Here is a 288,358-nt window from a genome sequence, read left to right as displayed (position 1 = left end):
TACTCTCCTTGGCGATCCATCAGCTGCCTCTGATGAATGAAGTGCTGCTGACATGGCAGGAATAATGACATTGCCTTTCAGCAGCCCCATCCCTTTCCCTCCGAAGGGACTGAGCAGGTTGAGGAGACTGATAGGTTGTCTCTCCTGATGGTAGCAGAGGTCTGGCTCCCTTTCTGTTCAGTGCACAGCAGAGGAAATAAAGCACAACAGCACCGCCTACGAGTCCTTCTCAGCTGTGACCAATTGCTGCTAACGTTTGCTGGATCCCAGGCTTGAATATTGTAGGGCTGATCTCACTGGGAGCAGACAGAGGTGAGGCTGGGCAGATAGCTGGAAGTAACCTGGGGAAAAAAGGAGAAAAAGATCCCTCAGCTTGGGGAATGTGCACAAAACAAACCTGTTAGTTCATAGAGGTCTGTTAGCTAGCAGAGCCTGCTTCAGATAGATTCCCATCCATTTCTGAATGTTGAGGAATAAGGAAACAGCAGGAGCAGCCAGGAGATGCATTTATCGTTCTGCTATCTTTGATACACCACAGCAGACATAGCATTTCAAAATGCCTTTGAGCCCTGCAGGCAATGAAAGCATAGTGGCCTGAATTCATTCTTCATACCTGTAAGCACTGAACCCTTTCCCTGACTTGGGAGAAATGAAGACAGACAATGTGAGCTATGCAGACGTAGGGCTGGAAGAGGTGCCCTCTGCCAGTACCTTCCACTCCATAAACAGACTGAAGTTAGGCAGGACATGTCTGACAGGATAGGTATGAATTTTGTCCTCTGTACCAAGTTCTTTGCTCCTGGATTCCCCTATAGGTTCTCTGTGTCATTTATCACGTGAGGTCTCACACAGACTTTATCGAGGGCAGTAGCTGAGACAAGCCAAGGTGCTGATGGCAGCATTCCCTTTACTGCCCCTGCACTCTGTTTGTGGTAGGAGACTGCTGCTGGTGCAGCTCACTTAATCTCCTACCTGTTGTTCCTCACAGGCCTTTCTACACACTTTCAAATTTTTTGTAAAACAAAGAAACAAAAATATCTTGCCAAAGGGTCTCCATAGTTAAAGAGATATGGTTGTCGTGCAGCTTAGTCGTGTGTTTTGGAGGAATGGTAAAACTTTTAACTTCAAGAAATTATTCCTTTTGTTAAATCTCTTTTTAAACGTCAACATGTATTCTCTCTTATATCTGTCTCTTTTTTATATCAATAAATATCTTTGTATGTGAGCCATGAATATTGAATGAACACCTTTCACCAAATCAATATGAAATAATATCTTAATAAGATCCATTGGGTCTTTTCCCATTATAATATTTTAAGCTCTGATACTATGAACTAATGAGTTTTAAACAGCTGGTTTAGATACACTCATATATAGTACATAATTCCTTAGGGATGGAGGCAGAAGCTGCACCTGGTTATTTTTTACGATCAGAAAGCACAACCCTAGGGTCTGGCTGAAAGGGGGAAGGAATAACGCTGAACTATGACAATGTTGTGTATAGGCAAGCAGTGGTTTTCAGAAATGCTTGTCCTGCCTTTATCCTCCCACAGTAAACTATGTTGTACACTGTATATAGGCTTTGTGCTCCAAAAGTGGAAGGAAAGTATAAAATCAGTTACCTCCTGGGAAACAGTTGTTTTAAATTCCTTCCTGCTTTTATTAGACATTACTATTTATATATCTGAATCTAGAAAGTATATAAATTCAAAAGTGAATTGGTTTGATGCATGCCACAAAGCAATTAATGCCAAACGACTGAAATTCAAACTAAAATTTAAAAGCAAAATGAAGTTTTCTAAATTAATCTATGAAGCTTTATACATGTTGGACAGCAACAGAATCGGTATTTCAGGATAGCAGAACAGTATCTGGACTGAATTTGACACATTATAAAATTATTAATCCAACTACTGTCTAGGACAGTGAAGTTCATCAGAAAAAATCAATTTCTCAGCTAAGGATCGTGAATTAGTGTAAGAAAATGTGGGGATTTACACAGATTTTAGTTAGGTTTAGGGTTTAACCCCTAGAGGATTTTTTGTTAACTGAAAGATACATGTTGTATTTAAATGCCTTTACAGTAATGAGTAATAGTTCTCTCAGTGAATGTGCTAAAACTACACCAACATGATTTTAAGAAAATAAATGCTATGTTACCCTGGAACGTAAAGTAAGTTCCCTCTTCTCCTGGAAAGTGGTCTGAAGCCTGAAGGGGACTAAAATAGGCCTTAAAAGGCTGTTCTAAAGATCTTTACACAACTGGTGTAAAAGTGTTGCAGTGTCTCTAAGAATCAACTCCCCTACATTTGACAGATAATTATTGAATACTCTGGGGTGCATTTTTCTTCTAAATCCCAGTTTGTTGACTGAATCCTTTTGGAAAGCCACTGGACAGAGTTGTCCTGCTATATGAGGTAACGTTTATTTTGGGATCTCAAGGTATGCTTCAGAAAATGTCAGGGGGTTGAGCTTTGGGGATTCAGCCTTTTATAGCAAGCTACTGGGAAACAGAAACACATTGCAGTCAAGTACTGAATCCCCAGCTAAAGGTGCACAATCTTCTGTGATTCTAGTCTTCTTTTAGCCTCAGGATCAACTTCTGCTTTTAGAAGCACTAATGGTTAAAACTTATTGAATCTCAGATGAACATTTACAAGAAGGGAGCATTTGTCCTTAAATACCAAAGGCTTTTGAAAAGCTCTGTCACTTCTCTCAGATGATGGAAAACAGCGTTTGTGGAAGAAATACTATTCTCTAATGACTACCTGCTTTAATCCACAGCACACCAGAGGCTAAATAAACTGAGTGGGTTAAGCCAAATGTGCATACAGTTCACATAGACCTTGCTCAGGCTAATGGATCATTGTTATGCCAGGATATAATGGATAGATTGGCAAGTGTCTGTCCCTTGCTTGTTTGATGCAGTCTCTGGATGAACATGTAAGGTCATATTTGCTTACTTTCTGTGGTATTCTTTCTTACAGTCAAAACTTAATTTGTATTCTCAAAATGGTATAAAAAGTTCCAGAAATAATTCAAAGTAATTAAAAATAAAAGGGCAGGAATCCAGTACCAGGGAGGGGAACATTTTCTCTTTTAGTCTCTGTTTGTGGATCCTGTTGTGCCAAGACAGAAAACAGTGAGATGTTCAAATATTAATAAAGTGGTAGCACAGCCAAATTAAAATGCCCCAATTCTCCTAAGTAATGTTTCCAGCAGAGCACAAAAGAATAATCAAGCCCCCAAACTAGTGAAGGAGAATTCATGACCCACCATCTGATCTGCCAAGAACTCCCTACATGCTGGCACTGAGGATGGCATGGAAGTTCTCTGCCTTTAAACTTCACCCAACTCTGTGCTACAGAACAATGCATGGAGAGTGCCATGGAGAGTCTCCTGCTTGCTTCTTGAGTCAACTGGTCCCTGCTTAGCACGTACCTCCATACCAGCACAAAGACATTCAGCACGGGTTTTCATTGAAACAGCAACTCTCGGAATCTGAGAAGTGGCTCGAGTTGTGTTCAATGTGCAATCCCACATGATGATGATACAGGGAAAACCACTAGGTCCTGAGGCAGTTGAAAGTGAAGCTGGACACTGAAATTTGTGCATCAGTAGTGGAAAGTGGGATTCGGTATTGCCTTTTTATTTTATTTTTTTGTTAACAGCAGATTCAAGAGACTTTAAATATCTTGAAAGTGCTGCTTGAACAAATCAAACAAATGGAAGAGCTGAGATACTGACCTAGGCATGTTGCACGTGCTCATCCTGTGTGTTATACCTACCTAGGGCACTGGACTGCATGTGGACTTTTTGGGGTTTTTCTCCTATATGGTCCAGGCTAGATGTGAAATCTACGTGCTGGGATATCATAAAGCGTTTTGTGGGGTTTGCATGAAGTGAGGAAGAAACTCCAAACACTGTCTTTCTAGTACTGGTCTTCTCTGTGCTACATCTCTCTCTACACTATGACATATTGAGCTAACAGGGAGCCATTATGATCATCTTATGCCATAGATCTAATGAATTTGAAACCTGACAGTTTTCTTTACATGCCCTTCCTCTGTCATGCATTCTTGTTCCCATCAACTTCTCACAGTGGCATATTGAAGTTTTATTCAAGAGCCTTTTCTTATTGCATTCAACAGTTAGAAAAAACCAGTCTCTTTGTAGACTGTTTTTCCATTCCAAAACCTGTCCTGCATATATTTCAGCTGTGATTTTAGTTCAATTTTTGGCTGGATATAGAAGTGTTTCCTGAAATCAAGCATCATAATGAAAATTTTGAAAGGCAGCACCTATCACTTCTTCCCTAATCTACCCATGACAAAATTCTGTACCAAAGATCTGATCTCTCTAGCTCAGGTAGAGTTTCCCTTCTGCCAGAATTTTTTTCTAGTGATAAAGATACATATTATACCTCACTTTTCATCTTGTATTATTTACACATTTATAAACTGTAGTTCTCTGTGCTTCTGTCTCTTCATATAGAAAAGGAAATTTTAAAGAATCAAAGGAAATGGGCCTAGATTGGTTTTTAGAAATGTAGATTTAAATTCTTCTACTCACCCTTACCAATCACTGATAGTGACCATGGAACTAGATATCTCCTCAGCTAAAAAGAGGTTAATGCAGAAGTGGAACAAGCACACCAAGTACAAAAGTAAATAATTTCAGCCTGCCCTGCTGTCCCTAGCACATTCAAGCTCAGAACTCTACAGAAGTAATACAAGAGGCTTGCTTGCTCCTCTTTCAGTTTACTAGAAATTTTAGCTGATTAAAGCTAGAAAAATAGAAAATTTAAGAATTAGTTCAGTTTTGCATATTCCAGTTCAGGCAGGCAGCCTGACACAGCCATACATGGACAACATTTACAGAAATGTAAAAAGAAAGGTTCCTGGCCTAAGATTCCAGCCTAATTGAGCCAAACGCAATAAACATGATAATTATTCCTTCTCACAGTGAAGTGAACAATTCAATTTGGAAGGAAAGATGTGCCATTGCTATTCCCCAGTCCTGCTGTTATTTTATTTTATATGCACCGTTACTGCTCATCACAGAGATTTTCTGCATTTAGTTAGGGAGTACCTTTGCCAGAGAGTTCAATTTATGGCCTAAACTCGGGTTAATGTGGCTTCTGAGGGCTTGCCTACATAGAGTAGTTAGAGTGTTATAATGGAAGCTGTTAATTTCCATCACTAAGCCTTTCTGGACACTCTGGGCCAGGCACAGACCATGGTCGCTCACTGGAGCTTCAGCTGGCCAGGTTTGATTGTACTCTAGTCTGACAGCTGTATAGCTGCACAAGTGCAGCCCTCTTCCCAAGCTCTGTGAGACATCTGGCTGTGTCATCCCTGACTTGGCATTCCCAGGAAAAAGAGTGTCATTTTCTGGGAGAGCTAGCGGGCCAGCCTCACCGCATGGACAGCAGTCCCTGCCACCCCTCCAACAGCTATGAGGGGCTGCTGACTCCAGCCTGAAGAGCATACCTTCTTCCCTGCATCCCTGCTCCCTGGACAGACAGGACACCATGCATCAGCCTCATTGCAGAGTCGCTGGGAAGGCCCCCCAATGTCTGCCACCCCACACCCTTTCCAGATCCTGTTTTTGAATGATTACAACTCTTGCAAAAGCAAAAGGATCCAGTCCAGTGTGGGCATTTTAGGTGGGTGGCGTCAGCTATATCTGCCCAGCTGTCCGCAAAAAAAAGCACCAAACTGGGACCTGTGTTGCTGCACTATATTTTTTGACAAGATAATGGAGAAGTGCTCCAGTCTAATAAAACCACATGGTAGTTTAGCTGTTTCCTTTTCTCCACTTAGCACCAAATTGTACCACATCTGAATTTCTTGCAACATTACATATCAGATTAGAGGGGGAACAGCAATAAAAGGCTTTACTCCCACAAGAAATGTGAAGTTATTTGTTAAAATTTGTGCAGTTCTTACTTACTTCAGTGTCATGGCATTTGTTTCTTGCTTCAGAGAAATGGCTTTGTCTACACCGGTCTGAAAAAATTGCGACTTGCGTGGTTTCTGTCAAGGCTGATACCACCACTTACCTACTGTCCTCTGACCTCCCAAGTACAGGCCAGCCTGGCATGCACTGCTGCAAGGGGAGCACACTCAACAGGCAATCTGCACTCACGGCTGCTCTGAGAGAAAAAAAAAAAAACCAGAATAAAAAAATAATCATCAGATCAAAAGGCAGGAGGCAGATGCACAGAAAACATTTACCCTATCACCTCAGCACAGAGCAGGCCTGTTGCAAAAACATGGTGCTTTCGCAAGCACAAAGATGGACACAGCTCAGGTTCATCTCCTTTGGGGAGAGAGCATGCCTAGGGCTTTAGCATACACCAAATATCTTGATGCAGCATGGGCAAGTCAGGCACAGTTGAGTGTACCACAGGCTAGTCCATGAGTAGATATTCCGAACTTCACCTCTCTCAAGCACAGCACAAACCTCAGGTAGATTAAGCCATCATTGCAGGTAGAAACATGTTTTGAGTATATTGCTCATTTCACTGTGCAGAAATACCTGAAGACACCATCTTCCATCTTTTTTTTTTTGCCCCATTGGGTTTTTTAACTCCACTAATTAGGTGGTAATTTTTACATCAAAGTTATCTCAGAGGTGAGAATGCTACTCACATTTATGTTACACCAAAGCTGAATGAAAGAATGTGAGAGTGTAATTAGTGATTAATACTCAACCATCTCCTACTTCTTAAGGAAGACTGGGGTCTGTTGTGGAAGGAAATCAAATGAACTGCAGGTTTAGCAAGGTAGTTAAATAAACCGGACCCAGAAAATTGCAGTTTCTCTAAAGGAAGGTTAATAGCTGGCCTGGAAAACAGGCACTAAAGGAGAATAATTGTGTGCATTTGTGTGAAAAAGTAAATAAGAAAGACTGTCTTAGAAATCTTCTTCTATACTTCTGCACCAAAATATCTGTACTTCCTCTCTGATCCAAGTGGCACAGAAAATTCCACAAAAAGCAGAGTAACTACCTCCCCAAAAGACTGATGATCAGATATACATCCATGAAACCTCTGCCTTTTGTTTTATAAAGGCAAGGGACAGGAGGAAGCTTCACTTTAATCAGTTGATCTCTGAGTGGAAGGGGAGAATCCATCTTAAAAGCTGTATATAGGTTATGCATATGAATACTGATTAAAACAAGAATAAATACTACTTAATCAAAGATGATATAACCCCTTGTGTTTTCTTACCAGGGGACCTAGAGTGCATGTAAACACTTTGCCCACAGGCCATGCCTTCTGGGTAAGGGTGAAACCTTTTATTTTTCTCAGACCCTTCCTGGCTGTGGCCCAATACAAGGCTGCTCTCAGCATACTTGCCTCCCAACTGCAAAAGCCTACAGCAAAACTTACGCCATCATTGCCATGGACCTCTGGTAAAAGAGAGAAGGAAATAAGGTTTGGAATATTCCTCCCCAAACCAAAGGCTGCGGAGTCTGAGTGCCTGCTGCACATGGGAACAATTCAGCTTCAGTAGTGAAGCTACATCAGACTGACTCCCATTTCTGGATTCCCCCCTGCTGGAACCACTTGGGAACCAGGATATACCTCCCTTCTCCAAGGTGGAAACAGCCTTGACTGTGTTAAATTGGTTTTGTCTTACTCATTCCCTTTTATATCATGCAAGCTTTGGCAGAGGAGATTTGGGTGCAAGGCATGTATTTATAGTGTATTTTTTATGTATTTCTTTGTACCTTTGCCATTGGGATAAATTGAAAAGAAATGCAACTCACAGCATCACAGATGTTTTTTGATTTGCTTTTCTTTTGCATTGTTCAGGTGTCCAAGGGCTTCAAGGGATATGTATTTCATATGTTAGAAGGAACTACAGGACGTGAACTTGACTTCATCAGCTCCATTTTATTTTGAGTTGATACTATGGTTGTAGCAAGAATTCTCTCTGTACAGGCTGAGTTTTCATTAACTCTTGTGAAGGATTTTTTGTTGGTATGCTCATCTCAGACAAACTGTATTGCAATCTATCACAATTCACTGAATGCTTAGCATACTTGCCAGGTTGCTTCACAGTTTTTCCATTCTTAGAGGTGCTGATGAAAATGTATTTTCTGTCTGTTTGCTATTACAGCAATCACACTTATTAAGCTATACCTTTTTCACAGTTAGTATGGAAGAAGGCAAAGAAAAAAATCCTTCCTTCAGTCACTGACACCTCAGCTGTTTTGACTGCAGCAATTGAATCCAACAGATTTTTCATTTGAAAATGTGAGTGAAAGTTGTGTTTGGCAGAAAAGGGCACAGCCATTTTGAGACATGTGAGATCCATTCCCTTTTAGTCACAAATTCACAAGCTGTGGATGCTCCAATTTTCAAACACGCTTGTTACAGTTAGCTCAGATCCGAAGTGCTCTGGTGTGTATAGTTCCTGAGAAAGCAGTTCTTTTGGCAGATTAAAGGAACAGTTTGCTTTTGCCTCAGGCCATTAACATTTTAATAAAATAGTCGTCAAATGTGATAACAATTTATCTTTAGGGGACTTTATCTATTATTAACCTTATTAAGTAACAAGTTTATTTTTTGCTGACATGTAGATTTTCAAATCTTTGTCAAGACTGATTCTATTTTCTAATTTTTATTTCATATTCCATTATGTAATGTTCCTTTGCTAAACGTATGTTTTGTGTGTTTGTTTGGTTTACTTTTGCACTGATTTTTCAATGCAAAAAATATCCTCAGAGTCAGGAGATGATGTCATCAGAAGTGGTTAGAAACAGCCTTTTACTCTTGTCTATCAGTTATTTTCATACATGTAAAACTCCAGTTCTTCACACCCTGATTTCGCAGCCACTGGATTATCTGAAAATTATTTCTGTCCATTAAAATCAAAATTCAGAGAACTAAAATTTGTCTAGCAGAAGCTGTAATTATCCAAGGTTTCAGATGTCTGCCAACATACCAGGGTTACTATTATTCAGTGTAATTAATGCATTCACCAATTTAGAAGACCATACAAACATCATGGCCTCATACTACTAGACAATGAGGACTTTCTGTGAGATTATAAATGCCTTTCCCTCCTATAGATTTATCAGTATCTTGCAGATTCAGGATCCATGCTGGTCGCATATAGGAAAGGCTGAACTGGTTAAGAAAAAAACAGCTTTCAGCCCCAAGTCTCCAATGTGCCAACTGAGCAGAAAACAGTCTGTTACTGGAAGTGAACACAATCATGATTTTTTAAATTTATTTTCTATGTTTTCCAATAATTTAAATAAGGGTTCAGTTCATTCCTTCTTTCTATATACCCTCACATACTCATGTTATGACTGATCTTGCAATGGAATGCTGTGGAAATTTTGCAAGGAAGAAAAGTCCAAATACGTGTCATGAGCTAAAAATGACTTGTTAAACTTCAGGGTGTTTATCTGCATATACATCACATTATTTCTAGCTTCATTGACAACTACTGCTTCTAAAGGCAGCAAAAGGGAGGGAAATAGAGCTTGTGTCTCCGTTGTAATCTCAAAGGTAACTGTAGTGTAGAGTGGAGATATTGCATCTACTTTTAAGTTTGTTTGCTCGGGAGGCAGGCTGGCTGCAACTGGGCTGGACTTAGTGAGTTTACTCCCTTCCACCTGATTTACAGTTGAATGCACATCACTGGAGTAATGTCTGCTGCATGTCAGACTTGGTTCTTCTGGGTGGAAGTCTGCAATCGCTAGTAAGTCTTTCTGCTCATTTGTGGAGCCTGCAGTGTAAATCAAGCAGGCCCTCTGTCACAACTGAAAAAAAAAGGTAAAAACCATAAGTTTGAGAACAAAATCTGCTCTCCTACACTATTTTAGCTTTTTAAAACCTATTTAATGATAATAATTCATGAATCAACAAAAGGAATGAACAAAAACAGTGAACAAGTTCCTACCCAAATTAAAAATAGAGATGCATTTGAAAAGATTTATGGAGGATGTGGGGCTTCAAAATTCACAGTAATAATGATTTGTTATTAAAAAGCCATAAACTGTGACAAATACACTCATTCAAACACATTCCTTTCAAATCACTCTGCATGAATCACTGACTTTGCAGAAGATGGCCTCTTGAGTCAGTAATAAAAGGCTGAAAACTAGGATGGCATTCCTAACTGCACCACAAAATATGTTCCTGGCATTAGCTAAAAATTATTCTGTGGGCTTCCTCATCCATCAATGTAGGGTGAATAAAGTCTCTGCCAACACTTTTATAAGAATATTAATTCAATTTTGTCACTAAAACCCAATCTAAAACCTGATCCCTGAATGAAAAGCATTTGTGACAGTCCTAAAAATCCAAATTAAAAGCTAAATCTTTTCCTCTAAAAAGGTTCCCAGAATTTTTTAGATCTGAACATGTACCTGTTCCCTCTCAATCTCGGGGGCAAGCAATGGGTCAGATCCTCATCAGCTATGAGCTGTGAAGAAGAACAAGTCTATAAGCAACCTCCACGGGCTATCGAAACTGCCTATTTCAGTTCTATTATAAAATTACCAAAAATGAAGAGTCTTCAGGGCCCTCTGTAAGAGGACAATTTAGCAGACAGTCCTCTTGGCAGTGCTGTGCCCTAGGAAAGTCCTCAAGGGGAAGCTGTTGAGACTTGAGTGCTTGGCCTGCCTCAGGAGAGCGATGAGCGGAAGACCTCCCTGCCAATACAATTCCAACCACAATTGCTGATTAATATTGTTTGCTCTTTAAAATGCAGTACTAGTGAAGCTGTTCTAACCACCATGAGCAGGCAGAACAACCTACATCTAGTTCATTTCCTACTTTATTTCCAATTGAAAGGCAAGGCAGTTTGCCCTAGTGCCGTACAGGTGGCTGTGAGACAGCAACCATCCATTTCTCCACAGCATACAAGTTTGATCCTGCTTGGTTAATTATCCCATTAACCTGTACCTAAAGATCTGATAACTGTAGTGGCAGGTGACAATACAAGGCAGCAGTAGTGGGCCTGGAGTGTGGGATCTTTGCTAACCTTCTCTGGAGCGTTTGTATCTGTCTGAGCCTAATCGTCCCTTAGAGCCAGCAAAACTTAGATTTTTATTATGATCATGAATAAATAGCATCTTTCTCTCTCTCTTTCCTTTTTTTCTTTTTTTTAGTGAAAACTGTATTAGTGTTGAAGCACTCAAATAAGTTCAAAAACCAGGCTTAAGTTCAAAACCAGTCACAACTGGTATGCAAACATGGCCCTAATGTCTTTGTGGCAGGGTCCATTTGTCAATACAACTGGAAAACTCCTAGAGGAATAGAGCTCAACCTGTATAAAATCTACCAGCGTTTGCACTAGGGATATGTGAATTGATCTTCTGCAAGAACACTAGTGCACAGTCTGTTCCCTTCAACCACATAAATCTTGACTTCATTCCTACTTGGATGAATAATGATGTCATACAGCTTTCAGAATAACATTGATGTCACTTGGATGGTAGATGCTGGTCCCATCACTCACACAGAGATACAGGAGGTAAAATACAATGAAAGCACCATGTCCTTATTTTTACACCAAGTTCTAGAAAGATAGTGGAAGACAATACAACCTCAAAATGCATGCACTAAAAATTCCAGTGGTATAAAATATTCATAAACATAACCAGTGCTCAAACCTAACCAGTAAAAAAAGGTGACTTGAGGACACAAAAGGACTGTCTACAAAATTAATGGTAACAAGCAATTATTTTGAGTAACACTAGAAATTATACAGAAGTAAAAGAACTTACACTAATTAGAATCTATAAGCTCCTCAGGGAGGGAAAGGTTGATGAACAACCAACATTACCTATAAGGACCTCTCAACCAGAAAAAAACAAGGCTGGTGGAAAAGTATGCTTGGGGTGTGCTTGAATAGTTTTCGGCCTTTCAGGAAATATCTTCAACATCTGCCTAAAGAATATTTTGAGATAAGGAATCCTATTTCTCCAGATAGTGTTCTCCATTTCAAAGGATATTTATGTCATCCATTCAGTCAGAGACAGAGATTATCACTACCAAAAATTTCACAAAAATGATTCTGGGAAGTATAGCCTGGGTATTCAGAATTTGATGGAGTTTTTCTTATTTGGCAGTCAGCCTACAAAGATCAAATTGTTTCACCCTGCCCTATTCTTAACAGCAGAGAATGAAATCCAGATAAAAAGCAGCCTTCTCCATGAGAAACATTTTCCATCCTTACACTGGGAAATATTTTATTTTCTGCCTAAATAGGGAACAGCAAGGACCCAGAGATCTACATACCAACAAGCAACTCTTTTAATTAGACTTCTTTCCTGAATATCCTTCTGCATTAGTTTCCAGAAAACTTAGTAGACAGTGTTTTTCATTACTGGCACTCTCCCCATCTGTCCTTGGGAACAGGATATTTGTGTATGAAAAGAATTTACAGGGCTGAAGCCAGTGTGGAGCCTGCCTGAAGATCATTATATTGGCAATTGTGGACAAAAGAGAGGTATAATTCCCTTCTGTAGGTTGAGAGTTATCTGCTGGGTGCTCACCAACAGTTTGATTGACTGATTTTATTTCTTTTTTGGTAATATTTGGTGTAAGTTCTGTGCAGTGTTTCTAATCTCAAGTGACCACAGATTGGTGATCTTCACCCTTGAGTTTCATTTCTTGTGTCTAGAGGCCATAATGCTGGGCATGTATTATATTACAAAACAGCTGAGAAACAGGATTTGAAAATGAAACCTCACCCATTATATCTTGTGTCTGGGTGCTTTTGCTGGGATGCACACAGTGGTTTTGCGTCAGCAGCAGTGATAGCAGCAACTGCATATGACCACCATTCCTGTCTGCCAGGGGCTTCCTGCAAACACAGGTATCATATTTTTCACTCTCACCCTCACTTTCCGTCCTTTGCTGATCACTGCTCAAGATGTCAGTGATAACCCTGAATTTTTCAGAGCCTGCTGTAGGAAGGACACCACCTTTGTCTATACGTCTACCACTTTCCCCCTCCAGCTTTCGAGATAAGTGCAGCTGAGTAGCTCTTGCTGTCAGTCCGTAGAGCTGTCAGACTCAGAGACAGTGCTTCCTTAGGCAAGGACTTTTGTCAGGAAGCCCTCCCTTTGATATGCCTATCGATGCACATCTTCCATGAGATTTAGAGGGCAACTTAAGAGAAGTTTATTTGGTTTAAATTTCCATGATTCTGCAGGCACTTCAGGTTTTTTAGGTTTTATTTTATCTGAACATAAAGCAAACAAAAGGGGGACTATTTTAACTGTAGCCATTGTGCGTGGCAAGTTTTTGCACTTCATTATTTTCATGTGAAATATTTATATTCAACTAACTTCTCTGTCAACAGGCACTCCAAATCTTTAAATAACAATGCAGCAATATTTCCAGGTTTCAAGAGTGCTTGTCTCTTTCTGTTTCGAAGCTGAAGAGGTTGGTACATTGCACAGTGTACCAGGACATATCACTTCCTATAGTATGGTATCATTTGACCTAACGTCATAGAAGCTGTGGAAGCTGTGGCATTGTCCATGAGCCAGCACAAAAAATTATATGGGAAATTCTGAGCAGCGCAAGACTCACTGGTCCTATAAGTATTACAATAAGTATATGATAGACAATAGGTTAATAAGTTTACCAAGTTACTCAGCTATTGCTTTAAAAAGCAACTCTGTGGTTTGCCATGTCATTCCTCCTTTATCAGAGATGAAAGAAAACATGATGCAGTTTGTAACACAAAAGCTGTTCCTAGACAGGACAAAGGTGAAGCCTTTTTACTCATGTATTTATATCTGACACTACCTTGAACTTTTCAGATCTGGGTAAACCAGAAGTGGGACTGGTCTTTGATTTTGTTTCCGTCAAACTACTACACCTAATTGACATAGTTTTGCTGAACTGCAGTTTAGGCTTTTTCATTATGTGTTTTCACCCTGGGCCAACACAAGCCTTTAATATTTTTTTGCCAATTTAATATTGCTTGCTGATACTAGACATACAATAACACTTCCATGAAACAGCTCATACAATGGTTATGAAAACAATTAAAGAGCCCAGAAATATCAACCACAATGGGACAAGCCCTCTTTCACTGAAGCTACTGGAAATGTTGACCTTAGCCAAGTGAAGGTCACTATTGTGAAGCAACAAATTCATGCAGGTCATCAGCATGCCATGCTGTGCCCAGGTGCTTACAATCCTTACCATGCGTGCTTCCATATCCAGATTACCTCTGCTAGGCTCATGGAAAGGGCTACAGAAACAAGCTTGAGGGAATACGAGAAGCCACACACCTTGCTTTCCTCATGCTCTCCCCAAACACCTTCCTAACTCACACATTTTTTCATCCTTTAATGTCATGATGCAATCACAAAGATAAAGAGATTCATTCTCATTTGTCTGGAGACTTTTCTAGGCTCTCCAACTCCAAGCCAAACTGCTGTCTGTTTCAAACAATTGAAAACAAAATCCACTCTGATGGAATGTGTTTTTTGGTTCAAACTGAGAGACATCTTGAATAAAAACTTTCACTTCCTTATCTACTACGTAAAATACCCTTCCACAGTTCACTAATGAAATAACAATATATACAGTGTTTTAGGAACTGACAACAGACGTGCTATTATGGCAGGAGTTGGTGCTGAACCATGTAAGCAGACACCAGTATGTGCAGCATCAGACAATTTTCTACTGAGCAGTATAGGCAACTGATCTGCTGGACATATTCATGTTTTCATCTGTTTGGACCTGGGCCATTGGGTTCAGGTAGCCTTGTTAAAAAGGGATTTGCAGGTCTTTGCAGTGTTACAGCCCTGCCAAGCTGCAAGCTATAGACAAGGTCAGTGTCTAGGACTCTCTTGTATTAAATGAGCAAGTAAGCTTATATGCATTGCAGATTCCCTGCCCATGAGATCTCTTGTCTAAAGCAATCTGCTGAAAGGTGATAGGGTTGAAGTGTAGGCTAGACAACATGCATATGGCAGAGGGTTTCTAATATTCTAAATAGCATCCACTGTGTTTTCTTGGGTCAACATATATAGAATGTTGGTAAATCAATAGTTTAATCCAAGTGTGACAAGACAATTTATCAAACCTCTTTAAAAATCACTTCTCTGTGAGACAAAGCAGCACTGCTGGCAGAAGCTGTTTTACACCACACGACATAACGCAGTTGCAGCCAGTGAGAGGTGCCTACAACCTAGCCTTTTTCTGCTCAACGAGGACGAGCTGGGCAACCCTACTGTTTGTGCTTGGGAAACACTATGAAGCACACGGTGACGTCTTGCATTAGAATATTACAACACAGAAGGGGTGGAAATAATTACTGTGTGTTCAGCCTTAATTACAAGGGGGAATTTGTTTTGCTTTTGGTTGAAGAACAGGAGCTATTGCTCCCTGGGATTTATAAAGACACGACTCACAGCCCTAAAAGACTTCAGCTCTTTCAAAGGCATGGTATGGATGCTGTTATAAGAAAAGGGAAGGATATTACTATGTTACTGTGACACCTACAAGAGAGAGTGAGAGCGTGGGGCACTTGCATTTCGCCATTTGATAACTTTTTGTGAACCAAGGGCAGCATTTGCCAAGCCTGGGTTTCCTCTAGTTGCGTCCTGAGCTGCGTAATCAGACATTAAATTCCCTTGGCTTCTGAAGTCAAAGGGAACAATAGGTACGTGCACAAATTAGGAAACGTGTGTGATCACAAGTGTAAGGCCCGCAGGTTTGAATGATTCAGGCTGAGACTTTGCAGGCGTACATCTCCACATATCAAACAGAGGTGCCCTTCTAAATTCCCAGATTCAAAAATGTGCTCAGAGCCCCCATCAGGATACATATATTAAATGTAAAAATTCTTTGACCTAAGGTCTGAATAAAGGAATGAAATTAAAGCCAAAGGAAAAGAACTATACATATTCAAAAATATGTATAGTCAGATAGAAGCCAAAGCTTTTATTCTGAAACAAGTCTATGTAATATTGTTTAACAAGAATTCTTGAAAACACTTGTGTGTGTATCAAAAAGGGGTTATACCTTGTGCACATATAGAATATCCTTATTAAAAATAGCTATTATAAACACAGAATACTGAGAAAAGCTTTTTACAAGACCATTAGAGCCTTGCAGCTACTTTAACCCCTGGTATAATTGCTCACAGGATAAGAGCCTCTATTCATACAACGCAAATGCCTTGCCTCAGCTGGAGACAGTTGAAAAGAGTACAGTGTGCAACAAGACAGAGTGAATGAGCTCTAACCTTTCCCCACTGAAGCAGGTACCAAAAGATACCAGGCTTGTTTTACTCTGAGGATAATGAACACAGTTCAATCTCTCATTCACTTACCTTCCTCATAATCCAGGCTATGCATCATTGTGCAAAAGCTGATTTTTTTAATTTCTCTTAGTGCTTTTTTCACTTTTTCCCTTAGAGAGAAGGAAAAACTTAACATCAAGAAATATCTATTTTTAGATAGAGAAGGCAGGAACTCCATCTAGGAGTTCCTCTTGGCTCCTCCTGGTTCAGCTTTTTAGTTGGAACAAAGATGCTGCTATTTTAGCATCCTATACTGGGATCAGCCAGCATCAATACACTTAGTCTGAATGTACTCCACTTAAGTATCTGTGTCCACACTGTGGGACGGGTATGACCTGCCATATTCCCCTCAGACCTGGTCTCTGATCTCTTGGAGGGTATCACAGTTTTTTCCCTGCTTATTCTGTGAATTTCCTTCCAAAGGAAAGTGGGGTGTGTAAATGGAGGCTGGGCAGCACAGGGCCCCAGAGCATGCCTGCAAACACTGCAGGCCGTGTGCAACTGAAAGCGAGATGCAGTTGCTCTTTACAGTTACTATCTAACATTTTATAGCTGGTTAAATCCTAACAACACAATACATAAAAATTCACGGTAATGAATCAAGAGGTAATGATTAGGAAAAAAAATCCAGGATGGAAAAAGAAAATGCCTTGCCTTAATTTTTTCACTGAAACTCGAACACCAAGTGTAGACAATTGTGATTATTGTGACTTTATACAGCCCATGGAAATGGAAGCAGAGTTTTAGGCTTGGTAAAAGGTTATTAAAAACTTTTAAAATAGATGTTTCTTGATGCATGTTAAGTTTTTCCTCTTCCTTTTAGCTCACAAACTTGTATGGAAATAGCCTCTTAATTATTTCACATCAAATTTTAGTTGGAAAGAACCGTTTCCTAAACCACACAGTTCAGCTCAGAGCAGAGATCAGATCATTATCACTTTCATGCTTTTACATATTTTCTCTATAGACCCAATTCAACATTCATTGATATTCACTCAGTACTGTAGAATAGCATGCAGGAATTGTACTTTTCTGAAATCAACAGGACAAATATATTCAGTACTTTATTTTGTACATGTTACATGTCTATCACACTAAAAAATCATCATTTCCCAACAACTGTCCCTCAGAGAAATTTCCAAATTTTCTAGGCAATTTCTGATTGTTTCTTTGTGAACCTAAATATTTAAGTTTGGCTATACTGCATTTGGTGTTCTTTGTTTTTGGGGATGTGTGGAAAGAACCCAAATTAAAGCATCAAGGAATGGAAATACTTAATTTTTATAATTCCTAGTGCATTCAAATATCATAGAACAAGTGTTCAAATTGGAAAGTATCAGATTCTCATCCCACCTGTGAAAATAGAAACAACAAAAAAAAAAAAAGGAAAGGTGACATGAGCAGATAAAATGTAAATGGGGAGAGAAGGAATGACAGGAGAGCATCCCATGAAATGACATGGAATATTACATACTGGCCTCAGAGATGAGCAAATCTCAAGGACATTCCTGGGGTACAATTCTTCTACAGCTCCCTGCTACCACAGTCACCTGATAACATGGTTAGCAAAAGAGTTGATACCCATCGTTTTTATTTAGTGGTTTTCCAACTCAGTTTGTACGCAACTAGACCAAAGAGCAAATTCTCTATGAAGGACATCACTGCAGAAGGGCAGAGAGGACTTTTTGAGGGCTTAATTAATTTAATTTACTTTAACTCTCCATTTTTTGGCAATATCTTTCACCCCCTGGGTAAGGTTTCCTAAAGAGCTGCTGGAAAGTTTTGCACATAGTTGCTAATGCTACTAAATAGCTAACAGAAAAAGCCCCAGTCACCTAAATAGATCTTATTCTTGACTAGGAGGTGGCTGGAGAGGAAACCACACCAAGGTAAACCACTCTGTGATATCACTCTGAGCAACCTGATCTAGTGAGTGGCATGCCATGACAGGAGGTTGGATCTTTAACGTGCCTTCCAACCCAAACCATTCTATGATGCTTCTATGATCGCTCCTGTGTTAAAGGGCTGCATTTTCAGAGTGGTAGAAACAAGAGCAATGCTCCATCAGTAATGAAAATGAGCAAAACGCTATCAGCAGAGAGGAGAAGGAGAAAAAAAATACTAATCTGTTTCCCTCTAATAGCTACAGAGCAGTAGGTCTTTTTTAAGGAATAAAATAATTTCTGAAAGTAGCTTTCCCTCAAAAGGTTGCAGTAGAAAAGGAGAAATTTACCAATTTTTTCACTTTGTTAAGTAGGACAGATTTTTTTCCTTTCCCTGGGCCCTAAATATGATGCATAGTTTCAACCCCCATGCCTTCCCTCTCTAGAAGCAGTTACTCTAATCATGGGATATGCTAGAAACCAAGGTTATCAGCAGTGAAAGCCTGGATCTTTGCACTCCCTCACGTGTGTCCCTCCGCCTCCAGTAGTTTCCCTTTCCTGGCAGCAGCTGCTCCTGCTCTTCATGCTGCTTTTTAAAGCAGTAAGGAATGGGAAAGTGAGAGTAACACTGAGTGACTAGCAACAGCACAGTCTTGCAAATGAACCATCACAACATGTCCAGCCATCATCTGTGTAGCTCCGCATTTGATTTGTCACATCTAACAAATAAACTGGAAAATATCTAGAAATACCTAGGAACTTCAATACCTATGTCAAATTCACTTGAAATGAACAGAAGTTATTGGAGGCAGGGATGCACAGACAGGTACACAGATGGAACATGGTCCTATATATTCTGTATGTATATATGCACAAAAGTGCATAAAATCAGTATTTTTGTGGAGCTGCTGAAAGGTACTGTCTTGGTTAAACAAATTCAGCTGGACAGCCTCAAGTGCAGCTTTCCATACACTTCAGTGTGACAGCTTGATTAATGCCAACATTTCCTTTAGAGAGAGCTCAGCATCCTGTGCAGTTCTTGTTTTCTTAGCTTGTTCTGAAAGGGAGCACGAGACATGGCAGGTTTTTCTCCATTAGGTTACAGCTGAGACAGCCTTCCACACCCTCCAAATTAACCTGATCTCAGACTCTTAAAATGGGTTGAGGGTAATCTGAAGTGTTGCTGACCTGAAATCCACACTGTGTACCTGTATGACCCACCAGTAACAATTTGCCCCCTTCTGCTAGTTAGAGTTCATGCCTCACCTCTGAGGAGGAGGAGAATGTTAGAGATAAGGCTACCAGATAAGATAGGATATAACTCTGGACTTTTCTCAGCCTAAATAGTGCAGTTGATGTGATGCTCATGTTCCCTACACGTATTCCTTGAGTCTTTCAAATAAGTGCTCCTGTAAAGGTACAGCTTTCTGTAGCCTGTGCAATGCATAATACACACATAAGAGTGAGGGGGGAGTAAAGACTACCTCCATGAGAGTTAAAGCCTCACTGCCAAGTTCCTGGAAGTTATAGCTTAACATCCTGAAGATTGTCAAAATGCTGGTTTGGTAACACTTAGGACCTGCACTGTTCGTTCTGCAGCACTTCCAGTTTAAACCAAACTGCCTTTTAGTGGCACATTGGCCTCTCAAGAGCTCATGCTTCCTGCGATGCCCTGCAGCCTCCTCCTTCAGGGAGAGTATTTTCCATGGTCACTGTGTCCCTACAGGTGAATTATGAGAGCTGTAGCCCGAATAGGGAACAAGGCCCTTGCAGGAAAATTGGGATCATAATGCTCCTCATCTTCGGCTTCACTGTACCATGATCAGAAGACATGTTTTTCTGGTGACCCAGTGTGTTTCAGATTTGTTTAATTTATCTCTCAGCTTGTTGCATGATGATAAAAAAAAAAGCTCCAAAAGCACTTTTCCAAGACAATCCTTTTGGACTTTTGATTCCCCAAAACCTCCATTTCTCCCCTTTTCTTTGTCCATAATTTTCAAAAATCACAAACATTAATATCAGATTTTCCTGTGGGTTTTAAATTCCTTTTTTTTCTCCTGCAACTCTAACTACCTGTAACATTTTCTTGCTATCATTCCATATACTTGTCTTCCTGTAATTAATTAAAATATTTTTCCCACGTGAATTATCACTAGGACCTAATCCCAGATCCCCAAATCCCATAGTAAAGATCTGTTCTCTACAAACTGACACAACAGTAGTCAATTCATTGAGCATGGACAGATACATCTTTTCTATGAAGGCATTTAGCATCATTGCTAAAAGTGTCTCACTAACAATTTCAGCTAATAAGAAAATTAAGTTAACACAAAGCTTCTGAAAATAAGTTCTGTAGAAGACCTCTCTCTGCTTTAATAGAGATTGAATGCAGTCCATTTCTCTTTCCCTGTGTCCCAAACAGCACATCAAAACAATGTTTAGCAAGTAAGCCACTTTTCACAACACACTTGCATCATAGATGGATGTAAAATAAGTTGCTTGGCAGCATAAATGCCCTAGAGAGAGGAAAGCTGGTTATTTGGGGTTTTTTTGTTTTTGTCCAGTCTTGTTTCTCCCATTACTGTAGGATTGCCCAAGTTTATTCCATTATCTCACTTGTGTCTCCTGTGGCTGTTAACCCTCTACGCTGCCTAAGAAGTGCCAGAAGGCTTTTCCCATACCTTTTGAATTCAGGTTGCAGAAGTGCTGGGCAGCATTGCTATTAATTCTCAAGTAATTTGGACTCAAATGCCATGAAATCACAGGCAGGAGAGAGGAAGAGAGGTGTTTCAAAAAACAGGTACTCCAAGTTCTGTTTAACCAAGCAATGGAGAAAGAGCTGGAGACATCACACAGATCAGGTCATTGATTCAGAGATTTTCCTCAATTTTTCGGTTTGCTTAATGATTTCAAAGGTATTATTTTCTCAAGTGCACTGGTGGTTAAATGGTATGTGGAAAATGTTATTTAACTTGAGTTTATTCTCTTCAAATGGTGTGGCCTCCATAAAGTGGGTCTTGCTAAGTTCTTCCTGTGCTCTTTGGCAGGAGCAACTGCAGGCCAAGTACCAGCATCTTCAGTGTTGCCCATGAGGATTCATCTCAGAAAATTTGGCCCGTAAAACTCCTTCTCTGATTTCCTGACTTCTCTGCCCAAGAATATTAGAAACGTGACACTTAAAATCTGTTTTCCCAAAACATATGGTCTAGGCAAGCACCTTTCCACAATATATGTGGCAAACAGATGCAACAGGGACACAAACATGGCTGAGACAAGTGTTTAATGATTCAGCAGAGGACGTTTGGACATTTTTCTTGTTTACCACTGCTAGATAACTCCAAACTCCACACACTACTGATAATTACTGTATTTTTGTGGGTTTGTTTGTGTGATTACACCTTACCCAGTAGCTTTGGCGATAAAAATATTCCAAACATCTTGGAAAACTTCCTTTGGTTTGACTTGAAAAGGCTGAATTCCGTTCCCAAGGACCTCAGTGGGAGCTGGATTAAGCTCCGTGGCAAAATCCTTTACCTCTTACCATGCTGCTGCTGCAGCAGGTGCTGAATTTCCTTTTACTGATTGGTTAATTTATCTTTTTGTGATTGTAATGTACCGAAATCCTCTGCATTTCTTCCCTTATGTAGGGTTTTACTGAGCTCCTGCAACTGAAGAGACCCAGACCTCCTGCTCCAGTCTGTAGCCCTTTCACAGACACAAAGCTTTAGCCTCCACATGATTTGTCCTGCACCAAAAAGCTCTCTGTGCTAATAAAGGAGATTTGCAGTATTTCTTATTTCTTTTTTTTTTTTTAAATATTCTTCATCTCTGGAGCATGTTTATTCTTCCTCATGAATATCTTGCTCATCCAAATCATAGTTCTCGGTAGGACTAGAAGCAAGGACAGCCGTGCTCTCTGACAGGCCAAGCAGGAAAGAGGAGGGACAAGGGATTTTCAAGCAAGGTTTTTGTTGGAAAGCTGAAAAAGAAGTGGTGTATTTAGCTAGCATCCATTTCCAGTTTAATAAATAGGTACAGGACATCAGGTAGTAGACATTCATTAAGAAGAGACAGAAATATGGTATTTCTTCCTTCGTAAGGAGCTCTGCCAGCCTTTGTTTTCCTGTCTTTCTTCAAACCCACTAGTTTGGTGTCTTTGATGATTTTTAAAGAAACAGTCTTCTATTTCAAAAAACCATATCAAATTGAAAAAAAGGTAAAGCAACAGGGCTCCCTAGAAAGAGAGTGCTGTTTCTACAGAAATAACTGATTGATGAAGTCTACGTAAGTCACCAAATAAAAATCCTGTAAGATAATTAGAATGCCAAAGAGTGGCAGCTCCAGTTCTGAATTTAATAATTACATCCACACTGAAGATCCTTAGTGTTCATTGGAAAGACCTCCTGTATTATGTGGTGGTGTTCCATAAGACATCCAAATTAAATATGCTTTGGTTTGTTATTCTTTTCAGGACATGGTGGTTAATTTAACTTTTGTCTGATACGTGCTGAAGTACCCACACGCAGGCACTCCAATGATTTCTACCCTCTGATAGTATAATGTGAGACAAGGCATCATAATATTTGTAACTTGTTTCTAATCACACCCAGACATTGCTACTGAACTGATTTTGTTATGGTTACTCTTGATTTATACTGGTATACATTAAAAAAGAAAACCATAATTTTCAGACAAACTTACCATCAAAAATGCAATATCACTTTGAGCAGAGCAGTTGGAATCTGTGTGTTTGAGCTTTCTTTGTTTTACAATATTTTTTATGAATACCATTTAACCACAGGCAGCTGTAGATCTAGTCCTATAAATCATGTCAAAATAATTAAAAGAGAAAAGTGCACGTTCCCAAGTTTTGTCATTTTCCCACCACTGGAGAAAGGATTTTTAAAACAAGCCCTCCATGAACTTTTGAATGCTCAAATACCACAGGGTCAAAACAGAAGTTATAAGCAACCACCAAGCCTCAAAATAAAGTGAAAATATTCCATTCAAATGGGAAGAAAAAACCCCAACAAAATAGCAAAGGCACTTTCCTTCTATGTTACTGTAAAATAATTTTTGACATGGGCACAAACCATAAAACTCAGATTCAGACATGGGAGCATACAGCTTGAAATGAAGATGGCTAATGTATCCAGATCACTACAGTTGCTGGCAAACAGGTAATAACTGATTTGTCAGCAAAGTCCCCTATCTCACAGTATATTTCCTGATACACTAATCATCTTATATCCTGTATTGATGCACCACAGATGTTTCTAACTCCTTAAATCCTGTGACAGATATAATTAAAAAACCAAACCAAACCAAAAACCAAACACACAAAAAACCCCAAAACAAAAAACCAAACCAGCAAAAAAAAAAAACCCACCAAGAGATATTTTTAAAGTACAGAGCTTAGATAAAAATTTTCACCAAAAATTTGAGTCCCATTTATGGAATCTCCTGCACATACATCTCCTTTAGTGAAAGACAAATTCTAGTTAAAAATCCATCAAGAAAGGACATTTAAATAGAGCAACTCACCCAAAATATGACCAAATCTCAGTCTTCATGTTCACCAGTTCCTGACAATTCCAGTTTAGTCTGGGACTAAAAACAGAAGCAGACAAATATGCAAACACATGGACTTTTACAGAATGCATTCATCCTGGACAAAGACGAAGAAGTTATAGTCATATTTTTCATTTTAGGAAGAAGCAGTTTATTAAAGGCTGTCATTCAGTTAATATAATGTGCTGCCAATATTTGTTATTTGATACCAAGGAAATAAAAAGACTCACCAGAGCAACTCAGATGATGACAAGAAATAGGGAGCTAGGTCCTATACTGCCATATTGCCTCCTAAATCATAACAGTTCCTACATTGTTTAAAATATAAATCACACAAAGTGGTCAAAATCCGGCTTTAATTCTCAGGCTAATGATTACATTGGTCAATTTCCAAGACCACAGATAAAGGCCATGAGAACTTTTAAAATATTTCCCCCCCCATATGCAAATTGTCCAAAGAATTAAAAAAAAAAAAGGCAAGCAACTAAGAAAGAAAAAGAGCAGCAACCACACAGAAAGCACAGTTGTGAAATAAAACATTCAACATGGAGTTATTGCTCTGCAAGTGAGCTTTGAAAGTACCAGGAGACATGAAGATTTTTAATTCAACATCCCACTGAATTGTCCGAATTATTTTGGAAAGTGGCAGGGGCTGCATATAATATCTTAAATCTCTTTACTGTTGGTTTGAGGAGTTTCAGGTTTCTTTCTTTTTTTCTTTTTTCCTATGTGAAACAGATTGTTCATATAAAATTTCAAGTTTTTCCTTCACTTTTCTGTGCAGAGCGATCACAGAGTACAATTAGCATCTGGCTCTGCATATGCTTAAAAGCCCATTCATTTCAAGCTAGTTTCAGAATCAGGACCTTGACCTGTAATAATTCAGTACAAATTCTGATAGGTATGGGTTTTTTCCTAAAATGTGTTTGGAATTTCAAAATATGCCCAAATCCCTACAAATCTCCTCTCAGGAGACTAACTTTCTAGGGAATCACAACGTGTTCCAGTACAGAAGCAGCATGACAAATATCTAGTATGATGAAAAAACCTGAAAGATATCAAAATAAAAATATGAATATAAATTTACAAGCTGTATTAGTAATAAGTAACCAGTCAGGAGAAATGGCAGTGTATAAAGATCTGCTATGTGAAACGTATTGAATATTTTAGCAATTCTTTGGGAAGGTACTGAACTTTTCTTTCAATTAATTATTCATCCATAAAACTTTCCTTATTTCCTCCTCAAATTACTGCAGAACATTCTTCTCCTCAGTGAGATCAGGAGTGTACTCACATGCATGTATACAGTACATAGACAAAAACACATACCCATAAAAAAAGCAGCAACAGATACCACCCCCAACTTTCCCCAGTTGTACATTTGATGCTTGCTGGTGCCATTAAGCAAACACAAAACAACAGTAAGCGCATTCTGTTGAAATGTTTAGCTAAATGGAACCAAAACAGTCACAGTTCACAATTTCATAAATGCATTAATTAGAAGTGTCTCCAAATAGCATGTGATTTTGAATTATTAACATAAAACACTGCATTATAAATGACTGCAAATTGCATTCCTTAGTGCTCTCCATGCTTAATTTATTATGCCGTAGGAAAATTTGCAAATTACTTCACTGTTTTATATTTAATGGATAGTTTTATATGTATATTGTTTCATTAAGATAAAATTAAACCACAGTGTACATATTATATGCCTTTCTAGTGACATAAATGTCACTAGAGACCCTCAGACTTTGTCAGAAGGGGAGAGTGCTTCTGTCGTCTCCTGGATTTAATAAAGTGAAGAGCAGTTTCGAGTTTCTACCCTTTCCATGCCCATCCATAATCCTTCCTTCCGGATAGCCCATTTTTCAAAGTTTGCAGATGGCATTGCAGAAAAGTTTCGTGTCTTTTAAAAGCAAGGAGAGGGGCAGTGGAGCCTCCCTGGATTCTCTGCCCCTGTGCTTTGAAGGCAAAGGAGCCTTTTCAGCAGTGGCCTCCTAGGGCAGTGCAGGTGCTGTGCCAGCCATGCCTTGTGGGCGAGAAAGGAGGTGGCAAGTCAGGTGAGCCTCCTGCCCCAAACCCTACAAACATAGATGCCTCTGGAAAACCATTTTGGTCTCCCAGGAAGAGGGAAAAATGTCTGGCATGGTCTGGTGTGCTACACTGGCAAGGCTTTTATTGTCACATCTTCCTCCAGTAGGAAAATGATGGAAACGAAACATTTTAGGAAATCCTGGTGAGACTAGGTGGGGATAGATGCCTGGAGAAATGCTAGGGAGGGAAAGTGAAGGACCCCATATATAAAAAGAAAATCAATTAAATATGTAAATATAAGACATCATCTTTGACAACTTCTTTGCATGCTGTCTGTTCTTAGTCATTTGTCTTCTCTATTTGTAAATTCCTCAGAAGAGGAATTGCCTCTAATTATGTGCTTGTAGAGTGTCTGTTACAATGGGGACTCAACTTCCCTGAAAACCTGAAATGCAAATAGACTGTAAATAATAGATATTATTTATGATACGTAAATAAATAACATTGGGCCATGAAGATACATTTAGTTGTGTTTAAATAGGCTGTCCAATTTTCCCTGTTTTCTGAGAACTAATAATATCCCTTTAGTGGATGTGATAGATATATCTTCAAACTCACTTTAAGGCCTTTTTACAAGATAGCAAAGATACTGGTTACCTGAGTGCACAGGTTCCACGCAGTTTTCAGATGCGTTTTTGTTGAATAAAAATATAGCACAATAAAATATTGCAGGATGAGTAGGAGGTGGAATGATGGCATATTTGGGAAAAGCTATAAATTCTACTTTAAGTTAAAATTGTATTAATGAAATTGAAGCTACAAGAAGATGAACACAAGAGAGAGAGACAGCTCTCCAAGCTATTCTTTTCAAGTAATGAAGATGAGACTCTGTCAGAGATTGAGGTGTCAAAACTGGAAGTGCTGGAACCAATTCACAAATTAAAGAGCAACAAGTCACCATGACCAGATGGCATACATCTGAGAGCTCTGAAGGAACTTAAGAATTAAGTGGTTGAGCTGCTAACAGAAAAATATGCAGCCTTTCATTAAACTGTTACCATGCCAGAGGACAGGAGGTAACAAATACCTCGTCTCGCAAAATCTGGAAGGTGTGTTCCTGCAAGCTTGATTAAAGCCACAGATTGCTTTTCTCTTTTAATCATCCTGGCTTCAGAGTGAGGTTCAGCACATGCAGCAAAAAGAGCTAGCCTCAGCCAATCGGGAGCCCCTGGTGAAAGCGAGAGCAAGTATTTTGCTGACTCAGCATACACAGGTGACCATTAACCTGGATATGGCTGGGGGGCCTTGCAAGGACTGACTTCAGTGATAATTAAAAACCAACTGCCCTGATTACCCCCTGCCTCCTTAAACAGCATTCAGGTTCCACAAGTACCTATCCCTGGCAGTATTTTCAGGATAGCTTAACTCTTTCCTGTGCAAATTTATGAATGTGATGAGACAACAAAGCTATAGCCTTACCAACCCAGGAACATCCTTCAGGTTTTATGTTCCACTTCTGTTTCCTTATGATACAAATAAGAAGCTCCTTGTGGTAGCATTCAGAGGAGAAGGCAGAGAGGAAAAAATTAGCTCAAGATCTACCTGTGTAGCACATACCATGTACTTGTATCTTTGTATAGATTTTAAGATGTGTGTTTGATCACGTAGTCCTGCAGTGCATGTCTGCTGTGCTGTTACTCAGTGTGCACACAAGCACACAGCTCTGCTGATGCACATGGAGTCGTGGGCCCATAGCCTTAGGTACACCCTACATTCACAGATCATCAGTGCGGGGCATCTGCCTTTTCCTGCCAGATATGCATAGAGAAGAGTCTTGCGTCCCCGAAGACTAGGCTGGGGGATGCAGACGTCTCCAGTCCTATCTTCTGGGTGTTATAGAACAGAGAGTTTTTGCATTATTATGTAAAATTATTATGGTCATACCAGATTGACTAAATATATATTCCTGCTAGATACTTAGCCTGTGCCTGTCTGTGACAGACAATATCGAGGTTTGGGAAAGTCATGTCTAGGGGTGAAGGTCTCTACTAGTCACTAGCACTATTAAAAATATATGTCTCACTTCTAGAGGGAATACACTTGGCCTTCATGTCCAGCCACTTGTTCTTGTTGCACTGTTATGGTTAATGAAAGCTCTCAGGAAACAAGTTATCACTTTCAAAATTATGAATAGGTTTCAAACTATCAAAACAAGATCTGTGGGAGAACAGCTTAGCCATCCCCCCCCCAAATATTTTGAGATTTAAAAAAGACCCCCACAAACAGAATAAAAGAAGACGGGGTCCTTCTTCCACAGGGGAATCAACCCACGCCTTGTAAAAGCTTTCATGTGTGAGAGCTAGAGACTCTCCCACCTTTTCAAAATATTCAGAATTGAAGAACTATTATCTAGGATGCACAGAAGAGGAGGGGAAATATCCATTTGAGAATAATGATCCATTTGGTGCTTCAGACATATATTTCCAACATATAAGAGTGAGATTTACATCACCACTTTGAGTGAACACCTCAAGCTATTATTAGGGGTGAAAGAAGCTCTCTTTCTAGTTTGCATAAGTTCTACCCATGTTGAAAATAAAACATATACACTTGCAGGAGGTTTGATGTTTTAAAAATATTTTTTCACACTAATTAAATGCTTTGTTAGAGAAGACTCCTGGCCATGAGCACTCTTGCTTGCTTAGAGGCTTCATAGCCTGCAACTATTTCTCTCACAGCAGAGGATAGCTGTAAAGTAGATGTTGAGAACCCCTAATTTGGATGCATGGGTTAGGCCCATCTTTTACCTTGACAGTATTGTTCGGTCTAGCAGTCAGACTGGAGGAACAAATGCTTAATGACTTCTTACTGAATGCAGGAGCAAGAAGCGTGGGGTTTTTTTCCCTGAAGTGGGTGGTCTAGAGAGCAAATCTTTTTCTTCCACAGATGCAACAGAGAAGGGTTGGTTAGATCAACTCTACGCCGTAAAACTTTGGGACTATGATGCTTTTTAACCCTGCATCGTTTTCCAAGCTAGGGTTGATGCACTGGCACAAAGGAGAAGGAGGACTACTGCTGTTTTGTGATAACTGTTGACAAATCTGGTTTGTCCTTCCAATGCACATATACTCATATTTTAAAGGAAAACATGGACATTTCTGCAGGGGAAAAAAAACCCAAAATCTTTTTTAAACTTTGGCTTCTTTTCTCAATATTCCTACCATACATATCTGTGAGTGAGCAGCAAGGCATGAGAAGAAGTCCGAAACCCACTAGTAGCAGGCTGAATGGGCTGGAGTAGACCATCATCTTTCATGTTTTCTCCCTTAGATGGATTTGCTGGAAAAGATGACATACTTCTCATGATATCTTGAAAGTCCTTACTTTTCTTTCACTACTAACAAAGGGTCAATTCTCCCTCATCTTTATCTCAGTTTCCACCTTCAGAAAGGTAAGTTCTAGTAGATACATCCAAGTTCTCTGGGTGGTCAAAGCCACTCAGTCTTCTCCTGGAATGGACAATTGTAGCTTTTAGGTCATGGTGGAAAGTTTCATCATGAGTGACTTTTGTATTTTCAAAATCCATTGGAGGAACCGCAAACAGATGTTCTTGCAGAAATGTGAAAAACAGGATGTATGTGGGAGTCCTTGCTGGGACACATGGTGGTAGTCCTGCACATTAGGTAATGACCATAGGACTTACACTCAGCAGAAACCAACGGCTTAAAAATAGCTAACCCTCTCAATATATTCCCTGTGCATTCTTTTCATGGCAGTCACTTTCTTATCCTAAATCAGGAAATAAATATGGACAAATTCACAACTTGCTCTAGTGACATATTCTAGAAATACAAGATGCTTTTATGTTTTATCACAAATTAATTCCATGCATGATTATGAAAACCCAAGATTTCCCATCCCTGAGTCAAAATCAAGGCCTATGCCAACATTTTTGCAGTCCCTAGGCTGGAGTAGTGCAGCTTATTCTTCATGAAGCCAACACTGGAAAACTCCACATGGTTCAGAAAATAGATGTCTTTTAAATATTCTGCAGTGGTCACTGGCTGCTTTCAAACAAAGCTTATAGTGATGTCCAAGACTGTCAGATTTCTCCATAGCCAGGGACTCCCTTCACAAAGAAATGGCTCTTTTCTTTATGCCCCACTGCAGCCACTGACCTTTCTGGGCTTCTTGCAGACCCTGATGCTCTCAGCAGACAATCTCAACTAGTTGACCCTGATGCTCTCTCAACTAGACAGTCTCTCTCTCTGGCTGCATCTGCTGGCTGTTTCAAAGTCAGGTCAGTCTCTACATTCTTTTGGAACCACTAGAAGCTCAATTTGATAAGCTCCAAGTTGGCCTGAAAAACATATCTGTTTTTCAAATCTCTAATTGGCATTTGGCAAAATTTACCTCAGGCTCTATCTTTTATAACATCTTTACTGTTAGTTTATTTTCTTCTGGTTGAAACCAGAGGCAGGCAGGCAAGTGTGACAAAAGTGTGAAACTTTCAGAAAGCAGACAGATACACAATGAAACTGAATTTTTTTTCTTTTGTATTGCTAAAACAGACTCAAATAATAAAATCATGTTGACCTTGAGTGAAAACCAAGCTTGATTTCTTGGCTCACAAGCTCAAGTGGCTTCACAACTTCAGTTATGAGGGTACTAAACCAAAAGCACATCCTTTGTAACACCTAATGAAGCCACAATATCCCTCAATATCCTCTTTCCCTAACAGGGTTTGGACAAAAAGGTTTGGTGGATACAGATCATGGGCCCAAGCAGGCAGTATGAAAGTGAGTTTGGGAAAGCCAATGTAATCTGTCTGTGCTTACCGCTGGGACAGCTCCTGCCTGCTGGAGTTAATGGAGGCAGAAGCTCTGGTATAGTGCCAGGCTTCTCCCCAACTCCCTATCCTTCTCAATCCAGCTGAAACTGTTCATCTGGAAATTTGGGGGTATGATGGCATTAGCCTAAAGCACTCCTCCAGCCAGTGCAAGAGAATTCCACAGTGGGTGGACCAGCTTGCTTCTGTTCAACGTTGCACAGCACTTAGGGTAAGGTCATTAACTTTTCCAGAATGTAATTTCTTTCATTTTGTAGAAGTCTCAAGTCCCTGAGCTTTGCTCAAGACCCAGAATATAATGTCTTTTTCTGTTTTCTCCCTGACAAGTCTCAGAGATATTAAAAATCAAAAGAAGACTCTAAGGAGCAAATAAAGTCTCTTTAAAGTACTGTTCCACTTTTGTGTTAACTCACAGAAGCTTTTTGCTCTCTGCCTGGCTCCAGTCAGATCTTGCATAAAAGGGAAAAAATGCACTTGAAAGTGCTGTTTTCTTTCCACTTCCCCCTGTGCTTCAAATCATTAGTCTTTCTGCATTTCTCTTTTATTCCCAGACTGGCTTGTGCCGAATCAGATTATAATACATTAAACCTCCAAGAAACACAAAGCTCTCCGAAGTGCTCTTTGGGGTCTACATACATGTGTTCTCTTGCTCTTTCCTGAAATAATTACTGCAATCCCAGGGTCAGCTCCTGCATGTAGGTCCCACTCCGACACGCAGCCTCACCTCCTCTTACTGAAAAATGAGTTCGGGATGGGATTTGTCTGCACATCCCCTCTGCTTTTTTGTGCAGAAACAAGGGAAATGCCTTGTCTGCAAGGAAGCCCTGCCCTACTTTTCCAGGCTCAGTCCCTTTTCACAGAAAGGGGTTTCTTCATCTTCTTTGGAGAAGTAAGGATGGTGGCCTTCCCACCAACTTCTCTGAACATGTCTTAATTCCCTCTACTAAAGGCAAAGCTATCAAATCACAGCCCTGGCCTGACTGACATCTATGCCAAGGCTCCCCTGATTTCAGTGAGACCGTCACCCTCGCACCTGTGGAGTTTCGAGTGATGACAGCCAGTGCCGGGAGAAGTTCGATAGTATTTGTGCTTTTAGAAGGAAACAGTGCTCTTAGCTTGGCTTTTACCCTGAGCAGGAAGAAGGGTTGTATAGGGGTATCATCGCCGGGCAGGCTCATCTTAGGGCAAAGAGTAGAATATAAGGCTATTGCCAATCACATTAACATCAGTCAGAAAGGAAACATAAATAAATCACAGTGAGACACTACCCTGAGCGTGATGAGACTCATTACTCACAGGTTATTGGAAAGCAGTATCTCTGGTATTCCCAAGCAGTACTTTCAGATCTCCATAGGAGGGACATAAAGAGCTTCAGGAGGAGCTCAGGGGTACAAATAGCCCTCATCTGTGAGGATGCTTTGTCATGTGGCTGCTGAAGTTCCTGAGGCATCTGCTGCTGCAGAGGAAGTCAAGTGAATGAAATGATCCACAGCTCTGGGTGGATTCTGCAGCTGAAAGCACCTGGGGACCACTTCTGCCCACTCAGTGCCATTATGGCTCAGCATACAAGAGTGATTATGAACTTACATCAAATGAGTCATTACAAGTTCTGGAGAAAATTTATTATTGGGAAAAAAAATAGATATCAACCTGAACATTTGACATCCAAAGAAACATAAATGTGCTCTGAAGCCATGCTAGGGGTCTTTTTTTGGTTTACACACGGGCAGAACAGCCAAAAATCCTTGGTATTATCAAAATTGGCAATGTGTTTTTCATCAGAGCCTACTCCCAGAATAAATTTCTTTGGAAAGGAAAATATTTGTCTTCAAGCTACCACCACAGTCCCTTTCTTTCTTCTGGAGAAGGTGAGTCTACATGTATTCTGAGAGTGTAGGGACAGCAACAGCAAACTGTGGCAGGAAATCTGCAGTATATGAGAAAACTGTGGTTTAAACGTGTTTCAAAATGGCTTTTTGTAGTCTCTTTGCTAACTCATGCCTTCTTCTTCCCAACACCCCCCACGACAAGTGTTGTCCCATGCAAGAATGTCCTGAGAAGATATCCTGAGGTGTTCTCATTGACCCCTTTTTAACCCCTTCCTATTGGTTGTTAACCCCTTCCTGCAACCTGTAATTGGTTACTCTGTGAATCCTCCTAAGCCTATAAATGTAACCCCCCCAACAATAAACTCTCTCTTGCCTCCTCTCCACGCCCGGTGTGCTGTCTCTGTGCCTGCCATGGGGCCACGTGGGTGGAGAGAGAGAAGGGCACCTCTCCCCTCCAGGCTCAGGATCTGAAGAAACCCCTGATGCTGGAGTTCCCTTTCCCTATCCTTCAAGACGTCGGAATGGTTCCTCAGAGGGAAATGGAACTAGAACTGGGTTGCCCCACACCACGGGGGGAAAGAGATCCAGAAGCAAACTAATAAGCACGCGCTTCTACTACAGCTTTGTTAGCAAACTTGAATTCCCTCATGAACTGCTACTCTCCTGTCAGTGTTGATCTCTTCTTCTGAAATAATGCCTGCTTTCCCTTCTTTGTGGTGGTTTAATAATGTGGGAAAATGGGTCTGTGATGGAAAGAGGGAAGGTTAAAATTCATTTTTACTCTTGTCCTAAGCAGGAAAAGAGCAGATACCTCCCAAACTGAAAGCCTGGTTATCTAGCTTGCTGCAACACCATGCCAATAAAGAAGTCTTTTTTCTATTTAAAGAAGTAATATAATAAAATGTTGGTTCATTTCATTATAATAGCTAGGAAGGATTTGCTAGTTTCACAGCATAAATTTAGATTAATTTTTTAGATTTGACAACGTTATAAAAATTATATTGATTCTGAAATTATAATTTTAGATTGGTTCTGTCATTTTAGCCTATTAGCAGTCTTTAAATGAAGTGATCCAATGTTATAATCAATCTTATCTTCCATTATGCACTTCCTGGTGCTAAAAAGTGAGATCGATTCTAATTAACTACACTGGTTCAGTCATTTGGGTAGTTTGTTTGAGAAAAAAAAAAAGTTACTGCCCTAATATCACTAAACAATTTATTATACATTTATGTACTGAATTTATACCCAAAATGAATGTCACTCCTATGGTAAAAACATTACAGTTGTAACCCTTGAAAACATTAGGATGACAACGTTAGTGCTATTGTTTCAGCCAGTGCAGCACGTGAAATACTTTCAGGGTCCGCTTGAGGTTTAAGAAGCAAAGCAGGGTCAGCAAAAAATACTTCCTCTGCAGCACAGGCTATAAATCTATATATACATTGAAAGCGACTTGGAAAATGGCATTTCCAACATGCAGCTGTGGCTAAGAGGACAGGTTTAAATGCTGCTTAAGAAGCCATGATGGTGAAAATAATGCCATGAAGTAGGCTGATGTGATTTAAATATTAATCAGCTCAAACTTACTTATTTCTTTCAGCATTTTCTAGCTTCAGTTTGCACTGATGTACTGAGGCTCTGGAGACACTGCTGGCAGAGTCCTTGATAGTCACCTTGCCCTGTGCCAGTCTCAAACTCTGTAGAACACTAGCCTTCTAATGAACTATGTAGATGGTGGCATAGGTGCAAGGCTATGGGGGAACCAATATGCTGTGATCCTGCCTCATGTTAACCTGAAAGTCTGATGAACTCCTGGAGAGAAAAGTGGAATCCAGAAAGGTCTACACACTGGTTTTAAAACAAAGACAGCAAAGGCTGACCTCAGATAAAACTTGAGGGAAAATATACATCGCTTACAATTTTATGCCTAGTATGCTTAAATCATTCTCTTAAGTCAAAAACTATTACCTTAGGTACAAATCTGTTACTTTTCTCATCTATAATGCTTGTGCCTGGAGTCTTTTCAAACTTATTGCTTACTTTTCCCCCCTACAGCTTTCAAGAAATGCAGCATATATACCCTCATCGCTAAATCAGCTCATCTATCTGTCATATTCAATACAACTTAGAAACAATTTGCAGTTCAAGGGGTGCTACACTTGCTTTTCCAATCACTGCCACTGCATCCTTTTGTGAGGAGTAACATGTTGGGGAATGAGTCAAGAATAATAAATATGAGCCTGGCATCCTGCTGCAGCATATTTCTTGACCTCCCTCCCTTCATACGCCCTCACACACGCTTTGTTCCTGTCATCCTAATGGCATCATCTTAGTAAGAAGCCAAATTGCTGAAAAGAACCATGAAAGGGAGCAGTAGCTTAGAAATGTTTTACTTATTCTTGTTTCTTTGTTGTTTGGTTGTTTTTTTTTTAATCTCCTCCTTGGTCATTCCATGGAAAAAGATCAGAAACGTACTGTGAGCCCGTACATCTGCCCCCTTTGAGCTGAAAAACCATCATGGCTACAATAAGAGAAGTCCTGCAGAGGAAAAACAGCAAAGTGGACGACAGGTGGACCAGCACTGTAGGCCCTTAAGTATTGATGCCAATTCATGAAGCTTGCCAATAATTCTTAGGAAAGGGAAATCTCAGAACCCATTTCTTGATGGGCTCCTTTTATCCTTTCCTTGAACACGTCTCAGGACTGAAGATGTTCTGGCTCAAAAGATTGACTTTGGATTCTGTGGAAAGCCACTGCAGAAATTACCGTGAATGGTACTAGAATATCTGTTTTACACTAATGGTTTGTTACTTAATTGACAGACAACAAGTAAAAGCCTTGATTTCACACTTCCTGCTATTGCATTTGTATTGTACACCATCTTTAATTATTTGGCATCTTGTAAGAAGCCCTCAGGAGCCTGATTCTCCACTACCTCACACCTCATGTAGTCATTTACGACAGTGCAAAGCAAGTGCAAAACACTATCACACATTTGCATGCAGGGAGATTCAACTCAGGCTGCGTTCCACCAGACAGGGCAATGGAAGATGAGGTTGAAAAGCATCAGAGAGGGTCTGAGGGTACATACACATATCACTCTTTTGTGCACAAAACAAATGGCATTGATTCACCTTTTTGCTTGACGCCATTGGCAAACTGAGGGAACAGGCAGGCTCCTACCTGCCTCACAGCAGTCCCCTGAAGTTTCCCGAATCTCACAAGGCACTGTTTTGTAATGTGAGGCCGCTACAGACAGCAGCACGCGAGAGATGTACCCTTCCTATGCTGTTTTTTGGCATGGCAGGGGTTCCCTTCTGCTGTAGCCCTGCAGAACTGCTGGGGTGTGCCAGATCTCCCTCTGTGCCCAGGCCTTCTCCCAGCAGAGCAAGGCACCCTTCACCAGCTGGATTTCTAGGTACAAAGTGGGCATCACTAGCAGGGCTATGGATGGGGAAGAGTCAGGGCCACAGGAACCTGAAGGAGAAAATGGCTGGGGGTGATATGGAAGGAGACCATGATGCATGGCCAATGTCAACTGGAAAACAGGGTATGGAAGCAGAACAAGGTGAGAGATACCGCAAAAAAGAGGATGTGGCATTTCTGCAGAAAAACTGCTTTTATTTCTTTCCCATTTCACAGGCAGCATGTCTATTAAATGTGGCTTTTGCTGCCAAAGGACTTGTCATATTACATTAGGTTTAGCAACTTCTGCTGTGGCAAAGTGTACAGTGTCTCCCTTCACATAAAGAAAATATTTTCACAAGTCTGTTCAACCTGCTAACTGTGATTACAGACAGTTGGCCCCTGACATGACATTTATTGCTCCAGTTTCCAAGTAAGAACCTCACAGCACTGCCCAGCCAGCTACCTGAAGAGCACGTATGTGCGTGGAGACCTCAAACAAGTTTCCGCTAATGATTTCATTTTGTACTCCTTTAGTAGGTCTTTAGCAGCTTGATGGAAGAGATTATGCTAGGAAAAACAAGAACTGAAAGAGTATGTGCAAGCTCCCTCTTTAATGCTCACCTTGAAATGTATGATATGTTACATCCATTCGCTGCTGAAAGTGCTCTTTGCATGCATATTTCTCCTCTGCTCAGCAATATTCCTCATAACTAGGAATAACTGCAATTGTCCACCTTCACTTCAGAGATGGTCTCAAGCAGAGTGAAAATAAAAAACAACGAGAAACAACACCAAAACTGGGAACGTGCAACATGTGCTCACAACAAACACAAACAAGAGGTTGACCTAGTTGAGTCTCTACGTTAAGGAGTCCAAGACATGACTGGCCAGAGGAAAGTTTGACGTGAAATGAAAACAAATGAATCCCAAAAAACCCAAAGCAGAGAAAATAAGCAAAGCACACACCTCCTTGTTCCCTGCAGGATATGCTGATCATGGTTACAGCATCTACTGGAAACAACTGCCAAGAGACCAACTTCTCCATCATTGCACCCAGTAACTACAGGCTTCTGCAAGACCTGTCTATATATTTTGCTGGCATTTGTGAAGAAAGAAAACATAATGAAGGCTTTGTCAGGACAAGAGAGTATCATCTGCCAGTATCATCAGGCAATCATTTGGTTATTAATAGTTGGGTTTTTGGGGGGAGTGAGTTTTTTTTAAATTGGATTGGTTATTTTAAATATTTTGCAGAAATTTTAATAATTTAAAAATGTGTTAAATGGCCTGGCTTTTTGCCTTCACTTTCCTTTCCCGCACAAGACATTTGTAGGGCCTGAATTCTTACATGACTTGGCCTTTTCTGTCTTACTTTTTGGCAGGTCACTTTGCTCTATTCTTCTCCAAACAGAAATTAAACTTTGGCCAAGGGAGAAGCAGAGCAGAATGCAGCCTGCTGCAACAGCTTGTAGTGAGTTGGAAAGAACTCTGTGTTATAGATGAGAGCCGATCAAATAACCTTCTTTTTTTTTGTTGTTAATTTCAATGTCTTATTTTTAAACTTGCATGTGCATCTGCCAGCAGCACTGCATCTTGTTATAATATTCCTATTAAGCAGGTGGATGAATCGTGAGCAGTGAGAATTTAGTTCCATTTTGGTTAAGGGTATGCTCTTCAGTGATTAAGCTTCTTCTATATCTTCAGCTGGATTGGGAATTAAATTGATTCTATGGAATCAGTCTGAACAGTCACCCTCACAATTTTATTTTCTATCATGTCAGAAACTTATTTACAAAAACCCCATATAAGTTTCAATATGAGTTGGGCTCTCACAACTTCTTTTGCTGGAGTTGTACCCCCCTTGACAATAAAATAACTCATGCCAAGAAAGGATAAGTCAGAGATATGCAGTTTTATTCTGCCTTCTGCATTTGATCTCTCTTTTTTTTTTTTAATTTTGCCTAACATTCTCTGCTTCTATAGATATCTGAAGTAATCTGAGGCTGGGTAAGCAAGAAGAGGTGAGTGTCAAAATGCAGGGATGGAGAGCTCAGAGTCTGAAACAAAATAATTTTTTCTCCTTTTTCTGTCCCCATGGTTCAATTCAAAAAATCATCTCAGAGTAGCCTACCCTGATGTTGAGATTCTTCCTTGGAGATTTCTAATATACTGCAGTAAAAACCATTTCCCAAGACCCTCCATAAGTCCCCAGGGATTTTTCATAGTCCAGTCTTGGTTAAAATAAAAAGCATATTCAGAGGGAATGACTAATCCCTTGCCTGAGTGCGACACGTTATTTGGAAAGTTTGTGATCTGGTACACTAACTCTCTGATTTGTTTGGCCTTGTGAAAACCTTTTAAGCTGGCTATGGAAATTCACCCCTGAAGCCTCTTCTGGGGCCTGTATTTTTTTATTTTCCTCCCATTTCCTCAAATCTTTCCCTTGTTTCTAAAGAGTGACATCGTCCGTTCCTAAGCCCTCAAATCCAATTACCAAACAATGTACAAATATATGGCTGAGCATGGTCTATGGGAACAGCTGCAAAATTGCTAATATTAGGTCTAATTTAGCTACAATAAATTAGCAAGTGTGTGGAAGCAAAATGATGACAGCATAATTATAACAAAAGTCGATGTGTTGAAGTATATGGATGACAATACATACTAATTTTAGCGAAAAAATGCACCAAATGAAATGTATGCAATGAACAGACGGGACTAATAGCTCAGACACATATACTTAATGTGACCAGTCAGTGTAAAAACAAAAAGATAGATGAAGCTGTTCAGAATCTAGTGCTAACAAGCAGTGTAGTCTGAAACCATTAACTGTCAGGGGTAATAACACTCAAAGTACTGAAGTGCAGTAAAACAGCAGCACTTTTCTCGGGTTGATGTGCTGATGTACAAGCACACACCTGTGAAGAGGGTACTAAATCTATCCTCGCGTTTATTACTATGGAGGGAGGAAAAACAACACTAATAATGTAAAGTATAAACGAAAATAGCAGACAGCAGAGAGTGACATTTGCATGGTCCCAGTCAGCTTGTTAGCTGAAGTGGGTTTTAATTAGCTATTTTCCAGCAAGCAAACGAGCAAATTAGTGGCAGCCATAAACAAGCAGAGACAATCAGGCCCAAAGAAAAAAAAAAAGAAAAAAAAGATCGGACCTTTTTCTCTGTGTTTTCCTTTTGGAAATACAATACCTTCATGCTTCAGCTAAATATTTCTATTTAACCAAAAGAATGTCATAAAACAAAGACCTTGGCAACTGTGCAAGCTACCAAAGTGGCTCAAACCATGATGCCAACAGTACAGTGGGGACACAAAGCCCTGCTCTGAAGAAACACTGCTCTGAAGAAACCTACATCGAGAGCTAAACCTTGGGCCTTCTGTGCAGAGCCTCAGGGCTCCAACACCCCTTGCCTCTAGTGTACGCTGCCCTCCTGTTGAATACTGCCCACCCATCCTTGGCTCTTGGGGCAACAGGGCTCCAGCATCATCCCTCACTCCCACTCTGGATGTGCAGTAGCAGGTGCTTCAAAAAGTGTGATGCAGCGTGTAGGTGCTACCTTCTCCTCTGCAATGCAAGAGACATAAGATGGGCAATGACCATGTTTTGCCAAAGGGATGCCTGAGCCTACCAGCTGTTCCTTCTGCTGAGGAAGAGGGATATGGCTCTTCAAGGGCTGCAGGAGGTAGACCACCAGGGTGAGTGTGAGGAGGAGAGAGAGATGAGCAGCAGAGTGCTAAGCTATCTTGCTAAGAGAAGATGTTTATCAGTGTGGGGTGCAGCCCTGGGCAGAAAACATGGATTCAGGTAGTAATGAACAAACCCGCTTTTGGTGCTTCTTTTATTACCGTAGTATTACTGGCTGAGTAATGAAACCTACCATGCTGTTACAGCACCATGAACACAAGATGAGGATCCTTCAAAGCCTGGTCAAGCAGGGCCCAAGGTTAAGTAATTCGCTGTAGTACTTTTGCTACTGAACTGATTATATTAATAATCAGGCATAATGAAAAACATGGAAAGTTTATCCCTTGAGTCAGTCGTGTTTACCCTCTTGTTCCCTCTGATTTTAAGAAATGCTGATGTGGCAAAGATCAGAAACCCAATACAAAGGACAGATTGCACACTTGTATGTTATGCTGAACATGACCAAATCCTTCAGGTATAAAACCTGATAGCTGAAGCAAAGTCAGGTATCAGTAAACAACTATTAGAGGTAGGCACTGGGTGGGAGAATTTGGTGGTTTGAGCACTAATCTAGACCTTGGGAAAATTGAGTTCATGTTTCACTCGATCAGAGACTTCTCCTATGACCATGGGTGACCCAGCTGATCTGTCTGGGGATGAAAGTACTTCTGCCTCAGGAACAAAATGCTCATTAAGTATTGTGTAGGGCTTGGATATTGCGGAGAAGGGGCTAATTAGTTGGAAGGAAGGGAAAACAACTAATAAAATTAATCTTATTTATACATCAGTATTGGTACATGTGGCACTACAGAAAGACATTGCAGCAGGCTTTCAGTTGGTATAAATTATCAGAGAGCTGCAGGAGAGACTCTCTTGCCTCCCTGTCCTTGTCTTGTGCCAAGGGTATTACAGTCTAATTAATACAGATAACATGAGTGCAGACGCCTACCTGTTGGGCGCCGTTGGAATATTAACACAAGGGGAGGGCTGGGGGAAGGCTCTTAAAGAAGGCTTATTTTATTTAGTTCATTTGTTTAGTAATGTTTTGATGGTCAGAAAACCCTGGCAATGAGTAGAGCCCAAGAGGCAATTTGTAATGGGGTAGAAAATGTAATGAGCCAAAAAATGAATTAACTTGAGCAGCCTAGGCACAGACACAAGGGGCCAATGCTTTTTTCTAGTTTATAACCCTTACCCCTCTGCTGAATTCAAAAAAGTGGGAGGAGGTGTGATTTAGCATAGAAACAGCCTGCAGGACATTTCCTACCACACTCGGGGTAGCTCTTCTCTTCACAAAGCACCAGCTGATGCAGCGGAGGCAAGCAGGCAGCCTGGATTAGCTCTTGCCTAAAGCGAGCCTCTACCCACAAAGTTTCCTTCCGTTACTACCACTGCTGAGGAGGGCAGCACCGAGCAGATTGCCACCATGCCCAGGAAGAGCGGGCAGCCAAGTGTCCTGCCAGACAGCAGCTCCTAACAAGGCTAGCAGCAGCAGGAATGGGGCTTGTGGAGCCAATTTTTTTGATCTCTTTGCCTCTTCTGAGTTTCTTTTGGCCCTTTGTTTATTTTTTTCCTTTGATGGCTTTCTATTTTCGCTATTAGCAAACATACTTGCTTTGTATTAGAATTCATTCTTTTCTTCTAGGTCATGGTCTGATATTGTTTTCAGCTTGTACGAAATTGTAAGCACTTTCACCACATTTAAACTTTACACGTTTTGTTTTTCCAATGAATTTGTTTCCCTGTCTCTGACAGCTGTACATGAACATCAGAGGGAAAAAAACCCAAGCAATTGCACTTGCAGATACACACGCATGGTGACTATCCAGCATCCGCATGAGGACACAAGAGGTAACTATCACCCAAATTGTCACGTTAGCCATGCTGCTAGCCATTAGAATGAAAGATAATGATTTGTGGTTTAGAGAGCTGCTTGACTGAATCACAGGAAAACACAACTGCCCCCAAGTGTGTGCTAGGATGATTTTCATCGCATGCTGCAGTTCTGCAACACTTGATCTTATAGGGCCCATAGGCTTTGTCCTAAGGGAGATTATTCCGGCAAAAAACCTAAAGTTATGTGGAGTTCAGGAAGGGAAACTTTGAGGAGAAAAAAGAATGTTCGCAACATTTTAATTCCCTTCTTGCATGGATAGTTCAATACCCAAGGAAAGGACAGGAAAGCCACAAAGCACACACATTTCAACACCGCTCCTTTCTGCCTGGGTCATGCCCAGTGCTATTTCATTATGGCTAGGGGACTTTGGGGGAAATGGGAGCAGAAGGTAAAGAAGAAAGATGATCTTTAAAAGAACAGAACTGTTGAAAATGTGGAGCAAAGGAGTAAATTCATAGCTTTATCAGCATATAGCAAGCAGAAAAGCAAGATATTCCTCTTCAAAGAGGAGAGTCCCCAGATGGATAAAGGTTAAGATAAAGGGGCAGAATATCTGCCTAGCTCCATGCAGCTCACAGCTGATCTGACATTGGCTGTATCTTCAGTCTTTTTTGGATGAAGTATCATTGAGCATAGGAAACTCATGACCAGCTTCCTGAGCATCCCAATGGAAAAAAAAAGCAAGGGGTCTAATCCAAACCCTTGACACTTTATATTAACAACTGTAAATCTTTGCCTCGGCTCCTGCCATCCTCAGAAGTTAAATGGACAGTGCTGTTCATTTCTTACGCCTACACTGCTCCATTGCTTTTAGTGAAGCTGCAGATTGTAATTGAGAGTCTGGTAAGGATCCCTTTTCACTGAGTGATGTTACTATCTTCCTTGCTGGAACTATTTTAGCCTTGTAATAGTTCTTTTTAAAGAACCGTCTGATCTACTTTCCAAATTCTTCTGCAGAAAATAAGTTGCATTCATAACACAGGAAAGAGGTTGAAATCTGAGGCCTTCACCAGCAATATCTCACTTACCTCAGGACATGTCCTGACACAAAATCCTACATGAGGATGCTTCAGCAGCTGGAGAAACAGCTTTCAGAAAGGATCTTGACAGATCAGAGACAAGTTTTCAGCAGCCCAGGGAATTTGGGCAAGCAGGAGACAAATGGGCACAAGGTTCAGCCCTGCATAGGTCCAACCTGTCTGGAGTAGCTGGGTTACCCCTCATCTGGGCACAAAAACAATACCAGCAAAACCCATTCTATTTGGCTTCTTTGCCTAAACCATCCCATACAGAGAATAAAGATTAGATGGGAAGGGTTAATCCGCTCACAGTTCCCCCCTGAAGAGCTACTGCTCATCTCTGGGGTCTTATCTAAACAGTGGCAGTGGCAAGACCCTTGGGTTTTCATTACTGCAACAGAGAGACTGCCTCAAGGCCCACAGCAGAACTATATTTCTCCTCTATTTTTCTCTCCTTGTCTCTCTCACTCCTTCATTTGCAATCCTCTTTTCTTTAAGTCAGTTCTGCCATCATTACTTGTACTGAGTGCATATTAGACACTAGGCTTTCGGGAATTAATGAGAAGGCTCAGCAAAGGAAGATAACATAGGGATCAGGTTGGCAGAACTGGGTGCTAAAGAGCTGCTTTTTTATGACTGGATTTTGGAGGCATAAATCTACTTTCAGTTCTCACTGGTTTCAGGAAGATCTTCAAGAAATGAACTCTTGTGATATGACATGTTTTCCTCTGGATTGCTGTACAAGAAGCTCCAACAGACAGAAACAAATTAAAGTCTAAGCAGGTGCATGCTAAAACACACAGAGGTAAGGTCACATCACATCTAGCTAGGCAGTACCTAGCTTTGCTAGGCCAGCATGGTCCAGAAGGTCAAGCTATGGTTCTGGCTTAGTTAAAGGAAGCAACCATGTGGTGTCTGCCACAATGACAAAGAAATTGCCATTTTGGAATAGGTAATCTTGTTAATAAGGCCTGCTTTAAGCTAACTCTGCAATATTTTTAACAGTGTTTTCCAATTCATTTCCCTTATGACAAAGCAGAAGATGTATTTCTGTTGGAAGTGAACTGTGTCCAGTTTGATGGGTTAGAAAGGAAAGCATCTGTATTCCTGCTTTCACTATAGTCAGGAAGAATGAATCCAGTCACACATTTTCGTAGGATATAGACCAGACTGAACAAGTGTCTCTTCTTTCCCTTCCTGGTAGCTCCCCTTCTGAGAAATAGGAGAAGGACCCAAACTTCTAAATACAAATGTTTCCCAGCAGGTAATGAAGAGAAACTGAACATCTCTTCCTGTATCTTCTCCTCCTCTCTGCCTCTTAAACAGAAAAAAAGGGACTCATTTCAGGCATCTTACAGGAAAGTATGGAGGATGCCTCAGGTTGCTAATTTGCAAATGAACAACGAAGCCCAAATACGAACTTAGGATCAGACTGTAGTCATAATAAAACTACAGTCTGCATATGTGATTATTGGTAGCAGTGGGAATACGGGAAATTCATAGGCTGAGAAACGATGATCTCCATTAAAGTCTCAGCATTCTTCTGTAATTTAAATTGATTACGTGTGCAAATCCCCCAGGATGTAATCTTAAAAGTACATTTTCCTGGAACTTAGTTGAGAAGTGCTTCCCAGAGGTACCTTTACCCTTCCCAGTATTTCCATCCCTCTGCATATAGTTCTAGCAGCAAGCACGGGAAGAACTGGGCAAAACCAGAAACTATCTTATTTTGAAACCCAGTAATCTGCTTTGCATCTGAAAGATTGGATCAACTGTGTGCTGGGGAAAATTATTGACACTCCTTGTAATTATTTATTCCAGTCAGTTCACTTTTAATGCTTATCTTTATTTTTTTTTTTTGAGCTTTTATCACAGAAAATATGTTCAAAGTTTTCTTGACATTCAGGTGTAACAGTGATTTCCTCAGACAAGATATATTACACCAAAAGGCAGATAGTTCCTTTGTTCTTTTTTTTTTTTTCAAATCCTAATACAACTAAAAGAGTTTCCTGAAGAATAAATGCAATGTAGGCACAGAAGCACTTTTTTTACATTGCAAATATGGGAGATCATATTCCAAACTGCTAAATATGATGTAAGTACAGCCTTTTACATATTAAAATTAATGAAAATACATACCCCTGTTGACTTCATTTGGCTTTGGATCAGCCAAATGGGTCACTGTACATACATATCCAAAGCAAAGATGATTTTGACATAAGCACAAAATTTTGACACAAACACAAAGGCTAGCCACAAGAACCAGAAATCTGGAATCTGGAAAACAAATAAGCCATCCATATAAAAATATTCAATGACTTTTCATGCTGCAAATATTTGCAGTGATTAATTTTCTTAAGTTTTTCAGATGATCTATATATTCCCTAGGTCTCATCTACTTGTCTGTCATGACCTTAATTTTATTTAAATACAGCACACAGAAAAGAAACATTGCCTTTTTCCTTGGCTTGATGATGCCATTATAAAACAGACCAAAACTAATGAAAATGGGAAATGCAGAAGAAAATCCAGACCACAAAAAGCGTATGTGCAGGAATGATAAAAAAATCAATTGCTAAAATTACTTTCTTGGTATTAGCTTTTAGGCAGCAGTGGGCAAAGAGAAAAAAAATTTCTCTCTAATTCTTATCTGAAGATAAGAATGCCTAAAGTATTTGGATTTGCAAAGCTGTGTTGGCATCTTGTGAATTCAGGTTTGCACAGAGTCAGGCAAATCCATTTTTTCTAATATTAATATTTCCCCTCGCTTTGTTTAAGTGTGAGGGATGATCAAAAAAACAACCCACTTAGGGGAAACATCAGTGCTGTGCCCTCACCAGCTCCCCTGCTGCAACCTGGTGTTCATCACAGCTTTTCTGTAAATTTCCCCTGTAAATGCTGAGCACTCACCCACTGCACTGATGAGGCCACGAGCAATGGTGCTCCTGGATCTGTGCACAGATCTAAACAGCATAAACACCGCTGAAGCACATTGCAGGTTGCTTCATCTATCTCCTTTTATTTATTTTTTTTCCTTACACATTCCTTGGCATTCCTATGACATACACAATGTGATAGAAAATGTGCATATCAAACAAAAATCTCAGAGTAAAGTGAGGCATAAAATTTTAGACATTTTACATTAAATTCATAGTCTTCTACTGTGGTAAACATTTCTACTATGCTGTGTTGACGATGATTAATAAAGGACTTGACACCAAAACGAACAAGATATAAGAAAGGTACTCACTGTCCTTCTCTCAGCATATTTTTCTGTAAGCCCTTTCCAGATTAGAAAATAAATTGTTTTTCAGGACATAGGTATTTCCAGTTGTGGAATCAAGATTATTATGAATCATATTATTAAGAAATATTGACATGCCTGAAGATACAGGGATTTTCAAGCTATGATTAAAGGCAAGAGAGAATTTCTTGGCTAACAGGAGAGTGTGAAGACACAAGCACTTCTTTTGAAGGACAGTGTGAAAATTCAAAGCTTCCATGCTGCTATGAATCAGTGCAAAATTAAGTACACACTCAAGATATTCTTGCGAAAAGTATCAGAAAGAGCTGGAAAAAGACTCATCCTTCTGGAATAGGGATAACTGGCTTTCTGAAGGGGTCTAAAGACAGAGATTGATTCACATCCCAAGGCAGTGCACCTGGACAAAATGTAATTTCCTAGACGTTAACAGTTAATAACACCATTAATAGCATGGCAGTGGCAGATCACATCTGGTCATGTTGGAGTAGCTGTGAGATAGAAGTAACAGACTTTCAGAGTAAAACTTTTCATTGATATTGTGTAAATTGGAGCTAAGAGATGCTGTAAAACAAAACGACTTAGCTGCCAATGAAAGTGGAAGCAACATCCAAGCTACAACCTCAAGACAAAGCTGTTGTATTTTTGTCTCCCAAAAACTCTGATTCCTTTTGCACAAATTGCTTTAGTGTTCATGGCTCCTGTTCCTCCCTCCTCAAACAAGACAAACTGATACCAGATCTCTCACAACACCTTAGCCAATAAACTTTAGGAAAGCTGTCATATCAGAGGCCACTTTGCTTTTCAGTCCTGACTTCCCTCTCTGCACATGAACACACAGAGGAAGGACAGGGACAAAAAAGTTCAGATTTTAAATCACTGCTACAAATGTTCTTAACTCAAATAACTTCTGTGAGCCACAAATATCCCCAGATTAATTTGCTTTAAATCAAATACTTTCATCCTTAGAGAGTGGTGCCTTAATTCTGGAACACTGCAAGCTGCCATTCACAGAGTATTCAGGGTTTGGGACATAGTCAATCCTTCTCAACAAAGACAACAAGGAGGCAACTAGAATACTTATATGATGCTTTTTCCGATACTTCTTTTCTTTTTTTCCTTTTTTTTTTTAATTTATTTTCTGTAATGAAAGAGATAACAGGAACTGAGGTTGATCCAACAGGCAAACACAACTATATATTTGCCATAGTTGTCATGTTTTATTTCCCATATGCATAATAATGCTCCACTTGCCACCATTTTCAGGGGTGGGATGGACAAACTGTTGTCCCACTATGTTGTTATTGCTTTCAGCAGCATAAGCTGAGCTTTTCATTATAAGAAGAAATGATTCACGAATCTGTCTCATTTGTCCTTGGCTTGAATGGGAGCATCTGTCTTTTCACAGCAGAAATAAAATGGTCACTATCCTTATTTTTCACTTCTATTATCGATTGTCTCCTTGCTGGGGAAAGAAAGGGATAGAGCCTTTTCTGCAAAACAAGAAATGACCTGTTGCTGGAAGAACTTAACCCAGGTATAAAACCTTAATTGGTAGAATTTTCTTTATCACTGCTTCTTTCCTTTATCACTGTCTTTTCAGACAGTGACCTCCTGAGGGTACCCTCAGAGCTGGCACCTGAACCTGAGACCTCTGGGTGCAAACATATGAGCGCTACCTGATACATTAACGTAAGATTCCTATCAGCTGTCACTTAGAATAGCCCCAACGTGCTCCTCCAAGACTCCTGGCTCCAGGTTAGACACTGTTGTAGCCCTGAACAACAGGAGTCCATTCCTGCATATTTTATTGATCTCAGTATGCACTTAGGTAACACTTTTTTTTTTTTCATTTAACATTTATTTTACAATTGCTTTCTCAGCCTGGCACAAAGGTAGAGGCATACTCTTGTGTCCCCAAAGCAGAGGGCATTCTGACATGGTAGAGTGGATGTAGTGCTGAGGAAAGAAGCCCTTCTGCATGCCAGGGGACAGCGGGAAGTCTGGGTGGGTTTTCCAACACCAGAGCAGGTACTGGGAAGGTACTGTCAGATTGGGAAGGCTCAGAAACAAAAACATTTTTATATTTAAAGAATGATCCCATTGGTGACCCGAAGCTTGCATTGGTAAAAATCTGTTGGTCTTCTACCTCTGTAGCTGGACTGCAGCCATACAGACATCACACGCATTTTGTCCCAGCATTTTATTTTCACACATCTTTAAAAAGATTGCTGCTTTAAACGGTTTTCAAGTTACAGAGTATTTTGCTCCCCAGATAATATTTCCATTTCCTATAATCACAGATAAATGAAGAAATATTCTGGCAGTTATACTAGCAAAGAGCATTCACTTTCAGAGACAGATACAAAAATATTCCGGGAAACTGCAGGTGAAGAAAAGAGAAACTGTGCTTGGTTTGCTCTCCCCTCTCCAGCTCTGGTGAGGGTTGCAATAGCCCCAAAAGCCAATTGTATCGTGGGCTGCATTAAAAGAAGCCTGGGCAGCAGGTTGAGGGAGGTGATTCTGCCCTTCTATTCTGCTCTGGTGAGACCCCACCTGGAGTGCTGTGTACAGCTCTGGGGTCCCTGGCACAGGAAGGACATCAACTTGTTGGAGAGTGTCCAGAGAAGGACCACAAAGATGATTAGAGGGATGGAGCACCTCTTCTGTGAGGAAAGACTAAGAGAACTGGGATTGTTTAGCCTGGAGAAGAGAAGGCTTCAGAGTGACCTAATCGCAGCCTTCTGGTATGGGAAGGGAGCCTACAAGAAAGATGGAGAGAGATTATTTACAAGGGCATGTAGTGATAGGACAAGGGAGATGCTTCAAACTGAAAGAGATTAGGTTTAGATTAGACATTAGGAAGAAATTCTTATTCTGTGAGGATGGTGAGGCTCTGACACAGGTTGCCCAGAGAAGCTGTGGATGCCCCATCCCTGGAAGTGTTCAAGACAAGGTTGGATGGAGCTTTGAGCATCCTGATCTAGTGGAAGATGTCCCTGCTCATGGCAGGGGAGTTGGAACTAGATGGTCTTTAAGGTTCCTTCCAACCCAAGCCATTCTATGATTCTATGATCTTCCTCAAGAAACGCACTGCAGGATGGGGACCAGCACCTCCTATTGTCCTCAGGGGAGCCAGAGCAGGACTGGACACGAGAGATGCCCGTGAGTCAGCCAGCAGGGCCAAAGTCCCCACACTGAGATGAGGGAGCAGGAACTTCTTCAAAGAAGTCCCTTTTCAGGTGCTACTTTGTATATCTGGGCTCACACTGACTTTCCTTCTCCCTATTCAAGACAGTAAAGGCTGGTGCTGCCAGCAAGTCAGCAAGTCATGATTCTTCCCCTCAGCTCTTCAGCAGTGAGCGTTTTTCTGTTTGCACTACTGGGTAATACAGACCCCTCCCAGGTCTAGGCCTTAATTTATCCCATTTCCACCCACAAGCAAGTGGCCAATATGGTAGCATGGCATACCTTAACATACACCTTGCACGAGGGAAGATGGGAGAGGAAACAAGAAGCAAACCCGGGCTCCAGCAACCTTCCAGTCAGAGAAGCTACTGGACACAGAAGGCTGCTGATCATCCCTTAGAAAAGCCAAAGCATTGGTTAAAAATGCTCAAAAATTCTGGTTTTGCAGATTTGAAGGGGAAGATGGCAGAGAATTTCTGTTTGTCTCCAGTGTCTTTGCTAAGACCATCTGTAATAGAGTAAAAAAAGGGAGGGCACATGGATGCAGCCTGGGTGCAGCATGTTATAATGATGCATCTCCTGGAGACAGCATTGCCTTCAGACGAGACATCTCCCCAAGAACGCTGTCACTCACAGCTTACTGCAGGTGTCAGGTGCCCCGACTACTGTTATTATTATTATTAGATATTTACTGAGTGCCAGCAGTGCACCTGGTGCTCATCATCAACTCAAACAAGCTGCCGATTTTTAACAGTGGACTGACTGCATTATCACTTGTGAAAATTTGCCTGTTTGCTTCTTCAGGCACTATCTTCTCCAAGGGAAATTATGCAATATACCTTTATTTCCTTCCTCCAGGACTTTCAGTACTTGCTATTTTTTTAAACACACAACAGCCCAGCTCCTCACCATGGTAAGCCAGTCTTTTTTATCCGTCATCTCTTCAGGATCAGATCACTAATTCACGTACAGGATAAGACAACTGCCAAAATATTATACTACAAAGAGAAGATCTTCAGACACCTGTCATCTTGATGAAAGCAGCACCATCAACTGACCTTTGCCAGTTCAAGGTCGATAATGAGACAAGTCAGGCAGGAAGAGCAGCGTGTGCTGACTCCATTAACGCTGGCTGTGTGCACACTCAGTAGCACTGCGTCTCCTGTCAATTAGTGTGGGTAAACTAGGGACTGCTGATTGCCAGAGACATGGCATAGCGAGCTGCTGCTACCTTTACTTCTACACCCTGCTGCATTTTAATTAGCTCCGTTCCCCTGACTATTTCTTCAGAGCTTCATTACTGCTGTCTTCAAGGAACTCAAGGCGAGCCTTTTACATTGCACATTACTAATGAGAAGAGATGCGAACACCCTCGCCACAGAGTTTGATAATGCCGGACTGTCTGCATACGCGCATGAGGGTGCATATGAAGATTTAAAGGGCTTCTCAGCATAACACAGCGTAAACATCGGTCAGAGATGGTAAAAGAATAGAATGATTTGGAGCACACAAGAGAAGGTATTCCCAAAATGAGCAAGAACATGGGATGGAAAAATGATGCACAGTCCATAACGCGTGCGGGTGAACATGTGTGTGCTTGCATAAGGTGTCATTTCAGAAAGGATTTTTAAAGACCACTCACATACACTACAGCTCAATAGCTTGGGGCCACGTTTGGAAACAGTGAGTCTCCCCAAGGGACACCGCCTCTGCTTTGCACAGTCCATGCAGAAGCAGCCATACACCAGCCGTGAGAGTTGACAGACGAAGGACTCAGAGCGTCATTCAGTCATTTCCAAGATTTCCCATGGAGCACCTCAGAGCATCATTCAGTCATTTCCAAGATTTCCCATGGAGCACCTCATGTCAACAGAAAGCCAGGTGTTTACGAGGGGGGTTTTACTGTCTTTTTAACCTTTTTACAGTCATTTTAATAGTATCAGTCTAGCTGTTCTAGTTTCCTTGAGTTGCAATTATATTTGAAGAAAATTGTGGTAGACAATTGCTGTCTTTACAGCCAAGTGCTGGCCAGAACCACTTACAAATAGCTTCAGGTTAAAATATTAGGGTCTGTACGGCTCTTCCTTTACCATGCACAGATGTGCTTGGTGCAGGTCAGCTTGCTGAGGGATTCATGTTGACATTTTGAGTCAAAGTCTTGGTCCTGTTCTGTTTTCTCAGCTTCATCAACTGATAATTCCCTCAGAATATGGGTGGTTCTGCTGCTAATACTTGGCTCAGATATCTATATTTCCCAGTTATAGTTCAATAGGAATATTACCCGAGTCCCACTCCCACCCTGTATGACCACCAGCATTCATTCAATCCTCACAACAATAGTTCTTTTAATTAACTTCTCTTATATGTCACTCATGTCCTTATAGACTTGCAGCTAATGAGCCAGCAAACCTATGCTGGGATTGTTTTCCTCTGTGAGCGCTGACACAAGTCTTGTAAATGCCACAAAAAGTTTTGATGAGAGCATGCATGCTGGAGACGTGATGGAAAAGTCATGGGATGGTCTGAAGAAATTCTGTTTTCTACATGGCTTCAGCAGGTTTTGGATAAGAGGTGGAAAATGAATTAGGCTGGGGTTTTTTCTGACAGTCATTTTATTCTCAGACACTGTCCAGAAATAAAGGATGTGTCTCCTTCAGTTCAGCAGCTACTTTTACCACTTTAGAAGGAAAGGTTCCTCAAAACAATTTGTGCCTGGGAAATCTCCTCTCCAATTAGTGACCCAACTTAATTTGGTGTTTATTGATTTCTCTGCATTGAGCAAATTCAGGTCTAAAGAAGGCTGTGGATTTGAAAGTGGCTTCAAAATCCTCAGCTTTTTCCCAGCTTGCACCAGCAACATCTGCTGTCCTCTGAGTGACTGCCTGTACAGCAAAACAGTCCTTGTGGAGGTGATGCTCCCATGACTGTGACACGGAGGGAAGAAATGAAACCCAGAGAAGCTGTCTGGACACAGGAGAAAGCTCTCATCATCCTGTATGGAAGTGGTGCAGGACTATGCCTCTCTGGTGAGCCTTTGGCCTTTGCAAACCAACTGCCCAAACTCTGAGGCTGTGCAACTTCAACCTTCTGCTCATCACAGAGTTGTTCTACAATGGCATACTCTGGCCTCAGCATATGTTTCAATTATCAAAAAAGAAAAGGCAAACCAAAAAACCAAAAAACACCTCAAAGCCAAAACACTGCCTTCCCCACACACCTTACACCTGTTTGTTTTAATTTCCCTTGAAGGACTAAAAAAAAAACCACTTTACATACAGGCATGAAATATCATTTGTAAAAAAAAAAAAAATCACATCACCGAAAGAGCCTGCTGTCAGTCGCCACACAGCCCTGTGCACTTCCCCAGAACTAACTGGAAAACACTAGTCCTGTCTTTCTTAAGGCAAATAGCCATTACCCAGAAAAGCCTGGACAGCCAGCACTGCTCCTCCTTCTATTCCTCACCCACGAGTAGTCAGATTGCTTCAACATTTGTGCTGTGCAATCTAAGAAACGCTTGTTAGCCACCTGTGTGGATATCTTTAAAACAGTAACTTTAAAAACACCCACCAGCATCCAAACATATGGATATGTGCCTGAGGGTTGAATACATTCTGTACATACAGTTATTCTCGTGCCTGATGCAATCTGATACTCCATCTATGCTATTGCAGGGACACCTCTCTGCGTCCTCCTACAGGCTCTTACACAGAGATTCAGGATCAGTTGGTGGGTATCAGAGGTAGCTGCAATCTAAATTCACTTCATCATCTCAGTGTTAGCACTTTATCATGCAACCCTCTTTGATAAAGATATAGCTGACATAAAGGATATGTATTTCAAAGGAAATGCATGAAGTTGTACAGATGATGGTAAGAATGGGTGCATGTCGGTTGCCACAGGGGAGCATTGCTTCACAAACGTCTCAGTGGAACAGGTGAAACCACTTTTACCAACTCTGGCTACTCTATTAAAAATACATTTTTATTTATTTTTCGTAATGCTCCAGCTGTGCATGCCCACACAGCATAAGGCTGACTTGAGGAGCCTGAAAATATAAGCTTTAAAACTCAAAATAGAAGCAAAGCACTCCAGGTCCCAAATCTCTTCTCTACAGGTGACAGGATCGCTGCCTAGAAAAGTGCTTCTTTTCCCACACTTGATTATAGTTTTTCCATTAGGATGAATTAATTTCTTGACAGAAAATAGTATCACAAATAGAGCTAAGCCTACTTATTCACCCACAAAATTGCTGCATTTTCACCAGGAAAAAAATAAAAATTCAAAACCAAGAATATTTTTGCCACATGCTGCAATGAAAGTAAAAATACAAAATATTTCTGACACACGTTTCATTGGAAACCAAAATTTTTTGGCTGGAAATATAGCCGCAGTCCCTCAAGAGACGTGCTAATTCATTGACTCCCTTTTCCACAAGGAGTCTGCACAAAAAGAGTGTAAAAAAAAATAAGCCTCTCGCATTTGCACAGCCTCTGTATTTTTCCCTGTCCCCACATTTTCTCGGATCACATTTACTCACAAGCCAGATAGTGGGCAAACGACATCCTTTCTCATTCCCCAAGCACAATGAAGTGATGCTCACTATGCATCACAAGGTGTCAAAATGGCCATGACAGTTACACATGAAAGACCAAGTCAGAGGAAATTTTCCCATAACTCTCTTTTAACAGAGCTGTACCAGCCTGCACAACAGCATCTAATTCCCTGCAGCACCAACAGGCAGGACTCACAGCACCTGGACCACAGCTCTCCTCTGGACAGCAGCTATTTTGCCCATAGAAAACCATCTTGCAGCTTTTCAAACTCCACATATAGGTGAAAAATTATGGATGCCCATTACACTTCATGGCTCACTTTGGGACTCTGGCACATCCATGAAGTCTACTCAGAAATGCCTGTCACTCTACATCTCCTTTGCTCGGCAGACAGTTTAGTGAGGGTCTGGACTCTAATAAACAGAAGACAGCATAGTGGCAGCAGCATCCAGCCAAGCTAACTATCGTGTCTTTAAAGACAGACATGCGTAGAAGGTTTCCCTCTTGGTCATAATTAAAGGCTGTTTTCAGTCAAAAGATAAGCGGCAACTGAGGTAAAAATTTGCTGTAGTATGCAGGTGTCTAAAAAAGTAAAATAACAGGATTTTTTACAGCATGTTGGTACCTACCGCCCCTTAGAAATAAGCTGACAAGAAAAGCAGAAAAAAGACAAATGCTGATCAAAATAAAGGAAAAGAAGGATTTAGGGATTTATGTTTACCCAGTAGTCAGCTACATAAACTGCTTGAGAATAAGATTTTAAAATATTTAAAATATATTTGAGGCATATCTAGGGTTGCTTATTTGCCAGGGAATAATATTTGTCGCGTTTCTCTCTGTCCTGTTCTAAATCTCCCAAAATAGACTGTAATGTTGCTAATAAAACAATACGAATCCTAAAAGAGCAGGAGCAGAAGAAAACATTCACAGGTGAGGAAATAAGAAATAAAAGACATGGATATGTTTTGAAGCTGAAAGTAATTCTTGCAAACAAACAAATCAATAAATGCATGCCAAAGAAGCAGGAGGGAGAAAACACATGGTGTAGTAACTGCTGTATGTCCATAAGGGAAGTGCCAGTGTTATATGTCTGCTAGGAGTATAGAGATATTTAAGTATCACGAACTGTTAGCAAAGTCTCTCCAAACAAAGAACAGAAGAGGAGAGAGACCAAATGGAAACCTGCATGATTTTCTGGTTTTCCCAAGGTTTACCAAATTCCCTCAGGAACAGAGCTGGGAAAGAAGAAAACACGGTGCTTTCTCAAAGGAAAAATAGAAGCAGAGAAACATCTCGCCTAAACTTTAGAGATTGAGGGACAGGTTGTGACCATCATTTCATAGCTTGGTGCCCATGCCAGCTGCCCTCCATCCTGCCAGCCTGTGTGGTTTCACCTCCAGGCTCCCAGCTGCATGCCGTGGCTCTTCCTCATCTTCTCCTTTCTCCTGCACCACAATCCTGACACACCTCATGGGATGAGCCAAAGCCGACCAGGCTTCCACAGGTCAAGATGTAAACAAACCGGCAGCACCCCTGACTGCAACACGTGCTCCATCTGCCCTCAGCAGTAATGACATTGATCAGCAGCCCAGTAACTGCAGAGTTCAAATGCAGTCCTGTGTCAAAGTGGCATTTCACTTGCCAGACCTTTTAAGGTTTTGTCACATTGGAAGAAGTTTCCCCTTAAAGACGAATTCAGTGTTTTGTTATGTCTTTAGCTACAGTTCAGGGCTAGACTGTGAAAAGCCAGATTTCAGCAAGTATTGAAAATATAAGGGATAATTCATGACACTCACTTTTCTGCCTCGGCCACCAAAATTTCTGCAGGGCTCATGCTGCAAACATTGGTTCCTTGCTGTAAGGTTAAAAGCAGCTTCAAATGTTTTGTTCAACTCATATTTCAGCAAGGTAAAGATACTAGACTAACAGACAAGTATAGACCACACTCTGCTTTTCCCTAAACTCACATAAATTAGTATGGAGCATCTCCACTAACATCTCTGCCTGTGCCTGTGCTCTGTAGAGAAGGATTTGGCTTTATGGATTTAAAGTTGCTCATGGGAACCAACATTCTAAAGCAACTTTAGGAAATCTGTGTGTAAGAAATGTCCTTTGCTTCTTTCTTCCCTAGCAACAAGGTAGTAAAATTCACGGACAGTAGTCTCCAAAAAAATAAAATAAAGAGGAAAAAAAACATTAAGAGCTATCAAAGAATAGATAAACCAGCAGGAAATTAGAGGAAAAAAAAGAGAAAACAAAGACCTCAAGACTCTAGCAGCGCTCACTAGGGAAAGTGAGAATGGAATAAGTCTCCATTCTTTTACTTCCCATTAAAATGCGCTTGTTCCCCCCTACTGACCATCTTATTTGATTATTTTTTTTTCTTTGCTGGATGAGTTTCTGTGATAATTACTGAAAAAACAAGAATAAAGGTCTACTTGGTCTTCTGGGCCTTCACAGAATTATTTTAAATTCTGCAGAGCAAAGGGAAGAAGGAGGGAAGGTTTGCATTTTCTGTTTGAATCTTAGATCTTCCTCTGGTATATGGCACCCCTGCATGATTTCAAACAAGCTCATTAGATGCTGAGCTAAAGGTAACTATAATTAAATTCAATTTTGTATCTACTGTCAAGGTGCATAGGTTTTCGGGCAGCCAGTTCCTTGTCACCTTTTCTATGTACTTGTGGCTAAATATGAATATTAATGAACTCTCGGTTCTCCTCACCCCTCCCTTTTCCAATTTATTCACAACTATTTTGTAGTTTTAAAATGAAAAAAGAAAAAAAAAAGGCAAAATATAATTAGCTTCTCTATGAGAAGTCCTGAGTCTGCTCTGACATCAGTGACCGAGCCTTCCACTTTGCTAGTGGACAACATACTCATGAAGAAAAGGACCTTTAATAAGACAGGGGTTTGATTACCTTCAGAAATCCTGACAATCTTCCGACAGCCATGGAATGAAAATAAGATTTCTTACTCATGTTCCAGGCCATGTCACTCAGAGAGGATTTTGCCCTGCCTAGAAATAAATGTTTTACCCAACTTTGGTCATACGCTTCTTTATTGAAAATCTTCAGACGCTCAGAGGGAGTGAAGACAGAGAGTTTGGTCTACAGCTACTGGTGCTAACGACATCTCCCCTCTGCCAAGTCATCACTTCTCTAGAGCTTGCAAATTATCTCTAATACTGGATTGGGAATCCATAATTATCAAGCCACATCCTTGCCACAGGCCACAACACTGCACATACCAGCCCCTTGGGCAAACTCTCCTCTCACCAGTCCCAGGCCAGGCAAAGACCCCACACTAGGGCATAGTGAGTCGGTGTGTTCCATCATGAGATGACCCCAGCGAGAGAGACAGAGGCAGAGAGCAGACCTCACCACAATCTGTTGTCTCCTTCCAAAGTTATACCATCTCAGACAACCAGCACCAGTGAAGCATTTGTCCTCCACCAAGGAGGGCAGGAGAACCTGCAAGGGAAAACAGATCACAGGATAAGGTGCCCCGCTGCCAAATGGGAGACAACTTTAATGGGGAGGGAAGTACACCAAGGAGGCAGCTCAAAACACAAGTGGTCCATCTCACTGGCCTAGCCAGGGGCTGCCACCTCACCAGGAAGGAGACTAGGCCTCTCTTTTTTCAGCTTGCCTGTCTTTCCTGGGTGAGATCACCACAGGATCAGGTTGAGTCCCACCAGCTCTTTGGTTCCCAACCCCACCTCCAGTGGGGCTCAGTGCAGCAAGACCTCACCTTTCCTAACTCTGCTTCACTCCCACAAAAAAGGCTGGTCACAAGGACAGCTGTGGCAAGTTAAATGGGCTGGTTCATAGTGCACATAGATACACCACCCATTCTCTCCAAACTGGGGCACGTGTCGCTGCATCTTGTGCTCTAAAAGCACCCTCCTCTTTTCTGCCCCAACCCCAAAGGTACGGGCTTGCATGGAGTGTGTCTGGGTTTGGATTGAGGAGTGCTCCCCAAAGTAGAAGACAAAAAGCTCATTCCAGCCTTCTCCAAATTATTTTATATTAATAAAAATTTGCATTAAAAATTAATTTGCTTAGACTGTGTTCACACCTCGGTGGTGTTTACTGACTGAAAACATGTTTGTAAATGTGTTTACTGAAGAAACATTCCCTGCACTGGCAAATTTTAGGCAAATATTTGTGGTAAGCCATTTTCAAAACCGCAAACCCAAATATTTATCACAGAAAAAGGATTCTAGAAGTCCACTCATAAGACAGAAACATACTACGCAACCTCTGTCTCCAGCCAGCCCGACAGGCACCCAGCAGCTCTGCAGACAAAGAATCCTTCAGTGAGGTACTCTGAAGGATGGGGGGATAGCTGATAAAATACCAACTTGCTTATGAGCAGACCAAAACCCAGAAGAGAGGAAGGACAAAATTTATGAAGCAAGCAACTCCTGGCAATTATTTGCTCAGTGTGCCCATCACATTTGCTGGAATGACGAAGTATTGTCGGGGCCTGACACAGCTCCACCGAGGTTGAGGTGAAATGGGGTTTATTCCCTTCTGTTTCTGTGGCAAATGAGCAGCAGTGGTGCTCACTCAGATTATGTGTTTGCACATAGGAGGGGCAGCTGCATGGTGGCCACTAGACCTCAATTAGATATGAAAATAGCATGTAGATGGAAAATCATACATAGCTGCAGAAATGCCTTTATGTCTGCATAAATCAGAGGAGAAAAAGGTAGCTCAGGAGGCAAATGTTATACTAGATCCAAACCAAGCAACTATAATATGTGTTTTGTTTGGTATTTACACAGAATTTATCTGAAAACGAAGGTACCTTTAATTGCCAAGGGTAGCAGATGTTCTTTTCTGCAAACTACTGCCAAAAAGTAAGCTAAGAAAGGAGAAGTGAAGAGGTAAGTTCAGTTCCTTCAGCATGGAGAGCATGGTGTCCAAATACTTCAAGTCAACCCACTTGCAATAAAATTTAAAGTATTTAACTCAGACAGCTGACACTGGAGCTGTTTATTTTTAATCTTGCCAATAGCATGACACCCAAATAGTGGCAGCAGAGTTCCGTCTTCCTGAAGTGTACCTTCACCTGTCACCTACAAGTGATCCATGAGAACTGCTAGAAGGCAAACCCTGGGCCAAGCCCAAGAAGATGCAGAAATAGGTTTTGTTTGAAGACTTTGTTGCTTCCTCCTCCAAATAAACCGGGTGGTTTAGGCTACTTAACAACTTGGTCCTGCAGCCCAGTCCTGCCTGACCAGCCCTCCCCACTTCTCCTTCTCATAGGCTCACCACAGAGGAGAGGGCCTGATCCACCTTTGACATGATGTCTTCTGAGCAGTCCAGAGCTCCTTCCAGTTCGGCACCTTGATGGGAGGTCAGGAGGAAACGTATATTGCTACCAACCCAGTGCAAGAGATATGCAGTACTCTTAAAAAAACTAAAGAGTTTATTTTTTTGAGTTGTCAGGCTTTCAATCTTTCATGACCTACAATTTCATTCTCAAAGGACTTCCTTGAAAGTGTTTTAAACAACTACTCATAAAAAGCCCAAATGGCCAACAAAAGATCAATAGTGTTTTTCCCAATGAGACCTGTGAAAAACTGTATTTTTAACACGCACTTTTAACCTCTCTCAGACTCGCTATCTCAGTGACTACCACACAGCATATGGTTCTAACTGCCAGAAGAATTAAACATGTATCTACAAAGATAATGAAGCAGTAAAACCTGCAATAGAGATTAAACTCTCTGGAAACCTGTGAGTAAGTGGAAAAGGTCTAGAACAATGTTTCACTGCAAATTGGAAAACAAACAGAAGATAATTTTGTTTTAAAGTAGATGGGAACAGGAAGAAACTGGAATTGTAGAAGAATTTCTTATGTACGTAAGGCAGAGGAGTTGATCATCAACTATTGAGAGGGTTAAACTTTCCTTGTCAAGGGAGCAGAGAGTGATCAGTACCAGCAGCAAAACCTCCAGCTGGAGCCTGCTGGAGGAACAAACTCTTGAGGCCACAGTAAGAGTTTGCCAAGCAAAGAAAATTGCCCAGTCTAGACCAGAGCTTACACTCCTCCAGCAATGTAAAAAGCTCAATGCACCTAATGGGGAGCAGAAATACAGAGTTCAGAGCTCCCCTCTTCTTTTTTCCTCCATCTCAGTCAGTGCAGAGGGCTGGGCAGTTCTTGCCGTTTCATGACCACACCACCATAAGTAGCCAGAGGGGGAGAAATGTTTGCATCCACAGTGTGGTTTCCAGAGGCAAGCATAAGTCACCAGTCAGAGCATCTCAAGGTCACATTTGCCCAAAATTCTTGTGGGAGGGAGGCAGAGCCTGGCCCCTGCCTATTGCCCCTGCTGCAATCTCACATGGGAGAGAGCAACCTGAACTCCAACATGACTTGAAGTGGCATGCTTCAGACGGGATGCTGTATCATCTACTGGGGCACCCTCCAAGCCATAGCATGGCAGAGAGTATCTCTGAGTCTCTATGGATGATGCTTGGCTGAGAATTGCCCTTGTCCTGTTGGCCCTGGCAAGGGAGATATGCACAAGCATGTCTTTGTGAAGATTTTACAGGAATCTACGCACCAGTTGTGCTGCGTGGAAATTCTTGTGTGAGAGCACTGAAGAGGTTGCTTATTGCTAATTTTGCCAAGACTGAGAAGGAAAAGCCACAGCACCTGAATGATGCAAGAGCCATACAAACTTCCTTACTGCAATGTCCTAAAAGCTGTATTTTAGCCCCTGATAAAGGCTTCCAGTATTGTAAAGCCTTCCATATATTAATAAGCTTAATTATTTGTGAGTCTCTGGAGCCTAATCATTAACATGCCATAATTAATGCAAATGTCAGTCACTGTGGTTGCACCTACCTTACCTGCTGAGCTATCTACCACAGAGTCTGGGGGACCTGGGCGATTGTGGTGTACTGTACTCTCACTGGGCCTGGGTTTTCCTTGCAGAGATTAGTGTGCACTAGAGTTTCATCCTAAGAAAACATGTCCTCAGGCTAAAGAATCCAGAAGGGTTGCTGTATTCAGAAATATGCTATATTTATATGCACAAGTAATACTCAGAAAACCTTACCAACTGCCCTACAAGCCCACACAGAAAGGTGGACTCTCAAAAATGCCTTCTGTTGGAGATCAGCTTCCACCTCCACCTCACCAAAGCTAATGGAAATGGACAGCACCAGCTATTCAAGAAGCTCTTGTTTCTAGAGAAAGAAAAATGATAGGAGAAACATTTATATCAGCACAATCATTCCTTTGGCTCTTTTGCCCTCCTTCTCCCAATCCTGGCTGTAAAATAGATCACTTTAGCTAGGAAGTTACTCATACAAATTCCTTACCTTACACTACTGCTGATTGTTTGATGATGCTGTCACCATCCCAATGCCAAAATGGGTTGTTTTTTTTCAGAAAAAAATGCAGGTATTTTTTCTGATGACATACCATTTAACAAAACACAACAAAACTCCAACTTCAGATGCAGTGGAAAACCATCATCCTGTGACCAAGGACCACAGAACGCCTTGAGGTAGGAAAATACTATTTGTTCTTGTAATGGATTTTATGAACAAATCAAATGAGGTGAGATGTTTCTGAAAATTTGATCATTTATCACCAAGGCCTTTTCCCATCTTGTACTCATCAGTTCTACTACTTGCCGCTGCTGGAAATATGTCCTGTACATAGAAAAAGATACAACACGCACACACACATACTTACTCATGTGCGCAGACTCCCAGCAACTGCCTGGCCTTCTTTGGAGAGTAGCAGATTTATAAAGATGCTAGGAACATTTAATCAGTCATTTTTATTTGCTTTTCTTTTAATAAAAAACTACTGCTGCTATGGAATGTAAACTTTTGCCTACTTCTTAAATGTCAGAGTTAACTATTCTCCCCTCTTCTTTTTTCCTCCATCTCAGAAATAGCCTTCATAAAGCTGCAAAGGATATGCATCGTACTTCTTATGCTTGATTTTTGTCTGTCAGAATGGCAATAATTTTAGAGTTACAGAGATATAAAAATCCTGAAGGCTTGACTAAGATGATAATTTAGATACCTTCAAGTATTTTCTGAGGCTTTGGGAAAGAAGATGTTGTGGTAGCAAAAAAAAAAAAAAAAAAAGTGGTTTCAATCCTGGCAAAGTTTTGCATGTGTGTATACATGTTTGTATGTGTATTTCAATGTCATGAAATACCAGAGAGAAGTTTTGGGGTTTGTGGGAATAAATTTTCAGCATTTTTGCTCATTTAAGGGAGGGCGGCCAAAAACAGTCTATTCACAGAAGTCTGGCAGCAATCCCTCATGGAGACAAATAAGTCCATTACAAGATAAGTCCCTTTCCACTGTGCAGCAATGTAGGATTTCACACCCTGTTCACATTGCAGAAGATTGAATGAAATTTATCAGTGTTCAAAAGGATCATTAAAAAAAAGAGCAAAACCCAATCACTGCTGTATCAGTACTCAAGGTTATCAACTGCTAGTGTGGGGAGGTACTGTGATGGGTTCAAAGAACGAAGGGCCGCACCATTACAGGCTGGTTTGTCTCTTGATCCAGCAATGCGGTCAGTCCTGGAGTCACTTCACTTGGGAACTTTCCCTCAGATTTTAAGACTGAAAGCATATGGTTTTCTGCTATTTGTGGCTCTTGGGGAAAAAAAAAATGCAGAATTTCTCTTATTTACTTTTCACTACTCTGGTGGCCAGTGATCAAACATGGCAGTTGATAGAAATGGTCTCTGGTTATCCACCATCCATCTTTTTTAAGCTGAATGGAAGCAACATTAAACGATAAATAATTTCAAAACAACTAACTTAAAGTATCATGAGACTCCAGATCCAGAATCATTGCCCCAAAAATAAAACCAGTGAGGTTATTTTTCTCTTCCTTTACCCCAACATACTCTTTCTCCTCTTGCTCTGGAAAATGCTTTTACTGCATCTCTCATTCTTCCTTTCCTCCCACGAGCTGTTTTATCTCTCTGGTGCACATGAACTCCTTCTCATTATAACCTGATAAATTTTCTCTGTCTGCCTCAAACAGTCTTAAAAGATACTCTCTCAGACATCAGTCTCCCTGGCCAGACCCTCTTCAGCTGTCCTGCCTCTCTAGAGACTCTCTGGACTTTGTGGTGCTTACAGGATGTTTTGAAATTCATGGCATCTTTCTGAACCCCTCAGGAAACTCTTGGAGCTTCTGAGGTAGTAAAAGAGCTGAGCTGCAAAATTTGGGAGGGAGAGCATCCTAGAGGGATGCCAAGGTAGATATATTCCACAACATTCTTTGTATTTAATAAAACTGTCTTTGCTAGAAGTCTCACTAAGTCCTCACTGTCTTTCCAACTTTAATTATTATCATTGAGACACACAAAGATCTAAACTGAGAAAGGATTCCGGTTGGATTCCAAAATTGGTCAAACGTTTGCAGTCATGGCACTACAAGATAACACAAGTGTGAAAATTGTTTCAATTAATGAAGTGGATTAAATAAAAAAAAAAAAAAAACACAAACCCCTGGGGTGACCATTATGATTCCCTGTAAAATCTCAGAGATATTAATGGCAATGGCCAGCTTGTTTCTAATGCATTGGGAAATGATAAAAGGAGTATATATAAGTCTTATTGAATTAGGGTAGTTTTAAGAAAATGGACCATATCATTTTCCTGGTAAGAGATTTGGCTGTGAAAATACTTCTCTCACTGCCCTCATACTGAAACATTATCAGGTAGGCTGGTCTGTTCAGGTAGAATTGAAGTAAGAATTTTTTTCCTTTTGTTTAAGTGTAATTCTGAAGTGGTTTCACAGACACTTTCAAATATTACCAGAGTGAATGAGAGACAATTTCCAAAGTGTATGTTATTTCCTTCTAGTGTTGGTATAAGATGGAGACACCAGTTTGAAAAGGCACATTGCATCCCCCATGTGCCATGCTGAGGCAAAGACCTGACATCACACTTCCACATTGTATTCAGAGCTTAGACCAAAAGGGATTTATCTTCTTTTGTCTGTTAGTTTTTGGCTTCTTCTCGGTCAGATAGTCTGGAAATGGCCATACAGGTTGGAAAGTCGCTGAGAATCTGCTGAAGCTGACAGAGCTTGGGTAATTCACTACTATCACCACGTACTGTTGAAGAGATGAATTACCGTTCTGGGATTTAAAGGGAAGCTTTTTAAGACTGCCTTTTTCTAACTGAAGTCATGCTGGTTGTTGGATTGAGCTTGCAGAATCACTGCTCTCATGGCATATCTCCCTACAACAGCAGCTACTGCTTTAGAGGAATTTGCTGGCAAGAGAGGTTACATCAATACCAGTAAAAGAAGGATGACCAGGATCATCCTGGGGCAGTAAGACCAACTGGCAGAGAATAGCCTGTGTCCATGCAATTGAATCTTTTCAAAATGTATCCAGGTTGCCTGTTGCCATGGGGGTATCATAAGCAATGTTTGCTTCCCAGTATCTACCACATTATTTCTTCCTATTGGCACCACAACATCTACCAAATGACAGGGATAGGCCAGTGATGGGAACCTTGGCTGATGTGTACCCAGTTGTTCTCAAAGACAGGTCACTCACGTTGGTTCACCTAATGGGGGTGGTGGAAAGAAAGGCGCAAGAGCAACATCGACTGTAGGATAGCTCCAAAGGAAAGCTGTAAAGGAAAGCTATAAAGGAAAAATGTGTCTACACCAAACATTATAGAGCCATCAGGTAAATAAAAACAACAGTATTAGATGCAGCATAAATATTCTTACGATTTATCTGCTCGGAGACAGCAGCACAAGGCTGGTGGCTCCTCAGAACAATGTCTGTGCAAGAAAGCTCTGGAAAATCCCAGCAGACTCGAGGACATCCTTATGACTGCAGATTTTTTTTCTATCACCACAAAGCACAACACCAAAGTGAACTTCTGTAATCCTAAGGTAAATGTTAGGGTGCTGTACTTGCTGGTTCTCAGTGGAAAAATTCTCACTAGCATTAATGCAGACATAGTAGTGTTGTACAACCAGTTTACCATCCCATGCTTTCTGCAAGTATGGCATTATTTCTGCAGGTTTCACCAGAATAGATATAGTAGAATCACAGCAGGCAGAGCTGTAATACGCCTTGAGATGTCCCAGGGTGGGACAAGCTATATCTCAGTGCCATTCCTAGTGGATGTTTGTCTCCCCTGGTCTGAAAAACAGCCCATCAAGGAGGATGGCTCCCCATCTCCAGAGATGTTCTTGGCCAGTTCCTCACTATCCTCATATTTTTTTCTTGCTTTCTCTCTGAAGTCCTTCTCTCTGCAGCTCATGACTACTACTTCTTGCTTTGTCTGCAATAGATGTAGAGAACAGATTAGTCTCCTCTCTTTACACTTGAATACTGTTATCCTGTTCAATTTCCCCCATCAGTCTACTCTCCCTTAGAGTGAATAACCCAAATCTTTGCCTTTTTTCTTCTTAGGCTATGTGTTTAGATCCCATTTTCTGAATATCTTAATCTTCACTTCATCATCTCCAAGTGATCAATAGTATTCTTGAAGCACAGTGCTTGACACTGGACATGAAATAGCTTTAGGAATGGGTGGATTATTTCATGTCTTCGTTGTTTACAGGATGGATTTTCTCCTTTTCACAGGAGGCTGACATTGTTCACACCTGCTTGGCTTGTGATTCAACATCATTCTGAGATTCTTTCTGGAAGAAACCAGCAGTTTCTCATCTCTTATTTATTGAATGATCTATTTTATTTTTTTTTACCTTTCACCAGGCACTCTGGAACTTCATCCTATTTTTAGTAAAAATCTTCAGTTTTTCAAAATCACTTTTAATTTTAACTCTTTCCCTATTGTACTTGCAGTCATTCTCAGATTGGTTTTAGCTTCAGGCTTACTAAGCCTCCTGTGATCCAAGTCATGAAACTGTACGGAGAACAGGCACTTGTGGCCTATCCACAAGGCGAGATTTCTAAAAATTGGCACTTCATCACAATTCCCTAATATATATTTTGACATTCCTTTCCCCCTTTTGCTATCAACCACCACTCTTCTGGGCTGTGAGTTTCAAATTCACTCCTACACAAAGGCTGTGATAAGATCCTAGAAAGCATTTTCTAATTGATAACTCTGAACTTCAGCCAGAAATATAAATCTGAGATCTTCAAATTATCCTTATTCATATCTGGGGAATCATATTTACTACTAGACGTTTTATATCCCTTCCAACTAACAAAATGGTTTGAAAATCCTGTGGCCTCCTAGGAGATGCTCTGCATCTCCTTGCTGAAGGTAAGTTTTGCACACATTGTGGCTTAACAACATATTATTTATCTTTTGCTTTTTTGACAGACACAAACTTGCTTTTTTTCCTGTGTTGTGTTTCTTGCAATCTGAGTCACTTTTTTTGATAAGGTAGACGTGTATGTTAGAGGTCTGTGACACAGAGGTAGGACATGCCTGGTCTGAGCAGAGCTGTGAGTCAGAAACTCTATAGTTTCAATGCCATATAGGCAGCTGCATAGATCTAGGCAGATATTTTAGCTCCCTACCTTGTTTTACTACCAGTCAGTGCTAAAGCAACCCAGCAGACAACATTGTATCCCTTGTTTTCAGTAAAAGTCCAAAATTAATACCCGCAGTGAATTGCACCCAGCTAAATACACTTAGCGACAATTATTCTTTCAGGGTTTCAGTGCATATTTACAAACAACATCTTGGAAATAGGCTACCAGATCTTCAGCTGGTGTAACCGTGAGGCTTCACAGATGGCCAGGAGAACTGTTCATGAAGGCATTATGTTATCGAACTCTATTATGTTATTGGGTTCTGTAAATCCTATTTGACAAGATCTGCTATAAAACCAGTTTCTGCACCCCTGAGCTTTATTGCGAAACACCTGCATTTATACTTCTTTCCTCTGCTGAGGGCAAAAATATTTTAGAAGCTGAATCTCTTAATGGAATTGATGTATCAAGAAGAGCAGGTGGATTTCTTAAAAAAAAAATTTTAAAAAGTAAACAAAGGGAAGAGAAGCAAAGGAAGGACAGTACAGCTTTACTAAAAAAGTCTTTCTGTAACAGAATAGTAAAGAAATACTATGAGAAATCAAACATTGAAAGATTAGGAGTTACAGAAACTGGAGGTAAAGAGAATTAGAAGTAAAAGAAGCAGAGCAGGAATACAATCTCAAAGGTCAATTGATAAAATACGTAACAAGCGCTGAACCATCACCAATCAATACCGCTCAGTATGAACTGAATCACAGCCTAATAACCACATCACATCCACTTCATGGCACTATCACAGCACAGCAGGAGGCACTGTCCATTCCACTTTCTGAACACTCAGAGGGACTGGTCTTGCTCCTTGCTCCTTGTGCTGTCTAATGTTACCATTAAGGCATCAGGGACTCTCCACGTGAAGCACCAACACCCTTGGATGGGACAGCAAAGATGGAGTGGGAGATATGCAGGAAGGTGAAAAGTTGATCATACCGCCAATGGGATTTGAGCCTAAGTAAGAAGTGGATCATCACAGGTTGCAAGGAATGCAAGGCACAGACCAACATGCGGGGCCACGGAGGAAAAGTGCAGAGAGGAAAGGTATACGAAGCGTGGAGAAGTACTCAGTACTGAATGGCTCAAAACACCTTAGTGAGGGGTGGGAAATGGTCTGGAGGAGCAAGGTGGGGTGCATTTTGTTCTTGGTGCTCTGCCTTCAATAACTGAAAAGTGACTAAGAAATGTAACACCACAGATCTACGCTCCCCAAAGTAAGATGTGAATAGGAAGAGCACTGATGAATGTAATGCCTGCCAGACCTTCCAGACAGGAGGCAGTCCACATAAGAGATCACCCTGGTGCAATTCCCTCCTGTGCACGTGTGCACACTGCTGATTGATCACCCCAGGAACAGCAGAACCCCAGGAAAAACCTGTCACTGCCCTCTGAGATGATCCCAGGGTTCCTCTACAGACTCCATCTCCTGAATAACAGGCAAGTTGGCTGGGAAATCCCTAGGTTACAGTGAATCCATGCCCAGATCCGCTCTGGAGTAAAAATTCTGCCTTGTCCTTAGAGGAGGATGAACTCACATAGACAATAAGTAGAGACTGGATTGAGTAGAGACTCAGCATCAAATGGTGAGATCAAAGTCAAGTCTGACCCATTTTTACAACATATTATGGAAAAATCTTGGCCTCTTTCAAACCAGTAAAAATCTCCAAAGTGTTTCAAAAGGACCTAGAATACATCTTGAGTTTTGATCTAATGTTTATGATATTTGACCTGCATCAGAGTCTACTGTATCTTCCCCAAATAGCAGGTGGATCTAATTCAAAATTTTTGTAAGGAATAATTGTCAGCAGTATATGCTCCATGAAGATACCGCATTAGTGCTTGAATATGAAGCACATTTGGGATAAGTTGCAGTCACTACTGTGTGCCAGAAAGGAAATGCTGAAAGAAAGAGATAAAAAAAAAAATAAATCTGTTTTTTCTTCACTTACCCTTATTCCAGAGAAGTACTGGATGTTTAATATTTTCTTATCTATGCAAAGCCACAGAAAATCACCTCTTCATCCTAAACTCTACCCTGAGCCTGGAGGCTCTTCAGGCCACCACCATGCCAGCATGCTGGTGCCTGTTGCTAGCAGCAGGCGCGGGAGGGACAGGGCTGGCACTGCAGCTGCCGCCGCGCGCTCCCCTGGCCAAACAGGACCCGCGGGCGGCACAGCCAGGGAAGGCACAGGGGCGCCTGGCATGGATCCGAAGTGAGCCTCACGCTCACACACCTGTGGATCCGCTGGAGACAACTGCAGCCCCTCTGGCAGCTCTCCTGCCAATGCAACACGTGCAGATGCTATCGAAGCAGTAGCCCTAGGAAAGACTGGGAACTGATTGCCTGGGTTTTCTCCACATCATTTTCCGGTTTTTCAGCTGGTCTCATGCCTGGGACAACATCTTTTTTTTGAAGTGTTGGTTCTCTTTTTGTTTGTTTTGATTTTATGTTTTGAAGAAGATAATCATCAGTCTCTGACAGATAGTCAAAATTCACAATTCTGAGAATTCTTCAGGTTAATTTCTTTAAAATAAAATTAAATATATTTGACAAATCCATGATGAGATGAACAAGTCTCACATTTTAAAACATTTCATCTCACCAAAAAACCTTTCACAATCTTAACTGGTGAACCATGACCAACCAGCAAAGCAGACTTACAGCAATCCTAAACTAGTACAGTCCTTCTACATATCATATCAAACTGTCAAAAAAGATGCTCTACCATAATTTTTTTTCCCCACTTTCAGTAGCAATGGTGTTATATAACTTGCAGACACATTTGAAGAATACCATGCATTGCTTATCTACTATACATATTGTATTGATGCACTTCTACATTGCTTATACCAGTATCTCACAAATGTAAGGAAATAAATCTTACCACACAAATTTACAGAGCTGTTTGCAAAGAGTCTAATTAACCAAAAGTTCTCCCCAGATGAGAAAATTAAGAAATCACAGGGAGATTGAGAACTGGTACAGGAGTGGAATTGTCTCAGGAAATTAATCAAAATGTGCATAACCAATTATTTGACAGATATTACTTCTTCTAATTATATCCAGATATTACAGCTGACAGAGAAGGTAAGGTGGATTTTTACATAACAGTAGAGCACAGGACATCTGTCACCAAAATCTATCCCACAGCTAGTTCTCTTAATATCTCAATTAAAACAGTCTCTGATCAAAATCATAGATAAATAACTCTTTACATTTCCTGTTCTCTGACTTTGTAAGCAAATTACATCCACAAGCTACTAAGTCTGGAAAATACTGCTCTGTGTGCTTGACAACCTGTCAAGATGCATGGAGAAATCCAGCTGAGATTGTTATCTTGACCCATGCCCAGCTTGTGCTTGCAATACACTTTTGTGCTCAGGTTATCCCATGCTATTTCAAAATACAGAACAACTTTGTTGAGTTTCTAACATCCATTATTTCATCATTCTATGTGCTGTTAATCTTCAGTGCTGAAGACGACTTTGTTTTGTTTCAGTCACCAAACTAAACTCCAGTCCACTGGGGTTAATTCATCACCAGCAATGCTGGCAGGATTTTTATGCTGCTCCAAATACCGCAAATATACAGTTCAAACACACACGTATCTATGTTCACACATGCCCACACACACTTTAAGATGTGTGTATATAAATATATGGGTACACACACACACAGAAACAACACAAACACAGTTTCATCATCTTTTTTCTTTAAAAATAATTTCAGCCAGTGGCATTGCAAAATCTACTTGGCCTATAACCAGGAGCCTGCACCTGCACAGATCCCAGTTGCAGAACTCCTCCTGTAATTGTTAAGCAATTTGCCTGTTAAAAACCACTGGCAAGAGTCTGGCAGATATTATGCTCAAAAAAACCTTGCATTTGTTTGGCTCGGACATTATTAAGACACTGCACAATTCATCAAACCATCTAGAAAGCTGCTGTTGACATACTGGCAAAAGGTTTTGCTTTCCCCTTCCAGTGAATGAAATGTTCCTTCACACACAAGGAGCACAGCCCGGAGGTACCAAATCCTTCCTAAACCAACGTTCCTATCCTAATGTTCCTCCTATATTTGAAGACGTAGGAAGGAGCAGGTTCATCATTCCCTGCTCCCACTCCTACTCTTCTGCTGGCTGTGGAAAAGGAGATGAAGAACAGTCCAGGCTTTTCCCCTTGTAGACAGCAATTACTTTCTATTTCTCCTCACTTCACTGTTTTGCCAGACTTTTTAGTTAGTCTTTCACTGATATTAGTATATCCATCCTAGTCCATGCAGCCATGGGCAACAGCAGTGAAAATGCACTGTTTTATATTGTAGCCCATGCTACAATACATGACAGTAATCAGACTAAAGATGACCCACAGACTCTTGGTCCACAGTGTGGTTCCTGTGGGTCTCTGAAAACCACATTGCTCTGTATTCATTGCTACTACCCTGCTAGCACATGCTACTTACTGCTGGGGTGCAGAAAAACGTATCGAAAACCACTGGCAAAGACATAATCTGCGTAAGCACTGGAACAGGCTTACGCAAATAAGGGCTCTTAGGGAGGCCAGGGAAATGCTGGCAGAAGAGCTATAGAGGTGAGAGCTGAGACACATTTTCCATTCATTTGATTCCCCCAGCTTCCAAAAGAGCAGAACTACTTATTTAGAAAAATGTACACAAAAATTGCACCAAAGATACCCAACTCAATTACTAGTTATTCCACATAATGTCCAAGGCACTAAATTTTGGCTGCCTGCTCAGCTCAAAAATGATCAATAAAAATTAGTCATGTTCTCGGTTTCCTTGAGTTTCCCTTTCTTGATTCCTCCCCTTTGGTCCTGGGTAGAACAGAGAAGAAAGAACTGAAATAAGCAAGTGGACAGATCTCTGTTGAAATATTTTTTTTTTCAAAGTTTTCTAGTGACAAGTGCAAAATCCCTTCTTGTAAAATAGTGACCTAACTATGTGTCTAGAGTCACATCTGCTGACCTGAAACATTTGTCCTCTGTAGTCAGTGGGGGGCAATAGGTTGACAGATCTACTCTCTAGAGGTGCCAGACTCGGATACCTAACTTGGGCAAGATAAAAGAAAGTTTGGAGATGCTTCTCTCTCTCAAAGTTTACTGTAGGAGGATCCTGGGAAGCTTTAGTTTATGTACATTTATAAGGGTAGTAATATATGAATGACTCGCAGTGAAAGAGCTGAAGCCAGGTGGGTGGGTTGCTGCCTTTAACATCTTGTGGCCAGCATAAAGCACACACAGAAAGGCACACCAAGCCTAGTACCATTTCTGTGTTTTTTACCTTGATTTTTATTTCTCCTGTAAGTTTGGGATAAGTAAAATTCTAGGCTACCCATCCTTTACTTCATGAATTTTTTTAATAGAACAAATTTCAGGCCATTCTTTGTCTTTCTTTACAATTTCTCCCCACATACACACCAGATGAAAAGCTTTCTAGCCATGCCATTAATCTGCAGGTGCTTTAGTGAGGAGATGATGTGCAGGTTTAACAAACTACTGAAGATCAGTGCTTGAAAAATGAGGACCATTATTATTCCATGGCTTGCAGATTATGAACTGATAGCTGTAGTCTCCATCCTTTGCTTGTGCTTCATAACTTGGAAATCTCTGCACATTCAGAAGAGCATTCAGTTAAAAAGGAAATGGATTTCTCTGTCTAATTAGACTAAGTGCTCTCTCCTAGCCTTTGTCCTTGTCTTTCTGGGATCTCATTTACGGTGCTATTTAAAAGGAGCCACATCTGTTACAATGAGCTGTCTGTCAACTAAACATCCCATATCAGACACAATTTCCTCTCACCTTTTCCTTATACTTTTCAATAACAAGATGATAGATGCAGATTTTAGTCAGCAGTTTTTTGAAACTGCTGAAAGGAAAGTTTGCCCTCCTCCTTATCCTCTTCCAGCTTGCAATATGGTCTTGATTTAGAGACACCATGAACACAGAATAGAAAACCTGGATTAGTTTGGCCTCTAAGTTTGCTTTTCTTTAGATCAATAAAATGAAAATCATCTTGGTCTTTGCATGTTTTAATTGGAAATAGTGTTAATCGCTCAGTAGCAATAGACATTTGCCTCACTGTAAATTTTACATTCACCCCTAGCAGCTGCAGCTGGTGTTGATTTAGTGTTACCCTGATAACCCTGCTGGGTGGTTTTTTACTTGATTTACATTCCCTGTGAAGGGTGGAGGTAACATTTCCGAGACTGTGAAAACAAAGTGACCTTACAGCTAAACTTTCCTTCCTACAAGCAGCAAAGCTGTGTTTTTTACCATCTGACCTTTAAAAGCGAAATTCCAAGGGTCATCCTGAGCAACTCAGCTGCAATGAGCTTTGTTTTAATCTACCAGCCACAAACATTCAGGGTCAGCTTTGAATGTTTGTTCGCTACTTTGATTTTCTCCATTGGTGTTTTTTGTACATGCATCCAGGAAAGCCAACACAGCCCAAGGGAAGGAGACACCCCCTGCATAGCCCTTTGGTTGTGTATGTGGATGTGCTACGGGTGCACAAATACATGGTACTGTGCTAAAGGCTGCTGTAGCACCTCCAAGCGACTCAACCATGTTTTCCAGCCCAGTGCTGGGCAGAGAAGTTAACTTGGGTCCTTCAGCCTCAAAAGGGCTTGGCTTGGGGTAGCATTCATGGTGCTCAGGCAGGGTCTGCCACAAGGACTTTGCTGCAGTTTTGAGGTTGTGTGTTCTCCACACTGTCTCTTTTATAAGACAGCTCTTTCTCATGGCGCTTTTGTGCATTTAAGCTATGAATTCTTAGTATTTGTCGTGCTGGTTCATCAGTGATCTGGTTTCACTAGGCCTTCAGAGGCTCAGTCATGACACAAATGATTAATCCTAACAAGAAAAACTTTTTTCTGAAATACCGGTGTCTCAGTTGTAGTGGATAGCTGGTCAATACCTTATTCTGCAAATTTAACATCCTCCAGGGGAAAGAACAATTTACTATTTTTTAAACCCATTTTCTATCAGTATGTCATCAGCTACTTGCTGCTCTCTTGTGTAGAAATTCTTGTAAACCTGAAGCCTAAGTTTTAGTCTAACATTTCAGTCTCAGTTGAAATGCAGACATTGCCCTTCCTGCATAAGTTGTATATTGAAAGTCAGACTTAGCATTCCATATGAAAACCGTGACAAGAGTGAGCAGGAACACAGCTCAGTCTTTACAAAGACCAAGATATGTCTCTGCCTGAGTAAAACAGCTGTGATAAAAGATGGAACCAATACACAGGGTTGCTAACTGTTTCTCTATGTTGTTTTCCACCATTGCAATTTTAGACAACAAAACTCCATTGGGCCCAACTGCTTTTTAACATCTGATGATTTGAAAGGTTTAGCCTTTTTGATTTCAGTAGGATATAAATTACATTTGGACACATCATCCTGGCATACCCCTTAATACCTCTAGCTCTAGTTTACACAGTGAGGTGGGCATGAGAGATGCAGCCCTTATCTGATCTGAGCCAGCCACAAAGCAGGCAGTCTTTGACTCATTTTATCTTACAATACAGATACCTTCTCTTGGATTGTATTTTGTCTTTGCCAAGTTTAGTGTGAAGCACAGTGTACAGCCAGAGGGAAAAAAATCTATGTTTTTAAATTAAACAACAAATTAAAACAGCCTCTGTTATAACTTCAAAAACCTTCCTACTTCTCAAAGATACACTGCATATATCTCAGAAGCAAAGTTCATGCCAAAGGGCTTTTTTATAATTTTTTTTTGTTAGCTGCCAAATGCTGCATTAACTCACTGGCTGAAATGCTGACTCATCAGACTCTGCTTGTCAGAAACGCCTGTGTGCTCTCAAATAGAGATTGTTTTCTTTTCTGAGAGTTTAGATGCCTCTGCTGTGACGAGTTTCAAGCTTTACGGCCTCATGAGATATTTCATCCTTATTTGGTTCTGGATTGCCACCATAGATTTAGACCTATTTGCTGTCCTTTTAAACCTTCTTAGGGCTAGAGTGGCACGATATTATTATATTATTATAATAACTACTGTTATTATTATAATCACATTTTATTATTTTATTTTATTGTTATATTTTTGTTGAATTAAATTATTTGCTCCATTTTTTTACAAAATATCCTCCTATGAAAGCTGGATCACAAGTGTTTCTGTCTGTCCATCTTATGGGGGATATTTGTTCCTAAGGAACCCTAGTTCAGCAGGCACACATTCTTTAATTGAAACTGATTTATGGTGCTATCAGCTCTCTTAATTTTTCAGTTTCACTGAAATCACAGGATTTGAGCAGGAAGTTGGAATTTGAGACAAAATTAACTCTAGAGCAGAAATAGTGAGAGAAGGGCACAGTGATGCAGAAACTGGAGGAAACAGTATCGTTTGGGTAGTTCAGGGCAAAATTAATTGCTGGGAAGAGACAGATGATGTACATTAAAGTATGTCTAGTAGGGGGCAAAATCATCTTTTCCATAAATGTAAGAGAGCTGACAGTACTAATTTTCTCACACATTTAATAAGCGCAGTTTAGAAAGAAAATTACCTTTTTCAACCTCAAAAATTTCAACCTATGAAATTTACAATACAGCTTATGAATCTTAAAGGTCTGAGTCTAATAGAATCCTTTTGGGTTACCACTCTTGTCAATGAATCCAGAACAAACAGTTTAGATTAAATTCACTGCTAGGCAGACAGCATATAAGGCACAGAACCTGACAAGTTTCTTAACATGAAAAAAAAATCCCATCTGATTCGCACAAACCTGGTGATGAAGGGATTCTAGCGAAGTTTCGCTTTTACATTCAAAGATACGCGGCTTTGGCCTGAATCTGTTTAACTCCAGTTCCTGTTGCTATTTACAATGTTATCAAGTGATAGTGGTTTTTAAAACATTGTAATTCCCCTTACAGTGGTATTTTATGGGCTGAAGTCCTACGATCCCTCATGCAGCTGTCAAAACTTCCAACTTTCCCAGGACAACTGTTTCAGTTTATTTAAGTGCTGTCAGTGCCAAAATCTGGGGCATTCTGAAAATCTGATGGTAGCACAAAATAAACTGAAGCTGAGTGTCAGAAAAAATGGAGCGGGGAATATATTGCTCACTGACTGAGTTGTTAATAAGAAAATGAATTATATAATGAAAAACCTTCTTTGAAAAGAGGGAGCCACCACCAGAATTTCTGGTTTTACTACAAAACTGAATACTGAAAGACTGCAAAAAAGTAGGCACTTCACCCCAGAACTGAGGGTTGGCTTCGCACCACTGTGCAAACACAGCTTTTGCCATAGAACAGGCATGTTCTTTTACAGCTTAATAAACATGGCAGTCATCCAGTCACGTCCCATGGATGCCAAACCTTTGCTTTCCCCAGTCAGCCCTCACTGTCAAAGACTTTTTCTCTGTGGAGACCCCACCTTTAACTGCATCCAGTTCTGGGGTCCCCAGCACAGGAAGGATATCAATCTGTTGAAACAAGTCCAGAGAAGTGACACCAAGTTGATCAGAGGGATGGAGCACCTCTAGCCTGAGAAAAAGCCTAAGAGAACTGGTATTTTTCGGCCTGGAGAAGAGAAGGCTTCAGGACGACCTAATTACACCCTTTCAATACCTGAAGGGAGACTACAAGGAAGATGGAGAGGGGCTATTTACAAGAGCGTGTAGTGACAGGGTAAGGTGAAATGACTTCAAACTGAAAGAGATTAGGTTTAGATTAGATATTCGGAGTCTAATATCTAATTAGGCACCGAAGGTGCCTAATCTAGGTGAGGCACTGAAACAGGTTGTCCAGAGTAGTTGTGGGTGCCCCATCCCTGGAAGTGTTTAAGGACAGCTGTTTAAAGCCAGGATAGAGCTCTGAGCAATCCGGTCTAGTGAAAAGTGTCCCTGCCCGTGGTGAGGGGGTTGGGACTACAAGATCTATAAGATCCCTTCCAATCCAGGCCATTTTATGACTCTGTGACTTCAGATGACTTCTACAGGGCCATTTGCAAGGATGGTAGAGCTACCAAAATCCGTCCCTAAAGGATCCAGGTAAGACATAAAAAAAATGAATAGTTCTGGGAAAGATAAGAAAAGCAAGACAAAGGTAATAAAAAAGTTTACAGAAACCTTTTACTTTTTCTCATCGTGTATTTGCATGTGACTTGGTTGAGAAGAGCCTGGCCCATCCCAGTAGGAGAGAGGCACTTTGGAGGTCAGGGCTGGAAGGCAGTGATGGGATCAGCCAAGAGCCCATGTATCATAAGGCTTTTCCAATGCATCTTTCTTTGTAGGTTTGCTGGCCTGCTGGGCTGCATAGCTTTTCTGATACAAGATATAGTATCCAAAGAGAACATGCTGATCAGTCTTAAGGTAAATGCAGGGTTACAGATTTAGTTTTCAAAGTTTCCTTTCAATTTATTGCAAAAAAACCCTAAATTGGTGCCACCAAATTTAATGACAAGGCTACCCTGCTGAGTTTGGAGCCCAGAAAGCTATTGTCTCCCTGGTCTATGTATCCTAGACTGTGCTAATGTTTCTTATAATGCAGCTAATAACCAACCATCAGCAATAAATGCCTTGTCATCTCATTGTTGCACACAGCAATAGCTGGAGCAGTGATACTGACAAATGAACCTGTGTAATCACTTTAGATTTCTTTGTTACATTTCACAGTGTGAAGACTGCTTCTGCTCAGCACGTCACAAAAAAACAAACAAGAGCTATAGCTGTCTCTTCCATCAATCTCAGCTTATTTTTGTCAGTCCTCTCCCTGTACAGCCACAACCCCACCACTGCTTGACAGTGAATGGGAGAGCTGAGGGTTTGCAGAAGGGAAGATGGATGGTGGTCAGAGTGAAACGGATGGACCTCTGAGCTCTCCCTTATCCTTTGTAAACAATTTTTGCCTTGAGAGAGGCAAGCAGACGGGGGAAAGTGAACTTTTTTTATACTTTCCAAGGCTGCTTCATATGGAAAAAGAGAAAAGTGGGAAGGGGGGGACTCTCATTAAAATCCAGTCGAGTCTGCCATTTTCCCTTTTACCTTTTCAATCTTTTTATAGTTTCAAATCATTAACTATCAGCATGAAGCTCAAAGGTAGTGCTAGCCATCTATGAAACAGTGACACATTTGACAATAATGCTTTTGAAGAGCTTGTCACATCCTCTTCCCAAATCAGTCTCATTAATGCTCAGACTGTCTTCTCTTTTCTCCCTGCTTCTTTTCTCCTGATTTCTCTCTAATTAGCTTGTTTTTTTGTGCTCCCTCGTTCCACAGTTTGAGCTTAAAAAAAAAAAAGAAAAAAGAAAGGAGGTGGATGTCATTTCCATGAACCCCAAGGCCAAGTTAATCAGCAGAATTAATGACTCTATTACCCATTAGACTTGGGGCTGTGGCGCTTATGTGGCAGCACCCAGTGTTCTCCAATCTCATGCTTCTTCACTTTGCTCTCACAAATGTAAACTTTTACTGCCTCCTGCAAGTACACTCCCTGATCCAGCCAGCCCTCCATGCTCCCCGTTAGTCGCAGCAGCTGCTGTGACCCTGGATGACAGACTGGGCACAACACTGCTGCCCTCCATTATCTTCGTAACAGGGAAGGTAGCAAAACTTACCACCTGAAATACAGGAGATGGGTAAAAGCGGGGGGGTATTACTTTTTCTTCTCTCTTTCCCACATTTACCTCCCTAGCACTGTGCCCAAGATATGTCAGTCCCACTCCACGCAGATGCTTTGGGCCCCTGATTTGGAAAAGTGGTTGGCAGATCTCAGTACTTCAAATCCGGCATGAGGCACAAGGCTCTGCAAAACAAGATGCCAGCAGGACTTATCTCCTCCAAAGTGCTTTATCTTCCCGTCTTCACAACCCACCCATTGAATGGGCAAAATATCACTAACCCTTTTGTGGAATAAAAATGGGAGAAGAAAGACAGGCTTCAATGCCAGGAGCAACCAAAGGGAAAGAGCTGTTGAACCCAGACATGAGCTCATGATGCCTGTGTCATTAGAGGACATGAGGATGGGTGGCAGTGAAGGGCTTGCGGTCCCTCTAAACAGGTAGTGGGTTCCCCAAATGCCATTCGCAGGGATATATTTTGGGAATCCTACCGCAACACAGAGGATCTGAGCTGCCCTTCTCCTGCTGTGCTGAAGTGGGTCAGCGCTGGTTCCTCCACCGCTGAGAACAGCAGATCAGAAGCACCCAAGAACCCTCAGCATGGGCAGCAATGCCGCATTTCAACCTGCTCCTCTAAGACCCCAGTCAGCGTGGCACCACTGTGCAGATGAGGCCAGGTCTCATACTGAGTCATCAGGGTAGTTTGCTTTCAGTTTGTTCCTCAGTTTTGGGAACTCTTTCACCAGGGACAAAGTACTGATATTGCCTGATTCACTGGAAAGAGAACATGCTCAAGCCCTGAGCTGATGGAGAGTCGCCCTTTTTGTGTCATTGAGTTTTGCATGGAAACTTCAGGTCATTTTTTCCTCTGTTGTTCCAATGGCCTGATTCACAGTTTTTGCAAAATTGCCTTGCTACATAGGCAAAATACAGACAGCCCCACTCCCCCATACTCAGCTTCCTCTGTTCAGGAAACACTGAGTAAAAAGCCGATATGATAAGAAAGGGCTTTGCTTCACTTGAAGAATGAGAGGGGCTTAAAGCAGCTTTCTGAGAGGAAACTGAGCACCTATTCTAGTCTGTAGCCATACAGCCTTAAAAATCAGTGGCAGCTCTACCTTGATCTCACTAGGAGCGAACTGATTTCTGGGAGGCATTTTGTGTTGAAGCAACACAGCAGGGCATCATCCACTGGACTCAAACCTCCTAGAAGGCACAGCAGACATTACAAAAATGTCTGTGCGCTTCTGAAAACACCTCCACCCTTTTTAGCCTGGGTGATCCCTGTACTGTAAAGGAAACAGAAAATTGAGCTTTCCCTCACACCGTTTGCACATTGAAGCCATTCTGCCAATAAAAACACAGCCTCTGCATAGAGGTAAAGAGCCTCTCCCAACAGGAAAGCCGTATGAGGTACAAGCTGCACAGCAACTAATGGGATGTTTTTAACTACCAGAAACAGAAATAAAAGGCAAAAGGCAAGTACTATGTGTCAATGCATCTGAGAGAATCTAGAAAAGACAGATATCTTTTCGCATGTGTACCCCCATTAAATCCCTACACAGCTTTTAAGTCTCACACACACAAATCCTGATGTAGCACAGATGCAAACAAGGGTCAGACAAGACTGAACCCTCCCTTCTCCTACTTTGCAGAGCACAACATTTAAATGAAGGGGACAAAAATAGGAAGAAGCCTCAAAGTGTCCATGTGTGGCTCCCTGCTCCACCAGAGAGCAAGAAGGCTGGGAGCACGACCTCTTCCAACTCTGTGGCCTACCATGGACGAGTTCAGTCTCTTGCTAGAGTTTTTATGCAATAGCTCCATTATGGTGAAGCCTGTTTCCAGCTCTGTCCCTGACCATTTTTCTCTCTGGGTACTCAGCCATGCTGAGCTCACCCCTGCACTACATCTTATTCCTCTCAGGTATGAAGGTTCACGCTACACGGTGTAGCCAGCACATGCTAAAGAAGCTGCTTCCACAAGTGCTGAGTAAATGCCACACGGAGCCCCAGCGTGCCAGCTCCTTTCTATCAGTTGCAGCCAGGTGGAGAGTGGTCTTGTCTCCCCAGTGCAACTGATAGGACAAGAGGAAATGGCCTTAAATTGTGTCAGGAGAGGTTTGAGTTGAGTCTGAGGGAAAAAAAAATTTCTGGAAGGACTGTCCAACACTTGAGCAGGCTGCCGAGATAAATAGTTGAGTCACCAACCCTGGAGGTCTTCAAAAGACATATAAATGCAGCTTTGAGGGACATGGTTTAGTGATGGGCTTGGCAGTGTTAAGTTAATGGTTGGACTTGGTGATCTTAGAGGTCTTTTTCAACCTAAATGATTGTATGAAAAATTTTCTTACATGAACTTCATAATGCAGCAAAAACATTGGCCTCAAATTTCCCTGTGAAATGGGGAGGAAAGTTACCTTAGCGATCACTGAGGCAGAATAGTAATCAGTGAAAAACTCCATGAGTAAAAACCAAGAAGCAGCCTACCCAGTGATTAGCATTAGCATTTATCCCACATGGAGACATTACTTTGCCACCGTATCTTTTCATGCACTGTTGTTTCAGATTGACTGGATCAATATGACTGAGCTATTGCTCCCTTCACCCAAAACTAAACTGACCTGAGAGAACTTCTTTGATTTTATTACCTTACCTTAAATGCCTGTTCAAAATTCAGTGCTTTTTTACATATGGCTTTAATATGCACTTTTCCAAAGTGCTTTCAACAGTAAATATAGCAGAAAGGGAATAAATTTAGTCCAGTGTGTTTAACCGTATGAAATACAACTAAGGCACAGGGGACATCCTTGAGTTCCAACTCATCTGCCCCTCAAAATCCATAATAATAATATTTTTATTTTAACACTTATATCTGAAGGCCTCTCAGTACTTTAAAAAAAATATAGAGAGTAGTAGAAGCAATTTAGTCCCCAATACTTTCATATTTTAATTCACGGTAGATTATTATTTCTCTGCACACATATTGCTTTAGTCATCTACACTTTTATACCCTTTCTTTTTACTGTACAACTGAGTTCTTAAATATATTTATGGACTGTTGTATTTTCCCTGTACACCTATGCACCTTATTATTTATTCATAATCTCCCATTTCCTCTTAAGTTATTGTTTGCAATATATTTTTAAAATCAATAATAAAGGTTAAACTCCAGGTTTTGACTTTTTAAACTAGAGACTGCACAAGGCTAAGCAGTGTTTGGTTTACACATAAAAGTGAAGACAGGATTTGACCCAAGAATACATCACTCCAGATAGGAGGGAAACAATTCAAATTCACACTCCATCCTGCCTCTCTTGCACACAAACAATGGGCAGGCACAAGTACCAGCTGACTCCACATTCATTGTGAGGAGGATGCATTTTACTAGCACAAACATCTCATTAATAACCAAAATTCCTTGCAGTAGCAGGTTAGCCAAGGCCTTACCAGTGTGCTACACCATTTCCCAAAGCACATTCCTGGAAGAAAGAATGCTCTTGGCAAGTCCTTCCGAGGACTGCTACCCCCTCTGACAGCACCAGTGCAGGTAGGTTTGCATTCAGCCATTCGATTCAGGAGTGCCATGGCACTGATTAGGTGCTTTGTAATCGACAGTGTTGGATGTTTAAAAACATTGTACTTCTCAGCCTGCTGGTTTTCTACGTCTTGTTCCCTTGCATATTTTTGCCAGAGAGGAAAACTGAGTACAGTTAATCAGAATTAACTGCCAAAATGGATTAGTTAAAAATGCATTAAATCTCCAAGTACATATTCTCCTTCAGAATTAACTTGGCCTTTATGAGACTTATCTTACTTTACCTTAATTCTGAACAAGGACATCTACACAGAGATTTAATGGAATTTAATCAAGCCACTTTAAATTCAGATCGTCTAGCTAGCTTGGGTTTCTTTCCTTCCATATGCCTCTGTAGACTAATCTATGACTCAACTTATCTGAGGAATGGCTGAAAGTAGGTAGGAATTTGTACAGCATTGTACCCACTTTCCTGAGACATGGTTCCTACTTTCTATTTTCACATATGTATATGCATTCAAAAAGCCTGGCAAAACATCTGCACACCCTTGCATTTTTGAAAGAAATTTGCTTCTGAAAACAGTCAGGATCTTCTTCATGATAACTTCACAAAGACGTCAAGCAAAGGCCCTCAGGAAGTCAATGTAGTGTTTACCAGGGTTGACACAAGAGTGTCCTCCACACAATATTGAGACTTCAGGATGGGAGGGTGCAGCTCTACCATTTTTTCTAAATTCCCTCCTAAGGACCAAGTCACAAGGAAACACAAACACTATTTCTTATAGTAAATTCTATTCATCAAGCTGTTAATCCCAAGAGGACAATACACAGAGTTTTCCTATCTACCAGCTATTCCAGCAAACCAAAACCAGGTCTCTCCCCGGAGTTACAAGAGATCGGTTGATCCCACTTGACTGTGTGTTTTTGGTGATGCTGAAATGCAGATCATTTAAGCTGCTTGAGAGGAACTACCATGTTTCTCTGACTTTTCTGTTCCAGAAGGGAAGAGAAATGAGCTGTGAATGCAAAAGCTTGCTGTCTGCCTCTCAGCTTTCTCTCTTTCCCCATATATTCACACCAATATATCTAAGCCATCTTCCTCTCTATTCAGTACATTTCTCTTCAGAAGTGACATACTTCAGCGTTCATTTCCTAAGAGCAGCCAGAATATCACATGAAAGGAAGTTGTCATTTCTCCACTATTCCTTTGGGTTTCATATCATAATTCAGAAAGGACCAGACAAGCCTGTAACTTGCAGGATTTTGCAAGTTTTTCCTGCATGCTGTCTTTTCTAAAGACAGTTGAAATCAAATTCTCGGTACCAGAAGACTCGGTACATATGAGAAAAATATTTTTGTTGTTGGGTTTGAGATGCAGGAAGAGACATCAGTGAGAACCAGGAAGATGCTGCATTGGGTTAGAAACAAGTGAGGTGTAGGCTGCATCACTGCCCTCTCACAACTTGGACTGAATGAGAAGAGGAAAGATGGAATTTTTACATTGCACATGTCCAGTCACTGCCATCTAAAAATAATTAGCTTATCATGAACACCTGGAGAAGTCTCACCAGAACTCTCTGTCAGAGGTAGATAAGATTCATAAGCATATTGGTTTGTTCTCGGTTTGATGACATTCCTAAGGCAGTGGATCAATGTCTTTCCCTCTTCTGTCTCTCCATCTAGAGTCAGGCACCAATTTCTCAATCTATTTACAGCATGGCTCTGTCCCTCTGTCTGTATCCACCCTTGCATCTTTGGCTCTACCATCATCTTTCATCAAGCTCTATACACTAGAGGGCATTTTCCATGGATTATCCTTTCTCTGACTTATGTACAGTTTTTAAAAAAATCTATTACTATATTTTCAGGTTTTCCTTTTTTTATGTTCAAATAATCAAAGCATTTGTTACTTCTCTTCTTGATGCCTACCAGACTCACTTCTGCAAGGGATATCCATCCTTTGCAGTGACATCACCGCCTCTTCCTTCTAAGCACGTTGCAATGCTGCTCTCCAGCTTCATGCACCTCACACCTTCCTGTATGAACTCTAGCCTCTTGCTTCATCTCCCACCAAACATCTCGTCCATGCTGCCACTGACACCAGCTTTGCTGCCTGCGCTTCAACTTCTTGTGATATTTCAATGTGCTGACTAGTACAGGTGTTTACACAAACACCCTTTCTGCTTCTGTCCACCAGGTTTATCCACCAGCTATCCTCATTCTGCTCCTCTCCACAGGGAGGTCCCATTCGACCAGCCCCTCAGCAATGTCTGGGGCAGGCATCAGCCATCTGAGACAATTTGCAGTATTTTTATTGCAATTGGTTTCAAAGCCTAGAATTACTTTGCTCTTCTTTGCCCTTTCTCCCTTCTCTGAGGCTACACAACTTGTAGCCTAAGAGAAGGGAAGGTTACATACATGACTGTATAGCATCAAGCAAGTGATACTATTCCCAAGGCCCAGTTACTCCTACTGAAATGCAGACATTTAAAGATAGCATCTTTGGACACTGGAAATACCCTGGATGTTAAGATAGGTGTTGCCTTGTCTCACACATGCATACAAACATTAGGTGGTCACGTAGACAGTAAGTGAGAGGCACTATTGAAGATATAGTTAGCAAATTGCCCTTTTGCTTATATGTTTCTGCAGTAGGAATATCTGTCATTCTCTTAGTGGTTTGCTGCTTGGAGGGTGATTTTAATTAAAACGTAAAATGTCAAACATTAGTAAGAAGGAGGATAACCCTGTGGGGAGTGAGGATGAATCAAATTTATTAGTCACTGAGCAGCAGGCTGGTAGCCCTTCACTTGGAGAAATTTTAAAAGGCAGTTAATGCAAAAAAAGAATCAGTCTAATCTCCTCCTATTCTAACTAACCTTCAGAAAAACATTATCACAAGTTTCCACTAATTCCAGATATTAAAGACAAATCTGCTACAGAGATCAAAATAGCCTCATTTTCTATGTGCAGGACACACAAAAAGTAAGTCTCATTTATGAACTGTAAAGGAAAATGTCTCTCTTAGGGGTATTTCTCTCTGTTACAAAGAAATGGCTGTGTTAGCACTGTACACATTGTCCAATAGGACAGAAAGAGCCACTGGCATTTGGTAGCAAGCATGAAAACCAATCTGGTGGACTGTGTTTTAGGGAACAGTTTCCAAGACCAGAATTTGCCAGTCCACACTGCTTAGGAGCAAGGATGATTACAGAACCCTCAGACAGGAGCAGAGAAAGTCAGGACTCCAGCACATACAAGTTTCACCTGTCCTCATACTGACATGCTATTCTCTGCAGTGTTGCTTTACACTGTTACTGAATCCACTGGATCATTCTGTCTTCCTTATCATTGACATTAAAAATAGAACCTCTGTTCCCTTGAAAAACACATTTCCACTGTACTTTTGATTTTGCTAGTATCAAGCTAACAAACATTATTTTCAAGTTTCAAATTTAATAGAATCACATGAAGAGTAGAACAACATCCTTTCTATCCCATAAACAGATTGTCTTGTGAGTTATTCCCTGTACAGATCCTTGAGAAGCTTTTGGGGATGTTGAGAGCCTTTTATCTAATGGATGCAGCCAAATGACAAAGTTAATGCTGTCTTGCAAAAGAGGGGTTGTGGGTGGGGGTCTCCAGCTAGATTTTCAGCTCCTCTACAAGTGGATGGTGGCATTTGCTCTGAGCAGTCCTACACACGGCAGAAGTTGCATATTTTGGTTGACAGTCATGTCCTTGGGCTTATTTCCAGCCCCTGCACACTGTTTAGTCATAGGGCAGGATACAAGCACTCCTCCCTGGTCATTCACAGTCCACACTTGGGCTGTGCCCTCATGTTTGGCTGGTCCTTAGTTGCACCACTTTCATATTAGGGCTAGGCTTCCTTGTGCTAAGGGGGAAATTCCTCCCTTGAGAAGGCATCAGCTGATACGGAAGAAATCAAGGCAGTCGTCTCAACAGAGACATTAAATAGGGGATAATTTTTGCACCATTCTTTCATAATGCAGTGATTTATTTTTTAAAAAACTTACGATAGGTTACAAACTCTGGTGAAGATTTTGAACAGCTCTTAGTTAGAAGTCCGTAAAATGAAACTGTTTTCTTCAGCTTGAAATCTAATTCTATGTGGCAGAAAAGACAGGCAGCATTTGGGAGGTGGGGAAAGAAAAAAAGAATAGAACAACAATATAGAGCTTACAAATTACAACCAAGTGGAGCTGTCAATAAGATCTTGCTCACCATACTGTCACAAAATTTTCCTTCTGTGTCATGTTGGTCATTACTGTAACACTACATGAGAAATCACTCCATCTGTTAAAAAGAAAAGAAAAGCAGCTGCTATCCTCCTGCAAAGATGGAATTAACAAACACCCAGTAACTGTATCCCTTTAAATTTTTGCAACCACAATTTTAGTCTCACTTTTTTTGTGTCCACACAAGCCACCAAGTAATTCTACTATCATAGTAATTAGGGCCTCAAGAAGTTCATTAACCAACATGAAAGATGCTACCTATGAAAACTGCAATGACTGTGACAGCTTTAATTCTTGCACTGATGGTTTGGAGTGCTTTGGGTTTTCTCTGGCAGCGGGGAAAGGGATGTTAACATTTTGGGGAGGGGAGCACTAATGCAGGAGAACAGCAGAAATCTTCACAGAGAATCAAGATTATTTTGCTGACTTAGCTTGGCAGTTGAACCAGGTGAGTCCCATTACATCCAACCACATAAAATAAAAGCATTTGAATGTGTTAAGTGGAAGAGCCTGGAGCAAGAGCAGCAGGCTGCCAGCAGAGGCACTCAGGCTCAGGAGGAAGCCTGGGTTAGAATTCTATGACTTGCCATTAACACTAAACAACACATGGACCCCCCTGGGAACAAGCTCCTTCAAGATCACAGCTATGCTGGATATACCAATAAAAGGGCTGGGTGTGACGTGCCATGCTTTTCTCTACTTAAATTAGGCTGGAAGGTAGCCTATAGCTTTTGCAGTTCGGGGTACATTGATCCAAGATCAGGGAGACTCCAAATCAAACACCTAACAGAGACCAAATCCCAACAGTCATATTTCTCCTGTGAAGGGCGAGGTCACTAAAAATGACATAAAGAATCAGTAGCAAAACCAGACATGACAACCAGTGTATTTGAATAGCTATTGAAGAACGAAGGCTGATTAGAGTGTGATCAGGCAGGACTGTACTTGAGACAGTATTTTCCAGGTAGATGGAGCCACCTGTTACATAATGCCTCAGGCAAGCTCCAGCCTGCCTGGGGGACATCCCTTCCTCACATTTGTGTGTGCCTCTTGCCCTTCCCTCCACCCCTTCAGGCTTGGCTCTGGAGGTACACATCCTGCCAATGGCTGCCTTCACACTGCCAGGTCTTGTCACCAGCTTGAGCCCTGACCAGTCATGGTCAAGAGCCATAGAGCAATAGGAGAGTGTTTGGATGTGTATCACTATACCCATGTCACCCTTCTTACACTCTTCACCAAGCATTTGCTGTTGGCTAGGAATGAGGATAGGAGCCTTGTTAGAGGCAGAATGTTACAGTGAGTACCGCTGCTACCATGCAAGGGTGGCTTGTTTTTCGTCCTGGCAGGTTGTTTCAACAAGCTTGTAACCACATATATGCTGGGAGAGAAAATACAAGAGACAAATACAGGTCCAGCTGTTTGAAGAGAAACCACTTAAATTCAAAGAGAGTTCACTCCGGGGACATGCCTGGTCCATTTGCTGTCCTGTAGGACTCTTTAGTTCACTGGGGAGTGATTTTCAGCTATTCTGTGGCAGAAGGAAAATGCCAGTAGGCAGCGCCATCCCAACAACCTGCAAGATGGTACTCTAATTTTCTGGAAAGAATGAATTTTGTTGTTAAGTGCATAAGTTATATCCGTTCATCTGGTATGTTAATTCATCCAAAGGCTTTGCCATTCTAATAAGCTTAATGGCTACTGTAGCTGGTAGAATACCTCAAAATAATTAGAGGTACTTCATTAAATAGAATATTATTTACATTATAGCAGTACAAAGACCCAAGTGAGATCAGAGTTCCATTTCCTAGCACAAGTAATAAAAATCTAGTTCCAAGGAATTTTTATGGAGAAGGCAAGTAATGGGAGAAGAGAAATTAAGGCACAGAGATTTGAAGTGCTACTTCAGGAGGGTAGAAAAGCAAAGAATAGAATTACATGTTTTAAGCCCCACTGACACATTTCTAAATAGGACTTTCATGTTAGTATCCATGTAAGGTACTCAAATAAATTGTTCTGCTAGTAAAAGTCACCTAAAAAACTCAAACAAATCTTTGCCTGCTAAAGATGGTCAGGAATTTTTCAGAGCTTAAATCGTCATTATATAAGAAAGTAAGATTTTCTTTGTGAAAACCTATTAGTTTCCAAAAGGAAAAAAAAAATGAAACAAAATAAAGCAGGCAAGAAAACCCTCACTGGGAAGGTTTCCTCAAACTGGGTGAAACTTCAGGCCATGCCTAGAGAAAGCCCTAAGCAACTAGAGCAACTCTGAGATGATTCAGACCATAACCTGGCTCAAGGTTTTTCTCACACTGGAGCACCTCGTCATGGTAGGCCAAATACTTCTCATTTTCCCAGCACCCTTTTGCAAGTGAATACAGCTGGGCTGATGTAGGAGGTCAGGTTTCCTGTCCCTGCTCTGAACAGGACAAGAAGAAATGGGGAATTCCAACCAAAGGATTCGCCCTTAGGATTTACCTGAATGGCTCTGGAGCCTCAAAATCAGCAAAGTAGCCTCCTCCTGCCTACCTCTGCTATATGCAGAGGCTGGGGACAGAGCTACTGTCTTAGTATACACTGTGGGTTTTAAAAAACAAAATATGTTGTAAGGGCTGCCTGACCTTCCAGCCCTATTGTTTTTACCAGGGACAGGCCACAGGGTTTGGATGCATGCAGGCATTTTAAATACCACAAAGTTTATTGCTACCATTTATGTGGCTTTGGTTCAAGCCAACCTCTGTTTTGACAAAAAAGGAAGCTCTGTTTTTTTGAGGTGACACAACATGAAGGCATTCCATGCATCTGCCAGGCTGCCATCATGCAGTTTTTCAGTGTAAAGGGTCAACAAAACCATTGCACCATGCATGAACTTTTACATAGCCATATTTATTGTTCAAATGAAAAACTGTTTTACACAGCATGCCTGACCAAGATTTTGGCACCACTGCAAGAACTAGTCTATACAGCAAACTGGATTTTATCACAGGCTGAAAGACTCTTAAAGTCCTTGAACACAAAGAGCTCCATTTAGAAAGAAATTGCAGTGTGTAAATATAATCCACAATCAAGGCTCTCAGAGTCACAAAATAACATGACTATATCTCTGATTACTAATTTAATCAGGCACCACAAGCACCTAGGTGAAGAACCCCAACCAGACAAAGGGGGCTCCTTACAGCTGTTTTTAGCAGGCCGGATTTTGAAATAGGCATGTGAGCACAGATCTCAGTTTGTAAATGACCCCATGTCTGAGGGGCAACATTTACTAAAATAAAGCGAGATTGCAGTGACGTGAATCGTAAGAATCTGTGCAGACCCAATCCCGCACTGCTAAACTGCATATTCCCCATGTTATGTGCAAGTACTAGTGCTGGCACCACTCACACTGATTCCCACTTAGTCAAGATGCATCAGAAGCTAGAGATAGCTCCAACAGCTGAAAAAGGCACTTATATTGGAAAGATCCACCATTACTTTTGCTGATGAAATAAAAAAATAAATGCAGTCAAACCAAAACTGGGTTAAGTGTGTCTGCCACAGATACGAGTGTCATCCCGGACTAAGCAAAAGTCTTTAAGTAACCTTCACTCAGTAAAACATCTGAGGAGAACAAGATCTGGTAAGATTTTTCTGACCTGAGACCTCCATACAAACTCCAGAGACATGAGGGCCACTACTGTCCAGCCCAGGACAACAGCACTTTCCACACAGCAGCTGGAAAGTCCTCCTGACTCCCTTTCCTCCAGGACTCAGAACAGTGTCTGGGGTGAAAATGGGACCTAATGTCTCTTTATTCTTTTTAAACTGCCAAAGAGCACACAGGTCTCTCTAGCTGTGTATTAGGTGTCTTAAATATATCTGTGGATCTCTGTGCCAGAGAATAAAACAGTGTGAGTACCCAGGCAGCCTTTGGAGTTTACCCCACTTCCCTTTCTCCCCTATCCACCTTGTTCTGTCCACTTTCACCAAAACCCTTTGGAGTGACTTACCTACCACATGAGCACCTTTTTGAGGTGTTGTGCCAGGCTGCCAATCCCATATGGACACCTTCAACATAGCAGGGCAGCCAAAAATAATATAACCTTCACATACCTATTGATAAATCCTATGAGCAGCCTGCCTAAGTCCTATGACCAGCCTGCTGCTACCTACAGACTTGAATTATATCCATTAACTTATTCTGACAATATCTCAAAGTGATATAAAAATATCTGTATGACACATACCTTCTCCACCTCTCCCCACTCAGCCCTAAGCAATCAACGAGTGGAAAAAAAATTCACAATGCCACATTATGGGAAATCTCTGCTTAGTTGAATGTATTAATAGCTCAACCTATTTTCTGATGTAATTGTTTTAATTGTTCCCATCCCAACCGGTTTTATAGGAGAAAAAGAAAGGTTCGTTTAAATATTAAACACGGAAAATGTCGGGGTTTTTGTTAGGGCTTTGCGCGCAGATGTGAAGCAGAGTGCTAAATATCAGCACTTTGCCTAGTTGAAGGCTGTTGTGTTAGCAGGAATCCTCACCTATTCGTACAAACTAGCATGTACCAGATGGCTCCATGGGAGTCAGGAGGCTTGAAATGGAGCAATCATTCAGTCTGCAGATGGAATATACAGTACGTTCCCAGTTAAGTAAGGGGCTCATTTATTCAGATAGATTCTGCATATATGGAGCATGTCTCAGAGGACAAGCCAGCTTCTATCTCCAGATTTCTAGCAAAATTCTAAGCTAAGTCCATCCTCCATGATATTTCTGCTACTAGAGTCCAAAAGACAGAGCCCTCTTATTAAAAAGGTGAAATTTTGCTCAAGCTGTGCCAAAGTATAACACTGAATGTAGCATTTACATTTTTTTTAAAATCTTCTGAATCTGTAAAATAAAAGGTACTCCAATTTTTTTTTTCTGTGGCTCATCATGCAAATATTTGGAGAGAATCTCCTAATTCAGTGCTCCCATCAGAGCAGGACTACATATTTATAGGCTAGCTATGATTATTTATCACCAAAAAATAAACCAATGACTTAATGGCAATTAAGACCTTCAGTAGCAACAACCACTGTTGCCATGCAGAGTCCCAGCAGAGAGTCAGCCATGCCTGCCTTTGACATCTGCAGTAAATGAAGCACAGAGGCAAGATATATGTGCCTTAAGAGAAAGAGGCGAGAAGGATCTTGCCTCTTGAACAGACATCCAGAGAAGTCCAAGCCAGAAATTTCTGACATGGGACTGTTCTTGCTTGTACAATAATATGAACTAGAAGCTGTTCTGAATAGAATTAGGGTGAGACTCAAGCTATTCAAAGACATTGCTTTGCAACATCACTCTCAAGGACAAAGATGAAACAAGCATTCTAGCCTCAGATTCTCAGTGGTCTACTGAAACTTGTCTAGGCAAATAACTGAAGAAAACAATGCAAAAGCATTTTTAAATGTTGAGGTGAAGAATATTCATTGTTTCTTAGTGTAAGGCTTGATAGAGCTGATTCTACAGGGAAAGGAGTATGAGGAGGTATCTGGGTTTTGGTGTGTTTTAGCTAAAGTCAATGAAAATACAAGAGCTCATTATCCTCACTGAAGGAAAACACCTCCTCTTATGCCTTGGCTTCACAAGCAAAGTGACTAAGAACATGCAGAGCTTTTCTCTCTATACAAAGTCTAAAAGTAGGTTCTGAGAGGTTAGTCATGCTATGACCTAGATCCACACCACAGCGGTCCTTCTGAGACACCAGGTTGCTTCAACACACACAGACCACTTGCTGCTTCCTAGAAGCACCAGTTCCTCCTGGCATGAGCATTTCCAGCAATTACTGGCAGCCTTCACAGAGGTAAAGGGGTATCTTCCAGGGTTTGTTTCTTGTGCCCTCTCCGCACCCCATGCTGCAGCTGCCTACAGGGGGACCACTCACTTGATCCTTTATTTGGTTCACCGTACCTGACACAGGCAATGTAGCATGTGATAATGGTATAGTTTACAAATGTGAACATCACAGGGTACATATTGATTTATAATAACAAGCTGGAGGAGCAGGAAGAGGGAATTGTTAAGGGACTGTCTTCTATCACTTTCCAAGGATGGGAGGAATTCAATTATACCCAGCAGCCTCACCTAATGTAATTGTATTCGCTGGCTGTTTGCCTTTGAAGTACCTCTCCTGCAGTATGTCTTGGCAGTGTATTCTGCCACATCAAAAAGAGTAAAGTTTTACTACCTGTGCTCTTGGAGGGCTCATTAAAAACACACCAAGTAGAGAGATGGAGCAGAAAATTGTTATCAGATCCTCTGGGGTTTTTTTGTTTTGTGTTGTTTTTCTTCTCCTCAGATCACACAGAAGCCCATGCACTTTGTGGACTCCGTTACAGAAACGTTGATCGCACAGAATGTTGTTAATTCATCACAGCTTTGCTAGGCTACTTGTCTTCATTTGCCATGAACACAAACAAATTCTACAGACACACCATATCAAATCTGTTCTCCTGAAAAGGCACATTCACTGGTGAAACAAAGAGAAACGTAATGGCAATTAATAAACTAACATTTACTGCACTAATTAGCATCTCCTAGAGGGCTTGATTATGTGTTTACACCAGTTAGATACAGCTCAGTATGAGAAAATACCCACATTTCATACATCAAAAGACATTTCTTTCATATGTCCTCTTCCATTCTTATAGTAGTGAAATGTGAAGATGAGCATGAAGGAAGGTAGAATAATTCATTACCTTGTCTCCTACTGATTTGTACATTCAACATTTTTTGGAATAAACACAAAGTCATAAATTAGCTTGTAGCAAAACAGAATTAATTGAATGTCTTAGAAGGATCATCAAACCAAGGTTTAAAGTCAATTTATCTGCCTGGGATATTGCTAATGTAGCTTCAGCTCATTAGGGTGAGAGCTGATGCTGTGGATGGGATACACAGGCTCATGAAAATACAGACCAACCCATGTTTTCCCTCTGTAGGGACAAAAATCTCATATATATGTCTTTCATAAATACATGCATACACATGTGCAGGTACTGACATTCACAGAGGAAAATAAGTACTCTCAAGAAAGGGAATTCATATCAAAGATTTCAAATGCCTCCTGAAGACATCTAGTTATATTTGTGATTGTCCCAATTTCCACTAGATCCTTATAAGCACCATTTTATTTCCTTAGCTCATGAACAATGTAGAAGCTACAGTGGATACCAAGAGACAGTGTGGTTACATCAGCCCCTCTACCTAAGAATCTGGAAACAGATAGGGACAGTTAGGACACAGAAGCCAGTACTGTGGTTTTGGGAGACATTTGGGGAACAAATATTGTAATAATCTCTGTAGATACTTCATTACAGGGAGAATGTTTCCTGTCAGGAGGGTTTTCTACAATAAATGTATCAGCTAAGCAAGGCAGATGGAGTGTGGCAGGAGTGGCCTGACACAAAGTATGCCATCAGCTCCTTCAGTCCACTCCTACAGGCTGCAGGTTGGTAGGGTTTCTGAGCAGGTGTCACAGAAAAACAGGATGTAACAAGCACCTCAAATGCAGATCAGGGCTTGAAGCTTATCCTGAATGCTCTGTGTTCCCTGATGTGTCCTCCAGCAATGGCAAAAGATCTTTATTGGACTGATGAAAAAAACCCCACCAGGGCTCAAAAGCAGCTCCCAGCTCTACCAGGCTAAAGGAAAACTTCAAGTTGACAAGACAAAGTAAAACCACCATGTGCCATTATGTGGGAGAAGGATCACATGCTTAGCAATTCAAACAACTTAAATGCTGAGGAAGGAAAAGACAACACCATCCAGAACTTCAGCGTGATTTCAGATGAAGTCCGTGATGGTTTCACAGCCTGATGCCAAAGGCCAAACACAACACCTGGCATGTGAACAAAGTCAGTTCACTGAGACGAGCAGTCAAGAAATAAATGGCATTTCAAATCTACAAACATGTGACATACAACTTGCCAGCTGTGAGCCTCCCACTTCTGTCACTGTGTACATACCTCATGCTCTTATTCGTCTTTACTGTTTGCATTTTGGGAGAACTTACAGTCTCAACCAGCTGTGCTGAGAGCCACATAAGTGTATGATGGTAGGAGGCAGTTCCTCACAATCTAGTAAAAGGAGGAAAGCAGCTGCAGCAATGATAAGAAGTTAAATGATGAGACCTCTCATAAAGGGTCTTAAGTGACAGGCTGCTCAAGTTACATCTTTAACATACTCTAAACCCAGCAACACATTACATAGTTTATACACCCAAAGATACAGACAGCAGAATGATTCGGGCAGCAATCTCCAAAAGCATCCATGTTCAGATCGTCCTAAATTGGGTACTCTGAATTTTTTGATAATGCCAGTAGATGCCTATGGATGGTACGCTGAGCAAACGTACTTTAAGAACTTCAGAATGAGAGAGACTCTTCAATCACATGTTTAGTCCTTTAGTGTAATCAGACCCTTAATGGCAGCTTTAGTCACAGGCTGTAGATAGAACACTTCATTTACCAGCAGGCCCTGAGAGGTGTTGCCAGTAGCCTTATCTTTCTTCAGGGGGAAAGCAGTTGCTCTAGAAGTCTTCCAGCTTGTCACCACTTGGGTTCAGCATGCCTGCCCTGACACAGACTGTAAGTCTGGTGAGCCTGCCACCTTGCAATATGGGGACGACCACCTCACCCATACCCCAAACCATGAGATCTAGTTCTGTGCGTGGGTAGGAGCAAGTTGTCCTAGGCTTGATCTCCATTAGGTAAAAGTAATGCCTGCATTTGTTTTAAAGCATGTCACAAAGGCTGCTGGCTCTCAGGTGACGTGCAGGCCTGACATTTTCCAGGCTGCTAATTTTCAACAGAACTGTATCAGTTGCTGCTCTGAGATTTCAGTGGACAATCACAGTAGGAATATCCTTTTTGCATCTCAGGTTGTCCAGAAACTGCCATCTCTGCTGCAGCAGGTTGGATATTTGCCACTTTGAAATCTTTGAAACTTCTACCCTAAATTTCAGAGATTTCCAAGTACAGCAAGCCAGCCCTGAAGTGCTGTGAGCACTTGGACACATAGCATGGATGCATAAGCATGTTTGCTCTCTCTTCTTCTTGGCCACTTATCTATAATCCTATGGTAGGCTGTCCTTCCTTCCTCATTTACTAATCTGTTTGCTAGAGACAACACAGCAGCATTTTAAATGGGATATATCTAGCTGGGACAGGGAATATAGCTGGTAGCACCACTGTCTTCTTCTAATGGTCCCAGCTTTCAGTTGTCTTCTCCTTCACCAGACATCTGTCCTTCTGTGAGCGTGACTCGCTGCAGACCATCTGATATGATGTCTGGCACCTCATGCTCAAAATAGACTCTTTGATGTAGCCCCTCAAGCTTGCCAAACACCCCAGCACTAGGTTAAGGAAAAGTCAAGGCTAAATTGTGTATATGACTGTATAATACAGGACTAACACAAATATTTGGCCAAATATTCAGCCAAATATTCAACCAGCATTGAACCTAGACCACCAGTTGTAATGGACCGTGCCATTTCACATCAGTCTTCCTAAACAGGAGCAAGCTGTTCACAGCATGTTTAGCTGTAGATACAACTGAACTTCTAAAAATTCTTTATGAAAGATCTATTTTCCTAGTACCTTAATCGTCCCTTTTTCAGGCAAAATTCCACTTTCATTTTATGGAGGTAACTTAGGACTAACGAGGCTTAGAAAGAGTCAGCAACAAAGTAGAATCAAGACTGCTCTGAAATCCAGTCCATAAACTGAATTATTCAGACTCCAAACTCTCTCGCACTATATAGACTTCTGACATACATCTATGTGCCTTCATAATAAAATTTACGTTTGCGGTTTCCCCCTCTGTGTACACAAGTTACTGCCTTCCTTCTCCCAGAGAACAGATATTTGCCTTTTGCTATGTCGTCCTCTTCTACAGAGGAGAAAGTCCCTCTGGACCATGGGGTATGGCAGTGCATAGGTTCTGTCTACTTCTTTAGCAGCTAATTTTGCAGCTACTTTGAAAAACAAGAATTTCAAAATCCTGGAAATGTGTCTGAAGAAAATCAACCTGTTTGTTTCTTGCAGTAGAAATGACCCTGCTTTAGTTAATAAAAAGATTGTTTATTTTTGGTGAATTTACATTTGTTGGTAGCTTGAATGTCACTCCAGCTCCACTGCTTCCCTGTTCCTCTCTTTCATGTGATCTGAAAGCAACTTTGGTTTGTTTCTCACTCACAGCAAAGCAGAGCTGCAATAACAGCAAATGGTCCTTGGAAATCACAGTCACATTAGGCTTCTGTTCAAATAGCTTTTAGGGCTGCGATAATAGGAGGCATTCCTAATAACTGGTGACTCAGTGAGACCCTGCACAGAAGGCCTCCAAATGACAGTACACAATTTAGAATTTAATCTAGAAACAGTGGCGGTGATGAGATTCCAGCTGGGGACCTTCTGGTCTGGAGGCCAGTGCTGTACCAAACAGTCTAAAGCAACTGCTTTACTCGACCAGAAAGGAGATGAATCTCTTCTCTTCCCTTGAACTTCACAACAATTTTCAGGGTGGTGTTTGACCCATGAAGCAGAGAGTGCCTTCATTGCCACCTTGACTCTGGAGACTCACAACCCTGAACCACAGCACATTAAACTGCCGATATGTGGGCAGTGTCCAGTCACGCAGCATTAATACTAAAGTTAGTTCCTGAACACTGAATTTCAGCACACTTTGGTTCACAGGCCACCTGTATTGTGCTTTTGGACTGTCCTTGGTCCACTATAAGTCTAGACTGGATGCTTGTCCAGAGAGAGCAAAAATAGCATTCTCCCTGTGCTCTCATTTTCAGCCAGCACACTGCTTATGCCAAAATCAAACAATGTTAGCATGACCTGTGTTTAGCAACCAAGCATTCATTCAGAAAAGTTTTCTTTTTTGAGAGGAGGAAGCCATGACCCCAGTGGCAAAAGAAGTATATTTTATTTCTTAAAATAAACCCTTGAAACTTTTAGTCTTTGTGATGTGCAGAGAGGGGAATGTGGCACAGACCTGTCTTTCCAAGATGAACCATGGTTCTTGGGTGGCCACTGGAAAACAAACGAACACAGTGCTTGGAAAGGAAAAAGATGGATGAGGGCCTTCTGGGTACAGGCATACCCCTCCTACGCTCCTACTTAATGTTCTTCTGAAGTACTCTGGTAGCATCCAGTAAGACCAGCAGGAAATCTCTCACAATAGAGAAAGGAAAACTCCACTTCAGGAAAGCAAGTTGAGAGGAAAAGTGATTGCATTCAGATGGCTGGGTCCCATTCAGTGAAAAAAAATAACACTATGGACAATAAACCCCAAATATCCAGGACAGCATTTACTGACTGGTGGGCAGACAGAACAAATAGCAGTACTTTAGAATTTATTTTTTTTTACTGTCAGTGGTCTGCCAATGAGGTGTAATATTTGCTAACATAGAGTAATTTGAGTTATTCACAGATAGTTCAAAAATACAAAGAGTGCATTGCCCAGATATCTCTATTTAAAATAGATTTGCTTTTGTTCGTCAGTGTAATGCACATGGCTGAGAAATGGCAAGGTGCCAAAATGAAACTGCTCCTAATTTTCAGAGGAGGCCACCGGCTAATTACACAGACTGCAGGTGTGAAGAGAGAAGCTCAAAGTAATCAATAGTAGTAATTAATCTGCTAGACTGGAGTTAAAGAGCTAACAGCTGGACATCAGAAATGGACACATGCAACAAGATCAGCAATAATTACCTCTTTAAATATTGAATTTCCATAGCAACAATTAAGCATATAAATAAAGGCTTGAAATCAAGGCTCCGAGGCATGATGCTGAATTGCAAACACAACATTCTCCAAATCAACCCTTTTAACAAAACAGTAACAATATGCTTGGGCTGGGTCGGCTGGTCTCTGGTGCTAGCAAAAACCCAGCTTCTGCTGCTTCCAGATTTTTTGGCTCTTCTACCTTGTCTGCTTCCAAGCCCTCAGGTTCTGCTGTAACTTCATTCAACTAGCATCTAAAGAGATCTAGTGCAACACATTCCTGCAACTCAACCCTTCTCTTTAAAGGCTGTCCACTTTACAGCTTTGTTTTTTCCACTGTCTGGAGATGGTTTCCCTTCAAAATTCTCTGCTGAGGCACCATTTAGATCAGGCTAGCAGTGCCATCTTGACTGGGCAACATCAAAGCACTGCTATACCAGCTCGTAGGTGACCTTGCCAAAACTTTTGCTGGACTATCACAGATGGATTAAATGGGACAGATCTACTGGGAGAAATTTCTCCAAGCATCCTGCCACATGGAAAGTACTGCCATCACCTCTCCTAGAAGTACCCACAGATCTCTCCTTATGGGTCATGTCATAGGCCCACAGCACACACCACCAGCATCTTTGTGGGGTATCACATGCAGAAATGGGTACTCAGTTTTCCTCTTAGCTTGATAGCACATCTTCCTCACAAGAGCACTGTCTGCCATGGAGGCTGGAAGCCTTCATTAAGCTCAGACTAATACCAGAGTTCAAGAAGCATTTGGTCAACACTCTCAGGCACATGGTGCGAACCTTGGAGCATCCTGTGCAGGGTCAGGAGTTGGACTTGATAATCCTTGTGAGTCTCTTCCAACTCAGGATATTCCGTGATTCTAATCTTCTCAATAAATGTTACTTTCTGGTGTGTGCAGGCTAAAACCCACCTTTGCTTATCTTGGTGGTGATGTCAAGACCATCTTCTCACTGCTCTAGAATTCAGACCAATTGAAGAAGCATAAATCTGCTCTTCACATGTTCCCATGTGTCTGTGGCTTCTATGTATCCTGTCCTCTGCAGACTGTACCTAACCAAGCAGCAACCACAGATCATATCACTGCAGTTTGGATGAGTTTTAGTATTTAAAATGGAGGAGGCCAATCCAACTCCACCCCGCTCATAAGTTTACTGCAGGGATGAGGTACCTTCTGCTTCCCAAGAGTTAAATAGGGTCTTTCCAACATGTTTGACAGGCCACATATTAATTCACACCCCAATAATAAGACAGAAGAAAAAAAAATTCCACTTGGCAACTATGAGCAAAGGTTATATTGAAACACTGTCAGAAGCATTATCCTCCCTACATCTGCTTTAGCACAAAGAAAACTAAATCACACCTACAGAAATCCCAAGAAAAAAAGAAATCCTAAATTACATACTTCATTTGGATCCCTACATTCCCAGAATCAAACCTGGAGCTAGAGGAAAACCTACAGAACTGTTTTTATGATTTTTAAGTTTTCTGCATTTCAAATTTTTCTTTCTCCTGTCATTTATCACTTCATTTATCCTACTTTCCAGGATTTTTTTTTCCTTAAAAGAACTGGAAGAAAGGGACACGTTTCTATAGTCTATTACTGACTTCAGTTATATAATTCAGTTGAGGAACAGAAATGCCTTGAGCTTTCCATTGCTTTCAGTAAAACGTTAAGAAGGTCCACATATAATAGCTATTAGGGTACGACAGGGACCTATATTTTTTGCTTCAGAAGGTGGTGGCATTTTGTAATTAGCCTCATGTATTGATTCCCCCAACCATGACAGCAATATTTCTTAATCTTCATGGTCTGTAAATACTTCTGCACACTGTATTTCAAACACTTCTGTAGTATTGATTTGTGATGTGCCTGTCATGCTATGATATTTTACCAGTACAGTGCTTTTGCAGCTTTGTTACTGTGTTCTCTGCCTTTCTAACAAGTGTGCAGCAGTTCAACTCTCTGTAAAGAACCATTGCCAAATATTACCAATACATCTGAGTTTACTTTAAAAATAAAATTGTGTGCTTTGCTGAGAGACACATTTGACTTTTTATCACATACACTATGAGCTCAACCCAAAGCCATTAGCCCAAAAATAGCATGATGAGGATCTCCTGCTTCTCTCCTACACTTTCATCCTTGGAAGAAGGAGTTCAGCTGTCCATAGGTGGGCAATACACGTCTCTGCCATAGAGAAGTGTTTGGGAGAGGTAGAAACTTGAAGAAAGCTTCTTCCCAAGCTCCACTCTGAGCAGCAATCCCATCTGCTCTGGGATCTCTGTTGTTGGCAGCTGAGGATCAGCATTCAGGAACCACAGAGGTGCCTGGCCCTGGTGAAGATCCAAGTAAAGAACAGAGCAGACGGCAAACTCAGCTGCCCAATAACAACCAGCCGGAAAAAAAATTTCAGACCCAGCCCTCTAGGGATTCACATCTTACCAAAAATTATGCATTTACATGGTATGAAATGCTGCCATTCTGGTTCAGGGATTGAAAACAAGGAACTCACAGGAAGGTCAGTGCTATGGGGCTGAAGAGAAGGGTTTGTCCTTAGCTCTGCTACAGCTCTCCTGTGACACTTCAGCTAAATCACTTGCACCTACCTTGCTGTACCCATTTATCACTCTTTTGGATAGACACACAAAGAAATGTTGTTTTCTTTCATGAATCACCTAGTTGGTTTTCACAATCAAGGATCTCTTTCTTAGGGAAGTTTGTCTAGGTTAGGCAGAGAACTCAAAATTAGCTTACCTTGTCCCAAAATTGGCAACTATACAGAATGGAGGCCAAGGTCTGTGTTAAGGTCCCTCTCTATCACCATTCAACATCAGTGCTCACTAGGTCAGGCACTCATGTTTCCCAGCTGTTAGATGATTCCAAAAACAGTACTTGACCCCAGTCTACCCTCAGAGCCTTTTTCCTAGTGACTTTTCTTGTACCACATCAGCAGTCCCCTTCACATGTGGAAGAAAAATTGGGAAAAGCCTGTGAAACACCTTCTCTGCCTCCATCATTTGGGATATACCAGGAATCCCCATCTGCAACTTGAGGAAGCAGGGAAGCAGAGAAAGAGGGATCCTGTCGTCTCAAGGTACAAACATAATAACCAGTGGCAGTTCACTCTGCCCACCTCTAGGCAGCAAATTTAGATGCCGACACTGAAGGAGGCAAGTCATCCTAAACTGCCCATGTACTGAGAGAGAAAGTTACCCATCTAAATTTGTGCTCAGAGGACTATATTAAACTTCTGTTTGTCCTCTTCTACCTGGTGTGCTAGGCCTCCTGAAATGCATGTTACACATAATTCAGAGGTAAATAGGTTTTAAGTCAATGCTAGCATATACTCAAAGGTGACATTCAATTATAAGCATTTTGATAGAGCACCAATTATTAAAATACAGAATAGAAAAATAATGGGGTTTAATATTAATATGGCTGGAAAACACACTAGGGATGAAAAGGGGATTCTTCAGGGTTTTTTCTGTATAACTGTCTTTGAGGGAAGAAACTGCAATAAACTGTCAGGTCAGTGTCAGTTCAACAGAAAAAATGCCAAGGCTGCCTTTCTCAGGATATTTTGAGTGCATTTGCACCGGAAATGCACAAGAATAAGAAGTCTCATGATATTTCTGCCAATTCACGTCTGGATTGCATTATCATTTGAGAAGAGACTGAGTCCCTCCCAGAACTGGGAGTCATTTCCATGAAGAGCTGCGAAACAGAACCAAGGCTTAGAGCACATTAAGGGGGTAGCTAATGTGGTGCAGTCCCAGGCCCCCAGGTTGCCCTTAGCAAGCAGGGCAGCCCCTCCAGGTCATGCTGCTGGCAGATGGGGGCAGAGCTGGGAACCCTCCTTTCTTGACAAGGGACAGGCGTGTGTTTCCAACACTGAGGTGCGAGTTTAGAAGCTTAACTTTAAAGACATTTCTCTTCAACTAAATAAATAAATAAATAGGCCTCCTAGTTTATATCTCCATGTGAAGGGCATTCACACAAGTCTCACAGAAGCCTTGGCCCTCTCTGTCAAGACAAAAGCTCTCCTAAAGGGAAATTACCAGAAAAAAAATCTGCCTCTGCTGCTTCAGATTGCATCTGGAAGGAGCTTCTCTCTTCCCTTTGACCAGCGCAGGAGTCTAGAGACATCAACCTTGCTTGGCAAATGATAACTTCTGCAAATACCTCTTCAGCAATACGAAAGAGTTTACAAATCTCCCAGTCAGGAAAAGCTTGCACACCACTCTGGAGAATCGACTTGAGTCAGCTATGTATCCATCATGTGCAGATAAATGTATTTGCTCATATGTGTGCATTTATGCACCTACATGTGTACAATAAACAACATCATAATTACTGTATCATTATAAGGCAGGCTTTCAGAGAAGTATCTCTTTCTTAAAAAGAAGAAAAAGAAAACAGGTCAAGCTTAACCATCCTTCCTCTCCCTGGTTATTCCTGGTCAGATTATGGTTTGCCACTGCATAGCTATCTCATTAATTCCTTCTGTGCTTTCCATGTATCTTTTGACTTTCTCCTCCCACAGCACATAAGATCATGCACACACAGAGAAGTGACCTTTGTGTGTATGGTTATTGGTTGTCTGTTAGTGGTGGATCCTGATAAGTACATCCTCTAGCAGGGCCCACATGCTCCCTGTGCTGGCAGCCAGCCAGTAAATTCCAAGCATTTTGAGACATGGAGTGGATGAGGAATCACAGTGTTGTGTGCCAACAAACATGGACCATGTTTGATGGCATGAGAGATAGAAGATGGCTGCATAAAAAATTCACATCCGTTTGCCCAGCAAATGCCACCCATAGAGAACAGTACTGACCAGATAAAGATTTGCCAGGTGCTTTTGAGGGTGTCTCCAAATCAAAGAAGACACCAAAATGACCCTACAAATTTGTAAGTATCCTTTAGGTCTATTGCATTGACAATTTTGTACAGTCAGTCATCTCTGGAATAAATGCCTGCAACAGGACATCTGTGGGATACATGTATATTGGGTGGAATAGGCACTGAAGTTCATATTCCTGCATGCCATCACAAGCCACTCGCATAATGACTTTGTGTGAGGATATTCATTTTATCAGACCAGCTAGGCAAAGAGACATAACATTACACAGGCATCCGTCTCCTTGGATATCTGTGAATTAGAAAAGCACTGTCACATCAGGGAGCTGCTGTTGAGTGAGTGTTAAGGTAAAAACACGTATCAGTGTGACACATCGCAGCCTGTAGATATTAAAGGAGACATTTCAGTAAGGTCACGTGTCTAGTGCCAGCAGACAGGCAAGTCCTTGCAACCCTTGGAAATGACCCAGAGTCTAATACAGACAGCCATTTCAGGGAGACTGACATGATATAATTATCCTCTGTAATGAAGCACAGCTCCACAGCTAAATGCACCACTCAGCTCACAAGAACTGAGAATTGAACTAATTTGTTTCCACATATCCTTAGCTGAAATCATTGCATAGAAGTGGAGGGGTTTTCACTGAAAAAAAATCAGGTAGCCAAGTCTTTTCCAGACTCGATAACTTGTAAAACACTTGGACTACCATACTTGGAGATTAAAAACACACAAGAGGAGCACAGGAGTCAGCTACTGTGACCGTGCAAATATCCGGCCTATATAAACCCAAGTCCTCATTATTGGTTTTGTTGTCTTTCTTCCAAGTATTATTACATCTTTTCAGACTTGAACTGTAAAATACCCTGAGAGTGGAACATTTCCTACTTTGGTCTCACACAGAATCTAGTGCAATGAGGCTCAAGCCACCGTGCTACCAATACATAAGTAACATCTCAAATCCTGCTGTCGAGTACATGGTTTGTTGCTGCTGTTCTCATTCATGTTGACCCACTTTAAAACAAGATGATAGCTCTAAAGACTTGGAGGCCTTGATTCTCCAGATCTGTAGCCCAACCCCTCCTGCCCCACACTGCCTTATATGTCCCCATCCCAAATCAGTGGGATGCAGAGCAGGGGCTCAACCTCTCCATCCTACCACGTGCCACTCATGTACCCGTTTGTGACTGCTTTCTCTTCCCACAGTGTAACATCTTCAGTATTTAGTAAAACTACGTGTGTACAATGCTTGCCATGCTGTTCACACAGGAAATCAAAATTGTTTATTTTTGCAACAGGCAAATTGTGGGCTAATTTATACAGATGTATTTATTCAGTGACTCATTAACAGTAAGTATCAGGAACCTAATTTACTGCAACATCAGCCCACAGATTGTGGCAAATTATGTTACAGAGAGAAACAGGACCCAGGTCTGTCAGAACTGACTTTTAGAATTGAGGTTTATTTTTAGCATCCATTTCACAGCCAGCTTTACATCAGCAGGATGGATTCTGTTGATACTCTCTGTCACTGCTTGCCCACCTATCTTCAAGTCTTTTTTATTAATTTCTGTTCTAGTGACAATTTTTTTGCATGGAAAAACATAAATGGTCCTGAGGTTTAAATGCAAAAGCATGTAAGGCTTGAACACTTTAAAAAGCACTTCAATAAAATGGCATCAGTAATTGATTCCTTATTCCTTTATCAAACCAAATATTGCTGGGGCAGCATAAAGAAAGGAAATATTTAACTTGATCTGGAACAGTTTTTAAAATTAGGATTTACTTTGTCTAGTAAACAACTGCAAGCCAAACCTTTTCTTCGTCTCCACTCTGAAAAAAGTTTGTAATTAGGGCATTTGCAATGAAAGAACATAAGAAGTAAGGATGAACACACACACATGCTGCAAAAAGAGACCAGTCTCCTTGCCTGCAATGGTCTAGTGGTCAGACTATTTACCCTAGAGGCAAAAAGTATTTTTCTTCCCTCCACCTGTTTCAAAGAAATTAAACCATGCTCTCTAACCACCAGAAGAAAGTTATAACCATCAGGTAGGCTGCAGGGTATTCAGTTTTTCCTTAAGTCTCTCCTGTTGGAGCTATTCTATTTCTCAATGAATATGTATGGATTCATTAAGAGATGGGGAAAGAGAGACTAATTAGTACACTTAGCTGGGAAGGCTGGTTACCCTGTCCCAGTCCCTGCTCTAGTGAATATCTCATTATCCATACAAAGAGGAACTAGGAGCAAAAGACAAGTTATAAACATTTCCCTTTTCAAGCCAGAGCATCCTGTAGCTTCACAGGTAGAGCTCACACATGCACATGGCTGAGTGCCCTGAGAAACAGACTTAACACTAAAAGGTGATCCATAATGACCAATCTAACTTCAAAAACTCTTCCCCTCCCCGTCTCTAAGCATTTAAGAGACAGAAAAGAAGGGGAAAGGCAAATGTTGTATTCTGGTTCCAAGACACACATTCAGAAATTAAAGTCCCTAAACCCAGCTGTTCCTCCCAAAAGCCTCAGACTACAAGTCCCCTTCCTTGCTTCTCCAGATCAACACCTGTTAGCTTGGTTAGATGTTCCTAGAGTTTTGAAATAAGAACAATGCATATATTTTGACTGCTGGGTTCTTCCTCTCACCTTGTGTTTCCCAGATTGACACATGCAAGCTTTAGTATAAGCATTCTTTTATTGCTTGCATTTAAATTTATACACAGCCCATAAAATATTAATACATATCCATGAAGAAGACTTTTATATCAGTCAGATCAAAATTAATGAAACCAGTCGAGTAAGTAGGTGGTTGCTTTACATGTTTTTATTCTAACATTATCCTATCACACATTATACTAGCCTGAAAGTGTTTTAATGTATTTTGTATGTGTTGTGAAATACTTTTGTGGTCTCTTGCCACTGCACCCTGGTGAAAAACGCCCCCTGGTTAGAAGTATTTGAATAAATTACTAAATCAAGCACAAAGGAAGAAAGCCAGTACAGAAATTGGGGAGGAGGAGAAATCAGTGTGAGGAGAGAATATATTCTTAGACACAAAATCCCTTGCATAATACTTTGCTCAATAGATCATATTTTTCTTTAGCACTGAGGAAGAAGGCTTTTTGCAGATTAGAACATTTTAAGCATTTGACTGAAGGCAGAGAAAGTTTTATTTATAAACAGAACTGCAAAGGAACAATAGGCATGAACATCTGTAGTCACTTGTGATTTATACTTCTGAGTGTCAGCCTGCGAATATGAATTATTTCTTTGCAGTCCATCCGGCTCCTCACCCAGCCCAGGTCAATGAAAGTAAGAGCCCCTACACTACCCTTATTTGTCTTCAAGACTCACAAGTACAAGACAAGGACCTTTTTTTTCTTTTTTTCTTTTTTTTTAACAGGCATATTGTATTTCCGAAGAGCTTTTAAATCATGGGGGAAAAATCATTTCCTCTAACCCTTCTCTTTCTCTCCATTGAAGGTATAAAAACAGTGCTCCACCTGCTAACACTCACAGACCAATAACTTGAATTTTTGGCACTTATTTATAGACTCAATAGATCCATCCACACCTGCTTTTCCCTTAATTAGTTGACTATCCGAAGGCTGTAGACTGGCTGCTGCCAGCTTCCTGTGCTAATAGGAAGATCATTTAGGGCTGATGTAAAAGCATAAAATAAATGAATAAATAAATCTCATGCAGAAACACTAACAAGGGAAATATTAACACAAAAGAGAAAAAATTAACAAAAAGTGAAAGGGACGTGCATTGCTGGTGAGGGTTGGTTTCTTGGGTTTGCTGGATTTTTTTAAAGCCAAACCTGAGAAACATTAAGCCTGTAAAAGGTGTGTAAGGTGATAAATAAGCAGTGTAGGACCCAGATTCACTACCATTACACTACTTTGAAGGAGTTTTGCATCACCAGAGGAGAGATGAAATCTTTAGCCTCCTCCCACTACACATTTCATAGAGAGTTATTGTGGTGGTAGGAGTCAAACTATTATTAGATTAGCTATTACTCAGAGGGAGGAAAATGCTTGAGAGAGATTTACTTTTCACAGTGCTATCAGCTGAGACGTTAGAATAGTAGGCGTTTGAAGACCTAAATGACAGGAACATGGTAAGCACCTAAGTGGGCAGGGAATTTTTTTTTTTTTTTTAGGAAAACACTTGAGTCCTATTTTTCCAGGCTAGTAACACAGAGGCAGCAGTAACTACATTTAGCCAGTGTACATCCTTGCAAAAAAATTAGTCTCTCATCCCCCAGATAGGGACAGTGTCGAGGCAACACCCTTTCTCAACTTGTACCCAACCCATTTCAAAGGATGGAAATAGCTCCAAACAAGGGCTGCAAGTTGTACAAAAGACGATGTTTTTCTTCAGAGCTCTACTGCTTTTAAATTCCTGCCTTAACACAAAAGGTACAGCACCCAGCACAAGGACACCCTCATCCATCTTATACTCTTCAGACAGAACTGTAATTACAAAATCTGGTCGTACCACTGCTCAGATCATTCAAAGTTTTATTTTTAGGAGAGTAGCTCAAATAAAGCACTTAAGTCTTACTGTTTCTGAGGCTCGAAGAAAAAAATTGCCTGGTGGTGCGTGTTAGGACAGGAGAAAAGGAAAACTGTGTAATTAAATACCTAAGGATGAAAGAGAACAAGTAAGATTGTAAGAATTAATTACTCATCTGAGGGTTTGCTTTGACCCGCTATTCTGCAGGCACACCTATTTTACTATTATGTTACAATAACCCATTTTATTCTGCTCCAAGGCTCAGACCTATGATATTACATTAGATGAATTTCCCACGTTGTTCTTTTCTGTTTGGAAAGTGGTATAATTATAGTGACTGATTCGGGAGAGCAACAGTTTGAAAATGTTGCCTGAGGCGTACCAAAGTCCCATGACTTGTTAATAAGTCACTTCTCTCCCAGGGGCTTTTTTTAACTACTTCTTGGAATAACATTTGCAATTCATTGCGATGTTTCCCTAATGTTGTGGGTTTGCCAAAAACCAAGGATAAGAGATGTTCAGGTGTATCTGACATAGCAGAGGGCTCTCTCACAGGCTGAGAAGTCTTTCCTGTTAAAAGGGTGAGTCTTCAAAGAGGTCTGAAATCTCTGCTGACTCAGACTACCTGTGAGTTTGCCATGCTTCAAAAGGCTCTGTCTGTCATCCAAAGTCAGGGGCTTTTGAGAAAAGGTGGCTCAAGACACCTCTGTGAAACACACAACCTGGGGCTTCAACGACCCGTCTTCAATCCTACCCCTCAAAGAGGGCTGTACCAGCATTACTGTCAGGAGTTCACTGCATCCCTCACCTGCCTAAAGGCTGCCCAGGACAGCCTCCAAGCAAGGGCATCATGGACTCCGGTGCACCCAGGACATCCCAGATCCTCTTGCCTGCTAGAAAGTTGTTAATCACATCCTGCACCCATCTACAAGTGTCTGTAGCTCACTCCAAGCTTGAACTCCAGCAGTATGTAGAGTATGTGCTTGGACCTTGAGCCCAAGCTCTTCAAGGTGTGCTGGGGCAACACAAGGGCCAGCACTCAGCCTCAGGTCAGCTCCAGAAACCCAGCTTATAGAAGACAATCACAGAGGAGCTTAATAGCCAGCTTCCAAAGTACTAATGTTTTAAGGGCACAGGAGGAAGACCAGTCCAAAGACACGGGCCAGTCCAAAGCTACAGGCATGTTTTTACACCTTGCTTGAAATGCAGGGAGGCAGTATGGAGATGTATCAGCCTGCTGTTGCAGCCCCCACAGGAGAAAAAACTGAAGACTTGGAGAGACAGACCACAGGTTGAATTCCTTTCCTCTTCTGCTAGCCCACAGATATTTCAAAACATTGCTATTATTTCCATTCCATGGTAACAAAATTTATCTTATTACACAAAAAAAGAATATTTCCTCTCTAGTGATATATATATATATATGAAGTAAAAACCTATATGTTAGCTTCAACTTCTTAAGTCATTCCTATTTGCAACAACAACAACAACAACAAAAAAAACCCCCAAACACCCAAACCAAACCAATCAAACAAAAAAAAACATTAAAAACCAAACCAAAACATTTCTATAACTGTTGAATAAACCTAGGAAATTCACTGACAAATATCTTTGCTATCAGAAAGTCTGGGCTGCCCAGTACTGGTCTGGATAAGCAATTCTTCGAAAATAAAAAAATTCAGCTGTACAACTGTTCCTTGACCTCAGTTCCCCTACACTTTGTAGATGCAAGGAAAGGGGGATGACCACCAATAACCATTGTGGGACAGCATCTAACACCTTTCTTGTGCTAATGTGAGCTACACTGTAGATGTGCTATACCAGGTGGAACCTATGCACATCTAAACTCCACCCTGCTACATAGCCTAAGAAGCACATCAGTTCAGCACAAAACCTGTAAGTCAGTATTATCTTATGCCTTTCTGCCATTAAATCCCCATTTCTAGATATGTCTCCTTACTCATATCAGTGCTAAAGTAAAATTCTCAAGTTCCCCCACATGCATATACACACACACATATGTGCATTCAGCTTCTTTTCTCACATACCCTGAAATTTTTTCCTTTTATCCTCCCAGCACTGCCAAACTGGCTAATCCTCCCACCGTTCAATACTGCTCCAGTTAATACGGTGACTGCAGCTGGAGTGGTTGCAGATAATTCCCAGTGAGCACTACCAGCTCTAGGGGGCCAGAGTTAATGTTTTATTGGCATGTACGTTGATTCTCTATTTCCTGGATTTGAATTTTCCATTTGGAAAGGTCTCTGCTACAACTAGGTCATCTTAACTCTGCATTAATAGGGATTTGTTTGGGTTTTTTTCCTTGTAACCCTCAGAGCTTCTTTGTGGTAAGGTAGCTGTAATTATCTTCAAAGACTTTCTTTCAGAGTTTTTAGCATCTTGTGTTGCATATCACCTCTAGGATCAAACTGAGACTTGTAAAGCAAATTACAAATCCCAAATACAGAATGCAGAAAGCTGTAAATGTAATTTGACCTATGAAGACATCTACTTACAAAAAAAGCACATCTCTGCAGCATTACAGTCAGAAATCCAAGTGCTAGGTGTAGAACAAGAGGCTCTGCAGGTGCTGGGACAACAGGATGGAGCCAGAAGCTTGCTGTTGCTTTCAGGCAAACATTCAATTCCTAGGAGGCATACTCCAATCACTTAAAGCAAGGATGATGACAGTGCAGCAAGTTTGAAAGCCATGGTGGGCTTGTAACTACCACTACTCCTAGGTATGTGGGATAAGTATCACCCTCATTTTCTGTCCTCATGGACAGCCCCATTGACTCAGCCCAGTGCGAGGAACTGGTGACCTCCCCCCGCCCCACCAGCTAAGCAGCTCTTTCTCCCAGGGCATCTGGACAGGGCAGGCATCCCCGGTGTCACACTAGTCCCTGGATTCTAACATGTAATGAGCCAGCAGGACCTGCCACAGAGGAAGCCAAGCAGAGCCCACATGTAGCAGCTCAGCATTGTACAAGCTCTACCGGGCCAGCAGTGCAAGCACTTCACCATCTCAGTCTAGGGACAAGCTAGGCAGGCATGTCACCATCTAGAAGAAACATCTACAAGGTCTGATTGACCACTCTCTTCAATACTACTTTCACCCAGTGTGCCCACGGGAAGGCTTCTTCAACTTTATGCCAAACCAGAGCCTTATGACCTTATTCTGGTGGTTTGGCAGGATTTCAGGATTCTCCCTTGATGCCTCAAGCCTTGTATAAATGTAAACTTCCTGCTGAAACTGGAAAGAGGGTGAACCAGGTTCTGCAGCTTTTCCTTTTCATCATCGCTCAGCTGTAAATCGTTATACAGCAGGCAATGAAGAGAGCACACAGCCCCATGGGGGCCACAGAGATGAGTGGGCAGTGTCAGACCCTGCAGCTGACCCAGTATCTGGCACCTGCCCTCATAAAGGGAATGGCCCTGTTAGAGGGCTTGCAGCATGCCCTCAGCATCAGCGAGTGCCAGCAAGGCAAGAGGTGGCAAGACTCCCTTCTCCTCCAGCCTCCATGACCACTTTCTTCCCCACCTGACCACCTTTTCAGCCATGTAGGAAAGGTTTCCTCCTACATACCCCATGAGTGTGTCCTTCCACCCAATGCCTAGAATAAAGTCAGCAACTTGAACCAGCCCAGAGCATTTCATCTCAACATGTGGCAGCGTCACCACTGCTATTGCACATGAAACACACCCACACACAGTCAGTCACTTACAGGTGACTGCCTCTGGGTTGGCTTAAAAGTAATTCTAGGTCCAAACCAACCATGTTATGTATTAAAGCTTGGAGTTGGAGTTTTCCTTTACTATCACTTAAGAACATGACAGTCTTCACTAGACCATGCTAAATGATGTGGACAGAGTAGTTTATACTGACCTTGATCAGAGGCTGCTCATTCAGCAGTACAGGACATGTCAAAATTTGGCCATGCAGACATTTCTCCAGAATGACCCAGTTGTTTCAACAGTGACAACCACTGAGTAATACACTACTTTTTCCTCTTCTCCCTGCCCCCCTGGCTGCAATGGTATTGGGGAAAAAAAAAAAAAATCCTCACTTATCTAGTGAATAAAACAACCTTTAGTTTTGACTCACCCTTATGAATAAACAGGATTGAGCAAAGCTTATTTCTTGGGAAAATTCTTTCACGTCCTCTATGTCCTACCCCATTCTGCTGCAGTACAACTTGGATTTTAATTTCTCAACTAAAATGTTTGGCTCCTGCATTTCATGCAGAAGTTTTTAAGTAGAGACCACTTTTTATCTTTTCCTACAGCTGCTTTCTTACTATTACATTAGCTATCTATTTATTTTCCTGCTTGGAAAAAAAAATAGTCAAGCCAAGAAACTCACCATTATGTCTCTTAAAGTGTATATGCACTTTTTTATAAAGCTCTGCAAATTCTGCAGCACTTCATCCTCTTCTTCTCCTAATAAGACTCGTTCAAAAGGGCACCAGTATTCCCAGAGATATGGTACAGCCTTCTCTTATTGCACCAGAAAACACATTTCAAACATAAACAAGCTAGCAGCAACCATATCTTTGTTTGGCAAATGGAGTAGTCTCATCACTTAGTCCTGTTCATAGCAACACACAAAGGAGTACTCTGTAGCCAGGGGTAATAGCTGATCCCATAATCTGGCAGTAACACTTAGAAAGATTAATTACCCTATTAAGATCTTAGACACTACTAAAAAAATCTTTGTATAAACCTTTTAACTCACAACAAATGCAGCGTATTTGGTGCCATCAGTTTGTTGCACAATAAAGGTTCTCACCCTCCCACACTTGTTCAGTTTTGTCTCTGTCTCCCATGCTATATAAACACACACACGTGCTCACACACACAGCACTTTTTTCCTTTTTTTTTTCCTTCTTTTTTTTCCCATTTCCCAATACAAAGGAATAAAGTACAAGTGTGTTTGGAGCAGATAAAGTAAAAACTCCTTCTGTCCCCAAATTGGCTGCCTCAGAGATTAAGCAGCAAGAGCAGACACTTGCTGATTCAAAGGCTGCTGCTGTGTCAGAAACCAGAGGCACCTAAGCAGATTCAGGTTGTAATCCCTACGCAAATTATATATCCAAAAATATGAGGAGGGTTAAATTATTAAAGCATGTTATCAAAAGAGACCTTTTAAAGTACATGGTTACTGATTAGCGCCATCAGATGCCAATGCAAAATAGCTCGTCACCTTGGCACGGCCTCCCACTTCCACGCTATCTCACTCTCTCACTCCGTCCTTCTCCGCCACATCGTCACCAGCAAGAAAAGCTGCAACAGTGTGAACAGACTTAGATAAAGTGAATGTGAGTCATCCAGCAATGTTTAAGATCACCATTTCTGCCCTGGCTATCCATAAGGCGATTGCATGTGATTAAAGTCTGGCACAAGAGAAAAATGTGTGCTTCTGGTGCAGCCTGCGGGGAAGCAGTCGGGGGCTTTCCTCTGCTGGGAAGCAAGTGGGAGGATGCAGAGAATAACACTTTACCTGCACCCCACTTCCTTTATTCCCATCTAGGGACTAAGCACCAGACTTTCCACTTGGGAAGCACTTGGCCTGCAAGTCAAAGATGTGGTTTAACGTTTCACAGTCCTTTTCTGAGGGAGCTCTTCCAAGAAGAGCGTTGTAAACTCTTTGATGCTTCTATCTCACAAATGAAGTGGTGGGCACAACTCCTACTCTAGATCCTAAATGCAACAGGTATGAGTAGTAACTTCTGATGGACAACACACTGCCCATACTACAAAAAACACATCTGCTTTCATGCATCCCCTATGAATGCTTGTTGTCTGAGCTTACTATTTTGATTTCAAAATATAGCTGAAGAAAATGACCTTGGGAACATACCAGGAAACAAAAAATAATAAAATTCACATGCCTAAACATAGTTTTCTTATGGCTCATCGCTGCTTTTCTTGATAATTGTTGGGCCCAAGTTTTGTTGAGGATGATTTCATCTGTCAGCGGATGGTGTGAGTGGGTGAGTGGCCAGCATTACTGGTATGCAGGGAACATCCAACACAGCTACAGTCCTTCACCAGGAGCTGTCTGAGGAGCTTTTGTTATTCACATCAGACAACAGCCACACAAGTAGCTGCTGCCTTGCAAATCAGACTCCAGCGCCTGGACAGACTCACATTTCCAAAGCTTTCCCCGTGAACACCCTCAGTAAGGCATAACCCAGCCTTGCTATGCAATTATATTGTTCATATAAGCAGTCAATGACATTATTTGCACAAGCCTACACTAAGGATGACCCATTTCTTCCTCCCTGACATCTGGTATGTTTTGTGCAACTCAGTGGCCAGGACAGAGCACAGTAACTCTAATAATCTTCCACTGCTGCATCCAGGTCCCTTTCAGTGCCTTATGGCCCACACTGCTCCTGCCGCAGCGATTATGGAGACAGCAGTTGTGCTGTAATTAGGATCCTCCTGGGCAAGCCAATCTGAGTTAGCAGCGGAGGCCAGCTGCTCCACTGCCAGCCAGATCTTTTTGGCACACCCTCCTCTTGGGCACTCATCCCCTCCTGGAACCCATCCTCTCTTCCCAACCGCCAGCAATGCTGGGACAGACTTTTGATGAAGAAAACTGCCTCCTTTCCACCACTGTCAGCCCCATCCAACACTGCATCCAGATGAGGTTTTCCCCAAGGAAGGCCGAGTCCAGAGTACAACCCAATACCTCCTTGTCCTGTCCTACAGGGATCTGCTGCTGCTTCAGCTCTTCCATGTTGTGTGCATGTGCATGTGTGCACATTTCTTTTTGGATAAAAAATAAGGGGCAGGGGAGAAAAGGGCATATGTTCAGTATATGTCCCTTTTCCTTCCTGACAATGACCCAGAGCACCTCCAAATAACACATTAAGAATCACATTATATTTTCATCTTTTAATTTTCTCCAGAGTCAGAGTCCTGCACTATTTGTGATTCCTTTCATTAAGAAAAAAACTGTTGACTTTTTTGTTTGATTTCTACTGCTGCCAACAATATAAAATAGCTTGTACTTAAAAATACAAATAAATAAAAAATAAAAAAACCAAACACAAACCCACATATGTGCCTTTTCACTTTTGATTTTTTGGTGTCTCTGATTTTCCTCTGTTTGTGCTTGAGCAACAGACAAGCCATGGTCACATTCATTCTTGGTCAGTTTTACTTCTTATTTTTATTGTTATCAATTATTTCCATGCTGCAATGAATTATCTTACCTTTTCTTTTTCATCTTAAAAATTATTTTTTAAAAAATACCAGTCCATTATCATCCCTCAAGAACATCCCCTCAGGAGAAAATCTCCCAAGAGATGACAACACCCTTGTCTGCAGCGCTATACAGCACAGTGCTATGACCATGGCTATCATAAGAAAGTCTAGAACAGAGATCACAGAATCACAGAATATGCCAAGTTGGAAGGGACCCAGAACAGTCATCGATTCCAACTCCTGGCCCTGCACAGGACTATCTCCAAGACTCACACCATGTGCCTCAGAGTGTTGTCCAAATGCTTCTTGAACTCTGTCAGGCTTGGTGCTGGGACCACTTCCCTGGGGAGCCTGTTCCAGTGCCCAACCACCCTCTGGGTGAAGAACATTTTCCTAATATCCAACCCAAACCTCTTCTGACACAATTTCAGGCCATTCCCTCGGGTCCTGTCACTGGTCACCACAGAGAAGAGATCAGTACCTGCCCCTCCTCTTCCCCTCATGAGGAAGTTGTAGACTGCAATGAGGTCTCCCTCAGACTCCTCCAGGTTGAACAGACCAAGTGGCCTCAACCACTCCTCATACAGCTTCCCCTCAAGGCCCTTCACCATCTTTGTTGCCCTCCTTCAGATGCTCTCTAAGAGCTTAATATTTTTCTTATATTTTAGTGCCCAAAACTGCACACAATATTCAAGGTGAGGCCACACCAGTGCAGAGCAGAGCGGGACAATCCCCTCCCTCAACTAGCTGGCAATGCTTTGCCCAATTCCCCCCAGGATATGGTTGGCCCTTCTGGCTGCCAGGGTACTGCTGACTCATATTCAACTTGCCACCAAGCAGGACCTCCAGGTCCCTTTCCACAGCACTACTTTCCATCATCTCATTCACCACTCTGTATGAACATCCAGATTTGCCCCATCCCAAGTACAGAATCCGGAGCCAGTAACTCATTCCAACATGTCTGCTTTCACCCATCCACATCTTGTAGGGAAAATGGATGGTCCCCTCAGCAGATCAAAGAAAAACAGCATAGCTAGTCTGTGCTATTTTGGTGAGAAAGCTGACCTTAACTAGTTTTTGTAATCACAAGTTTAGGGGGAATTGATAAAGAGCTACTAGGTTTCATGAAATTGGTTCTGAAAGCAGTGAAATTGCTCTGTAGTATTTCCCATGGAAGCAGGTTGAATTTGCAGCTGTGTTCCCACGCCTAGGTTGAACGTGCCATCATCTTTCTCTTAAATTAATTTAAATTTGCTATGCTTTCAAATTTAAAAAATTAAAAATAAAAAAAAATTTTTAAAAACAGTGCTGTCTGTGGTGCCCTCCTTCAAGAATACCCACAAGTTTCTATCCTCTTTTGTTAAAGATTGTGTTTGGGTTTTTTTCATTCAATTAGTTTTCTAATATGTGTTAGATGCATTTATCTAAGTTGTATTTTTGTTAGTGGTTTGATTTGTTTAACCACACTAAACCATTCCCATCACAGATTATGAATATACAAAGATGTACAAGTGCTGATAGGTATTTTGAAGGAGAACTTATTTAGGTAGGTAACACACGTATTCTACCTTAGTTCAGAAGGGCACAAGCACACCACTGTCCGGTATGTGTCTTCACCCCATGGCATGCACTAAGCTCTCTGAGCCGTTCACCCACCAATTCAGTTACCGCAGGAGTGGGATGCAGCCTCTTTATCACTGCTCTGCAATTTCCCTTCCCACAAAAATTACCTCAGGGAGCACTGCCAGAACATCTCTGGAGGTACCTGCAGCCTGCCTTGCTCCTCTGAATCCCCTCCTTCAGCCAGTACTCGGTGCTCTGCACAGCATCCCATAGCACGGCTCCCAGACCCTGCGCACAGCAACCTACAAGGCTGCACACAAACCCTGGCTTGGTGCCGTCGAAAGAAAACAGCTCACCTACTACAGTTCTACCTGTTCCTCATCAGACAACGTCCTAAAAGAGCATCTCCTGTCCTCCTGGAGCGGATGGACGGAGCGGGAGACCGGAGTGGGTGATAATTCCGTGTAGTTTCCCTCCCTCTAGCGATGGAAGCCGATATTACGGGGCACTCCTGTGCCGAAAGAGGACGAAAGGCTGTAAGGAAATCCTCCCGAAAAAGTTATGCAGACCTCATATCACGCTGAAGGAGCCAGATGACCCTTCAGACCTGCTCCCAGACCTCAGCACAGGAGGTCTGTGCCGGGAGACCACCAAGTCCTAGCCCTGGAGCTCAAAGCCCGGCTGTACAATCTCCACTTGGAACTAAACCCTCTCTGCCAGAATTAGGGACAGAATTTTCTGCTTTGGCCCAAGAGGTATCTGAGCGCATTTCCTTACACAGATGAGAACAAAATGGGGTGATAAGTGTGAACTGCTCTGGCTCTTCCATTGGATTTTACCTGGGTTTAACGACTGTGAGGCTCATAAGAGAGCATGTGTGCCCACACCACCACTTGGCAAGGCTTTTCAAATATTTACAGAATGTATTTGGTATCCCCTGCTAATAACAGCCCAATAGGTCCCCAGATAGAGTGAGAGAGACTGAGGCACTCTTGTTCTGGTTGCTATTTCAGAGTCTTGCTTCACAATACTGAAAGACTTCTCAGTTCTCGTAAAAGGGTAAGAGACAGGGAAACAGATTGCAGAGGTTCCCGAAGTTGTTATTTTAGGAAACACTGCTTCATCAGTGGAATTGCATGCTTCCTCCAACCACAGTTGTGTGATATCTCTGGTCCATACTTACTTTTGTTCAACTTACTTGTTGAAACTGAGAATAAAACACCACAGAAGTGAGCAAGCTTGCTGGAAAGCTTTCTTGGGCTTACTTCACTGTAGAAAAAATTACTGGATTTGACCACACTACATTTCTGATATCAAATGCTAAAACCAAAAAACACCATTTGAAAGCTCCCTGTCCTTGGCAATGAGTCATAAAACTAAAGCCCACCTATAAAATAGGCAAAGCCAAAGCCTTGCCCTTTGCCATAGGGTCAATCCTAAAATACCAGGAGCTCAGATTGGAGGAAAGCAAAGCCATGTTTATCTCTTATGCTCTGGGTTGATAAGAGCCAAACAGGCATTGTGGGAGTGCTTCTCAGCCAGGGACCTATAGGAGAAACCATGTTTCCCACACCCTTCCTTTGATCTCTGACATACACGCAAGGTCCCCAGGGGCCTGAAGTTCCCACTGCAGTAGGAAAAGGAAGTCAACAGCATAAACCCTCTACAAAATCTCTGTGGGAACAAGGACAAGGAAGAGGGGTTACTTTATATTGTCCATTCCCACAACAGCCCAAACACAGTCCCTGTGCAGGGCTTCCATCCCATTCTACATCCTTCCTCCTCAAAACCCACAGCTCTGGTCTCTCTCTGGAAATCACCCAGCATCATATCTGGGGATCCAGAGACAGCACCTCAGCTGAGGTCCAGAGACAGACCTGTGCAGCTGGATGGAGATAGTTGCTCCCGCCTGCACATCACTGTTGCCCCCAGGGTTCAGGATCAAAAAAGTCCAGTCTCCTGCCCTAACAGCTAGGCAGTCCACTTTCACTCCTTGTATCCAACTGCTAACTTCAGAGACAGATCAGGCCTGCCTCAGCTGCGGGTCTTCCTTGGTGCAACAGGTCAGTTACAGTCTGCACATAACATCCAGGTCCCAACTGTATATTTCCTCTCTTTAAGCATCATTCAAGTCCCACTCAATCTCAATTTGACTCCAACATACAATTAAATGTTGTTCTAAGTGGAAACACTCCTGTGAACTGGGCTCAGAAATGCAGTTTTCCTAAAGTACATTTTAGGAGCAGAAACTGAAGAGAATGGCTGCTGCCAGGCATGGTGCCAAAGGCATCACCACCAACAAAGGCATCACCACAAACCCCCAATCAGTGGAGTGGTGAGCAGGTTGGTCCCAAACTGAGCTGGTAGGAGAAATTTTCTTCTTCAATGCAGGTGCTTTTGGGGATTTTACCTTTTCTTTCTTACCTCCTGCTCTTTCTTCTCCCTTCAGGGTGGAGGGTGAAGGAAAAAGCAGGAGTCACTGGCTGTATTTTGGTGCCAGAAGAATTAACAGTAAGGTTCAGTAGTGGTAAGGGTGCTCTGTGTGGTCCATCTAGGGCTCCTGGAAATTTAGAGTGGGGCCAGCCCTAAAGGAGTCAATCTCTCTCCTGTTTTCAAGAGCACCAACACAGGCACACCAAGGACACAAACGTATTTTGTATGAAGGTCTTGTATAGGATGGCAAGGTAGCCCAAGCAAGGAGATTCAATGCATGGGACACACATACATGCTCTTCTCTCATGGCTTGATGCATAGTCCTCATACCAGGCTGTAAACAGGTGCCCTGAAGCCAAAATGATGCTTCATTACTTGGAGTGCTCCACACAGCACAGGGTTCAGGAACTGCACAGAACTGCACAAAAAACATCTGCTATGCATTTGTTGTTCCCTACACCATAGTCCTGCCCTGGGCTGAGCCCAGGCTCTTGGTGGGACAGAAATGTGTTGACTGAAAAGCCTGTAAAGTGAAATATTCAACAGCCATGGGCCTGCACCCTTCCCCAGAGCACAGTAAGTGGCACACAGGGAAAAGGGAGGAGATTCTTCTAAACAAGTCTAAAAACTACCCTTAACAGCCAAAAGACGTGTTAACATTGGCACCAAAAAGAAGCAAGGACGAGTCCGCCAGTTAAGGAAAGAGACATGTAACTGCAGTGGAATTTCTAGGAAAAGCTTCATTTCTCATGTCATTCAAGAATTCATGTGAAGAGCTGGAAATACAGAGGATGAAGCTAGGCACACACAGATGTCCCAAGGATCCACAGAGGGATGTGCCAGGGCAGTTTCTCCAGGCACAGTTCCCTGCAGATGGTTGTTAAGTACATCCGTATTAGTCCAACAGTGTCTCTGCACACCATCTGAAGTCGAGACAAAGCAGGGTTACACAAGCAGATGCTATACAGAGAGGCCCCAAGGCTTACCCTGTACCCAGTCACCCCCATTACTCCCACTTAGACCAGCACTGGTAGTCCCACACAGAACACGTTGGGTCAGCTCTGACAATCAGCACTGTAGAGTTTGCATTGGCTGGACTTTGCTGCATTTGATTCACCAGCAGTAATCTGCCGGAAGCCCTGTTCCACCACATCCTACAGTGACAACTACTTACTTCAGGCTGCTCGTGGCTTATCCTGATGGGAAGGTCCCTTTTGCTTAACCTTTTGCATCCAGTTGGTCACCCTTATCTTTGTCCTAAATCTTGAACTCCCAAAAGTTGGCAGCCTTCACCATCTTGGAGCACTCATCTACTGGCATCCCATAGGACCCCTCAAGACCTACCGTATCAGGAAGAACAAAACCAAAAACCTATGCAAAAAGTGCACGATTGAATCTGAATATCATCTGCCTCTAAACTAGCCAAGTTGAATCTTCAAGGACATCATCACAAAGTAAAACTGCCTGTGGCATCACAGACTGGAAGACATCCAGATGGTGTCCATTTAGGTACTGGACCTACTACCCTTTGTTCCCTCTCATCCAAGCCATTGACGGCCTGTAGCAGTATGGGGCCACGGTCTTTGGGGTGGCTCAACCTTCTCCATTCCCAGATCTAAAAGAAAACCTTGGAACAGCCTAATGCTCCATTTCAGCTATTCTAGAGGCAACAAGGATACGCAGGAGTGTGAAAGTGAACTCACGAGGAAGATCAGAGCTGCAAAACATACATGACTGCGCATGTGGTTTCTATGTATTTAATTCACAATGGTCAAAGCATCACCAAAGACACCACAACAGTGTTTAACAAACCAAGACCCACTCCTGGTTCCTAGATACAGTAATTTTCTACACGGATACTGTGATTTGTCCTTCAGAAAACTTCACAGCCTTGTCATGAATCTCTATGATTTACAGTACCTGCTGCTAGCTGGAGCTCACAGATGGAGCGCCAGTACTCCAAACTGACAATGCGCAGCCAGTAACGCTGAGCAGGGATGTGTCACCTCTATAAAGGTTGAAAATAGGACAAAAATATCAGAGAACAGAATAAACTTCTGGAAGAGGCTATTTTAGTCTTCTAATCTGAATATTCAGGCTTAATTTGGTATTTTACATGGGGCCAATTAGACACCCACAAAATGACACAAGGCTGGTTTGCCACTGATGAATGTTCTGGGTTTGTAATTCTTCTGTCAGTACACTTAGTCACTTGTTATTTCATGGACAACTTACGTGTGTCTTTCCAGGAAGGTAGCAAGGAAGGGAACATGTTATCTTTAAAAGACATTAATTTAAATGCCATCAAGAGACCCTTTTTTCCCACTTATGTACGCAAGTTTGCTTAACTAAGTTGCCTGCCATTTTCAAACACCAGAATTTCAAGTTATCTACCAAATTAAATACTTATCTTTGTACACGAGGGAAACGGTGAATGGAGGAAGGAAAAGAAGGAAAACATGTATGCAGAGGCACACATGCAACACCTTCCTGTCTTTTAGAAATAAGGATTTTTTCTTGTTATATCAGCATCTGATCACCTAGAAGAAAAAAAATAACAAGCTAATTTAGCTGTTCAGCAAGGGCATAGAGTGTTCAGAAGAGAACATGCAACTGGCTATCACTGCAAGTATCTGCCACATCAGTATTGTGAGCCAGCACTTCTCCATTTGTGGCACAGCCTGAAATGGACTGCATGCCTGTCTGTCATAAGCAGATCACTTAAGAAGTGATAAGAAACATTTCTAAAGGAATGATGAAAAGTGTCAAAACATTTTAAGTGTTAAAAGCAACAAAAGATTTGATTTTGAATTTTACTCCTCTACCCAGCCAGAACTATTGTCATCAAGGATGCCTGAATCTTCTCAAAAAAATTTTGCCTTCTTTCTCCCCTCTACTAAATTTAAAAAATATTCCTATAATTTCTAAACCTATGACACATTTAATCAAGGAAACTGAACCCTTCGAGCAGACAATGCAACTTCTGGCAGACTTACTGACACAAGGAGATGGGGAAACTACTAACATTAAGAAGTGATAGAAAGTTTTCAGCAGCCTTTCATAGGTGCCATAGAGTCAAGGAGAAGGACACAAGCTGATCTATGCATGTCATGCACATGCCCGCTTTTACACACTGAAAATCACAGAAGAGACTAGAACAACTTCCAGTTCCACCTCACCAGTGTAACCCCAGCAATAGCTTAGTTTTAGCATTAATATCCTGAACTCTGGAGAGGACATCTCCACCTAAGGTGGTTCAGGCTGTGCAGGGAACACTACACCTGTTCAGCACAACTCTGAGCCTGATGGATCACCTCTGTAAAAGGGGAGCCGTAGAGATTGGTCTCCATCATAGCATGCACATGAGGGTGCACTGGCACAGGCATGGCAACCATTCAGCAATTCTAGGTTAAGAGAGATAATTTAAAAGCATAACAAATGGTCAGGATTTATTCAATCTTTATCAGAACGTATCTAACAAGCAAAATTACCGAGACTACACCAATACCAGCCTTCACAACAGTTGGCTTCTAGCTTTCTCTCAAACACCACCTACCCAAAGGTCAGAGCTTTACCCAGCTGAGAAAGTACACAAGCCAAGTTTGCCCTGTGACAAACCTGGTGCTGACTTGGAAGCGCATTGCCAAGCTCTTACTGAGGGAGCAAGTAATGCTTGTGCCAGATTTGGCTCCTGGGGCACTCTGGTACCACAGGAGTTTGGAGAGACAGCAAACATCTCATGGGTTGAGTAGATGATTCAGGTCATGGAAGGGGTCTCATCTAGAGACAGGTCTTAGAAGAGCTCTGAATCCTCCGAAAAGCTTAGAGAAGCAGGTTTTTCCTTATGTCTTTTACTTCTCATTTCCCCTTGCATGCTGATTGCTCCCATCTAATTAACTTAATTTAAAGAAAAAAAAAAAAGAAAACCACTATACACACAAATAAAGAAAAAGGCAGCCTTGGAGCTAGTATCACATGCTTCCAAGACAGGCAGAAGGTTTTTTCAGGAGACTAACATGACTACTACACAGGACTACTCATTTTTATAACTCCCATCAGGAGCCTTCTTGCCCTGACAAGCCTTCATTGTGCTCTCTGCGGGCAGCAGCCAGTGCAGACCTCCAGCATCTGATGAACCCAAAAGGATCGGTGGCTAGAGGGGAAAGGGGACAAGAAGGGTGACCCTTCTAAATAACTTTTGCAAAGTGACTCATGCTTTCACTGACAGCATTAACATCTCTGCTCCTGCCAGCTGGGCAGCTGCTCTGGCCCTCAGAACAGTGAGGGAATGTTTTGTTCCAGAGATGGGAAAAGGAGGGTGCAGGGGGGAAACAACCCTTCTGTGTGCATGTGAGCGTGCATGTGTAATTGCCGTATGATTTCAGCTATTTTGACCTAATAAGAGTTATTGCATTAGTCACCAGCCTTGGTACAAACAGATGGATTTGCAAGAATTTAAAACAGAAGGGGAAGAAAAGAAGAGAGATGAGAGATGCCACAGACTCCAGGGCAAAAGGGCATCCTGGCCATGGGAGTTGCAGAGGTCTCACACAGTACAACCCCACTGTGAGCAGCTGGCCCACAGCACCTGGTGGCTTCCCACCTCTCTACGCTGAAGTGCCAGGAGACTCCGTCCTTCTTCCAAACAACTGGACTCAACTGCTCCACTTGTGCTGAAAAATTTTCTCATGAAAAAGAAAAAGAACAGCTGACATTATACAATGGTTTTGTTAAAAACCTCAGTATTTTTGTTGTGTTGTAGGATCACAGCTTTCAGTTCTTCATCATAAAACTGCAGTACAAGTCAGTAAGGCTTGCTTGGGGCACAGATTGCCTGGTTTTGCTCAGGGAGCATATTTGGTGACTGGCAAAAGAAAAAGGCATGGCAAGGCACGAAAGCAGCCTTCCTACCCTCCAAAGCATCTGCATTTACCAAACATAAGCCTTGGGTTTGCAGGATTGAGCCCACCAACGTTAGGAAAGCAGATTCAGTGCATCAGGAGCACTGTTCTCACAGCCAATATTTACTTTTCCAAACTAGAGCAGGAAAGCTTTGCCATCATTCATGGAAACATGGGTAGTTTCTGCTAAAAATACTTTTTAGCCTTCCTCCTTTCCTCCTCCCAACAGCATTTCCCACCTTCCTTCCAAAAGCTGTGGTTTTGCATAGATCTCTGCTGACTCCACCGCCAAGATGGACTGGACACGCACACACACGTATCTTTCCTGCCTGGCTCCACCAACATTTCCCCAACCACCCAAAAATTCTTTTTCACCCGAGAGCTCTGTCCAAGTCCACAGGAAACTCCCACTGGCTTCTGCCTTGGAGTAGCAATTCTAACAATTCTCTTGTGAAGCCACTAACTTCCCTACCCTGTTCTTCTATGTCCATGTTTGCTCTTTGCCTTAGCATCTTTCATTAAACAAGTGCAAGCAAAGCAACATTCCATGTACCTGCACCACAGCATTCACCAAAATACAGATTCAGCCATTTCCGCACAGGGTTGAAGGTGAGGCATGACAGCATGGAAGAGGGCTCAGTTCCAAGCACAAGAGGCACATCAATCACAACATCTACTGTTTGTGGGACACCTCTTCCCAAAAAGATGGGAGCTGGAAACATTGGCATTAGGCCTGAATGTCAACCCTGAGCCCCAGTGCACAGAGAAAGGGAGGGAGAAGCTTCTTGCACTAAATTACAGGTCTCAATACCAGTGACAGTATCCCCACTCAATGAAAACATGTAAGGACTTGCCCAAGCATGTACATTTTCATTTTGAAATAAAAAGAAGAAATTTGGGAACAAAAAAGGGTTTAAATTGTTGATTGGAAGATTTGCATGTAGACAGAGTATTGTTTTCTTCTCCTGGCTCCCTGGGTAGCAAAACAGAAAAATTATGTGTAATTAAAATGGAAACAGTATCAATTAGCTGTGATTCTCCAAGCTGTGGAAAGAGTAAACCAATGAGGAAAGACTCTTCTTGTCCTCTGGCAGCCTCTTCATGTCAAGATTATTCTGAAGATATCTTAAATCCACTTAAGCATGAACTACAGAAACAAAATTTAAAAGAAACTGGTGCAGGTGGAGGGTTATTTACTAGCCAACGTAATACTCAATCAAACATATCCTGAGGAATTAACTTGATTGCCAGTACTTGAGCTCATTTCATTAACATTACATCCTTGTCGTCCTTGAGTTATGCCCCTGAAGTTTAAAGACTAATCTAGATAGGGACAGGCTTATCTTTTACCACTATAGAAACTGGCCTTTGGGTCAACACTTTTAGACACTCCTAGAAAAGGCACACACACAAGGACAGTAAAAGTTAACAAGTTATCGTATCCAGTCACACACAAAATCAGGACCTTAGAAACAGTGAGCCAGACCCCACAAAGATGCTGCCTGTAGCTCCCATCGCACAATAACGATTGTAATTCTGATATAAAGAAGTGTTCTATTCCTTCTTAACCACCCCCCAAAAAAAACCACACACACCCCAAAAAAAAGCAAAACAAAAACCCCACACACACATACACACAAAAGCACCACACGAAACACTCTTTTGGTTTTGATATAGACTTATCTTCTCCTCTGAGATATTGTTAAGTCTGAAGTCGCATCAGTTAAATCTATTAAGTCACTATAAGAACAGTGACTTTCTTGTCATTGTTTAAGAGTAGTGTATTGAGCACAGATCAGCAACAATAAATATTCCTAGTTTATGTTAGTGTTTCACATGAGGATAGAGTTGGACCTGAACTTGATGTAGACAGATTCTTCCAATATTTCTCATTCATAAGAATAATTGCTGACATGCATAGGAGACAATTTAACACTTTGTGGTGCAAATTCTACATCTCAAGTCAGACTTCCAAAAGCCAGCTATTCACCTAAACACCACTAGCACATTGTTCTTCCATATTCTTCTATTTTTCTATGCATATTCTTTGACTCAGCCCCAAAGGGGCAGAAGTACATACAGAACACATTTGACCAAAAAAAAGTCACTATTTGATTGAGTCACCATTTGAAGTCGTTTCATAGTACCATGAGCCTTCTGAAATTAAGGCCAACTTCTTCCTTTCACAGAGATGATTAGTTTTGGTTTCATGGTCATTTTGTCTTGATAGTTTGATATTAACACACCGCAATTAAATGTTTTTCTTCTGAGCGAAAAAAAAAAAACCAACTTGCATTCTCTAAAACCCCAGGACTAGTCTGTTGTTGCCTACCTGGGAATTTTTGGGGGTTTCAGGAGTGCACCTTGGACCTGAAAGCAACTGTGCATGGCTAAGAGGAGCCTCTGCTCCAACATCAAGACTAGCCCAATACCTTGTGTCCTGCCCATTCTTTACCACAGTGTGACCCTTTTGGCCTTCCTCCAGGCAAGTGACATGCCACTTCCATACCACCTGCCAGCACCCTTTCAAACTATTTGTCAAGTAGTTATTTGTGAATAATTCTTTTAGTGCTGACACATTTTATAAGTTGGATGAAGATAATTAGCAAATAGGGAAAAAATACAATTGCATAGAAGAATAATTCATTGCTAATTATTCTCTCAGGTCTAAGAGAGCTGCTGACCTTCTCGATACACTTCTTTTGGTTAAATAAATACAAACAGATGCTGACCTTCATCAAAACAACGCTGGTATATTTCCTGAGGAAACACAAATGACAGTGTAAAGATATGACCAAATATATCTCAACCAGTTGCATATTAGTCATCAAGAGCATTTTCCAAAGTGCTCACTAGATTCTGATGCTCTGTGTTTTTGAGAGGGGTAAAGGGCACATTGCACCTCACAACTCAAGTACAGTGGTCTTGGACTTGAGCAACTGAAACCTCAAGGGCATAAAACAAATGGGTGTTTCAGATCATTTCAGTCACTTTTTCACACTTTTTTTTTGTCAAGACAGCTTCTGGACCATTGTTACTCATCATTTGCATGAAGTTTTAAACCAGGGACAGGAAGAACTGTGAATTTGAAATGTGACACCACACATCACAATTTAATGAGGCCTCTAGGGCTACGTGCAACACAGCCTCATTCCCCCTGCACATACAAACACACTCAGATGGTGAATCAGAACTGAGAGCATCTTGCAAAGCACCCCAGGGCTTTATTTAAAGGAAAAAACTCTGTGATTTGTCAAAGGCACTACAGCTCCCTGGAAAGAACGAGATAGTCTTTCTGAGTATTTGTACTTGTGGAGACTTAGAGATCCTTGTCAGGAGTGGAAAATGGAATGGTTCTGATTTTTAATCCTGAGCAGCAAGTCATTTTAACAGCAAGGTTTCTACAAAATCATTTTTCTTGACCTGAAAGGGTACACACATACAGCTTCCAACAGATGTAAAAAGCAGTTAAGTCAGTATAGATGCTCCATTGAAGGCCTTCCTGAACAGAGATGCCAGTACTACATAAAGACAGCTATTCATAGCATCCTCTCAGAGCAAATTCAGCCATCCAACTTGGACATTATTCACAGCAGCTAAACTCAGAAACACAAGTTTCCCCTGCAGTCCCTGGAGCGAGGAGAATGACCAAGCACAGCTCTGCCTGCTACACTAGGCTAGGGTGGGATGGGCTGGGTGAGGATCACTGCTCCCCATCAAGCACTTTTTGAGACACAAGTTAGTGACCTGTGTGCAACAGACCTCATGGAAGAAAAATAGTTTAAATGCTTTATGATGAGCCTCATTTCTCAGCTAACAGGCTTTCAATCAGGTGCTTTAGGTGGCTTTGAAATAAAATGATCAAAACTTCGTGTACCCTTTTACGTGGCTGCTGAGGTGAAGAAAGGAACAGAATTACAGTAACAAGGTTTTGCTTTTAATTCTTGAGGATGAACTGACCAAAATCGCTCAGCACAAATTCTGGTCCCAGTTTCCTCCTAAGGCTTCTCAAATCTGTGTTCACTGCTCTTTTCACCTAATCATTTGTGTAGACTCAAAATTAAAAAGTTGAAAACACTAACTTTGATCTAGCATAGATATCATTAATTACAGAAGAGAGTCTAAGCTTCATCTTTCCACCTTCACAGCCTCATCTCTCTGCGGGATCTGTATCTGTGATACATACATAAACTACAGTAAATCCCTGGTTTTTGATCCAAGAGCCTAGACTACTGCTGATGCATCAAAAAGAAAGAGTTGAAAGGGCTGGTGACACTATCAGACCCCACAGCCCTATGATGGCTGGAAATTCAGTACTTGAGACACAACTGGAAAAGGCAATTGAACATCTGGATGTCTAGAAAAGGCAATTTATGTCCTATACTGCAAAAGAAAGCAAAGCAAGCCTTAAGGATTTCATCATTTAGCCCCACACATTGTTTTGACTCTGGGCATGATGTAATCAGCCCCATCCAAGGGGGTTTAGATCCCCCATCCAGAGCTCTGCTGACCATGACATTTCACAGAAAAATAAGAGCTAAACAATCAGAACAAATCCTACATGTTCCCCAAACAGGGAAAAACCCTTCCTAGCAAGGGGGAGTGAAGCTTGACATCTCTTCCGTAGCCTGTGCCCCAACAGAAATCAGCACTCTACCCCATCAAAAGAAACCCTTCTTTTCTGAAGATCCACAAAGATGGTGATGAATGAAGGGATCCTTGTAGCCAGAAGTGGTTGCTGTGTCCACGCACAACCTTATTGCTAAAAAAAACAAACAAACAAACAAAAAGAAAAAAAAAAGTGGGTTTTTTTCATTTTAAATATGCAAGTAAAGCTCTCTTCTGCTGAGCTGCCTCTCTGTTTGCATTACGCAAATAAATACCTGCAGTACCACCTCTCTTACCCAGATTAAATTCAGGGAACTGGCAAGGACTAGATAGCAGCTCTTTCACTGAAAAATTTTTTCTGGAAAAGGTGACTACATCTTCCAAATATAGGTATTCATATGCAACAAACATGCTATCGCTCAGTCTATTTATGATACACCGAATGTATTAAGTTCTTTATATCTCGCTTCATAAACAGATTTTCTAACAGCCTCACCATTGTACTGAGTTTCCCTTGGACTTTCTTTGCACCTCAGCAATGATTCTACTAAGAGATGGACTACGGTCCTTTCAACATGAACTTGACAGTTATAGTTTGGAAAAAAAAGGAAAAGAAAAGAAAAAAAAAAGAACATCCAGAAGCTGGGAAATTGATTTCCCTGATGGCATAATATTTATATGACTATTTGCCAACTTTGACAACAAAGTCTCTTTCACAGTGTAGGTACAAGTCATCATCTACCGTTCTCAGAACATCAGTGAGCAGAAGTCTGGATTAGCACATCTAGTTGAAACAGAAGGAACTGCAGAAAGAATTGCAGAGGTAGAGAAGAGCCTAGATCACCTGAGTACTGCAAGTGAGCACAGCACCATGTACTTTGAACAACAGCCAGTTAGACTACATTAAGTCAAAGCACAGGAGGAACCAGAGTCTTACTTGAAAGTACCAAAACAAAAACCAGCATGATTTGTACCTCAGCAAGTAAAACACTTTAACTCTTAAGCTGAAGATAAAACAGAAAAAACCACACAGATAATAGACTCTTTTACTGGAAAAAAATAGAAATAGTTCTTCAGAAACTTACATCTTCCTTCACTCGCAATTTTTAGCAAAAGTAAGAATGAGGAAGGCAGTCTTTCACCACTTCACAAACTTAAGAGACAATCAATAATTTCTTTAAAAACAAGCACTTACCTAAGACTTTTCCCAAAACCAGTCTGCTTCCCCCAGTTGCCATGCAGAAAGCCACCCTACTTTCTGCAGCTTGGTAGCAATGAAGCTTCTATCACAAATATCTGTCTTGCTCACTACAGACTTTTGTGATCCTAAAACCATTAGTTTTCAAATGGAAAACACTGAAGGACTGAGGCAGTGTCAGAACTAACATGCCTTCACTCTCTTTTCTTCTTGCTTTTGTCTTAAGACTAAGAGATGTGAGTACTTGCAATGCTTTATCTTTTGAGACTATTCACTTTTCTTTTACTTTAAAACTATACTTTCTCTTGTTACCTTTAAGGTTTTGTTTGCATGTTCCATGTTTGCAGAGCCAGCTTAAGAAGCCTTGGAAGAGAAGACTAAATTCCTCTTTTGCCTCTATGTAAATGCTCTTATCCCTGGGGAAACCAAATTCAACTTTGGCAGTAACACAAAGAGAACACAGGAGAAAGGGGGTTGGAGGAAGCTGAGTCTGACCAAACTTTGGTAATTAGTGAGGTTTGGGAGTGAATGTAAGAAATAATGTCTGTAGTGGGAGATGCAGGTGGGAAGCTGAGAGAAACTGAAGGTTTTGGGGCGGGAAAGAGACCCAGGGGCTCCAAGGTCAGGTTGACCGTGGCCTTTCTGGAAAGGTCCTTTTCTGTCCCCCCAGCTTGCCATTTCTCTAGTCTCTGTGACTACTTTCCTCACTTCCATCCCTTTTCCTCTTATTCCCCTCCTTTAGTAAAAGCAGGAGAAGCTCAAGAGACATTTTGAAATACTATATATCAGAATTTGTACACCTTCTCGCAGTCAACCCCTTCACATACTCCTGCGTCCTCATGGCAGTGGTCAAGAGCTGGGCAAGTACAAGGCATGGGTACTGTTCCCATCTGGTGAGGGCAAGGCAGGCATTTCTTGTAGACCACAAAGACCATGCATACAGCTTGGGTGCTGCACCTGCAACAGTGAAAGCCATGCTGAGCCAGAGAGAAATGAGGGCAGATACAGCCAAATATGTAAGGACCGCTGGGGATCAGCCACGCCTCAGTGATGCTGGATTCTGCTCTCTATTAATAGGGCAGAAGCTTCCTGCTCCTGCAAGAGTCAGAGATGCTTTGAAGTAAAATCAGCTTTTCCGGAGATTGATCAAAATAGAAACCCAAGCTGCCTAAATCTGCAATGGAAATTTCAATCAACACCAAGTTTTTAAATAAAATTTGGACTCTATTCTGGTTCAAAATGAATTGAATAAGGAAATAAGATACACAAAGAAGGCTTTTGGTCAGCTTTTGCTTTACACTTGCTCTAATAAAACTTGCTGTAAAATGAGCGTTAACTCTAGGAGATCCCACGTCCTCACTCATATTGAGACACTGCCAAAGATACCAGCCCAAAGCAAATAAAGATTCACTAGATATTTTGTATAGGTAGAGACCCCATCCTTGAGGTCTGATGACTCCTGGCTAGCAAAATTCAGCCTCCCAAAGAGTTAATGTTCAATGGGCCAATAAAATGTGATTGATTCATTGATAACACATGCTGCCTTTGGGAGAGGGAAGAAGCCATCTCCAGAGACAAGCGAGGCAATTGTTTGCTGTCCCTGGTGCCCGCAGAGTGCCCCGCGGTAACCCTTGTGCTCTGGAATACTCACGTTGGTTATTTGGAAGCGGGGTGCAGAGTTGTGCTTTCCCATGGCTGCCACTAATGACTTGCAGCTGTTGCTAATCCTTGCCTCTGATTTCCTTTGATTGCTGTGTGTATGGATGCCTGTGGTAAACAGGCATCTGCCAGGTGCCAGCACAATCGGGGGGAAATATAAAAAGTTCCCTGTTTCAAATTCAATGTGACATTGTGCTTGTTGAGAGGCAGCCGTTTAACTATTTAAGGGAAACGGTTTCCTGGGCTCTTCTCTGGCCTCCTGGTTATGTAGGGGATTCTCATGCATTTCAGTGACAGCAATATCCCAACCCCAGCTGTAGGAAATAGCCACAGGGAGAAGCTAGTGTCTACAGGGAGAAGCTGGTGTCTACAGGAACTGTCCCAGCCATATAATTGCCCATGACATGTGAGTTTGGCTCTGCTATCAACTCATTCCTCCCTCCCCAGGCCCAGCATCCCAGAGCTAACATGAGGACCTCTGCTCCCATGTGAGGACTCAGGCTGGCCTCAGCCTGCAGCCCCTTTCTCCTCACCATTCTCTGCTCCTGCTTCATACCATGTGGAAAGGCAGCAAAGCACCTCCGCTCACAGTTTCAGGCTAAAAAGAATAGAGCAGAGGCTTCCCACAGCCCATTAGGGAAATATATGTCTTGCTGGAAGCCAGGGCTAATATTAGATTTTCCAGCAGCAACCATGAAGGTCTCACAATAAGAAGGGTCTCTAGAAGTATTTCCCCAGCAGCCTGGTGTAGCATGACCTGTTTCTAGCACTTGTGTTTTGCCTCAGCCTCAGAGCCCCTTCAGGCAATTTCTCTGGGCGTTTCTGATTCCCCTCCTGTCACAGCAGCCAGCTGAAGATGTCACACTGCTGCTCCTTGCCTCCATCCATCATCCTTCCTCCTGGTAGCAGGTAATTATTCCCTGCTGTTCATTACCCAAGACCATCACACCTGACCCATATTGTTTGCCTTTCATTTGCACCTCAGGTGTAGAAAAAAATACATAGAGGAATGCCTCAGAGAGGAACTGGTTATATGCCAGTGCTAGGGAAAGGGATAACCTGCTCTCTCAAAAGCTGCTTTTGTGGTTCTCCTTTGGTCACTATTCACTTATGCACTAGGTCACATTTAAGTCTCCTGGAACATTCATAGCTGTCCCCAGCACTGGCTGATTTTGGTTTCCCTGCCTGCTCATCTTGCTTCCCTGTGTGCCTCGAGCAGCCCCCAGTTTCAGGTTTCAGAGAGCCAGGCTGACAGAGGGAGTTGGAGAGAAGCTGATCCTGCTGCATAAGGAAAAAGGCCCTTTATAGGTGTGCCATGGTATACAGGCCATTGGAGCAATGGAGAACAGGATTTTGAATTAAAATGTAGCCTCCTAGTTCTTTGATTGCTACTGAGTTCAGGGTAACACAACCTTGTACATGGGATACCTCTGGCTTCAGAGAAAACTGAGTTCTCTGTCAGCCTTTTCTCGTACATGGAATAACCTTAAAGACCTCAACTTTTGGTTTTGGTCATTATGTCATGCTTAGCTGATGTAGAAAAAAGCAGACCAATTTTGGTCACTGAATAAGAGAAAGTAAAAAAGACCTTTAGCAAATACAGCGCACATCCAAAAATATTCTTTAGCTTAAGGACTGGGTGACTTTTGGCTGGGGGCAATCCCTACCCTCAAGAGTTAAGCCAAGGAAGACTTCATACTCTTCTCCTTTTAATCAACACTAACACTCCAGCCTTCCTCTGTAAAGCAAGGTTTTCCACACTCCCAGCTCAGGGAGGAAAAGAGGGACATTGGCAAAGAGCAGCAGAGTGCAGTTCATGGCACCTCCCAATTAGCATATGTCCACTCCCTTCAGAAAGTCGCATATCCTTGTTCAGATGTGGCTGGGGACTCAAGGGGACAGGAAGGTTTTACATTTCACCACTGAGATTCCCAGAGGTTTTGCCAGGTACTTACCAAGTTATTTAGAAGGAAAACAAGAAACCATATGGGCTTATTCTTTGTTTCAGTCCTGCTCTGGGTTCAGGCACCTGAGCTGGCAGCTGCATCTCTTTCTAATGACACGAGAGAGAAGGGACATTCATGCTGTCATCCCTGCCGGCATATCCTGTTTCTGCAAGTTCACATCTTGTAACCAGCCTAAGCTAGTCAGCACTGTGTTTTTTAAGGAAAAGAAAGACATCTGAACTTTGGCATCAAAACCCCACTGGAAACTGGCCATTGCCTAGAACGTAACCAAGCCCTTCAGCTCTGCTTTTGTTACAGCAAGATTTCCCAGGAGAAAATGCCCAGAGGACTGACAGCAATGTGTTTTCTTAGGATTTACAGTCTATGAGTACCGGTTTCTGCAGCACTAAAACTCACAGTCACCACTAATCCCACTCAAAAGCTATTTACAGACCCACATGACCTCTGCTGGGAGCACACTTCTGTTATCAGCCTCCCCGCAAGCAGCAAGGTAGGAGGGTGCCTGAGGACCGGCTGGATCCTAGAGGCAGGGAGCAGGCTCTCCCAGGCATCTCTTTCCATGCAGCAGCAGGGAGCACAGACAATGAAGTGGGACCAGGGTCCAGATCCAAGCATGGTGCCATTGTTAACAAAGAGAGGTAGTTAGGGTCACTCTCCACAAGTGAAAAATGAGGATCAGACCAGATGCAGAGTCTGATCCTGCTTTCCCGAGTGGATTTACAAGGTTACACTCTGGCCCTTGAGCATGTTTCATCCCCTAGGTACACTGGGCAGCAACAAGTCCCAGCCCCTTTTACAGGTACAGGCTCCAAAAAATCATGCAGCAGGGTGAGTGCCTCGCAGTGGATGGATGGACTGCTCAGTTTGTCACCCTAATCTCTTCCCACCATACCTAGGAATGTTTATAAAGATAAAAGAAAGGCTGGAAACTGTTATTGTAGCAAAGCAGATCTGCGGTATCCAGATTCTGTGCAGTTCTATCGTATTCTCCTGTGCTGCGTCTCTCTATTTTTAAAATCTAAGCTACAAAAAATAAATTACTCTCGACCTGCGTGTGAAAAAGAGTTTTCTTTTATACTGGCATCTTAACTTTATCTGATAATGAGACCCAAGTAATTTCCTTGAGTTTCAGCTGCAGCAAGTAATGAAACAGTGATATCTTTCTTCGCTGATTAACAGTATTAGGCTTCCAGGGAACTGAAGCAATTCTCCAGTCTCAGGGAACATTAGAAATTTGCAGGTAATCCTAACCTCATCCATGTCCCATCTGACTCCCCAGCTCCTGTCTCACTCAGTATGTTAGGCTGGCAGAAAAGCAGCAGAACATAACTTTCCAAATCATTAAACTGATTGAAACCTCTTGGGGAGAAAAAGTTCATGGGATTTGTGTTCTTGTTTTCCACGGTTTCAAATCCTTAAGGGACACATTTCAAGACTTCTTCATAACTAGGAGAGAGGGCCTACTTACTCTCCCTTGGTATTTCTAGCTGTGTCATCTAAGATAAAGTACATGGAAACTCAATGAGAGACTTTCTATTAATTTCAGTGGGCTCTTGAACAGTGGGCTTATGTCAAACACCAAACGTTGGTTCCATCCATACAGAAACATATCTGCCTACAGGCCTATGTCTGCACTCAGGCTGTGCTATGAACCTACATCATTTTTAATTATACATATACCACATCTTCTCTTACAAGTTTTCCAATACATCAGCACATACTCCAAGCCTCAACACTTGTATTTCACAGTGATTAGCTGAAAGGGGCTCAGCTAATCTACAGTTTTCTTTTTGCAGCTGGGAGACCATAGGCAGTCACAGTCAAAAGTGGTCAGATATTGAAAAGAAGGGTTGTAGCTGTGACCAATTATGACAATAACCCATAGCTGTTTTACAGAAAGAATAATCTAGAGTCTTTGTAGAGAAGCTTTTTGGAAAATAGCTGGCAACTTTTGTGCCAAATAGGGTATAAGCATCTGGTTTCAAAGAACACTGAATATCTGTTCTCTGTGAATAAGAACCTCTGCAAGTTTCACAGGCTAGGCATGAAAAAAAAAAAAAGGACACCCCAACGTTTATCAACCACTTTGGTGCAGGTTGCTATCAACTCATTCTTTTTCAGACTTGAGACAATTATGCAAGATGATGAAGCTTCCATGAAGTTTTGCTTTATTTCCACATGCTTTATCATCCTTGCTGATGTCTGCCAACCTGCTGCTCGTGGTGCCTGTGCACTGTATGGTAACTAAGTGTGATATTAATGCTCAAGTCTGTGGCAACCACATGCCTGCCTACAACTGAAGTCAGTTACACGCACTTATGTATAAGCCTACTATTTGGGTATTAATTGAATAAGCTTTCAAAAATAGTTTAGGCAAATTAGTTCCTGACACATCGCACATCTTGAGTTTTCCATTTGTGGCCTTTCATTCATAAGCGATCATCCACAGAGTGAAAAGAAGCACACTTCACACTAATTAGGGAGGAGCTAATTATCCTCCATCAATTAGATCCTACAACACTTATCTGTAAACAGTTGCTGGAAAGGTACATAACAGATTAGTGACTGAAGACCTAATTAATAAGGAATAATGAGCTCCTTCCTGTAGGAGATGGAGAAAATGTGCTCTCACTCCTTGAAAATGCCTTGTGATAAGAGCCATAAAATAGATCATAAATGTGGCAGGAGTCATTTTGTACATAAGAGTTTTCTAATTTTTACATCCAATGTGCAGGCTGTGCTTTCCTGACTTCACTGTGCAACCATGCCACGACACTCTGCCTGCCACCAACGTGGTTGTGCAACTAAAGAAAACATTGAATTTTACAGCTCTTATGCCTCATCTGCTATTTTTACTTCTTTTCATGAAATTAAAAGATGTACATTTTCCTCTGTCTATTTAAAGAAAAGTGGCATTTTAGATTTTTTTTTCCTAATTGGCTTCACATGTGACTTTTTTCCAGTTGCACCCCAGCATGTTCATGCCGCTTTGTTGCAATCACTGTCAGTTATGAATTCCCATTTCTACCTATCACATAAGTCCCTTTGATTTTTAGGTCTTGGCTCCTGGTGCAGTTGGGTGCTGCTCTCCTGCTCAGTTTTCTCTTTCTTTCACATCAGGATAGCTTACCATTCTGCTTTTGTTAACAGCACTTTCAGTAACTGACGTTCATTTATCTTCAGGATTATCTTCCCAGAAGACACACATTTACCTGTTTCCCAGGCTTGTTGACGTTTGCTTTTTGAAGTTCACTACCTTTTTTTCTGCTCCTTTCACTTCTTTCTTTCCCCAGAACAGCGATTCTGTTGTTTCACGGTTGCTTTCATTCAAATTGCCTTCTACCTCCGGTTTATCTCCATCCGTTCCTCCCTTGTAGAGTCAAATCTTAAAACAGACACTGCTCAGAGATTTTCAGTATTATAAACTCTGAGCTTGGATTAACAGGGAAGTTGAATAGATGTGCATGGAAGTGACGCTCTGGTTTTTACTCACCAAAGTGTCTCACCAAGATGCTTCTCTTTCCTCCATCCAATGGAAGAAACACACCAGGCTACAGTAAAACTGAACCTGGATTCCTTTAAAAATTCTTATCTCTTACAGTATTTAGTTTAAAAATATCAGGAAATACATATTTTGCAGATAAATAAATCATATCGGTCAATTAAAAAATTCTGTGAGTGTCCTATGAAAATTGTTCTAACCCACATCAAACAGAAGTTTAACCTTGAAGCCTTCAAAAAGGTAGGAAAATAAATTATTCCGGAGGAATCAGTGGCTGAGGTTACAAAGAAGTAAAATGGAAAAAAAAGTAAATGTCTCAGATGATCTAAAAACCCCAGAAAATGTCCTGTTAGCAGCTCCCCTGTCCTCTTAGTTTAAGAATCTCCACTAATGATCACAATACAGATGGACAAACATTACTAAGAGACACCTGGCCACAAGCTGCTTCAGACTTTATACCAAGAAGATTTTGTAAGGGGTGAAGTGCCAGAAAGCCAAGGCGTGATTTGGCTGAGAGGGGAGCAGCAGTGGAAGGGCCAGGCCACCCCAGCCTGTTCCTCCAGCATATGCAGCCATTACACACATCAGCATTGTTCCTAAATGTGCATAAGCCTGCACATCCAGGAACAGGCAGAACAGAGGGATGGACAGTGATTTAATGGACACAAAAGCCAGATATACTCAAGCTTCAGAGTGGGTTTTGACGAATGAATCTATGACAGAGCACTCATAGTTTTCTGAAAACCAGAAACTGGTCTGAAAAGACCAGTATTAGAAAACTGCAGAGGAAACAGAAAGAAAATTTGTTGCTCCTGTACACAGCAATCTGTTCATTCTGCTCAGCATGATGAGTAAGGCCTCAACTGGAGTATGATCCCCACTTTTGGGCATCACACTGCAAGGAAGATAAGGACTAATAGGAAAATATTTGGAAGCCACAGGAACAATCAGGTCTCGAAGGGATTACTTATGAGAAAAATTAGATTAAACAATACCAATTTATTCTGAGAGAACTGAGGGAAGAAATGATTTTTATGCAAGAAAATCTGTTTCTCATACTGAAGACAAGAAACAGATGTCCTGCAGTACCACATTAGTGAGGGGGGAAGAATCAGGTTAAACAACAGAAATGAGATTAGTCTGAGTAAATATACTCAGCAAATATACCAAAAGGTATCTCCACTCTAGGCATATTCAGCTGAAGAAATCAACACCAGTGGGGGTGAGATTTGTTTTGTCCTCAATAGATGACTTCAGCTCCACTGAACACAAAGACTAGATGTCCATTGAACATCATGGCAGCCAAGACTGCTGGGTCAGAAGAACAAGCGAGAAGTTGGCAGAGATGACTCTCAGCTTTCAAATGAGGGCAGTTAGTTCAGGAGCAGACAGTGGCAGGGAAAAGGGAGAGGAGGATCTGTAGTTGTGGCTACAGCTACAGCTCTGCACCTCCACCAGCTACTGCTGCTGCAGGCAACTGCGCAAATGTCATGGCATTTGCTTATGTCAACCCTAATACACACCAGAAAGCTCTGGTCAGAAAACAGCAGGAGAGATGCCCAAAAGAGAACAAGGGAAGCCTGGTTTCACAGAGAAGGTTTCATTACAGCCAGAGATCAGAGTTGTGACAATGTCTGGTGTGACAGAAGCAGAGCAGCTGGAACTTCTTGGGACACTCGTTCAATTGTGTATCAATCAAAAGTAAAACTGTATTCAAAATACTATTACACCAAAAAAACGTCCATATGTGACAAGATGCAGTTGAAGGCAGCATTTAACAAGAATCTTAGTAATAAATTAATATAAGTAAAATTAACTCACTAGGAATATTTACATATTTAATAATAATGCACACAATGTTTAGCTATAAGATAAACAAGTAAAATAAGGTTTCAGTGGGAATATGTTTTAGAGGGCTGTTATTAACTCAGCAAAACAAGGAGCCTCGGAATACAGATATTTTATCAACCAACTACATGCTCAGGTAGATCCTGCAGACAACAAATCAAACTGTAAGAAAGCCATTCTTAGTAGGACACAGATAACCCAAAATAAACAGATACAGTAAGCCTCTGGTGAATTTGAGCCAAATCCCTGTTGCAGAGTAAATCCACAACACCTAGGGTTATCTCTGCATTTTCCAGGCTTGGTCCCACAAGGCACAGCTGAACAGCACCAAGGCTAAAAGCAGAATTGCTGCTTTAGACCCAGACCTGGCACATCCACACACCCAGTTGTTGTGAAAAGCCCAGCCACTATCATGGAGCCCCTCCGCAACCACAGCTGCTGAAGAGCCAGGACCATGCACATTGGCACATCAGCCACTTACACTGGTGGCTTCTACCAATGTACATGGCTTGAAGGAGGTTCAAGAAATGTGTGATCTCTGATTTCATGGGTTACCTAAACTAACGCTTAATTCCAAATCATTTTTAAATCTACCCACAGTTGTAATTCTGGACTTGTCAAAAAAGTTCCTCTGGGCAGGGCCAGCTCCTTTCTCAAGTAGCCAGCTCAGATGTTGGTCTGACAGAGCACAGAAGCACAGCTCCCTCAGGACAGAAAGCAGGGACTCCAGCTAGCACTGATGAGATGGGTAGGACTGGTTAAGATTACTGTGTCAGGAACTTGTCCCTCGTTGCCTGCCACAAGAACTACTAGAAAAACCTGATTTGCACACCACCATTGATTTCCACCTCAAGGGCACTGGAAGAAAAGGGCAAAATCATCTCATTTGTATGGAAGCAAGCATGCCTTCAGATGCACAAAACCTCAGTGAAGAGTGACAAAACATTATTGTCCAGATAGAAGTACTCATTTTTTAAAACATCTGCAAGGCGTCATGACCCAGTGAAGAAAGGAAAGACAGTCTCTTGCCACCAAGTCGAACAGAAAAGAGAATCTACATGATTGCAGTGGCCGATACCTCCAGCTGCTCTTTTCACCCCAGGAATTCTCCAGCTGGGAATAAATAGATCGCAATGTTTAAGAACAAGGCAATCACATCTGCTTTATTTCTACATGTAGCCACCACTAGAGGCCATTGCGTTTCTTCTCCTCTGGGGAAGGCTGCCCTCAGTTAAACCCCAGTGGCTGAACATAACAAAAAATTGCATACTTTTAAATCAAACTCTGCTTGAGGATTTCCAGCCCAAATGGCTGATAAGAGATGACTGGCTGAAACTTTAAGCCTGTGATTTATCCTGCCTTAGTGGCCAACACTCAGCCTGGGGACATTAAGTTTCATACAAAAACTCCAGCTATCTCACCTAGGTTTCTTGTCCAACTTATATATTCTTGCATTCTTTCAAGACAGAGACAGGCCAATTTTGTTTTAATCTATCTATTTAATTGAAACAATGTCAGAGGATTAGAGTTTACCTGTGTGCTTACACATGTACACCCAAACTCCAAAAGACACACACAGTTTTCTTCCTGCCATGCGAGTAAAGCAAAGCACTTTCTCAGATGTTTTTTGTTAGTTTTGTTAGTTTTGAAGGCCCAGTGTTGGTCCTGATGCAGCTGGCTATGAAGCTGATCTGAATGTTTGCCATGTGTGTGGTTCCTAACATAAGGAAAGGCTGTGAATGGGAGTTTGTACTTAATATAATAATTCCCTTTTTAACTCTGCCTCAAATGTGACTTCACTGGAGTCAGCTTCCAATTTGAATCTTGGATTCATTGAAGTCAGTTGGTCATTTTTATGTCATCAGACATATTGGTGGGACAGAGGTCAAGAACTTGAGTGTGACCTCTGCTAGGTTCTGCTCCCCGACCCTTATTCTAGCAAAAGGTAAAAAGTGACACAGGACAGCTCTGGAAATGTAAGGCACCTGAATCCTTTGCAAGGAAGATATTGCAAATATTAGGGTTTGATATCATAACACAAGGGACTCGTTAACTATACTATAATAAGTTTGTGGTATGTGCTGCTGCTCTTACTATGCCCTGAGTTCAATTATTTATGGCTTTGTTACACCATGATTTTGGGAAAGACATTGCATCTTGGTTTGGCAACTCCAAATGATGAAGATTTCACCATACTGCCCAGGCAAACTGTTCCAAGAGTTAAACACACTCCTGGTTACGAATTGTGTCCGTTTTATAGTCTGCACATGAAGCACGTGTTGGAAAATGCTCCATGAGAAACAGTCTATTCCATTCATAACTTGCCATTATTAAACCCTTTGGGTGGTACATGTCCAGGATCTGATGTTTGTGGGCTATATTCCTCCAGACTGCCTCACAGGACAAGATAAAGTGCAAAATCCTTCCTGCATAGTGGGTCTTGGTCTTCAAGACCCTCTTCAGTGCTGCAGAGGACACACTCACCTCTCCTACAGCACCCAAAATTCTACACTCTTCCAGAATTAAAGCCCAGATGTGGTGTGCCCAGATGTTTCACCAGGCTGTCCTCATGATGGGAGCAGCAAAGGAGGGATGTACTGGCCACCAGGAGATGGCTAGGCCCAGTAGCAGCTCTGCTGCCTCCACACTGCATCCTCCTCAGCCACGACCCCAAAAGCTTGCAGGAACATCTCCCATGCTTCCTATTGGGTACAAATCAGGGCAAAACAGAAGCTCATCAAACCTGGATGGATCTTATTAGTTACATTGTGCCATGGTATGTGCCAGAGAAGGAAAAGGTCAGCCTGTGTGCATGTAACAGGGGTGGAAATGGCACATGTGTCACCACACAGCAGGGTGGGAAAGCCATTCACCTCGTGAAAGTCACTCCTCTGCTTTTTGTGTGCCTTTCACCACCTTAGTCTCAATTGCACCCAGGAGTTTTTTGACTTTGCCTCTGTCCAATTTTGTGTCTCCCCAATTTTACACTAGTGTAGAAAACCTATCACAGCAAAGACAGATTCATCTTCAGAGTAAGAAAGTACTACACCACCATCCCCTCATAAAGCTGGTTGACTCATTGGCAGCCCCAACTCACCACTCACATCCCCACCTGAGTGCAGTGTCAGCTCCTCTGGGTCACACACACATCACCTTCCTGTGTCCAAACAAACTTTCAGGCTTGAATGAAGGGGACTGTCATTTCTAATTCCCTTGTAATAGTCTTTAAAACATTATAGATTGATAAACAGTCACCACCTTTTTAAGACTATTGCACATTTGTTCTCTTTTTAACAAGAGATCATTAACCTTGTTTTAAAAATACATAGGTTGGAGAGCAGTAGTTTGAGTATTCTATTCCTGTTTGGCTACTCTCACTGCCCTTGGTGCCAACCGTTTACATCCTATCAAGGATTTAAGCTCTTCTGGGATGATGGCAAGGTTTTCCTGATGGCTGAAAGCAAGGGTCACTCTAAGTAATTACTGTGACTGCCCCCAAAGACACCAGCAGCAGAAATGATTTATCGTTGTTCGCACCACAGGTCCCTGAAGTGCCAGGGAACAAAGAGGACTCAAGGAATGGTAGTGGGACACCTGCAGTATTTCTAGGCATCCTGCTTTCATCAGCTTAAAACCTCATAGTGGGCGTCCCTGCAAAGCTTCAGTCTGGGAGGAGGGCACAGAAAAAGGGAATATAGGGAAAAGTCATTTTGTAATACACTGTTTCCATCACTGCTCTTGCAAGAAGTTGCTTGGAGGTGGAGGGAAGAAGCCTGTTAGGTGATAAAAGGATGCAAAGATGATTCTTGCCATGGGTATTTAGGGACACAGTAGAAAGGTTTGCATACCTATAACATACTGTACTGGGACAAACAGGCCAGAGCAGCAGTACACACAAAGAAGCTCCGAAAAACCTTCCAAAAAATGTTTCCAAGGGAAAAATATTATCTTCATCATGTTACAATTTTAGAAGTAGTAAATGGACTCACAGGTTTCATAGTGATATCTTGGCCTAATCAAAATCCATCGGAGCTTCTTTGACTTCTGTAAAAAATGCACAGATTTTCACCTGGAAACATGAGTCCAGCTTTAAAAGTCAAGATTAATTGCAATCTTATTCATCTCCTAAAGCTGGGAGGGCCAAAATTTCTGTGATCCTAATAAACCATCTTAAACAATCCATTGATGCCTTGTTCACCTGCCTTGTTAGGTTTGCCCTACACCTATCTATAGGAAAAAAAATAAAGTCTTATGGGTCATGGTGCATCATTATTAAGTGAGCCTGAAGCATTGGAAAGTTCAAAAATAAAGGTCTTTTCAACAATAAAATGAGATCATTCCAGATTCCTCAGCAAAGTTTTCATCGGAGGCTCCTTGCCATGCCAGTGCACAGATCACCAGGGCACCCCTACAAGGGAACGAGCACATTCAGGTAAAGCAAATCTACTCCAAGCCAGAGCAGCAATGCTATGGAGGAAAAAGACAGCTTTAATTTTGTCTCTACTTTGGGAAATAACCTTACTCAATAACAAATATACTTCATGACTAATTACCCACTGAAACCTGTCTTGGCGTGCCAGAGCTTCCCACGGTTTTTTCGGAGGAGATACAGGAACCAAAGATCACGGTATTCCAGGGTTATTTCCCTGCCGTTTATCTTTGCCAGTTCAGCGCTAAATCCAGGCATTTTTTGACATTTCTAGGTACCCTTGAAAGTCACTAGGTGGCAGCAAGAAACTACAGTTGGCAATCAGGTTGGCATGTCCACGCTGAAAGTCCTCAGCTTCCCCCCGCCTGCGGGCAGGGGTAGCCTCTGGGGGCTTGGGAACCCACTTTGCCCAGGGATATTAATCTCTTTTACCCGAGACACCTGTCCCTTGGGGTACAGTTTGCTGTCTGCCGCAGTCCAGCAGCTTTACAAAGCCAATAGCATCCTTAACACACACAAAGATCGCATAGATAAAGGACAAAGCCTCACAAGTTTCACAACGCAGGAAAGTACTGCCTCTCCAAAAAGCTGGAGGGCTGTTCCTGTTTCCAAAATCTCTTTCTGCCCTTTCGTAACCCCTGTCTCACACGACTTCTTGCTTTCCTAACAGTTAATTTTGTACATCCAGGGGGCGGAGAGGAATCTGCTAGAAAAGCCTTCAGCCACCTGCATCTCCAGCCCATCCCAAATCAGGACCTCCTGCAGGAAATACCTCATCAGAGCATCTTTCCACCACTGGCTCTCGGTTTCTTTAGTAGATATTTTCTCAAGCTATGTGTACAACAGTAGGGGTCACACACACTCGGTGTCAGACAGCAGAGCGCTCTGCGCTGTGCTTTCTGAAAACCATCCTCAGTTACCAGTCGTCTCTCCTCGGCATTGCCTCCCCAATCCAGATTCTTTCCAAGAGGCCCTTTAGCCTCCACTCAGTCCCAGCCATGACCCACTTTCTCCATTTCTTCCTCTCTGATGGAGCAGTGTTCTCACGATGATAATTTGAAGCAGTTTTTCAGGGCTGTTCCCGTACACACACTTCTCCTTCTGCTATAAAGCCTCTATTTCTTTCCCCAGTCTCTCTTTTATTTTCTATCAGACCCTTTTCTTTCTCTTTATATAACTGTACTGATTTGACTGACAGATTTGCCTCCTGCTGCATCGTCTCATCCCTCTGTCCTGACATACCTACAGAGATGCCCTCCTCACCTGCCTGATGGGGTGGAAGGCCAGAGGAAAGTGTATAACTGGAATAACCCATTGGGTTTGTTTCACTCTGTTTTCAGTATTCACTTACAGGCCACAGATACCTTTGGTCACCTGCCTGGCCACGCATTATGCAGCATTTCTCTACACCATATCCCATGGCAACTCTTCTCAAGGGGCAGGAGGGTCACCCATACATCCTGCCTTCGTCAACACATTGATGCCTCCCATTCAGGGGTAGAATGAGCAACACAGAGTAGGATGTTTAAAATGTATGACAACAGGCTCAAACTCTCCCATGGTACAAGAAGTAGGAGCAAGGAGGCTGCTGACAGGTTTGCTTTCCCCACTTTTATTTCCCACATACAGACAGCCACCTGTACAGCCTCTCAAACTATGCACCCTTCGTGAGCCTCTCAAAGCAATGACAACCAGCGATAGTCTTGGGAGACTATTTTAGGGGCCTTGAAGTGCTGCTTGAGAGAAGCTGAGAAGGTTATACTGGGGTACATCATCTGTCATGCTCCATGCTCATTACTCCTTTAGGTAAAGATGACAGTACAGGATTGAGGTGAATCCTTGGTCTACAACAACACAGTGCCATACAATAGAAAACACATATGCCCTCTATTTACTTCTGCAAGCTGCCTGCCTCTTCCTGAGGGGCCCCAAACTTGTTAGGGCAAACCTTGAATCCCTCCTGCACTCAGCCACAGAACCTAAAGAGAGACACACAAATCATTTATTCCCCCAGTCTCATGACCAGAATATCCAATTTGCAAATGCCTTACTGGCAGTAGGAAAGATGATGAATGCATCTTACTGGAGGAGGGATGAGATCTGATTGACAGCCAAAGCTCCAGTCACAATTCCCCTTTGATATCAAATGCATTTAGTGTCGTGTACACCTGATCACCCATTTCTGTCCTCTTCCCAGCACCCAACTCCTGACACCTGTGCAAGAGCAGCCCACATCTGAGGAAACTCCACATCTCATCTCTCCTCTGCAGCCTGCCCTGCCACAAGTGCCTGGAGGAGGAACCAGTACCTGCATCAGCAACCTCCTGCAGCCAGGACATACCTGGTCAGGGCTAGGGTGTGAGTGGGGAAGTTCAGCATCCCTGAGCTAGAGTTCCACTCCCATGGCAGGCAGTGAGTATGTTAGAGCTGTCAGTGCTGCTAACAACCTGAAAGATTCAGAAGATTGCAGACTTGTACTGTGTACCTTAAAGCTAGATAAACTTAAAGCAGCTAGCTAAACTGACTCCCCTCTCCCTTCTTTGCTAACACTGCCCAGGTTCCTTCCTTCACTGCAGTTTCTAAAGACTGGGAAAGGGGGGAAATATAGCAAAGTGAAAATAAGAAGTCCTTTCATACTGTCTATGTGTGCTTCTCCCTCCTTGTTAAGGTTGATTTCCTCCTCTCTGGTAAAGCTGCTCCTTCAAAACACACTCTCTGACCTTTGATGCCACACTCAGTCCCAGCTGGTCTGCTGCTGTATCCTTCACTGTGGCATTTTCAGACGATTCTGTTCAAAGAGGGCCCCATTTCCCTCAGGGGCTGCATTTCACCTGTCTCAACTCTTCTTCCTAGCATCTAATCCAACCTGCTGCAGCACTGCCCCACTGATACTTGCTGGTAACAACCAATCTTCAGCCTCACTATTCAATCCAACAGCAGTCCCAGCAAACCCTCACAGGCAGCAGAAGGTAATCACTGGCATTTCCAGACCCTCCAAAGCCCCTGCCAAGAAGAAAATGGAACTGCTAGCAGTAAAAGGTTAGCTCTACTTTCTAGTGCCTACCCAGAGATAAATAGGTACTAATTTTCTAAAAGGCAAGGTACTGGTTATCTTTATCAACTCCATTTAGCAGCTGCTGGGAAGATCACTCCCTAGCCCTTGCCACAGTGGCTGCTGCTCCAGTTTGAGAGCACTCATGCAGCTTTGGCTGTAAAATAGTACTTGGCTGAAACATCTGGATTAGTCGTCTGGTTTTTTCCACAGGAGGGCAGCTGCCTGGCAGAGAGGCAAGAACATCAATGATCCCCCCTGACCCTGCCCCTTGCCATTGCCTTGGGTCATGCACACAAAAAGGGGAAAAGCAGCAAAATCCCTGGAGAGCTCTTAGGTACACAAGGGAAAGCCAGGTTATTTCAAAACTTGTAAAGGCTCTGTTCCTGTAATTAATAGTGAAATTCCCCATACAGAGAAGTGTCTGAAACATCTCAGAGACATCCTTTAACTTCTGTGAAAAGCAATGAACTCTGTTTTGCTCCCACAGAGCCTCACACATCACAGCTGAAATGCACAGCAACTCATGGTAAAAGCCTTATCTCAGTTAATGGGAAGTTGCATCACCCCAGCAAGTTAAACCATGTTTGGATGTGTCACATGTTATGGCATTTGGAGAATGTAACCTACTTCCACTGGCTGAATTTTCTCTTGTTTGCAAAGAATCGCCCGCTGCAGCACAGCCAGGGAGTGAGCAGAAGTTGCACTCAGCTGTATTGCAAGTTAGCATTTAACCTCCCCATAGCTGCAAAGGGGAATTCACCGTGACTGAATCCATGTAGGGCCAAACCTCACTAGTTTATCCCATTTCTATTCCCACCCTTGTTAAAGGTCAGGGAACAGAGAGATGGACACAATCTGGCAGCCTGCATGACCCCATTCCCTCCTGCCCATCTCTTGCCAGATGTGTGGAGCTGGTGCTTGATGAGTCAGAAGCCGTAGGGTGCCCCATTAGCCAGGCAGCAAGCCCACACACAGGCATGCTTCAGTTTCCTCTGCAACCCATGTAAAACCCTTATGCTCACTGTGGACAGCCTCCAGACATGGCCCAGATGTGGCTGAGTGCACAAGTGTGATGGGACTACACCTCTGAGAAAGGGTGTCCTACATTCTGGAGCAGGAATGCATCTCTGCCAAGTGTCTCAGTTTCACCCTTCCTTAAGGCTGCACATGAGAGGTTTCAGGGAAGCAGAGGAGGAGAACAGGAAGAGACAAGGACATTAGTACGGCTTCCCATGATTGTTCAAGATTTCACAACAAGGATGCTCAAGTCAGGTGCCTACAAGTCTTTTGTAGCAGACTCCCTTCTATAGGGTCAAGTCAAGGAAGCTGTGTCCTCCTGAAGCCTCAATACAGGCTCTAAAAATTCCCTGAAGAGGTTGGAAAAGGGGGAAAAGTTTAAACACGGCTGTCCAAGATGTCAGCTCAGAGCTCTGTCCCACCCCTGTGTTGGATTCTCTAGGCAATGGCAGGACCTCATGTGACATCCTGTCACAGCAGGGCAGAATGGCCTCCACACACCATGCCTCTGTGGGTAGCTGTACCTATCTCATGCCCTATGGAGCCTGCACCAACACCCAGCTCAGCAATACATGCAGGTTTCCACAGGGTAATACATGCCACAGTCCTCCAAAGTTTGCCAGTGCGCCCGCATCAACTATTTCCCATCAGAGACTGGGCAATATTCAAAAAAAGCCTGCTAAATCACTTTGTGAAATCAGCTGGCCACAATCCCACACTGGTTTTTTGCCTTCGAGCCAGACAATTATTGTAACCTGCTTTTTGCTTCCTGGCAGCTACTTTACCTGTCCACCTAGATAATCTCTCTAGAAGCAACTCTACAAGTTGCTTCCATGATAGGACGCAGGCAGGAGATTCAGAGCAAGAAGAATAGCCAGCAATCGATACCTCTCTGCAGCATTTCTGGCAGCTCCATTGCTTCCCAGAAACAGAGGTGATGTAGTACAACCTGCAATAACACTGTAATGATGGGTATGGTGGACAAGGAAACACCTTAGAAGTCCAAGACAAATCTCTGATGCTTATCACTGTTTCCCTCTTGCTCACCTTTCTCTCTTCCCACACTCACTCCCTCCATTGTGCAAAGTCACTGGTGAGCAGTGGCTGGTCTGGCACTGCTACTGCTCCCCTCTCACACATCATCCTCTCTGTGCTCCTCAGGGATGAAAGCAGGGTGGTGGGCTGTGTTTCACCTTAGGGCTTTCTGCATTTGACCCTCAATATTACCAACGTAGCCCAGAGATGCACCAAATGGAGCCCATAGATTTACTGCGGGTACTGCAACAGCAAATGGCAGAATCCTGGATGAAGCACTTGTTTTTTCTTGTTCATCTCCTTTTCCCAGCTTGGGCTTGTACATCTTTCCCTCACTGCTTTCCAAAAGCACATAATGTAAGAGAAACACAAAAAATACAGCATGGTTTCTAGTTAAACCCTGTTTAAAAATAAATGGTATCTTTCCTTTTAGTACATTAGCATCCATTTTTTAAAACAAATCTCAGGGACGAAGCTATTATACAGATGCTGCTTGATGCAGTCCACAGAGTACAAAGCAACCTCTCTTTCCTCTGTTTTTCCAGGCCACGGGAATGTTGCAGCACAGCAGCAACCCCAGCAGGCCCACATCAGTGCCATCTTTACAGGAACCTTTGGATGTGCAAAATCCCGTAAAAAGAGGCAGAGGGCACAACTTGAACCAAAATCACTGCCATTTCAAAGAATGAGTTTGGGCCAGGGGGAAAATAACGATGGTGACACATGATTTGTGTCTTCATCTTCCCCCAGCAAGTGCCTCCATTCTCCTGCAGCAAAGCAATGTCCTTCATAGTGCCTTATCATCTCAGGCTTCTCCAGGACTTGGACAGCTGCCACGTGTTTTAGTCTCACATGCACTGGAGCATAATCATGTCTGGGAAGAAACTGGTCACTTCAGGTGTTCTAGATCACCATGTGCATATAAATATATAGCTAAATAATGGCAATTATATAAAATTACACTCTGTATGATTTTATAATGATAAGTTATGAGTAATGGGGTTTATAACAACTCCACTGCCAAGGTCTTATGTAATCCTGGTCACCCCTGGTGCTAATTCCTCCAGGGTGACCTCAGCTCAACAGTTACACAGACTGACAGAAAGCCTTGGGTCTGAGAGGAACTTGCCTTCCCAGAAAGAGTGGAAGTCGGATCACAGAGTTATTTGCTGCTTCTGTACAAATCAGTTTGGGGAAGAAGAGGTGAGTTGCAGACATAGTTCTCTGCCAGGGTATATATAAGGGGGGGTACACACTTCCCTGTAGGGCATTATCACAGCCTGTGCTGGAGAAGCCCTTCTAGGTACTTAAAAATGCAACCACTCTACACAAGCTCCAGGATGCCCTGGAGTTACTCAGGAGTGAAGGCATTCATTGTTCATGGCTGGGTCTGGCCATGCCACAGTAACACCTAAATATATGGACACAGCACAAGGAGGTAGAAGGTAGGCTTGGGAAGGAAGGGTGGCACCACCCTTCATCCTCTTGGGTGGTATCAGCAACATAGGAGGCTGCTGGAGGGAGGCAGGCATGCAATCTCATCAGTCTCTGTGCCCACTGCCATATAGGGCTCTTCTCCTGCAGAGTTGTTGTCCCACAAAAGTTTAAGCATGGGCACAAACTTGGCACAGACCATACTGCCTGCAGTGGGACACACACAAACACATAACACTAAGCACAACCACAGGCCCAGGCCCGAGGCCATCCAAACCCAAGCCACAGCTGAGAAGTGTGACCAAAATCCTTAGAGGGATTATGAACCACCAGAAGCTTAGAACCAGGATTTTGCTTTTAATTAACTAAAAAGTACATGCTTGATTCTTGCTGAGTTACTCCCCATTGTTTACATACATGCTCTCTTCTTTGAATTCTTTTTATTGATCCCATATACCTCAGTTCTGGCAGCTGCACCAAGTCATCTTACCAAAATTTAAATAAAAATAATGTAGGCTTTCCATGAAAATGCTGTAGAAGAAAAATATACATTGATTGATATTCCCCTCCATATTAATGGTATCTCTGAACCTTCTGTACTTTCTCTTTGCCGTCAGGCATTGTGGTTTTGTTTTGTATCATATCCTATTCAGAGTGTAAAAAAGTCAAGATTTAAGCTAGTGAACAATGAGAAGTGGTAAGATGACTCAAAGGTACCAGTTCAGGCTGTGTTCAAATATTCCTCTCCTAAGGTTTGTTTTATATATAAGGGCAGTCAGGACAGTTGATATAAATTCATGACAAATGTGAATTTGAAGTACAGAAGACTAAATTAAAGAATTGTTATTCTTTTAAAAATAACCTTCACATGTAGAGTGTAGTTTATTTAAAAAGTAATACTTTAAAAGCCATGATAGATCAACTGTCCCAAGTTGCAGGATATACCTGGCAAATTCTGAAACAATGTTTCTCTTTTACACATACATTGCAGGAGTATTTCCCATTGGAAATCCAAGGAAGGATACAAATAAATGCATTACAAAGGCAGGGTCACTGAAATTGAACAGGCCTCGTATTGGAGACTTGGACTGGGAGTCATGATGGGATAGTAGAAGACAACCTGAATGGAGAAGTGGGAACAAGAAACTTAGGCAAAGTTAGGGTAAAGAAACTTTGAGCAAAGAATCTAGGAAGGGAGACAGAAAGGCAAGGAGGGAGACTCTGACTTGAGCTTAGCAGGGAAAAGGCATGGAGATTTGAACCAATATGAAAAGTCCAAAGCAGGCTTAGCAGTTAAGGAATCTAGAACTACAGAAGAGATGGCAAAGATGAATGAGGACAGGAGCATAATACAGACTGATGAACAAAAATGGTCCTTTTTGAATGGGTAAAGGAATCTTTTTCTGCCAGGGTACACTCTTCTTCACCAGAAGGCCATTCCAGAGGGTTGCCATTTTTTGCAGAGAGATCAGGGGCATTGCTGCCCTCAGGGGCAGCAGCAGCACCGCTCGTAGCGGCCGTGGAACTGTACAGAGAAGAACAATAAGTTGTGGACTCCATCCAGGCCCTTGGCAGCCCCAAAGAGGTAACCGTGGCCAGTCGGATGGTGGCTGTGCCAGCATCTGCTGGGAGGGCCTCTGCTGCTGGGCTGCTGGAGGGGTGCTGCCTGTGCAGATCTTTCCAGCCCTGGTGAGTTGTCCAGGTCCACAGCAGCCAAAGCTGGCTGACCCAGCCCAGAGCCACCATGCTACTCCCAACCTCATGGGGAACACCACCTCCCACCTGCCCAGGCAATGCCTCCAGGCACCACAAGCCATGTGGGACTGGCCCAGGCCATGCTGTTGTCAAGGTAGCCCTGCTGACAGTGCTCTGCCTTGCAGTGGCAATGCAACTGTAGCACAGATCTTCTCTGATCCCAAGGTTACATGCAGGACATTATGGATATTCTCTGTCTTGCTCTGAGTAGACTGGAGTCCCAGCTCTTCTTCTTCAGAAAGCATCTCCATCTCTGACTCAGCTGTGAGTTACCAGAAAAGGACTCGATCCTCTGCCACGAGCCCTGTAGATTCTGCCAGTATCTCACTATTGTGCTTGCTTCCCCAGTGGCAGTAGCAATTTAAGTTGGATGATTTGGATGACAATTTGAATCATGACTTCAACATCAACGAAGAGTTTCCAAGACTCCCAGCCTCCCAGATGGTCGAGGGCCTCCCCATGCTGTCAGAGACACAGGACCTGGTGAGCAGGGTGGTGTCAGGGACAGCCATGTTGGCATCCAGGGGTGTGGGGCTGGAGTCAGGTGTTGGGGTGATTGCTCCAAACACCCTCGCTGCCATACTGGGGCCTGGTGGCTGCCTGGGGAGCTTTCCAGGCATGGATCTTATAAAATAAAAATACACTCTGTCTTTCATACAGGCAGGAAAAATGGAGTCCTGATGACTTCAAATCTGTAGCAAAAACCCTCACCACACACCTAACCTGGCACTGACAATAAGGCATGCTCCATAGGAATTAGCCTCTGATGGGGAACTAACTGCACTTAAATCGAGCACTTAAAAATAAACTGAATGGTGTTGCCTTCCCAGGCTTTACAGCTAGACATGTGTGCCATGCTTTTATGAAATACTGTTCTTCAAACCGTTTAAACAAATTCCCACTCTATGGAGAGATCTGCATTAGCTTTAGAAAACACGTAAAGAACCAAAAAAGGTCAAACTTGTCCATTACTGGATTCTGGGCAAGACAGCTGCCTTCAGTTGCATTTCTTTAACAGAGGGAAGAACTTGACTGGTTCATTAACACAACAGTAGTAATGAAAAAAATACCAGACACCTTCGTCTCATTAGGCATTTTAGCAAAAACACACCAAAGGAAAGAGGGAGAGGACAAGGAAAGAAACTGGACTAGCAGAGGGTGTGTTGGTCATGGGTAAGATCACAAAACATGAAAAACCCACAGATTTTAACGTGCAGAGGACATTGGACCATTGCAACGCTGGTTATGGTTAAAGAGACCGTACAGCTCCTACATCTTTGTCCTTGAGGCTTCATTAAAGTAAGACTCACAACTTCAAGTTCATCAATCAAATGGAAATGACAGTAGAGCTGTAAAAACATAGGTAGAAAAATAGTGCAAAGCCAAGGGTTGGACACTCTATAATCTGTCACAAGTACCCCAAAGCACTACCATTAGTGCTCTTAAAGAAAAACACACACAGAAAACATTCTTTATTTATTATAAATGGCAGTTGCCTGCATTGCACTCTGTATTTAGAAGGTACTGATTACCTTTGTGCTTCCCTTCAAAGCTGTGGACGAAGAATAAATAGAGCCTTTCACACTGGTGAGCACTGCCTGCCCTCCAGTCACGACTGGTAGCAAAGTCAGACAGCATTTATAAAAGAAATCAATTAAAAAGAAAACAGACAGCATCATTTAAGGCCTTTGTCCTTGCTAGTCTGCTCAGCAGACTACACTCTCTTCTTAAAAGAACACCTACCACTTCTGTGACAGTATCTAGAGAGCAGAGTGAGAGAGCTGGGAGAGGTTACTGACTGATTACCTTTATGGGCAAAACAGCCTCAAAGTGGGGATATTACTTAAATTTATTACTAACAGAATAAGAGACCAAGAGTGAAAAATAAAACAATCTTAAAAACACCTTCCCCCTGCCCCTCCTTCCTTCCATGTTCTGTCTCCTCCCTCCCCAGTGGTGCAGGGGTATGGGGAATGGAGGTTATGGTCAGTTGCTGTTTCTGCTGCTGCTCAGGGAGAGGAGTCCTTCCCCTGATCCCATGGGTCCCTCCCATAGGAGACAGTCCTTGATGGACCTCTCCGATGTTAGTCCATCCCTCGGGCAGCAGTTCTTCCCAAACTGTTGTCCCGTGGGTCAGTCTTCCATAGAGTACAGTCCTTCAAGAATGAGCTGCACCAGTGTGTCCCCCACAGGGGCCACAAGTCCTACCCGGGAAAAACCTGCTCCAGCGTGGTCTTCCCTCTCCACAGGCTGCAGGCCCCTGGCAGGACACTGCTCCATCTTGGGCCTCTCACAGGGTCACAGCCTCCTTCATGCATCCACCTGCTCCTCAGAGAAATCTGAGTGTCACCAAGAACCAACAGAAAGCACAACAGTAATGACTGGGTCTGCAAAGGCAGTGTAACACTGCAGGATCAAGTCACGTGCAGCTGAGGGAAAATGGGAAAGTTCCAGCAGTCTTGGAAGGTGCCTCATATTTATGGCATGAACTAGGGAATGGTGTCCTGGTTTCCTTTTCAGGAAGCAAAAGCCCACACCATACATACTGCACAATAATCTAGATCTTTCCCACTGTAGGATTTGTTAGTGATAGAATAGCCTGTAAAGAATAGGCACTTATCCCAAGAATTGGCAGAAAAAAACAAGCATTATTTGGTAGGTGTGGCACCAAAATACAGCCAATGTGCTTTCTCACATATATATGCTGTACAGGTGGAGGAGACTCAAACAGACACAGAGTTTTAGGTGGTTGGTGGGCTGTGGTTTTTCTTTTTGCTCCGGCAAGATTTGCAAATGCAGCAGATGATGCAGGGAGATGCCACCAGCAGCAAAGGAGAGGTCACCAGTGCTATGATACTGAGTCCAACGAGGATCCCCACAACCTGAAAGACATGGTGGGGAAAAATAGGTATTGAGCTAATGTGGAAAATAAAGGACACGTGTGCAGGCATAAGCACAGCATAGATCACAAAGAAGATAGGGGAAAAAACAAAAATAATCCTCTCGGTCCTTCCCGAAGGGTAAAATCTCTTTGCTTCATGTGCGCATGAGAGCTCTGCCCAGCTGGCTAGGAACACACCTGAGTTCTGTTCCACATCACTGAAGCCCGCGAGTGGCCGAGCTTGTTTCTGCAAGGGCCTCTGTCGTAATGGCGTAAGAAGATATCGTTCTGAAAAACAGAAGGAGAAGCTCTAAGAGCAGGTTACGGTACTGCAGGGAGTGGTTCAAGACCAGACTGGAAACACAACCTTCCTGACACTGCTTTAAAATTGCCTGCTGCCGGCAGACAAGTTCACCTGTCTTCTAAATAATTACCCAGACAAACTTCTCAGAGTTCCAAAAGTTGGTGTATGTTTGGCACCTCAGCTGTCAGCCAGCATCTTTCCTCCCCCACTTTTAAGAAGCGTACGTCTCTAAGTTGCACCTATTGCACAAGAACCTGGTCTGTAATTTAATGATAATAAAGGGGGCTGAAAACATCAGATATCTCTGAAAACTGGTAAGGTGAGGGATCATCTCCCTGAGGTGCTTCTGCTTGCTGTTCTCCTGCTGTACTTACGCTTCATAGTCATTTTCTTCCTAGGCTTAATGGGGAAATTTAAGAAGTAGAAAAATCCTGTTTCCCTTCTCTTTTCTCATTAAGACTTACTAAATTACCAATTTTTTCAGAAGGTGACTCACACCCTCCACTACCCTCCCTTAGCCAGCTGTGCTGTAAGATGATGCTGCTTCCCCTTTCATTTTTCAAACCTACTCTCTGCCTTTACACCTATTGCCTTCATCTATGCCCCAAGTTCCTGTAACCCTGCACATTTAGAAAAAACACATTGGAATCCCACAACTACAGTTGCTTTTCCTCTTTCTCTCTTGGAACTGACAAAAACTCAAAAAGGGCGTATCTGCAGAGCCTGTGACAATCTGACAGTCTTCCACTTCAGCACAGTGTTAAGCAATCACCCTGTACTGGATGTACTCTGAAGCAAGCTGGAAGACTCACGTTGAAAAAGCATGCTCACCCACACGGAAATGGGACACGAGACTAAGTGAAACCTGTTTAGCATGACGAGTAAAGGAAGGATGAAGAATGAGGAAGTCTCCTTGTTTGCTGGCTGCAACAGGAGGTGCAGTACAAAAAAGAGGACAAGAAAAGCCATGCAGCACATAACATTTTGTTTTAAGGGCTTGGTAAAGTCCTTTGCACACTCCCACAGTTATTAGTGATGTCTGTGCCAAAAAGGCAAACTGCCATATCCACGAGCACATTACTTCCGGGACTCTTAATTCTGCTAGGAAACTTGAAGTCCACACGAGTTCAGACTAGTTTGCAACCCTTGAGAAACCAACAGGCACTTCACAATCCAGGCTCATAATCCAACGTTTTTATCCTCAAGCTTCCCAACCAACCAGTCTCTTCAGCAAACACAGTCCATGAGCTCTTAAGCACTCTACCATGGAACAACCCACTTCACCCAGTATCAGACCACTTTTTGGACAGACTGTGTCCTTTGTTGTTGAAGCGGGTGGAAGACACTTATTTTCCCTCGCTCTCAACCAAATGGTTTTTAACTACTGGAAGAGGGAATAAGAGCAAGGTGTTGCTGGAAAGAACCTCCAGAAAGCAACCAGTCCGTCTTATTTCCCTCAAAGAACTAGCATGGGACCCACAGATGTGGCTATAACCCTTCATGGGGGGAAAAAAGGATACTGATACAAATAAAAGTACTGGGTGAAAGATGAGAAAGAAATTGAGTCAGAAGCTGAAGGAAGCCAAGATATTTGCTAGGACAGCAAGGAATTAATGAAGAGCTTGGACAGGGCCTCCTCACACTAAGCCCAATCCCATTACTCTTTATCCAGGTGTTTTTCCTGCAGCACTTACATCCAAGTTCTGTAGACAGTACCAGCAAAACGTGTGCTTGCAGTTCTTGCACATCATCTGAGCACAGCCCTCATTTCGCTCAATATAGATCCGACAAACTGGGCACTGCTTAATTGGTGCCTCTGTCTCTGTTCCAATAAGGGATCTAGAAGAGCAAGGAAACATCACAGTGAAATCTGAATGCAATTACTGTTGATATTCCACTGCCTAAAGTATACTGGGCTTCTTTTCCAGAGCATCTAGTGGTGTTGTCTTAATGCACTCAAATGTGGGAAGCTTCTTATGTTCACTACCCTACATTGACATATACTCACTACTAGGTGTAAGATATTAATATCACATAAAAGTGAAACTCCATTGCCTTGTGCTTTTATGCTACATAAAACCAACACTCACTACACCCACAAATTAACTACCTATAGCATTACAACTTTGGACTTTGTTACAGACAGCTTGCACAAGTCATTTAACAGGACTGGATTATGCAACTCAAAGCACTGACCCTGTCTGAACAAAATCAGCTTAAACTCCACCAAAGCCATCAATCAAACCTGGAGGAAAAAAATCACGGCAAGAGCATTTTGGCAACTCCTTATCCAATGAAGTCTCCAGCAAGCAGAATGCTTACATTTTAAGTCTTTCCGTTCTTGCAAAAAATGATCAAAAACTTTGAACACACAACTAAACAAAATCTGATTCTGAAAATAAAGATGGAGGGCCAGAGACATGACAGAATCTAAGCACAAAAGTGCTTTCTTTCTGTAGATTAAGGAGTTATGGAAACTTGTCCAATAGGTTATTTGCACCTAAGCAAAATGAGCTAAAACCAGGTTTTTCACAGTGCATGAAATTTACACTCTGATTTTATAGATACTAAGCAGGGGCACTGTGACAAAAATAACCAAAAGAATGTATGGCCTCCATGGACTCCCCTCTTACCCCTGCTCGGTTGGGACTGGAGTAGGTTGGTTTTCCCGGCACAGGTGCTGCAGGTGCCAGGCCTCCTTGCAAGAGGAGCAGAACATCAGGTGGCAAGCCGGGCACTCCACTGGCACCGGTGCTCTAGGCTCGCTTGGTGCAATGTGGCACACTGTTTGGCAGTCGGCCGTGGGGCACCACGTTCTCTGGGGGTCCAAGTGCACCTCTGAAATGCAACAGAGAGAGAAACAAAACTGTTTATACAGCCTCCTTTTCATTCCAGTGACATGTGCCCAGGCATACAAGACCCAATTCTACAAGCGGGTGTGGAAGCCAAAGCGCTCCACACCCACGCCCATGGGGATTTGAGCCTACTCTTCCTCAGGCAGGTCTGCAGTTGCACTCTGCTAAGGCACCTGCACTAGAAGCATCACAAGAATAGAAATACACTACACAGAGCATATCTTTGCCTTTTTATAGGGAGGTCCAAAATACGAACCTAAGTGCTGCTTGCTGACAAGCACATGGCTTTTGTAACACTAGGGGATTCTGAGTCTTTCACAGGTACAAGCCATGCAGTGACTTCTGTGTAAACAGCAGAAGGACTGTCATTACAATAATTTCAAGTGGCTTTCCATGCCCTATTTACTCCCCTCTATCTGCAAACTCCAATTAATATTCACTGTATGATGTCGTCACTCTTTGCCTGGTAATGAGCTTAGAACAACAGTCAAGATTTGGGGTGAAGGCACTGAGTTACACTCATCACCACATGGCAGCGAATGATAATTGTTGAGTCTCTCTCTCCCTTCCTCAGCTTTATTCAAGGAATTTGGACTTGCAACAAAAGACCGAGTGGAAACACGTTCACTGTTCTTCTCTTGCTGCTCAAGTCCGTGAGATGCAGCTGAACATTCACACCCTGCAGAGCCTCCCTAGAAAAGACCTGTTGTGCCTGCAGGAGCTACCCACCTGTCATCCTTCCCTGGGAGTTCTCTGGTACCACCACTGTGAATAATTAGATGGAGGGCATGTCTCAGAAGCAGCTGGAAACCCTGACTGTGAGAAAGCAAAAGCCATTACAATGTACCTCCAGCAGATAAAATGTTGTCCCTCCTGAAATAAAAGGCTGCACAAGAGCCTCAGATACATGTGCTCTGGACAATTTGGCTGGAACCACAGAAGGATGATCATCTTCTCTGTTGGCTGCAGGACACACAGGTACTCAATGCTCTGAATTCAGGTCATTTCTGAGTCTGTGCCAGAGCGCTCCAACAGATGAGGAGAATTTCTATAGCCATGCCAAAAGTTGTTACCTATAATTCAGGCAGTGCCAGCAAAACAGCTGTACCACCTCCCTTCAACCATTTCATGAATCTAGTTGCATTATTTCCTCTTATTCTTTTGCCCATGCTTCCTTTGCCTCCAAAAACAAAGATTTTGCTTTCCACTGAATGAAAGCCAGAACAAATTAGTTTGCAGCTTCATTTGTGGAGAGAAGAGAGGCATGGTCAAACAAGTAATTTGCCATTTTTACATACTTTTTAAAAGTACTGTCCTAACTGAGCTGATTATCAGTGCTGAATTTATTCCAAACAAACCAGCGGGGGAAAAAATGTACCTGCATGACCAAAATTTTGAGCTGTAGTTGACAACAGTGATATTCTCCTCAATCTTCATTCTGAAAACATATTCTCAGAGGCAATACTCTCAAAACCTTTCAGATAATCTATTGAGGTGAAAAGCCCTCAATAGGATATCTCACCCAGGTGGAAAATCCTACCTTTGGGTGCTGAATAATTGTAGCTAAGCTGGAAATATTTAATAGTAAATATCCCTTTAATATGTGATGCTCAAAAAACACAGCTGGGATTGTCTCTCATAAGCACTGCAGGATGTGGGTGTTTGGGAAAACTAAGGAACATGTATTTCTGAAACTACACGTCAGGGTGTAGCCTTCCTTCAGGTCCTCTGGAAACACAGAGCTGGAGGCCCCATTCTGCTGCAAGGACAGGCAGGGCTGAGGGAACAAGGGAAGAGAAAGCAGCAGACTTTTCCTCCTGCAGCCTGCCACACATCCCCCATCTACAGCCTGGAGTAGCTCCAGCTCATCCAAGTTGCTCCTGGTACACCCCTAGTCATGATCTCCACCAGATTTTGCAGTGGAGCAGATTTATAGTAGTCCTGTATCCCACCTACAGAGAGGGAACACCACCGCTGTCTGCATGTCCCTGCAGCAGCACTCAGGAGCTAACCCAGAGCCTGCCCCATGCTCTTTAAAAGGATTTTAATTCACTTATTCTTGTGAAAGTAAATAAGAGTCAAGATTCTGATCCCGTCTCCTCTACCCTCTTTCATCCTCAAAATTTCCATTAAGCATCTCTGATGTATTCAAATTCTTTCCATAAATTCCCTGAGTTATCTTTTTAGAGGCAGTTAAAGATTACAACAAAATGAGACAATGTTTTTACACTGTTTTTTTTAATGTTGCACATACTGCATTTTATAACATTGGAAGAAAAAAACAAAGTAAACCTTAAAGACAGAAAATAAATACAATTTTTATGAATATATGCAGATAGAGTGCAAAAAATTGCATCTGTTAAACCTTTAAATGCTGAATCATACAACAAAAAAAATTTACAAAAGCACTTATTTCTTTATACATGTCAGCTTTCCTCTTATAAACACAAAAATATTTTAACAAATCTTACAAAGATCAAACCCTTTTGCCCTTCACCGGGAGAAAAGTGGTGAAGAAAGTGTATTACCGGGAGGAAAAGAGGAAAAAAAACTCTGATAAACAAATTGTAAAAGCCTAAACAGGTACCAGGGAAACAACACGTAGACACTGGGGAGGGGTCCGTGACCACTGCCAGCTCACCACAGTGCACAGAAATGCACCTTCGTGTCAGACTCAAACACTTCGAACCACATATATTTTAAATACACACTTTGTCCAGACATAAGCAATGCTGGAGCACTCAAGAGCTCTCACGAGGCAGCCCTTGGTGCCTGCGATGTTAATGCCAGTGTGGTAAATAACAGTTCTGCTTCTTTTCATTCCCAAGCCTTGCCCATTAGGCAAAGCAAATGCTTAGACCAGCTGAGCTCCAAATAGCCCATCTGAATTGAAGTTTCTGTGAAACTGAAACAGCCAGTACCAGAGACTGGAAAACAAAAGGAACAGAGATTTGCTGTGGAATCTGGGAACTTTTAGGGGTGAGTGGGTAGCCATGGAAAGGGCCAGCTTGAGATATGGCCCCTGATTAAACTCCAGGATACGCTTACCCATGAGAAGATGGCCCAGCATCAAGGCTGTGGTGCAGCACCAGCCCAGCACTACACGTGCCACAGAGCTGGTGGCACTCAAAGCCTCACCCGGATGAGCCCCTTGTGCACCACATCTACCACATGGGCCCCAGAAAGCCATAAAGGCAGCTCAGGCACCTCCCTGAAATTTGAGCAACTTACTGCACATTCAACCTGTCTGGGATCTCCTGGCACTTGGCCACCAGAAGCTGCAGCTTCTGTTTGGACATCCAGAAGGCACAAGCAAATGACTGAAGTCCTTAATTTTCATCCAAGAAAAAAGAAAGCCTCTTGGGAAAAATGAAGAAAAATGAGGTCATGCCCTCTAAAAAGATGCTGGACCTTGTCAAACAGTATCATCTTGCATAGATTGTGATGGTCAATAAAATTCATTGCCAGGAAACTACCTTTCCTAACAATAGACATTTGCTCAATTCAAAGAACTAATTAAGGGATCACAAAAATCCCTCTGATATAACTACAAAATAGCAGGAAACATTTACTGTGGACTGCACCAAATCATAGGAATTTACCATGCCAGGAGCACCATGACCTTCTCCACAGAAATCAGAACAGGGAAGGCTTCCAGTATGAATGCAACTAAAATAAATCTGTCATATGATAAAAGCAATGATACTTCAACCTCAATATTTTATAATTACTAATTATAAATTATATATGCATCGTATAAATTATAATAATAAATTTAAAAACCACATTGGTTCTGAGAAATTTGAGAATAGTGACACAAAACAAGCCTTTGGGCTTCCTGTTCAGCAACACCATTCAGCTCTCACTTCATTACTTTACTAACTAAAGGACAAATAAAAATTAGACTGAAGTTTTCCAGAATCTTAGCAGTAAGTTCATCTTCCAGCAGACCACAGAAGAACTAACTCTTACTGTTCCAGGAAAGGTAAATTTTCACATCTTTATTGCCAGCCACATGAGTTAGGGTCTGATCCTACACGCTCACATGTGAAAGTTTATAACCAGAGTTAGTTTATAACTAGAACACTCTGGTCAACTGTTTCAGTGTATTTTTAAAATTATCTTCCTGTACAAGTATATCCTAGAAAGCCTCCAGAGAGTTTGAGGCTCTAAGCTGTGGATCTATACAAGAGAAGCTTTTTTGATTTATATAATAAAAATATGTATACAGGATGTAGACTTTTAATTTTTTCCCCATCACATTTCCAAAGAAGTCTGCCTGACAATAGAAGCATCTCTCCTGTGAAGCTCAAAAGCTGTAGGGCTCCTTCACCTATGAGCTCTAATAAAGCAGTTCTTATTTAGGTCTTACAAGACAACTTTTAAGTCTGAATGAGCTTTTCTAAACAAGACAAGTCTGAAATTTCTATCTTTGCTCAGTTATCTCAGCATCAAATTTCTTATTAAAACTTGTGAGAAAATTGTTGGAAGATTTTTATCCTCATACAAAGAAATCTACTAACTTCGCTCTAAGAATCTTTGGCCTGAAATAGAGGATGAAAAATATGATCATAAAAGGAATCAGTTTGAGAAAGAGTGACTGGGAGAAGGAGACTACAGTGCAATACAGATTTCAAATTTTTAAAGCAGCAAGCACTACAGCACCACCCCCCACTGTGATACCAGAGAACAGAACAGCCAAAAGTTGATTTCATTGTCCCATTGTGGAAATGCAGTTGATTTCTGTCCACTTGTATATTTCCTAGCAAATATGGAACTAATATCCAGTTTCTCTTAGTTCATTCAAGTAAAATGTATGTACATTTTAAACTTATCTTTGGCCTTTATGTCATGCTACTGGACAGACAACAGTACGTAGCATTCAGCATCATTAAGATGCCCATCAGGCAAAGAGAAACATTCATTACTATTACCCCTCATGCCCTTCTTTAGGGTAGGTAACCCCATGTGGCAATAATAAATCCTCACTTACTGACCACCTCCCATAGTTCTAGAATAAATACAACAGGGAAGTGCTTATGCTACAGCATGACAAATATTTTCAGGAATAGGTGGGTTTGGGAACAGGTATCATCATCCTCATTTTAACACAAGGACTTGGGATGCTGAGTGGGATCCTCAGCTGTATATGACACAGACCCTGTTATTGATGAGAAATACTGTGGAAAATGTGGCCATGGAGATCTGTGGCCAGGTGAAGTAAAAATCCAGATTTCTAGCACTGCTCTCTAATTTTAGGAACTGACCTTTAGGCATCTAAAGTCCAATTTTCATAAGGGATGAATGCTTCTAGTTCAGAGGGAATGGAGTACTTGCCACTTCTCCAAGAGACACATCTGTGAATGCTCTCAATGTCACGTTAATGGCCTAAACCCCCTCAAGTTCTCTCTCAGTGGTTAAAGGTGCCAGGATAAACTGGTGATGATTGCAGGGTGGGCGATGTGCTCCTCTGTGGTACCCTGCACTGCCACAGCCCTGAGCTCTCCTCTGGCTGCTACCCTCCTGTCAGCCACCTGCCATGGGGGGGAGAAGAGAGATGGGAAGGGGAGTGAAGCCTGGCACTAACATGCACCAACCACCAATCACTAAAATGGAGTTCAGCAGGGTGGATTTACAGATGCATTGATTTAGAAGAGTCACAAGTAGTTGGAGTCCTGTTTTTGTTTCTTTCTCCCTAATTTCTATTAGTATTATTTGTCATGCTTGCAATAAATCTTCTATAAAGTGACTTTAATGTTTCTTTAAAGTTAAAAAATCCCAAATGACACAAATCAAAAACCAACTCTGTACAAAGATTCTTGCTAAAATGATTCTCAGGAAACTCTGTGAGCATGACCAGCTGGTGTAAAATAGTTGCCTTCTGGAAAAGAAGGCAAGAAGTCTCTACTGCTCCCAGCGCTTCAGCACAGGTACTGCTCTGCTTGGCAGAGTTAGGATGTCCTCATGTGCTGGCCAGGTCAGGGTCTACTTAATGCACAAGCTCAATGAAAAAGCTAGGATACATAGGGCACTGAACATGGCCTTTTAAAGAAAATAAAGGTTGTAAAACTTCAATTTTTAACCTCTAAAGTATTTCCAGAACTTATTTCTAGGTCAATTTGCCAAAGGAAACAGCCAAAGGAAGGTGTGCCTGCAGTACACGCTCTCCTTATCCAGCTTTTGTGTAATGACTTCCATTTACAGTCTGTGCTACTTCTACCAATCATACAGATTTCTTAGATGCCTGGACTGGCGCTTGGGTTGCCAGGTTGTGTAAACTCCTGCATACTGAATTTCAACTGCTTTTTGTACCCTCACCAGGCACCTAACCTGGTACTGGCAACCAGACATTCACAGGGAAAAGGAATACCTTCCTCCTGCTCCGTAGGAATTAGCCTCTGATGGGGAACTAACTGCACTTAAATCGAGCACTTAAAAATAAACTGAATGGTGTTGTTTTCCCAGGCTTTACAGCTAGACATGTGTGCCATGCTTTTATGAAATACTGTTCTTCAAACCGTTTAAACAAATTCCCACTCTATGGAGAGATCTGCATTAGCTTTAGAAAACACATAAAGAACCAAAAAAGGTCAAACTTGTCCATTACTGGATTCTGGGCAAGACAGCTGCCTTCAGTTGTATTTCTTTAACAGAGGGAAGAACTTGACTGGTTCATTAACACAACAGCACTAATGAAAAGAAGACCAGACACCTTCATCCCATTAGGCATTTTAGCAAAAACAGGCCAAAGGAAAGAGGGAGAGGACAAGGAAAGAAACTGGACTAGCAGAGGGTGTGTTGGTCATGGGTAAGGTCACAAAACACGAAAAACCCACAGATTTTAACGTGCAGAGGACATTGGACCATTGCAACTCTGGTTATGGTTAAAGAGACCGTACAGCTCCTACATCTTCGTCCTTGAGGCTTCATTAAAGCAAGACTCACAACTTCATCAATCAAATGGAAATGACAGCAGTGCTGTAAAAACATAGGTAGAAAAATAGTGCAAAGCCAAGGGTTGGACACTCTATAATCTGTCACAAGTACCCCAAAGCACTACCATTAGTGCTCTTAAAGAAAACACACACAGAAAACATTCTTTATTTATTATAAATGGCAGTTGTCTGCATTGCACTCTGTATTTAGAAGGTACTGATTACCTTTGTGCTTCCCTTCAAAGCTGTGGACGAAGAATAAATAGCACTGTTGAGCACTGCCTGCCCTCCAGTCACGACTGGTAGCAAAGTCAGACAGCATTTATAAAAGAAATCAATTAAAAAGGAAAACAGACAGCATCATTTAAGGCCTTTGTCCTTGCTAGTCTGCTCAGCAGACTACACTTTCTTCTTAAAAGAAGAACACCTACCACTTCTGTGACAGTATCCAGAGAGCAGAGTGAAACAAAAAAAAGGTCACATTTCCAGCTGCCAAGAAGGCAAAGTTCCTGGGGCTCAGCCAAACACAACAGCACAGACACTCTTCACAGCACTCTTCAGGTGACCTGCACTGTGTGCCTGGAGAAGGGCAGCCTGGCAAAGTGTGAGCCCAACACAACACTCAGGCTGAGCATCTCATTTAAACCTTGCAGCCCTTAAGGAAAGGGGTTTGGAGTTACAACCAATTATACAGTGCAAACTCGTATCTGTTCCCACAGATATAAAATGCACAGGCGGGAGTGCAGAACAAAAGCGCCACCAGCCCCAGTGGTGAAGAGCAGCAGCCAATAAGGAAATAAACTCCAGGGAGCAGAGCCTGATCTCAGCTACTCCTGAGCAAGCCTGGAGTAACTCCAGCTCTTTCAGTGAACTTATACAAGTGTAGCTGATAACAGGGTCTGAATCAGTTTGGTGGTGAGGCAAAAATTAAAATGAAAGGTTTGTTAAATGACAGCCTTCCAGATTTAGTGTCACTGAAAAATATTGGTAACAATGTTTGTTAACCTTGAGCAGGACAAAACAAATGCCCACCAGTGGATGGAACTCACATTTATGCAGCATTTCCCAAGTATTCACTTCAGCAGGTCCATAAAGTTTTAAAGAAGGGCTTGGCTTAGCCTGGTCTGAGTAACTTTTAACAGGGTTCTTCCTGACACCCCATGTAAACTGTGGAAAAAAATACACTGACTGTCTAGAAAATACACTGTACATATGTACCCAGTATATCCATGCCCATGCAGTCAGTTTATGCTCACACAACCAAAATCCCAACATTGTGCACTGAATGGGAACTGTATCATGACCCTTCTTCAAATATTAGCTTCTTGGTGAGTTTGCTACATCCACGTTACTGACAAAAGGCATGCCCAGAGACAGGGAAATATGCCTACTCCTCATATTTCATGGTAGATATGTTGTGTTGGAACCAGAAGAAACAGCAGCTTTCTCAAGGTAGTCTGGTCTCTCAGAAGAGAGTCCTGTCTTAGCTGGAAAGAGTTTTGTTGAGTTTTTTTTGCTTCTGTAATTGAGATCAATAGAAAAAATCAAATTGATTTCAATGCTGAAAGAAATGCCATGGCAGCCAATTGACAGGAAACTACCAAACCCCTTTTCTTAATGGTTTGTTACCTTTAACAGGACACAAGCTACCAGGTAGAAGACCCTATTCAGGCTTTTCCCTCTCCCTCTTTCACAAAATACCCAGAACTTTATGAAAAATCTGAGTGTCACCAAGAACCAGCAGAAAGCACAACAGTAATGACTGGGTCTGCAAAGGCAGCGTAACACTGCAGGATCAAGTCACGTGCAGCTGAGGGAAAATGGGAAAGTTCCAGCAGTCTTGGAAGGTGCCTCATATTTATGGCATGAACTAGGGAATGGTGTCCTGGCTTCCTTCTCAGGAAGCAAAAGCCCACACCATACATACTGCACAATAATCTAGATCTTTCCCACTGCAGGATTTGTTAGTGATAGAATAGCCTGTAAAGAATAGGCACTTATCCCAAGAATTGGCAGAAAAAAACAAGCATTATTTGGTAGGTGTGGCACCAAAATACAGCCAATGTGCTTTCTCACATATATATGCTGTACAGGTGGAGGAGACTCAAACAGACACAGAGTTTTAGGTGGTTGGTGGGCTGTGGTTTTTCTTTTTGCTCCGGCAAGATTTGCAAATGCAGCAGATGATGCAGGGAGATGCCACCAGCAGCAAGGGAGAGGTCACCAGTGCTATGATACCGAGTCCAACGAGGATCCCCACAACCTGAAAGACATGGTGGGGAAAAATAGGTATTGAGCTAATGTGCAAAATAAAGGACACATGTGCATGCATAAGCACAGCATAGATCACAAAGAAGATAGGTGAAAAAACAAAAATAATCCTCTTAGTCCTTCCCGAAGGGTAAAATCTCTGCTTCATGTGCGCATGAGAGCTCTGCCCAGCTGGCTAGGAACACACCTGAGTTCTGTTCCACATCACTGAAGCCCGCGAGTGGCCGAGCTTGTTTCTGCAAGGGCCTCTGTCGTAATGGCGTAAGAAGATATCGTTCTGAAAAACAGAAGGAGAAGCTCTAAGAGCAGGTTACGGTACTGCAGGGAGTGGTTCAAGACCAGACTGGAAACACAACCTTCCTGACACTGCTTTAAAATTGCCTGCTGCCGGCAGACAAGTTCACCTGTCTTCTAAATAATTACCCAGACAAACTTCTCAGAGTTTCAAAAGTTGGTGTATGTTTGGCACCTCAGCTGTCAGCCAGCATCTTTCCTCCTCCACTTTTAAGAAGCGTACGTCTCTCAGTTGCACCTATTGCACAAGAACCTGGTCTGTAATTTAATGATAATAAAGGGGGCTGAAAACATCAGATATCTCTGAAAACTGGCAAGGTGAGGGATCATCTCCCTGAGGTGCTTCTGCTTGCTGTTCTCCTGCTGTACTTATGCTTCATAGTCATTTTCTTCCTAGGCTTAACGGGAAAATTTAAAAAGTAGAAAAATCCTGTTTCCCTTCTCTTTTCTCATTAAGACTTACTAAATTACCAATTTTTTTCAGAAGGTGACTCACACCCTCCACTACCCTCCCTTAGCCAGCTGTGCTGTAAGATGATGCTGCTTCCCCTTTCATTTTTCAAACCTACTCTCTGCCTTTACACCTATCGCCTTCATCTATGCCCCAAGTTTCTGTAACCCTGCACATTTAGAAAAAACACATTGGAATCCCACAACTACAGTTGCTTTTCCTCTTTCTCTCTTGGAACTGACAAAAACTCAAAAAGGGCGTATCTGCAGAGCCTGTGACAATCTGACAGTCTTCCACTTCAGCACAGTGTTAAGCAACCACCCTGTACTGGATGTACTCTGAAGCAAGTTGGAAGACTCACGTTGAAAAAGCATGCTCACCCACACGGAAATGGGACACGACTAAGTGAAACCTGTTTAGCATGACGAGTAAAGGAAGGATGAAGAATGAGGAAGTCTCCTTGTTTGCTGGCTGCAACAGGAGGTGCAGTACAAAAAAGAGGACAAGAAAAGCCATGCAGCACATAACATTTCGTTTCAAGTGCTTGGTAAAGTCCTTTGCACACTCCCACAGTTATTAGTGATGTCTGTGCCAAAAAGGCAAACTGCCATATCCACGAGCACATTACTTCCGGGACTCTTAATTCTGCTAGGAAACTTGAAGTCCACACGAGTTCAGACTAGTTTGCAACCCTTGAGAAACCAACAGGCACTTCACAATCCAGGCTCATAATCCAACGTTTTTATCCTCAAGCTTCCCAACCAACCAGTCTCTTCAGCAAACACAGTCCATGAGCTCTTAAGCACTCTACCATGGAACAACCCACTTCACCCAGTATCAGACCACTTTTTGGACAGACTGTGTCCTTTGTTGTTGAAGCAGGTGGAAGACACTTATTTCCCCTCACTCTCAACCAAATGGTTTTTAACTACTGGAAGAGGGAATAAGAGCAAGGTGTTGCTGGAAAGAACCTCCAGAAAGCAACCAGTCCATCCTATTTCCCTCAAAGAACTAGCATGGGACCCACAGATGTGGCTATAACCCTTCATGGGGGGAAAAAAGGATACTGATACAAATAAAAGTACTGGGTGAAAGACGAGAAGGAAATTGAGTCAGAAGCTGAAGGAAGCCAAGATATTTGCTAGGACAGCAAGGAATTAATGAAGAGCTTGGATAGGGCCTCCTCACACTAAGCCCAACCCCACTCTTTATCCAGGTGTTTTTCCTGTAGCACTTACATCCAAGTTCTGTAGACAGTACCAGCAAAACGTGTGCTTGCAGTTCTTGCACATCATCTGAGCACAGCCCTCATTTCGCTCAATATAGATCCGACAAACTGGGCACTGCTTAATTGGTGCCTCTGTCTCTGTTCCAATAAGGGATCTAGAAGAGCAAGGAAACATCACAGTGAAATCTGAATGCAATTACTGTTGATATTCCACTGCCTAAAGTATACTGGGCTTCTTTTCCAGAGCATCTAGTGGTGTTGTCTTAATGCACTCAAATGTGGGAAGCTTCTTATGTTCACTACCCTACATTGACATATACTCACTACTAGGTGTAAGATATTAATATCACATAAAAGTGAAACTCCATTGCCTTGTGCTTTTATGCTACATAAAACCAACACTCACTACACCCACAAATTAACTACCTATAGCATTACAACTTTGGACTTTGTTACAGACAGCTTGCACAAGTCATTTAACAGGACTGGATTATGCAACTCAAAGCACTGACCCTGTCTGAACAAAATCAGCTTAAACTCCACCAAAGCCATCAATCAAACCTGGAGGAAAAAAATCACGGCAAGAGCATTTTGGCAACTCCTTATCCAATGAAGTCTCCAGCAAGCAGAATGCTTACATTTTAAGTCTTTCCGTTCTTGCAAAAAATGATCAAAAACTTTGAACACACAACTAAACAAAATCTGATTCTGAAAATAAAGATGGAGGGCCAGAGACATGACAGAATCTAAGCACAAAAGTGCTTTCCTTCTGTAGATTAAGGACTTATGGAAACTTGTCCAATAGGTTATTTGCACCTAAGCAAAATGAGCTAAAACCAGGTTTTTCACAGTGCATGAAATTTACACTCTGATTTTATAGATACTAAGCAGGGGCACTGTGACAAAAATAACCAAAAGAATGTATGGCCTCCATGGACTCCCCTCTTACCCCTGCTCGGTTGGGACTGGAGTAGGTTGGTTTTCCCGGCACAGGTGCTGCAGGTGCCAGGCCTCCTTGCAAGAGGAGCAGAACGTCAGGTGGCAAGCCGGGCACTCCACTGGCACCGGTGCTCTAGGCTCGTTTGGTGCAATGTGGCACACTGTTTGGCAGTCGGCCGTGGGGCACCACGTTCTCTGGGGGTCCAAGTGCACCTCTGAAATGCAACAGAGAGAGAAACAAAACTGTTTATACAGCCTCCTTTTCATTCCAGTGACATGTGCCCAGGCATACAAGAATCAATTCTACAAGCGGGTGTGGAAGCCAAAGCGCTCCACACCCACGCCCACAGGGATTTGAGCCTACTCTTCCTCAGGCAGGTCTGCAGTTGCACTTTGCTAAGGCAGCTGCACTAGAAGCATCACAAGAATAGAAATACACTACACAGAGCATATCTTTGCCTTTTTATAGGGAGGTCCAAAATACGAACCTAAGTGCTGCTTGCTGACAAGCACGTGCCTTTTGTAACGCTAGGGGATTCTGAGTCTTTCGCAGGTACAAGCCATGCAGTGACTTCTGTGTAAACAGCAGAAGGACTGTCATTACATTAATTTCAAGTGGCTTTCCATGCCCTATTTACTCCCCTCTATCTGCAAACTCCAATTAATATTCACTGTATGATGTCGTCACTCTTTGCCTGGTAATGAGCTTAGAACAACAGTCAAGATTTGGGGTGAAGGCACTGAGTTACACTCATCACCACATGGCAGCGAATGATAATTGTTGAGTCTCTCTCTCCCTTCCTCAGCTTTATTCAAGGAATTTGGACTTGCAACAAAAGACCAAGCGGAAACACGTTCACTGTTCTTCTCTTGCTGCTCAAGTCCGTGAGATGCAGCTGAACATTCACACCCTGCAGAGCCTCCCTAGAAAAGACCTGTTGTGCCTGCAGGAGCTACCCACCTCTCATCCTTCCCTGGGAGTTCTCTGGTACCACCACTGTGAATAATTAGATAGAGGGCATGTCTCAGAAGCAGCTGGAAACCCTGACTGTGAGAAGGCAAAAGCCATTACAATGTACCTCCAGCAGATAAAATGTTGTCCCTCCTGAAATAAAAGGCTGCACAAGAGCCTCAGATACATGTGCTCTGGACAATTTGGCTGGAACCACAGAAGGATGATCATCTTCTCTGCTGGCTGCAGGACACACAGGTACTCAATGCTCTGAATTCAGGTCATTTCTGAGTCTGTGCCAGAGCGCTCCAACAGATGAGGAGAATTTCTATAGCCATGTCAAAAGTTGTTACCTATAATTCAGGTAGTGCCAGCAAAACAGCTGTACCACCTCCCTTCAACCATTTCATGAATCTAGTTGCATTATTTCCTCTTATTCTTTTGCCCATGCTTCCTTTGCCTCCAAAAACAAACAAAGATTTTGCTTTCCACTGAATGAAAGCCAGAACAAATTATTTTGCAGCTTCATTTGTGGAGAGAAGAGAGGCATGGTCAAACAAGTAATTTGCCATTTTTACATACTTTTTAAAAGTACTGTCCTAACTGAGCTGATTATCAGTGCTGAATTTATTCCAAACAAACCAGCGGGGGAAAAAATGTACCTGTATGACCAAAATTTTGAGCTGTAGTTGACAACAGTGATATTCTCCTCAATCTTCATTCTGAAAACATATTCTCAGAGGCAATACTCTCAAAACCTTTCAGATAATCTATTGAGGTGAAAAGCCCTCAATAGGATATCTCACCCAGGTGGAAAATTTTACCTTTGGGTGCTGAATAATTGTAGCTAAGCTGGAAATATTTAATAGTAAATATCCCTTTAATATGTGATGCTCAAAAAACACAGCTGGGATTGTCTCTCATAAGCACTGCAGGATGTGGGTGTTTGGGAAAACTAAGGAACATGTATTTCTGAAACTACACGTCAGGGTGTAGCCTTCCTTCAGGTCCTCTGGAAACACAGAGCTGGAGGCCCCATTCTGCTGCAAGGACAGGCAGGGCTGAGGGAACAAGGGAAGAGAAAGCAGCAGACTTTTCCTCCTGCAGCCTGCCACACATCCCCCATCTACAGCCTGGAGTAGCTCCAGCTCATCCAAGTTGCTCCTGGTACACCCCTAGTCATGATCTCCACCAGATTTTGCAGTGGAGCAGATTTATAGTAGTCCTGTATCCCACCTACAGAGAGGGAACACCACCGCTGTCTGCATGTCCCTGCAGCAGCACTCAGGAGCTAACCCAGAGCCTGCCCCATGCTCTTTAAAAGGATTTTAATTCACTTATTCTTGTGAAAGTAAATAAGAGTCAAGATTCTGATCCCGTCTCCTCTACCCTCTTTCATCCTCAAAATTTCCATTAAGCATCTCTGATGTATTCAAATTCTTTCCATAAATTCCCTGAGTTATCTTTTTAAAGGCAGTTAAAGATTACAACAAAATGAGACAATGTCTTTACACTGGTTTTTTTAATGTTGCACATACTGCATTTTATAACATTGGAAGAAAAAAACAAAGTAAACCTTAAAGACAGAAAATAAATACAATTTTTATGAATATATGCAGATAGAGTGCAAAAAATTGCATCTGTTAAACATTTAAATGCTGAATCATACAACAAAAAAAATTTACAAAAGCACTTATTTCTTTATACATGTCAGCTTTCCTCTTATAAACACAAAAATATTTTAACAAATCTTACAAAGATCAAACCCTTTTGCCCTTCACCGGGAGAAAAGTGGTGAAGAAAGTGTATTACCGGGAGGAAAAGAGGAAAAAAAACTCTGATAAACAAATTGTAAAAGCCTAAACAGGTATCAGGGAAACAACACGTAGACACTGGGGAGGGGTCCGTGACCACTGCCAGCTCACCACAGTGCACAGAAATGCACCTTCGTGTCAGACTCAAACACTTCGAACCACATATATTTTAAATACACACTTTGTCCAGACATAAGCAATGCTGGAGCACTCAAGAGCTCTCACGAGGCAGCCCTTGGTGCCTGCGATGTTAATGCCAGTGTGGTAAATAACAGTTCTGCTTCTTTTCATTCCCAAGCCTTGCCCATTAGGCAAAGCAAATGCTTAGACCAGCTGAGCTCCAAATAGCCCATCTGAATTGAAGTTTCTGTGAAACTGAAACAGCCAGTACCAGAGACTGGAAAACAAAAGGAACAGAGATTTGCTGTGGAATCTGGGAAATTTTAGGGGTGAGTGGGTAGCCATGGAAAGGGCCAGCTTGAGATATGGCCCCTGATTAAACTCCAGGATACGCTTACCCATGAGAAGATGGCCCAGCATCAAGGCTGTGGTGCAGCACCAGCCCAGCACTACACGTGCCACAGAGCTGGTGGCACTCAAAGCCTCACCCGGATGAGCCCCTTGTGCACCACATCTACCACATGGGCCCCAGAAAGCCATAAAGGCAGCTCAGGCACCTCCCTGAAATTTGAGCAACTTACTGCACATTCAACCTGTCTGGGATCTCCTGGCACTTGGCCACCAGAAGCTGCAGCTTCTGTTTGGACATCCAGAAGGCACAAGCAAATGACTGAAGTCCTTAATTTTCATCCAAGAAAAAAGAAAGCCACTTGGGAAAAATGAAGAAAAATGAGGTCATGCCCTCTAAAAAGATGCTGGACCTTGTCAAACAGTATCATCTTGCATAGATTGTGATGGTCAATAAAATTCATTGCCAGGAAACTACCTTTCCTAACAATAGACATTTGCTCAATTCAAAGAACTAATTAAGGGATCACAAAAATCCCTCTGATATAACTACAAAATAGCAGGAAACATTTACTGTGGACTGCACCAAATCATAGGAATTTACCATGCCAGGAGCACCATGACCTTCTCCACAGAAATCAGAACAGGGAAGGCTTCCAGTATGAATGCAACTAAAATAAATCTGTCATATGATAAAAGCAATGATACTTCAACCTCAATATTTTATAATTACTAATTATAAATTATATATGCATCGTATAAATTATAATAATAAATTTAAAAACCACATTGGTTCTGAGAAATTTGAGAATAGTGACACAAAACAAGCCTTTGGGCTTCCTGTTCAGCAACACCATTCAGCTCTCACTTCATTACTTTACTAACTAAAGGACAAATAAAAATTAGACTGAAGTTTTCCAGAATCTTAGCAGTAAGTTCATCTTCCAGCAGACCACAGAAGAACTAACTCTTACTGTTCCAGGAAAGGTAAATTTTCACATCTTTATTGCCAGCCACATGAGTTAGGGTCTGATCCTACACGCTCACATGTGAAAGTTTATAACCAGAGTTAGTTTATAACTAGAACACTCTGGTCAACTGTTTCAGTGTATTTTTAAAATTATCTTCCTGTACAAGTATATCCTAGAAAGCCTCCAGAGAGTTTGAGGCTCTAAGCTGTGGATCTATACAAGAGAAGCTTTTTTGATTTATATAATAAAAATATGTATACAGGATGTAGACTTTTAATTTTTTCCCCATCACATTTCCAAAGAAGTCTGCCTGACAATAGAAGCATCTCTCCTGTGAAGCTCAAAAGCTGTAGGGCTCCTTCACCTATGAGCTCTAATAAAGCAGTTCTTATTTAGGTCTTACAAGACAACTTTTAAGTCTGAATGAGCTTTTCTAAACAAGACAAGTCTGAAATTTCTATCTTTGCTCAGTTATCTCAGCATCAAATTTCTTATTAAAACTTGTGAGAAAATTGTTGGAAGATTTTTATCCTCATACAAAGAAATCTACTAACTTCGCTCTAAGAATCTTTGGCCTGAAATAGAGGATGAAAAATATGATCATAAAAGGAATCAGTTTGAGAAAGAGTGACTGGGAGAAGGAGACTACAGTGCAATACAGATTTCAAATTTTTAAAGCAGCAAGCACTACAGCACCACCCCCCACTGTGATACCAGAGAACAGAACAGCCAAAAGTTGATTTCATTGTCCCATTGTGGAAATGCAGTTGATTTCTGTCCACTTGTATATTTCCTAGCAAATATGGAACTAATATCCAGTTTCTCTTAGTTCATTCAAGTAAAATGTATGTACATTTTAAACTTATCTTTGGCCTTTATGTCATGCTACTGGACAGACAACAGTACGTAGCATTCAGCATCATTAAGATGCCCATCAGGCAAAGAGAAACATTCATTACTATTACCCCTCATGCCCTTCTTTAGGGTAGGTAACCCCATGTGGCAATAATAAATCCTCACTTACTGACCACCTCCCATAGTTCTAGAATAAATACAACAGGGAAGTGCTTATGCTACAGCATGACAAATATTTTCAGGAATAGGTGGGTTTGGGAACAGGTATCATCATCCTCATTTTAACACAAGGACTTGGGATGCTGAGTGGGATCCTCAGCTGTATATGACACAGACCCCGTTATTGATGAGAAATACTGTGGAAAATGTGGCCATGGAGATCTGTGGCCAGGTGAAGTAAAAATCCAGATTTCTAGCACTGCTCTCTAATTTTAGGAACTGACCTTTAGGCATCTAAAGTCCAATTTTCATAAGGGATGAATGCTTCTAGTTCAGAGGGAATGGAGTACTTGCCACTTCTCCAAGAGACACATCTGTGAATGCTCTCAATGTCACGTTAATGGCCTAAACCCCCTCAAGTTCTCTCTCAGTGGTTAAAGGTGCCAGGATAAACTGGTGATGATTGCAGGGTGGGCGATGTGCTCCTCTGTGGTACCCTGCACTGCCACAGCCCTGAGCTCTCCTCTGGCTGCTACCCTCCTGTCAGCCACCTGCCATGGGGGGGAGAAGAGAGATGGGAAGGGGAGTGAAGCCTGGCACTAACATGCACCAACCACCAATCACTAAAATGGAGTTCAGCAGGGTGGATTTACAGATGCATTGATTTAGAAGAGTCACAAGTAGTTGGAGTCCTGTTTTTGTTTCTTTCTCCCTAATTTCTATTAGTATTATTTGTCATGCTTGCAATAAATCTTCTATAAAGTGACTTTAATGTTTCTTTAAAGTTAAAAAATCCCAAATGACACAAATCAAAAACCAACTCTGTACAAAGATTCTTGCTAAAATGATTCTCAGGAAACTCTGTGAGCATGACCAGCTGGTGTAAAATAGTTGCCTTCTGGAAAAGAAGGCAAGAAGTCTCTACTGCTCCCAGCGCTTCAGCACAGGTACTGCTCTGCTTGGCAGAGTTAGGATGTCCTCATGTGCTGGCCAGGTCAGGGTCTACTTAATGCACAAGCTCAATGAAAAAGCTAGGATACATAGGGCACTGAACATGGCCTTTTAAAGAAAATAAAGGTTGTAAAACTTCAATTTTTAACCTCTAAAGTATTTCCAGAACTTATTTCTAGGTCAATTTGCCAAAGGAAACAGCCAAAGGAAGGTGTGCCTGCAGTACACGCTCTCCTTATCCAGCTTTTGTGTAATGACTTCCATTTACAGTCTGTGCTACTTCTACCAATCATACAGATTTCTTAGATGCCTGGACTGGCGCTTGGGTTGCCAGGTTGTGTAAACTCCTGCATACTGAATTTCAGCTGCTTTTTGTACCCTCACCAGGCACCTAACCTGGCACTGCCAACCAGACATTCACAGGGAAAAGGAATACCTTCCTCCTGCTCCATAGGAATTAGCCTCTGATGGGGAACTAACTGCACTTAAATCGAGCACTTAAAAATAAACTGAATGGTGTTGTTTTCCCAGGCTTTACAGCTAGACATGTGTGCCATGCTTTTATGAAATACTGTTCTTCAAACCGTTTAAACAAATTCCCACTCTATGGAGAGATCTGCATTAGCTTTAGAAAACACGTAAAGAACCAAAAAAGGTCAAACTTGTCCATTACTGGATTCTGGGCAAGACAGCTGCCTTCAGTTGCATTTCTTTAACATGGGGAAGAACTTGACTGGTTCATTAACACAACAGTACTAATGAAAAGAAGACCAGACACCTTCATCTCATTAGGCATTTTAGCAAAAACGGGCCAAAGGAAAGAGGGAGAGGACAAGGAAAGAAACTGGACTAGCAGAGGGTGTGTTGGTCATGGGTAAGGTCACAAAACACGAAAAACCCACAGATTTTAACGTGCAGAGGACATTGGACCATTGCAACTCTGGTTATGGTTAAAGAGACCGTACAGCTCCTACATCTTCGTCCTTGAGGCTTCATTAAAGCAAGACTCACAACTTCATCAATCAAATGGAAATGACAGCAGTGCTGTAAAAACATAGGTAGAAAAATAGTGCAAAGCCAAGGGTTGGACACTATAATCTGTCACAAGTACCCCAAAGCACTACCATTAGTGCTCTTAAAGAAAACACACACAGAAAACATTCTTTATTTATTATAAATGGCAGTTGTCTGCATTGCACTCTGTATTTAGAAGGTACTGATTACCTTTGTGCTTCCCTTCAAAGCTGTGGACGAAGAATAAATAGAGCCTTTCACACTGTTGAGCACTGCCTGCCCTCCAGTCACGACTGGTAGCAAAGTCAGACAGCATTTATAAAAGAAATCAATTAAAAAGGAAAACAGACAGCATCATTTAAGGCCTTTGTCCTTGCTAGTCTGCTCAGCAGACTACACTTTCTTCTTAAAAGAAGAACACCTACCACTTCTGTGACAGTATCCAGAGAGCAGAGTGAAACAAAAAAAAGGTCACATTTCCAGCTGCCAAGAAGGCAAAGTTCCTGGGGCTCAGCCAAACACAACAGCACAGACACTCTTCACAGCACTCTTCAGGTGACCTGCACTGTGTGCCTGGAGAAGGGCAGCCTGGCAAAGTGTGAGCCCAACACAACACTCAGGCTGAGCATCTCATTTAAACCTTGCAGCCCTTAAGGAAAGGGGTTTGGAGTTACAACCAATTATACAGTGCAAACTCGTATCTGTTCCCACAGATATAAAATGCACAGGCGGGAGTGCAGAACAAAAGCGCCACCAGCCCCAGTGGTGAAGAGCAGCAGCCAATAAGGAAATAAACTCCAGGGAGCAGAGCCTGATCTCAGCTACTCCTGAGCAAGCCTGGAGTAACTCCAGCTCTTTCAGTGAACTTATACAAGTGTAGCTGATAACAGGGTCTGAATCAGTTTGGTGGTGAGGCAAAAATTAAAATGAAAGGTTTGTTAAATGACAGCCTTCCAGATTTAGTGTCACTGAAAAATATTGGTAACAATGTTTGTTAACCTTGAGCAGGACAAAACAAATGCCCACCAGTGGATGGAACTCACATTTATGCAGCATTTCCCAAGTATTCACTTCAGCAGGTCCATAAAGTTTTAAAGAAGGGCTTGGCTTAGCCTGGTCTGAGTAACTTTTAACAGGGTTCTTCCTGACACCCCATGTAAACTGTGGAAAAAAATACACTGACTGTCTAGAAAATACACTGTACATATGTACCCAGTATATCCATGCCCATGCAGTCAGTTTATGCTCACACAACCAAAATCCCAACATTGTGCACTGAATGGGAACTGTATCATGACCCTTCTTCAAATATTAGCTTCTTGGTGAGTTTGCTACATCCACGTTACTGACAAAAGGCATGCCCAGAGACAGGGAAATATGCCTACTCCTCATATTTCATGGTAGATATGTTGTGTTGGAACCAGAAGAAACAGCAGCTTTCTCAAGGTAGTCTGGTCTCTCAGAAGAGAGTCCTGTCTTAGCTGGAAAGAGTTTTGTTGAGTTTTTTTTGCTTCTGTAATTGAGATCAATAGAAAAAATCAAATTGATTTCAATGCTGAAAGAAATGCCATGGCAGCCAATTGACAGGAAACTACCAAACCCCTTTTCTTAATGGTTTGTTACCTTTAACAGGACACAAGCTACCAGGTAGAAGACCCTATTCAGGCTTTTCCCTCTCCCTCTTTCACAAAATACCCAGAACTTTATGAAAAATCTGAGTGTCACCAAGAACCAACAGAAAGCACAACAGTAATGACTGGGTCTGCAAAGGCAGCGCAACACTGCAGGATCAAGTCACGTGCAGCTGAGGGAAAATGGGAAAGTTCCAGCAGTCTTGGAAGGTGCCTCATATTTATGGCATGAACGATGTCCTGGCTTCCTTTTCAGGAAGCAAAAGCCCACACCATACATACTGCACGATAATCTAGATCTTTCCCACTCTAGGATTTGTTAGTGATAGAATAGCCTGTAAAGAATAGGCACTTATCCCAAGAATTGGCAGAAAAAAACAAGCATTATTTGGTAGGTGTGGCACCAAAATACAGCCAATGTGCTTTCTCACATATATATGCTGTACAGGTGGAGGAGACTCAAACAGACACAGAGTTTTAGGTGGTTGGTGGGCTGTGGTTTTTCTTTTTGCTCCGGCAAGATTTGCAAATGCAGCAGATGATGCAGGGAGATGCCACCAGCAGCAAAGGAGAGGTCACCAGTGCTATGATACCGAGTCCAACGAGGATCCCCACAACCTGAAAGACATGGTGGGGAAAAATAGGTATTGAGCTAATGTGGAAAATAAAGGACACGTGTGCAGGCATAAGCACAGCATAGATCACAAAGAAGATAGGTGAAAAAACAAAAATAATCCTCTCGGTCCTTCCCTGAAGGGTAAAATCTCTTTGCTTCATGTGTGCATGAGAGCTCTGCCCTGCTGGCTAGGAACACACCTGAGTTCTGTTCCACATCACTGAAGCCCGTGAGTGGCCGAGCTTGTTTCTGCAAGGGCCTCTGTCGTAATGGCGTAAGAAGATATCGTTCTGAAAAACAGAAGGAGAAGCTCTAAGAGCAGGTTATGGTACTGCAGGGAGTGGTTCAAGACCAGACTGGAAACACAACCTTCCTGACACTGCTTTAAAATTGCCTGCTGCCGGCAGACAAGTTCACCTGTCTTCTAAATAATTACCCAGACAAACTTCTCAGAGTTTCAAAAATTGGTGTATGTTTGGCACCTCAGCTGTCAGCCAGCATCTTTCCTCCCCCACTATTAAGAAGTGTACGTCTCTGAGTTGCACCTATTGCACAAGAACCTGGTCTGTAATTTAATGATAATAAAGGGGGCTGAAAACATCAGATATCTCTGAAAACTGGCAAGGTGAGGGATCATCTCCCTGAGGTGCTTCTGCTTGCTGTTCTCCTGCTGTACTTACGCTTCATAGTCATTTTCTTCCTAGGCTTAACAGGAAAATTTAAAAAGTAGAAAAATCCTGTTTCCCTTCTCTTTTCTCATTAAGACTTACTAAATTACCAGTTTTTTTCAGAAGGTGACTCACACCCTCCACTACCCTCCCTTAGCCAGCTGTGCTGTAAGATGATGCTGCTTCCCCTTTCATTTTTCAAACCTACTCTCTGCCTTTACACCTATCGCCTTCATCTATGCCCCGAGTTCCTGTAACCCTGCACATTTAGAAAAAACACATTGGAATCCCACAACTACAATTGCTTTTCCTCTTTCTCTCTTGGAACTGACAAAAACTCAAAAAGGGCGTATCTGCAGAGCCTGTGACAATCTGACAGTCTTCCACTTCAGCACAGTGTTAAGCAATCACCCTGTACTGGATGTACTCTGAAGCAAGCTGGAAGACTCACGTTGAAAAAGCATGCTCACCCACACGGAAATGGGACACGACTAAGTGAAACCTGTTTAGCATGACGAGTAAAGGAAGGATGAAGAATGAGGAAGTCTCCTTGTTTGCTGGCTGCAACAGGAGGTGCAGTACAAAAAAGAGGACAAGAAAAGCCATGCAGCACATAACATTTCGTTTCAAGTGCTTGGTAAAGTCCTTTGCACACTCCCACAGTTATTAGTGATGTCTGTGCCAAAAAGGCAAACTGCCATATCCACGAGCACATTACTTCCGGGACTCTTAATTCTGCTAGGAAACTTGAAGTCCACACGAGTTCAGACTAGTTTGCAACCCTTGAGAAACCAACAGGCACTTCACAATCCAGGCTCATAATCCAACGTTTTTATCCTCAAGCTTCCCAACCAACCAGTCTCTTCAGCAAACACAGTCCATGAGCTCTTAAGCACTCTACCATGGAACAACCCACTTCACCCAGTATCAGACCACTTTTTGGACAGACTGTGTCCTTTGTTGTTGAAGCAGGTGGAAGACACTTATTTCCCCTCACTCTCAACCAAATGGTTTTTAACTACTGGAAGAGGGAATAAGAGCAAGGTGTTGCTGGAAAGAACCTCCAGAAAGCAACCAGTCCGTCTTATTTCCCTCAAAGAACTAGCATGGGACCCACAGATGTGGCTATAACCCTTCATGGGAAAAAAGGATACTGATACAAATAAAAGTACTGGGTGAAAGACAAGAAGGAAATTGAGTCAGAAGCTGAAGGAAGCCAAGATATTTGCTAGGACAGCAAGGAATTAATGAAGAGCTTGGATAGGGCCTCCTCACACTAAGCCCAACCCCACTCTTTATCCAGGTGTTTTTCCTGCAGCACTTACATCCAAGTTCTGTAGACAGTACCAGCAAAACGTGTGCTTGCAGTTCTTGCACATCATCTGAGCACAGCCCTCATTTCGCTCAATATAGATCCGACAAACTGGGCACTGCTTAATTGGTGCCTCTGTCTCTGTTCCAATAAGGGATCTAGAAGAGCAAGGAAACATCACAGTGAAATCTGAATGCAATTACTGTTGATATTCCACTGCCTAAAGTATACTGGGCTTCTTTTCCAGAGCATCTAGTGGTGTTGTCTTAATGCACTCAAATGTGGGAAGCTTCTTATGTTCACTACCCTACATTGACATATACTCACTACTAGGTGTAAGATATTAATATCACATAAAAGTGAAACTCCATTGCCTTGTGCTTTTATGCTACATAAAACCAACACTCACTACACCCACAAATTAACTACCTATAGCATTACAACTTTGGACTTTGTTACAGACAGCTTGCACAAGTCATTTAACAGGACTGGATTATGCAACTCAAAGCACTGACCCTGTCTGAACAAAATCAGCTTAAACTCCACCAAAGCCATCAATCAAACCTGGAGAAGAAAAATCATGGCAAGAGCTTTTTGGCAACTCCTTATCCAATGAAGTCTCCAGCAAGCAGAATGCTTACATTTTAAGTCTTTCCGTTCTTGCAAAAAATGATCAAAAACTTTGAACACACAACTAAACAAAATCTGATTCTGAAAATAAAGATGGAGGGCCAGAGACATGACAGAATCTAAGCACAAAAGTGCTTTCCTTCTGTAGATTAAGGAGTTATGCAAGCTTGTCCAATAGGTTATTTGCACCTAAGCAAAATGAGCTAAAACCAGGTTTTTCACAGTGCATGAAATTTACACTCTGATTTTATAGATACTAAGCAGGGGCACTGTGACAAAAATAACCAAAAGAATGTATGGCCTCCATGGACTCCCCTCTTACCCCTGCTCGGTTGGGACTGGAGTAGGTTGGTTTTCCCGGCACAGGTGCTGCAGGTGCCAGGCCTCCTTGCAAGAGGAGCAGAACATCAGGTGGCAAGCCGGGCACTCCACTGGCACCGGTGCTCTAGGCTCGCTTGGTGCAATGTGGCACACTGTTTGGCAGTCGGCCGTGGGGCACCACGTTCTCTGGGGGTCCAAGTGCACCTCTGAAATGCAACAGAGAGAGAAACAAAACTGTTTATACAGCCTCCTTTTCATTCCAGTGACATGTGCCCAGGCATACAAGACCCAATTTTACAAGTGGGTGTGGAAGCCAAAGCGCTCCACACCCACGCCCACGGGGATTTGAGCCTACTCTTCCTCAGGCAGGTCTGCAGTTGCACTCTGCTAAGGCACCTGCACTAGAAGCATCACAAGAATAGAAATACACTACACAGAGCATATCTTTGCCTTTTTATAGGGAGGTCCAAAATACGAACCTAAGTGCTGCTTGCTGACAAGCACGTGCCTTTTGTAACACTAGGGGATTCTGAGTCTTTCGCAGGTACAAGCCATGCAGTGACTTCTGTGTAAACAGCAGAAGGACTGTCATTACAATAATTTCAAGTGGCTTTCCATGCCCTATTTACTCCCCTCTATCTGCAAACTCCAATTAATATTCACTGTATGATGTTGTCACTCTTTGCCTGGTAATGAGCTTAGAACAACAGTCAAGATTTGGGGTGAAGGCACTGAGTTACACTCATCACCACATGGCAGCGAATGATAATTGTTGAGTCTCTCTCTCCCTTCCTCAGCTTTATTCAAGGAATTTGGACTTGCAACAAAAGACCGAGCGGAAACACGTTCACTGCTGTTCACTTGCTGCTCAAGTCCGTGAGATGCAGCTGAACACTCACACCCTGCAGAGCCTCCCTAGAAAAGACCTGTTGTGCCTGCAGGAGCTACCCACCTCTCATCCTTCCCTGGGAGTTCTCTGGTACCACCACTGTGAATAATTAGATGGAGGGCATGTCTCAGAAGCAGCTGGAAACCCTGATTGTGAGAAGGCAAAAGCCATTACAATGTACCTCCAGCAGATAAAATGTTGTCCCTCCTGAAATAAAAGGCTGCACAAGAGCCTCAGATACATGTGCTCTGGACAATTTGGCTGGAACCACAGAAGGATGATCATCTTCTCTGCTGGCTGCAGGACACACAGGTACTCAATGCTCTGAATTCAGGTCATTTCTGAGTCTGTGCCAGAGCGCTCCAACAGATGAGGAGAATTTCTATAGCCATGTCAAAAGTTGTTACCTATAATTTAGGCAGTGCCAGCAAAACAGCTGTACCACCTCCCTTCAACCATTTCATGAATCTAGTTGCATTATTTCCTCTTATTCTTTTGCCCATGCTTCCTTTGCCTCCAAAAACAAACAAAGATTTTGCTTTCCACTGAATGAAAGCCAGAACAAATTAGTTTGCAGCTTCATTTGTGGAGAGAAGAGAGGCATGACCAAACAAGTAATTTGTCATTTTTACATGCTTTTTAAAAGTACTGTCCTAACTGAGAAACCATTATTTCTGTCGGTTTCTTTGGTGTGTCTTAAAAAAAGCTCTGAACTGGGTAAGGCCGTGGCCTAGTGCTCACTATTGAATTTAATCCTTGACACAGTAGGTTCCATATGTTTTCTGTTGACATTGAGCCATTAAAATGAGATAAATTGTAGGTCCTGCACTTAGTTGTTTAACATACTTAACTTTGGAAACCTAAATTCTCCTATCCTGTTTTTGGGTGAAAGACAGGATGTCTGGTTTTGACACCTCTGGGAGAAAGGGAGTTGGGGTTTGCATCTCACTGTTTTTTAGCAATTTGTTGCAGTAAGATGTAATTCATGAGATGAAACTCCCTCCTCTCTCACTTCCTCCATTTTACAAAGAACTTACAGATAGTGTTTTCCAATCCATGCTGTCTCATACAGTTTGGTTTATCATGGAGTACAAATGAAACCAGAAAAATCTAAAAAGACTCAATCAAAAAAAAATGGAAGAGGCTATCATCCTGCTCTGACAAGTTGCTCCATCTTTTGGTTAGGGCTATTTCTCTTCCAAGACTTTCCCCTACTTCCCCACAGCCAGTTCAGCCACAATGCACTCCACTCTCAGGAGGAAAGTCTTCCCAAACAATGCCAGTACTGGGCAGGGATACGGCCAGTTTTCATAAAATATGTGAGCAGGCAGGTCAGATGTGGGAGGCAGACAAGGGAAATGCAGCACCCTGAAGAAAAGAATTTCTGTCTCAGGAGAGGTACTCATTAAAAGGATGAGTCTATGATTCTATTTCACAGAATATTAGGAACACCTCCTTTTAAAATGGACTACATTTCCATCAGGCATAAGATGAAGATTCTCATCATCCACCACAATTGGACAATTGTCACAGAAACAGAAACATAGTGCATGTGTCCTTACCACATACTATTCCTCTATTTCTTTACTTCTGATAGGGGCTGACATCAGCCCCATCCTTAATAGACATAGAGCAATTCCTATTTCTTCTACTAAAATATTCTGAGCATAAGCTCTGTGGCTTGGCCCTAACTGGATGCAGAGAAGATACAGATATGTGAGAAAGCTTGTTTTAAAGCCTGAGAATATTTGCATTCTAAGAACACAAAACCCACAAGAGAACAGCATATTGTCAGTGCACTCTGCAAAGAGTCCATATCTCAACTGAATAAAGCTGAGAGAAGGGTCTAAATAGAGGAAGTTAAAGGGCTTTGTTGATCAGAACAAAAGTCATGAAGGACACCCTAGACCCCCCTATTTTAAGGGAGAAGGGGGCTAGGTTTGAAAAAGGCTAGGTTGTGCTAAGGCTGACACAGACATAAGACACACAACAGAGCTCAGGCTGCCGGGAGTCCCTGGGCAGATTCCAGGTCAGAATTTCTCCCCAGCAGGTGCCATCATCCAGGTTTATTGCTAGCTTCAGAAGAAGACTGGCAGACAAGTGTTCTCGTTGGTCAGGGCAAGCAGGCTTTGGCAGGTGAGGCCCAGGTCTGAGAACAGAGCTTCAGGCCAGCGGAAGCTAATAAGCCAAGTCCAATTGATGAGTCCAAAAATGGGGTCAGCCTTGGGGACAAAGCTAAATCCAGGATAGGCAAAAGGTCTTGGCCAGGGCTGGTATTAGCGCTGAGTGCCCAGGTCAGAGCTTTAGCTAGCAGGAATCGTTGTTCCCAGACATCGGTAAGCTGGATTTATTGTTGGGGCCAATAAGCAAGGCAAAAAGCTATGTCCAAATCTGCTGCTTAGATACGAGTTTTACTCACTATAAAGAAGTAAGGACAGATCTTAGAACCATCATGAAGACAGGTAGCAGAGGTAGAGGAGAATTTGTCAGACTTAAGCAAGAAAGAAAAGGGAAGGAGGATTTTAAAAATAGACAAGTTTCAGGCTTCTGTGTGTGGGAGACAGTAAAAAAAAGAGATGTAACAGTGAGTTGGACAGAAGATCATGAGTTCAGCTTTGGCTAGTTATAGAGGAGGAGATACCAGAAAACATTCGTTTCAGAGTCTTCAGTTAAAAAAGGTTTTACATAAAACAGATTAATGTACTGCAAGAATGTCTCTCTTCCCTAACTCTTTAATATGGTAATTTAACAAGCTCTGATTTCCATTGTCCAGGACTGTAGATAAGCCACCAATGGACTTAGGGACCAGAAGGACTTGCTAAGGAATTAAAGAAAAATGAGAAGGTGGTATAATACGAGAGAGGAATAAAAAATGAAAGCAAAGACTGGGATTTTTTCTCTTTTTTTTTTTTTTTTTTGCCTGAGTGCCTGCAAATCATAGCTAAAATCTGCACTCTCCTATGAATTCTGGGGCATATTTCAGCATGCCCCATTTTGAAGTTTTTGTACTTCGTGCTCATGCAGTCATCTGACTCATGTCAGATTAGATCCTATAAAAACCTATGTGTTCTTCTATATGACCATCTTTTCAAGTGCATTACTTTGCCTAATTTTTATAAACCTCTGCACTGTCTTACACATTCCTAGTCCACCTGCATCTAAGCATGCATGCAAAGCAAGAACATAAGCACAGTCTTTCAAGGAAAGTTTGAAAACAGGCAGAGTTAGGGCAGATCAGTCCCAGACACACCACTCTGCAAACTACCATGAAGTGAGTCCTTTGAAAAACACTTCAGCTTCCAACTGAGACTTTCAAGTTGGTATCGGTCTTTAAAAGCAGGAATGGGATCTCATCTTTCTAACTAGCAAGTTTCTTCTTCAGCCTTGGCAAGGAACCATCTCCAGATGCAGAAGGCTGACCTCTGGGAATAGGAAAGCTTGGCCCCAGTGAGACCATCAGTTTCAAATTTCTTTACTAATAGGCTTTACTCAGTAATGAGGGGACCTATTATTCCTCTGGAAAAAAAGGACAACTATACTAGATGAACACACATGAGGCTTCTACACAATAAAATCTATTTTTCAGTGATGCTTGCAAAAATCCACATTGCACTTCAGGGTATGTCTCCCCCAGAAGTTCTGACAATCCCTATGGATGTATAAAAGGACTATGTGCCCTGCCCTGCACCAGCCTCTAGCAGCTTGTCTAGTTCTAACAGTACAACTACCACCTCAAGGATTCAGGGTGAGCATGCTATAGGAAGAACAATGGAGCCTCAGGCTCACAATCTGAGAGTGTTGCCCACAAGCCTGAGTAAAAGTCTGATAATTCAGTAAGATGCCACTTTGTTGATTCTGCAAAACTGAAAGAATTTCAAATTTGTCTTGGAGCACAGTGAGACCTAGTGAAAATATTTCAAAACAAAGACATCTTCTCTGTCTGTTCCTCAACTCACTCAACAGGCTTTGTCTTTGCAGTATGTAGCAGTGCTACCTCCACTGACACTGTAAAAAGGAAGGTAATAGAAACAAAAATGTTCACACCTCGTTCAAACTTCAACCTCTTGTACAACTGAAACTGGTCAACAGGCACCAAACAGGCAATCTGAAATGAGAAACAAACACACAGAAAAATCATTAGAAACACGGACTTAAAAAAATTAATAAGCATGATGTTCTACACACCTGCTTTCCTGAGCTGGCTCTCAAATCCACTTTTTTTTTTTTTCCTGCTTGCTTTCAGCATCACCTTCCTCCGTACTCTGACTTCCTTCACCAAAACTTAAAGCAGTTCTTGACCTCCCCTATTTCAGCAACACAGCCCAGTAGATGAGCCCCCATCTTTCTTATCATGCATAGGAAAGCCTTCTCTGTGGATTCAGTATTTACTTCAGGCTTTTAAGTTTCGTGTTAGTTTAATGTAACAAAGGGTGACATATTGCCAGCCTTGGAGACTGTAGCATGTTGTTTGTGCACAAGAATACTGCCCAAATGAACGGTTCTTTATTCATGTCTCCTAGTCTTAATGGTAGGGGTCACTTAGCTCTCAGGAACATAAAAGCCAGTCTGGTTTCCATTTTTCATTCACTTTATGGGATGTGGGCTGAGGCAGCTAATGCCATTGCTGTTGGAATTTGACTTAGACACACACCAGCCTATTGGGAACTGGACTGAAGACAACATATTTAGCCGGCATAGACAATCAGGCTTTGCTGATACATTTTACACATTACCATAATTAAAGTAGCAGCCTGAAAGGCTAAATGGTCTAATCTCCAATTAACAGTCTACGTAAGAAAACCAAGTGCCCTACTTAAAACTAATAAGCAAACCTGCACACAGGGTAAGGAGGGATTCAAAAGAAACTTCATAGACACTTCAGGAGCTACATGTTTGTTGGATTCAGAATGTGGGATCATTCTCTTTGTCTGACCTGTTTGTAATATTGTACCAGCACTGAAGATATCTTTCTCTTTTACTGAAAATAAACCCAGACTGATACTAATACAAGACCTGATCATTTGAAGCACTGTGAGCCAGTGTGGAACTTTGAAGTCAAGGGCTCTCATTCAGTGGGATACTCTCATCCAGTAACCCACCACAATCCTTCAGATTACTGTAAAAGGCAAAATTTGCCTTCAGTGAAGTGAACACTGGTCCTTGCTCCCCTTCTGGATTGTGTGATACAGTATTCATGAGAAGAAATATAATGACAAAAATCCAATATATATTCCATATCATACTGTGAACACATTTCCTTTCATAGATTAAAAGAAAAGAAAATAATAAATACGTTTGTATCATTAAATATGAAATTGATTTATTAAGATCTCGAAATCAACTGGACTTGATTGCACAACATTGCATTTTGTAGCAGATGCTTGGATCATTTATTTAACCTAAGCCAGTATTACACAAAAATGAATACAAATTATGTCAGGATTTAAGTGTTCAAAGATGCTTAAAAGATGCTTATAGTTGGAGAAATCAAAGGATTTAATAACAAAATAGGAAACACAAACAAATCTTTACAGAGTATATTCTTAGTCTAGTAAATCCGCCCACAGTCAAAGTACTGTCCTCACTCAGTTTCTGAATTTAGCATGTAAACTGTTTTTAATATGAAACAGTATTACATTAATATGATTGTAAACACAGAGAGTTTCCTGGGAAACTCTTCACCTGTTCATCAGAAGTCAGCTAAAACACCCTTGGAAAATAAATAATAACTAAATGAAAGAGTAAAAGGAGTGAAGTTTGGCAGTTTCAGCAAAGACATTATTTCAGTATTGCCCACTCCTCCCCAGGGCAACTTCAAACCTAAATAGTTTGGAAAACAATAAGAGTCATATGCGTTTCTCTAGCTGGGTGAGCATTGGCAACTACTTCAAATTTTCCTTCATTAGGACTAAACTAAAACAGCAAGTCACAATGCTGTAAGAGCCACTCAAGTGAATTGTTTAGTTGTCTGGGATCTTTCTGTACTTGCTTTGGCTTTTAACAAACAATTTTTTCAAGAGCAGATCTATCAAGCCCAGAATTTCCCATGTATTAAAAATTGGCCTTTTTGATTACAATGGGAGCAGACGTAGGAGTTTTATTGTAGATTTCAATAGGAAGTAGAGCCAGTGCTGAAGGCTTCCCATTCTCCTATGGAAAACTTGAGCTTTGGCCATGCCAGCCTTTCCCACTGGTTTCGCCTGGCCCCACTCCTCTTCCTACATACCCTCTTCAGAGCTCAGCTTCCCCCTCTCTGCATGCAGCTCTGGTATTGAACACATGCAGCCTGTCACTAATTCTCCCCAGATTTGAAAGACCAGGTCCTGATAACTCCCACACAGACATCAACCTGAGAGGTGCTGAGCAGAAATATCTCTTAGATTTAGTATCTTTAGCATGAAGAAAAGAATGTGCAATTTGCTGCTGCATGAATTCAGTGCCACATCAAAGCTGTACACACAGATTCAATTGAAAAAAAAAAGAAAGGGAGAAAGAAAGAAAGAAACATGAGTATCAGGTCCCCATAAAAAAACAAACCAAACCAAAACAGCAAATCCTTTCCTCAGTGAACTTTTAATCTCACTTACACTTAATCAAGAAGGACAACCATAAGCATGATAAGGGGATTTGGTGTTTATCTCCTCCTACTTGGCATCAGTCTAAATGCTCATCTCCAGACAATTTCTCGAGCCCTACCTGGGTGTCCATTCCTCTCCTGCACAACCACAAATGTCTGTGGGCTGGTCAGGGGATGGAAATCTGGGGAGGTAGCAAAACAGCAACCCAGCAGATGGCAAAGAGCCAAAAGAGAAAGACCACAAGCACATCAGAAATGGAGGAAGAAATGCTACAGAACAAGTTTGGGGGATTTTTTTTTTATATTGGGGGTTTTAGTGAAAGATTAGAGGTAAGGACTCTCCTCTCCTGAAAATATCTGGAGACTAATCAGACTGTAAGGAGTTGAAATAAGTTTTCTGATTTTCTACACCCTGTAAGCAATATCTGCAGCTAAAATACTTTGCTATAGAGCACAAAAACACACAAGAGCTCTTGCTAAGAACAGCAGTGTTCACTGAAAGTAAAAATATCCATGGAAAAAGGCAAAGTTTTGAAGGCTTACTACCACAAAGGGCTCCAGCTGGTCCCTTGCCAAGCATCCAAAAATATCAGCCAGCATGGTATGATAACCAGGGGTGCTGTTACTACACAAGACAAAAGAGCAAAGAAAGAAATATGAAAGGGTTCAAAATAATTTTGTTCAGTTGACACAGGGGCAAACTGTTACAGGCAGTGCAGCAACCAAGACCCAAGGAAGAACAACTCCCCTGTTTTTAAACACGGGCTACCACAGTGGAAAGGGAAAATCACTACTCCACCTATTCTCAGGCTTTCAAGGGAGATGTAAGGAGGCAATCAAGAAAATTGAATAGACCTTACTTCCTTTCACACCCATATGAATCAAACCTTGATAATGTCAAGGGAGAGAAGTTGACCAGGACAAGTGCTTCTCTCTCTCACTTGAGCAGACAGGGAGCAAGGACAGATCCTGCACTGGCAGCAGCAACAGCAGTTTGAAAAGGGTGGCATTGTCCACCTCTACCAAAATCCTACTCACAGAGGCACTGTCTCGTTTTGCAAGCAGTGTAAAACAATTTCAACAGGGGCTGTGGTTTGCTTTTGAAAGGGGGATGGGAATTCAATCTCTTTATTGTTAGAAATTACACCCACAGCTTTCTTCATCAGCTACCATGCTCACTAGAGTGATAAAGAAATGCTAAATTATTCATTTTCTCCATTAAGGAACTCTTCTCTTATTTAGTGACAAATAAAAACAAAATTAAGGTTCTCGTTTGCTCTCCTTCATTTTATTTAAAAATGAGTGAATAAGATCAAATATTTTTATTTTGACTCTGAAAAAGATAGGTCAGCCTGCAACATTTTCTCACATTCCTTCTCATTTTACCGTTTCAATCTCCCCCAGAAAAATGTAAACCAATTTTCAAATTAAAAATAAAACTGGTATTTTAAACCGACTCCCAGTGGGATTTTTGTTCGGCTATGTATGGAATATAATGCAATTAAGAATTCTAAGATTTGGGTCACTGTACAAAGTGACCCCAGCATCACTTTACAAAGTGCTGACAACCCTCTGTCAGGTTAGCACTGGTGTAGATCCTGGATTTACACAGAGAGAGGGACAATAAGCAGAATCTGCACTGCATGCAAAGGGGTAATTCTCTACAAACTTAAGAGACAAAAGAAGGGCCCAAATCAGTACCTCCTTTACTGACTGCTTCATAGGTTTGATCCAAATCAGAAAGAGCAAAGTGTAATCCCCTAGACATTATCCAAGTGAGTATTGCATTAGAAATCCCTGTATGCAGTGGAGACTTATCCTGGTTCATAGCTTACACTGGTGATTGGACTCACATCGAGCAAAACCATTTCAAACTGTGATAAATTACTTCTTATTTAGATTAGGGGTATTAACTGGTCCAATTAAATCAATGGAGCAAGTTTCCAAGAGAGACAGAAATATTCCAGACAGAAGTCTGCACGATTTAAGAGAACTGCATTAACATAAAACGCTCCTTCTACCTTCTGCTTCCAGGAAGGAATCCAAATCATCTTCGTTTATTGTACCATTAGAGCTCAAAAGGACAAACATTTTATTTAACAAGACTGTTTTTAAACTTTCTTTTTTTGTGTGTAACCAGCTATTTGAAACAGAGCCTGTAGCCAAAACCACTGTCTTACCATGACTACCCCTCATTTATTTCTGCTTAAAGACAGCTATACTACAAGCAGCTGCTATCTAGATGTAACAGGTCAAGATATGACCTAGGATTGCACTTGATTTCAAGCACTGTAGCAGAACAATTCCTTCTGTTTGAATGCACTATTTGTCAAAACAAAAGGACAGCTGGGGAATATACCAGTTTCAACTAGATTGTGTTAAAGGAAAAAAAAAACCAAACCAGAGGAGTTTCAGAAAACACATTTTCAAAATACTGAAAAGTACCATTTTCTACTTCGAATGACTTTTCACTTTCAGCACTTCAAGAATAAAAACCTGGAATTTTTTTTTCTTGGGTCCAGAGGGACGCAGAGACTGAAAGTAAAGCCTTAATTCCCAACATCTCCAATACTCTATGAATAAGCAGTTTACTCCCCAAACACTGAAGAAATATTCAACTGTATTAGAGAGACACATTCCTACTATTTACACTTGCTCATTTCTTCATGTGATATACAAAAAGAAATTCTATTCTTTGTTTAAAATGTTAACCAGAATTTTGCCCCGCTCTATTCCCCAAAAGCAACAGAAGAAGAACATGAACCAGAAGCAAGGCAAGACCTGTGGAAAAGCTCCAATAATTTAGTACCAAACTATATTTAAACTCTTCAAAGTTTTACTGAGGCTAAACCAGACTTAATTCTGGTTTGTCTTGATGAAGACAAACAGGTCACTGGAAAGCACTGAAGAAATGTTACACACCTTGAAAAAGGATCTTTAGAAAGGGAAGAAGAGGAACTTTCATAGCTATACTGTGTTATAAGTGCTTATAAGCTTTGTTATTTTTGGTCAGTTTCCTTCTTGAAGAAAGCTCGATCCAAAACGCACAAAAGTCAATTAAAAGGCCTTCCTTCACTTCAAATTACGCCTAAATTGACCTTTATCTCTCTTGTTCGGGCTAGGGCAAAAGGCACTTTAAAAAGCAAACAAAATAACTGCGCTAGCTAACATAATTAAGAGCATTTAGCCTGAAGTAAAGGAACTAATTTAACACCATGTCCATGACAGAGACAGTGTGAACTGCTATTTTGTCTCCAAACTGTAACAGTACCTCATAAACAGCAGTCATAGCATAGTCTGAAACGAACATAACATGAAAAATATACCTTTTCAAAACACTGATGCTATCACAGAGTCGAAAAAAAGACCTTTTCTTTTTTTTTCCCCAGTACAGGTAACTTGTCATTCCTCACAGCACTGTCCTGCTGAGGAACCTTGTCCTGCCAGAAGCCAGAGAACAAATATCCAGACCCTCCAGAGGTGAGAAGCCTCATACTTTCACACCACAAGTCCAAGAGTGTGAAATGAGTAAACTGTAATTCTAACTGGTACTTCCATGCCAAACAATAGCCATATTTAAGCACATTCTCTACCATGTGATAAGGTTATAGGTTTTTAAATAATAGCTTTAAAAGGCCACATATTCACAAGGAACAGCCTTTATAGAGAAGAAAGAGGAATAGAGAGTTCTCATACATAATCTATGGATTACATACTTGCAGATTGTTAATAGAGTCCATCTATTCTTTCTGTTGTTCACACTTTTTTCTGGGTGGTTTTCTTCTTCAAATAAATAGGTATTTGTTAAAATACATAAGCAATAATTTTAACCAGGTTGGGGACTTTTTTGCTATTTAGGCAGAAGGCTTCTGTTTCAAGCACATCACCAAAAGGGAGTGTCAGAACATTCATTCATCCACAGGACACTAATGCACATTTGGATTGTTTAGTCATTTTGCTGTCAGCCCCAAAAACACCCAAGGATTAAGCTAGTGGTCCATTTATACATGCCCTGGAGTGTTCTCCTGTTTTACTAAGGGAAAATATATCTCTCTTAATTCCTACAGCATCATAACCCTGGATTAACAGAGCAGAATTCCTTCTAGCATTTGTTAACTTTCTTTTAAAAATGCATTTCAACAGAGGTTAGATGCCTCCAATCTGGTGTGATGGATGGGAGGGACATTGCTACACCCTCTCTGTGTCTGTGTAGAAAGAGGAGGAAAGGGAAACAGCTGGCTACTTTCCACAGTAGCTGGATTCGGCCAAAAAAAAGCTCCACCATATGCCTGCATGCCATAACAAACATAGTTGCAACTCCCATGCTAAGCACAGCGTTCGAAATGGATGCTGGAGAGGAAATTCTGAATTTTTCTGGAGTAAAAGATATTTTTGGTATCGGGAATCACACTGTCACTAATTATATACTTCTGCCACAGTTATGTCATTTGTTTATGGAGGGCTCAAGGGAACCCAGAAGGCAAACTGGTTTTCTTCAGTTCAGGGATGGAGATCTAATTCTTCTTGATTTTATTCCTGCAACCAAATGCTGAGAGAACACACAAAACCAGCCAAAATCCCTTAGCCACCTGGAAAACTGCTGGGAGGCCATCGAACAGCCATCTACAAGCCCATTGTGACAAGCACTGCAAGAAGGTCTGAGGAGCACATTTTCCCTCCAGTTTCTCTGCCTTAACTTGCAAACTGAACCTTCCAGTTACTCTGGGAGATTGTGAAAATGCCAGGTGTGCAAACAGCTCTGCCTAAATCTCATTTAGCTCCTGAGCTCTCAACCTCTCCCGTATCTACCTTCAGAACAAAGACACCTTTCGTATCTAAGATGTACTTCCACCTAGTGCTATGCAGATACTTTTCTTTCCATACAACTACAGATCCTTGTGTGTTTATATTGGACTACAAATTGGTTGTTGAAGCCCAGTATCAACATACACAAAGAAATTCTGGCCTTGTGTACCATCACTTTGAGTTCTTGTACTTGAGTTAAGAAAGAGGCAAGAATTCCAGTGTTTGCAGTCAAATCAAATATGATTTAACTGACAATACTAATGGAGGCTCAGTGATTCTGGGACACAGGGTATTCTGGTTAAGTCACCTGCATGTGTAATACAGAGGTTGTCCAGGTGCCAAGTAAACCTTTCCCAAGGCACAGAGGGAGGGAAAAAAGAGCAAAACACTTGGAAAACATCTGTTTGTTTCTAACTCCGCTTGTCAGTCAGGCTTCTTGCCAAAAGCTCATTAATGGTAATTAAAGGGATGAAAAAGTGTATGATCATATTCATTATACAGGTAATTTGGGGGATTTAAGTTAAAAAAAAAAAAAGAAGAGAGTGAAAGAAAAATTGTAGGTACCTCTGCTTCTTGTAGAGTCCCATGGTTCAAGCATACCATGTCTGGACATGTGATAGGAGAGCCACAACCTTCTTGAATTGCCAGCTGCATGTACTGTTTTAGACACTAGAAACAAGTAAAGAAAAGAAAAAAAAGTTACAGCACACATGTTGGTAACAAACAGATGCCAGAGACGCCGCACAGTTACCACCTCCACTGCCTTAATTGGCTGTCCTGAAGCTCCAGTGCACAGAAAACATCAATTATTATAAGCTTGAATGCTACAAGTCATTACGTTGGAAAGAATGCAACAAAGAACAATTAATTATGCATGACTTCATCTGCTGAGCATTGCATTTACCTAAGTCAGCAAGTCAGACCTTTCAGCTTTAACAACCCCTACACTCTGCTAAACTGGGATTGGAGGATTTGAGGGGGGAGTTTCTTTCATTCTAATTAAACAGGCTTCATTCTTTTGTTTTTCCCCACATATTCTTAATTCAGACTCTTACCCAACACTCTTCATGGAAGGAGACCTCATTTACAAGAAAGAGACTACTGTTCTAAGCTGCATAAAAGGGGAAGGGGGTTTATAACCTGGTTGGGATGTTACAATCTGCCCTAGAAGACATGATGCCATCAGTTCTTCCCCTTCACCAGCCTCCCACATAGATTAAGTGATTTCCGTGGTTTACCATGATTTATCATCAGCCTCTACTCTTTCCAAAGTCCATTTACAGCATGGAGGCCACCTTATGAATGTTTCCAAATTGTTTCATTACAAAAATGACAGGCCTCCCCACTCTAAGGAAAAAAAGCCTTCTGTTCTCCCAATACTTTATTTGGCATGCCAGTTTCAAATATATTCAGCTTCTCTATATGACACATATTATGGAGTCTTCAGTAAAATCATGGCATAAAACTGATGGAATGGAGCAAAGAACAGCGCTTGAATAGTACCTCCAAACTGCACAAGTAAGTAAGTAAGCTTACTTCTAAATCAAATAAAACAACAAAGTCTCCTCAAAATAATGACAAAGCATACATTCAATTGCAAATCACCATTAAAAAAATAACAAAACATGTAATTCTGGCAGGGTTTTCTTGCCTAGTCTACTGTAAATGAGAATAAACATATTTTACAAAAAACGGGACTCCTGTAGATTTGTTCCCTACAGATTTATATTTCATGATCATGTGACAAATCTCTCCTCCTCCTTCCCAGTACTGCTGACTTCTTCCCTTATTGCCCCACCAGTTTTCAAGAAATATGTCAAGGTGAAATATGTCTTTGAGACCTCTGTCTCTGCCAATTTTTGGAACAGGCACGGAGTTCAAAAGCTACCAGGTGGGTTATGGGGAAATCACAGCCTTTCAGAGGCATCAGCATCCCTGGACTCTTCAAAACCATTATTTCATTATGTACAGGCATTTTACATTCAAGTCTGTATTAGTTTGGACTATTCTGAGAAGGCCTTGCATATTGTGCTCTGATTAAAGAAATTTCCTCATTTGTTTTTTTACTGGAAAACTGATTCCCTCTTAATTGTCAGGATAATTAGGACTTTTAAAAATGGAAATGAGATTTCCTAATTCTTCTGTCTGTTTCTCTACTGAAACATCCATATCCACGTTTTGTTTAATTCTGATGAACTATACAGAGATATTAGTTCAAGCAAGTAGAATCAGCTTAACTTAGTGGCATTTTAAATTAACTTACTTTTCATTTGTAAATATTTTAAGTAGAAGAATGTAGGGGTATAACCTAATCAGTAAGCTTTAAATATCTAGATCACTTAGCAGTAATGGATTCAGATCCAGCATGCATCCCTATAAGAAAGCAGCAGAGAAGGTTCTAAGGAATTGATGGTGCAAGTAGTATGTGGGAGGTGAGGGAGATACTCCCAGGTGAAGCAAAAAAGAAATCATGTAACTGAAAGCAGTATTAGCTCCCTAGGGATTATCAGCACAAATTTAACCAGAGGCTATTCTTCTATTATTCAAACAGCACTCTCAGTGTCCTGTCCCATCTGCTCACCCACTTCTCCCAAAGGCATCTAGGCACAGTGCTTATAAAAAGTCAGTTTAACCACTGGATCAAATCACCCCAGCAGCACACACAGCTCCGTCACAGAGCAGTGAGCAACAAGGAGGAGGAGGTACATAACCATGGTGGTGCCTGGGACCTGGTGACACCAGAGCTGCCTTGTCCACATCTGCTGCCACCACAGTCGGGGCAGTGGCAGCAGGTGACACAGGGAAAGCCAAAAAAAGTGTACCCAGAGCCCAAGGTGGATCCCAGTGCCATTACTGATGCAGATGGAGACTCCTCTTGCAGCCCTGCAATCATTAAGCACCTGGGGTTCTCAACATGCTTCAGCCCATATCAGAGGAGAAACAAGGTAGCAAGGTCTCACTCTTTGCATAAATTTCCTCCCCGGTTTGTACGTGTCCCCAGCCTCTGCCATGAACAATGTAAACAGAAAATTCTTCCCTCCAAGTCCTTTTCCTAAGGCCTGCACGCACTGTGTGTTGAGTGCGCTTCTTAGATACGTGGGCAGAGTCTCATTACATCTCACTCTGTCTCTTCACATCTCACTCTGTCTCCTCATGGGAGACCTGATTACTTTCTGGATCAAGTCTCAGGGCAGCATTTGGTGAAAGGCGAATGTTTCCCTCCCACCAAAGCATTTAGTTTACTTTAATTCCTCAGCAAGCATGAGAGAACAACCTTTTACTTTCGTTAAGATCCTGGCTTCTGTCTCCTCTGTGGTGCTGCCTGATATTCAGTAATTTGTTTTGACAGCACAGTACAGTGGATTTGTATTCTGGGGGCAGCTCAGGTCAGCTGGTTACAGAGGGAGGACAAAGCCTGAGAAGTTACTGCAGGCCTAGCAGCAGCCCAGAGGCTTGTTCTTAATTTAGACTTCCAGGACAGAAGCTCAGAGCACTGACAATTACCCTTCCGTGCAAGGATGTGCATGAAGCTCTTAAGGAGCTTCGATTCACGGTATGGATTTTGCAATCAGTTTCAATACACAGTATCTAAGTCATTTGCGGTACCAAGCAAGGAGAACAGAGGTTTCTGAGGATTGCTAAAGCACCTGTGTTCTTCTTCTCTTCTAACCCATTGCTTTGTTGTAGGTGAGGATAGCTGGGCAACCAAAGCCGTCTGTGATACTTTAAGAGGGTGCTGTGCTTTCAGAGGGTGACTTGGATAGATTTCGTAATTGTGCTGTGCATTGCTATGGGTCTTCAAATACTTCCCAGAAAGCCTCCCTGTTAAATAATTTCATTTCGTTTCATGAAATCTTTTGTGTTGATCTTCTGTGCTTGGAGAAGGTGCAGTGGGTGCAATTCGAGAAGTTGATGGAAGGACTTAAAGGTGCTGGGAAACTCAAAGAAAGCATTTAATATTTACCACTGAAGGATTAAGCTTTTTACCAAAGCATGTACATGACTGAAGATGGGAATTCCTTGTTCTCTCTCAGCACTAAAGAAGGAACAGTGGAAAATCACTAAAACTTTAAAATAGGCCTTCACTTTAACAGCAAAACTGTTTTTAGAGGGGTTTTACTACTATTTACAGCTCAGCTACTAATTTAGCTGCTTACTTGAGGAGTGGCAACTAAGAGTATATGAAAAGACACAAGCCAAAAACGTGATGAAAAGAAGTTTCAATGTCTATATAATGAATTATGATTGACCTTCTCATCAGTATGTTCTCCCACACTATGGAGAATACGCATTTTTTCGTGGATTTTGTCTACAAAAATCAGCAGTGTCAGAAAAACTGCACATACTACATATGCTACATAATTGCTCTTTAATGTGAAGGAAAGATCAAGGTACTCTGTCTTCTGTGGTACTAAGTGTTCCCTGAAAGGATCTTAAAATCAGAGAAATCATGAGATCTCAACACCCTGGGCTACACTCTCCCACCAATTTCCCACGGTGTGGTGACTTTCGAGAACGGAGAGCAGACAGTGGCTGGAGAGGCCTCACCACAGGACCTGTGGTTTACAGTGAGAGTAATATCATACTCTTACTTTCCATGGCCAGAGCAAGTCATCAGCACTGACCCTCTTACTAGTACAGCAAGGTTTCCACGAATGTGGAAAGGCAGAATGGTTGAGGCAACCAACTAAAAATCCACTGAAGTCTTGCTGAAGAGATTAGAACCCTGCTGACTACAGATTAAATTGGAGGTTTGACTCCATTATGTTCACTCCTCAAAGAAATGGTAGACACCAACACAAGTAATTTTAACTTCCATATCTGCAAGTGTACTCTAATCAGTTACATTCAGTTTAACCAGATTTTCCCCACTGAACAACTATATCATGTAGATATCTGTGTTCTGGGGTACACAACAAAATCCTGATGCTTTCAAGCAACAGGGATCAGTTCAAATGTGATAATGTAATTCCACCAGTAAAATTCAATACATGTAACACAATGTTTTAGTGCTGATCTGGCTTTGCCAAGCACGTTTTGCCGCTGCTGGAATACTGTCAACTTCAGTCAAAAAAGCACTCCAAGTAGTTTTTTCTCTGTCTGAGATTCATAATGCATAATGACACTTTTTTTCAATAATTTTCTGTTTAAGCGTTTTGGGGTAAGATTTTTTTTTTCCCACTTATTCTGGTTTTGTCTTTCAGGCCATCACCTTCTTCTATTCAAAAAAACAAGATCAATATCCGCTTACCTACTTCACAAAATGCTGCTTATCAGTATATAATAAGTTAAGACCTGTAAAGTGCCTGGATCAAGTTATCATGCAACATATATGCATTTCTTTTTTATCTTGCAGGACTTCTAAGAAAGATTATGAATAAGGCAGATACTTACACATTCCTCTCCCGGACCTAAGGCTTTGTAGAAGGAGTATGTATGTTGTAACATGATGGAGGCATCTTTAAAAAACTGAAAAGCCTAATCCAGGAATGCACAAACTAATAATATAAAAAATTCCTTCTTCAGTAAGAAACCTTTCCTCTAATCTTTAAAAGTTTTCCTATAGTCAGCTGTGAGCTCCAGGAATAGAAACTCTGTTCAGGCTATTCATGGATTCTTCATTTCAGCACTTCTCCTGCACGCTGCTCTAACTTCAACTTCTTTTTTTTCCCTAAGTATACTGTACAGGGGAGATTTTTAATGTATTGACCAAGAAAAAGACATCTGTTTGGCAATGTATTTAATCTGCAAAGGAACCATAACAGTTCTGCATTTTAACATAAGAATGAGTTCAAAGTATAATTTCAGTGTTATGTTGCTAGGTAATGATGTGACAAAGGCACTATATCCCTCTCATTGTGAATCTTAAGTTTCTATTCAAAGCTACTTTCAGATAATTTATGCATCGAAGACAAAAGATGGATCTCAATCATTCCTATATGCTGCTTTTTCAAGTACCTGGACTTGTTCCATTACCTTGCTCCTCTCCCTTCTCCTTCCAGTTCTTCAGCTCCCAAAATGCAGCCTCATTAGTTTGGATGCAAAAGCATAAAAGGAGACCTCATGTGTGATGTGACAAAACTGAACAGGAAGAAGAAAGAAAAGAAATGCACTGGCTTATTTTCCTGTCAAATACCACAGATACTGCTGCTAGCCACTGTGTAGCAGCTGGTACAGGGTAAACAAGGATATTTGTCATTAATTCAGTTATGGAAAGGGAAAAAATAGATCTACAATATTTCTCAGCCAGGACTAGGGCCTTATCTACATGAAATGTGAAAATGCACAAAATAATTGAAGGCATCTTGCCAAAAAAAGGTCCTTCCTACTAATATATAACTTGAATACAATTTCCGTTTCAAAAAATTTTAGAAAAACTCAGGTTTCCATCTCAAAATCCCACAGGACTGATTTAAAATGTTGACTCTCTCTTCCAGATTTGTCCTCAAAAGTGTATTGGTTTGTATTTGGTTTTGTTTAGCCTTAGCCTTTTTAAAAATTCAATAATTGAGGGGCAGAAAAAAAATACTCTAAATGGAGAGAAGACTTAATTTTTCAGTTGACATTCCTTAGTGTCTTATGATTCAGAACAGATCAACATATATGCATCTAGTTATAATTTTAGTTCTGGGCCAGGTTTATGTATTTTTTGTTCAATAAGATATAACTTTCACTTTCTTCTTATCATTTAGAAATGTTACCTGTTCTTCAGTGCATACACAAGATAATGTAGCAGTCATGAGGTTTTAAACGGAATATGTAGTGTTACTGATTTTGGTGAGACAGTTCATGTCAGAACTCTAAATCTAATCACATGATCTACCCAGTATCTAATCAGTCGTGTGCTCAAATAAATATACCTCCCTAAAAAGTGCTCCCTAAAAAGTGTTTATGACAGATCTACATAATGTTTAATAATATGTTCATCATTGTCATGACATCTGCAATTCTGCATGTTGGTCTAAAACATTTGGCCCATTCTAAAATGGACCAGTCACTTTCAATGTGTGGTAATCAAACTCCTGGAATCTCTTCAGTATCTCTCAACAGGTCTTAAAACTACATGAATCAAGTCCATTGGCAATTAGCTTGGAGGCATTTGCACTTCACTTGGAAAAAATGTGAGGCTTTTCCAATTAAAGAAAGCCACAGAAATAACCATTTCTTAATTTGCTACAGATAAACTTATGATAGGCACAGTTTAAAGTGAGAAACGGAAGTTCAATGAAATATGCATATTGTCCAATCTATATTTTACCTGCTAAGGACCAGATGCAGTGATAAATAAGTTGCTTTCAAATGGATAGAAGATCAGGCCACATAAGAGTCTTATTAAAAAAAGACACTTGAAAGAAAGTTAAAAAATGCAATTATAGCTTCAGAGGACATAGTCAGCTCATGGCTTAGTATAAGGGAAGGAACAACATCACTAACAAGCATTTTATTTTGCCATGACCAAGTGAAAACACCAAGCAAACGTGACAGTGGACCAGAATATAATGGCCTCCTCATGTTCCACAAGCCTATTTTTATGGGGTCTTTCAACTGTATTTGAGAAATATATTGTCATCTGCCTTATCTCAAAATATCTACCACCAATGGTGATAGATTCTGCTCAGAAACACAATCTAAAATGAATTTACAAATGGCCCAACACATCCTGACAGTCCTTCATTAAATCAGGATAGGTTCCTGGTAATCATTGCCATGAAGTGGTACCACCAAACAGAGAACAGGACCAGAGAAATTTACCCTTCACAAAATGGAACCAGCTGCAAATATCATTTCTTTTGCCAAAACCTGTATCAGGCCAAACCTGGCCTTACCAACAGCTACAAAACTGACATGACCATGAAGCTTATGTCACAGTCTGGATCAGTTACTGCAGCACTTTCAGGCACTGACAACTTACTTCACATCTGTTTCTTCATTGGTTAAATGAAGAGAAAATCAACTTTACCAGTGCAGTGCTGTCATTAACGTGTTAGGTTCCTCTTCCTCACCTGTCTTCTCTTGGCCACCATCCAGAGGCTGCCACCTCTATTGGCTTCAAAAACATGTACCCCTTCTTCCTGAATAGCAGTATCCCTCAAAAGGCCTTAGCTTACATTTGTTCTCTTTTGGTACCCCTACTAACTCTGTCTTTGCTGTTACTCTGCACAGAAATGCATGCAGGAAGTTCTTAAACCATCTAGATTACTATAAAAGTGCTATGTGTTCGGTGCTAGTATTAGCAGGTGCAGGAATTTTCTTTTTTATAACTTTAAAACAAAATTATTCTGGAACATTTCAAATGTTGAGCTGGGAAAAAAAGAATCCCAAATGTCAACACTTGGAAGCGGAAAACAACCTGAGGTGAGCTTTATATAAAGTAAGTGGGGCACTGCAGCACAAGGTCTATTTAGGAAGAGGAGAAGGTGGTGTTCTGCTGCAGCCATGAGCACATGCAGATGTCTCCCAGGATGAGGGAAAGATGAGGAAAAAAAGGGGGAAAAAACATCTTAAAAATTAGCACAAAGAAACAGACGGGATACTAAAACCCAGTGTTGGCTAGATGATGGCAAATCCAAATATTCCCTTACTTAAAAGTTTTATAAGTAGCCTTTAAGTTGACTACTCATGTATATTTGCTCCACTTAGCAGGCATCCCACACTCTTTGTCGTCTGCCTCCTTCTTGTCTTTGATCTACTTAGTCTCTCTCCTCTGCTCTCAGGCTTTTCTGCCCATGCTTTTTGCTGATGACCCTTCACATTGTTTTTTCCAGCTTTCCAGTGCTACCCTGCACAAGCAATCTGAAGCTTCAAAATACTAAGGGCAAAATGTCAATATTCAGCCACCCAAAGGAGGCAGGGCAAGGCACAGCTGCTCTTAAAAAGATTAAGCAGAGGAGCCTAAGAGTGTCCTGCTGATGAAGTGCTAACAGAGATACTCCTATCTCTGTAAGGGTTTCTCCTTCCCCTCTAGCAAAAGTAGCTGGCAGCAGTCTCTCTCAGAAGCTGCAGCCTCCCAAGGGCCTGACTTGCCAGGCAGGCAGCTGCCCAGGGCACCAGAATGTCCACAGCAGCAAAAAGAACCTTTTCAGTCCATGTCTAGCCCTGGCCTTGCTGTAACACATAGCTACAAGCAGAAATTTTTTTCTCTAAATATCTTCAGAATATCTTCTACTTACAGAAGCATAAGACAGTATGGAAGTTACCTGGGCTTCCACACCGATTTCTGCTTATAAGGCTACATTAAGTTTAATCTCATTTTGACTTTATTTTGTGCACCAAAATAGCAAACAGGTGGATCATCATGGTATTTGTTTTGCATGTTTGTAACCCAGTTGCCTCACACATTTCTCAGAAGTACAAGACTGAACAAAGAATCTGCTTGGGAAAAAAGAAGGGTGAATCATGCTAGTTCTGCATAAACCTGTGCTGACAACAGAATAACATACTTGAAAGCATCTTCTGTTTTCAATTTGTTACATGTTGTCTTCAGCATCTCGAACCCTGTTCCAGTAAATAACACACAAGTTAGATGGATGTGGGCTGCTACTTGACATAAATAGCAGCAATGCCATTTATTGCTCACCTGGCTTAGAAGTAGTGGAAAAAATAGGAAAGACAAAACCAAAAAGAATAGATGTGTGGGGAAAAAGCTGACATCAGTTTTTTTACTGACCCCCTAAGACCACCTTCTTCATAACAGCACTGCACTGGTTCTCTTTTGTCATCACCACCAGGGCAATCTTATCACACCTGCTAAAATCTCACCGCCATGACTTCCTGAAGGCTACAGATTCATAAAGAGCCTTTCACAGAGCCCTTGGTATTTCCAATATTATTGTAGCCCTGCACTCCTCACTAGTGCTTCCAAAGGGTTAATTATGCTGTGCTAGACACCAGGGCACTTCCAGCAAGAGGACGAGAGATGCATGTGATCCCACCGCTCATTGTCTCTCTCTGACATTTTCCCAGTTTCAGCCAAGGTTTGAAAAGGCAGGAGTCTCCAAGATGTATACTTTCCAGCCAGTGTAATGAGCACCAAAGCCTGGGCAACACTCAAAGGCAAAGCAGGGAGGATGGCCCATCCATTTTTGGCACTACCCCACCACAGCGCTCCTGAGTCTTATCTGAGTGAGGTAAGAGCACTGCTAGAGCTCTCTGGGGAAGGAAGAAGAGCAAATATGTAGGAAATCTGATTAGAAATAAGTATAATATTCAAAATATTTTTTTGTAAGTGGATCAATCAGGATGTAATTATCACTAGTTTGCTTTGGATATAAGTGCACCAAATTACTGCAATATTGTGATGATGTAGCCAGATACAATGTATAATTATTTTATGTACCTATGTAAGCCCTGTGACCACCACAGGGGCAAAAATCTGTGTAGTTACATATCCAAGGAAGAAAAAATTACAACGCAAGGGACTGCTGATAAGAAGGACATCCCCCAAATATACAAGGATGAGTGGCAAGGCAAGAAACGAGATAAGCAGTATGAGGAACAGATGAGACCCTCTCCATTTTTTGGAATGGGGCAAGTAGCATAAAACCATGCAGCTTAAGCAATATATATATTGCTGAAGATCGGTATGTAAGAGAGTGCACCACAGCATGGCACTCTGTCAAGGTTTTTTAGGTATAGGAAATGAACTGAATAATGTAAAGAGCAGTCCTCTAAAACTTTTGCAGATAAAATATACCTCACATCCTTACCCAACCCTCTGCAGAGACCAGCCTTTCATTCAAAACTAATATAAATCCAAACACAATGAAATCAAGTTATCCGGTACACTATAGCCATTTCCAGATTCTTGGAATGTGTGAACGTGTGCTTTATCTCACATTCCAATGGAGTCTCATGCCAAGTGCAAAAAATGCTGAGAAATACAAAGCTGAGGCCTCTTCAGACCTGGTTGGGCTACCACTGTCAGATGGTGTCACGGTCCGAAGGGGGGATGGGGCCGTGGCACAAGGTGGGGTGTAGGTAAAATCCTTTATTCCAGCGTGCACGTGGTTTTTTATCAACTCAGGAGGGGAAAGGGCCAGAACATGGGGCGGAGCATGAGACAGACAAGCAGGGGGACAAACCAGGATAGGGACACGGGCAAAATGGGGAGGAGCGCAGGAGGAACCGGGGAAGGGAAGGGCAAATGGGGGCTGTCTCCTCTCTGCAGCTTCTCCAGCCATCAGCGGAGAAACAGGGGAGCAGAGAAATGAACAAGTTGGGACATGCCCAGGAAATACAAATTCTGGGGAAACATACAATGCGTATATACATAACAACTGTAAAGTCTGCATCATAAAGTCCGTTCAATCGCTGTACATATTTTTCCACTTCTGAAATTGTTCCCATTCTAATTCTTGGTCCTCAACAAGGTGGCAAGTGTGTTCTGCAAATCATCTGCTTTCTCTGCTCTAAACAGAGAGAGTAAAAATGTTTATAGCTGTTTGAAAAACTCCTGTCTTACTAGCAACATTCCACCAAAATGCAAACATACACCTTCTTAAACACATTTTGCTTACTTTGGCTAGAACACAGCTTTCACACGGTATACTGTTTATTGCAAGAGTTTCTGAGCTGAAAACATAGCTGTACAAAATTCTAACTCATTTGATTGCCTTGGTTTTACAGGCTACAAATGAAAAGGAAATATAATCTCACCCCCTGCAGATGTTAAATAGTAACAATTTCCAGTTATTTCCAAAGCCACAAATGCTGTAGTGAAAAATAATCATAGTTGCAGAATCATTGTTATTGTTACAAAAAAAAAATGTAACAGAATGAAAATTTAACAAAACTAATTGTTTCATCTCAGTAGAGCAGAACCCATTATGTCCACATCAAGCCCCTTTGTACTTCAAATTTAATATTACTCTTGGATCTATAAAATTAACCTTAGTGACAGAAAATAAGAATAAGCTACACAAGCTGAAAGCGTTGTTAGCCAAAAAAGATATAGGCTTGATCCCATAGCTCACAGCTGACACTCTTACTCCAACATCTGTCTTAAGGGTAGTGCGAAGGTATCTAGATGCCCTGGCATGAGTGGGAGGAAATTTTGGGCATGGCACACCAGTGTAGATGCTGCAGGCTGTGCCCCGAGCAATCTCCCATGCAAGCCCCAGCACCAAGGCACTTTGTGTCAAGCTGCTTCTGACACTGTTCTATGGAGGCTGCCCGAGTAAGCAACTCATATGGCCTCACAGAAACTGCTCTGGATTCAAGACAGAAAGCCATAAAGCCAGGTTAAAAGTTTCCAGAACCCCTCTTGTTACAGGATGCAAGTTCTACACATCTCTATTTCATCAGCCCAGACATGTCCATCGGGAGGACATTCAGACACAGACAACAGTCAGACAAAGGGTAGATGTGGAGCATAAGCACAGTCGAGACATATTACACCCACTGAAATAAATAGAGCATGTCTAAAGGCTTCTCCCAGCTGCATTCGGCGCTCACTCATGGCTGGCTCTTGGTTTAGACAAAGTCAGTGAAGTTTGCACAGATGGCAAACAACTGTGACTGCAGTCTCCACGTTGCTGTCATGGCACTGGAGAGCCAAGCTCACAGGAGATGCTCTTCTTGCAACTGGCCAGGAAAGGGGTGTGTGGATGGGGTGGAAGCTGTGGCACCAACAGGGAACAGGTGGGGATAGCAACAACCCCAAGCCATCACCAACCTCTCCCTTTGGCCAGTGTCCTGGAGGAGCAGAGAGTCCAGCTCTTCCCGGCACAGGCCTCAGCAACTCTCCTTTCTCCAAGGGCAGAAGGATTACTCCACACAGTTAAAAGGATTACTCCACGCAGCTAACATTGAGTTAATGTACCATTAATGATACTAAATCAGAGACACTGAGTTCTTAGAGAAGAATGGGACCACTGTAGAAGTATCAACTTCTCCATTTATTTTTTTTTCAATTTAAAGCAGTATCTTCCTACCTAATCTTTTAGGTATGTGCTCTTAAATTTTTTGTTACGAACTAAAATACAAAATTGTTTTGTGGAAGTCAGTATGGGAAACAAACTTCATGAACGTCAGGTTGAAATGCATATTAATCAATCTTACCCTAGTTTCTTGAAGCACACAGCTAGATTGTCATCCTATTTAAGCTACCCTGAGTTCAGCATAAGTGAAGATATTTTCACTCAAGATGGCTTCACAAATATCAAATTTCCTCTATGAGTTCAAACAACCAAGGATAAAACTTAAACATACTTGACTGATGCTTATCCACAATTCGTTGTTAAAAAAATAAAGCCAGGTACATTTATTTAGGAGTTAAAAAAAAAACCCAAAAAAAAAAACCAAAAAAAAATCCTCCAGTGACTTCTGACCTGTTTCCAAAATCCATTAGTCAGCCACATCAAAGTCACTGTCACCAGAGAAACTACACCCATTTTTGCATGCTGATAAAGAGACCAGAAGACTGTTACTATCTGTAGGGCTCTTATCAGTTCACTCAACCTCTCTATCATTTCCACCAGCTTTATTTGATCTGAATTTGCAGGACAGAAAGTCTTTACTTACAACCATAGGCAATGCATGACCTGGGCAACATCTCTGCAGCACAGACTGCAGAGAGGCAAAGGTTCAATAGGCCAAGGTTCATTTTTGTTTAGGTTTTTTGATTGTCCTTAAAAGTTAAGTAGAAGACTTTAAAGGTCTCTGAGAACTCAGAAAATGATAACAGGGAAACAACACCTCACAGCTATCTCATGATGTTTCAAGATTTTGCTTCAGAAAAAATAAATACTGAGATTACATACAGACGGTGTATGTTCTCCAACAGTCTTAAAATGCCTCTTTTTTCCCATTTATTACTGGGATTTGTTATTACTTGCTATGGGACCATCTGTTAGAGTTATGAATTTTCAAAACCAGAATGACAGAGAAATCTTTTAAATAAGGCAAGACAGACTAACACCACATGCTCTTTAGAAAAGCATCCTCTGTCAGCACGGGTAACATATGCTTCTTGTACAAGACAAGCAACCACATCTCACAGTTCTATCTTCCATTACCTTGTTTCTGTAATGTAAAGGCATTGTAGATCTTACCGCTGTACAAAAGATGCAGCTGCATTCCTGAAGAGTGGTCATCTTATCCAGGGAATATTCACAGAGACATAGCTTGCAAGTGAGTAGAGGCTCCAGAGCTAGCTCTCCAGCTTCTGACACATCAGCTGTCATGGTGTGAGGACAAGCCTTCCCAGCAGAGCCCATTCAGTCATTAATAGCCCACTCAGCCTGAAAAGAGAAATTGATAGCTGAAACATCACACAAGTCATGTAGTCACTTCTATAGGCCTGTGAATTTACATCTAAAACCCATAAAAGCACCACCACTCCAGGCCACTCTCCCACTTCAGGCCACTCAAAATTTATAAAGAAGGTGACTGAGAGCTCACCTCATCAAAAGATCTGAACTTGGCTGTGTTCTCAGAGAACATTCATCTTACTGGCACAAAGCATTGCAGTCAGGCTGCTTAACATCAAATTAAAGAAAAAACTCACACAGATGGGGCATTACCTATATTACATGCAACAGTATAATGGTCAGAGCCCTCACCGAAGTCCTAGGAGCAGGGACATGATTTGGGAAAATAAATCATTAATTAAAAAAATAAACTGATTCATAGGTACATAGATATATATCACTCTGCCTTTTCAAATGAGCTTCAGAGTCATTCCCCTCCTATCCCTACGGGATCCTTCAGTCTTCGTTGCACCCACACAATTCCAGTGGGTGTCTCTACTCACACTATTTCAGCTGGTGGCTCAGGAGATTCCCTGGGCAGTGCAAGACAAGAACAGATTCTCACTTTCCAGGCAAGCATTTCAAATATTCAGTTTGTAATGTAAGTGGTGGGTACCATGTACTCCACCCTCTCCATGAGTTGTCACTGAGATAGCAAACTGGTAGTCTACTGCAAGACGGATAGTAAAAGCATCTAAACCCATGAAAAGGTTTCAGATTGCATGTCCTACTTCATACAGGGCTGAAGCTTAAATACAAATGAGTAAGAGTATTTCATGTGCAGTCCTCTTTTCTGCTTTGCCTTGATGATGCCAGACAGTAGCTTTTGTGCATCCCACTCCCTGGCATCCAGATCTTCTGTTTATTTCATAGGGCTCCTAGGCATCTAACTGAAGTTTGTGAACCAAGGACTAAGTGCACTAACACTTTGACAGGAAGATGCTCAGAATAGCCATGTTTTCACCGCACATGTCACAGCAGTGGTTGGAGAAGAAATTTCTATTCTTTGATGAGCAAAAAATGGAAATATCATGCTCAGAGGTAATGTTTTATGGCCTAAGCATTTGAAAACAGTGCACCATAAACATAAAAAATTTCAAGACCCTCATACCTTCACAGTAACGCTGAAAAAAGAATTAAAGAATATCCTCAAGCTTAAGCTGAAACAATGCAAAGCACATTTGCAGATTTTATTTGCCTCAACATAGACGGGGGGGTTCACTGCAGCATTTAAGGTACAGGAAAACCTATTCCTGTCTCTAAGAAACTTGACCCAATTTTCAAAGACCTGCTTCTGAACACACTTAGGTGGTGGCAAGATGACCTTCACACCTACTTGTTACAAGCAGAGACGTGGTGGTCAGCTGTACACAGCTGCTTGCAGCGGCACCAAGAGTGCATCTCCACTAAATCTAAAGATCTACATCAGGAATGGAGGTTGCCTGAACACGAAACCGATCAAGACCCATCCACGTGCCTGTCAGATTTGACATCGCACAAGATAAACAGGAGAGTCAAGCCCTTTGGTCCACTTCTGCTGGCCTTCCCTGCAGTCCTGAGCGTCCTCGTGGCAGGGCTGTCAGGTCACATTTGGCAGAATGTCCCTGCTGCCATTCTGTGGCTCCCAGAGCAGCCAGGGCAGTTGCAGATAGTCAGTGTGTATGTGACTTACTGACTTGCAGTACCTGCTGAATTCCTCCATAGAGGGAGAAATAATGAGGCGCATGGAGTTCAAGTGGTCAATGCACATGGAACCCTTCCCCACAGTTTCCATTTCATAATCTGATGCACAGCTGAGCCCCATCCCCAGACCTGTCCCCTAAGCTTCATGACCTGTGCTCCCACAATCTGCAGGAACACACTTTCCTTTCAAATGTCGTGCAACCACAACAAATCTGGGTCAGAGCACACTTACTACTTTCTAATTTTTCCACTTTGAAGTTTTTTAGCCTAGTCTGTCAGAGAAGCCACCAATTTGTACCTTGGGATGTCTTTGTTGTAAGCACCCAGTTTCAAGAGATACAAGAGTCATAGCCAAGATTCTGGCAACCAAATTCCTGATCACAAATCCAAAACAAACTCTCCATTTTATGGCTTCCTATCACTAGTTCAAATATGTGCCAGTCCTACATTATTGTTGGTGCAGTCCTGGGACCTGCTACCATGATGTCCCCCACCATTTTTCCATACAGTTGCAGAGCTGGAGCTCCAGCACAGGCAAAAACCTTGAAAGGAAGCCTCCCTCTGAGTCAGGAATTACAATACTCCTCTGTAATTACTGCAAGGGAGCGGGGGGGGGGGGGGGGTGGGGGGGGGGGGGGGGGGGGGGGGGGGGGAAACACGACGACAACACTGAGTCACTGGAAACGCTATGGCGGATCAAGAACTACCTGTTATTAAAAACTACATGCTAGACATTATCTCAGTATTTAGGGGAATTTTAACATTTTTACTCAGGTTGCTTTTTAACATCAGCTGCATCTGTACAGGGAGCTACTCATCGCCACCCTGCACAGATCTGAAGTTTCTTCATTTACACAGTAAAAGGTAACAATGTTAAAAGGAGGGATGCACAAAAGGACAGGTAGGAGTATTTCAGGATGTGGGAACAGATAGAAAATGGATTCAGCTCTTTCCCAAGTCAGTGTTCTTTTTATAACCAAGAGGGTTATGACCCTGCATGCAGGCAGCATTAAGGCAGCCGTAGGAAGATTCAGGTGTATGACTGAGGTTTAGGGCTGGGGGCTAATTTTAGATGGCCTAAATCCAGGACTCAGTGCAACAGCAACAGTGATAGTGAAGAGCAGGCTCCTGATACACCACTCTGCCCTAGTAGCAACCACATGCCACAGTATGATGGCTGTAGGGACTCATTATGACATCCCATTGTCATTATGATAACGCTTGTTTCTGAAGACTGTAGGTTAAATTCAGTTTTGCTCCCTGTCCCTCCACACACTCATCTTTCCCTCACACCAGGATTCCAGAACAGAGCTGAGATTCTCCTTAAAACAGGCAGAGCACCCCATGGAAATCTCCAGCAGACAATACCAAGCAAACCTGGCAGACCAGAGGATCCAGTTCCCAGACAGGCCAGGCTCACCTCACTGCAGCCTCAATAACCTCATTGGAGTTCATCAAACAGAGCAAATAGAATCAGAGGCAAGGAGACAGTTCCGTGTCCTGCCTGCTCAGCCCCTGAAGGAGAAGCACCATGGCTATTAGGAACAAAATTCCCTCCATACTCCCTGAGAGGCCAGCTTGTCCACAAGCAGTTCTCTGGATCAGGCTGGCACAGGCAAAGCCATCCTGTTAGCACTGAAAGCCTGCCTGTCCAAGGGGGAGCAGATACATGGCCTTCTTGGCCTGTTCCTTTTCCCAGGGCAACCCGACCCACTGGTCTCTGTGTCTGCGCAGCAGAGTTGGGACTTCTGCTACTGCTGCCAATGGACACATGCAGGGGGAAGAGTTAAGGGTTATGGAGAAGGGTAGCCCCATCCAACAGCATCTGGGCTCTGAAATCAGATCTGCATAGGAGGTTCATTCTCATTATCAGATCACAGTGGAAAAAATGGGGAGAGAAAGATGCAGGTCTTCCTCCAGTTTCACCCTCTACTCCTTCTCCTACTCTTTACCAACATTTCAAGATGACTGTCCTCCCCGAAGCTCTCATACTATCTCCTCAACTTTACCAGCCTGGCAGAACTCACTTTTCCGTGTGCTGCGGAGAAGGCATGAAGTTTTACCTCAGTTGCTCTGAACTTTTATGGCTTTCACTTTGCTATGCTTAGTCCCACATACTGTCATTAGTTAATTATACATCCATCAGTTCTCTTTACAGTGAATTAAAATTCCTATTGTAATTACAAGTAAGTTGCCAATAGGTTAGGCTGAAAAAAAAACATGTTTGATGTACGTGTTGTGCAGAGGAAGAGGGAGTCACTGAAGAATGAGTTGGGGACAAAGAGGAAAAGACCATTCCATATTTGGTTAGATCAATAAAAGTGGCCTGAAATAAAAGTAAATGAGAAGTCTCTGAAAAACAATGGATCCTCATATAAATAAAATACATTTTTAAGCACTAAAATCTTCCCTTTCATGCTTACAAACACATATGACCCACTTAGGTTAGCATCCCAAGGAAAGGAAGAAATGTGTCGTTGCAAGTGTGATGCAGCCCCTAATTGATCACAAAAACCTCCCCTGTACAGCAACACAGGCTCCACGAGATGTTGTGGAATATGGATAAACACATTTCAAGGACATTCTAACCCAGAGAATCCTGCACCAGCAGGATAAATCAGTGGCAAGGAAGGGTCAAACGTGCTCCAGTGTGCGTAAACACTCAGGACCTTTAAAGATCCACTTTTTTAACATACTTCTATCAGTCACGTGCATGCACACAAACACAAATCATGTTCCTTTATTCACTGCACAGGATTTCCAGGAAACTGGACATCTTTCCTCAAATTGTATGTTACCTGCCTCATAAGAGGACTCATACTTCCCTGGCTCTGACGTTAACGGTATTGATGCCACAGGATAAGGCAGGACCAGAAAGTCTGAGTAAATGTGAGCGAGCTATGTGGGGTCAGCCCTAGGAGGGCGTAAACTGCACAGTCACCAGGGCCACAGTTTGCCAAGTGCTCGGACCTGCCAACATTTCCTTTTCATTTGTCTGCCTGCAGACACTTTTGCTTTGTCTATGGAATGTGACAAAGCTTTGTGCTTTCACATAGCACTGAAACATTTCAACACTATCTGTAAGCAAGGAAACATTAGAATGTGCTCAAAGGAAAACGGGCTAAGAAGGATAAGTACAAGCAGAAACATTAACACAAAAGCAGTGGAGACTTTGAATGAAATATGAAAAACAGAACAAGAGCACTGGAAGAAGGAATATAGAACTTGTATGCCTTCAGGTCCTCCTGACACCACAGTGTCTGATGTCTAGCCTGGAAAATTACTTCCTAATAGCAAATATTTGCTGTGCCTGCTTCTAGACAGGTACCCTTTGAAATCCTGGCGTTGGTGTTCCAAGTGGAAACTACTGACCCCCTGAAATGGGGGTGAAAGAGCAGCTGGGTGGGTGTCTGGGAGACAGCCAAGGTCAAGCCACCATAGGTCCATTGAGGTGTCAAAAATCAATGCAACCTAGGGCTGAAACTTTCCCTGTAAGTATGAATTGTAAGGTAACATCCTTGTTGCAGTCACACAAAGGCTCGCTTGAGTTTGCCCAGCTGCCTCAAACCAAGACTACTACCAAAATACAGAAGTTACTCTGTATTTGGGATAGAGCGAACAAGCCAGGCAGTCTCATGAGCTGCAACATCAGAAAGACATTGTCCATGTGCCCGCAATCAACTCACTGTATTTAGCTAAAAAGTGTGTCTGAATGTGACTTTTACTAATTAGAAACATCACATAGAATCATTAAAGCCTTCTGTACTGAAGCTGAAGGAGAATGAATGGATTTTGTTCAGTACCATAAGTCATCCTTTCATTTTTCACCTGCTGCATCCAATTGCAACAACAGCTCTTGGAGAAGCTACTTCAAGACTTGTGCTTACAAAAAATTCTGCTGAAGTTAGTCAAGCTGTATGTTTTTAGCTGCAATCAGAGTTTAAAGGAAGCCAAGAAAGGTACAAATATGAGGCATATTGTTCCAGGAAACATTAATGAAACAAAAGTGGTCCTTTATATGTTTTCCCTGTGGGTTGGCATGTGTGTGAGTCTGTCCTGTGGGCAGGGTGAGACCCGACGGGTTCCTCTGCCCCAGTATACCTTAGGCTTGCCATAAACCAGCACCCAGGCATGTGGACTTGCACACATATGGTGGGACTACAAAGAGGTCTAAGGACACATGTGGGCCTAACATGCAGCACAGCACTTCCCCGTTTTACAAAAAACATTTTAGTATCAAAACAAACTCAAAGCACGTGTGCTACACTCCTATTTAATGTACCGGCTATCACTGAACTTTCTTGAAGAATCATTTGCAAGCACTGCAAGTAATTCTTTCTCATGCCCTAGAGATTTTAAAAGTACTCCACCCATTGTGAAATTACTTCAGTGCCCTCCAAAAACCTGGTTTGCCATTGTTCAGCTCAGGATTCTGTTGTTTCCTGTAACTAAGGTACCCTCCTCAAAAAATAAAATAGAAAAAGAAAACTACCTGAAAAATATGAGTGTTAAAAACCAATGCTAAAAGTCAGGCCCTTGGAGAAGAAGAGCAATTATAGAAAGATTTAAAAATATAACAGAGTGGAATTAAGATAATGGGGTCATATCACAAGAAATACACTGAGCTATGAAATTAGGACATGTGAAGGCAGTTGTCAGACACTTACACTTCTATCAATTTCAACAAAACCCCATCAATACCAGTTTTGGTTACAAGTCCTTAGCTGTCCCAACTCTCTCAAGATAATGTTATTCAAAATTCACTTCTAAGACAGCTTTTTTAAACTCAGCAGATTTGCACAAAGAATTAGTCTGAATCAAGTGCATTAGTGCTTCTGTGGTCTAACAGACAGACCACTAAACCACAATGCATTAATTCAACTTTTTGATATGCACTGCCTACACAGAGTTACCTCTCTAGTCCATATAGCATTACTTATCAGGCAGTGATTCAGTTAGACTGTAAAACACATGATTAAAGCTCCAATTTCTGAAAGCCTTCATCTTCCAGAAGGACATTTAATCATATGTTTAAGTGCTCCTCTGTGTCAAAGCCTGAATGTTCTGCTTTATTGCAATGAGATTATTAACAAGTTAAACGAGTACTTGGATTTTCTGAAATCATGGTCTCAAAAAAAACCAGTCAGATCCACAAACAGAAGGTTTCATTTTAAATACATTTTTAATATATTCAGAGTTACTGTATTACATCTGTGCCTTAATACAGCAAGCACTTGATTACACGCATGTACAAGGAAAACCCATTTCTGGATTACCATAATATGCTACCAAGCTGAAGCATTAGAGAGAATGAAAGTATTTCAATATCTGTTCTCTTTGAGCAGGGCTTAAGAGAAGTCAGATGTATAATATCATGACAGACTTCTGCACTGTAAAATTTTTATTGCCAAAAAACTTGTTCACAGAACAAGCAGCCTAAGTAAATGTGCTCTCTGGTACATGAGAACACACCGAAGGCAATTTCTCTCACTCGTTTTCATTGGAATGCCTGGAGAAAAAAAATATACCTTGAGCCACTGTTCAAGATTCAGTAGCTATATGGAGTATTTTCTTATCATGCTAGCAACCAAAAAATAAATAAATCAAATGCTTTTAAAATAACATAGCGAGTGGGAAGCCTCTTGCACACAAAAAAAATGTTAAGGGACAGACTATGGTAATTAAAAATATCATCCAGCTTCCTGCTAGGAATTTTTATACCAGCACTTCAGGATACTTAAAATACACATTGAAGAGCTTCCCAAATCTCACATGCACCCAGTAATTTCAAAACATTCTAGTAAATCAGAATGTCATTAGGGCACATACATATCAGTCTCCCCAAGTCTTGAGAGTACAGTTGTCAGGTAACCATCTCTACTGTTCTGTAATTCTGTGAGGTATGAATAACTTTGAGATTTTAGAACACCAGTCCTTCCCAGTAGCTTCTAGGGACCCTACATCAATACGTCCTCAAGGAGGTTTGTTTTGGGGGGGGGGGGGCTATTTTGTTTTGTTGTTGGGTTTTTTGGGGTTTTTTTGCAAGATGACCATGGATATTAATTGATTATAACAAACCACTTTTTTTTCTTTCCAAGACAGATGTGACTCTGTAATTGTGGGAATCTATGTATTTCCTTGCACTACTGCTTTAGAATAAGGGGGGGGGGGAGGGAAGTGGGATTTTCCCCCTTCCATTCCTAAAAAACTGGGGAGTCCAAGAAGATGGAATCTAATAGCTAATGGTGAAATAAATGTTACCCCAAGTTGAAAGGCAGCTAGGAAAAGCACTTTCTGATCACTTAAAGAAGAAAACATGTAAACTGAAAAATAAAAATGCAACCTGTTACTAAACTGAAGTGCATGATCCAGACAGGGTCTTCAACTCTTTTCGGTACTGACAGGAGCCACACAATGGCAATATTCATTGAATCCATGAGGATGGGAATAAGCCCTTCTGCATGGGATGTGGTGAGACCATCATATCACAGAAGCCAACACCTTCGCTCAGTTCTGTGCTTGAACTAGGACATATCAAAGGTCAGGATACAGCTCTATCAACACTGACAGGCTGGAAAGCTACAGCTTCCTGAACCAGATCTACTGGATATGAATCCTGGGCAGGCCTGTGGGCAGTCTTGGAGTGACCCAGATGTATCAAACTTACTATGCCTGAGCAGTGTGATGGTGTCAGCCATGGGCACAGGCTATGGTGACACGTTCTAGTCCCACAGGGGGTCAGTGGTACGATTCTTCTGAGGTTTTATGTTCACCCTGGTCACAGTGCTAAGCAAAGTTGATCAGGACAAAATGCAATGCAACAGATAAAGTGCAGTCAGACGACAGAACTTAAATGTTTTGGCATCAAACATTTCCAAATATTTCCAAAACACATTCAAACAACAAAATTTTACCAAGTGGAATTCCAAGTATTGGTTACCAAGTCTAAGATTAAAGGTTTTCTAAGTAACATCCCCCATTCTTAATGTCACTATACAACATTTCATAATGCTAAGCTACAAGGAATTTCCACCCAAACTAGTTTGGTGCACTTTAATTTTAACATCCTGTTGACAAGATTACCACTATTAAATAAAAGCACATTCTTCTAAACATTAATGACAAAATGATAGATCTTCCTTTCTGATCACATGAAGGCTTTTGGTAACTGTAGCATTTACTAAGTAACAGGAATTGAGCTTTTGGGAGGTCAAATGGGTTGATGATTTGGCTAGTTGTCCCTGCTGAAACAGGAATAGGAAGTCAGATGTAACAATTTGCCTTTGACACAGAAAAAATGTTTATTTTTGTTAATCGGATAACAAAACCTTGGGATATGCTAAATCCTTGAGCTGAAATGTTTACAGTTTAGATAGGGTGTGTTCAGAAGATATTTGTGACATTGGCCTGTTCTAACATCAAGGATTTTTAGAGGATATTTGTAAACACAGATTGTTAAAGTGAAAGCAATGCAACTTAATTTGACAGAGGGACCAGCTTTATCTGGGTGTTCATAGTGTGCACTCTTCTTCTAACAGAAACTAATTGGAATCTCAGGGTCCCCTGTCTGGAGACAGCCAAAGCTATGTCTGGAGCAAGTAGAGTCCTGACTGCAAGGCAAGCAGGTCGGGGCAAATGGAGACATGACACAAGGCCAGGCTTCAAAAGGAACAGCAAGAGATTTCTTACGGCCAAGAGAAGCATGCAGAGTTTGCCAGAAGCCAAAGAACAACTCAGCTGACTGAAACAATGAAACTGATCCTTCACTGAATTCTGCAAAATGTACTGAAAGACATCTATTGAAAAAAATTAATGTGTATTTATTTTTAGCAGGGGTGATCTGAGAAATGGGTTTTTTCAGTGTTTGCAATAAGATGATACTTTCAACATCTCTACCATTTCATTTTGTCAGGCCACAAAAACTGCAAACTTGCAAGAATATCGTCCTACAGTTTCTGTTCACTACAAGCATTGAAAAGAATTTTCACACAACTTTAGATTGACATCAACAGAAGTCACAGAATAAGTTAATTTTCCTATTATAGCAATTTCTGTGTGACTGCTCAGTGAACAAAACTAATACATATAATGTTTTAATTTGCCCCTATCTAATCTTACAGTCAAATATGCTGCTCATTATTATAGAATAAATATACTACTCAAGGTAGCCAAGATAAAACATTTTAAACATTGAAAACTGCCCTTGATCCAAATACATCTCAATGACTTAGAAAGCTGGTGGAAAACACTACCCAGAGATAACTTTCAAGTCTTAGATACAAGGACATTCAGTGAATCAAACACTGAGAGTCAAATCTCATGATTCGACCTTGGGGAAGCCAATCACTAATATAAATATTTGCTATTAAGAAAACAACATGAATAGCTACTGACTATACTGAAATTTTACAAGAAACAATACAGTCATCAAGAAACAATAGTAGAGCTTTGGATCCAGATATGAGGCTGTTTTGAAACTAAGCACATGCATTCACTGAAGTAACTACTACTACTATTGCTTTTTACAACTGGTAATTAAACCAGAGTGTATACCTAAGCCACTCCTATGCCAGTTCCTGAATGAGCCCTACGCAAGTCAGCTGCAGATGAGGAAAGGACAGAGCACCGAACGCACTTCATGTCTTGCTTGATCTGCAGAGGTGAAAAAGAGAAGTAAACTCCAGTAACAATCCCCTGACTGAGCTTCTGTCTGCTTGTTCTCTCAGTATCCACATTTCCTCTCCCTCTTTTCCAGCCCATGCATGGGAAGAGGAATGAGCCTGGCATGCTGGGAGACAGCTCCTGGGAGTGCTGCTTCAGATGATTCCTTCTGTATTACCTACTGTCCCAGTGTGAATGAGCCCCATGCACCCACCTCATCAATCAGGATGTGAATCTGGGGCACTTCTGATCTCTGATATATGCTCCTGAACATACAGACCTCACATACAGGCTATGGAATAGAAGCCGCAAACTATGCTGGAATAACAATAATAGCTTCAATTAAAATTAGTCTTACACTCTTGACTATAGCAGCCATGTATTTTTAAAACAACTGTATATTCCCACTTTCATAAATGAACATTTTTAACAGAGCATGATTTATTTTGCTCTGCATTTATTAACTATATAAGACAAATATTACTTTTTTTTGAACTTGAGTAAAAAGCTTGCAGCAGTTTGGCTGATGACACTGTCTATCACACAACTGCTCTCCCACCTGATTTTCCACATCCACCTTCTGTTTCCGTGTTTCAGGCTTTAAGCATTCAAATGAAGATTTTTGTCTGTACCGTGTCAAGCACAGGGAACACAGTTAGTTTCTCACGGTCTCAATGCAGCTACTTAGAAATCCAGATGTTAGTACAAGACCTATAATAAACCAGAAGTGTCCATCAAATGCAGTTAGAGTGTGCATTCATCATTCCTTCACTTCAATTCCAAATTTCAACCTTCTTTACAGAAATAATTACAATGGAGAACAGCAACCTGTAAATATGCAAGATTTCAGCCTCAGGTGTCTCAGTATCTGGTAACACCTGGCTAGTGTCTACATGATCTTAGCCATGAAGTCAAAGCCATGCCAGTGGGAGTGTTCCCAATGGCTTCAATGGACCTGCTTATGCGTGTAAAGAGAAGGACTAGAGCAGTTGAAAGAAGTTTGCCCCAAACCCTGAGAAAAATGAGTATGTAGAACAGAGCACTGAAAGAACTCATAGACTTATTATATTATAGGTTAACGATCTTACAGAAACCTTTCCAAAAACACCTTTCTGCTAGCTGGTCTTTTAATTATAACCATGACAATTAATGCTCTCCAATAGGCATTTTGTCCCTGTTGTTGCAGAACTAGGAAAAAGGGTAAGAATTCTTGACTTTTTCTCAACTTCTCTCCCCACAAGTTCATGTTCCCTTCATTTGTTGGTCCATCCTCCTAAAATGTGGAAAGCTAAGTCAACAAGGGGGTTGAAATTGGTCAAGTCATGCACACTGCTTGGGTATTGCAATAAAAACATAACCAATCCAAAACATACATGTCCTTAAAGTAGTATTGCCTAAATTATATATATAGTGGCTTCTACTTCACTCCAGGCAAATGGCATGATTGCTCTTCCCACAAATCCTCTCTGGAGACTGTGATGAAGAATCCTCACCATTCAACCCATCAGTGCAACTGTGAAGAGGTCAGGAAGGTGCAAGATTGCATCTTCTCCATTGTGCAAAACTTCAGTAAGCAAGGTATTGCTGGCCCCATGGATGCTATCTTGGACCCTACAATGGGTAAACCTCACGGGGAAGGCTGCCAGGATCAGTGGTTAGCAGAGCACCTGCTGCTGAGAAAAATCTTCCAGCAAGTGCAATAGTAAATAACCCCCATTTTCCTCAATAACTGTGTCTTTGTAATCTTTTTTTTTTTTTTTTTTTTGGAAAAGGGGAAGACCAGCTTGTTTTTCTTCATTGTCTCCCCAACCTCCATCAGAATGTTTCAAAAATTAAGCACAGACGGAACACATGAACTTTCCCATCTACTGCTCAGACACAACCAGTGCCAGCCTGCGCATCACTGCTTCTACTTAATTCTGGAATTTTCTTTGCGTGCAAATGATTAGCCTGTGTTCTAGATGTTATGGAATGTGTTTTTCCTTCAATGTACATAGGGGTTTAGAGCATGCAATTTTGAATGATTCACATGTGCAAAGAATTCTCCCCTAAGCCACAGCAACATATAGTACATAAAAGTATAAGTAGAGGTAGTCTTGAAGGAATTGTTTCAGTCCCTGAACATAGAGATACAGCTCTTTTGTTGCAACGATTTTTCTATTTGCAAACGTATAGGGCACATAAATGTTTTCAGATCTGCATATTTCATTCCTGCCTATCTGAAATACAATAGTTTTTTAAAACCAAACATGACTGTCTTCAACGCTTCTGTCAGATATCCAGACACCATTCACTCCTTGAGTAATGACTCATGTCTTACCACTTTCCTCTCCTCATTATTACAACAAACCAAAAGGCAGAAAAGCTTGCAATAGACACAAATACTGACAGTCTCAATTAAAGGGGAGAAAATGAGCATGACAGCAAAATGGTACTTTTTTCTTCTAATAAAAAGTAATTCTTTACTCTGTCTCCTAATCTGCATCTGGACAAACTAGAGAAGTGGCTCCATGAGAGGTTAATGAAATTCAACAAGTCCAAGTGCAAGGTGCTGCACCTGGGGTCAAGGCAATGCCAGACATGAGTACAGATTGTGAGAAGAATTCATTGAGAGCAGCCCTGCCAAGAATGACTTCGGGATTCTTGTGGATGAAAAGCTGAACATAAGCCAACAGTGTGTGCTTTGCAGTCCAGAAAGCCAAACTGCATCCTGGGCTGCATCAAAGAGGGGTGGGCAGCAGATGAAAGAGGTGATTCTGCCCCTCTACTCAGCCCTTGTGAGACCCACCTGGAGTACTGCATTCAACTCTAGGGTACTCAGAACAAGACAGACATGGACCTGTTAGAGCAGGTCCGAGAACGGCCACAAAGATCAGAGGCTGGAATGACTCTCCTGTGAAGACAGGCTCAAAGAGCTGAGCTCAGCCTGGAAAAGGGAAGGCGCCAGAGAGATCTCATTGTGGCCTTCCAGTACCTAAAGGGGGCCTGTGAAAAGAAGGAAAGTATTTTTTTGCATGGGCAGATAGTGATAGGACAAGAGAGGATGGTTTTAAACTAGAAGAGATTTACATTAGATATTAGGAAAAGATTCTTTACTCAGAGGGCAGTGAGGCACTGGAACAGATTGCCCAGAAAACTTGTGAATGTCCCTTCCCCGGGAGTGTTCAGGGCCAGGCTGGATGGGGCTTTGAGTAACCTGGTCTAGTAGAAGGCATCCTGCCCATGGCAGGGACGTTGGAACTAGATGGTCTTTAAGGTCCCTTCCAACACAAGCCATTCCATAATTCAATGATCTTGTCTCTCCTTGCCAACAAAAAAGCATATATAATAGCTCCCCACGATGGCTGTGTCTACAACAAGATCTAATACACAGGAAGAAACTCCATGCAGGGATTTTTTACTAGTGTGCATGAAACCCCCCCCCCCAAGTTTGACTTTTCCACATAGTGGCTGGCTATAGCTTTCATGAACAGTATATCTTGACTTCACAGTCTTCACTGACAACAGATCCAAGACCAGCACCAAAAAAAATACACCTTATCAAGTTCCAGTTCTGTAAGTCTACTCTGACTCACCCAACTGCCCTTATTTATGGTCTTTTGAAGTCTGCCAGACAGGTACAGAATTTCTCATTAAGTTTTATATAAATATAATTTAAAAAAACTACTTTGACTACTGCATGGGTGAGACTCTCTTAGTTCAGAGAGGTTATCCATTCTGTAGATTGGATTCACATGTCCCAAATCACTGTGTCTGGTGCTGGCTGGCTTTGGACTCCAGAGATGTTGGACTCACTCAGAAACACAAGGCACAAGGACACTTGTAGGTTCCACAGTTAGTTCGGCCAAACTCCACCAAAGCAGAAATTGTACTTGCAGGAAACAAGGACATTCAAAGAATCAGGTAGACTGATGACATTACTAATTGTGAATTCTGGGTTTCCCCTTGAAGACTGAGCAGATTCCCCTAAAAGTACAGTAGAAGCCACACAGATCTTGGGCAACTCATGACATTTTTTTCATTATTATAATAGAATAAAAGGAACAAGAAATGGGGAACACATATCGTAGTCTGCATGTATCAACACATACAAAGAGATGTAGAAAACTCCAACAAGAAAATATTTTTTGTATAGCTACATTTTTCATTTGAAAGTGTGTTTGCAATGCAGTTAGTCTAGTCATGTTCTCAAGCCCTAGAAATTTTTCCCTTGGCACCTCTGTTCCTCCTTGGAAGACTAGGAGTTGGAAAAGTCCTACTTCAGCAAGAAGGGAAGGATGAGGTCCTTTGAAATTTGAGATACATCTCTTCTTTTTTTTTTTTTTCTTTGAGTGTTTTTAGTATCTGCTAGCGTGTGATCTACTTCATGAATGTAATGCCCACTCAGTTCCACTGAGTTGAAATCATTTAAAAGAGGCAAAGTAAAAGATTACTGAACACTATTTTCTTACTGATCAGCACAAAGTATTTGGCACAAGCATTTCTGTAAATGTTTGTCCACGACTGGGTAAATTTGCAGTGTACGATGGCCCTCAACCCTTGCTTCTGTCAAGTGAGAAGGCTCTAGTCTAGCATTGGAGCTCAGGCTGTGCTTCAGCAGAAATACAAAATGCTAGAGGCTGAGCTAGTATCATTGCTGTCTTTCTCTTTGGATCTGTTCTTTTTTGTTTTGTTCAATGTTTCTCGTTGCAAACAAAAGAAGATTAATTTTGAGATGGAATGAACGTAAGGTTATTCGTGGCTGTTGGGTAACGAGGAGAATTTGTGAAGTGCATTACACAGGGCTGCACTTCGGCATGGAGAGCCAGAAGGAGAGGAGGGAACTGTAATCACCTCCAGGAGAGCATCCGAAGAAGAGCTCACACCTAGAACCACTTTCAGCCTCATGAAGCTGAAGGCAATGTTTGCTTTAGGATACGCAAGGAGGTCCGGTGGACTCAGTTTACAGAACGCTGGCAGCCTGCCACAGTATTTTGTTCACATGTGCCTGTGATATCCATGAGCCCAGAGCTGTAATTGTGGTCTCAGATATCACGTACTACTAGCCTAGGAGATATTCATGGATCTGGAATATACAATCTATAGGCACTGTGTAGTTTCAGACACATTCAAGAAAACTCCCCTCTCAAGAAGGAGGGACAGCAAGTCTATAACAGTTCTTTTGAGCTATATCAAAGCAATACATTCCACTAGGTCTCACCACTAAAGTCACTGAAAGGTCTGGACCACAGTAAAGTGCAGGCACAGGACTCAGACAGGCACCATAGATATTATCAGAGGCATATACTAATGAACTGCAAACTGGGTTAAGCAGTAGCAATGCTTGTTTCCCTATGAAGTGACTTGCTGCTTCTCACAGTGTATTTTAAACTTACAGTGATAATAAGGAGAAGTACATATTTTCTTCTCCACCAGAAGGGAAAAGTCAGATAACCACTTCCACGCTGTTGTTTTATTTCTACAAAGCTTATGAAGCATTTAGAGAATATAGTGTAATCCAAGAACCTAGCTAGAGAGGAACAACTCAATATTGTTTGCTATTTATATTACTAATTTTGCCCCAAAGTGAACTGTCACACAAACAAATCACCGAAGTGTCACCATCTATGGGAAGAAGCCCATGAGCAGAAGTGAGGTGCTTGCAGAATATATTTCAGCGGGCAAAACAGAAACTATACCAGGTTGACAATGCTATTCCCACATGAAGCCTAGGGAGGTTTTCTGTGTCTTGTATGAGCAGACAGGACTTTATGTTAAATATCCCCATCAGACAGTAAGATGCATTGGAGAAAAGGAATCTAATTCTCATCATACTGGGCTTGGCTCTGGAATAGCTCTGGTTTATTTTGAAAGAATACCTTCCACTTTACCACAGTTTTAGACACTCTGCAAACACACACTTCTCAATCCATAATCTAAAGCATTACTCCAGCAGCATAACTGCAGCCATCCCCTTATCAATGTGCCGTATTTTCTCCAACATAGCTTATGTTCATTGAGGGAAGGGTTTCAACTGCTTTCATGCTATGGCAACAAGCCAGACACCCACTCACATTCAGGCACAGACAAGTCCTGTACAGGACAAGAATCAGGACAATATATTTGTTTTGAAAAATATTTAAGGACAGGGTTTTGAAATTTCTGCTCCACAATATTGGAATCCCAAATCCAGTGCCTGCCCTTAACTGAGACCACTTGCCCTTCAGGCTGAGGGTAGCCAAACATATCATGTGCTTTGCCTGCTCACAGTGAGTTGGAAAGCTGCATGGGGTATTTCAGTCATGGCCTGTCTCTCTGCTAAAATTTGCTTCTTAAAAGCATTTGGTGTCTATTTACCAAGAGGATGGGAAGTCACCCTGCAGTGCTTCCTTAACTATAGTAATTCTAAATATTTTACAACTTACAGTGCTCTGTGAAGGAAGATATTTGATATTGCTCTATACAGTTAGGAAGCAGAGTGCTTTGTATTAGAGAAAATACAGAGCTTTATAATAAACTAGACTGAAACATCTTCATTACCAAAGCAGCTTTGCACTGAGAAAGTCTTATGATGAGAAAGCATTAGAAACATACAGTAAATGCAATTGGTTATCTTTAGTGTAAAAAAAGAATTTAAAAATGCAAACTAGAAAAAAACTATATTTTATATGTGCTTACATAAACCAAATAACCCTAAACCCTGAGTAGATTAGAAGTTAATACAAATTAGAAGTGTATGTTAATATTTACAACACAGATGAACGTATTTTTTTTCCTCCCTGATACCAGCTGTATGAGTCTGTGGCAGAAGAAATACCTTTAGACCAGGAGGAAACCTCTGTGTTTTAAACTCAGGCTTCTTCCAGGTTAATCAGGTATTTTTTCAGTATGAAGTGAGTTCTTGTATTTAAACTAAAACATACTGACAATATGCCATTTTAGCAATTGCCTTCCACAAGATATGTCCTAATACTGCAGCATTTTCAAACACTCCATACAGATATTTCTTTAAAAGTTCCACTGAGAAAAGTAATTTCAGCCTTTTGGGCTGTACTTGATGTCTATTTATTTTCTGTACCTTTAATAGTCACAACTCCAGGATTTCCTTCTGCCTTAGCTCTAAGCACTACACAGTCTCATTTTAGACAAACCACCAAATAACATTTATTTTAGCTGTTAATCATTCTAGTCCTTACTCCTTTTTTTTTTTTTTTCAAATGCCTTTTCTACTTTCTTCCATTAGAAGCAAATGCTGGCCTTCTGTTCTTTTAGGGTATCCTTGCTTTTAAGGAAAAAATAGACAGAAAGCTGTATTCCAACATACCTTGAAAGGAGAGTAGCATTCACTGCTAGCTGTGTGACTTTCAGTAGCTGCACTCAGACTCCAGCGTTCCCAAGAACCACGGTGTCACAAATCCCTGAAGCTTGCAATGAGGAGCAGAGGGCAGATTGCTCTCACACGCCCTTCCTCTTCTCTGGGTATCGACAGCTGTACACTTTTTAGGACTGCAGCAGACTTGTCTCTCAGCCCCTTTGCACTCTGATAAATCATCCCTCCCTGCTATTAGAGCATGCTGCCATTATATCTTAAAGCACGTCACAGCTTGTATGCAGTAGCTGTGGGAAAGCTGCATTTATTTATACAGGAAGCTTGAGTACAGCCAATTCCTACTTCCCATCCGAGACTCAATTCAACTGCAGGTGATTACTTAAACCCTGTCAGCCAGCCAATGCACACCCTACGTCCTGATTTGGATATCTGTGCTGCTTTTAATCACAACTCCCATCTGAGCTCTGAGAAGGTAAAACTGAAAGGAGCAAGGCATTAGATGTGACACTCATAAGAAAACCCTCCCAAATTAACCTGTTTTAGGGTAGCAGTTTGCATAGCAGCTGCCTTACTGGCAGATGATATCTGAAATATTGCTGGCTTCTGCTTGTGAAAAATGTCATCTAAAAGAGAAGTGATTTCTTCATGTTGGAGGGCAAGGGAGCAAAAAATCTAACTCACAGTCAAGTATCAGTGTAACTTCAAATCTGAATCCTTAATTCTGTCCATATAAAAATTTCACTCTAAGCTGGGCTTGCGTGCAAGAGGGACTGGGAATTCTGCACTTCTGTACTCCAAACTTAAGGGTGTGATTCACAGCAGTTGAGCAGCAGAAGGTATTATTGAGACACATGACATCCAAACCCTCAAGAACTTTTCCTGCTGTAGGAAATGCACCGCACCCACAGATAAGAAGTGCAGGGTGTGCAGAAAAAACAGAGGGGGGGGGAAAAAGTACAGATGCTAATCTATAATTTTCTCTTTATGATGAAATCAGTTTACTTTGTAGTTCATGCAATTATTGCTGGTGTTTTGCCTTCAGTCCTTAGATATATAGGCATTTCTTCTGGGGTGTATAGAAGCTCACAGCTGAGTTTTAGTTATTTCAGCCATTATACTGCATCAGAATAACTTAAGAAAAGGCAGAAATCTTGTGCAACTTTAATTCAGTCTCCTTATACCATACATTACAGCTTTGCTTGAATTACCATCATATACTCTTTTCCTCTCGGAATAAGTACAAATTTAAAATCAATCTATTTAACTTTGGGTGTTACATATAATTTTATATTAGAGGGGGAGGGAATAATCACCAGAAAAATGTAGCTGTTCAAACGTGTGGCATCATGTTGATCCCTACAGTGTTCATCAATAGTTTTACACAATATGAGGCAAACTAGAGCCATGTCACATATATTGCCACTTGAGTTAGGCAGAGCATTTCCCAGCAGAAGCAGACTCATATCCTCGGCAGTGACCAATCCTAGCGGTACTCAAGAAACACCTAGGGCTCAGAGCTATTTTTCAGGATGCAGAACAGTAATGAAAATGTGGAATTCTTTGTAAAACTTCATGATTAGAAAGGATTCTCCTTCAGTGGTTAGAATTTTAACCTGGTATGAAATAGCTTGAGCTTCTATCACTACTCTTTTCAATAGTTCCCCTCAGTTTCAGTTCCTATATTTTCTTCCTGCTGCTGCTACCTTTGCTACTCTGCCTCTATCACACAAGTACTTTTTAGGCCACAGATGAAGCTCAACAAGAAAAATCTTCCTGCTCTCAACCCCTGTGCTCAGCAACACAGCACTTGAACAGAAAAGGGACAGTTATCTCAAGGAGAGTAGTGAGAGAGTGAGGATGAGGAAAATCAAGTCATTTTGCAGGTGTAGGGAAAATGGCAGGGCAGTAGGTTCAGAAGAAGAGGAGGGCAGCAGCCAGTAGCAGAGCAGCAAAAATAGCATCTGGTTTGGTATTTACTCCTTGATGGCACAAAAAAGCAAAACCAAGCTCCACTGAAGTAGCCTCCAACAGTCAAGAGATAGAACTGCAAACAAAGGTTAATCATCTTTCCTTCAGATAAATGATGAGGCCATCTTGTATCTGGGGGGGCGTTCTTTCAAACTATGAAAACTAGATTAGTACAGTAAAATGCAGACCAATTATGGACACATCAGCTGCAAACATCCCATGATATTTTATCCTATTTTCTAAATAGGTATCTTTAGGCATGAAAGTATATATGTGACTGGACAAATGTGCAAAATGCTTACAGCAAAATTACTTTCCCTTAAACATTACAAAATGGTGAGAAATATTATCAATGTTTCCCAAAAAGATTTAATATTTGGAAATGTTAAGATGTGCTCATTCCAAGCATTCCACTTCTTCAGTATCAATCCTAAACTGTGATCCGAAGATTTACATGTAGGAAATCACTTACTGATGTTCTGTGGAAGCTGGTATACCTCTGCTTTCATCTTCATCTTTCTGTATTTGTCCTACTTCTGTGTTTACCCAGGATCTCCACAGCAAAGAGGAGCTGAAGGTGATGTCGGCACTGCACAAGAGCTCAGGCTATAAGGACTTGAGGTGATGAATACTGATGGTTCTTTTCATTGCCACCACCTGAAGATGTGAGCTGGACTGTTACAAGCTCTTCTGTCAAAATGATTTCTCTTCCAGCTCTACCTCGAGCCCAGGTACTTCACAGTTTCACAGAAGCACATCTTCTTGCCAAGCTAATTTTATGAACTATTATGAGCCACGTTAGAATTGCTACCCAGCCCAAATCCCTGAATTTCTTAACCCAGATTGATTGGTTTCCTTTTTGAGTCACAAATAAAAAAAAATACAACTTCAGAATGTCACACAGTGCCAGACAAGGCACAAGCTAAGTCCTCCCCATTTGCTCTTTTCTTCAGTAGCAGTGACATAAAGCACAAAACTGAGAGGGTCCAATTAATCTTTTGGACACTCTCAACTGAAGCCTTTATATCTCCAGGGCTGGGGGAATGGCTGAGCCTTGGAGATGATACACACCAAAATGCAGCATCACTAGGAACTTTTAGTCGAGTTACTAGTCAGAATACAAATAAAGGCTGGCATAGTTAATTACTAACATTGCTGTGTCATTCTTGCAGCAGCTTGAAATACTTACAAAATGACTAAGCCAGTCTGCATTAACTAAAATTACTCATTAGTTTATGACAGAAGGGGGTAAAAAAGTAATAGCGTGACCACTGAAAAGATCTCTCATATCTTACAAACAAAATACCATTAGCAGCAATAAAACACTGAGTTAGTCTATAACTAAGTTTCATTATAACTCTATATAAAGAATTAGGATTAGCTTGTGAGGGGAAAAAAAAGAAATTTTCACTGCTCTGTTTCAGTTTTCAACTAATAAAAAACAAATATCCTGAAAAGTAATTGCTATCCAGAGGTGTAATATAAAATGAGGTTTTGTAACAAGCTTTCTAAAACCAGAGCCTAACTAAGAAAAATGAGTCTTTATCCACTTCACTTACTGTACATGCAAATTATCCATTTCCTTATAGAAAAAAAAATATTTGGATATGTAAGAGACACAGTTTCACAACAAAAATAGATACTAATGGGTAACATAACCAATGCTGAAAACAAAACAGGAAGGGGTTTTGCACAGTGAGTATACATACATTTTCTGAACTTACAAGTATGATGCCCCTGATGTCATGGACTATTATAGTTCTATTCAATGGGAACTGTTTTAAAGGAGGATTACACCATCAAAAGTCATCTGTGGTACCTTCATAAACCAGATGTTTTAAAAAAGGAATCTTTATTCAATATATGTATTTATATAATCACACAATGCTAGAAATCAGATGTCAATGCAAAAAATACAGAGCTATGTAATATTTTGCATGCAGACAAGATTTACTCAGTATTAGCTACAAGAAAATCAGTATCGCATTTTTCCCTGTTTGAATAACCCTATTCTACAATTCTGACTTAGTATGCAAGTCACTCACTGACAAACTAGGTTTGAGATCTTCATTATTTCCTTTACCTAAAACATAAAACTTTATTACAAGGTGTTTCTATTGGAGTAAAATAAGTCAAGTTAAATTATTTTGAAAGAACAGTAGGTACAGATCGAAAGAGCTTTTTATTTTACAGTGAAAAAGGGAGTGGGATGGCACACTGTCTACTGAACATGTATAATGATTACAATCTCAAAATGTGTGTAGTAGGTGACTTACACTCATCCTGCTCTATGAATAAGGCAAAATGCAATATTCATTAAACTTTATTGGCACAGCACACCATCTCTAAACAAAACATAATGGCTTCCATAAAACTCTGTATTTCTTCTCTTTTCATATTTTTTCATGTATTGTTTATACTGTGAACTAGCTTTTGGTATTTGATCCATACAGAACTGTGCTAGAGGATTAAAAAAAATAGAGTCTCACCAGAAAACAGTGAGAAAACAGCCTTCTACCCCAGTGGGTAGGTTTCAGGTGCTTAGAAATCTCATCTTAAAGATCAATGCAGATGGTTTTGACAGTATATTGCTGGACTTCCAGTGCAACTTGTCTTCTTGGAACCTGAAAGCATTAAGAGAAAGTGTATTTGCCCCTGTAGCAAAACTTGCTGGTGACAGAGCTCTACTAGCAATGTCACCAGGAGCAGGCACTTAGCCACCAGCAACCAAACAGCTCTGTAATTGCTCTACACAAATTTTTTGCTTTTGCAAACTCCTGCGTGTTCACTAAGTGTGCAAAGAACCAGCCTGCAAAAAGAAAAAGAGCCAAGTTGCTATGAGTTCTGCCACAAAAAAGATGTTGATGAACTGCTGATGAACTGAACATCAGACATCTATCCCAGGGGCAGCCAGCGCAGCACCCTCAGACCAGGACATGTCCTTAGCCACCTCTCTGCACTCAAAACGCAAGGAAGAGGAAGGTTTCTGTCACAATCCCCCTTGACCTCCTCCTGTGACATGAGACCTGTTGGCCATCAGTTCACAAAGTGATCATCAATGATGTGATGGTGCTGCTTCTAGTGACATGGCAGCAGAGGTTGCAGGACACCTCTCAGGCTCAGAGAACCTGTGTAAGCAGGTCCAGTCCCCCAGATGGATAGCACATGTAGCTTCCCCTATTGTCATGAACTGATGACAAAAAAGTAAAATAAATCAAACAGGTTGTTTTGCTCTCATGTTCATGTGTTACACGTACAGAAGTGGAGTCACTCAGTTCTTATGACCATCAGGTAACAGATGAGACTTGCTAGCTGCAAAAATAGTAACTTATAAAGTAGCATTGAGGGAAACATATTAAATACACGTGAAAGAGGAGACACTAAAGTTGTCCACTTCTCCTGCTTTCTCCTAAAGTCAGCTACATTTTTAACAAAATTGTATAAAGATTGCATGATTGCATCGGAAAAACTTAAGGCTCAGTTCAATTAATTTATTTTCTATTAACTGTACTCACAGTTAACCTTAGAGCATGTCACAGACTTTCAGTTATACATGGATACTTCTTTTCGTATTGACTGTGTGCCCAAAAATGACACATTCTGTTGACTTTTAACCAAGTGTTTTGGTAATGTACCTAGAAGCACAGTGATTTCAGACATCAGAATCGCCATCAGTTTAAAAACTGAGAGGGCAAAACTATCCTGGCAGCCAACACAGGAAGCTCCCTCTGTAACAGAGGAGATCACTCACCTATCCTTGTCATGAGATAAAAATGTGCACACTATTTTCATGTCTCTAATTCTACTTTTTCTGTCCTGCTTCGAGCTCTTAACTGCCTTTTTTTCAGAAATATTAAGAGAGGGCTTTATTCCTTCCAACCTAAGCCAGTCTCCTAGCTGATAGTTCTATCTACAGGCTTAAAAGACAGCTAAAATTTGGAGGTGAGGGTGAAAAGAGGAGGTTGCCTAATAGTACATTTCAGCCCAGACCTTCCTGTTTTAACTACCTTCAGAAGTCAGGGATGGGCAGGTCAGAAATGAGACACAGTTGAGGCTCCTAATTCTATGGCTATAAAACCCAGCAATAGGACTTTCATAGGCATCTGGGAGGCAGGACCAAGGTGAAGAGCTAAAGCGTATCTTTGATTCATACCTTTTCCTTAGTATTTAGGTATGACACACTTACCCTTTGATTAATTTAGGATGAGAAATAGTTTCCAAGTTGAGAGAAGTTACTCCAGTGGATTGGCTATGCAGGGAAATAATGGAACTGAAACATACCCATATAGGAAAACCAGGAACTTGTCCCTCTCTCCCAGCATCCCTCTCCTTACTCAACTTTTAGGGAGGGTCCCCATGCCATTCCCCTCCCCTTTGAAGTCTCATCTCCCTATCCTAGTTTACATTTCATCCATTTATGGTGAGGCCAGATGCAAAAGTTTTGTCCAGGTCCACTTTTCTCCCTATGAAATTTAATAATGTGGTTAGATAATCTCAACTAATAGTTTTTAGGGATTTCAGCCTCTGCCACATCAGGGCTGTTTGAGTGAGCCCACTTTCTCCCTGCTGGACACCTTTGCAATGGCAGCATCGAACAAGGACACAATACCACCTCCCAGATGAGAAGCAGCAACATGTTAAAACACGTGCAACTGTTTGCTGGCAGTGCTCTTATCATATCACAGCTGTAGTAACAAAATCCATGATTGCTTCACATTCTGATCCCTTGTTAGGATAGTGATAAAAATTTTCTTCCTCCTCTGTTCAGAGCAGAGAAGGCAGCAATTAAAATAATCTCCTTGAAAGGACATCTTTAACATGCACTACTCAGCAAGCAGTAGTTAAATTCAACGATCCCAAAATTAGTGTAGTGGGAACTCAAAGACAAGCACATTGCTTGCTTGCTGCAAGTGATGTAAGGATTTATTCAGTTGCACTGGAATAATTAGGGAAGTTTTAACTTCACGTTGTTTATTTTTGTGTCTGATTAGAGACACATTCTGTTACATTCAGGTGCCAGGTAACAATTAAAAATATGTGCTTTTACCTAGTAATTTTTTTAAGTTTCTTATAAAACTAGGTATATCCATTTAGGCAGAGAGAATCTCTAGGAAAAGAAACATGAGTTTTACGAGACTAAACAGGGGCAGAAGGGCAAGAGACATACCAAAACCTCTGCTTTTCCAAACACTGATAACATCCAACCAAATATTATTTTCTGCCTCAGTACGATCTGCAGTCATTGAAGAAATTACAAGCAAACTCATCTTTTCATTAAGCATGACTTCATCTCTAAAAATCCATTGGCTCCATTTAACTACCCTATATTTCTCAGGAAGAAATTTAAACAGATCTGGGTATATAATCCCAACTTTTGATTTTATACATACATATGTATTTTCTGGGATATGAGAAAACATAGTCAGGGGAAAAATGCATCAGTAAATTTGTTCCCACAGAGAATCACTTTGCGTTACACGATATACACAAAGCTTTGAAGCGTGAACTCTGAATTTGTAGTTGCCATGAGTTCTATCTTTCTTACTAGTTCTATCTATCTTACCAGGGTGTATAAATTCAAGCTGAAGAAAGTGTTCAGTGAACTCTGACTATGAGTAAATATTTAAATTTCTCCTTACATTATCCTTCGGGTAACTGTCTATATGATTGCAATTTACAAATCTAGGGAAAAAAAAATATACCAGATCAGAGGAAATGGAAATGCTGCACTGTAGAAGAAGAGAAAGAGGAGAAAAAACTGGCCTACTTGCATGGAAGAAGTCCTGACACCTCTCTCACTTACCATATGACCAAAGTTAGGTCAGCTCTCACCTTCAGAAGGCAGATGGGAAGAAACTTCTTCAAGACTGGAGGATCTTGAGGTCTGCCAAGGAGGAATGAGAGAACATGAAATTTAAGAAGGAACTTAACATGAAGTTTAAGGAAGGTTTGGTGGATGAAAGGCTGGGCATGAACCAGCAACGTGCACTTTCAGCCCAGAAAACCAGTTGTATTCTGGGCTACATAACAAGAAGCGTGACTAGCAGGCTGAAGGAGGTGATTCCGTCCCCCGTCCTCTACTCTCATGAGACCCCACCTAAAGTACTGTATCCAGCTCAAGGGCCTCAAACACAAGAAGGCCATGGACCTGCTGAAGCAAGTCCAGAGGAGGGACACAAAGACGCTCAGAGGTCTGGAGCACCCCTTCTATGAAGACAGGTTGAGAGAGTTGGGGTTGTTCAGCCTGGAAAAGAGAAGCCTTCTGGGAGACCTTATAGCAGCTTCCAGTACCTGAAAGGGACCTACAAAAGAGCTGGAGAGGGACTTTGTAAAAAGTCATGTAGCGACAGGACAAGGACTAATGGCTTTAAACTGAAAGAGCATCCATTAAGATTAGATATTAGAAATAAGTTTTTTTATGATGAGGGTGGTAAAACTCTGGAACATGTTGCCTAGCATAGCGCCCCATTCCTGCAAACATTCAAGGTCAGGTTGGACATGGTTCTGAGCAATCTGATCCAGTTGAAGATGTCCCTGCTCATTGCAGGGGAATTGTACTAGATGACCCTTAAATGTCCCTTCCAACCCAAAATATTCCATGATTCTAACAGGGGCCAAAGGCAGGGAAACCATTTGGCTCTCCTGAATATGAAACTGAGAGCATGAAGAGACTGGGCATAACAATCTCCTCTGTCTGTGTTTTTGGTTTATGCATAGAGTACATTTGTTATGTGGGGGAAAAAAAGGAAGTGAAAAGGAGGAAAAATCATATATACTACACAATATTTTTAACATTGCATGAAAAACATTAAAAAAAACCAGAGAAAAGCTATATCAATTTTGTTAATTGATTTCTTTCTTTCTAAGACCAGCTCTTAAAAAAACCTTTTAGCTTTGTATATATTCATAGCTTTTTAAACAACATAAAAAAATTACAAACAGGACTTCCCAGTAGCCTTGCAGAGAGCAAACTCAGTGTCAGAATCCAGGCATGTAGTATCCCCAGCATCCCTGTTGGTGATCACAAACATCTCACCAGTCTCTGGGTGCCCCAGGAAGCAAGCTGCCACAGGTCTCAGCTGTGAAAGCAGCACAAAACACCTCTGAGCTGGAAAAACTGGAACAGACAGGCTGCTTCCTACTGAGCAAACCTCAGAGAAATTATCCAGCACTACTTGGTAAGAACCAAGAAGCTCCATCTGAGATCCTTTTGAAATATGGTGATCATCACAGTATGCCACAAAAGTAGTGTTTACAATAATGGTTTCTCATCTTTGGGTTAAAAAAATTGTCAGGTCATGATGTGATATATCACTCAAACTTTGTGCATGGAAACAGAATTTGGATAGCAGGAGAACATAACTTATTCCTACTATGGATTTATTCCTGATAATACTGGGTTAAGGATTTGAAGAGTTTCTGGCAGTTCTGTTTAATTGTTTATGTAGGAATAGTGGTTTATCTCCCTCCAAACAAAATGATAGGAAGTATGAATCAAGACTGTTCAAAAACTAAAATAAGAACTTCCTTTGTCCTTATTGATATCACTTCTGTTTTTGTGACCTGAGTGGGTATGTGTTGACTGTGGGAAATCTTTTTCCAGTGAATCACTATTTTGATGTAATATTTACACAAAGCCAACAGTTGATCTTTTGTGTAATTTGTTCTGTTGTCAGTGGGCTTAGGAAGGAGAAGAGGTGACTGAAAAACATCTAGGAAGAATAGATAAAATTAATGTTTTACAAGAAATCAGATGAATGTTCTGTTGTAGTTAATTTCCACTAAACATAGCAGAGTATGACGGGAATGAAGACAGTGAAGGAAAAAATTCCAGTAATCTGCTTTCATTCTTTGATTTTCTTTCCAGAAAACAGAGAAGTTACTTCAGCCTCCTTCAACTGGCAACAAGTATGCAATAAATCTTTTGTCATTTAGGGATAACCCAAATGTGCAACACTCCACGTACTATGATGTTTTGAGTTTGGATACTATTACGGGCCAAGAGGCCCATCCATCGCTCTGTTTAGACCACAAAAAGTCTGTTACTGGTACTGCATCAAGGTTAAAGATTCTCTTACATTAAAGTGTACCTAAACTGATGATCAAGATCTCTGCTGTCTCTATACCATCAACTGCCAAACAATTTTATTTTTTCTATAGAAAAAAAAATTACAAAAAGGTGATAAATTTAGAATAATGAAGACCTTCATTCTTGTACAAGTGTTTCCAGGCATGTTGCTGAAAAAAGTAAATGAGAAAATTACTTTCCTTTTTCAGAAGGTATTGTAAACTACCCTTTTCCTCAGGAATAAAGATTTATTAATTTGGCAGATTTTATGCTCCAAACTTGTATGTGAAGAAATAGTTGACCGCCAAAACTAATAAAGCCTGGTTTCTAAGGATTTGCATGCCTTACTACTACTAAAACAATAACCCTAGATCCCTGATAAAGCTTTGAAAGTGCCCCTAGACCAGGGGCAGAACAGGTTATGGCTTGCAATGACCCACGTGCACACTGATTAGTAAGCCTCATCTGTGATGACGGTTTTCTGACTACCTGCTACCAGAAAATATACAATAGGAGAGCACTACCTGCTTTTTTACATCAATGGCTCAAAAAGTTTTCAAGTGTACCAGCAGACAAATAGCATAATCCACATGAATTCTATTTCCCTAAGAAGTTGGATTAAGCAGAAGACTTAACTCAAACCTTTAAAGATTAGACTGATCATTTCACAAAATCATAGCAAAAATCAGTGTACTTTACTGGATACTCTTCAGACGTGTGACTAAGTACAACTTTTCTGTTTCCTTATACATAGAAAGAAGTAAAGAGGAAAAGTTTTCATTTGACATTCTGGTTTTGACCACTGGAAGCCAGCTTCAGGACTTCTGCGATAGGCTTTCCTGCTCCTTAATGGGGGGGGGGAAAAACAGAAAACAAAACAAAACAAACAAACAAACTATCTAAAACACCTGCAGAATGGGTAAAAGATTTTTTTCTAGGCTGTGCCACGAAATTCCTCTGACCTTGGAAAAGTACATAACTTTATAATCTGTAACACCACAAAAAAACCTTACTTGTATACAAAGTATACAACACATGCCCCAGCTGTCTTGTATACTTTGTTACAGACCATAAAGCGTCTTGCATTTTCAGGCTAAATAGATTCAAGGACAAAGCAGCAAAACAGCAATGCTCAACAGGGAAATCTGATGCGAATCAAAAGATGAAAAGTCAGTCACTATAAAAAAAGTTTTCTAAAGAACATCACTGATGTGATGAACTATATTTGTTTGGAAGACCATACAAATGATCATTCAAACAATACAAAGTGTCTACATGTGCCATGCTTCTATCAGTCTTGCCTTAACTAAAGTAGAACAGACAAATGTCATATACGCTCTAACTGCTTAAATACTAGATGCTAATACAAAATGAATACAAAGTGCCAGCAGAGGAGTCATGGGATCACAGGGGGCCATGGATACCTTTCTGATTCTATCCCTGTGGTCTTCTTTTCACCTTTCCACTATCTTTCCTTTGACCCTTCAATGGATGCCATTTCTGTCTTGTTATCTCAGCCACACAGAGACTTTGGCAGACAGTCCATAATACCTCCTGCCTGGTCATCCCTGCACTACCTGTCTGAAACCTGTCTAAATCTACTCTAAAAGTCAAAAATCTCTTTACGTTTTCTTCAGAATAGTTAGTTCCCTCAGTCAACAAAATCTCAAATATCCACTGTGAATATGGCACTAACTTATGACTTTTTGTGTCTGTAGAAGTACATGACATGCTCCAGTGTGCTTCATCTTGGTTTTGCCTTAAAGGCTTTCTTTTGAAATGTGTTGAACCAACAGTTTTCCTTTTAGCATATACATCTGGGTCCCTTTCAACTCAGCATATTCTATGATTCTATGATCTGAGTTCCTGTTTTACTGGAAATGTAATATGCATGACCATGATATTTTTGCTTGTCAATTAATGTGTGCATAGGATTATCAGAAGGCAACTCCTTCAGGTAACACCTATTTAACAATTCCTAACTGCTAACATTTCTACCATTAAAAGTAATGATAACAGGCTGTGCTTTGCAGGACTATGAGCTAAATTAATTAAGTAGCCTGGTATCATTAGTTTTTATCTTATAGATTTTCTCTACCCCACTTCAGACTGCAGTCCCCTGCAAGGCATAACCCAAGCACACAGGAAGCTACAGTGTCAAAAAGAGCTCATAGCCTGAACTGCAATCAGAGGGAATCAGAGGAAGAGTTATGAAACAAGGAAAAGTGTGACTGGAAGAAGATACAAGATACCTTTGTACACAATGAATTTAGTAGAATATTTGATATTTCCTCTTCAGCCTCCATTCCGCCTCATCAAGAAAATAAATAACTGCAATTCTTGACCAATATTAACTAGTCATCACTGTTGCCTAGCCACATGTGCAAGTCATAGAGGAAGTAAAGAAGCTGAAAGAGATGTTTCTCTTGTGTTGATTTTATGAATAATAAGGCAAGGTGCTTTTTTACAGACAGGGCCACATAGAAGTTCATAACAACACAAGCAAGGCTGACATCATTGACAGAAGACAAGGGAGTAGCAGTGAGTTGTGGAGGAACTGAAGGGTCCTCCCTACTGAAGGGCTGTGGGAGAGAGGGCTTTCAGCATGAGCTACAGACCAGCACAGGATCTGAACAGACACCTGGACAGCCACAGCCACCATCACAGGATGGTTAATGGTAACACCTAATGACTGAAAACCACACATTTTCTTTCACTGTTTCCAGACTTGGTCATTTTGTCACTTAAAAGAAAAAAAAAATCCCCAAAAGAGCAACAAACTTTTTCAAGTAGATTATATGCATTGGGACAGAATGCTTTTCCAGATTCAAGAGTCACATGAAACACTCCTGCATCAGTTAATCTCAAACATTTTATCACGAAGTTCATAGTTCCTGCGTGGCATTAATTGAATTATAACTACTGCAAGAATTTCAAATCCTCCTTTTCACCTTTTCTTAGTTCAGCCACCAACCCCTTCCCCACTTGTCCTCTCCCCCTCAAAAATCCTCACTGTTTCGTACAGGTCTGTAAAGAACCTGTTTTAGTAATCCGTAAGGTGCTCAAATTGCTTCATCACGACACAGATATTGCCAACACCTCAGTGTGGAGGTGTTTGTAGTGGAGTTTCTATTTCGCCATGCATTCTCTCTCCACAATGGGAGCCACCTTAATAAAAGAAACCATTTTGCTGACACAACTGAGAGGAGCTTTCCCTGGCATTTGTAATTGGAGCTTCAGTAACTGATTGTCCTGAAAAATGATATGAAGAAACTATTCTAGGAGGAATTAGCTCTTGGTTAGGAGATAGAAACAACATGAACTGTTTAAATGCCATGAAACCAAGGAGTGCTCCACTGACCAGTCTGGAAGAACAGTTCTGTATGGATCAGCTTCCTGAAACACAGACACAGAAGGATGCAGAGACCAGATTCTAGAAAGCTTCTGCCTGTCTGTCTCTCTGTCTGTCTGTTACTGGGGTTGGTAGTGTCCAGGCAGATGGGTTAGTGATCCCCTGACTCAGCTCCCTTGCAAAGTCACACAGAACTTCATCTTTCATCAGATACAAGGTTCCAAGCCCTACTAACAAAATCAGAAAAGGATCAAGTAACCCAGTCCTTAGCCAGACACATTTCTCCTTTTCAAAGTCCATTTGAGCCATTTAATCCTCATGAATGCTGTCTTTATCAAGCCTGTCTCCAGTCCAGATTCTCAATACTACCTGGCAGAGTAACTGAAATCCAGTGTGTGCAGAATGGTACTCTGCTCCACCAAAGCTCAGATCTCCTCCTGAGCACTGCCTTGCCATGTTTTTGGATCTCCTCTTGAACATTGTCTTGCCCTATTTTTAGACTTTAGGCAAAGCTTTTTGCCTTTGAGAAATGTCATAGGCTCCAGAGGTTCTCCTCCATTTCCGTCTCCACCTCCAAGTGAGAACAACTTATCTGTTTTGCCAGCCAGCCCCAACTAAACAAGCTCTCCTCTTTTTTATTTTTTTTTTCCAGTCCCTTCCCACCATATTGACACCCAGTACAAGAACACCATAATGGTCCATTTGTGCTCCCTGCAGCTATTCGGCCTTTTCTGGGCTTTGCTACATTTATAGACTTCTACTCAGGACAACTGCCTCATATTGGGTAAAACTACAGTAAAACCAGCAACAGTTGACAGCAGGGTCTAACCTGAAAGTCAAAAGGTTCACACAGCATGTTATTGACATTTCCAGCGTTAGACAACCTTTAGTCAAGTACTTATACTATGTACTGAGATCATACAATTGAATTATTTGTCTTAATATCATGCACAAAACAAACCTGATGGTATCTTGTAAGATTTTCAACTTCTGCGAAGGCAAAATCACTAATCCATACTAGCACTGTGTGGGAATTTCCAATAGGCCTCCCAATGGGAAAAAAAACCAGTGATAAAGAGCTCTCTGCTCTTGTAACCTGTCTCCTTCAAAACATATCTGAGCAAAGTGCTAAATGAACATGTTGAGGTCACTTGAAAACCAGCTCTGACCAGTTATTCAGTGGCTCTTCAAGAACAAAATAAATAGTGAACACTTCAAAACACCAGTCATATTTATTATTTACCCTGACTTAAAAGGAGAATGGTCAACATAGGAGAACTCTTGGTCAAAGATACCACAGTAAAAAAAAAAAATTAAAGAGTGGGTGCAAACTAAGAGTTGTTGTGGTAACTGGATGGCACCAGTAGACTGAAGAAAAACACACTACTGTGTAAAAGGTGAATAATGTCTGAAAAAAAGTGAAATTAGCACCAGCTATTACAGGGTTTAACACATTATAACTTTAGACTAACCAAACAGTTTCATGAGGATCTTTGTTACCTGAAATCAGATGGACGCTGATGGAGAAGGAAGTTCGTGGTGTTCCCAACTGCCCACTTGTAGGATAAATGCCTTTGAGACCCAGAGCACCAAACTACGGTTTACCTCTTTTGTTCATTTGCTTTGCCAGACTGACTGTGGCTTGGTCTCTAAGCCTCATTCACTCCTCTGCCTTCCTTTTATTTTGCTCTATATTACAACGTGCAGTATAATGTTGTTAAACAATTACATTTGTGAATGTTAGAAAAAAGTATCCTTTTGAAATCATTCAGTGGGAACCAGCAGAGGAGTGGCACACAAGGACCAAAGATGATTCCCTCTACCCACTCTGTAACTGAGGCGCTTTAGAAGTGCATACCAGGCTAGAATTTCCCTTTTGTTGCAAATACACGCCACTGTCAATTTTAAAGATCTGTTTCAGTAGAACTACTGCCTCTGCATTCTTTTAAACTATTGTGAAGAAATATGAACACAGAAAGATCTATTTTTATATCAATATTCTACAGGCACATAAAAGGGAATCTAGCTTTGCCCCCATGATTTATACAGTCAATAGAAAGCTTTAACTAATTTTCAGTAATATTATTCAGTTGAATTTGGTTTATTGTATAGCAAACATATGTGAGCTATAAATCTCAAGAAACAAAAGAAATCTATTTAGCTGTAGGCGCTTTTATATCACCAGTGGGCTTATGCATGTTTTCAGCATTTTGTCTGTTCAATGCTAATGCCAATGGATTAGGCAGATTAGATATGCCTACCAGTGCAGCTCCCTGATAAATTACAGGCTTTCTATCCACAGCAGGCCCTCAATAATTCCAATTTCTGTGGAAATGAAAGTGTGTCTTTGGAACAAAAGAAAGCACTCAGTCATTGAGCCATTCACAGAAAGTCTTGTTAGTATACATCCATATGTCAAAGCATGCCTGCAGTTCTGTAAGTCACCCTGGGAACAGCAGGACTAATGAAGCCTGGTTTCCTACAGAGATATATCGTACATTTAGCACCCACAGTGTAATACAGACCCTGAGCCCTCCAGTGCAACACAGCTGTATTCCCTATGCTCCCTCATAGCAATCATTAATCACACAATACCTGAACTTCTCCATCACACATATACAACTCTCTCCAAGTGTCCTCCCACAGCATTTTTCCACCCTCTCCTCACCACACCTTACCTCCTTGCTAGGGTCACCACGTTCATCCTTCCTCTCCTACCCAGCTCTTACCAGCCTAGTGATACATCTGCACTGATGGGTGACCAGCAGCAGCTGAACATAAATTAGACCTGAGCTCTGTCACCTGCAGTCAGACAGGAACCTCTGCAAGTTGGGCAGTGAGTCCAACATCCTTAGAGGGAAGATGGACGGACAAAGGAATACATAGGGTGGTTGTACATACTGTGTTTCCTTCAAAAGCTAAAAATCTACTCTCTTCTAAAGGCTACTGAGTTGCTGCTTGGTGCTACTTTCAGGAAACACATTAGCATGACAGACTTACCAGAAAATTCACCTTTCAAAAATGTCCCGAGATAATTATTTTCATTGCACAACTTCTGCTTTTGGAAGCTTATTTGCACAGCTAATTCAAAAGAAGAAAAGAGCCAGTAAGTGTTACTGAGTTTTATGCATTTAACTGAATCCTTTAAGAAGCCACCTAAAAATATCAGTGCTGCTTCCTCAAACTGAGGTCCTCAGCCCTATCTTCCACCTAAAGAAAGGCCTTGGCATGACAGAGCACGGTGCACTATGCAATTCTTCAAAAAAAATGAACTTGTGGCAAGCTTTTCAGTTTCCTCTAGCTGTGAGAGATCACAGCGATATCAGCAAGAGATTTAACAAGGTTTTGGCCACTGTGTTATGAGAGAGATCTCAATAGCAGTCAAGCAGTTTTTGTTTTGTATTTTTATCTGTGTCATGGAGCCTAAAGCAAAATTTGCTGTGTGGAGGAAACATGAAATATGAAAAAGTAAGAACTCTTGGTAAAACCAACGTGGCTAGTTGTGGGCAAGCCTACAGGATCTAGCCTGTCTTTCTGTATCTTTGGACAGGCTGTCCCATGAAAATTAAATAAAAAGCAGGAGTAGAAAAATAGGGACACAGTCATGGATATGCTGAGCGTGCCTGTATGCTTTGCATTGGAATAAAGGTTATTTTTACCACCACCCACATAAAATTTCCCACTGCCAGCTGAACTACTCAGCTGAAAACTGGGAGCCATCAAATTTACATAATGGGTAGAGAGAAATATATCTACATACCTATCACAGAAAAATATTTATCTGTGATTACAGTGGCCACCACCCACTTTCAGAGATTATGAATAAGGTGCACTTCTATGGCAAGCTATTAGCACTAATTACTGTTGCTTATAAGGCTTATTAGGTATCTGTGGATTTCATAAACTTCATCAGAACCACAGCCTTCTTCAGCACTTCCACCCGTACTGGTACACAAAGCAATGGGAATTGGGTTTGGCCTGTTATCACCAGTTTCTACTGGCGGAAGTCAGGGCTTGAACACGATGCCTGCCCTGTGCTTTCTTCCCTTCCTTTACTTTCATCCCCTCTCTACAATCCAGGAAGACATTACCTTTTCCTCTAGAAAAAGCCATGCCTTTGAAGGACAATATTAAATAACTTGTTCTAAATTAAAAGAGGCATTAAGCCAGACAGTACTACATACAGTAGAGGATTCCCCACATTTGTTAAGATTCCCAGTTGAATTTTTTCATCAGAAGGAGAGTTCTGAATGTGTGCTTAATTTTTGATTAGTTGTTGATGATTAAGCTTGGCATAATTATTTCTTTATTTTCCAAATGTCAAAATTATACATTTAATTATTTCTTCAAAATGTTTTTACCAGAAATATTGTCAAATGTTCCTTGTCTACAACAAGTTTTTGGTTTAGAATTTATGTAATACAGAACAAAAATATTCTCCTTCAAAGAGTCCTGTATCAATCTTAATGATAACTAACAATAGTAGTTTATAATATATGCTCAGACAAGTTAGCATTTTAGAATTACTTGATTCTTATAGACATAAATTTTGTCTACTAATAATATGAAAATCATTCATTTTTTAAATTTTTCTGACTCTTTTCAGCACAATTTAGCTTCCTCCTAAAATATTGCAATTCTTGGTAATTTTTTGAATCTTGCCCTGGAACCTAGAATAGCAAAAGCTAAAAATATTAAAATACACTATATCAAGAAAGAATTATATATATATATATATTAATTCACACTAGCAAAACTGAGTAGAGTTAAGAAATGAGCTCAAGCTTTCCAGAATCACAGTATTTGTATTCTATTTTGTATTCAAACAAAGCCTTGTCAATTAGAACTAACCATGACACAGAAGGCTGAAATAATGTTTAAATATATTATCTTCTTTTCACTGAGCATTCAGTCTGTTCAGCTTAGTGCCAGCACAGGCTCTCCTTAAATCCTAGAATGCACTCATGGGATAAACTGCTGATTATATCAAAGGAACCTTCTCTTTGCAGAGTATTTGATACCTGGCTGGCATTTTCCCTAGGCAAGTGTGTTTTGCAAGCTCTATAAACTATGTTGCAGCCTATGCTATTTTGGTTGTATGATAGTCAAAAGCAGTAGCTGAGACAGACCCAAGCCTGTCATTTTCTAATCTAAGTCACCACATGCATTGTACTTCATCAGTGAGGAAAAATAGAAATAGCAGCCGGACGTGTCTAAGGCTGAACAGTCTCTTGGCCATAAAGTGTCCAGAACACATTTTAATGAAGTCTAATGTCCATAGCCCTAATTCTCTTCAGCAAACTGAACTACACATACAGACTCGATACAGACAGTGCATTCATCCTCAAAGAAAACTGAAATTACTCTAATTTTGGTAACTCTTAGGTGTAACATCGGCAGTGCTTAGGGAAAGAGAGCCATGCTATCGTCCATGGAATCAGTTCAAGGCACCTCAGCAAGACAAGCAAAACTAATCTTACTTTGCTGAAGATGAGAAGAAACAGTACTTTTGTCCTCGTTCCTGTGCCAGCAATATTTGGAACAGTGGCAGAGCCGGGATACAGCAGCAGAGCAGGGATATAGGTAGGGCAGGGGTGATAGTAGGAGGGTTATAGTAGGTGGCAAAGTTATGCAGTGGAGAAAGGGTGAGGACCTGAAAGAGGTCTGGAGGGATTTCCAAACGTCCCTAGGGAGTGTCTACCAGCAAGGAGTTACAGGGTTCTGAGTAGGGTATAATGTTTAGGAGTAGTCAGGGATGACTGGTGCCTGTAACAGGTTTTCTTCTCCTCCTTTCCCCGCAAGGCCACCTTTCCTCCTCCCACTCTGACCTCAGTAGAGTGGATGCCTCAGCCTCTTGCTTTTCAACACTGCACCTTCTTTCCCCATCTTCTTCCCTGGCAGGAAAAGCACACTGATTCCACTCCCATCACTCCCAGATACCATTCTCCATGCACTCCTTTTCTCCCATTTCCCTTGAGAGCTTTTGGCATTTAAGAACAATAATGTGAGCTTGATGGGACTTGGAGGAGACAGAACTATAAAATGGACCACGATGTTCTTTCCTTGCTCTCTTTGCAGGCTGCTCTGGTCAGTTAACACTTTACTCACCATCAGTCAATTTTGCCTGACTGGTTTAATTCTTCCCTGTAAATTCATAGTCTCCTTTTGTATAATGGATATCTTGAGTCACCAAGTCTCAGGAGTCCAAAAGAAAAGCCAAATGAAAATATATCTCTCTGATCTTGAAATGGTTCAAATAGATCTCCTGCTCTTGTGCCCACTACACCATTACATTTCTTTACTTCCAAAAATTCCACTTGGAGGCAGAATGTTTTGTACAGAACAACAACACTAAGGGCTAAAAATAAGTTGCATATACCTGTGACTGGAAACAGTACATGAGAGCCAGGAAAATCTAAGAAAATGGGGAATGTTTGACAGCTAAAGAAAGTCTCTCAAGTAATATTACTCTGCAGCTGCCAACATTATTTAACACAGAAAAGTCTCCAATGGTTTCTAGGACATTGGTCCTACAAATCGTCTGTCTCTCAGCTTATATTTCAAGACTCATTTGCTGCTTTGATGATTGACTTATCATGAGGAAAAAAATGCCCTTTACTTTTCTAAACAAGCAGCCTACTCGTTCTCCACCAAATCTTCTTGAAACAAGTGTGTACATTTGTTCGTATGTAAAAACTTTACATTGAAATCACAGTTGTATTAATTTTGGTTCATAATTTCACGCTTCCCTCTGACAACATAAAATTATGCTGCCAATAGTGATGTAAATTGGGTATGATAATAACTAATTCAATTTTTTATGCCTCTCCCTTTCTCTAACATCAATTATCTTCTGCAAAACACTAGGATAAATTCTGCACAAGAATGACTTCACAAGGAAAAAGCAAGAGGATGTACGAAAAGAATATATCTGATTACAAAGGCTATGTAAACCAAGAGTTTGCAAACCAAACCAAATGAGATCATTGTTTCCCTATAGCTTACAGAGTGGTCCTCTTTTGTGTTTGTTCCCATCAACATAGAGCAGGTTTTACAGCTCCACACTCCCTGAAATAGCATAGGTTAACACTGGAATAAACACGCTGGGTCCAAATTTCAGCCAGTGTAAGATAGCAAAGCCTTTTCAGGCTGCACTAGAAATTCAGACCAGTTAAGAATCATTCTTGACATCCATGAAATGTATAATGTTTGACCGTCTTTTGAAAAGCAAATATAAAGTGATTGAAAAACGCTTCCAAACAAGCATAGCTACATTTTACATTCACATCTGTATACAGTGACCGTGTGCAGTACACTGCAATGTAGATTTGGATTTCATAATACAAGGGCTACTATAAATTAACTACCAAGTAAGGAAATAAATTTAAAGGTAGGCACACAAGCAGAAGGAAACATAAACTAGGCACATAAGATAACAGAAGTTGTCTTAAAACCACTTGAAATGGGAACATGAAAAAAATCTTGACTGTTAATCAGAAAAATGTGTAAAAATTTAAACAAGTTATATGACTACATATAAAGCCCATACTTATCAAAAACTCGAACACTTGCTACATAGCAACAGGCTATACTCCTTTTCTTTTAAAGACACTGATTTGTTTTTTTCTTGAGAAGGAAAGCCTTACACTATTCTGATGAAATCAGTGGGTTTGATTTTTTTTAATTCAAGATTACAAAATGCCTCAGATAAATCCTCAGTTATAAACATGACATTGTATTCTTTCGCATTAGTCTAAAGAGCCCTCTAGTGTTCACCAAGCACAGCCATAACACGTTATTTCAAATGAATAAAGAACTTAATTGCAAATCCCTGCCTATTAGTTCTACCAAATACCTCCAGCTAAAGGAAAGAAAGTAAATTTTAGGCACTGGGTGATACATCTGGATGAAGAAAATAATTTAAACACCATAGTTCAAATTGTTATCAGGACAATATTTTTATATTACTTTCTGTACAATTTTAAAGGACTTATGACTCAGGACTGAATTTCACTGACTAAAATTTAAACAGCATTTCAGTCAGCCATTAATAATTTTCATTGGTACATATTTATTTACATATAGAAAAAGAGTCTTCGGTTCTCAAAATTATCTGGCTCTCTCATTCAGTCACCACTTGTGGAAGTCAGTGACAAATGGGTCATGCTGCAATTATGTCCAAAGAGGTGTTTTTTCTGTAGAGGTTCTATTCATTTAAGTTCATGAAGGACCACTCCATTCCAGTTTAAGCAATGAATTGCAAAAACCTTCAGACCATGTCGTGGAGAAAAGGCAATATTATCTTAAGGTTTCTTATTCATTCACATGTCCCACTCCCTCATCTGGGTCAACAAAATTGCCTGTGGAGATAAGTTATGAACCACACCATGACATACCTCAGTGCTACCACAGGCTGTAGAAAAAACATGTACAGAATATGCCTCCAAGTTCCCTATCCACCATCTGAGAAAGGATTTTAACCCATTCCTCTACTGAAAAGAGATGCAAGACAGAGATGCATGCAATCCATAAAATAGCATAAAAATATTTACATTTTGCCCAGAGGGAGTCTGCTGATAGACACACAATATCTGTACCTGAAGAGTGACATATATTTTGGACACAGAGAAAGAACAATCTCAGATATTCAGGGATTTGAATTAGACAGCCTTTAAAGGTCCCTTCTAACCCAAACCATGACATGATTCTATATACACCTCATCAGAGCAGTGCCTTTACCAGGTAACAACAATTGGCAACATCTATCATCATTTCCATGCCAAAGACATACTTCCTCAACTGTGGTGTTACTGGTCATTCAGACACTCTAAAATGCATCAAACCTCCCACATGAGCTATTTTCCCTATTCTGAGTCTCTCTGGCAGCTATTCTGTGCTGTTACTGAACATCTGGAACCCCTTGCTCTCACCTGCTGCCAGAGACAGTGAAATCAGGGAATTTTCCTGCTGAATATTAACCACCTGGATCAGATCAGGCCCATAGCATGGCTATTATGTGGCCACTCAAGGGACAGCACTGACCTAAAGTAGAATCCAGAACTCGTGGATAAGGAGAAAGGGCATAATAATTTCATTTAGTGGCACACTGTCCCACAGGCTCCACTCTCAGCGTCCTGGCATCTGATAATGGCTCCTGTCCTTGCTGTGCACCAGTCACAGGTAATATAACAGCCCCTGCCACCGTTTCATTTGCAGGTCTTTATTTCTCTCTGGACAAACAGAAATATCTCAAAACAAATGAAAGGCTCTCCGAGTATCATCTCCAGCAGGAGCTCGGCAGACTTGTACTATATACATCTTTTGTGATATTCACAGAGAAGCAGCAGCATCTCACCATGAGGGCACTAAGTGGAGGAGGTAAACCAGTTTTTCAGAAGTATTCAGCCTCATGGTTTTAGAGTGAACTGATGGGTCCAGGGAAACACCCTATTTAAACACACACGTAAGAACAAACCGCGTCATCAGAAAATCTTGACCTTAAACTTCTAGCTTTCGGAACAAATCCTGCCCCTTAAGCTCTACACTTTCCTCTCTAGAAAGTAAGTCTTGCATCTTGGGATGGAAGGCTGCACTGGGGCCTGGTCTGAGCTAAAGAAAGACACAGTACCTATCTGAGCATGAAACCCTACAATCCTACAGATGCATAGACTCCATGATGTAAATGTAAGAAAACTGCCTCTTCATAGCCTTGCACAGATTAACAATCTTTCCTGTAAATGGGTTCCCCAGAATTAGATAACGTAGGGTGAGTAAACCTTCCTATAAATAAAGCAGTCTAATTTGATCCACTCTGTAATGTCCAATACCTCGAGTTCATGTTCCTGAAAGTGTTTAGCAGTACAGTATTTGTTACTGAATCTTCCAACTCCCACCAGTAACAAGCAGAGTGGATTTACCAGTAAAGGGTGAATCCCAGCTACCACAGAATGAATCAGTTCCCCTTTTTTAAGGGGAACTGATTCCTATCCAAGTAGCTGCAATATCAGAATGAAGTTAGTACAAAATTGAAATTTATTTCCTTTTCTTATCCTAATGTCAGCAAGCTACTGTTTGTACACCGTAGAAACACTATTTTGTTGACTGTAGTCATGACCCAGATGTGAAAGAAAATATAGTCTCTGCACTTAAAATAAGAAACTAGTTGTACATTCACAAATTCCCAGCATCATGCAAAATTTCATATCCAGACTCCTCATGTACCTTTCAAAAATCAAACCAAATCAAACCAAAAAAAAGGAAAAAAAAGAAAAAAGAGAACCAAAAACCTGCAAAGCCCCCCAAACCTCCTCTCTAGTTTGTCTGAAGTTTATCTATCTTGTATTTACAGAAGCACAAACAGAGCAAAGGCAAATGATTGGATATAACACTGCCATTATCAGAGACTTTCTCAGAAGATTATGAGTTTACTTCAGCTCTTACAATTCTCTTAGACTGCACTGTGCACCCAGAATTGTCCAGGACATGGTACCTCTAACCTCTGACACCTATGACAGGAGTAGGGAATACATGTCTCTAGAGGATAATGCGATGGCACAGACAAAATTACAATGTTCTTTAAGCTGTAAAAGCACAACTTGTGTGGACAGAGTTGTCACATTGGTACTTCTACATCACTTTAACTAGCTTTGATGCAGCTCTTGAAGTGAATTTAAAAAAGATCCTCAACTTTCAGGATACTTGCTCAGTAAGAGAGGTAATTCTTCATCTACACCAAAGCATTTTCTTTAGGGAGATAATGCAATAAATTCCAAAGTAGTTTGATATTTTATTCCTAATACTTTCTATCTACTAATAATTTATAGTAGATTTTTATACCCACTTCATGGTTGCAATTGAAAAAGGGCCAGAAATGTAATGTTGCAGTGAAATCAAGACTAATATATTAAATACTTGCACAAAAATATTAGATTTCTATAACTTCTTTATTTTTAGAAAGTCTGTGTAAAAGTTTTGAGAATCAAGTGTGATGGCTTAGACAAGACTGATATTCATCCTCAAGATGTGCTGGACTATTTCAGAGTCTCTTTAGATTTGCTGCAGACTAATGATGTATTAGGTACAATCAGAAACACTGGCAAAATAATGGGATTAGGAGGCATAACATCAGCCTTTGTCTGAGATCTATTAAGCAAGTTAGACGTACGAAAAGCCATTTAGTGACTGCTTGTTCATTCTTCCATTAGGAAGACTACAGAATATGCAACACAGTCTTAACCTCCATGTGTTTATTTACGGGATTCTTACTTCAGGAACTTGAAAGGATGTTTTTTGTGTTGCAAAAGGACAAAAAGTGTAAATTATTTAAATATGGAATGAAAATGTCAATTCATTTATCTCAGTTATGGAGCATTTGTACAAAAAACTTTAGAACTGTATATCATGTTTATAATTTCCTAGCACAAGCTGGTTATCTAAAAGTAAATGAAATTTATGTTTCCCATGAAATCAATAAAATTATCTAACGATAATAAGAAAAAGGAAAATACATAACCTGTCACGAATTTAAGTCTATTGAGGTCATTAACTACAAGGTCAAAGCACATACGACTTTATGAAGAACAACAGTACCAAAGAAGAAAACCTTGTTTTCCCAAAGGAAATTTACTGCTACTTTACTTTTATTATATTTTTCCATGTAAATTAGAGTTCAATTATCAGCGTCCTGTTATGATTTCCCTCTTCCCGTAATCTCCATTAGAAAATGAAAGCAGCATGAAAGAAAGCAGACTGACACTAGAACAAATTAATTATGATGCTCTGACACAAGGGATTGGCTTGTTTTATTAATTAACAATAATACAGATTAATTTTGAAGAACCCTACTGGTCCTAATTCACAGAAACTATAGGTGCCACAAGGATATTTGTTAAAACAAGCAATAATTTGCAAGGTCAGGAATGAACTGAGCATGCCATTATTTGACAGGAACGTTTTCAAATACTTCCAGGACTCAAAAACATGTTTGACAGCTGCTATCAGATGAATTGTCACAAACACAAAGTTTCATTTTCACCAAAACTGCCAACCAAGACACAGCCAAAACTATCAACTCTTCTATCCCCTGTGAAAGACACAGTATTATATACCAAATTTATTTGACATTTTTTCCTCTCCTCCCTAAAAAAAAGGTCAAGGTAAGGAAAATATATGCACTACAGATCCCTATTGAGAGGTGACTCTACAGAGGGCAATTCAAGTAAGCAAGCATATTTTCTTCACCTGAAAACTGAAAATCATAGTACGAATATGCATCTTCTGCAAATGCTTTAAAAATAACTCTGATGCTCTAGTTACGAAGGTTACAAGTGGTTCTGTCTTCATCTTTTAAAAGAATATTGAACAGAAATAATTTGCAAAGTGTAACTTCATACTTTCTGTTCCATGTTTGATTAATACCTATTTTCCTTTTCCATTTCTCAAGAGAGATTTCAGAAATGAACACATTTTCCTTCTGCAATCAAAAAGGTTTATGAATCTCGTAAGACTTTACTTCTCTTCAAATGCTCCTAAACATGGCATGTCAAAAGATGAGGAGATTTGAATACTTGCCCAAGATTCTTTCAAACCATTTCAAGTGAAATAAAAGTCAGACATTAAAAATTTTACAACTGTTTCATGTAAAATCAAGCGTGAACTGAACTCCCAGTTGAAACCAAAGCTACTCCAAGTTCTGTGGAGCCCAGAGCAAAGCAGGGAGATGTTGCACAATGGCAGCATGTACTACTACCATCACCCTGCCTGACAAAAGCAGTTTGTAGTCCTGTTACTCAGTGATCACCCCTAGTTATGTGGCCTTTAAAGATAGTGGCCATCAGTCCTTCATAGACTCCACAAAGGAAACTGGTTAGATTATATAAAATTAAGAATGATGTGACATTAAAATTCAGATCTTCAGAGCAGATAATAATAGTAAACCACCAGAAAACTTGCAGCCAAATTCTTGGACCCTCCAGAGGCAGATGGAATGCTCACCAGCAGTGGCTGCTGTCCTGGTCCAGCAGTGCTGTTCTGATCATGTGTCCAGGGGTTGCCCGCAGCTGTTCACAGACTTCAAACAAGTGCAGTTTTAATTACTTGCATTTGCAGCACTGTTCCTCATGGTAACATATGATATGATATGATAAGCAATATTTGGCACACAAATCTCTACTCTGTAAATAACATTATGAAGCCTGGTTTTAATCAATTATTACTCACAGTCTTGTACCTATGCTTGTCCTTCCTACAAAAATACACTCAAACCTTTATGATCATGCCTTCAAAGCACGCATTTACCAAAAGTGACATAATAAAAGAGAAAACAATGGCTAGAAATCAAAGTTCCATACATGAGAAACAAGTTTTCTCCATTAAAATAAACATAAATGGAAGGAAAACAAGATTTGGGAACTTTTAAAAGCATTCTCTGTAAAACTCATACATTTAACTGTTTGCTCAAAGTTTAATTAAAAAGTAAAAAACCAAACAAAAAACCCAAAACAAAACAAACGAAAAAAAAACACAACAAAAAAAAAGAAACCAACTCCTCTAGAAAGTTGTTCGGCTCCACAATGCTTCCCTGTGTACTTTAATATCTGTGGTTAATATGGCAGAGTTGAAGTACTGGAAGACTACTATAAGGTCTCCCCAGAGCCTTGCCAAGCTGAGCCACTCCAACTGTCTCAGCCTGTCCTCATATGGAAGGTGCTCCAGCCCCCCAATAATCTTCATGTCCCCTCCTGGAACTGCTTCAACAGATCCATGTCTTCCTATATTGGGGGCCCCAGAGCTGGATGCAGTACTCCAGATGGAGTCTAAGAAGAGCAGAGGGGTAGAATCACCTCCTTCCCCCTGCTGGCCATGCTGCTTTTGATGCAGGCCAGAACATGATAGGCTTTCTGGGCTGCAAGCACATATTGCCAGCTCATATTCAGTTTTTCATCCACCAGTACCACCTAGACCTTCTTCACAGGGCTGTTCTCAATCCTCTCATTACCCAGCCTGTATCCATGATTGCCCCAACCCAGGTGCAGAACCTTGGCCTTGTTGAGCTTCATGAGGTTTACACAGCCCCACCTCTCAAGCCTGTCCAGGTCCTCTGGATGGCATCCCTTCCATGTCAACCACACCACACACGTTGGTGCCATCTGTGAACTTGCTGAAGGTACACTTAAGCACAAGTAGTAGTCCTAAACCTAAAATAACAGTAGTGAGCAAACAACTCACCATTTTCTCAGAACATGTTCCCCATCCCCTTGCTGCTAATGTAAGCAGGTTATCTGAGTTGAGCTTGAACTAACAGCTTCATATCCCAAACTCTTCTGTCAGAGAGCCAAGGGGAGTGAATGGATAATGAATAGGCAAAGAAGAAATCACTGCTCGGTTGCGCTTACCCAACAGATGGACATAGAGAGGCGTGACCTCAGTAAATCCACACACACACCCCAATATTCCGGATGAGGGGAGCTCTTAGGGGACATGTATTCTTTCCTGATACCCCAAGGGTGTCACCATATGCATGCTCTTAATCACTATACATTGTACCAGTCCAGCTTCTCCCCGTTCTTTAATTTGTTCCTGCGCCCCTTCATAAACTAGTGGGATCTCCTGAGCTGATGGAAGACAAGAGGACCATCAGAGCTCCCTTAATTCCTAGGCAGCAACTCAGTGCAAAGTAGCACGCAAAGGGAGCAGGAGGTAATGAGCATGTATTCAGTGCTTAAGGGCATGCTGCACAGTCCATGACTTTTTTTAATGCCTGTCTTTTACAGCTTTTATAAACTAACACACTTAGCAGGCTGAATCATCTATAACATAAAATCAGTGTATTCAATTGTTAAGAACAACCAAGAACAAGTTCCAGTTTTTAGGAGACATTTTTTATAACAAAATAAAATAAATTACAATTCCAGTATGTCCACTTTTACTGTGTAAAAAATCTAATGTTTTATTCAATAAATAAAATGTAGAGTTGTTACTCATATACCCACATTTGGGTTCAAGGCTACACAATCAGCTAATCTCTGTGGATACTGCAAAATCCTGGGATTAAAATTGGCTTTATTGACACACACAAAAAGAAAACATTTCATAACAGAGCTAAAATAACCCAGAGGTATTCAAAATAATTAAAACACAGTGTTTTGTTTGTTAGTAGCAAAGTAGTTCTAATTCTTATTAAATTTTCCCTTTTTTTTTTAAGAAAGAAATGTACTACTGAACTGAAACTTTATTCATAGCATAATTTGTTATTTTTAGTTATTTAGATGTAATGTAATACAATGTTTCCAACATCTTCCAATCTGGTGCAATTGTGGGCTTCCCCAAATAAAAGAGCTCCTGCTTGCCTCCCCCTCACCCCTCCCTTCCTTAGCTGCTTCTCCACCAGACCTAATAACTGTGCAGCCACAAAGTAAGACGGTCCAGCAAGCTGATCTGACAGAAAATTTAGTCAGTCTTCTGCCAGCCTCCAAAAAACAAAGAGCAGTTTTCATCAGACCAGTTTACTGAACTTATCTTCCCCAGGAACAGAGGAAGTGTGTGAATTGGTACAGAAATGTAAGAGAAATTCACTTCTTTCTATGGGAGTGGCAGTTGTTACCAGACAGTATCAAATCCAGCCACATGCTCAGGGCATATTTTTAAGTTAAAACTGACCTAACTTCATCTTGCCCCGCAAAAGAAAGATGGTCCTGACTTCTCACTTGTGCCAGAATAGCACTGGTGTAGACACGTGACATGGACACTGATCAGAGCCTTAAATGACAAAAAAACCTGATTAGTTTCCAACTGATCCACGTCTATTATCCAGTTAATCATGCTACTAATGAATGCCAGCAGTAGCATAAGAGAGAGCGGCAGTACTTGGTGGGTGGCCAGGAGGACGATAGGGACACTCCTTCCAGCAGAAGTACATTCTGTAGATATTTCCACGCAAAATCGAGGACAAGGGCAATTCCTAGGAAGGCCCAGAGCAAACTAAGGAAGGAGCTCCACCTTGTGAGGCCGACAGGCATCGACCAGCACGATCACACACTGTAATCCTTAAGCAGTCCCTGTTGCAATGGATGAACACCTAGTCAGATGTGAAACTTTCCTGTGTTTGAGTGGATTTTACAGTTTCCACATCCTTCTACTCGCCACTATTGCTCATTTTCTTCTGGTAGCTTAATGAATGATATAGAGTGATCCCACTAACACAACTTTTGCAGTAAAGAAATAGGAGTTCTCTTCCTAGTCCACTGCTATTTGCTGAATAAAACTAATAATTTCAATTAATCTGTTTTTTGCTTTTTTCTTCCCATCGTCATCTTACAGTACACTGGAAGCATCTGCAGATATGTTGCCATACGATTGTACAATAACTGTACATGCAACGCTTGCCCCTTCACCCGTCCTCATCAGCTATAAACATCAATTCATTTTTTTAAATTACCCATACATTTTCACTTTAAAATATCCTGAAACACTTGAGTGCTATTGGACTTTTCAAACGTATCTGAAAATGTTAATTGTCATAAATAAATATAGGGAAGCATACATGTTATACAATATTTGCCATGATAAAATGCAACACAGAAAGCAAAATAGCCCAGTTCTCAGTTTCACAATTACAGTGAGAGAACTCAAGTCAGGAAAAACCTGCATTCTAAAAAACAATTTTTAAAAGTCTCAATATACTTTTGTGTATATGTAAGAATGAAACGTTTCCTTTACATGAGCAAAAGACAGAACAGAAATGATTGTAAGTCTATGAACACTGCTTATGCTAGCCTTGACAGAAGAACCCCAAGCACAAAACTAGGTATTCTCAGAAGAAAGCAGAAACCAACACATAGCAGTTCCAAAGAAGCTATTTCAAACTGCTCTGAACTGTTTGAATTAATTTTCATGACTGTTTTTCTGAGGTCAGGAGCAGAGCCCATGACAAAGAATGTGATATGTTTCATTAGTCAAAAGGGAGTATCTAGTTTGGGAAGAATCAGGAATGTTTAAGGTGGCATGTTTTTGGGCTTTTTGCAGGTTACTACCAGGACAATTCCAGATTATTGGGACTAAATTATGGGAGCAGAAAGAGATGTGTAACTACCTATTGATTATAAAGGAGTTCAATATGCATTACTACACACCAAGTTTGAAAAGCTATCAGTATTCCTAGCCAGAACCACACAAATGAGAAAGTTTCCACATGTTCATCCAAATCAGTCTGTACATAATGTAATCATAACTCCAGAGAAGGAAATGTGCCTTATCCCACCACTGACTGCATTCAAAACTTCCTCTTGTACTGTTTCTCCAGGATGGCCTAACTGCATGAGGACCTTTGATATCAGGGATGTCCACATGAGAAGCAGACTTTGGTACTGCTGGAAAGGTGGAAAGATATTCAAGCATACATGGCCTTGCATGAATGACAAAAGGATTTTCCAGCTTATCTACATGAGGAAGTTACTCTGTATTAATTGAGGGTATGAATATAGAGTGCAAACTCAAATGCTCAACAACTACTTCCATGTGCCATTAGCTGAATGCTCCAGTATAATGAGCTACTTTACATTAAATAAGAACATTCAATAATACCCAAAACAAGAGCCAGTGTGGAGTAATGAGTCTTGTGTACCTCCTAACCTTTTTCCCTGGCAACTTCTCCTGGCATTTTCAGGATCAGTAAATAGAAACTTAAAAATAAAATAAAGTAAAATAAGTTCTAAACAGTTTAACTTAGCACAGATTTCCAGGAGAGAGCACACTCTCACTTCACAATTCGTAGACAGCTCATTTACAGAGACGTTCCTGCTACTGACATCCTGCCAAATCCTGCAACTGAATATTTTAGGGAACACGAAGATGTTACCCCTTTTTGCTGCCTGCCTCACTTTCTGCCAAAGATGGCCATTGCTGCAGCACAGTAAGCAGTCTGCCCATGCCTTGCAATTCCCCACTTCACAGTTCACTGTATTTACTCTCTCTGAACTTAAGTCTGTGCTGTGTACCATCTGTGAACCATCCTGGTTGCCCAGCAAGTATCCATGTTGTTCTGCTACTCTTTTGTCCAGCAGACTAAGGAAAGGAGCAGAAGAGAGAACCAGAATAGCAATAACCCTACCAAAACTTAACAGGTTTTATTAGCCAGAACCTTCAGGAAGATTAATTTGAATATGCTTTTAAAATATATTAGTTAAACCATAACTGGAGCTTAAAAGTGACTGTAAAATGCTTTTGTTTAATTTACTTAAGAAGTAAATTTAACTTAATTTACTTAAGAATTCACAAACAAAAGTCATTTCCAAATAAGAAAATCTGTAACAGATTTGAATGTGATTTAATTAATATACTTTTGAAGTTAGCTCCAATTCATATTCCAGAGTGTCCGTGCCATTAATTTGGAATACTTTTCCTGAATGTTCTTATGTATGCAAGCCTAGAAACTGGCATTCATTTTTTCTGAGACACAAAATGCAGTGAAGACAGAGGGTTGTGTTTAGCGCTGGGCAGGAAGGCAGCTATGAAGAAGTCTGAAATGAAAATATTTCGAATAAGTATTTTTGTAAGGCACTTGAAAAAATGACAAAAATGGCTCTGTTGCTTAGCTCATTTTCAACCAAATTACTTAACCAGATGGAAAGCCAAGATATGTGACCTTCTGTGCCAAGTAAGGTCATACTGGTTTTTTTTTTTATAAAGTTTAAAAGTAGAAACTAGTCTGAAAATACACACTAAAGTTTTGGGGAAAACTCAAGGTGAAATACATTTTCTAAAGGATAATTGGTTAGGCAGCTAGACACACAAAACAGATGTAATCTAAGAAAAAACGTGTATTTTACCATCTCTGTATTATTGATCATTCTGATGCATACTGCAGACCAAATTTTTCCTTGGTAAGTCACCTCATAAGCACACCAGAAAAAAACCCAGAAAATTACATACCTACACATTTTAAAGAAGAAATAGCCACGACATAACTGAATTCTTACTTCCATGAGAGCCATAGCACTTGTTTTTAATAAGTTTTAAGTTCTGTAGTTAATGCTAGATCCTGCTTCACTTTTCAGCATCTGCACTCTCAGCAAAGCCTGTAGTAGATTAGATAGGGGCTTAAAATTACAAATTGAATTGACATTTACAAGTCAGAAGTGACACATAGAAACCCTCTGCAATTGAATCACTCTATCTGTGTACACTCCCAGCTGACTTCAGTAGGCCATCAGGCCACAATTTACCGTGGACAAAAAGGCTTTTCTTGGAGTTGTTCCGTTCAGGACTTCTTTAAAACAGTGGAAGGACATAAAGAGGCTTTAGGACCTAACATCTTATACCAAATTGTAATGAAAATTAAGCAAATATTAATGTTTTGACAGGTTTACTCTTCAAGCCTCAAATGAGAAGTTTTACAGAAAAAGTAGATCTAATAATAGTATATAGTACAAATTTCTATAAAGCTTTAAGACCTGTTACAGGGATATCAACTATCTTACATTATTGAGGTCTACAATCCTGCACAGAACTGTGGAAATCTTGAGTATATGAATAATCCATCTTTATTTGGGTGAGCAAATCAGATAACCACTCTCATAGGTATTTTTAGCATTGGGATTTCAGGACCTATTTCTGAGAGGCAAGAGGCAACTACTTCCAACACACCAGTGTTCAGATTACAGAGCTCATGTGTGATCAAGGATCTTGTAATCCATGCTGCAATCCATCACCAAAAAGTCTAATTCTCATCAATAATAAAAGCTGCTTTACATAGTGGGAATTAAGTATTTCCCTTAAGGCCTAGCTAAGCATCCAAGGAGGCCTCATCCCACCAAAGGCAGAAGCAAGTGTAGTACATGTTAATTCATCCACTTACAGCACTTTAAAAGAAACAAACGTAAAATAACAAGCCGCCATCACCTCATAGCAACCAGGTAGAATTCTTTCAAAAACAAACATAAGCAACTAGAGTAAACTAGAAACAGACATCAGACTTTTAAAATCTTTTCAATCTTTTATTTCCAAAGTAATTAAATTCTCATGAGAAATGATCAGGCTAAAACTGTCAAATTATACAGTTGTGTTTATATAACACTCGTCTCTTTCCCCAGCTACATTTTAAATGTGAAAAGCATACAATTTTTTTTTTTTAAATCAAAACCAGGGAAAGTATTTTCCCATAAGCTTTCCAGAAAGTCAACCCAGGAAAGGCAGAGTAAACTGATCAAACTGTACATCCTACCGACTTCTAGAAAGATGTTGTAAATTTCCATTATTTTTTCCACTGCCCACATAGTATGGATGGGAATCAGCAGACTTGTCTATTTCCAGTTCTGCTATTAAATAATTATCATACTATGTTTATCCTCCTTTTACTATGTCAGGAAATGGGGAAAAACCAAACAAATGGAAATGCAAATAAAAAGAGGAGAGAGAAAGGAGAAAGGGAGAAGGGAAAGGGAGAAAGGGAGAAAGGGAGAAAGAGAGAAAGGAGAAGAGAAAAGAGAGAAAAAGAGGAGAAAGAGAGAAAGAACAACCAACTTTACTTGAACAGCTAGCCCAAATTTAGCGTCTCGGAGGTGCTTTCACTTAGAGACATGAACTGGCAAATTCCAGGTAGTTTAAGAATATTAACTAGCTAGCCTGTGAATTTTCTGGAAAAGCTTAGTGAACACACACAGATGCATGTAGGTCATGATGTGATGTTATTCCTGGAAAGCCTATTTGTAATGTCCACGTTTCAGAAATGGCATCACTCGAACTTAGGCAATTCAATACTCAAATTCTGTGACACCCTTGTAACAATTTTGACTTGTGACAATTTTGAATTGCTGTAACCAAAGTATTTTACAGAACAACCTAATTTTTATAGTTACATCAAGTAAAATAGCATCTTGATACTGTCTGCAGAACAAATAGGATAACTAAAGTGCTGATTTTGGTGTAAGTGGATACTCTTGTGTTTGGGTATTTTAACCAGGAAGGCTTATCCCAACCTTCTAGGTATGACTTAAAATACAATATACAATTTCACTAACCATTTTGAGAACTTACATAGCTTCCATTCACTAGGCATCACACAGTATTCCATTTTTTGGGCAAGCTTCAGAATATCCCTAGAATTATTTTCTCCATATTATGCCTACAAAGCCCAGGTACAGCAACTTTCACTAAATTGTCTTTGAAGACACGGGAGGTGACCATCAGATTCACTCACACAGGACTGGAAACTCATCTCCTGGTTCCATACTGAAAAAGCCTTTTCGCTTTATTAAAGATAAAAATTTAAGCAATATTTGGTAAAACACACTTAAATCTTGAGCAAAGGTTTTCTAGAACCCATCAACATGTGTAAACATGCTACTTTGCACCAGGAAGATTTCAGGATGCATCTCTGTTAGGGCCATGAGAAAAAGACTTAAATATGAAAAAGACTGTTTAAAGGAACAATAAAATTTACAACTACAAGCTTCTCTTCTGTACAGAAAATTAAAAATAAGTTGAGTAGCTGTTCAAGATCAGTGAGTTTAAATCAGTGCCCTCCTCCACAAAGAGTAGCTGAAGTCCTAGGAGTAAAATTAGGAACAACTCAAACTCTGCAAAATTGGCTGAAGCCTTCCTGATAAGTATCAGCCACCTTTCCTTTTGCACGGTAGCATCTCTAATCACTCCAGCGTCAAAATCTTGGTTCCTTTATACCATATCAAAGTAATGAATGCCCTTGAATTTCACTTCTGCTTGTTATGAGAAAAATTGTCCTCCTGATGTTTTATCATGGGGAATTTCTCTAACCTATTCATGCAAGCTAGATTGCTTTGTCTGGTAATTATCAGGGTGCAGTCTTTATTTTAACCTCTGGAAAGGAAAAGATTTTTATCACCATGTCCACAGTCAGGAAGTATTAGTTTCACAGCTTTCAGACCTTGCCACATCATTTGAATGCGCTATACAATGGCACATTTATGAATTATGGGCTTCAGCAGCCAGCTACATCCACTGGAAAAAGTGGTGAGTGATCCAGTCCTCTCAGCCTAAATGTAGTCTCCCTTTTATGCTTTTTCTTAAATGTTATTGCATATGAATTCTTCTTGGAATTATGTAATGTCTGCATGTCAGTGCAAATCTATCATGCATCAAACTTTAAATGAGAGGCATCAATGAAAACTTACTTGGAAAAATGATAAATGAAAAGTAACATGGTGGAGAAATGTAGTGACAGAATCTACAATTACAAACTTCTAACCTTTGCATAATGTTTAGATTAGGCTGCAGTTCAGCTTCAGAATGTTTATGTTAATGTTGCCCTTCCTCTGACAAATGGTTTTTTGAGTCCCACATTCAAAATTAGGTGTTAAACCATGTTTTCTCCAAAATAATGATACTGCTATCATAAGTGATATTTCAAATAAGCATTATCAAATATGCTTCTACTTAAAAGTAGCGACTATATTTAAGTAAGTTTTGCCAATCCATTTCCACTCAATCATACTTACATAACAAATTTCTGTATAATAAAAAGATGGGGCATTTTCCCTTTGCACACTATAATAATTTAAAATATATCTTTCTAGGTTCTTACACTGCAAACAAACTTTACCTAAATGCCCCCTAAAGATGCATTAACACAGGGTGGGAACAAACCAAGACCTGACTTACAAAACAGTAAATCTTCTGTCCTGTGCTAAAACCCTGCAGCTCTCTACAGGCTTCTTGCAATTTACCATGGTGTCCTAAACCATGGTGGGGCCCACCTTACATGAAGAGGAAGCTGTATGCAGAAATCTGTGAAGCCTCTGAAGTCTAGCCATCAGAGAGAAAAATATAAATTTCCTATATTTAAATTGTGTCTATTTCAAAATGTCATTGCTGGAATTCTTTTAAGACTTTTTTTTAACTTTAAAAATCTTTCTCATCTCGGCTTTGCATGTCTATTTATGTGTGTACACATAAAATAGTTTCCCTAAAGCTGTTAGTTCTGTCATATCAGAATTTCCTCTAAAAAAGTCCTCAGAACTGAAAGCTTGCAGCCTTAGCCACACAAAACAACACTGTGGTTTCTTGTCTCTACTAAAACATGCATTACAACTATACTTCCAATTCGCAAGTCCTATTAAAGTGATGAATCAATTAAACTGTGCATTATCCAACTTGCATACAAATCCTGTATTAAGAGTTTGACTCGAGCTGACAAAAGTCAAAAAATACAACAGAAGCTATCAAAACAATTCAGGATCCAATTATAGTCAGGTAAATCTAGAGTAAGAGCTCTGAAACAAATAAAGTTACCATGGTGTGAAGTTTGAAGTAACTGGGAACAGAATTTGCTCACCTGGCATTTACTCACTTCACTAAACCTAAAGCCCTGAAAGGGTCAAACAATGAATAACTACATATTTGTGAGAAGAAATGCCTAGAGACCCAGGATACAGAGGTGAAATGAGGATAGGTGGTTCCTTCCATACTGAACTTTCTGGATTTGTTAGTCTAAGCCAGACCATGGATATTGCTTTAATAAGCATGAATATTTTCCATGTAAAATTACATTCATTTAAAAATAAGATGTGATTCATGCAGAACTTCACATGGCAGGACCCCGGAATTTTAAAGCAGGACTGAATATTACAGCCAGATGTATAAACCTTTAAACAACTTCAGCTGGGATTTCTTTTCCATATAATAAAAGTAATTGTTTCAAGTAAGGACTGCGAACACTTGGATACTTTAATATTTCTTTCTGCATCTAGTTTGTGTATCTCATAGTAAATACTAAGGACTTGAATCTGAAAGTGCTAAGATTAGTCATAGTAGTAGTCTCTTCAAGGATGCTTTTGCTTTTGTAGAGTTTGCACTTGCACCTCACATGTGGCAAAGCACACCTAACGAAAAAGGATGTGGACCATAACTTAAAACACCCTGTCAAAATTACAGAGAGTATATGCTTGAATGAATGTTATCTAGAAAAAAAAGAAACCTAAGTAGGCTGCAGAATATGAAAAATGAAACCAGCACCAAACGCCTTTACCACGTTATGTTAGCCCTGGACCAAAACCGCATTCAGAAGCTCCCATTCAAGAGGACTCACAGGCAAATCCCAAAGCTAAGTTCCAGTTAAAATCAAAAAGTTTTTGCAGAAGATAATGCAATGAACACACGCCGGAGCCAGCAACCACTTGCTGTTCACCTGGAAGGCGGGGGGTGAAGAAGCTCGCCCGCCCTACTTCGGAGGAGGAGGAGGGAAGCGGGCTCAGCTCCCTTCCTCGCTCTGGCAGGTACCCGTCAGTGTCGAGGCGGGCCCCCGGGGAAACGCGAGCGGCTCTCGGGACGGGTAGTTGCCGGGCAGCCGCCGCCGAACGCCGCTCCTTACCTTTGCCTGGCGGCGATGCCCTCCCGGTGCGGGTCGAGGCGGGACTGCGGGGGCGGTATCCGCGGGAAGGCTGCCGGGGAGCTGCTCCGAGCCTTCCCGTCCACACGTCCGCGTTCCTCCTTCCCTCGCTGCTCTTCTCCCTCCCCCGTCGGCGCATCTGCCTCCGGCCGCGAGGGCCGCCGGCACCCCCTGCGCGGCCGCCGCGGGCGGGGGAGCGGAGGGACCGGGGCTGTTCCGTGCGCCGAGGCCGCCGCCGGCGTTGGGTCCCCTGGCGTCCAGCTGCAGGCCGGCGCTGCCGCCGCCTCCCACAAAGGGCAAATTCATCTTCCACGTCCCGAGAGCGGCGGCGGAAGGGCTCCGTGCCGGTGGGTCCCACGGCTACGGGCGGCTGCGGGGGAGGGATCTCTCTCGGTTAAAAAAAAAAAAAAAAAAAAAGGCCTACTCGTTGTCTCCGGGAAAATGTTCGAATTATATCATGCCAGGACGAAATTATACCAAGATCACCTTAAATTATTAGAAAGCGACAGGTGTTATCCTTTTCCTAGTCTTCGGTTCTTCGGTGGGGCTTTTGAAACAGAGGTTGTTGCTACCTACACGCAACGCGTGTGGAATTCACAGGCGTGTGGAATTCATTCAAGCTTTGTAGCCCAGCTTGATGATGTTCTAAGTACAAAACTCTCCCTAGTAGAAGGTAGCGATACCCTGGCAATGTTTCCATTTACAATGGGTTTAAAAATGTGTAATTGTAAATGACAGACTGTTCCAAAACCTATAGACCTGTCAAGCAGAAATTCACAGACTCGAACCTTTAAGGCATAAATGAAGTGACAGTGTTTCTTTTTCTAAAGTGTGAGTTACATAACGCTCGCATAGCTCACTGGCAATACACGCACTATTCATTGCAAGCTCTCCAAGGGTAGCGGGAGGCCAAGAGTGAACATTCACACACAGGTTAGATTCTGTCCTTGCTGTACTTGGCTACAGAAACCATCCTGCGACAGTCCTCCGAAGAGGACAGCATGTGAACCCGAGGGGAGAGCCCTTTACCATCCCACTCCTCGGTGTCAGCAGAGGATGCAGGAGCGTTTTACAAGGGCTGTTGCCTGCAGGAGCTACAGTCATCTGTGCAGAGTTCCCAGGCTCTTCCTGGAGATCTAAATAGTGGATCTAGCTAGCGCTAGATCTAAGCATTTCATAAAATGCGTAACAGACATGAGTGCTTTGACTGAACATACAGCTGTAGGTGTTACCAATCAAACAACAGCTGTAACTCTCAAACCATGCTAGAAAGATTTGACATGGTAACTAGAAGGTTGACAGAAATCCCAAGAGGGAGCTCAGTCTGACAACACAACAGTGTTGTCATTCACACACAGATGGAAAATGTAACTTTATATACTGTTTTGATTTGTTATCTATCTCTGATTTTTTTATTGCGTTACAATTTTGTTGAATTTTGCATATACTTATACGGAATCATGGCACATATAGGGGTTTTCAAAACGTAGTGAAACTGTTTAGATTGATTCATATCAATTACACATTTCATGTTTGAGAGTATTTGTATTTATAAGGATAACTTTTTAAGCTTCTTAGGGATACGAGAGAGATGACAAGTGTGGATGATGCAACAGCCTGCTAATGCTGAAACATTTAGACGGGATATGAAAGGGGAATGAATGTAGGATTTCAGAAGTGCGCAGGACCCTCTTAGGAAACATTTCACTAATCAGTTGCTCTTATCAGTCAACAGATGTAAAATATCTTGCACGAAGATGCAGTGGAACACTTGGAGATACTCAGCTTATGTATTCATCACACCATAACTTAACTGCATACTACTCAGTTTCAGTTTCTCTTGCCTGTAAATTGTATTAATTAGCTCGTTTATCAATTCATATTTAGATTCCTGCGTTCAGTAGCAATTAAATAACCCTTAGATTCAAAAGCCACATTCTGCTTCTAGTGTTCATAAAGATGTACGTGCATTACACAGGACTTTTCTCAGTATTTCATAGAATAGGCAGTTTGACATTTCTAGGAAACATGTTGTTGCATGACTGTTACAGAGAAACTGGAGTGCCATACGTACATATTTATAAGACTCATACAAGAACACAAACAACACTACCTACATTACTTAAAGTAGCATCCCATCATGTGTTGTTCTGGTATTTTACTCTATGATGAAATTCCTAATGAGGGTACTTATATCTACTTTCATGAAGGGCACTTTCTCTGCAACCCACAGATGACCTTTTCTGTAGTTTTGCCCACAGCAGATCTGCTGTTTTCTGCACTGATGGCGGGACACTGCAGTAACCAGTCACTTTGGAAACAAATGCAAACCTGGGGTACTTTGTATACTCTGGAAAGCCTACACATCTGTTTCCAAAACCTTCTCATAGACTGTAGTAAGCTTTACACCAAGAGCCAATAAACATTGCTTGCTAATACAAGCTGCTCTGAACTAACTGAAAAGAGCTGTTTATATTAGTTAATAGTGGCTGGTAACCGCGTTTAAAACTGCACTGCCTGGTGCACTCCAGGATACAATACAAGCTTGTAATGTATCTTCAAACATGCCAGCTGCTTCTTTTCACAGCACCTTCAAATAGTTTTCAACATTTAATTCTATGATGTCTAAGAAACATACCCTTTGATATCTAAAAGTGAGCCCTAAGTTCCTCCAGGATAACTATGTTTTATGGAACTGGTGTTTCCAGATGGAGCTAGCTGCCAAAACTATGAGTGTCCTTAACGTTAGGATTCTGGCAGTCGAAGAGCAGCCTCTCTGTGATGGAATAAGAAGAGCAGGCTGTAGGAAGCAGCTCTTGCACGAACATTTAAGAACCTCTTAGAATGACTTACCCCTTTGCAATTTGTCCTTCTTCCAGGACCAAGGTTTTTAAGTTGCATTTAGAACCCTTCACTACACTAAGCACTTCAGATAATGTTAACATTTTATACGATATAATTGCCTCATCCAGGTCTTTCAACTCCCAGATGAGATTGTATCATTAAGTTAACTTCATCTGACCAGGAGAAGAAAAGGCAGAAATATAGGCGTTGATACAATGAAGCACCCCAAAGCAGTATATTGAGAATGAGCATCTTACTCATAGTCAGTGAGAAGATAAACCAGTTTGAATTTGTTTCCTTGAATTCAGTGATTTCCCTTGTGAAACATATCTGATTTTTTTTTTCAAATTGGTCCCCTCCTTCTTTCAAATTCTAGCTTTGCTGATTTTTTTTTGAAAGTCTTTTTAATCCATATTGTCTCAGTCTTGTCTGGGAGATGCAACAACCAATTAATCAAACTGTTGACAGCATACTGAAACTACTCATAAACTTGTAAATCATAAAGATACTATGAAGGCAGAGAAGGTTTCAAAACCAAACTCAGAAGTTAGTTACCATAGCTGTTGAAGTATCTGCCAGAAGAAACCCGTGACCAAATGAAATTTACTTGTATGGAATATACCAGTTTCTAAAATAATGGATTCAGTCTATGTTGAGGGTCTGTCTGTACTAGGTGTGATATGCTTTCATAAAAGGATCAACAAAACCATTATCTTCTATTTCTCCTCAAGATGCAGATACAAGTCTAATGTGTAGAATATTAACATAGGTAATACAACTAGGTAAAGCATCTCCATTAGGTAAATACATCCCTCTTTACAAAATGACAGTCTAATTTATCATCACAACCTGAAGCACAGCCTTTGGATGTCTTCTGCCATGATTCTGAACTAATTCAAACCTATTCATCTTATAGGAAATAGTGTGTTGTATTCAAACATCTGTGTTCTGCCATTTGTGTAGCCCATGGCTCAATGATATTTTTGTCTCCTTATTGTGTGTTAACAAGAAGCTTCTTTAATTATGTATTGTTGGCAAATAATTTAATTTCCCTTTTACAAACGACCACCATCTGTGATTGCACCAGCCTTAAAATAGCTTAAACTAAGGAATTGCATCTCTCTTGCCTAAATTGGGTGGTGATTAATATATGCTCCCAGACATTTCTTTTTTACACAGTATATGAATTGTAGTATTTCCTAATACCTCTGGAACTGGTATGCCCAGAGAAGTCGTGGATCCTGGGAAGTGTTCAAGGCCAGGTTGGATGGGGCTTTGAGCAACCTGGTCTAGTGGAAGATGGCCCTGCTTACAGGTGGGGGTGTTGGAACTAGATGACCTTTTATGGCCCCTTGCGTCCCAAGTCATTCTATGATCCATGATTCTAAGTATTTTGTAGTATTTGCGTCGCACATATTTTCTAGTTTTACTACCAGTTCTACAGGACTAAACTTTACACTCTTCTAAGATTAAAAATTCCCAGGAGCGTGACGCTCTTTCCACTTCCTCTCTTTACTACCCTTTACCTGATCCCCGCCAAAGTAAGAGCCACATACCCTAGAGTTCTTCACACCCAGACAAGAACTGCTGACAGTACAACACAGCTTTGGGACAAATTATCAGCGCTGCCTACTTTGGGCTGCTTTCCTCTGAGTATGTCCGAGTACTCTGAATCCTGCTGCAGGCATGTGAGCCCAGCCTGGCCTCCTCTCAGGTCGAAGATTAGGTCTTAAGTCTTAAACTCAGGGTACAGTAGGAGTGGAACTGGGCCTCGCTCTCTCGGGGCCACCCGCGGCTCCTACATATTTGCAGGAATAAGGTAGGAGAGCTCACCCCTCAAGCCCCTGCTCCGGAGGCGTTTCCCGCCGTTGGCCGCAAACCCTGAGCCCGCCCCGGCCGTTAAATCCCGGGCGGGACTGCCTAGCCCTCCCTTCATCCCGCCCGGGCAAGGACGGCAAGGGATGCGGTCGGGATCCCACGCGCGGATGCACGGTGAGGAGCGGGAGCTTTGCACCAGCCCCCGCGGGGCGGAGCCGCGGCGGAGGGAAAAGGGAGCGAGCGGCAAGAATGTCACACTCCTATGAATTGTTAAACCTCGGCGTGCGTAAAGCGCGGTAATGTAGAACGGGTGGTAAAACTAGGAAATGTATGTGACACAAATAGTACGAAATACTTAAAATCACGTAATGGTTTGGGTTGGAAGGGACCTTAAACATCACCTAGTTCCAGCGCTCCTGCCGCGGGCAGGGACACCTTCCACTAGATCAGGTTGCCCAGAGCCCTATCCAACTGGCCTGGAACACTTCCAGGGACGGTGGTATCCACAGTTTCTCCGGGCAACCTGTTCCAGAGGTGTTAGGAAATGCTATCCTGCGTACAGAAAGAAAGTCTGGGAGTGCATATTAATCACAGCCTATTAGGCAAGAGAGGGCAGATTCCTTACTTTAAAGCCTTTTTTAAAGCCGGTGTAATGACAGACGGTGGTCGTCCTAAAAGGCAAAACACAAACGTTCCCCATTCCCCGCTTCCCTCAGCGGGGGGGCGGGTCGGGGCGCCCGCACGCGACCTGACGTCAGCGCGGGCGGGCGCGCCGTCACGCGCGCCCTCCCGAGCCCTCCCCGGCCCTGCCCCGCGCCGGTCGGGCCGCGCGCGCTGATGGCCGCCGCCTTCCCGCTTCCTCCGCGCCGCCCGAGAAACCCGCCATTTTGAAAACCTTGTTGATTCCGGGAGGGAGGGAGCGAGGGAAGGAGAGGCAGAGATGTGCCCGGCGGCCGCGGGGCTGCGCCGCGGCGGGGGTGCGTGTGTGGTGTCGCTGCGCCCGGACCCGCCCCGTCCGCCGGGAGCTGCCGCCTCCTGCTGCCGCCGCCGCCGCCGCATCCGCGCCCGAGGAAGGAGCCGGGAGGCCGCGGCTCGATCCGAGGTGGGTCCCGCCGCCATGGCCGTAACGGCGCCCGAGAGCGGTCCCGCCTCGCCGCGCCCGGGCCGGGCGGGGTCGGGTTGTGACGAGGGGCGGTGGAACGCGGGCCGCCGCGCCGCCGGGCTCCCGTCCCGCCCTGGGGACACGCCGTGTGTGCGGGGCGCTGGTCGCCGCGGCCGCCTCCCGGCCCGGCCCCCGCCCGGGGTGTCTCCTGGGCGCTGCGCTGTCCGGCGGCGGGAGCGGGCGGAGCGGTCCCCATCGGGGAGGCGATGGAGCCTTGGCTGCCGGGCGCTGCCCACAGCCTGCGCTTCTCCCTGGCCTCCAGATTGCAGGTCGGGAAAGGGGGTACAGGCGGCGAGTCCCCGTCTGAAAAGTCCCAGGCGAGGGTGAGGGACCCTCTCCCGGCCAAAAGTATCCCCGAGTTGAGTCTTCCTAAAGGTGGATCCCAGAGCCCTTTTTCTCTGAGCGAGCCGTCCTTATGAACCCAGGTGACAAAAAACTGAAAAATCTCTTAACTTCCCTATTCCCCCGCTGCTCCTGTTGAAAGGGGAGGGGAAAAAAACGGCTTGTAGTGCTTCCGTGCTTTTACACTCGTGTCTTCACGTAAAATTCAGACAGTAATGCCGTCAAAAGACTTCTATGTGTCAAATGAAATATTGGTAGTAATACCTTGAATGGCATTTTTTCCCCCGGTGATTTAGCAAAGAGCAGGAAACTACTTTTCCCCTTACTATTACTAATAAATATTAACTTACACTTTCTGTCACTTGGAGCACTGCTGCTCTCTGCACCTGCTAGTACTGCATATAAGCAGTTGATTTAAATGTTATTTATTGAACCTGACCTCTTGCAGATAATATTGGCTTTAATATCAGAAGAAGAAAATGCTTAATCGTGTGATACTTTTCCACAAGTGCTTGCAGCATCATTTGTGTATTTTGTTCCAGACCTAAACAGTGAAAATTTTTGAAAGCTGGAGTTTTTCTAAAATGAATCATATGATTATCTTCCTTTACTGGATAGACATTTTCTCTTAGCATGGCAATGGTGCGTGCAAAATTAAGACATTTTAAAGTTAACATTTAAGTCACTTAAAATGCTAAGAAAAGACTCTTAAGTATGTTAAGTATGAAGCATTTATTATTTTCTGTTATAGATCTACAGATTAAAACCAAAAAGCATTTTCATGCCCTAAGATGCAGCAGCTGTCTGAATTATGAATGCAGTGTTAATTCTTTTCTGTATTGCTTGCAACTTTCTTTTTTTTATCATTTTTCTGTTCCCATTTCGCATCTAAATATGTAACCTGTTTAAGTTACTAGGAAACTTGCATGCACAGTGAATCAGGAATAAGTGCAGGGTGCACTAAAATAGTGATATCTTAAAACACTGCAGTGTTTTAATAGATAACAGTATCAGCTGCTTTGAGTGGGGTTTCCGAGTGCTTCACAAACAGCTTGTGTGCAAAAAAAAAATTATAACCTTTTAGAGTGTTCTTAACTGGACTAGTTGCAGAATAGACGACAACTTCTCCTGAAAAATTTTCTGTATTGTGTGTATGCAGAACGTTTTAGTGATAAGAGAACGTGAACAATCACAGTACATGTTTCTACTGCACAAGGAGATTATTTTAAAAGCAAGATTCCTGTATTTTTCGTGTATATTGCTATATTGGTGATGTGTTTTCCTGACTGCTTTTTACAGAACCGTACACCATGTCTCTGTTGATTCCTCAAAAGAAGATACAATGTCACCAGAAAAAACGGATGAGACAACAACCTGAAACTGAAAACAAAGCTGAGGAAAGTGATGAAGATGAAGAAGAGGAAGAAGAGGAGGAGGAAGAAGAAAAGGTGCTTGTTTTTCCATTGAATAAGTTCTCCTTTATTAATGCCAAGCTGCTGAATGCAGTCTCCTGTGATCTTGGCTAATTGTACAATTATGAGGAGATTCCATGTACACCTGTCTCATGGGTCATAATAGCTTCCCAGTAGACTGTAGCAGGAAACACTAGAAACAGTGATGCTGATTTATTTCAAGAAAGATTGAAGGAATTGCCAGCATTGCCTGGGTTTCTACACTAGGGTTGTTTGTTGTTCTATAAATTCTTCAGTCATTATAGGAGGTAGTATCCTTATCAAATTATTTTTGCCAGTAACACTCTGAAGTGATCCATGTTTGCATGGATGTGAATGTGCAGTACTTTTGGAAACAACACAGATGTCTTTGCTTAACTACAGTTATTAATTTTCTGGGTACCCAAATGGCATTATATTGGAGAGGCAGAAATTTCATTAGACCAATTTTATCAGTAAAAATTGTGGCAATATGATAAGATGAACAAAGCAGGTATTGTGTTGTGGTATGTAATTGAAGAGGGTGGTCAAGGAGTACAAAACATGATGAAGGAACTACTGTGCAAAAATGTTAATTTCCATTGTGAAGTCTCCAGGCATCTGTTTTGCAAATGAAAGCAGTCATGGAAATAGAGCTGCAGTATGGCACAGTGAAAACTAAGTCACTGATGGTCTTGGATTCTTGAAAGAGAAGAAGTTTGTCTCTAGGAAAGGTAGTGGAAAGAAAACAGATTATGCTGCTTGGAAAATAATAGAGTAATCAGAATTAGGTTTTTAGTAACAATTTTTCTTTTGTACACACAAGTATGTTTTGCTTTGTTTTTGGCAGACTCATACCAGTTTTGATTGTGTTCATACAGGTTTGAAGCTGCTTTCAGACGTTAAAGCCAGGGCAGCCCATCTGTTTAGTGCTAAGGATAGTTTGATTTGAGGTGAAGTATTTTAGGATGAAATGTTTAGGCGAAGCTTTAGGTGTTTCTCCTAAAGTGGTATCATTGAAGTAATGATGTGCAATGTATACTAAACATATTCATTAGTAAGCAGTACCAGAATTACTGGGAATAATATTCTTGTAGTATTTGTGACACTCATATTGTACCCTGAAGTGCTTCACAGCATAGACATGAACGGTCCCTCTGCACTTGTGCTTCTGCCTCTCCTACTGATATCTGTGGTTCCTCCAGTCCAGTAGTGGGAAAAGAATTTTTCTGCAGGCATCCTGGACTCTCCTTTTGCCCATCTGGTGGTAGTACTCTTCTCAGGTGTGCTGTGTGTGGAGCTGTGCACTGTCCAAGAAGGAGGACTATGCAAACAGTGTTGCTTCTGTACCTCAGAAAGGCCATGAAGGGAGAGAACGATGGGTTTCTGAAAATGCTGTATCCTCCGTTTGGGTGGATGTCAGGGAAATTCACCCCCACTTCCAATGGGGTGAATTTCCTTTTAGGAAATACCTAGTCTTGTCTTGCACATACCTTACATTGGATACAGGATTGTGGTTAAAAACTAGAGACTTCTAGTTATGTATATGTGGCTCCATAGAATCACGTTGATTTATTAGACAAGGTCTGAAAGCGTCATAGTACTTGCTTATATCTTCATCCATTTTTGGTTTGTCATTTCAAAGTTTCAGTGTCGTGTTGCCTGTCTCTACAGTCAAATCTGCTCATGCAATGCAAAATACTGTTTTAAGGAAGCTGTCTTTTGCAGAGAAGAGTCTCATCGTTGAAGGAAAAAGGGAGAAGAAGAAGGTCGACAGGCTGACCATGCAAGTGTCCTCATTGCAGAAGGAACCTTTTACAATTACACCAGGTAAGCTTGACCTCTTGCATGAGAATGGTGGGTGTTGGGAATGATAATGAAACCTCTAAAAAGATCAAATTATTAATCTGTCGTAGATGAGACCTACCTTAAGAGTCATGATCCATTTTAAAATAATTAGGCTACTATAATATATGAAAGCCTCTTTTATTTTATAGCATCAATTTAAACTGTAAAAGTTACGTGATATTTAAACTTACTTAGAATAGGTAAGTACCTCTAGTACCTCACCAACAACAACAAAAGCAGGAGCAGCTAGAATAGAAAGAAATGCCAAATCCTTGTACTCTGATCTAGGTACTATCAAGTAAGGAAGGTAAAGAGTCTGTCAGGATGACTAAGTGATAGGAAGAAGCCTGCTTAATGTTTGACCTATTATAATATCTCATTCTATTATGAAGTAACATCTTTGCTTCTTTAAAAAACAGATATTCAAAGTTATAAACACATAGGTAGATATGAATGTAATGCATAACATAATTGATTTTAATTGTTTCAGGAAAAGGACAAAAACTGTGTGAAATTGAAAGGATACAGTTCTTTCTGAGCAAAAAGAAGACAGATGAACTAAGGAACTTGCACAAACTCCTCTACAACAGGCCAGGCACTGTAAGAACTTCAATCTTGTGTATCTATTAATTCTCATGAATAGTGAAAATGTTTGTAGTGTAGTTTTTTACATTTACACGTCAGTCATTTATTACAAACTTAAAAAATTAATATTGCAGGACCAGTTAAGTAAGCCCATAATTTTTTTAACTCCTATAAACTACTCTTCCTGTAAAGGTCCTATGGCAAGGTGCTATTGTAAGTCTGCTCAAATGCAGATTTTTAAAAAATTTTTTACTTTTTTTAATGGGGTTGGTTTATCTTATAGGGTCGAGTCGGAAATAATTTGTGATTCACATGCTAAAAGCTGCTGACATGCAGATGACAGTCAAAATATTCCACATAGTTATTCTGCTCAATGTAGCTTTTTCTTAGTACTTTCTTAGTACTTCTATGTCTTTTATATTTGAAAACTGCTAGTGAGTTTAGTACATTGCTGCTTATGTAGTCATTTTCTCCTTTTATTAACACAAAGCAGTAGAATGTAAAATTACATTATATATAAAATCCTAATAGTGATTTTTGTCACATTTATGTAAGAGAATTAAAATATTACTTAAAAATGGATATGGTCCCTTTTGTGTTTAAGGATGAAACTTAAAGAAGATATAGCAGCAAATCTTTCTTGGAGCCCTTTATATGTCACTGGTTGTGCCTTAAATTTCAGAGTAAATATGACCCATTTTCATTGCTAATGGAGGTAAAATGAATACAATGAAATTAAGGCAGATTAAATTTCAGTATTTTTATATATTTACTGTAATTATTGGAATTTGTTTTTAATATCTTTGTGTATTTTGGAGGCTTGAACAGCTAGCCCAGAACCCAGAAACTGAAAAGTACTAGTACAGATGCATGCTAGCTGTAATATCTCAGATCACTGCTTCAAATGCAGTGCTTGTTGAAATGGCAAAGAAAGACTTGTTGCCTCAAGTATTCAGAAGAAGAATATATCAGTATGGTTTCATTCAAAACTATATTTAATCAGAATGTATTTGGGAACTCAGAGTGCTGTGTAATATAGCAAAGGTCAGATCTTGTCTTCTATGTAAATTCTTATATGTGCTTTGGGTTGTAATTAACATTTTTAATACAACATACCAGTACTGCAAACATACTGAATCTGCAAATTTTCTCAAGGTGCTGGGCAAAGCTCTTTGGAAAAGGAGCTCAGCTTTGGTAAAATTATAAACTCATGGAGAAACAGCAGGAACAAAATTTGTAGGAGTATTGGAAGTGAGTTCAAATTATTCTTGGTAGTGTTAAAAAGACCTCCAAAAATTGAAAGATTTGGGGTTATTCTTTAGTGTCTTTTATTTGGTAAAAGGAGGTGAAGTGAAAACAAAGAACTTAAATATGTTTGGAATCTTGATAGGAGCAATTTTCCCATTATAAAGGCTGTTGCAATTAAAGTTCAGTCCGGTTCAGACATCAGGTATAATGGTAGAAGTTGTAAATTGGGTGATATGTAAATACAAAAACTGGTCCTGCTAAATAAAAGGTTCAAAAATGGTCCTATGCAAGACTTCAGAAAAGCTAGTAAGCAAATTAGAGAATAAAAACATAAAATTCACTATTTTATAACAAATTACATGATAAAAAGCATGCAACGGGCTTCATATGATCGAAGTTTTCCAAACCTGTAAATAATCATGCAGCACACTCTGAACAAGCCTGAAATGGCAGGTGACTTTATCTAGTGAGTTATTAAAAGTAATTAAAAGTACGAAGATCACACAAAGTCTGTCATTGTAGTTTGTCTGTCATGAGATAATTAAAGGCATAGTCCATGTAAGTTGTAACAATGTAATTTTTTGTCAACAGAAAGCTAAATGCTAGAAGAGATTTTTCATGTATGAAAAGTTTAAAAGATTTCATTTAATTACATTTGTTAACTTTGTGCAATGGAAAGTAATCTGTGTGTTCTGTTCTAGGTTGCATCCCTAAAGAAGAATGTGGGTCAGTTCAGTGGATTCCCATTTGAAAAAGGAAGTGACCAATACAAAAAGAAGGAAGAAATGTTAAAAAAGTAAAGATCTCTTTTGATACTTAACATAGCTTGACTAATACTATACACCCTTTTTTTTTCCAGAATTTTACTTAAGATTAAATTTAAGCTGAGTGGCTCTACGATTTTTTTCTGAGTTCATTTTAATCACACAAACTGGTCTCTTAAGACAGCTTGAAATGTATTAAATAGTGAACATTTAATTCACAATTCCCACATTCCTGGCTTTAGCTATTGCATGCTAACTAGCATTCTTCTGCCAAGTGAGAGGAAAACATTATTTCCACAGGGCAAACATAGTCTTGTGAATACATTGTACTCTATTCGTGGTATAAACTTGCATCATTCTATGCATCAAAACCTTCCTCTTTCAGAATCAAAGCCATTTCTGCTTATTATATATTAAACATATTAGAATTGCTGTAGCAACTAGTCTAAGAAACTTTTTTTTTTCTGTTTTACTGTCTCCCTTTGTAAGCTGCTTCTCCATTGAGAGGAGAAACTACTATAACCTAGTTTTGACTGGATTGAAAGGGTTTAACAATGCCCTTGTTGTAAAACATGAAAGAACTAATAAAACATCTACAGTGTTACAAATTTACAAATGCTTACATTTACAATGTTTACAGATTTACAGGTTTACAATTTGTACATTTGATTCTAAAATGCCTTTTTTTTAATGCCTGTTTGTTGATAGTAGGAAGGCTTCCAGAATTTGGAATTTGCAAATTTTTCTTCCTTATATATGCAGTTTTCCAAGAGTAGGGTTTGTCAAATACATAGGAATCTACAAGACAAACTCTGTCTCCTGATGAGAGTTTTGACTTGTTTCCCACTGGCTTAATTGGATGATGGATAATTGGATAATTCCCCTTAACTACACAAGATCACAAAATAATTTCACACTTTCTTTCCCATGTTTTCCATATGAAACAGCTGCTAGTTTAGCTTTGTTACCCTTCAGCAAATATTCTGAAACGCGGTTGCACTGTCACTCTTAGATCAAGGTATATCAAGCCCTGTGTGCTTGCATTACTTTGCTAAATGCTGCTGCTGTTCATATCTGCTGATTAGTTTGTTAACTTGTTCTGACTGTGTGGTTGATTTCTGCCCACACTGTACACTTGCATGTCGTTGTACTTTTAACAGCATTGAACAAAATGAACAAAGGTCAACATTTATTTTACAGAATCTTACCATTCAGGTTATAGATTACAAAGAATGAGTGTTGAGGTTGCTGTGCGGGTTAGAGTTCTTGGATTTTGTAAGTCAAAACTACTTGCTGTGGAAGTTACTGACTCAAAACTTGTGTGCGCTTGTTTATTCCACACTTGAACTGCATCTTAATAGTTCACTGTAATTGCTATTACCTGCAGATCTACCTTCAAAGCATTAAAATTAAGAAAGATTCTTTTGGAGTAAAAGGGGTGGATATCAGTTTCTCTTAATGTTCTGTCTTCATAAGAGATACCTCTGTAAGGGGGTAAGGAAGCAGAGAAAATAAAGGGAGACTCCCTGCCCCCTTAAAGTTCCAGTATTGTACACACTGGATTTATTTTCTAGAATTGATTTTTTTCCCATTATAGTAGATTAGGAGAGATTCTACAGAAGGTACTTTTTTTTTTTTCCACTAAGATTTTATAACATTGTGTTTTATATCCTATTTTACAGGCATATGGATTTGAGAATTTTTTTTTATTTGGCCTTATGTAACATGGTGGTGATTCTTTGCTTAACTATAAATAAGACTGGAAGTGTAGTTAACTGTGTATATATATTTTCAGGTTGCAGACACAAACCAGACAGCAGCTTCTAGCAGTCAAATGTTAACTGTTTAGGATGTGATACTGAATCATTTTTTCTTTTCTCTTTTTTTTTTTTTTTTTCCCAGATTTAGAAATGCCATGTTGAAAAGTATCTGTGAAGTTCTTGACTTAGAAAGATCAGGAGTTAATAGTGAGCTCGTAACCAGAATATTAAACTTCTTAATGCATCCAAAATCTTCAGGCAAGGTGAGATGCAGGTTGTTACGCTTGCTTTTATAACTCTGTTCCGATGGAAGATGTATCTGTCTCTATTACTTGTTATTTGCCAGTTACTAGTGGTGATAGAATTACTGCTCTGAGTTACTGAAGTGGGAATGTCTTCTTGAAAGAGAGTAGCTCTGCTACTGCAGGCATCCATAAAGGGGTGGGGACTGTATATTTACATGCAGATGTACCCATTATACACAGCACACAGAAGTGTATCAGGTCAACACATGAAGCTAATTAAGATATCGAGCCCTAAATACCCTAAGTAGCTTCTGCTGTGTGGTTGAATGGAGTAGAATAGACATGATATGAAAGGACAGGAAAATAAACTGACAGATGTTACCTGCGTGGGCTACATTTGGACATCATAAATGGAATTTTTTGTAAGGCTAGGAGAACTTGATTTAGCAAGTATATGCTAGTGCACTAGATTCAGTTGTCAAGGCTACTAAATTCTGTTGTTAATCTTCTTGGACTTTCAGTTTTTAATCTAAAAGTAATACTTAAATAGTTGCTTTGCTGCTTAGAAAATTAAATTTATTCCCAGCAAACACTGGTAAGCGATGTGAATAAGGAGTCTCCATGCTGCTTTAGGGACACAGGTACTGAGTGACAGCAAAATGCAGTTTGTCATAAGACATAACAGAATTCCTGCCTTTAAGTCTTCTGAGTTGTCAGCTTGTTTGTTACCAGAAGTAAAAGCTTGCTTTTATGGGTTAGGAGCACACAGATAGGTAAAAGGCTCCTTCTAGATTGTTCTTTCTTGCTTCCCTTCCCTAAACCCCAGCCTTTGAAGATCTGTATGCTTAGGGAAGGGGTGCACTTAGCTTAGAACTGAAATTTCTTTTTGCACAGCTCCATCTCCATAGTGAATGTCTGCTTACTGCAAAATGTTATGGCTTAAGTGTAGTACATAAAATAGTCCTGGGTTTTGTTAAGAGACCTTTATATTTGTTTGCCATTCTTTCATGTGAGTTGAAAGAATTTATATTTTTGAAATTCACTTTTGAATTCCTACTTGGATGACACTCATCTCTTGTCTCTCAGCCATTGCCAAAGTCAAAAAAAACACCAAGCAAAGGTGGCAAAAAAGAGCGCAGTAGCTCTGGAACAACAAGAAAAGCAAAACGCACCAAGTGCCCTGAGATCTTGTCGGATGAATCCAGTAGTGAAGAAGATGAAAAGAAGGAAAAGGATGATTCTTCAGAAGAAAAAGAAAGTGAAGATGAGGTAACGAGGAGTTTTGCTTGGTTTTCAACACAGGGCTTAAAACATTTGTCGTTATGTTGTTGTTATGAATTGGTAATTCTTGGAACATGCAGAGTTGGGGAGTAAGTGATATTTAACTGAATGAATGGTTTGAAAGAAAAGAGAACACATCTGCAATTTATAAGAGGTTTTCATAATTTCTTAATGTGTTGAAGTTAGAGAATCAGTTAGATAAAGGGAAAAGGTTCTGATTCCTGGGGGTGTGTATGCACCTTATAAAACCGTTCACTATGTGCCATTCTGAGGCAGCCAGGATTTCTACAGTAATTGATTGCATTGCTTGTATCATCTTGTGATGACTCTACTGTAATTTCATAAAAATTTCCGATGTCTGTCCCTCTGTCTGTTGCATCTGGTCCTGTCTGTCTATTGTTTCTGCTGTCTTTCCTTTTTTTGCTACCTAGGAATTCAGATTTGATATTTTGAATTCAGTCGGTGTCCCTGACCTACCTGACTGCATTTGGTTTGGATCATGGTTCCATATTTCTCCTGGATTTTATGTCCTAACCTCTTTTCAACTTCTGTGTTTTAGATCACAAAGATAAAGTAAGCAACATAGTAAGCAGCCTTAGAAACATCCCTGCAATCTCTGAAGTGTTCTCATCGCACTGTATTTTCTGTTTTCTTTGAAGCTTTTTGTGTACTAGGAGAGAAACATCAAATCATGGAATAGTTTGGGTTGGAAGAGACCTTTAAAGGTCATCTAGTCCAGTCCTTCTGCAATAAGCAGGGACATCATCAGCTGAATCAGATTGCTCAGAGCTCCGTGGAACCTGGCCTGGAATATATCCAGGCATGGGGCATTCACCACCTCTCTGGGCAACTTATTCCAGTGTTCCATCATATTCATCATAAAAAAAATTTTTCCTTATATCTAATCCAAATTGTTCCTCCTTCTGTTTAAAACTGTTACCCCTTGTCCTGCTGCAAAAGGCCTTTCTAAAGAAAGTCTGTCCCTACCTTTCCTACAGATCTGCTTTAGGTACCTGAAGGCTGCTGTAAGGTCTCCCTGGAGCCTTCTCTCTTCCAGTCTGAACAACCCCAATTCTCTCAGCCTCTCCTTGTAGGAGAGGTGTTCTGTTCCTAATCAGAAATTAGATGAACCCCATGCATTCCCTTTCAGTTCAGTAGTTATTCACAGCACAGACACAGTGGAGGACCAGTACAAGTCTGCAGCTGAGTTACTGTCCAAATGCCTGAAGCCTGGGAAAAAAGACATTAGAAGAAGTTACAGGCTCCATTTTAACCTGCTTTTGACTTAGATTAAACTGTCTTTCCAGCCTTAATCAGACCCCTGCAACAAGGAGCAATTAGTCAACTGTTAGTGTCCAAGAAAAATTTTATGTAAGCTATGGAACCTTTGGCTGTAATGTAAGACCACTATTTACTTGGGTCACATTCTGTGTGTTCCAATGAAGTGTGACGGGCTGTTAAGTAAATAGTCTGAGCTATAGAAAATAGTAACAAAAATCTTTTGTTGGAAGGCCCTTTATGTAACTTTAACAGTTTGTTTTGCCAGGGGTATTTTAATATGTGTTCGTTTTAATGTAAAAAGATAGTTCAAGGAAATGCCCTATGTCTCTATGAAACAAATTTAATTCTTAGTGTGCACTTTTCTTTACCCATAAATGGAAAATTTGAAAGAGGGTTGAAATACTAAAAGTTGACATATTTCTTCATCTCTTCCAGAAGACAGTGTTTCTGCTGTGAGGAGAAGAATGTCTGTTTCAGAGGCAGGAGTTGTCTTTTAGAAAATTCTTTAAGAATTCAGTTAGTTAAAAAAAAGAAAAATCCCAAACAAAATTCTGACAAACAAACAGGCCTAACTAAGTGTGTCATCTTTGCTTTCTTTCTGAAGGTCGGGGTTAGATATGTCTGCAAGGCAATAGCTGAATGGACTGAGGTCTTTAGAAGCTGAAGTCAACATGCATCGAGTAAAAGCTTAATTATGACAAAAACACTGGTCTGTCAAATTAGTTTAGATATAGGACACAGTGAAATGGAAAATGTCTGTGTACAGCTTTAAGATTGCAGCATTTTTTAGGGTTATGACAGCTTTTAATATACTACAGGTGGAAGGGTGTAGGCAGTATATTTGCTTTTCTGCATCAGCTCTGTAGTAATCTTAGGCATGGAGTGGCTGGAGTAAACTGCCCTCAGAGTGGACAGTTTTCCTTTGTGGAAAAGAGGTATGGATAAAAACCATCACTTGAATTTTCTCTTTCTTTTTCTTCACAGCCCCCTAGAAAAGCATCTAAAAGAGAAAAATCTAAAAAGGTGACTTCCAAAACCAAGAAAGCTGTGAAGAGTGCGAATGTCAAGAAAGCAGACAGCAGCACCACTAAGAAAAATCAGAACAGTTCTAGAAAAGGTAAATGCTCTTTCATCATACCTTGTCTTGTAGTTTAACTGTCATGCTTATTAGAAAGCAAGCTTTTGCACCTAATTGTGAAAAGAAAATGGATTTTGGTGAATTGTTGGCTTGCTACTTGATGTTTCTTTCCTTGAAACGTTAATTAAAAAAAAGTTCTTGGTTTGGGTATACTTCATGTAATTTCTGCTGTGTACCTATGTATATAGTTTTTATTTGCATATAAACTGAAAGTATCAGCCTAGATCTCCATTCTGCTGGGTGACAAAATTCTGTTGGGGCCTCTGTGGTGGCTTCATGCAAATCTTGTAGTTGATCCAGTAGTGTATATCCCACTGTGTGTGTCTTTGGTTCAGCAGCTTGATGTGTTTTTTTTGTTAACAGAGATATAGTTTCTCCATGCATCCCCTTGCTATTGATTTTCTCATATCTCACAATATGCATTGAAGTTACACAAACATCAAGTTTCTTAACAGCTCTATAAAGATTGTAGCAGTGTGTGTAGGGACAGTGGTGTCCTCCTAAGCAGTTTTGCAGAAAAGGACCTGGGCAGGGGCAGATGGTCCTCGCAGACAATGAGTTGAGCCCAGTTCAGCAGTGTGCCCTTCTGATAAGGAACACTGACAGTACTCGAGGCTCTTTGAGCAAGTGTGGAGCCAACAGGCTGAGGGAAGGGACTGTTCACCCTGTACAGCACTTAGTGAGCCCAACTTGGCAGCACTGTGTCCAGCTTTGGGCTCCCTGGGGCAAGGCAGGCATGGACACTGTGGAGTGAGTTCAGTGGAGTGTCACTAAGATGACAAGGGGGCACAGGATAGAGGAGGGAAGGCAGAGAGAGCTGGGCTTGTTCAGCCTGAAGAAGAGATCCATGAAGGGGGACTGTACTGCAGGGTGCAACTACCAAATGGGAGAGTATGGGGAAGGCAGGGCCAGGCTCTGCTCGGAGGTGCACAGTGAGAGGTCAGGAGACACAAGCTGCCCCCAGGGAAACTGCAGCTATTTGTTAGGGGAAGAAAAATTTCATCACCTTGAGGGTGGTCACACACAGAAATGGGGCCTGGAGGAGCTGTGGAATCCCCATTGTTGGAGATACTCAGAACTCAACCTGGCAGGGGCCTGAGCAACCAGTTCTGAGTTGGCCCTGTTCCAAGTAAAGGTTTAAACCAGATGACCTCTAGGGGTACATTCCCACCTTAAATTGTCTGACTGTCCATGAGATAGCAGCCAAGTCTCTGTCACAATTGTAGTATGAGTTATTGATGCAGGGTATATCCATACTGCAAACATACTTAATTTAATGCCAGCATTGATATATATTTGACATAGCACAAGCATCAGTTCAGATTAATTACCCTTCTTGTCAGGATATTGAAAAAAGGCTGTTAGGCAAAGAATTATGCTAAATTTCTTTCATAGCTTTGTTTCTCAGCAGAGTAAACTGGCCTGTACTGACATCAGTATATTTTCAGTTTGACTGCTGAATATGGCTCTCTGTGTTTTGTATACAACTTATTTTGTCATCAGTATATGTATATTTATACACAAATGCTACCTATGTGTTTTTCATATAAGTTATGCAATATATTCATAATTTCTTATTTATTCCTCCTGCATTTCTGTTTTGAGTGTATGCTTGCAGTACAAAAATCAAAATGTTAAGTAAGTGTTTCTGTAAGCTCATTATCGAGTTTGTTTGGCATTTGCTCTGAATTTTGTCCTGTTGGCAGTAGAGAAACTGAGTGGATGTTGGAGCCATTCAGTCTAATTCTTTTTCTGCTGGAAAAGACTGTAGGAATATCCTGTGACCTTTCGTTTAACTTCATTTATGAAGTTTTGTTCTCATGGTGTTTCTAATAGCATGTTTAGTAATACAGCATTACAAAATTGTGTAATGTGCAACACTGCTGGGGGGAAAAAAGAAATCCAAACTCCTTTTTAAAGCAAATAAGTACTTTTTATTTTTTTAGGACCATAATACCTCAATTAGAATTGTTGTAATAAACTTTTTTGTTTAGTTTGATAGATTAAATTTATCAGTCCCATACTTTTTAGAGTACTTATTGGTCTGTAAACTGATAGTTTATTAACAACTATGCAAATTTGTAAACAAATGTAGTACTGAAGTACTGATAGCATTAGCTTTGTTTTTCAATGGATGATCTGGCCAGATGTCTGTTGCAAGGGAGAACATCTGCATCAGAAGCTTGTGGAAAGTTCTGATGGCTTCTGTTCTGATGGAAGAAAGCAGAGAAATTGAAAACCTTCTATTACAATTCCAATTGTTCTTCATATTTAGAAAGTGAGTCTGAAGATAGTTCAGATGATGAACCTTTAATTAAAAAACTGAAGAAACCACCCACAGATGAAGAAGTGAAGGAAACTGTCAAGAACTTGTTGGCCAATGCAAACTTGGAGGAGGTCACAATGAAACAAATTTGCAAGGAGGTAAGCAAATATGATTTTTCAGTCTGTCTTTAGGCAGTGTATTGTTTGTGAACTGACTTTTATTATAATTTCAGATGGAGGCTTGTACTCTGCATCATGGTTCAGAAACTAAGTAGTTTTGCATTGATTTACTTAATTGCTAACAGCTACAATGAGAGCTTTAATCTTAAGGTATACAACACTGATACAAACTTTAGAAAGGAAATATCCAAAGAAAAATTAGCTACATGGAAAGTAGCAGTATTACTTCCAAAACAACTGCCACATTTCTCAGTGAAAGTATTTGAGATGTTAAGACAGTGGAGCAGCTTGCTGCTGTCTACAGGGGAGGGCTGTGTCCTGCTCCCTGTACATTTCTGCTGCCCACCTTGCTCTCATTCTTCGTATGTCCTCTTTGAGTCTGTTCAGCTGCCATCTGTCAGCAAAAATTGAATAGTTCTCAGCTGAGTTAGTGAGTTGGATCAGTTCAGCAAGAAATCCATTATTTGTCAGGACAGTTAGGAACCATGTGGCCAGAGAAGGGAAAGGTGAGAAAAGTGACCAAAACAGAGAAAATGCATTTACCTTGATATTTTCTGCAGTCAGTTAGCTCACGTTTGGGTTTCCTGGTACCAAGAAGTAGTCTTGAGAAAGTTAAACCAGAAATTCTTCTTATGAGAAAATTGCATGTTTATATTCTGTACAAACTTTTTGTCGTGTTTATAGTAATTCTAGAAGTCTGAAATTTGGTACAGTGTAATGAAATGCCCTGTGTTGGCATCTGGTTTTCGTTCATTTAGTCCTCTAGCATCCTGTTAACCAAAGAATAGCTGTAGAATAGCACTCAAATATGCTGACTGTTCTGTTAGTCTCTTGAAAGGATAACAATTCTACTTATTATCAGATCCCAAGGCTTGCTTATTTTTTATTAATTGTTTAGCTTCCCACACTAATGTAGGGATATCTGACTACTTAGAGAGCACTTAAAACAAAGCTCAGAGAATTCTTACTTGTGTGACATGGCAAGCTAGGCATTTCAGTTTGTTGGTGTGAAAAATTACAGTACCATTTAGCCAGTGACCAAATATAAAACAATACATGTATTTAAATATTTATGTGGTCAAAATAAGGACAGGAAAATAAGCCTGTCTCTTTCCATAACTAACAGAGGGTATTTTGGCTGTTGTAATACTAGAAGTACACACATCAGTTTTTGCCCTAATTTCATTTAAGCTCCTTCTATTCATACAATGCATTGAATGAAAGTAATTTGAGGTTTGTTTTTTGTTTTTACTTTTTTTAGGTCTATGAAAAATATCCTAGTTATGATTTATCTGACAGAAAAGACTTCATTAAAAAAACAGTCAAAGAGGTAAAGACTTTATCATTTAGAAAACGTTCTGGGTTGGGTTGGGTTTTTTTTCTTCAGCCTATTAGCAACTGGCCTGGCATCTTGTTACACTAATTTTAATAGCCTCCTGTATAATATTGGAAGTTTAGTGCTCTGCTAAAACTTAAAACCTTTGATTTTTGGTTTTGGGGTGTTTTTTTCCCTTTTATATCCCTCTTTAAAAAAACCAATTGCTTCATACTCTATTTTCTTAGCATGCTACTACTACTCTTCTGAATTTTTTGGGAAGCAGAACTAAAATTAAAGTCATAATTTTTGATAACTATTACTCTGAAAGCTACGAGTTTGCTTTAAATTACAATCTTGGCTGCAAAATGCACTCTTAATTCATGCACCAGCCACATACACTCATACATAACAATGCATGAGGTTGTACAGGCTCTGCAGACCTGTAAGTTAAGGCAAAAGGGAATAAAGGCAGATAGCTTTTCTCTCTGTCTGTGCTCCTGGTAAATACAGTTATACTGATCTTGCCTTTGAGTTTGCTTTGCTGAAGATTAGGTGTTATCTACTGCATTCATGACACAGGGTTTACTGTCCAATTTGTGGTTGGTAATTTATAAAAAAAAAATGTGCTTACTTTTGCTTGCCCTAAAACTAAAAATAGAACTGTAAAAGCGAGGCTCGTGTAGAGAAGTTAATAAAGTAACTTTTCTTTTTCCTGTGGGTTCATTTGCAGATGCTGATATATGGCTATCTAGAATTAGCTGTGTCTATGGGATGTGCATACATGTGTCACTATCATGAGAGAGCAATTTGTCTGCTGTAGGGATGTTCTTGGGTTTTTTGTGATAGCAAAAGCAGAGTGTGTTTTCTTGATAGTTTGATACAAAAGGAGAGGTTGTATGCAATTGGATTGAGAGAAAGGAGGAAACTAATACACTTCTACACTAATACACTAATACACTTCTCTTTTCAGTTGATCTCATGATCTGATTTGACTGTGGGCAATGAAGATTCCTGGTTTAATGTTCCCATGGATTTGAAGATCTGATAGGCACCAGCAAAAAGAATGTGTCTTACCCTCACGGTATTTAGTCAGAGCTAATTCTGCTGATCTAATGTTAAGAGTGTTAATGTAAATTGCTTTGTGTATCTTTTTTTTCTTTTTAAACAGAACTGCATTTGATGCAATTTTTAGTTGAACATACTTAAGTTTCATGCATGGCAGTAAATGTTCCCTTTTTTATAGTTTTGTACATTTTGAATTGCGTTGTATAACTAGATTCATTAGAAGCCATCATAGCTTTTTAGTGTGGATTACTAGCTTGCAGGAGACTTTAAAATCAAGTAAGATGAAAGCTGCTTATCTACACGTTTACATGCAGAGACTGGAATATTGCAGTATTGGTTGCAATATATATTCATTCTGAAAATAACAAGAGTTAATCACATGTTAATCTCTTATATTCTGATACATTCTACAGGTGCAGAATTATTCTGAATATAGATTACAGTCTTGCATGTGTAGGCATTGAGAGAACTATCAAAGCGTGGTAACTAATTGGCATATAGATGTTATTTTTGTACTTTCAAAAGGCTTTTTGTTGTGTATATAAAGTTATTTTAAGTTCCTTTGTGCAAATCAATTTTTTAATCTCGTTGTCTTTGAATTTGTGACATGAAATGTCAATGTTCAGCAGTGAGGCGTTGATGGAAAGTGGTATGCGGAAGTTTCATGAAGTTACAAATGAGCCGAGGTTTCACCGTGTTTGTCACATCTTACCTTGTACAGAAACTAAACTGTAATTTTATACCTGTAGTTTAACTTTGTACAAAGACTACAGACATTGTTTCAGTGTCTTGGATGTAATAAATAAAATCCCTCCAAAGCTGATAGGAAAATTTCTAAAGTTCACTTGGCAAAAAATCTTCTACGTTAGCATCTTGACTTGGTGACCCAGCATCTCAGAAGTAGGTATCTGAAATGTACAGCTGGGAGGCTTGGCAGCTTTGGAAATCCACGATGGGGCTTCCGAATCAGACAGCGCTGATGTCTATATGCGTGGTTAACCTCAGGCTTTTCTGAACCTGAGCCTTGGTGCCTCAACATGGACAATGGTACTTTTAAGCTGCAGTCTTGAACTTTGGCTGGCAGCTTTTAGGATCGAAGTGAACTCATTGCATAAGTTTTTATTGTTTAGGTTTTCTCTCCTCTACACCTTGTTGCTCATATGGGAAGTCCTACACTTAAAATCATGAAACTAAGAGTTGTCGAAATGTGGGCTGCCATTAACACCACGAGCACAGACTCCCTCTGACTAGTATTGCTGGAAAGACAAAGTGTATTTTTCTGAATTTTGTTATTGTACAGTTGAGAAATAAGGGTTCATAAATGATCTAAATTCTGAAATTGTTCAGCCAGTTAGACTGTTCATCTTCACAGACTTCTGAATTTCTTTATGTGTAATCATTTATAATAAGGCTGAATGTAACGGGGATTTTTTGTATTCAATAAATGACTTTCACAAAAATGTAAATCAATTTTGATCTAATATTTGCTTACATGTATAGTAAAAAAAAAACCTCCAAACCTGTTCATAAAAAAGGTTGTTTGTCTTTATCTCATCTGCTAGAAACTATTGGCTTCTCTGCTTGGAAGATAATACTGCTGAAATGTATGTCCTTGCACCAGGATAAGAGTTTGATCAACCTCTTCTGTGAGGTTGATGTTGTTTTGGTTTGGTTTGGTTTTTTGCTGTTTGTTTTTCTCTGAACTGTCTTAGCAGAAAGAACACTTTTTCACTTGCAATTAAAAACATCAAAAACTTCCAAGTCATGCCTAAGAGCAGAAAGTTACTTATTTTAAGTTTTGTTGGATTTTCAGATTGATATTTTACAAATACTTGAACTGCCTTTTGATTTTAATGTAAATATACTAGCCAGTTTTAATTATGTGGGTCAGAAAGTGTCTTTAAGATGAGCAACTCCCAAGTATAAACTTTTTTTTAATAGTGTAAATTCTACTTACAAAGGGATAGCAGACTTCTGTTTATGCCACTTTGGAATTGCACAGCTGGAATGGGAATGAACTTGACATCCTTTAAATGCTTTGTTTAAATCTCTTAACAACTCAATATAGTCCTCAACAGAGAAGAAGTGTGAGCTGTTTTCCTGATAATACATACCAGTCTGGATGCAGCTAATACAAGATTCCAGTTCTTCCTGCAACTGGGAGAAAGGATGCAAGACAATACTAAAAGGTAAATAAAATGCCCTGCTTCTCCTGATTCTATTGAATTAGAAACACAGATTATTAAGGATTTAAATCCTGTGTAAAGAGGTTGATAAAAAAATAGAAATGGGTTAACTGGATAAAAGGTAACTGAATAAACAGTTATACCTCTTCAGGCATACACCTTCCAGATGCTTAAGGTAATGCCCTCACCATTGACTCTAACAAAAATAGTCCCAACATCTTGATTTGATTGCTTACAGCATAATTCCTACAATCCAGTGTATTGGTTCCTCTGTTTAGTTAAGTCTTTGGTATTCAGTATTTTAGTTGGTGACCTGCAAAACCACATAAGTTAACCTAAATGACTTGCTGATACAAGGAGCTGTTCTTATGAGTGAGCTTGACCTTTGAGGTAACAGCGTATGGGCCCTGTAGGATAAGGAAGATGGAAAGAATGGGGGGGGGGAGGAGAGAGAAAGATCAGAAATTTTGAGTGAAAAGAGGTTACATGTCTTTAGGAGCTATGTGGTAACCCATGGTATACTGCTCAGGCTTGTCTAACCAAGATGAAATTAGGAAGACACACCTTTAAGTGCCATCTCACTTTTGTCCAGAAGCTCTGGACTAACAGCCCTCTTGTACTTGAGCAGGCTGCTTATAGGATCTGTGTTCCTTCTGCATTATCCTGTTATAAGGCACATGACAAAACAAGATCTAAGAATTGTCTGAGTTTATATTAGCCACTGCTAAGCTGGACTTAAAACTAACCCTTTTGGAAGGCCAGTGCTTAATGTAGACAAATAATACCCCTGGCTGTCAGCATGGTGATTCCAGTAAGGTTTATTAGCTCTGTTGCTGATTTAGGGAGAGGATGGCTCATGACCACTGTGCAGATCTAATCTTTCCAAATCAGAGAGTTAGCTATAATCAACTGTATTTGTTTGACCTGAGCTAGATGAAAGCA

General features: G+C 41.2%; 4 protein-coding genes across 12 annotated transcripts; 1 reads left to right on the top strand and 3 right to left on the bottom strand.

Moving 5' to 3' along the window:
• Positions 1 to 152,844: 152,844 nt before the first annotated feature.
• On the bottom strand, positions 152,845 to 156,992 carry LOC116784984 (E3 ubiquitin-protein ligase RNF144B-like). Its single transcript, XM_032684124.1, has 5 exons — positions 156,986 to 156,992; positions 156,035 to 156,239; positions 155,096 to 155,240; positions 153,296 to 153,385; positions 152,845 to 153,098 (listed from the first exon to the last, which is right to left on the bottom strand). The coding sequence occupies exons 1-5, from the start codon at positions 156,990 to 156,992 to the stop codon at positions 152,958 to 152,960; spliced, it is 588 nt and encodes a 195-aa protein (XP_032540015.1). The 3' UTR covers positions 152,845 to 152,957.
• An 8,208-nt stretch (positions 156,993 to 165,200) lies between these two features.
• On the bottom strand, positions 165,201 to 169,342 carry LOC116784917 (E3 ubiquitin-protein ligase RNF144B-like). The gene is made up of 5 exons (XM_032684010.1): positions 169,336 to 169,342; positions 168,385 to 168,589; positions 167,446 to 167,590; positions 165,650 to 165,739; positions 165,201 to 165,454 (listed from the first exon to the last, which is right to left on the bottom strand). The coding sequence occupies exons 1-5, from the start codon at positions 169,340 to 169,342 to the stop codon at positions 165,314 to 165,316; spliced, it is 588 nt and encodes a 195-aa protein (XP_032539901.1). The 3' UTR covers positions 165,201 to 165,313.
• On the bottom strand, positions 168,518 to 267,394 carry LOC116792189 (E3 ubiquitin-protein ligase RNF144B-like). 7 transcript variants are annotated; one of them, XM_032698961.1, is made up of 9 exons: positions 224,905 to 225,221; positions 207,060 to 207,248; positions 193,573 to 193,677; positions 185,670 to 185,730; positions 180,738 to 180,942; positions 179,799 to 179,943; positions 178,006 to 178,095; positions 177,625 to 177,807; positions 168,518 to 168,589 (listed from the first exon to the last, which is right to left on the bottom strand). In XM_032698961.1, the coding sequence occupies exons 2-8, from the start codon at positions 207,222 to 207,224 to the stop codon at positions 177,667 to 177,669; spliced, it is 912 nt and encodes a 303-aa protein (XP_032554852.1). In that variant the 5' UTR covers positions 207,225 to 207,248; positions 224,905 to 225,221; the 3' UTR covers positions 168,518 to 168,589; positions 177,625 to 177,666. The 7 variants fall into 7 exon arrangements, with proteins under 7 accessions (XP_032554852.1, XP_032554833.1, XP_032554862.1 ...); XM_032698942.1 differs by lacking the exons at positions 168,518 to 168,589; positions 224,905 to 225,221 and adding an exon at positions 267,057 to 267,394 and having other exon boundaries at positions 177,554 to 177,807; positions 207,060 to 207,247; XM_032698971.1 differs by lacking the exons at positions 168,518 to 168,589; positions 224,905 to 225,221 and adding an exon at positions 262,639 to 262,830 and having other exon boundaries at positions 177,554 to 177,807.
• Positions 267,395 to 267,479: 85 nt separating this feature from the next.
• On the top strand, positions 267,480 to 286,696 carry DEK (DEK proto-oncogene). 3 transcript variants are annotated; one of them, XM_032698916.1, is made up of 11 exons: positions 267,480 to 267,600; positions 270,122 to 270,270; positions 271,980 to 272,082; positions 272,591 to 272,700; positions 274,635 to 274,729; positions 276,600 to 276,720; positions 277,789 to 277,971; positions 280,249 to 280,381; positions 282,678 to 282,826; positions 284,109 to 284,177; positions 285,136 to 286,696. In XM_032698916.1, the coding sequence occupies exons 2-11, from the start codon at positions 270,133 to 270,135 to the stop codon at positions 285,145 to 285,147; spliced, it is 1,113 nt and encodes a 370-aa protein (XP_032554807.1). In that variant the 5' UTR covers positions 267,480 to 267,600; positions 270,122 to 270,132; the 3' UTR covers positions 285,148 to 286,696. The 3 variants fall into 3 exon arrangements, with proteins under 3 accessions (XP_032554807.1, XP_032554811.1, XP_032554798.1); XM_032698920.1 differs by lacking the exon at positions 267,480 to 267,600 and adding an exon at positions 268,236 to 268,420; XM_032698907.1 differs by lacking the exon at positions 267,480 to 267,600 and adding an exon at positions 268,881 to 268,905.
• Positions 286,697 to 288,358: the final 1,662 nt, after the last annotated feature.

This window comes from Chiroxiphia lanceolata, chromosome 1 (assembly GCF_009829145.1).
Source record: "Chiroxiphia lanceolata isolate bChiLan1 chromosome 1, bChiLan1.pri, whole genome shotgun sequence".
Classification (NCBI taxonomy): domain Eukaryota; kingdom Metazoa; phylum Chordata; class Aves; order Passeriformes; family Pipridae; genus Chiroxiphia; species Chiroxiphia lanceolata.
This window is presented reverse-complemented; position numbering and strand designations above follow the sequence as displayed.

What these genes read in the sequence shown, in the direction of transcription:
- LOC116784984 (XM_032684124.1), bottom strand. An exon ending in ACTGTCTACAGAACTTGGAT is followed by an intron (nt 153,386 to 155,095) that starts GTAAGTGCTGCA and finishes TCTGTTTTTCAG; the next exon opens with AACGATATCTTCTTACGCCA. An exon ending in TGATGTGGAACAGAACTCAG is followed by an intron (nt 153,099 to 153,295) that starts GTGTGTTCCTAG and finishes CATGTCTTTCAG; the next exon opens with GTTGTGGGGATCCTCGTTGG.
- LOC116784917 (XM_032684010.1), bottom strand. An exon ending in ACTGTCTACAGAACTTGGAT is followed by an intron (nt 165,740 to 167,445) that starts GTAAGTGCTACA and finishes TCTGTTTTTCAG; the next exon opens with AACGATATCTTCTTACGCCA. An exon ending in TGATGTGGAACAGAACTCAG is followed by an intron (nt 165,455 to 165,649) that starts GTGTGTTCCTAG and finishes CATGTCTTTCAG; the next exon opens with GTTGTGGGGATCCTCGTTGG.
- LOC116792189 (XM_032698942.1), bottom strand. Translation starts at nt 207,224, where the DNA reads ATGGGCTCTGCTGGGAAGGCTTGTCCTCACACCATGACAGCTGATGTG. An exon ending in GAGGTTGAAGTTTGAACGAG is followed by an intron (nt 180,943 to 185,669) that starts GTGTGAACATTT and finishes GTTGCATTTCAG; the next exon opens with AGGTGCACTTGGACCCCCAG. An exon ending in ACTGTCTACAGAACTTGGAT is followed by an intron (nt 178,096 to 179,798) that starts GTAAGTGCTGCA and finishes TCTGTTTTTCAG; the next exon opens with AACGATATCTTCTTACGCCA.
- DEK (XM_032698907.1), top strand. An exon ending in AAGGAAGAAATGTTAAAAAA is followed by an intron (nt 274,730 to 276,599) that starts GTAAAGATCTCT and finishes TTTTTTTCCCAG; the next exon opens with ATTTAGAAATGCCATGTTGA. An exon ending in AAAAAGAAAGTGAAGATGAG is followed by an intron (nt 277,972 to 280,248) that starts GTAACGAGGAGT and finishes TTTTCTTCACAG; the next exon opens with CCCCCTAGAAAAGCATCTAA.